The 288,358-nt window shown below is 47.5% G+C and overlaps 3 protein-coding genes across 8 annotated transcripts; 1 reads left to right on the forward strand and 2 right to left on the reverse strand.

Moving 5' to 3' along the window:
• Positions 1–209: 209 nt before the first annotated feature.
• On the reverse strand, positions 210–69,762 carry MTG2 (mitochondrial ribosome associated GTPase 2). Of its 3 annotated transcripts, none has more exons than XM_063959313.1 (7): positions 69,661–69,762; positions 67,668–67,883; positions 49,414–49,561; positions 42,914–43,029; positions 41,453–41,671; positions 15,014–15,152; positions 210–961 (listed from the first exon to the last, which is right to left on the reverse strand). In XM_063959313.1, the coding sequence occupies exons 2-7, from the start codon at positions 67,875–67,877 to the stop codon at positions 570–572; spliced, it is 1,224 nt and encodes a 407-aa protein (XP_063815383.1). In that variant the 5' UTR covers positions 67,878–67,883; positions 69,661–69,762; the 3' UTR covers positions 210–569. The 3 variants fall into 3 exon arrangements, with proteins under 3 accessions (XP_063815383.1, XP_063815382.1, XP_063815381.1); XM_063959312.1 differs by lacking the exon at positions 69,661–69,762 and adding an exon at positions 68,588–68,875; XM_063959311.1 differs by lacking the exon at positions 69,661–69,762 and adding an exon at positions 68,516–68,875.
• Positions 69,763–97,282: 27,520 nt separating this feature from the next.
• SS18L1 (SS18L1 subunit of BAF chromatin remodeling complex) lies at positions 97,283–189,415 on the reverse strand. Of its 4 annotated transcripts, none has more exons than XM_063959315.1 (11): positions 189,240–189,415; positions 167,726–167,802; positions 122,871–122,955; positions 119,676–119,820; positions 118,922–119,119; positions 116,203–116,367; positions 115,306–115,407; positions 114,579–114,614; positions 108,003–108,128; positions 107,381–107,508; positions 97,284–100,297 (listed from the first exon to the last, which is right to left on the reverse strand). In XM_063959315.1, exons 1-11 carry the CDS (start codon positions 189,306–189,308, stop codon positions 100,271–100,273), a joined length of 1,158 nt encoding a protein of 385 aa, XP_063815385.1. In that variant the 5' UTR covers positions 189,309–189,415; the 3' UTR covers positions 97,284–100,270. The 4 variants fall into 4 exon arrangements, with proteins under 4 accessions (XP_063815386.1, XP_063815387.1, XP_063815385.1 ...); XM_063959314.1 differs by having other exon boundaries at positions 114,522–114,614; positions 189,240–189,412; XM_063959316.1 differs by lacking the exon at positions 167,726–167,802 and having other exon boundaries at positions 97,283–100,297; positions 114,522–114,614; positions 189,240–189,321.
• A 295-nt stretch (positions 189,416–189,710) lies between these two features.
• Positions 189,711–225,305, forward strand: PSMA7 (proteasome 20S subunit alpha 7). Its single transcript, XM_063959319.1, has 7 exons — positions 189,711–189,922; positions 190,493–190,619; positions 198,739–198,863; positions 224,360–224,482; positions 224,559–224,678; positions 224,998–225,060; positions 225,155–225,305. The coding sequence occupies exons 1-7, from the start codon at positions 189,827–189,829 to the stop codon at positions 225,242–225,244; spliced, it is 744 nt and encodes a 247-aa protein (XP_063815389.1). The 5' UTR covers positions 189,711–189,826; the 3' UTR covers positions 225,245–225,305.
• The last annotated feature ends 63,053 nt before the right edge of the window (positions 225,306–288,358 follow it).

Raw genomic sequence — 288,358 nt, forward strand, 5'->3', positions numbered from 1 at the left:
TTATTGTACCAAGCAGCCGAAAATCGTATTTTCGGTCAGAATATTGAATAGTGTATATATACCTTAACTGCTAATATTACATGACTGACCTAAAATTGTTGTGCAATATAGCAAAATAATTAGAACCAAGAGATAGATAGATATATATATATATATATATATATATATATATATATATTAGTAAAGAAAAATGTAAACCGAGTCATCTTATTTATAGCTCAAAAGAATATAGATTTTTATTTTTTTTAGAAAACAAATGTCATTCAGTGTTCTTGAAGCTTTTCAGTACATGAGATAAGTAGATTCATTTTTCTGTTAACCAGTCTCTGACTAGGATACATGAACAGGACTAGTAACATGTCCTATATCTCCACCTAGTGACAAGTTTGAGTATTATTCAGATGATGAATGTATATTAACTGAGGTCAATAAACTTAATAAATAATTCAGTTGCAATCCTCATAAAACATAGAGAATGTCAGACTTTGCATCAGTTTTTGTGTTGTGGTCATCCAAATATTCTTGCTTAAGGCTGATTTTAATATTTTCCAACAATAACTGAAAGTTTGTTACCAGCCTTCATAAGGCTCAGTCTTCTTGCCTCCTGGTCTGTGTCCATCATACATCTCCCGGAGATGAATAACAAGTTCCTCAGCATTCTCCCCAGTCAAGGCAGAAACTGCAATTATCTTGCCTTCTGCCTTTTGCCGCAGGTGCTCCAGGGTCTTCCTAGCGTTTGGAAGGTCCAATTTGTTAGCTACAATCACATGAGGACGGAGGGGGAGGCCCTCATCAAACTGTCTCAGCTCAAATTGCAGAGAGTGCAGCTGGCTCCAGGGCTCCGGGTGTGCGAGATCTATCACATAGAGGAGAAAACGACATCTCTCAATGTGCCGGAGGAACGAGAGGCCCAAACCCCGGTTCATATGGGCTCCTTCAATGATGCCAGGAACGTCAGCCACTGAGATACCAACAACAAAGAGTGTGAAGGGGTTATGCACAGTCAGGAACATTACATGATTAACCTCAAAGGCCAAGTACAACTCAGGGGCTTCATGGGTGGAGGAAATGTAGTTCCATCTTTATCAATCAAAATGGAGTATATTAACTATCAAGTGGCCACAGTTTATTTTTCATGAAGCCACCGAACACAAATTATGCACATGTCAAAAACGAAGGTATTGCACAGTATCTATAAATCCTTGAATAGTCTACAAGGGCTCAGAGCTGTATGCCTGAGGCCAGAGCTGGATTAAGACTTCGGTGGGCCCGGGGTACTTACGACAGGGGGGCCCTGAGGTCTAACATTAAAACCATAATACAAAGATATACTATACATATACAGTGTGTGTGTGTGTGTGTGTGTGTGTGTGTGTGTGTGTGTGTGTGTGTATATATATATATATATATATATATATATATCTATTTGGGACTCGGTCTCCTGATTACTGTCCCCGTTTAATTCCTGGGAGTGTTGCCTGACTCTGACAGTTGTATATGTGCGGCACTCTAGACGACTTGTAATGAAAAATTCTTAGTCCCGTTGATGTCAACGTTTCAGAACTTTTTACTTATGTTCTTTTACTTATGATCTTTCGTCGGGATGCTGATGTAAAAAGTTCTGAAACATTGATGTCAACGAGACTAAAAGCCTTTTATTACAAGTTGTCTGGCGTGCCGCCCTGGTGGATCTACTTGTCGGGTGAAGCCCGGCAGTAGGAGGGCACCGACGCAAGTTGATTACATTACAAGCAAGTGGGAGTGCCGGCTTACCGCATTATATATATATATATATATATATATATATATCTATATACCGTGTGTGTGTATGTATATATATATATACACATACTGTGTATGTACAGTATGTGTATGTATATATATATATATATATATATATATAGTATATACACATATATATATATTCTTTACACATATGTACAAATATGCATGTACACACACATATGTACGTATATATGCATATCTATATATGACCCAGAGCCACCAGTTCTAATTTAATTCATAACATTGCTCAGCTGCTGGCAAAAACTCACTTATACAGGGAGAAGAACGAGAGCTTTACCTTCTCTCCTCCGACGGGCACAGCTTCACATGTGGCGGCTCTGTACACACCAGGGATACTGCTGCCTCCTTCTTACCTGAGCCTGCGCTCCAGCCAGTCATGGAGCAGCAGGCTGCAGCTGCACATGCCATTGGACAGAGGCCCCGGGATCTCGGCAGCCCCACATAGCCCTGCGGCTCCGGCGGCCGCGGCGTGACGCACTGGAGGCCGTCAGCGGCGGTGTCAGTGGGGAGCTCTACGCTGCGGATCGGTTCAATAACAGTGATCCGATCCGTGGCTGGTGGCGGGGGGCCCCCTCGGAGTGTGGGGCCTGGGGGTACTTACCCCCAGAACCCCCCCTTAATCCGGCTCTGCCTGAGGCCCTGGTAATTCCTTTTCTTTCCCTGTTCCTAGACAATAAAAACAACACTGTATGCACTTTATAAATCATTATTATACCCCTTTCACACAGCAGCTATAACCCGGTAAATTCCCGTTTCTTAAGCCTTTCAAAACGGTTCTAGCTGCGGTGTGAAAGGGCCACATTGAATTTACCGGTTACAGAATACTGGTATTTTAAAACGGTTAAAAAGCAGGGTCCTACACGGTTCAGACCCGTTTCATTGTGCAATGTGAAAGGCTCAGAAACGGTATTTCCAAGCCACAGAAGGTGATAGGCCAGGCATGTCCAAACTGCAGCCCTCCAGCTGTTGTGAAACTACATATCCCAGCATGCCCTGACACAGTTTGTCTTCAACGTTTCAATCCTGTATGGATTTTCGTCAGGACCAAGTTGAAATTCACTATACCGCTGGTGTCTGTGATTTCTTTATTAAGAGTTTGTGAGTGCCGCACCATTGATTGTCTGCATTTCTAAATGCAAGGGCACCAAGACCAATTACTTGCAAGGTGGTGTGCCGGGTTTTACATTATATATATATATATATATATATATATATATATATATATATATATATATACTGCTCAAAAAAAAATAAAGGGAACACTAAAATAACACATCCTAGATCTGAATTAATGAAATATTCTTATTATATACTTTGTTCCTTACATAGTTCAATGTGCTGACAACAAAATAACGCAAAAATTATCAATGGAAATCAAATTTATTAACCCATGGAGGTCTGGATTTGGAGTCACACTCAAAATTAAAGTGGAAAAACACACTACAGGCTGATCCAACTTTGATGTAATGTCCTTAAAACAAGTTAAAATGAGGCTCAGTAGTGTGTGTGGCCTCCACGTGCCTGTATGACCTCCCTACAATGCCTGGGCATGCTCCTGATGAGGTGGCGGATGGTCTTCTGAGGGATCTCCTCCCAGACCTGGACTAAAGCATCCGTCAACTCCTGGACAGTCTGTGGTGCAACGTAGCGTTGGTGGATGGAGCGAGACATGATGTCCCAGATGTGCTCAATTGGATTCAGGTCTGGGGAACGGGCGGCCAGTCCATAGCATCAATGCCTTCGTCTTGCAGGAACTGCTGACACACTCCAGCCACATGAGGTCTAGCATTGTCTTGCATTAGGAGGAACCCAGGGCCAACCGCACCAGCATATGGTCTCACAAGGGGTCTGAGGATCTCATCTCGGTACCTAATGGCAGTCAGGCTACCTCTGGCGAGCACATGGAGGGCTGTGGGGCCCCACAAAGAAATGCCACCCCACACCATTACTGACCCACTGCCAAACCGGTCATGCTGGAGGATGTTGCAGGCAGCAGAACGTTCTCCTTGCCGTCTCCAGACTCTGTCATATGTGCTCAGTGAGAACCTGCTTTCATCTGTGAAGAGCACATGGCGCCAGTGGCTAATTTGCCAATCTTGGTGTTCTCTGGCAAATGCCAAACGTCCTGCACGATGTTGGGCTGTAAGTACAACCCCCACCTGTGGACGTCGGGCCCTCATACCAACCTCATGGAGTCTGTTTCTGATCGTTTGAGTAGACACATGCACATTTGTGGCTTGCTGGAGGTCATTTTGAAGGGTCTGGCAGTGCTCCTCCTGTTCCTCATTGCACAAAGGCGGAGGTAGCGGTCCTGCTGCTGGGTTGTTGCCCTCCTACGGCCTCCTCCACATCTCCTGATGTACTGGCCTGTCTCCTGGTAGCGCCTCCATGCTCTGAACACTACGCTGACAGAGACAGCAAACCTTCTTGCCACAGCTCGCATTGATGTGCCATCCTGGATGAGCTGCACTACCTGAGCCACTTGTGTGGGTTGCAGGGAGGTCATACAGGCACGTGGAGGCCACACACACTACTGAGCCTCATGTTGACTTGTTTTAAGGACATTACATCAAAGTTGGATCAGCCTGTAGTGTGTTTTTCCACTTTAATTTTGAGGGTGACTCCAAATCCAGACCTCCATGGGTTAATAAATTTGATTTCCATTGATAATTTTTGTGTGATTTTGTTGTCAGCACATTCAACTATGTAAAGAACAAAGTATTTAATAAGAATATTTCATTCATTCAGATCTAGGATGTGTTATTTTAGGGTTCCCTTTATTTTTTTTGAGCAGTGTATAAACATATATATATGATGTGGAAATGCCCGGCACTCTCAGTATAATATGATTTCCGCAGCAAACAATGATTCAAATAAGGAAAAAAGAAGCAGCGGCACTCCGTCGGTATAAATAATCCACTGTGTATTCGAATCAAAAACATAACAGTGGTCACATAGAGAACCAACGTTTCGGGGTCCTGAGACCCCTTTGTCAAGGGTCCACGCCTTGACAATGGGGTCTCAGGACCCCGAAACGTTGGTTCTCTATGTGACCACTGTTATGTTTTTGATTTGAATACACATTGGATTATTTATACCGACGGAGTTCCGCTGCTTCTTTTTGCTATATATATATATATATATATATATAATACATACAGCAAACAACAAAAAGGCGGCACTCCCAGGTTTTTAAGTTGAGGAAACTTTAAGTTTGCAGTATATATGAGACTCACAAATCGTGCACTGGGGCCGTGTGAGGACGGAGGGAGCTGCTGTGACTGAGCATGTGCGGCCAGCAGCTCCCCTCAGACACGCTCTTTGCAGAGAGCTACACTGCTCTCTGCTACTGTAGCTGCTCCGCGGTCGCGGCTTTTACAGAGACGGAGACACTGCTGTCTCCGTCTCAGAAATGTAAAGTTTAGCTCATCGGGGGGGGGGGGGGGTTTCCAGGTACTCTGAAACCCCCCCTGCGTGCGCCACTGAAACCTGTGTCAGGGCATGCTGGGATGTGTAGTTTCTCAACAGCTGGAGGGCCGCAGTTTGGACATGCCTGTGATAGGCTGTCTCCATGCGTGATGTCACCAGGCAGAAGCAGGAAATAAACTGGAGAAAACACGAGAGTGAAGAAGCATTTTATTATACAGAATCCAGTTTAAAATGGCAAATTGGAGTGATGAGGAGGTTAGGGAGCTGCTTAGGATCAGATTCAGGGGATGAAGAAATATGTAGACAAATCACTGGGACAGTGAAGGATGCAGTAATCTACAAAAACATGGTAAAGATGCTTGAAGCTGCTGGGTTCCATCTTACGACTAGCCTAATTATTAATAATTAATAATTATTAATAATGTGTGGGCCAGAAAAGTCCATTTAAAACGACAACCACTGTTTTCTATGGGTGAAACGGGTTCAGTGTGAAAGGTACCAAAACGGTAATGAAACGGTAATATACTGGTTACAACATGCGATGTGAAGGGGGTTTAACTGCTCAGACCCATTTTAAGACCCGTTTAAAGAAACGTTTTAAAAGCAGGGTTTGCGATGTGAAAGCGGTATTAGTCACAGTGATCATTTAATCAACAAAGGAAAATGGAAATGGTTAGTGTTACCACCTGATGGCAGCAAGTGGTATTACAAAATGAGTATATTCTATTTTTTTTTATACCAAATGTAAATCTGTGACAATCAGTTATTGCCATGAATCACATGTAAAGGAAGCCAGCCACACAGCACCCCCTTAGCTAATAATAATAATAATGTCAGACTTGTCATCAGTGAGGCTGTAGCTACTGCACTTTGCATGCTGAGCAGAAGTCCCAACACCTCACAGATGGGCATAATAGTCTATCTACAAGTATGTCTGTCTCGGTACTTGTCCATCATACTCAGAACTCACAGTAGCTAAGGCATTGATTCATAGGGATACTGTCAATAGGTCGACAGGTTGACATGGTCAATAGGTCGACGTGGAAAAAGGTCAACATGAGTTTTTCACCTTTAAAAAAAAAAAATTGAACTTTTTCATACTTTACGATCCACGTGGACTACAATTGGGAACGGTAACCTGTGCCGAGCACAGTGGTAGCAGAGGAACTTGCCCGAAGCATGGCGAGCGAAGCGAGCCATGCGAGGGGACACGGTGCACTAATTGGTGTTCCCCGTCACTTTACGAAGAAAACGACACCATGTCGACCAATAGTGGTCGACCTAATGACTGTCGACCTAATGATCCATACCCGATTCATAGGGCTACCATCTGTCAGTAGGACGCAACTTAGAATCCCTGTAGAACCCTGTACAGTATTTCAGGTAACATATCGGCAGGATTTTCCTCACCTGTCCTCTCCATAGAAATATAAATGCAAATCCCGATATCCAGATGATAGACAGACAGGAGTAAAGATGGGAGTTCTATTTAAGATGGGATGTTGCCCATAGCAACCAATAAGATTCTACTTCTCATTTATCTAGCACCTTCCAGAAGATAATACCTGGAATTTGATTGGTTGCTATGGGCAACATCCCATATTAAATAGAACTCCCATCTTAGTAAATTTACCCCACAGTGTGTAGATCGACATCATATGGTCGACATGCATTAGGTCGAAGTGCTTAAGGCCTACAGGTTGGGTTTTTACGTGTTTCCCCAACATTTGCTCGATTTACAATCCACATGGACTTTGATTGGGAATAGTAACCTGTGGCAAGCGCATCGTTTTTACTGACGGTGGTCACATATCACTAAACATACAAGATTTGACCCAAGAAACTTGTTAATCATTGTCATGTCGAACTTTTGAACTTGTCGACCTAAATACTGTAGATAGATATACTGCTGGTAATTTGGTGAGTTTTGATCAGAGATGTGCGGACAATGGCCCTCATTCCGAGTTGTTCGCTCGCTAGCCGCTTTTCGCAGCAGTACACACGCTAAGCCGCCGCCCTCTGGGAGTGTATCTTAGCTTAGCAGAATTGCGAACGAAGTATTCGCAATATTGCGAAAAGATTTTTCTGTGCAGTTTCTGAGAAGCTCGAGACTTACTCTTCCAGTGCGATCAGTTCAGTGCTTGTCGTTCCTGGTTTGACGTCACAAACACACCCAGCGTTCGCCCAGACACTCCCCCGTTTCTTCAGCCACTCCCGCGTTTTTCCCAGAAACTGCAGCGTTTTTTTCACACACTCCCATAAAACGGCTAGTTTCCGCCCAGAAACACCCACTTACTGTCAATCACACTACGATCACTAGAACGAAGAAAAAACCTCGTAATGCCGTGAGTAAAATACCAAACTTCTTAGCAAATTTACTTGGCGCAGTCGCAGTGCGAACATTGCGCATGCGCAATTAGCGGAAAATCGCTGAGATGCGAAGAAAATTACCGAGCGAACAACTCGGAATGAGGGCCAAGGTTGGCAGGGTAGGCACCGCCTCACCCGTCAAGACTTTTTACTCCAGAGTTTTGTACTATAAAAATGTTAAAATAATACAAAGAAGATATTTCTAATATATATTTTCCATATACTTATACATATATATATTATATTTAGCATGATATTCTCTCTCTCTATACATATATATATAAATATATATAAATATATATATATTTAGTATGACAGGAAAGGCTTTGCCTCACCTCAATGCACTTCACTGCTGCTTACATTTAGTAAATATTGTCCACATTCCTGACACATACTGTACTTAGATGTAGAATAGCGATGGCATATTTAGGCAAGTCTATCTTTTGTAGGGAGTTTACATTTTATAGGAATTTTGGAAATTAGGATGTTCTTAGTATTACCACAAGAGTTTTAGCAAACCTGTAATGTTTCCTTTAATCTAGTCTTCACCATACTGGATTCCATCAATGCAAGCAAAAAACTTCTGCACTCCTCATTCTTAATGGTCAAATCGGTGCTAGCCACCATGCACTATAAATGTATGTTTAATAATGTGTTTTAACATGTTATATGTAGTTTATATTTAAGATGTGTTTCAATGTATTTTAAAAATGCACTTACTCTGTATATGACTGGATAAGGAATCACTATTTTCTGTGACTGTAGAAAATGGTATGCTAAAATAAGAATTTACTCACCGGTAAGTCTATTTCTCGTAGTCCGTAGTGGATGCTGGGAACTCCGTAAGGACCATGGGGATAGCGGCTCCGCAGGAGTCTGGGCACAACTAAAAGAAAGCTTTTAGACTACCTGGTGTGCACTGGCTCCTCCCACTATGACCCTTCTCCAAGCCTCAGTTAGGACACTGTGCCCGGAAGAGCTGACACAATAAGGAAGGTTTTTGAATCCTGGGTAAGACTCATACCAGCCACACCAATCACACCGTATAACTCGTGATACCATATCGAGTTAACAGTATGAAATTCAACTGAGCCTCTCAACAGATGGCTCATAACAATAACCCTTTTGTGAACAACAACTATGTACAAGTATTGCAGACAATCCGCACTTGGGACGGGCGCCCAGCATCCACTACGGACTACGAGAAATAGAATTACCGGTGAGTAAATTCTTATTTTCTCTGACGTCCTAGTGGATGCTGGGAACTCCGTAAGGACCATGGGGATTATACCAAAGCTCCCAAACGGGCGGGAGAGTGCGGATGACTCTGCAGCACCGAATGAGAGAACTCAAGGTCCTCCTCAGCCAGGGTATCAAATTTGTAGAATTTTGCAAACGTGTTTGCCCCTGACCAAGTAGCAGCTCGGCAAAGTTGTAAAGCCGAGACCCCTCGGGCAGCCGCCCAAGATGAGCCCACCTTCCTTGTAGAATGTGCTTTTACTGATTTAGGATGCGGCAGTCCAGCCGCAGAATGCGCCAGCTGAATTGTGCTACAAATCCAGCGAGCAATAGTCTGCTTAGAAGCAGGAGCACCCAGTTTGTTGGGTGCATACAGGATAAATAGCGAGTCAGTTTTCCTGACTCCAGCCGTCCTGGAAACATAAATTTTCAAGGCCCTGACTACGTCCAGTAACTTGGAATCCTCCAAGTCGCTAGTAGTCGCAGGCACTACAATAGGTTGGTTCAAGTGAAAAGCAGATACCACCTTAGGGAGAAACTGGGGACGAGTCCTCAATTCTGCCCTATCCATATGGAAAATCAGATAGGGACTTTTAAATGACAAAGCCGCCAATTCTGATACACGCCTGGCCGAAGCCACGGCCAATAACATGACCACTTTCTACGTGAGATATTTTAGATCCACGGTCTTTAGTGGCTCAAACCAATGTGATTTTAGGAAATTCAACACCACGTTGAGATCCCAGGGTGCCACTGGAGGCACAAAGGGGGGCTGAATATGCAGCACTCCTTTTACAAATGTCTGAACTTCAGGTAATGAAGCTAGTTCTTTTTGGAAAAAAATCGACAGAGCCGATGTCTGTACCTTAATGGAGCCTAATTTTAGGCCCATAGTCACTCCTGCCTGTAGGAAGTGCAGAAATCGACCCAGCTGAAATTTCTCTGTTGGGGCCTTATTGGCCTCACACCAAGCAACATATTTCCGCCATATGCGGTGATAATGTTTTACCGTTACATCTTTCCTGGCTTACATCCTCCGGAATGCCCTTTTCCTTTAGGATCCGGCGTTCAACCGCCATGCCGTCAAACGCAGCCGCGGTAAGTCTTGGAACAGACAGGGCCCCTGCTGCAGCAGGTCCTGTCTGAGCGGCAGAGGCCATGGGTCCTCTGAGATCATCTCTTGAAGTTCCGGGTACCAAGCTCTTCTTGGCCAATCCGGAACCACGAGTATTGTCCTTACTCCTCGTTTTCTTATTATTCTCAGTACCTTTGGTATGAGAGGCAGAGGAGGGAACACATAAACTGACTGGTACACCCACGGTGTCACTAGAGCGTCCACCGCTATCGCCTGAGGGTCCCTTGACCTGGCGCAATATCTCTCCAGTTTTTTGTTTAGGCGGGACGCCATCATGTCCACCTGTGGCCGTTCCCAACGATTTACAATCAGTGTGAAGACTTCTGGATGAAGTCCCCACTCTCCCGGGTGGAGGTCGTGCCTGCTGAGGAAGTCTTTTTCCCAGTTGTCCACTCCCGGAATGAACACTGCTGACAGTGCTAGCACGTGATTTTCCGCCCATCGGAGAATCCTTGTGGCTTCTGCCATTGCCGTCCTGCTTCTTGTGCCGCCCTGTCGGTTTACATGGGCGACCGCCGTGATGTTGTCTGACTGGATCAGTACCGGCTGGTGTAGAAGCAGGGGTTTTGCCTGACTTAGGGCATTGTAAATGGCCCTTAGTTCTAGAATATTTATGTGCAAGGAAGTCTCCTGACTCGACCATAGTCCTTGGAAGTTTCTTCCCTGTGTGACTGCCCCCCAGCCTCGAAGGCTGGCATCCGTGGTCACCAGGACCCAGTCCTGTATGCCGAATCTGCGGCCCTCTAAAAGATGAGCACTCTGCAGCCACCACAGCAGAGACACCCTGGTTCTTGGAGACAGGGTTATTAGCCGATGCATCTGAAGATGCAATCCGGACCATTGGTCCAACAGGTCCCACTGAAAGATTCTGGCATGGAACCTGCCGAAAGGAATTGCTTCGTAAGAAGCCACCATCTTTCCCAGGACTCGCGTGCAGTGATGCACCGACACCTGTTTTGGTTTCAGGAGGTCTCTGACTAGAGATGACAGCTCCTTGGCTTTCTTTTCCGGGAGAAACACTTTTTTCTGGACTGTGTCCAAAATCATTCCCAGGAACAGTAGACGTGTCGTCGGAACCAGCTGTGACTTTGGAATATTCAGAATCCAACCGTGCTGGTGTAGCACCTCCTGAGATAGTGCTACTCCTACCAACAACTGCTCCCTGGATCTCGCCTTTATTAGGAGATCGTCCAAGTACGGGATAATTAAAACTCCCTTTTTTCGAAGGAGTATCATCATTTCCGCCATTACCTTGGTAAACACCCTCGGTGCCGTGGACAGTCCAAACGGCAGCGTCTGGAATTGGTAATGACAATTTTGTACCGCAAATCTGAGGTACTCCTGGTGAGGATGATAAATGGGGACATGCAGGTAAGCATCCTTGATGTCCAGGGATACCATGTAATCCCCCTCGTCCAGGCTTGCAATAACCGCCCTGAGCGATTCCATCTTGAACTTGAACTTTTTTATGTATGTGTTCAAGGATTTCAAATTTAAAATGGGTCTCACCGAACCGTCCGGTTTCGGTACCACAAACAGTGTGGAATAGTAACCCCGTCCTTGTTGAAGTAGGGGCACCTTGACTATCACCTGCTGGGAATACAGCTTGTGAATTGCCTCTAGCACAGCCTCCCTGCCTGAGGGAGTCGTTGGCAAGGCAGATTTGAGGAAACGGCGGGGGGGAGACGCCTCGAATTCCAGTTTGTAGTACCCCTGAGATACTACTTGCAAGATCCAGGGATCCACCTGTGAGCGAGCCCACTGATCGCTGAAATTTTTGAGGCGGCCCCCCACCGTACCTGGCTCCGCCTGTGGAGCCCCACCGTCATGCGGCGGACTTGGAAGAAGCGGGGGAGGACTTTTGCTCCTGGGTACCTGCTGTTTGTTGCAGCCTTTTTCCCCTACCTCTGCCTCTGGACAGAAAGGACCCGCCTGTTTCTCTGGGTCCGAAAGGACTGCACTTGATAAAACTGCGCTTTTTTAGGCTGTGAGGGAACCTGGGGTAAAAATGCTGATTTCCCAGCTGTCGCTGTGGAAACTAGGTCTGAGAGACCATCCCCGAATAACTCCTCACCCTTATAAGGCAAAACTTCCATGTGCCTTTTGGAATCTGCATCCCCTGCCCACTGCCGAGTCCATAAGCCTCTCCTAGCAGAAATGGACAATGCACTTAGTTTAGATGCCAGCCGGCAGATCTCCCTCTGTGCATCTCTCATGTATAAGACTGAGTCTTTTATATGCTCTATGGTTAGGAGAATAGTGTCCCGGTCTAGGGTGTCAATATTTTCTGACAGGGAATCTGACCATGCAGCGGCAGCACTGCACATCCATGCTGACGCAATAGCTGGTCTAAGTATAATGCCTGAGTGTGTATACACAGACTTCAGGATCGCCTCCTGCTTTCTATCCGCAGGCTCCTTTAGGGCGGCCGTATCCGGAGACGGAAGTGGCACCTTTTTAGACAAACGTGTGAGCGCTTTATCCACCCTAGGAGGTGTTTCCCAACGTGCCCTATCCTCTGGCGGGAAAGGGAACGCCATTAGTAATTTTTTAGGGATTACCAATCTTTTATCGGGGAAAGCCCACGCTTCTTCACACACTTCATTTAATTCTTCAGATGGGGGGAAAAACTACGGGTAGTTTTTTCTCCCCAAACATAATACCTTTTTAGTGGTACGTGGGTTTATATTCGAAATGTGTAATACCTCCTTCATTGCCTCAATCATGCAACGAATGGCCCTAGTGGACATTAGATTTGACTCATCGTCGTCGACACTGGTATCAGTATCCGTGTCGACATCTGCGTCTGCCATCTGAGGTAGCGGGCGTTTTAGAGCCCCTGATGGCCTTTGAGACACCTGGGCAGGCACGAGCTGAGAAGCCGTCTGTCCCGCATTTGGCATGTCGTCAAATTTTTTGTGTAAGGAGTCGACACTTGCACGTAATTCCTTCCATAAAACCATCCACTCAGGTGTCTGCCCCGCAGGGGGTGACATCACTTCTATAGGCATCTGCTCCGCCTCCACATAATTTTCCTCATCAAACATGTCGACACAGCCGTACCGACACACCGCACACACACCGGGAATGCTCTAACAGAGGACAGGACCCCACAGAAGCCCTTTGGGGAGACAGAGAGAGAGTATGCCAGCACACACCAGAGCGCTATATAATGCAGGGACTAACTGAATTATGTCCCCTATAGCTGCTATAATATTTACTGCGCCTAAATTTAGTGCCCCCCCTCTCTTTTTTACCCTTTTCTGTAGTGTAGACTGCAGGGGAGAGCCAGGGAGCTTCCTTCCAGCGGAACTGTGAGGGAGAAATGGCGCCAGTGTGCTGAGGGAGATAGCTCCGCCCCTTTTTCGAGGACTTTACTCCCGCTTTTTTTTAAGGATTCTGGCAGGGGTAATTATCACATATATAGCCTCTGGGGCTATATTTTGTGATTGTTTTGCCAGGCAAGGTGTTTATATTGCTGCTCAGGGCGCCCCCCCCCCCCAGCGCCCTGCACCCATCAGTGACCGGAGTGTGAAGTGTGTATGAGGAGCAATGGCGCACAGCTGCAGTGCTGTGCGCTACCTTGGTGAAGACAGAAGTCTTCATGCCGCCGATTTTACAGACTTCTTCTTGCTTCTGGCTCTGTAAGGGGGACGGCGGCGCGGCTCCGGGACCTAACACCAAGGCCAGTTCCATGCGGTCGATCCCTCTGGAGCTAATGGTGTCCAGTAGCCTAAGAAGCCCAAGCTAGCTGCAAGCAGGTAGGTTTGCTTCTTCTCCCCTTAGTCCCTCGTTGCAGTGAGCCTGTTGCCAGCAGGTCTCACTGTAAAATAAAAAACCTAAATTATACTTTCTTTCTAAGAGCTCAGGAGAGCCCCTAGTGTGCATCCAGCTCGGCCGGGCACAAAAATCTAACTGAGGCTTGGAGGAGGGTCATAGTGGGAGGAGCCAGTGCACACCAGGTAGTCTAAAAGCTTTCTTTTAGTTGTGCCCAGACTCCGGGGGAGCCGCTATCCCCATGGTCCTTACGGAGTTCCCAGCATCCACTAGGACGTCAGAGAAACTGGCATTTCATAGCAGGAGGATTGGTGAATGACAAATCTTTTGATATTGGCCAGTGTACTCACCGCAGGTGATGTGTCTGGAGTTTGCAGCCTCCAGAGGGAAGGTGTTAATGAAGGGAAACGTCAGTGTATGTAAAGTGTGTCAAAAAGAGTTTGCTGTTAAGAATTTTCCGTACATTCATACAGATAATGAATGGCAGGAGAAAAACAATTTGTTAGTTTTCAAAATGTTTTCCTGTACAATTTGTTCGTTTAGGAAGTCAAATGCAAACATTATTGCTAGCTAAACTATATAGATACTTTGAATCTGTGTGATAAATATATCAAAAGAGGAATGTAAATTACCAGTTCCAGTGTAATATGAGCTGAATTGTGTCTTCAGGCTATATATAAGGGGATGTGACCCGTGAGTGGAAACAGTTGTTCTCAAGAGAAGAGATATCTGCTGTAAACATGTTGTATGCTGTACCCTCTGAGCAATGCTTGTATAGAGGACAAATCTTTTTTAAGAATTTTTGAGCAATAAACATCTTGCCTTCAAGTGGACTGCCTTTATCTTGGAACCAGCAGTAATGCAACACATGCAGTCCCATTCTCCGCCTGTTCTGGGCTGAGCCAGGTGTCTCCAAGCTCCACCCTGTCAGCTATCATGCAGGACCTGGTCCAGGTCAGTGACCAGTGTTACAGCAACAAGCGGCATCAGGTGCAATGGTAGGAGCCTGAGCAGAAAGCGGTTCCAGGGCCGGTGGTAGGACCTGGTGATGGCAGCAACATACCGCCCACTGTGCAGTGGGTGTAGTCCGTAACAGGCGGTTACTAACAGTAAGAAAGAATCCCCCATTTGCCAGGTCTCGTGAAGCCCAAAAACCTGTGATCGCTTGGTGTGATCAGCGATGCGCATCTGGTCACACTGCCTGACAGGCTTTTACTTGAAAATGATTGTTTCCTGAAGATGAGACTTGGGACTTACCAGCAATTTGTTCATGATCTTGATAATTGATGACACCAACGTGAGGATTGAGGGTAGTGAAGGGGTAGTCTGCCACAGCAGGACGGGCATTTGTAAGAAGGCGCAACAGAGACGACTTTCCAGCATTAGGAAAACCCACCTGGAAAATAGGAAACTACACAGTCAATGTCATATTATAGTGGTCACAAACAGCACAGTAATAAGTGCAGCATGGGACTCAGCAGTGAGTCATCGGAAACCCCAGATGATCCAGCAGAAGTGTGCATACAAGGTAAGTACTGTAGGTTTTTATTTTCTACACTAAATAACTCCACTCTTGAGCAATGTTCCATTGTACACTAGACCTTATTCATAAGTTTTAATGTTGGACATTTGTGCACAGTTGATCTAGAGCAAGTAGGGAAAAAAAGGGGGTTTGAAATATACCACTGAGCAATTAGCAGCCTGTGGAAATCAATTGGTGCAAAGTGTCACCCACACTTAAATATACATAAAACACAAACAAGATCACCAATATATAGTCCCTCGGCGCTTAAACACTGAATATCCTGACGAATATCAGTCGGATGTCAGTTCCAGAGCATGGATACCTTTTTTTTTCAGGATGTTAATTACAGACACCTCATAGGGTAATATTGGCCTTTCTCAGACGCTACAATGAGAGATATATGCAAAGGACTCCAACCATATAGAGAGGTCTACCTCATATGTAGACACGACAGCATGTGTGTTGAGAGGGCACAGCTCACAATGGAATTCAAGATACAACCGTCCTCAAAAGAAGGGAAATAGTCCACAATAGCGTAATAACGTTTTTTTAATCCACAAAAAAAATACTACATAAACATGGAGGCAGTTATCACCACTGAAGAAGTTTCTCTAGCAATAGCTGGGCTGAAGACTGTGAAGACTCCGGGCCCTGACGGTTTCGCCAATGACTACTATAAAATTCTATCTACTAGACTGAGCGAACCTCTCTCTGTCTTATTTAGTTCTTTTATGCATGGTGCTTCCTTGCCTCAATATTTTAATTCAGCCGTCATAAAGGTTATACCGAAGCCTGGCCGGGATCCTTAGTCTCCCAGTTCTTATCGTCCGATCTCCCTTTTAAACACGGATTATAAATTATTCACTAAAATCCTCTCTAATAGACTCAAGTTCATAGTCCCTGATATAGTGCACACTGACCAGACTGGATTTATCTGGGGTCGGCAATCAGTGAGCAATATCCGAAAGGTCTTAACTGTTATGCAGGCCTTCCAGCTCTCCAAGCCCACTGACACTAATGTACTATTGTCCATCGATGCCGAAAATAAGAATTTACTTACCGATAATTCTATTTCTCGGAGTCCGTAGTGGATGCTGGGGTTCCTGAAAGGACCATGGGGAATAGCGGCTCCGCAGGAGACAGGGCACAAAAGTAAAGCTTTTACAGGTCAGGTGGTGTGTACTGGCTCCTCCCCCTATGACCCTCCTCCAGACTCCAGTTAGGTACTGTGCCCGGACGAGCGTACACAATAAGGGAGGATTTTGAATCCCGGGTAAGACTCATACCAGCCACACCAATCACACCGTACAACTTGTGATCTAAACCCAGTTAACAGTATGATAACAGAGGAGCCTCTGAAAGATGGCTTCCTAAACAATAACCCGAATTAGTTAACAATAACTATGTACAAGTATTGCAGATAATCCGCACTTGGGATGGGCGCCCAGCATCCACTACGGACTCCGAGAAATAGAATTATCGGTAAGTAAATTCTTATTTTCTCTATCGTCCTAAGTGGATGCTGGGGTTCCTGAAAGGACCATGGGGATTATACCAAAGCTCCCAAACGGGCGGGAGAGTGCGGATGACTCTGCAGCACCGAATGAGAGAACTCCAGGTCCTCCTTTGCCAGGGTATCAAATTTGTAAAAATTTACAAACGTGTTCTCCCCTGACCACGTAGCTGCTCGGCAGAGTTGTAATGCCGAGACCCCTCGGGCAGCCGCCCAAGATGAGCCCACCTTCCTTGCGGAATGGGCCTTAACAGATTTAGGCTGTGGCAGGCCTGCCACAGAATGTACAAGTTGAATTTTGTTACAAAACCAACGAGCAATCGACTGCTTAGAAGCAGGTGCACCCAACTTGTTGGGTGCATACAGTATAAACAGCGAGTCAGATTTTCTGACTCCAGCCGTCCTTTAAATGTATATTTTTAAGGCTCTGACAACGTCCAACAACTTGGAGTCCTTCAAGTCGTCTGTAGCCGCAGGCACTACAATAGGCTGGTTCAGGTGAAACGCTGATACCACCTTAGGGAGAAAATGCGGACGCGTCCGCAGCTCTGCCCTATGTCGAATGGAAAATTAAATAAGGGCTTTTATAAGACAAAGCCGCCAGTTCAGATACTCTCCCGGCCGAAGCCAGGGCCAGTAACATAGTCACTTTCCATGTGAGATATTTCAAATCCACATTCTTTAGTGGTTCAAACCAATTGGATTTGAGGAAATCTAAAACTACATTTAGATCCCACGGTGCCACCTTAGGCACCACAGGAGGCTGTATATGCAGTACTCCTTTGATAAAAATCTGGACCTCAGGGACTGAGGCCAATTCTTTGTGGAAGAATATTGATAGGGCCGAAATTTGAACCTTAATAGATCCCAATTTGAGACCCATAGACAATCCTGATTGCAGGAAATGTAGGAAAACGACCCAGTTGAAATTCCTCCATCGGAGCACTCCGCTGCTCGCACCACGCAACATATTTTCGCCAAATACGGCGATAATGCTTCGCGGTGACTTCCTTCCTTGCCTTTATCAAGGTAGGAATGACTTCTTCTGGAATGCCTTTTCCTTTTAGGATCTGGCATTCAACGCCATGCCGTCAAACGCAGCCGCGGTAAGTCTTGAAAAAGACAAGGACCCTGCTGAAGCAGGTCCCTTCTCAGAAGTAGAGGCCACGGATCGTCCGTGACCATCTCTTGAAGTTCCGGGTACCAAGTCCTTCTTGGCCAATCCGGAGCCACTAGTCTTACTCCTCTTTGCCGTATAATCCTCAATACCTTTGGTATGAGAGGCAGAGGAGGAAACACATATACCGACTGGTACACCCAAGGTGTTACCAGCGCGTCCACAGCTATTGCCTGCGGATCTCTTGACCTGGCGCAATACCTGTCCAGTGTTTTGTTGAGGCGAGACGCCATCATGTCCACCATTGGTTTTACCCAACGGTTTAATAGCATGTGGAAAACTTCTGGATGAAGTCCCCACTCTCCCGGGTGAAGGTCGTGTCTGCTGAGGAAGTCTGCTTCCCAGTTGTCCACGCCCGGGATGAATACTGCTGACAGTGCTATCACGTGATTCTCCGCCCAGCGAAGGATCCTGGCAGCTTCTGCCATTGCCCTCCTGCTTCTTGTGCCGCCCTGTCTGTTTACATGGGCGACTGCCGTGATGTTGTCTGACTGGATCAACACCGGTCTTCCTTGAAGCAGAGGTTCCGCCTGGCTTAGAGCATTGTAGATTGCTCTTAGTTCCAGAATGCTTATGTGAAGAGACTTTTTCAGGCTCGACCACACTCCCTGGAAATTTCTTCCCTGTGTGACTGCTCCCCAGCCTCTCAGGCTGGCATCCGTGGTCACCAGGATCCAATCCTGTATGCCGAATCTGCGGCCCTCCAATAGATGAGCCTCCTGCAACCACCACAGAAGGGATACCCTTGTCCTCGGCGACAGGGTTATCCGCAGGTGCATCTGAAAATGCGACCCTGACCATTTGTCCAACAGATCCCTTTGCATGGAATCTGCCGAAAGGGATTGCTTCGTAAGAAGCTACCATTTTTTCCCAGGACTCTTGTGCATTGATGTACAGACACCTTTCCTGGTTTTAGGAGGTTCCTGACCAGGTCAGATAACTCCTTGGCTTTTTCTTCGGGAAGAAAAACCTTTTTCTGAACTGTGTCCAGAATCATCCCCAGGAACAGCAGACGAGTTGTCGGCATTAATTGGGATTTTGGAATATTCAGAATCCATCCGTGCTGCTTTAGCACCTCTTGAGATAGTGCTAAACCCATCTCTAGCTGTTCTCTGGACCTTGCCCTTATTAGGAGATCGTCCAAGTATGGGATAATTAATACGCCTTTTCTTCGAAGAAGAAATATTATCTCGGCCATTACCTTTGTAAAGACCCGAGGTGCCGTGGACAAACCAAACGGCAGCGTCTGAAACTGATAGTGACAGTTTTGTACAACGAACCTGAGGTACCCCTGGTGTGAGGGGTAATTGGAACGTGGAGATACGCATCCTTGATGTCCAAGGATACCATAAAGTCCCCTTCTTCCAGGTTCGCTATCACTGCTCTGAGTGACTCCATCTTGAACTTGAACTTCTTTATGTATAGGTTCAAGGACTTCAGATTTAGAATAGGCCTTACCGAGCCATCCGGCTTCGGTACCACAAATAGAGTGGAATAATACCCCTTCCCTTGTTGTAGAAGAGGTACCTTGACTATCACCTGCTGAGAATACAGCTTGTGAATGGCTTCCAAAACCGTCTCCCTTTCTGAGGGGGACGTTGGTAAAGCAGACTTCAGGAAACGGCGAGGTGGCTCTGTCTCTAATTTCAACCTGTACCCCTGAGATATTATCTGCAGGATCCAGGGATTTACCTGCGAGTGAGCCCACTGCGCGCTGTAATTTTTGAGACGACCGCCTACCGCCCCCGAGTCCGCTTGCGAAGCCCCAGCGTCATGCTGAGGCTTTTGTAGAAGCCGGGGAGGGCTTCTGTTCCTGGGAAGGAGCTGCCTGTTGCTGTCTCTTCCCTCGTCCTCTGCCTCGTGGCAGATATGAATAGCCCTTTGCTCTCTTATTTTTAAAGGAACGAAAGGGCTGCGGTTGAAAGGTCGGTGCCTTTTTCTGTTGGGGAGTGACTTGAGGTAGAAAGGTGGATTTCCCGGCCGTAGCCGTGGCCACCAAATCCGATAGACCGACCTCAAATAACTCCTCTACGCATCGCCTGTCCACTGTCGTGTCCATAAAGCTCTTCTGGCCGAAATGGACATAGCACTTACCCGTGATGCCAGTGTGCAGATATCTCTCTGTGCATCACGCATATAAAGAAATGCATCCTTTATTTGTTCTAACGACAGTAAAATATTGTCCCTGTCCAGGGTATCAATATTTTCGATCAGGGACTCTGACCAAACTACCCCAGCACTGCACATCCAGGCAGTCGCAATAGCTGGTCGTAGTATAACACCTGCATGTGTGTATATACCTTTTTGGATATTTTCCATCCTCCTATCTGATGGATCTTTAAGTGCGTCCGTCTCAGGAGAGGGTAACGCCACATGTTTTGATAAGCGTGTTAGCGCTTTGTCCACCCTAGGAGGTGTTTCCCAGCGCTCCCTAACCTCTGGCGGGAAAGGGTATAAAGCCAATAACTTCTTTGAAATTAGCAGTTTTTTATCGGGGCACCCCACGCTTCATCACACACGTCATTTAATTCTTCTGATTCGGTAAAAACTACTGGTAGTTTTTTCACACCCCACATAATATCCTGTTTAGTGGTACCTGTAGTATCAGCTAAATGTAACATCTCCTTTATTGCCAAAATCATATAACGTGTGGCCCTACTGGAAAATACGGTTGATTCGTCACCTTCACCACCGGAATCAGTGCCTGTGTCTGGGTCTGTGTCGACCGACTGAGGCAAGGGACGTTTTACAGCCCCTGACGGTGTTTGAGGCGCCTGGACAGACACTAATTGAGTGTCCGGCCGCCTCATGTCGGCAAACGACTGCTTAAGCGAGTTGACGCTATCCCGTAATTCCACAAATAAAGGCATCCATTCTGGTGTCGACCCCCTAGGAGGTGACATCCTCATATTTGGCAATTGCTCCGCCTCCACACCAATAACGTCCTCATACATGTCGACACACACGTACCGACACACAGCAGACACACAGGGAATGCTCTATACGAAGACAGGACCCACTAGCCCTTTGGGGAGACAGAGGGAGAGTCTGCCAGCACACACCAAAAAGCGCTATATATGACAGGGATAGCCTTATGATTAAGTGCTCCCTTATAGCTGCTTTTATATTAATATATTGCCATTTATTCTGCCCCCCCTCTCTGTTATACCCTGTTTCTGTAGTGCAGTGCAGGGGAGAGACCTGGGAGCCTTCCTGACCAGCGGAGCTGTGACAGAAAATGGCGCCGTGTGCTGAGGAGATAGGCCCCGCCCCTTTTTCGGCGGGCTCGTCTCCCGCTATTTAGTACATTTAGGCAGGGGTAAATATCTCCATATAGCCTCTGGGGCTATATGTGAGGTATTTTTAGCCTTTTTAAAGGTTTTCATTTGCCTCCCAGGGCGCCCCCCCCAGCGCCCTGCACCCTCAGTGACTGCCGTGTGAAGTGTGCTGAGAGGAAAATGGCGCACAGCTGCAGTGCTGTGCGCTACCTTAAGAAGACTGCAGGAGTCTTCAGCCGCCGATTCTGGACCTCTTCTTGCTTCAGCATCTGTGAGGGGGCCGGCGGCGTGGCTCCGGTGACCATCCAGGCTGTACCTGTGATCGTCCCTCTGGAGCTTCATGTCCAGTAGCCAAGAAGCCAATCCATCCTGCACGCAGGTGAGTTCACTTCTTCTCCCCTCTGTCCCTCGTTGCAGTGATCCTGTTGCCAGCAGGAATCACTGTAAAATAAAAAACCTAAGCTAAACTCTCTAAGCAGCTCTTTATGAGAGCCACCTAGAATTGCACCCTTCTCGGCCGGGCACAAAAATCTAACTGGAGTCTGGAGGAGGGTCATAGGGGGAGGAGCCAGTACACACCACCTGACCTGTAAAAGCTTTACTTTTGTGCCCTGTCTCCTGCGGAGCCGCTATTCCCCATGGTCCTTTCAGGAACCCCAGCATCCACTTAGGACGATAGAGAAAAGGCGTTCGACCTGGTCACTTGGGACCATTTGTATGAAACGCTCCATCGCTTTGGTGCACCTGAAGACTTTGTCTCTCTTATTTCCCGGCTTTATGAATCTCCCTCCACACAAGTTTTAGGGAATAATATTCTCTCTTCCCCTTTCCTTATCCAGAGTGGCACACGACAGGGCTGCCCCTTGTCACCTTTATTGTTTGCCTTAGCTTTAGAACCCTTAGCTGTTTCCCTGAGAAATTCTTCCAACTTTACAGGCATAAAAATCATGGACACCACGGTAAAATTATCACTGTATGCCGACGACATGCTTCTATTTATTTCTCATCCGGATACGTCCATTCCGGCGATTGTCTCCCTGATTGAACAATTTGGTTCCTTTGCGGGATACAAGATTAATATATCTAAATCCGAGCTTCTCCTCCTTTCAGGGGACTCTTCCCTCTTTCCATTACACCCGGTCCTGTCCCGATTCCCAGTGACCCGAGATAGTCTTAAATATTTAGGAGTTCAGATCCCTACTTCCCTCCTGGATCTATATGCGATTAATTTTGGGCCTATTTTGTCCAAAGTGTCTAAAATACTTACTGACTGGGCGTCTCTGCCCCTATCTCTTATGGGCCGCGCAGAAGTAATTAAATCTGTGATCTTTCCCAAGATTGCTTATTTTCTGCTTATGCTCCCTATTGCCCTCGTTGAGAGAGATGTCCTTTTCCTTAAACAATGTTTCACTAGATTTCTATGGGCCGGAAAAAGACCAAGGGTCCCCTACGCTAGATTACAGCTATTACGTGAAGAGGGAGGTATGGGAATCCCGGATCCTGTCCTATTTAGCAGAGCAGCAATGTACAGGTATATCACAGACTGGCTTTGGGGCAGATCAGTATTTACGAACCTGACACTTGAACTGGCCGTATTCCATCCTTTCTCCCCTGCTGCACTCTTACACACCCCAAACTCCCGTCTCCCATCTGGGATAAAACATAATATTTTATTTTGGCATACATATCGAGCATGGCAGGCCACACACACCAAAGCACAGAGAAAACCTGACACCTCTCTTCACACTACGTTTTGGGGTAACCCATGTTTCCTTCCTGGCCTTGATAACACACACTTTTTGAGCTGGAGAGAAAAGGGGATCGCAGCTATTAGAGACATATACGACCCAGGAGGCAACGTAGTGCTTTCTTTCTCTGATATCCAGACAAAATTTGGTATTTCCCACCGAGAATTTTTTATGTACCTGCAGGCTAGACATTTTGCTCAATCCCAGTCTCATCCTATGATTTCTGAGGCTACCACAGACCCGCTGCGCACCTTAATGGTGCTCACTAAAGATTGTCCTTACCATCTCAGCTACTTCAGAAACACCTTTAGGGTCTCATATAGGGACCGGCTCTGGGACCCTGCGTTGTCTTCGTGGTCCAGAGATATCCCCAATATGGGATCGAGTGCTGAATTGCTAGATAACATTTTACCCACTTTTAGATTCTTACACTCTGCCTCTTTGCAAGAGGTACACTTGAAGACGCTCCAAAGGGCATATATAGCACCTAATCAGAGGGCACACATGGTCCCAGACGACACTGGCTGCTGCATCAAATGTACTGCGCAGAGTGCCACCTTGTACCACAATATGTGGTCTTGCCGAAAAATATCTAAGTATTGGTACAAGGTGGTTATCTCAACACAGTATTTAACTTACGGTTAATAAAACGCCCGAAGGCGTGTTTGTTACTTGATTTTAGGGAGTGGTCTCTTGGGCCTGAAGATAGGGACATTGTTCCGGTACTTTCTGTTATCCTAACAATAGCCAAGAAACAAATTCTTAACAATTGGATCAAACCGTCTGCCCCTTCTTTGATGGCTGTGAAGCACATGACCCTCCGGATTATTTATTTTGAGAGGCGTGCTACTCTTCCTGATATTGAATTAGGGGTCAGGCGGTTTGCCAGGAAGTGGGAAAGGTATATTGATACTCTAGACCCGGATATTCAAACGTTCATCTATAAACTTTTTGAGACCACAACGTGGTACCTATATAGACAAATCGATAGAGCCTCTTGACAACTTAGGCCCATGTACTGTTCCTTTTAGATCTCCTGTTCTTTTCCTAGAAATGTAAATATATTAATTTTAATACCCCACGCTGTATGTTCAGTCTGATGCCATATAGGAACTGAACCTTCTCTTTGGTTAGAGTGGCTAAACATGCCTGAAATGCCTTTTCACTAGTCTCACTTAAGATGTCTTTGGACGCCACTCATTCATGAGCTGATTATACTTGTATTGTCTTCCCCATTTGTTCCCCCACCACCCTCCTCCTGTTTGTCTTCTTTACTGACCTCTCGGGTATATTGATGTTCTGTAAATCCTCAGGTAGAACTGGGTGCTTGGCTTTAGGTATATGATGATTTCTTATGTGGAGACGCACACCGGTACAGTCTTCATCATTTCCTAGACCTCATGTAGGTTAAGATTGTTCATCCTTTGCCTCTTACCCAAGCTTACAGCTACCGACTATGTATGTATTTGTTGATTTCACTGATGTGACTTAAAAATACCTTATGTTGAAACACTGTAACCATACCGGTTTTTCTCCGGTTTTTGGTTTGTCTATATCATGAAGGTCTTCCCTGTTCTTGTTTTTCTATAAAAAATCTAATAAAAATTGTTGAATTAAAAAAACAAAACATGGAGGCAGTTATAATGGACTCTCACCCGGTAAAATGGTCTACTTTTGCATAAGCAGACAATTGAGCATAAGATGTTTAAACAGGCGTCCCTGGATGCTCAGCATTCAGCCAGAAAAAGTCATGAAATCGTGCCCCGATCCTCCGTTCCAATGCGTTTCAATACTCCTGGTATCTTTCTAAAGGCATATGGAGGTTATGAAGAAGAGGGTATTTACACCCTCAATAATAAAACTCAAAGCTAGACCTAATCTAACAACTAAAAATCCTAAACTATCCCAATTACATGATCCGCTCCGCTCGTGATCAGCATGGTGTTTTAAACAAACTTCATACACCAAAGATATTAGTGACAGCTGTTCGAAGCCGCCAAAGTATGGACGGCTCCGTACGCACACTTCCTGTACTCAGGGGAAGTGACGTATTGCATTCCTACGCTGGCACTCTTCCTGTATCCACCCGGAAGTGACACGTTGCGTTCCAACGCTCAATCCGGCAGTCCATCTTCCCCAGTAGACTAATGCACTGATGAACAGATACCCTGGCCAGTTTCAGGAGTTCCCAGACCATTGATTGGATCACCAACGCTTTCTCCACCGGTAGAAACACCCTCTACTTCCGTAGGAAGGGCAGTCTCCTTGTTGGCTCCAAATGTCACTTTGGAAGATTCAGGAACCACCCATGATCCTGGAGTAGAAGAGTTGAGAGAGCAATACTCTGCAACAACTTCTCCTTGGAAGACGCTTTTATCAGCAGATCGTCCAAGTATGGAATCATGTTCACACCCTGTTTTCGGAAGAGTAGCATCATCTCCGCCATGACCTTGGTGAATACCCTCGATGCCGTGGAGAGGCCAAATGGCAGTGCCTGGAACTGATAGTGACAGTCCAGCAGCGCAAATCTGAGGAAAGCCTGGTGAGGAGGCCAGATTGGAATGTGAAGGTATGCATCCTTGATATCCAGGGATACCAGTTATTCCCCCTCCTACAGACCTTAGATCAACGCTGTCAGAGACTCCATCTTGAATTTGAACTTCCTCAAGTAGGGGTTCAATGAGTTTATGTTTAATATTGGCCTTACCGAACCATCCGGTTTCGGTACCACAAACAGGTTTGAGTAATAACCCTTGTGTTGTAGGTGGAACTGGAACAATGACATTTGTTTGAACCAATTTTTGAATGGCATCCTGTAGGATAGCACTTTCTGTTAGTGAATCTGGTAAGCCTGATTTGAAGAATCTGTGAGGTGGAAGTACTTGAAACTCCAGTCTGTACCCCTGGGCAACAATATCTGTTACCCAGGGGTCTAGGCATGATGACGCCCAGATGTGACTGAAATCTTTTAGTCTCGCTCCCACCTGCCTGATCTCCAGGCTGGGAGGTCCACCGTCATACAGAAGATTTTGAGGAAGAAGAACCTGGTTTCTGTTCCTGAGATCCTGTTGATGCAGGTTTTCTGGAATTTTCCCCGACCTCCTCTAAAGAAGGTGGAGGGGGCTTTGGATTTTTTTAACTTTTGCGGTCCGAAAGGACTGCAGTGTAGATGTAGGATAAGATTTCCTAGCCGGTGGTGCTGCTGAGGGAAGAAAGGTTGACTTACCCGCAGTTGCCGCGGAAATCCACGTATCCAATGCGTCCCCAAACAGAGCCTGACCTGTGAAGGGTAGGTTCTCCACACTTTTCTTGGATTCTGCGTCCGCAGTCCATTGGCGTAGCCAGAGTCCTCTGCGTGCCGAGACAGCCATGGAAGTAGCCCTCGCGTTCAGCATGCCAATGTCCTTCCTGGCCTCCACCATGAAACCAGCAGAATCCTGTATGTGACGCAAAAACAATTCAATGTCACCCCTATCCATAGTATCTAAGTCCTCAAGTAATGTGCCTGACCACTTTACTATGGCTTTCAAAATCCACTCACAAGCAATGGTGGGCCTTAAAGCTACACCAGTAGCTGTGTATAGTGATTTGAGCGTAGTCTCAATCTTGCGGTCAGCCGGTTCTTTTAAAGCGGTTGAACCAGGAACAGGTAAAACCGCCTTATTTGACAACCTAGACACAGAAGCGTCCACTATAGGGGGGTTTTCCCACTTTTTCCTGTCCTATTTAAGGAAAGGGAAAGCAATAAGAACCCTTTTTGAGATCTGAATTTTTTCTCTGGGTTTTCCCAGGATTTTTCAAATAAGGAGTTTAACTCCTTGGAAGTCGGGAAGGTCAGCGAGGATTTCTTACTTTCTGTAAAATAAGATTCCTCTTCCTAGTCAGGTACCTTCTCATTTTTATGTAAAACGTCCCTAATGGCTTCAATAATTAGTTGCACCCCTTTAGCAAGTGATGTATCCCCCCTCTGCATATCCCCTTCACCGTCCCCTGTATCTGAGTCGGTATCAGTGTCAACTTGCATTATCTGGGCAATTGTACGTTTTTGTGGGTATGTAGGGGTGGGTGGGGGTCTTAGACGAAGCAGTAGGGACTGAGTATGTCAAACCCGTCACAGATTTTTTCAAAAACTGCGTCTCTTTCTCATTATGTGACATCCTTGTTGAAATTTGGGATATCATTCCCCTTAAAGAATCCACCCATGCTGGCTCGGATTCAGAAGGCTCAGAAAGCATATTGCAATCCTGAGTACATGGAAGAGACTCTACAGGAGAATATACACACTCTGCAGCACAGGAGACAGAGTCCTTGGACATGGTAATGTGAGATACACACACACACAGGAAAATGTCAGACACAGTTTCCCCCAAAGTACCTTCAGAGAGCCACAGAGTATAAGGAGCCAGCCACACAGCGACACTGCAGGCAATTATTATGATAAAAGCCCAGCACCGGTTATCTAACCTTAAGAGGTTAACTTAACACGACCAACTCACTCCCCCCCTGTCCATAACACCCTGGTACTGCTGAGGATAGCTGGAGTTATGTAGAGGGCAGCGCTCCCTGTCAATGTTCTGATCCTCTGATCTGCAGGGAGAAAATGGCGCTGTTGAGTTATGGATCCGCTCTGAGGAAAAGCCTCGCCCCCTGTAATGGCGCGCGGCTTCCCGCACTTGTTATATCATACTGGCCTGAGGTGTTGCTGCTAACAGCAGAATTAGCCCGTTAGTTGATCTGACCAGTGTAGGGTAATAGCGCTGGCTCAGGATGCCCCTCAAGCTCACAAACCAAGTGTTACTGAGCCTGCATTGGAGCGCAGCCTGTCAGAGCTGCGCTCCCACCCTTGTGCCGCCATTCCCGCCGGCTACCCGCTTATCGGGCCGCCGGCGCTGTACTCACCACTCTTCTGTCTTCTGGCTCTGTTCAGGGGTGGCGGCCGTGCTGCGGGAGTTAGCGGTCGCCTCGTGGGCTTGTGATCAGCACCCTCAGGAGCTCAGTGTCCTGTCAGCGGAGATAGAGAACCATTAACTTCTAGAGTTGGTTCCTACTCCGCCCCTAAGTCCCACGAAGCAGGGAGGCTGTTGCCAGCAGCCTCCCTGTAACCTAAAACTCTTTTAAAATAAAAAAGACTAAGAAAACTCCTAGGAGCTCCCCTGGCTGTGACTGGCTCCACCAGGCACATTTTCTAAACTGAGTCTGGTAGGAGCGGCATAGAGGTAGGAGCCAGCCCACACTGTTAAACTCTTAAAGTGCCCATGGCTCCTAGTGGACCCGCCTATACCCCATGGTACTAATGTGGACCCCAGTATCCTCTAGGACGTAAGAGAAATAAGGATTTAAGGATTTCAGATTCAGAATGGGTCTGACCGAACCGTCTGGCTTCGGCACCACAAACAGGTTTGAGTAAAACCCCTTGCCGCGTTGCGGTGGAGGTACTGGAATGAAGACGTGGGACTGGACCAATTTTCGGATAGCCTGTTGTAAAGTAACTTGCATATCCTCTAAAGCTGGTAAGCTTGATTTGAAAAATCGTTGGGAGGTAGTACTGTCGAACTCCAGCTTGTAGCCTTGAGAAACGAGCTCCCTGACCCAGGCATCCTGGCAGGAGGTCTCCCAGACGCGGCTGAAGTGAAGCAGTCGAGCTCCCACCTCGAGATCCCCTCGGGGTGGGTGGGCACAGTCATGCTGAGGCTTTAGTGGGAGCAGACCTAGTGGACTGTTCCTGAGGACTGGTACTTGCAGGTTTTCTGGACTTACCTCTGGTACCTCTAGCCACATGGCACCTCTGGCCTTTGATCGAAAATAAGAATTTACTTACCGATAATTCTATTTCTCGTAGTCCGTAGTGGATGCTGGGGACTCCGTCAGGACCATGGGGAATAGCGGCTCCGCAGGAGACAGGGCACAAAAAGTAAGCTTTTAGGATCACATGGTGTGTACTGGCTCCTCCCCCTATGACCCTCCTCCAAGCCTCAGTTAGGTACTGTGCCCGGACGAGCGTACACAATAAGGAAGGATATTGAACCCCGGGTAAGACTCATACCAGCCACACCAATCACACCGTATAACTTGTGATCTGAACCCAGTTAACAGTATGACAAACGTAGGAGCCTCTGAACAGACGGCTCACAACAAATAACAACCCGATTTTTTTGTAACAATAACTATGTACAAGTATTGCAGACAATCCGCACTTGGGATGGGCGCCCAGCATCCACTACGGACTACGAGAAATAGAATTATCGGTAAGTAAATTCTTATTTTCTCTAACGTCCTAAGTGGATGCTGGGGACTCCGTCAGGACCATGGGGATTATACCAAAGCTCCCAAACGGGCGGGAGAGTGCGGATGACTCTGCAGCACCGAATGAGAGAACTCAAGGTCCTCCTCAGCCAGGGTATCAAATTTGTAGAATTTTGCAAACGTGTTTGCCACTGACCAAGTAGCAGCTCGGCAGAGTTGTAATGCCGAGACTCCCCGGGCAGCCGCCCAGGATGAGCCCACTTTCCTTGTGGAATGGGCCTTGACAGATTTAGGTTGTGGCAAGCCTGCCACAGAATGTGCAAGTTGAATTGTGCTACAAATCCAACGAGCAATCGTCTGCTTAGAAGCAGGAGCACCCATCTTGTTGGGTGCATACAATATAAGCAGTGAGTCAGACTTTCTGACTCCAGCCGTTCTTGAAATATATATTTTCAATGCCCGGACCACGTCCAACAACTTGGAATCCTCCAACTCGTTAGTAGCCGCAGGCACCACAATAGGCTGGTTCAGGTGAAACGCTGACACCACCTTAGGCAGAAAATGAGGACGCGTCCGCAGTTCTGCCCTGTCCGTATGGAAAATCAGATATGGGCTCTTATATGATAAAGCCGCCAATTCTGATACTCTCCTGGCTGAAGCCAGGGCCAGTAGCATGGTTACTTTCCATGTAAGATACTTCATCTCCACCGATTTGAGCGGCTCAAACCAATGGGATTTTAGAAAATCCAAGACTACATTAAGATCCCACGGTGCCACTGGGGGCACAACCGGGGGCTGTATATGTAGTACTCCTTTTACAAAAGTCTGGACTTCAGGAACTGAAGCCAATTCTTTCTGGAAGAAAATCGACAGGGCCGAAATTTGAACCTTAATGGACCCCAATTTGAGGCCCATAGACAATCCTGTTTGCAGGAAATGTAGGAATCGACCCAGTTGAAATTCCTCCGTGGGGGCCTTCCTGGCCTCACACCACGCAACATATTTCCTCCAAATGCGGTGATAATGTTGTGCAGTCACCTCCTTCCTGGCCTTTACCAGTGTAGGAATGACCTCTTCCGGAATGCCTTTTTCCTTTAGAATTCGGCGTTCAACCGCCATGCCGTCAAACGCAGCCGCGGTAAGTCTTGGAATAGACACGGTCCCTGCTGAAGCAGGTCCCGTCTTAGAGGTAGAGGCCACGGATCCTCCGTGAGCATCTCTTGAAGTTCCGGGTACCAAGTTCTTCTTGGCCAATCCGGAGCCACTAGTATCGTTCTTACTCCCTTTTGCCGTATAATTCTCAGTACTTTTGGTATGAGAGGCAGAGGAGGGAACACATACACTGACTGGAACACCCACGGTGTTACCAGAGCGTCCACAGCTATTGCCTGAGGATCTCTTGACCTGGCGCAATACCTGTCCAGTTTTTTGTTGATGCGGGATGCCATCATATCCACCATTGGTTTTTCCCAACGGTTCACAATCATGTGGAAGACTTCTGGATGAAGTCCCCACTCTCCCGGGTGTAGATCGTGTCTGCTGAGGAAGTCTGCTTCCCAGTTGTCCACTCCCGGAATGAATACTGCTGACAGTGCTATCACATGATCTTCCGCCCAGCGAAGAATCCTTGCAGCTTCTGCCATTGCTGTCCTGCTTCTTGTGCCGCCCTGTCTGTTTACGTGGGCGACTGCCGTGATGTTGTCCGACTGGATCAACACCGGCTGACCCTGAAGCAGGGATTTTACCAGACTTAGAGCATTGTAAATCGCTCTTAGCTCCAGTATATTTATGTGAAGAGACATCTCCAGGCTTGACCATACTCCCTGGAAGTTTCTTCCTTGTGTGACCGCTCCCCAGCCTCTCAGACTGGCATCCGTGGTCACCAGGACCCAGTCCTGTATGCCGAATCTGCGGCCCTCTAACAGATGAGCACTCTGCAACCACCACAGAAGAGACACCCTTGTCCGTGGCGATAAGGTTATCCGCTGATGCATCTGCAGATGCGATCCGGACCATTTGTCCAGCAGATCCCACTGAAAAGTTTGTGCGTGGAATCTGCCGAATGGAATCGCTTCGTAAGAAGCCACCATCTTTCCCAGGACTCTTGTGCATTGATGCACAGACACTGTCCCTGGTTTTAGGAGGTTCCTGACAAGTTCGGATAACTCCCTGGCTTTCTCCTCCGGAAGAAACACCTTTTTCTGAACCGTGTCCAGAATCATTCCCAGGAACAGCAGACGTGTCGTCGGGGTCAACTGAGATTTTGGAAAATTCAGAATCCACCCGTGTTGTTGCAGCACTAGTTGGGTTAGTGCTACTCCGTCTTCCAGCTGTTCTCTGGATCTTGCCCTTATCAGGAGATCGTCCAAGTAAGGGATAATTAATACGCCTCTTCTTCGTAGAAGGATCATCATTTCGGCCATTACCTTGGTAAAGACCCGAGGTGCCGTGGACAATCCAAACGGCAGCGTCTGAAACTGATAATGACAGTTTTGCACCACGAACCTGAGGTACCCTTGATGTGAAGGGCAAATTGGGACATGCAGGTAAGCGTCCTTTATGTCCAGGGACACCATAAAGTCCCCTTCTTCCAGATTCGCTATCACTGCTCTGAGTGACTCCATCTTGAACTTGAATTTTTGTATGTACAGGTTCAAAGATTTGAGATTTAGAATAGGTCTTACCGAGCCGTCCGGCTTCGGTACCACAAATAGCGTGGAGTAATACCCCTTTCCCTGTTGTAGGAGGGGTACCTTGACTATCACCTGCTGAGCAAACAGCTTGTGAATGGCTTCCAATACCGTCGCCCTGTCCGAGGGAGACGTTGGCAAAGCAGACTTTAGGAACCGGCGAGGGGGAGACTTCTCGAATTCCAACCTGTAACCCTGAGATACTACCTGTAGAATCCAGGGGTCCACCTGTGAGCAAGCCCACTGTGCGCTGAAATTCTTGAGTCGACCCCCCACCGTTCCTGAGTCCGCTTGTAAGGCCCCAGCGTCATGCTGAGGGCTTTGCAGAACCCTGGGAGGGCTTCTGTTCCTGGGCAGGGGCTGCTTGCTGCCCTCTCTTACCCCTTCCTCTGCCCCGAGGCAGATATGACTGTCCTTTTGTCCGCTTGTTCTTATAGGAACGAAAGGACTGCGGCTGAAAAGACGGTGTCTTTTTCTGTTGGGAGGGGGTCTGAGGTAAAAAAGTGGATTTTCCGGCAGTTGCCGTAGCCACCAGATCCGATAGACCGACGCCAAATAATTCCTCCCCTTTATACGGCAATACTTCCATATGTCGTTTGGAATCCGCATCACCTGACCACTGTCGCGTCCATAAACTCCTTCTGGCAGATATGGACATCGCATTTACTCTCGATGCCAGAGTGCAAATATCTCTCTGCGCATCTCGCATATAAAGGAAAGCATCCTTTAATTGCTCTATAGTCAATAAAATACTGTCCCTATCCAGGGTATCAATATTTTCAGTCAGGGAATCCAACCAGACGACCCCAGCACTGCACATCCAGGCTGAGGCGATGGCTGGTCGCAGTATAACACCAGTATGAGTGTATATACTTTTCAGGGTAGTTTCCAGCCTCCTATCAGCTGGATCCTTGAGGGCGGCCGTATCAGGAGACGGTAACGCCACTTGTTTTGATAAGCGTGTGAGCGCCTTATCCACCCTAGGGGGTGTTTCCCAGCGCGCCCTAACCTCTGGCGGGAAAGGGTATAATGCTAATAACTTTTTTGAAATTAGCATTTTTCTATCTGGGTTAATCCACGCTTCATCACATACATCATTTAATTCCTCTGATTCAGGAAAAACTACAGGTAGTTTTTTTCACCCCCCACATAATACCCCTTTTTGTGGTACTTGTAGTATCAGAGATATGCAAAGCCTCCTTCATTGCCGTGATCATATAACGTGTGGCCCTACTTGAAAATACGTTTGTTTCATCACCGTCGACACTAGATTCAGTGTCTGTGTCTGGGTCTGTGTCGACCGACTGAGGTAAAGGGCGCTTTACAGCCCCTGACGGTGTCTGAGACGCCTGGGCAGGTACTAACTGGTTTGCCGGCCGTCTCAAGTCGTCAACTGATTTTTGTAATGTGCTGACATTATCACGTAATTCCATAAACAAAGCCATCCATTCCGGTGTCGACTCCCTGGGGGGTGACATCACCATTATCGGCAATTGCTCTGCCTCCACGCCAACATCGTCCTCATACATGTCGACACACACGTACCGACACACAGCAGACACACAGGGAATGCTCTTATCGAAGACAGGACCCCACTAGCCCTTTGAGGAGACAGAGGGAGAGTTTGCCAGCACACACCCAAGCGCTATAATATATATGGGAACAACCCTATATAAGTGTTGTTCCTTATAGCCGCTTAAATATATAAAAATATCGCCAAAATATGCCCCCCCTCTCTGTTTTACCCTGTTTCTGTAGTGCAGTGCAGGGGAGAGTCCTGGGAGCCTTCCTCACAGCGGAGCTGAGCAGGAAAATGGCGCTGTGTGCTGAGGAGAATAAGCCCCGCACCCTATTCCGGCGGGCTTTTCTCCCGGAGTTTTAGACATTTGGCATGGGTTAAATACATACATATAGCCTTAATGGCTATATGTGATGTATTCTTTTGCCATAAAAGGTATTATATATTGCTGCCCAGGGCGCCCCCAGCAGCGCCCTGCACCCTCCGTGACCGCCTGGTGTGAAGTGTGTGACAACAATGGCGCACAGCTGCAGTGCTGTGCGCTACCTTCATGAAGACTGAAGAGCCTTCTGCCGCCTGTTTCCGGACCTTCAATCTTCAGCATCTGTAAGGGGGGTCGGCGGCGCGGCTCCGGGACGAACCCCAGGGTGAGACCTGTGTTCCGACTCCCTCTGGAGCTAATGGTGTCCAGTAGCCTAAGAATCCAATCCATCCTGCACGCAGGTGAGTTGAAATTCTCTCCCCTAAGTCCCTCGATGCAGTGAGCCTGTTGCCAGCAGGACTCACTGAAAATAAAAAACCTAAAAAACTTTTTCTAAGCAGCTCTTTAGGAGAGCCACCTAGATTGCACCCTGCTCGGACGGGCACAAAAACCTAACTGAGGCTTGGAGGAGGGTCATAGGGGGAGGAGCCAGTACACACCATGTGATCCTAAAAGCTTACTTTTTGTGCCCTGTCTCCTGCGGAGCCGCTATTCCCCATGGTCCTGACGGAGTCCCCAGCATCCACTTAGGACGTTAGAGAAATGTGCGAGACCGAAAGGACTGGACAGACGTCCCGGATAGGAACGTCTCGCCGGCGGGGCCCTAGAGGGGAGAAACGTGGATTTCCCGGCAGTAACCTTGGAAATCCAGGCATCCAACTCAACCCCAAAAAGCCATTCCCCAGAAAAGGGGAATCCACATTATGTTTGCACACCACTGACGCAACCACAAGGCCCTGTGTGCTGACACCGCCATGGCAGACGTCCGTGCATTTATGTTCCCCATCTCCTTGAGGGAATCACAGAGGACACGGCTAGTGTCCTGAATGTGTTTCAGGAGAGTAACCATGGTAACTAAGGGCATGTTTCCCGAGAGGCCCCCCTGAATTTGCGTGGCCCAAGAATGAATAGCATGGGTCATCCATCAACCCGCAATGACCGGTCTTTGTGAAAGGCCGGCTGCAGTATATACAGATAGAGTATCCCATATCCAAATATTCCGAAATACGGAATATTCCGAAATACGGACTTTTTTGAGTGAGAGTGAAATACTGAAATCTTTGTTTTTTGCTGGCTAAATGTACACAAACTTTGTTTAATACACAAGTTATTAAAAATATTGTATTAAATGACCTACAGGCTGTGTGTATAAGGTGTATATGAAACATAAATGAATTGTGTGACTGTACACACAATTTGTTTAATGCACAAAGTTATAAAAAAATATTGGCTAAAATTGACTTCAGGCTGTGTGTATAAGGTGTATATGAAACATAAATGCATTCTGTGCTTAGATTTAGGTCCCATCACCATGATATCTCATTATGGTATGCAATTATTCCAAAATACGGAAAAATCCGATATCCAAAATAGCTCTGGTCCCAAGCATTTTGGATAAGGGATACTCAACCTGTATAGATTTTAGGGTAGTCTCTATCTTTCTATCCCCCCGGATCCTTCATAGTAAAGGAGCCCGGGGCAGGCAGCACCGCCTTCTTAGACAGGCGAGAGACAGAGACATCCATCCCAGGGGGTTCCTCCCAAAATGTTCTACCTTGAGGAGCAAATGGGAAAGTGTGCAAAAACTTTTTGGACACTTAGAATTTTTTGTCTGGATTTTTCCAGGCCTGTTTGAATAAGTCATCTAACTCTGGAGATTCAGGGAAAGTGACATTGGGCATGTTTTGTACAAAGAAAAACGACTGCTGTGAAGAAGCGTCCTCTAGAGGGGGCTGTAACATCCCTTATAGCCAAAATGAGGGGTTCAATCCCCTGAGTAGAATCGGGATCCCCACTAACGGGGTCCAGGTCATCCCCATCATCATCTGTATCAGAGAGCAGAGCAGGTAAACCACACTTCTGGGGACCTGTATGAGAGAGGGGAGCTGTGCATCAGCCCTAGCAGCTAAATCTGCTACAGCTTGTTGCAGTAGTTGAGTCTTCTGCACATTAGCAGTGAGCTGGGATGACATATCTGACATCATAAGTTTTAAGAGACCCTAACCAGCTCTGCATCCTCTCCCCCAGCCTCTTCACTAATTTGTGAAGATTGACTACATTGCTCACAGGAAACAGTCTCATTAGTATACGGCCAGCAAAGCCGTTTGTTCCGGCACACCCTCTTGTTTGGCAGCGAGACACGCCGCCGCTGAGTCCGGCGGTGGCGTGTTTCAGCTGCCAGGGCAGGGAGGAGAGCGCAGCTACTATGTCTGGCAGCGGCGGGTAGGATCTCAAACCAGCCGCCAGTTCGTGAGCCAATCAGAGCTCGCGGACCGGCAGCCAATCAGGAGCCGCCGCTGCCGGTCCGCAAGCTCCGATTGGCTCACGAACCGGCGGCTGGTTTGAGGTCCTACACGCCGACGCAGCCTGACATAGCCGCGCTCTCCTCCCTGCCTGGCCCCTGACAGCTGAGACGCCGCCACCGGACGGAGCTGCAGCAGCTGTGAGTGGTATGGCACTGTGGGGCATTTGTATATCTGGCACTGTGGGGGCATTTGTGTATCTGGCACTGCACTGGCATATGTGTATCTGGAACTGCACTACTGTGGGCATATGTGTATCACGTCCCATTTTAATTGGCCACACCCATTTTTCAGTACTTCTAAGGGGCATAACTACTGGGGGCAGGGTCATTTTTAAGTTGATAATTTTTGTATGGCCCCCGAAGGATTTTATAAATATCCAAATGGCCCTCGGTAGAAAAAAGGTTCCTCACTCCTGCATTAGACAATGGAGAGAATCTGGTGTGACAAATACTGCACAGCTTGTGCTTACCCATATTATTCACAGTAAGTACAAACACATACACTTACACACAGACAGCTATAATGCAAGCCTGCTTTTCGTACTGTATGTGAGAGGAGACACACAGAGAGGGAGAAATACCAGCACACCCGGAGCTGCACAGCCCCACTGACACTGTCAGCTCTGTAACACAATAACACCAATAATGCAGTCCTAAATAGGCTCAAAATAGTGTACACAAGCGGCTCTCCCCCTTAGCTACCCCCTGTACCAGTTTCCAGCGTCTCTGTGAGGCAGGAAGCGCTGAGTGTGTGCTGCTGCTGGCTGCTGTAAGCAGAGAAAGGCGCCAAAACGCTGCTGGTCCTGCACTGAGGAAGCTCCGACCCCTCCAATTGCGCCAGAGCTATACATATTCTTTATACTGAATCGTGAAAAGATGGTAAGGAAAAATGTGCGCAATTAAAACCAAGAGTGCAGCCTAAATATGCGTGGTACAGTGTACATCCAAAAAAACACTTAAAACAATATATAGAAATAGAAAGGTACGCATACACAAGGCGCTCAGAGGTTAAAATAGTACACCACAATAGGAGCTAAAAAATATATATGTATAATCACCCCACTATTTCCAGAGAGGGCAGACTTGTGATCTAGACTCAAATTTTCTTTTTTCACCTTTCTTAATAGGAATCTAGAAAGACACAATGTGACTACCTCCACATGCCATGTGTTTGAGGTAGGACACAAAGAATAACAAAAAATAGTGCAATAATCCTTTTACAAAGGGGATTCTCTGAATAAATCAATGCACTTACAAACGTATGTTATTAAACAGCATGTGTCATGATCCCACACGGATGAGCGGTTTGCCGTGTGGGATCATGAAACATGCTGTTTAATAACATACGTTTGTTATTCTTTGTGTCCTACCTCAAACACATGGCATGTGGAGGTAGTCACATTGTGTCTTTCTAGATTCCTATTAAGAAAGGTGAAAAAAGAAAATTTGAGTCTAGATCACAAGTCTGCCCTCTCTGGAAATAGTGGGGTGATTATACATATATATTTTTTAGCTCCTATTGTGGTGTACTATTTTAACCTCTGAGCGCCTTGTGTATGCGTACCTTTCTATTTCTATATATTCTTTATACTGGCAAAGTCTCCAATAAGCTTAAAACCTCACACAAGTGCTTAGTTAAGCCTGTTTGAGCCAATGTACTCATGTGGGATCCTAGCGGGACCCCCCAGGGAAGGTCCCGTACGTCGCACCCACGATCAGCTGCACTTTGAACTGGGGACCCCCCTAGCGGGACGCCCGGTGTGTACTCACCACCGATGTCACCTTCAGGCAGCGTTAGGGGTGTGCGGCGTGCTGCAGCTGTGACAGCCAAGGTGCACTGCTCCGCTGAACAAACAGCCCCTCAGGAACGTGGTCCTGCAGCGGGGACGCGGCTCTGCACCTCGCAAAGCCGATGACCGCCCCCCAAACCCCCCCTCCCTATATCTCACAGCGCAGGTATGCTGTTGCCCAGACAACACACCAAAAAAAAAGAAAAAAGATTTAAATTAAATTGAAGAAAACTCTCTGGAGCTGCAGAGATGTGCATCCTCTCCTGAGAGCCACACCCAGTTGAAGAAATTTAAAGTGCACTGGCTCCTTTGGACCCCGTCTATACCCCATCATACTAGTTTCCCCCAATATCCATTATGGATGCTAGAGAAAAAAGGGCTAGATTTATCAAAGCTTTGAGAGAGCTAAAGTACCGACCAATCAGCTTCTGTAATGTTACAAGCTGTCCTTGAAAAATTACACGAGCCGATTGGTCGGCGCTTTATTTCTCCAAGCTTTGAAAAATCTAGCTGAAAGTTTGGTGCATTTTAGTGTAACAAAATTATTACAATTAAAAGCAAACTGTAAAACACATCATTAAAAATGGATACAATCGTAGTCTTGTCTAAGTGCCTAATTCAGACCTGATCGTAGCAGCGAATTTGTTAGTAGATGGGCAAAACCATGTGCACTGCAGGGGGGGGGGGGGGGGGGCAGATATAACATGTGCAGAGAGAGTTAGATCTGGGTGGGTTATTTTGTTTCTGTGCAGGGTAAATACTGGCTATTTTATTTTTACACTACAATTTAGATTTCAGTTTTGACACCCCCCACCCAAATCTAAGTCTCTCTGCACGTTATATCTGCCCCCTCTGCAGTGCACATGGTTTTGCCCATCTGCTAACAAATTTGCAACTACGATCAAGTCTAAATTAGGCCCTAAAGGTCTTGTGAATAATGCTTAGAAATAATGGTACTGGAGCCTCTAACACAAAACTGAGAAATGTGAGTACCGAAAAATAATTCAACACTGTATAGTTACAATCACTCACTTACAAAGCCCTCACCCATTCCTATCCCATTTACATCTCTGACCTCATCTCCTTTCACACTGCCACCCGCTCCTCTAATGAATGCCGCCTCTCCTGCAAACTGATTACTTCCTCCCATTCCCACCTCCAAGATTTTGGACATAGGTCTCCCTACCTCTGGAATTATCTCCGGCTCGTTACCAAATTTCAAACGGGCTCTCAAAACCCACTTCTTGACCAAACCAACAATCTCACAGTCTAACCCCATCTGTGTCACACCCCTGTCTGTCTGTCCCTCCCTTTTATAAAGTAAGCTGACATGAGCAGGGCTTTCTTCCCTCACATGCTTCCCTATTAATACCATCATCTACGCCATGCTCTCCTAAATCGCACCTAACCATTGGTTTCTGCAACCATGCTGCTTATTTGAGTGCCATGACCACTGATGCAGAAAGGTTTATAAACCTTGTAGTTGTTTTGCCTTATCTTTTAATGTAATTCAGTGTTTTCTTGTTTGCTCATGTTTGTATGTACTTTGTTATGTGCTGTGGAACCCCTGTGGTGCCATATAAATAATAGATAAATAATAATAATAATAATAATAGATAAATAATAATAACAAAAACAACAACAACAACAACAACAACAACTAATAAAGATGCAAGGCCACTCTTCCCATGAGCTTAAAGCCTCCATACATACAGCAACATCCTAAGGGCAGCAGAGGTGAAGTTGTAACCTTGCCTAATAGAGCCTCATTCCCCATAGTCTATTTACTAAGCCTGGGAGAGAGAAAGTACCAGCCAATCAGCTCCTAACTGCCATGTTACAGGCTACAAACTGTTAGAAAAATGGCAGTTAAGAGCTGGTTGGTCAGTAGTGTATCTCTCTCTACTTTATCTCTCTACAAGGCTTAGTAAATAAACCCCTAGGAGTGTGAGAGGAGTAACGACAGAAGAGGAGGTGGAAATAAGTATTCTTCCTCTTCTCACAACATCAGTCACTGTGCTTACTCCTGCAGTGAGTGGCCAGTGACCACACCAATGAGGGTAGGGAGGGTGGTAGTGTACAAATGCTGCTTCAGGCTGTAGAACAGCAGTGGCCAAGCCGCGGCTCTGGAGCTGCATGCGGCTCTTTCATCCTCCGCATGCGGCTCGGCTCCCACCTCCCGTTGCCCGGCACACAGTGCACACTGTATCGGCGCCGGCACACTGTTTGTGGCACACAACGGCACCGGCCCATGAGCCAATCAGAGCTTGCGGACCGGCAACTAAGGCTCCTGATTGGCTGCCAGACCGCAAGCTTTGTTTGGCTCAAGGACCAGCACCAAAGATAGATCCCGCTGCCGACGAGGCGCACGCTGCGCTCTCCTCCAGCACTTGAGGGGGTAGGGGGGTCTGCTGTGGGGACACGTGTATCTGGTACTGGGGGCATAACTGGCACTGTGAGGACGTGTATCTGGCACTGGGTGGGGGATGGACATATATGCATCTGGCACTGGGGGGACATATTTTTTTCCTGGCACTGTGGGGCATTTGTGTACCTGGCACTGTGGGGCATTTGTGTACCTGGCACTGTGGGGCATTTGTGGACCTGGCACTGTGGGGACATATGTGGACCTGGCACTGTGGGGACATATGTGGACCTGGCACTGTGGGGACATATGTGGACCTGGCACTGTGGGGACATATGTGGACCTGGCACTGTGGGGACATATGTGGACCTGGCACTGTGGGGACATATGTGGACCTGGCACTGTGGCGACATATGTGGACCTGGCACTGTGGCGACATATGTGGACCTGGCACTGTGGCGACATATGTGGACCCGGCACTGTGGGGACATATGTGGACCTGGCACTGAGGGGCATATGTGTACCTGGCACTGAGGGGCATATGTGTACCTGGCACTGTGGAGGCACCCATTTTTTGGCATTTTTATATGTATGTGGCACAGTACTGAGGCATTAGAAGTATGTGGCACTGTACAACATAACTAAAAACGGGGTTATGACACAAGGTCATACTCCTACAAACATCATACGGAAAGGTGCGCGCACAAAAATGGGGTGTGGCTTTGTGACATCTAGGCCACGCCCCCATTTTTGCACACGCGCCTTTGGCGCATGCATGGTAGTGGCTCTTACCCTTTTCGACAGATCTATTATGGCTCTTTGCCTCTGACTGGTTGGCCACCCCTGCTGTAGAAGGTGGGCAAATTCTTTTATGTGGAGGAGGACAATATACACAAATAATTAAAATGTTATTTATCATGCAACACACCGTATCATATAAATCTGATTCCTGCATATAAGCGAGCAACCTATTTAAATAAATATTTTTTTTTTAAATAAAACAAGTTCACAGTATGACAGTAATTCCGCAACAAGGAACGTATGAGGTATGTTAGTGCTCACCATGCCAGCATGTGCCATGGTTTTCAGTTCCAGCTGCAGGCACCGCTCTTCCCCATGATCGCCCGGTGTTGCTGTCATAGGTGCTCTATTCTCGTTGCTGAGGAAAAATCTGTTTCCTTTTCCACCGGAGCCTCCATGAGCAGCTACAAACTCTTCCCCTGGTGTGGACAGATCCACAAGGACCACTCCATCCTCTTTCACTAGTGTTCCAATAGGAACCTGACAATGTACACCAACAACTTGTCATTACTAGCATGCCACATCACATGTCATTACAGCAACTTATGCCATGAAGATACAATTTTCTGCCATCATTCAAATAATGAATATAGTTCTTCAATTCAATCTACTACTGTCATTATGCTCCAATACAGCAGAACTGAGATGCCCCATCTTACTGGGGAGAGAAGGTAGACTCCACACATTTCTATATAACGTTGACTTTTAAGCAGGACATTACATCACATGCAGAATGGACAAAATAATATCCTTCAAGTACAAAACCTCACAGTACTACAAAAAAAAGTTAATCAACATCTAGTATTTATACTAAGCAAATAAGACATGTTCTGTATCAACAGGGATAAAATAAACAGGGTGACAGCCTGGGAATAGGGCAGGAAGGACACAATTTGGAGTAAAGGTCAAAGAATACATTTATTATTTATTCATTAACAGTTTCTTATATAGCGCAGTACATTCCGTTGTGCTTTACAACACATGCAATCTGCACAACATTCAAAGCTAGATACATCAGTGTAATATAAATAGTGACATCATTTGAGGGCGCTTGCAAGGGACATGGAGAACAAAGGCAAATTTTATTGAATTTAATATTAATATGTTTTGTAAGTGTCAACCAGAGAAAGAGGACCTAGACAATTAAAGCCAACTAGAAATATATCACAAGAACCACAGATTCAATAATGCAGAGCCATTGCCATTCACCATGTTAAAGGAAGTCCCTTCACTTCACAGGTTACTTTAGTAATTGCAATGTAAAATACAGAGCGCTTGAAATTTGTATTAAACTCAGATTAGTGGGAGATCAGTTTAGTTGATTTTTAAAGATTATGGAACAAGCATACCTTCACAATAAGTCCAAAGCTCTGACTTACAAGAGGCCCATATGCAAAAGTTGGCAGCTTACTACATACACAACTGCAGTCAATGGCCAAGTGGATTTTCCATTCAGCACCATCAAAATTATACTGATCAGTTTTGATTAGGCACAGAAAATGTTTCTTGTACATACAGCCCTGTTGGGCTATTTTGGCAAATAATCACTTGGCTGACCATATTACTGTGGCTAGCATATTTAAGTTTGTGTGTGCCTTCTGTAAACAACTTTCGTAAAATGCGTGGGTCCTTTTAAGCACAATCGAACTTGGAAATTTCTACGGCACAGACACACTAATTACACCCCTACATGGTCTTCCAAACATCTCAGAAATTCCTCACCTTAATGTAGAGGGTCTCTCCATTTTTTCCATAACAATTTTTGCTACGTCCACGCTCACCTTCTGCTCCCTGGTACACAGGACTAACAGCGGAGAAAGACTTTACACAAGGATCCACTGGAGATAAACAGAGGATAAATTCTTCCCAGGCTCACTGAACACGTTTCAACTCAATTAAATGAATATATGTTAAAAAATTATCATTTTTTTCTCAACGATTTCTTATTGATTAATCGATCAACAATACTCACATGTTGAAACCACCCCCACACACTACAATTGTATGCATTTTCATCAATGTAATTCATAAACAGCATTTTCATTAATTAACACTTAACACAGGAGTAACGTACATGGGATTTGTAAAACAGTGCTCTCGTTTTAATACATGTGGCCCTATTTATAGTCATAATGAATAAGTGCAAAAATAATTTGCATATATGAATATCACTTTGCCACTTAGCCTGTGATTGGCTAAGCGGAAAAATAAGATTTTACTTACCGGTAAATCTATTTCTCGTAGTCCGTAGTGGATGCTGGGGACTCCGTAAGGACCATGGGGAATAGACGGGCTCCGCAGGAGACAGGGCACTTTAAGAAAGAATTAGGACTACTGGTGTGCACTGGCTCCTCCATCTATGCCCCTCCTCCAGACCTCAGTTAAGGAAACTGTGCCCCGAAGAGCTGACAGTACAAGGAAAGGATTTTGGAATCCAGGGTAAGACTCATACCAGCCACACCAATCACACCGTATAACTCGTGATAAACTTACCCAGTTAACAGTATGAACAACAACAGAGCATCAGACAAACCTGATGCAACCATAACATAACCCTTATTTAAGCAATAACTATATACAAGTATTGCAGAAGAAGTCCGCACTTGGGACGGGCGCCCAGCATCCACTACGGACTACGAGAAATAGATTTATCGGTAAGTAAAATCTTATTTTCTCTAACGTCCTAGTGGATGCTGGGGACTCTGTAAGGACCATGGGGATTATACCAAAGCACCCAAACGGGCGGGAGAGTGCGGATGACTCTGCAGCACTGAATGAGCAAACTCAAGTTCCTCCTCAGCCAGGGTATCAAACTTGTAGAACTTTGCAAAGGTGTTTGAACCCGACCAAGTAGCTGCTCGGCAAAGCTGTAATGCCGAGACCCCTCGGGCAGCCGCCCAAGAAGAGCCCACCTTCCTTGTGGAATGGGCTTTTACTGATTTTGGATGCGGCAATCCAGCCGCAGAATGAGCCTGCTGAATCGTGTTACAGATCCAGCAAGCAACAGTTTGCTTTGAAGCAGGAGCACCCAGCTTGTTGGATGCATACAGGGTAAACAGCGAGTCAATTTTCCTGACTCCAGCAGTTCTGGCTACATAAATCTTCAAAGCCCTGACTACATCTAGTAACTTGGAATCCTCCAAGTCACGAGTAGCCGCAGGCACCACAATAGGTTGGTTCAAATGAAAGGATGACACCACCTTCGGCAGAAATTGCGGACGAGTCCGTAACTCTGCCCTGTCCATATGGAAAACCAGATAGGGGCTTTTACATGACAAAGCCGCCAATTCAGACACACGCCTAGCCGAAGCTAAGGCCAATAGCATGACCACTTTCCACGTGAGATATTTTAACTCCACGGCCTTAAGTGGCTCAAACCAGTGAGATTTCAGGAAACTCAACACCACGTTAAGATCCCAAGGTGCCACTGGTGGCACAAAAGGGGGCTGAATAAGCAGCACTCCCTTTACAAACGTCTGAACTTCAGGAAGAGAAGCCAGTTCCTTTTGAAAAAAAATGGATAGGGCCGAAATCTGGACCTTAATGGACCCCAATTTTAAGCCCATAGTCACTTCCGCCTGTAGGAAGTGAAGGAAACGGCCCAGTTGGAATTCCTCTGTAGGGGCCTTCCTGGCCTCACACCAAGCAACATATTTTCGCCATATACGGTGATAATGTTTTGCTGTCACGTCCTTCCTAGCCTTTATCAGCGTAGGAATAACCTCATCCGGAATGCCTTTTTCCGCTAGGATCCGGCGTTCAACCGCCATGCCGTCAAAACGCAGCCGCGGTAAGTCTTGGAACAGACAGGGCCCCTGTTGCAACAGATCCTGTCTGAGAGGCAGAGGCCATGGGTCCTCTGTGAGCATTTCTAGCAGTTCCGGATACCAAGCCCTTCTTGGCCAATCCGGAACAATGAGTATTGTTCTCACTCCTCTTTTTCTTACGATTCTCAGCACCTTGTGTATGAGAGGAAGAGGAGGAAACACATAAACCGACTGGAACACCCACAGTGTCACTAGTGCGTCCACAGCTATCGCCTGAGGGTCTCTTGACCTGGCGCAATACCTTTGTAGCTTTTTGTTGAGGCGGGATGCCATCATGTCCACCTGTGGCAGTTCCCATCGATTTGTAATCTGTGTGAAGACTTCTTGATGAAGTCCCCACTCTCCCGGGTGGAGGTCGTGCCTGCTGAGGAAGTCTGCTTCCCAGTTGTCCACTCCCGGAATGAACACTGCTGACAGTGCTTGCACGTGATTCTCCGCCCAGCAAAGAATTCTGGTGGCTTCTGCCATTGTCACCCTGCTTCTTGTGCCGCCCTGGTGGTTTACATGAGCCACTGCGGTGATGTTGTCTGACTGAATCAGCACCGGTTGGTTGCAAAGCAGAGGCTCCGCTTGACTCAGGGCGTTGTATATGGCCCTTAGTTCCAGGATATTGATGTGCAGACAAGTCTCTTGACTTGACCACAGCCCCTGGAAGTTTCTTCCCTGAGTGACTGCCCCCCACCCTCGGAGGCTTGCATCCGTGGTCACCAAGACCCAGTCCTGTATGCCGAACCTGCAGCCCTCGAGAAGGTGAGCACTCTGCAGCCACCACAGAAGAGACACCCTGGCCCTGGGGGATAGGGTGATCAGCCGATGCATCTGAAGATGCGATCCGGACCACTTGTCCAACAGATCCCACTGAAAGGTCCTCACATGGAACCTGCCGAAGGGAATGGCTTCGTATGATGCCACCATCTTTCCCAGGACTCGCGTGCATAGATGCACCGACACCTGTTTTGGTTTTAAGAGGTCTCTGACCAGAGTCACGAGCTCCTGGGCCTTCTCCTCCGGGAGAAACACCTTCTTCTGGTCTGTGTCCAAAATCATGCCCAGGAAGGGCAGACTCGTCGTAGGAATCAGCTGCGACTTTGGAATATTCAGAATCCAGCCGTGCTGTTGTAACACCTCCCGAGAGTGTGCTACGCTGATCAGCAACTGCTCTCTGGACCTCGCCTTTATGAGGAGATCGTCCCAGTATGGGATAATTGTAACTCCTTGCTTTCACAGAAGCCCCATCATTTCTGCCATTACCTTGGTAAATATTCTCGGTGCCGTGGACAGACCAAACGGCAACGTCTGGAATTGGTAATGACAGTCCTGTACCACAAATCTGAGGTACGCCTGATGAGGTGGATAAATGGGGACATGCAGGTAAGCATCCTTTATGTCCAGAGACACCATAAAATCCCCCTCTTCCAGGCTTGCAATGACTGCCCTGAGCGATTCCATCTTGAACTTGAACCTTTTCAGGTAAATGTTCAGGGATTTTAAATTCAATATGGGTCTGACCGAACCGTCCGGTTTCGGAACCACAAACATTGTGGAATAGTAACCCCTTCCCTGTTGAGGGAGGGGAACCTTTACCACCACCTGTTGGAGATAAAATTTGTGAATTGCCGCTAACACTACTTCCCTTTCTATGGGGGAAGCTGGCAGGGCCGATTTGAGGTAACGGTGAGGGGGCATCACTTCGAATTCCAGCTTGTATCCCTGAGACACAATCTGTATAGCCCAGGGATCCACCCGTGAGCGAACCCACTGGTGGCTGAAATTTCGGAGACGCGCCCCCACCGCTCCTGGCTCCACCTGTGGAGCCCCAGCGTCATGCGGTGGATTTAGTGGAAGCCGGGGAGGACTTCTGTTCCTGGGAACTAGCTGTATTGTGCAGCTTCTTACCTCTACCCCTGCCTCTGGCAAGAAAGGATGCACCTCTGACTTTCTTTCCTCTTTGTGATCGAAAGGACTGCATTTGGTAATACGGTGCTTTCTTAGGTTGTGAGGGAATATATGGCAAAAAATTTGACTTCCCAGCCGTAGCTGTGGAAACTAGGTCCGAGAGACCGTCCCCAAACAATTCCTCACCCTTATAAGGTAAAACCTCCATGTGCTTTTTTGAGTCGGCATCACCTGTCCATTGCCGAGTCCACAGGACCCTTCTGGCAGACATTGACATTGCATTTATTCTAGAGCCCAGTAGGCAAATGTCTCTCTGGGCATCCCTCATGTATAGGACAGCGTCTTTTATATGCCCCAGGGTCAGCAATATAGTATCCTTGTCCAAGGTATCAAGCTCCTCAGACAGAGTATCTGTCTATGCTGCTACAGCACTACACATCCAGGCCGACGCAATTGCCGGCCTTAGTAGGGTACCTGAATGTGTATAAACGGACTTCAGGATACCTTCCTGCTTTCTATCCGCAGGATCTTTTAGGGTGGCCGTATCCTGTGATGGCAGGGCTACCTTCTTAGATAAGCGTGTCAAAGCTTTGTCTACCCTAGGGGAGGATTCCCAGCGTAACCTGTCCGTTGGCTGCAAAGGATACGCCATAAGTAACCGTTTGGAAATCTGCATTTTCCTATCAGGAGAATCCCAAGCTTTTTCACATAACTCATTTAACTCATGTGAAGGGGGAAAAGTCACTTCTTGCCTTTTCTCCCCAAACATATAAACCCTCTTGGCAGGGACAGGGTTTTCCTCTGAGATGTGCAATACATCCTTCATTGCTATAATCATGTAGCGGATGGCTTTAGCCATTTTAGGCTGCAACTTTGCATTATCGCCATCGACACTGGAGTCAGAATCCGTGTCGATATCTGTGTCAACAATTTGGGATAGTGGGCGCTTCTGAGACCCTGACGGCCTCTGCGCTGTAGGATCAGGCATGGGTTGGGACCCTGACTGTCCCAAGGCATCAGCTTTATCCAACCTTTTATGCAAAGAGTTTACATTATCGTTTAACACCTTCCACATATCCATCCAATCAGGTGTCGGCGCCGTCGGCGGAGACACCACATTCATCTGCACCTGCTCTGCTTCCACATAGCCTTCCTCGTCAAACATGTCGACACAAGCGTACCGACACACCACACACACAGGGGATGCTCTATTTGAGGACAGAACCCCCACAAGGCCTTTTGGAGAGACAGAGAGAGAGTATGCCAGCACACACCCCAGCGCTATATGATCCAGGAATTACACAGTAACTTAGTGTTTACCCAGTAGCTGCTGTATATACTGATATTGCGCTAAATTTATGTGCCCCCCCTCTCTTTTTACCCTCTTTCTACCGTGAATCTGCAGGGGAGAGCCTGGGGAGCTTCCTCTCAGCGGAGCTGTGGAGAGAAAATGGCGCTGGTGACTGCTGAGGAAGAAGCCCCGCCCCCTCAGCGGCAGGCTTCTGTCCCGCGATTTTGTGTAAAATAATGGCGGGGGCTCAAGCATATATACAGTGCCCAACTGTATATATGCTCTATTATGCCAAGAGGTACTTAATTGCTGCCCAGGGCGCCCCCCCCTGCGCCCTACAGTGACCGGAGTGTGTGGGTTTGATGTGGGAGCAATGGCGTACAGCTGCAGTGCTGTGCGCTACCTCATATGAAGACTGGAGTCTTCTGCCGCCACTTTTGACGTCTTCTTGCTTCACACGCCGGCTTCTGGCTCTGCGAGGGGGGCGGCGGCGCGGCTCCGGGATCGAAAGACCAAGGGTGCATTCCTGTGTTCGATCCCTCTGGAGCTAATGGTGTCCAGTAGCCTAAGAAGCACGACTTATCCGCAGTTAGTAGGTCTGCTTCTCTCCCCTCAGTCCCACGTAGCAGAGAGCCTGTTGCCAGCAGATCTCTGAAAATAAAAAATCCTAACAAAATACTTTCTTATTAGCAAGCTCAGGAGAGCTCACTAAAGTGCACCCAGCTCTGTCCGGGCACAGATTCTAACTGAGGTCTGGAGGAGGGGCATAGAGGGAGGAGCCAGTGCACACCAGTAGTCCTAATTCTTTCTTAAAGTGCCCTGTCTCCTGCAGAGCCCGTCTATTCCCCATGGTCCTTACGGAGTCCCCAGCATCCACTTGGACGTTAGAGAAAATATATTTTTCTAAAGAATTATATAGTTCCCATAACTCTAAAAGTACATAATATAATGTGCCCCTAATGTTTCATGTTATTTCCTTTCATCTTCCCCCTTGATGCTAGACATGCCGACTCTCTGGCAAGTCTTGGGGGAGGGGTGGTGATGCTATTGCCATGGTCATACGCCATCCCTTACACGCATGGTGCTGCATATGTGAGACCACGTCCACAAATTTTTCAGGGACAATTTTCATTCCCAATCCGCCCTGGTCACGCTTCCCACCGCTTCGAGTTCCAGCAAATTAATCCTCTGTTCCCAAGTTCCACTACCTTTGAAAATCACACTGCCTCCATTTCCACCATCTCCCCCATCTGGTCCTCCAAACTCCTTCCGTGGTTCACTGAGGAAACAGCAGGCGCCATTTCCACCAGCTCCTCCCACTATGCGGACTTTGCGGTGATCAACAAAATAACGTTTCTGAAAAAACATAAGGACATTTTACAAACAAGGTCTACAAGCAACATTTTCCTTCCCTCTACAAGTCAGAAAAATATTCTTCTTAAAATTTCTAATTTAAACAAAACTTATTTGAGTGTTGAGCTATGCCACCGCCAGTTTCTTAAACTGTGAAGATGGACTGAGTTATTCTGTGGATTATGTTATGGAAATATTTAAAGCTTGTAATGCAACATGAAAAAGAAAAATCATCACTGTGATAAATTAGATGGAAAAGAATAATATCCATAACTTACACCAGTAGTTGCCAAACTTTTTTGAATCACTGTGCCCTAGAGTATCAGTATTTATTCGAAGGCACCCCTAGGTGAAAAGTATCTTATTGAGAAATTCAGAAAAAAATAAGATTTTACTTACCGGTAAATCTATTTCTCGTAGTCCGTAGTGGATGCTGGGGACTCCGTAAGGACCATGGGGAATAGCGGGCTCCGCAGGAGACTGGGCACTCTAAAGAAAGATTTAGTACTATCTGGTGTGCACTGGCTCCTCCCTCTATGCCCCTCCTCCAGACCTCAGTTAAGGAAACTGTGCCCGGAAGAGCAGACATTATAAGGAAAGGATTTTGGAATCTCGGGTAAGACTCATACCAGCCACACCAATCACACCGTATAACTTGTGATACACTTATCCAGTCAACAGTATGAACAACAACAGGGCATCAACAATGGATGCCAACATAACATAACCCATTATTAAGCAATAACTATGTACACGTATTGCAGAAAGTCCGCACTTGGGACGGGCGCCCAGCATCCACTACGGACTACGAGAAATAGATTTACCGGTAAGTAAAATCTTATTTTCGGACGTCCTAGTGGATGCTGGGGACTCCGTAAGGACCATGGGGATTATACCAAAGCTCCCAAACGGGCGGGAGAGTGCGGATGACTCTGTAGCACCGAATGGGCAAACTCAAGGTCCTCCTCAGCCAGGGTATCAAACTTGTAGAATTTTGCAAATGTGTTTGAACCCGACCAAGTAGCAGCTCGGCAAAGCTGTAATGCCGAGACCCCTCGGGCAGCCGCCCAAGAAGAGCCCACCTTCATAATGGAGTAGGCTTTCACTGATTTTGGATGCGGCAATCCGGACGCAGAATGAGCCTGCTGAATCGTGTTACAGATCCAGCGGGCAACGGTTTGCTTTGAAGCAGGAGCACCAAACTTGTTGGGGGTATATAGGATAAACAGCGAGTCAGTTTTCCGGACTCCAGCCGTTCGGGCTACATAAATCTTCAAAGCCCTGACTACATCTAGTAACCTGGAATCCTCCAAGTCACGAGTAGCCGCAGGCACTACAATAGGTTGGTTCAAATGAAAAGATGACACCACCTTTGGCAGAAATTGAGGACGAGTCCGCAATTCTGCCCTGTCCATATGAAAAACCAGATAGGGGCTTTTACATGACAAAGCCGCCAATTCTGACACACGCCTAGCCGAAGCTAATGCCAATAGCATGACCACCTTCCACGTGAGATACTTTAGCTCCACGGTCTTAAGTGGTTCAAACCAGTGGGATTTTAGGAAACCCAACACCACGTTGAGATCCCAAGGTGCTACTGGTGGCACAAAAGGGGGCTGAATATGCAGCACTCCCTTAACAAACGTCTGAACTTCAGGAAGAGACGCCAGTTCCTTTTGAAAGAAAATGGATAGGGCCGAAATCTGGACCTTTATGGATCCCAACTTCAAGCCCATAGTCACTCCAGACTGTAGAAAGTGCAGAAACCTGCCCAGCTGGAATTCCTCTGTAGGGGCCTTCCTGGCCTCACACCAAGCAACATATTTCCGCCATATGCGGTGATAATGCTTTGCTGTCACGTCCTTCCTAGCCTTCATCAGCGTAGGAATAACTTCCTCTGGAATGCCTTTTTCCGCTAGGATCCGGCGTTCAACCGCCATGCCGTCAAACGCAGCCGCGGTAAGTCTTGGAACAGGCAGGGCCCCTGTCGCAACAGGTCCTGTCTGAGAGGCAGAGGCCACGGGTCCTCTGTGAGCATTTCTTGCAATTCCGGGTACCAAGGTCTTCTTGGCCAATCCAGAACAATGAGTATTGTTCTCACTCCTCTTCTTCTTCTTACGATTCTCAGTACCTTGGGTATGAGAGGAAGAGGAGGGAACACATAGACCGACTGGAACACCCACGGTGTTACCAGGGCGTCCACAGCTATCGCCTGAGGGTCTCTTGACCTGGCGCAATACCGTTGCAGCTTTTTGTTGAGATGGGACGCCATCATGTCTACCTGTGGCAGTTCCCATCGATTTGTAATCTGAATGAAGACTTCTTGATGAAGTCCCCACTCTCCCGGGTGGAGGTCGTGTCTGCTGAGGAAGTCTGCTTCCCAGTTGTCCACTCCCGGAATGAACACTGCTGACAGTGCTTGTACGTGATTCTCCGCCCACCGAAGAATCCTGGTGGCTTCCGCCATCGCGACTCTGCTTCTTGTGCCGCCCTGGCAGTTTACATGAGCCACCGCGGTGATGTTGTCTGACTGAATCAGCACCGGTTGGTTGCGAAGCAGGGGCTCCGCTTGACTCAGGGCGTTGAATATGGCCCTTAGTTCCAGGATATTTATGTGCAGACAAGTTTCCTGACTTGACCACAACCCTTGGAAGTTTCTTCCCTGAGTGACTGCCCCCCACCCTCGGAGGCTCGCATCCGTGGTCACCAGGACCCAGTCCTGTATGCCGAATCTGCGGCCCTCAAGAAGGTGAGCACTCTGTAGCCACCACAGAAGAGACACCCTGGCCCTGGGGGACAGGGTGATCAGCCGATGCATCTGAAGATGCGATCCGGACCATTTGTCCAACAGATCCCATTGAAAGATCCTCGCATGGAACCTGCCGAAGGGAATGGCTTCGTACGATGCTATCATCTTTCCCAGGACTCGCGTACAGTGATGCACCGACACCTGTTTCGGTTTTAAGAGGTCTCTGACTAGAGTCACAAGCTCTTGAGCCTTCTCCGTCGGGAGAAACACCTTCTTCTGGTCTGTGTCCAGAATCATACCCAGAAAGGGCAGACGCATCGTAGGAATCAGCTGCGACTTTGGGATATTCAGAATCCATCCATGCTGTTGCAACACTTCCTGTGAGTGCGCTACGCTGATCTGCAACTGCTCCCTCGATCTCGCCTTTATGAGGAGATCGTCCAAGTATGGGATAACTGTGACTCCTTGCTTTCCCAGGATCACCATCATTTCTGCCATTACCTTGGTAAATATTCTCGGTGCCGTGGACAGACCAAACGGCAACGTCTGGAATTGGTAATGACAGTCCTGTACCACAAATCTGAGGTACTCCTGATGAGGCGGATAAATGGGGACATGCAAGTAAGCATCCTTGATGTCCAGAGACACCATAAAATCCCCCTCTTCCAGGCTTGCAATGACCGCTCTGAGCGATTCCATTTTGAACTTGAATCTTTTCAGATAAATGTTCAGGGACTTTAAATTTAATATAGGTCGGACCGAACCGTCCGGTTTCGGTACCACAAACATTGTGGAATAGTATCCCTTCCCCTGTTGAGGAAGGGGAACCTTTACCACCACCTGCTGGAGAAATAGCTTGTGAATTGCCGCTACCACTACTTCCTTTTCTATGGAGGAAGCTGGCAGGGCCGATTTTAGGTAACGTTGAGAGGGCATCACCTCGAATTCCAGCTTGTATCCCTGAGACACAATCTGTATAGCCCAGGGATCCACCTGTGAGCGAACACACTGGTGGCTGAAATGTCGGAGATGCGCCCCCACCGCTCCTGGCTCCACTCGTGGAGCCCCAGCGTCATGCGGTGGATTTAGTGGAAGCCGGGGAGGACTTCTGTTCCTGGGAACTAGCTGTAAGGTGCAGTTTTTTTCCTCTGCCCCTGCCTCTAGCAAGAAAGGAGGCACCTCTGACCTTCTTGTTTCTTTGTGCGCGAAAGGACTGCATTTGGTAATACGGTGCTTTCTTCGGTTGTGAGGGAATATATTGCAAAAAGTTTGACTTCCCAGCAGTAGCTGTGGAAACCAGGTCCGAGAGACCGTCCCCAAACAATTCCTCACCCTTGTAAGGTAACACCTCCATGTGTTTTCTGGAGTCGGCATCACCTGTCCACTGCCGAGTCCACAGGACCCTCCTGGCAGAAATTGACATTGCATTAATTCTAGAGCCCAGTAGGCAAATGTCCCTCTGGGCATCCCTCATATATAGGACAGTGTCTTTTATATGCCCCATTGTCAGCATAATGGTATCCCTGTCTAAGGTATCCATTTCCTCAGACAGATTATCTGTCCACGCTGCTACAGCACTACACATCCACGCCGACGCAATTGCCGGCCTCAGTAGAGTCCCTGAATGTGTATAAACAGATTTCAGGATACTTTCCTGCTTTCTATCTGCAGGATCCTTTAGGGTGGCCGTATCCTGCGACGGCAGGGCCACCTTCTTAGATAAGCGTGTGAGAGCTTTATCTACCCTAGGGGAGGATTCCCAGCGCACCCTGTCCTCTGGCGGGAAAGGGTACGCCATAAGTAACCTTTTGGAAATCAGGACTTTCTTATCTGGGGAATCCCACGCTCTTTCACATAATTCATTTAACTCATGTGAAGGGGGAAAAGTCACCTCTTGCTTTTTCTCCCCATACATATAAACCCTCTTGTCAGGGACAGGGTTCACCTCTGATATGTGTAAAATATCCTTCATCGCTATAATCATGTAACGTATAGCTTTTGTCATTTTTGGTTGCAATCTTGCATCATCGTCATCGACACTGGAGTCAGAATCCGTGTCGACATCTGTGTCAACCATTTTGGATAGTGGGCGCTTTTGAGACCCTGAGGGCCTCTGCGCTGTAGGATCAGGCATGGGTTGAGACCCTGACTGGCCCGAGGTATCAGCTTTATCCAACCTTTTATGTAAGGAGTTTACATTATCATTTAACACCTTCCACATATCCATCCAATCAGGTGTCTGCACCGTCGGCGGCGACACGTCAGTCAACTGCACTTGCTCCGCCTCCACATAGCCCTCTTCGTCAAACATGTCGACACACGCGTACCGACACACCACACACACAGGGGAAGCTCTAAATGAGGACAGGAACCCCACAAGGCCTTTTGGAGAGACAGAGAGAGAGTCTGCCAGCACACACCCCAGCGCTATATAACCCAGGGATTACACAGTAACTTAGTGTTTACCCAGTAGCTGCTGTATTATGATTTATGCGCCTAAATTCATGTGCCCCCCCTCTCTTTTTTACCCTTCTACCGTGATTCTGCAGGGGAGAGCCTGGGGAGCTTCCTCTCAGCGGAGCTGTGGAAGGAAAATGGCGCTGGTGAGTGCTGAGGAAGTAGGCCCTGCCCCCTCAGCGGCGGGCTTCTGTCCCGCGATTTTTAGTAAAAATAAGAATTTACTTACCGATAATTCTATTTCTCGTAGTCCGTAGTGGATGCTGGGCACTCCGTCAGGACCATGGGGATTAGCGGCTCCGCAGGAGACAGGGCACAAAAATAAAGCTTTAGGATCAGGTGGTGTGCACTGGCTCCTCCCCCTATGACCCTCCTCCAAGCCTCAGTTAGGATACTGTGCCCGGACGAGCGTACACAATAAGGAAGGATCTTGAATCCCGGGTAAGACTCATACCAGCCACACCAATCACACCGTACAACTTGTGATCTGAACCCAGTTAACAGTATGACAAAACGTAGGAGCCTCTGAACAGACGGCTCACAACAATAACAACCCGATTTTTTTGTAACAATAACTATGTACAAGTATTGCAGACAATCCGCACTTGGGATGGGCGCCCAGCATCCACTACGGACTACGAGAAATAGAATTATCGGTAAGTAAATTCTTATTTTCTCTAACGTCCTAAGTGGATGCTGGGGACTCCGTCAGGACCATGGGGATTATACCAAAGCTCCCAAACGGGCGGGAGAGTGCGGATGACCCTGCAGCACCGAATGAGAGACTCCATGTCCTCCTCAGCCAGAGTATCAAATTTGTAGAATTTAGCAAACGTGTTTGCCCCTGACCAAGTAAATGCTCAGCAAAGTTGTAAAGCCGAGACCCCTCAGGCAGTCGCCCAAGATGAGCCCACTTCCTTGTGGAATGGGCTTTTTCTGATTTTGTCTGTGGCAGGCCTGCCACAGAATGTGCAAGCTGAATTGTACTACAAATCCAGCGAGCAATCGCTGTTTAGAAGCAGGAGCACCCATCTTGTTGGGTGCATACAGGCTAAACAGCGAGTCAGATTTTCTGACTCCAGTCGTCCTGGAAACATATATTTTCAGGGCCCTGACAACGTCAAGTAACTTGGAGTCCTCCAAGTCCCTAGTAGCCGCAGGTACCACAATAGGTTTGTTCATGTGAAAAACAGAAAACACCTTAAGGAGAAATTGAGGACGAGTCCTCAATTCTGCCCTGTCAGAATGAAAAATTAAGTAAGGGCTTTTATATGATAAAGCCGCCCATTCTGACACACGCCTGGCTGAAGCCAGGGCTAATAGAATCTTCACCTTCCATGTGAAATATTTTAAGTCCACAGTGGTGAGTGGATCAAACCAATGTGACTTTAGGAAACTCAAACAACATTGAGATCCCAAGGTGCCACTGGGGGCACAAAAGGAGGCTGTATATGCAGTACCCCTTTTACAAACGTCTGAACTTCAGGCACTGAAGCCAGTTCTTCTGGAAGAAATTCGACAGGGTCAAAATTTGAACCTTAATGGACCCTAATTTTAGGCCCATAGACAGTCCTGTTTTCAGGAAATGTAGGAAACGACCCAGTTGGAATTCCTCTGTAGGGACCTTCTTGGCCTCACACCACGCAACATATTTTCGCCAATTGCGGTGAAAATGTTTTGCGGTTACATCCTTCCTGGCTTCGACCAGGGTAGGGATGACTTCATCTGGAATGCCCTTTCAGGATCCGGCGTTCAACTGCCAAGCCGTCAAACGCAGCCGTGGTAAGTCTTGGAACAGACAAAGCCCCTGCTGGAGCAGGTCCTTTCTTAAAGGTAGAGGCCACGGTTCTTCCGTGAGAATCTCTTGAAATTCCGGGTACCAAGTCCTTCTTGACCCATCCGGAACCACGAGTATCGTTCTTACTCATCTCCTTCTTATGATTCTCAGTACTTTTGGTACGAGATGCATAGGAGGGAACACATACCATGACTGGTACACCCACAGTGTTACCAGAGCGTCCACCGCTATTGCCTGAGGGTCCCTTGACCTGGCGCAATATCTTGTTCAGGCGGGACGCCATCATGTCCACCTTTGGTTTTTCCCAACGGTTTACAATCATGTGGAAGACTTCCCGCTGAAGTCCCCACTCTCCCGGGTGGAGGTTATGCTGAGGAAGTCTGCTTCCCAGTTTTCCACTCCCGGAATTAACACTGCTGAGAGTGTTATCACATGATTTTTCGCCCAGCGAAGAATCCTTGCAGTTTCTGCCATTTTCCTCCTGCTTCTTGTGCCGCCCTTTTTCGTGGGCGACTGCCGTGATGTTGTCCCACTGGATCAATACCGGCTGACCTTGAAGCAGAGGTCTTGCTAAGCTTAGAGCCTTGTAAATTGCCCTTAGCTCCAGTATATTTATGTGGAGAGAAGTCTCCAGACTTGATCACACTCCCTGGAAATTTTTTCCTTGTGTGACTGCTCCCCAGCCACTCAGGCTGGCATCCGTGGTCACCAGGACCCAGTCCTGAATGCCGAATCTGCGGCCCTTTCATAGATGAGCACTCTGCAGCCACCGCAGAAGAAACACCCTTGTCCTTGGAGACAGGGTTATCCGCTGATGCATCTGAAGATGCGATCCGGACCATTTTCCCAGCAGATCCCACTGAAAGGTTCTTGCGTGAAATCTACCGAATGGGATCGTTTTGTAAGAAACCACCATATTTCACAGGACCCTTTGTGCAATGATGCACTGATACTTTTCCTGGTTTTAGGAGGTTCCTGACTAGCTCGGATAACTCCCTGGCTTTCTTCTCCGGGAGAAAACATCCTTTTCTGGACTGTGTCCAGAATCATCCCTAGGAACATTAGACGTGTCGTCGGAAAAAGCTGCGATTTTGGAATATTTAGAATCCACTCGTGCTGTCGTAGAACTACTTGAGATAGTGCTACTCCGACCGCCAACTGTTCTCTGGACCTTGCCCTTATCAGGAAAGCGTCCATATTTCTTTTAGGAAGAATCATCATTTCGGCCATTACCTTGGTAAAGACCCAGGGTGCCGTGGACAATCCAAACGGCAGCGTCTGAACTGATAGTGACAGTTCTGTACCACGAACCTGAGATACCCTTGGTGAGAAGGGCAAAATTTGGACTTGTAGGTAAGCGTCCCTGATATCCAGTGACACCATATCGTCCTGGTTCGCTATCACTGCTCTGAGTGACTCCATCTTGATTTGAACCCTTGTATGTAATTGTTCAAATCTTTTAGATCTCACCGAGCCGGTTGGCTTCAGTACCACAAAATAGTGTGGAATAATACCCCTTCCCTTGTTGTAGGAGGGGTACTTTGATTATCACATGCTGGGAATACAGCCTGTGAATTTTTTTCCAATACTGCCTCCCTGTCGGAGGGAGACGTTGGTAAAGCAGACTTCAGGAACTTGTGAGGGGAAGACGTCTCGAATTTCCAATGTACACCTGGGATACTACGTGTAGGATCCAGGAGTCCACTTGCGAGTGAGCCCACTGCGTGCTGAAACTCTTGAGATGACCCCCCACCGCACCTGAGTCCGCTTGTATGGCCCCAGCGTCATGCTGCGGACTTGGCAGAAGCTGTGGAGGACTTCTGTTCCTGGGAATGGCTGCCTGCTGCAGTCTTCTTCCCTTTCCTCTAACCCTGGGCAGATATGACTGGCCTTTTGCCCGCCTGCCTTTATGGGTACGAAAGGACTGAGACTGAAAAGACTGTGTCCTTTTCTGCTGAGATGTGACTTGGGGTAACAAAAGTGGCTTTTCCAGCTGTTGCCATGGCCACCAGGTCCGATGGACCGCCCCTTTATACGGCAATACTTCCATGTGCCGTCTGGAATCTGCATCACCTGACCACTGTCGTGTCTATAAACATCGTCTGGCAGATATGGACATCACATCTACTCTTGATGCCAGAATGCAAATATCCCTCTGCGCATCTCGCATATATAGAAATGCATCCTTAAAATGTTCTATAGTCAATAAAATATTGTTCCTGTCAAGGGTATCAATATTTTCAGTCAGGAAATCCGACCAAGCCCCCCCAGCGCTGCCCATCCAGGCTGAGGCGATTGCTGGTCGTAGTATAACACCAGTATGTGTGTATATACTTCTTAGGATATTTTTCAGCTTCCTATCAGCTGGCTCCTTGAGGGCGGCCGTATCTGGAGACGGTAACGCCACTTGTTTTTATAAGCGTGTGAGCGCCTTATCCACCCTAAGGTGTGTTTCCCAACTCGCCCTCACTTCTGGCGGGAAAAGGTATACCTCCAATAATTTTCTATCGGAGGAAACCCACGTATCATCACACACTTTAATTTATCTGATTCAGGAAAAACTACAAGTAGATTATTCCCACCCTACATAATACCCTTATTTGTGGTACTTGTAGTATCAGAAATATGTAACACCTCCTTCATTGCCCTTAACATGTAACGTGTGGCCCTAAAGGAAAATACGTTTGTTTCTTCACCGTCGACACTGAAGTCAGTGTCCGTGTCTGTGTCGACCAACTGAGGTAAATGGGCGTTTTTACAAGCCCCTGACGGTGTCTGAGACGCCTGGACAGGTACTAATTTGTTTGCCGGCCGTCTCATGTCGTCAACCGACCTTGCATCGTGTTGACATTATCACGTAATTCCTAAATAAGCCATCCATTCCGGTGTCGACTCCCTAGAGAGTGACATCACCCATACAGGCAATTTGCTCCGCCTCCTCACCAGAAGTCCTCCTACATGTCGACACACACGTACCGACACACAGCACACACACAGGGAATGCTCTGATAGAGGACAGGACCCCACTAGCCCTTTGGGGAGACAGAGGGAGAGTTTGCCAGCACACACCAAAAACGCTATAATTATACAGGGACAACCCCTTATACAAGTGTTTTCCCTTATAGCATTTTCACATATGTAATCATATCGCCAAATAAGTGCCCCCCCTCTCTGTTTTAACCCTGTTTCTGTAGTGCAGTGCAGGGGAGAGCCTGGGAGCCTTCCTCACAGCAGAGCTGAGCAGGAAAATGGCGCCGTGTGCTGAGGAGAATAGGCCCCGCCCCCTAAAACGGAGGGCTCTTCTCCCGGAGTTTGTGAGATCTGGCAGGGGTTAAATACATCCATATAGCCTCAAGGGCTATATGTGATGTATTTTAGCCATAAAAGGTATAATACATTGCTGCCCAGAGCGCCCCCCCCCCAGCGCCCTGCACCCTCAGTGACCGCTGGTATGAAGTGTGCTGACAACAATGGCGCACAGCTGCAGTGCTGTGCGCTACCTTATGAAGACTGAAAGTCTTCTGCCGCCTGTTTCTGGACCTCTGGACCTCTTCAACTTCGGCATCTGCAAGGGGGGTCGGCGGCGCTGCTCCGGGACGAACCCCAGGGTGAGACCTGTGTTCCGACTCCCTCTGGAGCTAATGGTGTCCAGTAGCCTAAGAATCCAATCCATCCTGCACGCAGGTGAGTTGAAATTCTCTCCCCTAAGTCCCTCGATGCAGTGAGCCTGTTGCCAACAGGACTCACTGAAAATAAAAAACCTAAAAAACTTTTTCTAAGCAGCTCTTTAGGAGAGCCACCTAGATTGCACCCTGCTCGGACGGGCACAAAAACCTAACTGAGGCTTGGAGGAGGGTCATAGGGGGAGGAGCCAGTGCACACCACCTGATCCTAAAGCTTTATTTTTGTGCCCTGTCTCCTGCGGAGCCGCTAATCCCCATGGTCCTGACGGAGTCCCCAGCATCCACTTAGGACGTTAGAGAAATAAATGGCGGGGGCTCATACATATAACAGTTTGGCACTGTTTATATGCAGCATTCGCCAGGAGGTATCTAATTGCTGCCCAGGGCGCCCCCCCCTGAGCCCTGCACCCTACAGTGACCGGAGTGTGTGGGTGTAATGCGGGAGCAATGGCGCACAGCTGCAGTGCTGTGCGCTACCTCATGTGAAGACAGGAGTCTTCAGCCGCCGATTTCGATGTCTTCTCCGCTTCTGCCGGCTTCTGTCTTCTGGCTCTGCGAGGGGGACGGCGGCGCGGCTCCGGACGACAAGGTCAGGTCCTGTGTTCGATCCCTCTGGAGCTAATGGTGTCCAGTAGCCTAAGAAGCGCAACCTAGCCGCAGTTAGTAGGTTTGCTTCTCTCCCCTCAGTCCCACGTAGCAGAGAGTCTGTTGCCAGCAGAAGCTCTCTGAAAATAAAAAACCTAAAAAAATACTTTCTTATTAGCAAGCTCAGGAGAGCTCACTAAAAGCACCCAGCTCTGTCCGGGCACAGATTCTAACTGAGGTCTGGAGGAGGGGCATAGGGGGAGGAGCCAGTGCACACCAGATAGTACTAAATCTTTCTTTAGAGTGCCCAGTCTCCTTCGGAGCCCGCTATTCCCCATGGTCCTTACGGAGTCCCCAGCATCCACTAGGACGTCAGAGAAATAAGATTTTAAACCTACCGGTAAATCTTTTTCTCCTAGTCCGTAGAGGATGCTGGGGACACCGTAAGGACCATGGGGTATAGACGGGCTCCGCAGGAAACATGGGCACTTTAAGACCTTTTAATGGACGTGAACTGGCTCCTCCCTCTATGCCCCTCCTCCAGACCTCAGTTATAGGAACTGTGCCAAGAGGCGACGGACATTTCGAGGAAAGGATTTTGTTAATTAAAGGTGAGATACATACCAGCTCACACCACAACACACCGTACAACCTGGGATATAACTAAACCAGTTAACAGTATGAACAAATAAGATCAGCAGCAGCTTGATCTGAACTGCAACACAACCCTTGTGTAGACTTATCAATAACTACGTACAAGTACTGCAGATTTATTCCACACTGGGACGGGCGCCCAGCATCCTCTACGGACTAGGAGACAAAGATTTACCGGTAGGTTTAAAATCTTATTTTCTCTTACGTCCTACAGGATGCTGGGGACACCGTAAGGCCCATGGGGTGTATACCAAAGCTCCAGACCGGGCGGGAGAGTGCGAATGACTCTGCAGCACCGATTGAGCAAAAGAGAGGTCCTCATCAGCCAGGACATCAAACTTATAGAATTTTGCAAAAAAGTGTTTGAACCCGACCAAGTAGCTGCTCGGCAAAGCTGTAACGCCGAGACGCCTCGGGCAGTCGCCCAAGAAGAGCCCACCTTCCTAGTGGAACGGGCCTTTACTGATTTTGGTAACGGCAATCCAGCCGTAGAATGAGCCTGCTGAATCGTGTTACAGATCCAGCATGTGATAGTCTGCTTGGAAACAGGAGCGCTAACCTTGTTGGCTGCATATAGGATAAACAGAGCCTCCGTTTTCCTAATACGAGCCGTTCTGGCTACATAGATTTTTAAAGCCTTGACTACATCCAGGTACTTGGAATCCTCCAAGACATCCGTAGCCACCGGCACTACAATAGGTTGGTTCATGTGAAACGACGAAACCACCTTAGGTAGAAATTGTGGACGAGTTCTCAATTCCGCTCTATCCACATGGAAAATCAGATAGGGGCTCTTGTAAGACAAGGCCGCCAATTCTTACACCCGCCTTGCAGATGCCGAGGCCAATAACATGACCACTTTCCAAGTGAGAAATTTTAACTCAACAGTTTGAAGTGGTTCAAACCAATGTGATTTAAGGAACTGTAACACCACGTTAAGGTCCCACGGTGCCACTGGGGGCACAAAAGGAGGTTGGATGTGCAGTACTCCCTTCACAAAAGTCTGCACTTCTGGAAGAGAGGCGAATTCCTTCTGAAAAAATATTGGTAAGGCCGAAATCTGCACCTTAATGGAGCCTAACTTTAGGCCCATATCCAGCACTGCCTGTAGAAAATGGAGAAAATGACCCAGCTGAAAAACCTCCGTAGGAGCATTCTTGGTTTCACACCAAGACACATACTTCCTCCAGATACGGTGATGATGCTTCGCCGTTACCTCCTTCCTAGCTTTAAGCAGAGTAGGGATGACCTCTCCTGGAATACCTTTCCTAGCTAGGATTTGGTGTTCAATTGCCATGCCGTCAAACGTAACCGCGGTAAGTCTTGGAACACACACGGCCCCTGTTGTAACAGGTCCTCTCTTAGAGGAAGAGGCCAAGGATCTTCTGTGAGCATTTCCTGAAGATCTGGATACCAGGCCCTTCGAGGCCAGTCTGGAACAATGAATATCGTTTGAACTCTTGTTCTTCTTATGATCCTCAATATCTTTGGGATGAGTGGAAGTGGAGGGAACACATAGACCGACCGATACACCCACAGTGTCACTAGTGCGTCTACTGCTATTGCTTGAGGGTCCCTCGACCTGGAACAATACGTCCAAAGCTTTTTGTTGAGGCGTGACGCCATCATGTCTATTTGAGGGAATCCCCAACCGTTTGTCACTTCTGCAAAGACCTCTTGATGAAGCCCCCACTCTCCTGGATGAAGATCGTGTCTGCTGAGAAAGTCTGCTTCCCAGTTGTCTACTCCCGGGATGAAAACAGCTGACACAGCGCTTACATGATTTTCCGCCCAGCGAAGAATCCTGGTGGCCTCCGCCATCGCTGCTCTGCTTCTTGTTCCGCCGTGGCAGTTTACATGTGCCACGGCTGTGATGTTGTCTGACTGGATCAGTACAGGCAGGTTGCGAAGAAGATGCTCCGCCTGTCTGAGACCGTTGTATATGGCCCTCAATTCCAGCACATTTATGTGCAGACAAGCCTCCTAGCTTGACCATATTCCCTGAAAATGTTTTCCTTGTGTGACCGCTCCCCAGCCTCGGAGGCTCGCGTCTGTGGTCACCAGAACCCAATCCTGGATTCCGAACCTGCGACCCTCTAGGAGGTGAGCACTGTGGAGCCACCAGAGGAGAGATATCCTGGCCTTGGGGGACAGGCTTATCATCCGATGCATTTGGAGATGGGACCCTGACCATTTGTCCAGTAGGTCCCACTGAAATGTTCTTGCATGGAACCTGCCAAACGGAATGGCCTCGTAGGCCGCCGCCATCTTTCCCAACACCCGAGTGCATTGATGAATCGACACTCTTTTTGGTTTCAGCAGATCCCTGACCATGTTCTGGAGTTCCAGAGCTTTTTCCATTGGGAGAAAAACCCTCTGCCGTTCAGTGTCCAGAATCATGCCCAAAAACGACAGTCGAGTTGTCGGCTTCAACTGCGACTTTGGCAAATTTAATAGCCAGCCGTGTTGTTGTAGTACCCTCAGAGAGAGTGCCACGCTTTTCAGTAACTGGTCTCTTGATCTCGCCTTTATTAGGAGATCGTCCAAGTACGGGATAATTGTGACACCTTGCGTGCGCAGGAGCACCATCATTTCCGCCATTACCTTGGTGAAAATCCTCGGGGCCGTGGAAAGCCCAAACGGCAACGTCTGAAATTGGTAATGACAATCCTGCACAGCGAATCTCAGGAACGCCTGATGAGGATATATGGGGACATGAAGGTATGCATCCTTTAGGTCTAGTGACACCATAAAATCCCCCCCGTCCAGACTGGAAATCACTGCCCGGAGAGATTCCATCTTGAATTTGAATCTTTTCAAATACAGGTTTAGGGATTTTAGGTTCAGAATTGGTCTGACCGAGCCGTCTGGCTTCGGGACCACAAAGAGTTGAATAAAACCCTTTTCCCTGTTGCAACAGGGGAACCGTGATAATCACTTGCTGTTGACACAGCTTTTGTATCGCAGCTGAAACTATTTCTCTCTCTGGGAGAGAAGCTGGTAAGGCCGATTTGAAAAATCGGTGTGGAGGCACGTCTTCGAACTCCAGTCTGTATCCTTGGGTTACAATTTCTAGCACCCAAGGATCCAAGTTCGAATGAATCCAGACCTGGCTGAAGAGCTGAAGACGTGCCCCCACCGGTGCAAACTCCCGCAGCGGAGCCCCAGCTTCATGAGGTGGATTTGGTAGAGGCCGGAGAGGACTTCTGCTCCTTGGAATTAGCCGCAGCTGGTGTTCTGTTCCCTCTACCCTTGCCTCTGGCGAGGAAGGATGATCCACGTCCCTTTCTGAATTTATGAGACCGAAAGGACTGAATCTGGTATGGAGGCGTTTTCTTTTGCTGTGGGGGAACAAAAGGCAAAAAAGAAGACTTACCCGCAGTAGCTGTGGAAACCAGGTCCGCGAGGCCGTCCCCAAACAAAAATTCACCCTTGTAAGGCAAGGCCTCCATAAGCCTCTTGGAGTCAGCATCACCAGTCCATTGACGGGTCCACAACAGTTTCCTAGCTGAAACTGCCATGGCATTGGCCCTTGATCCCAAGATCTCTCGCAGCCTCCCTTAGGTATAACGCTGCGTCCTTGATGTGACCCAATGTCAACAATACACTCTCCCTGTCGAGGGTGTTCATGTCAGATGACAAGTTATCTGCCCATCCTGCAATCGCGCTACTCACCCATGCCGACGCTACCGCCGGTCTGAGCAGGGTTCCCGTAGTCGCATAAATCGATTTCAAGGTAGTTTCCTGCCTGCGATCCGCAGGATCCTTTAGTGTCGCCGTGTCCGGAGACGGTAGGGCCACCTTTTTGGATAAACGCGTTAAAGCCTTATCTACCGTGGGTGATGTTTCCCACCGTAACCTGTCCTGTGAGGGGAAAGGATACGCCATAACAATTCTCTTAGTAATCTGCAGTCTTTTGTCTGGAGTTTCCCAAGCTTTTTCAAATAGAGCGTTCAGCTCATGGGATGGGGGAAATGTTACCTCAGGTTTCTTTCCCTTAAACATACAGACCCGTGTGTCAGGGACCGAAGGGTCCTCTGTGATATGTAATACATCTTTTATTGCAATAATCATGTACTGAATACTCTTGGCCACCCTTTGGTGTAACCGAGCGTCATCATAGTCGACACTGGAGTCGGAATCCGTGTCGGTATCAGTGTCTGCTATCTGGGTAAAGGGACGTTTCTGGGACCCTGATGGGTTCTGTGACACATTAATATCCATGGATTGTCTCCATGCCTGGTTCAGGGACTCAGATTTGTCCAACCCTTTATGTAATAAAGCCATACTTGCATTCAAAACATTCCACATGTCTACCCAATCAGCAGTCGGCGGTGCCGACGAAGTCACTATTACATTCTGCTCCGCATCCTCTCTGGAAGAGCCTTCCGCCTCAGACATGTCGACACACACACGTACTGACACCCCCACACACACTGGGATATAGGGGACAGACCCACAATAAGGTCCTTTAGAGAGACAGAGAGGGAGTCTGCCAGCTCACACCCAGCGCCACTGCGGTCTGAAATATTAATAATGCCCCAGACCTGTAAGCGCTTTTTGTATCACACTAGCACCAAATTAATGTGCCCCCCCCCCCCCCCTGTTTTGCACCTTGTTACTTGTATACAGCGGTGAAGGGAGTCCGGGAGCAGCGTCTCTGCAGCAAGCTGTGGAGAAAATGCCGCTGGTTAGAGCTGAGGGACTAAGCTCCGCACCCTCGATGGCGCGCTTCGGTCCCGCTAATTTTTATACTGGCGGGGGTCTGTATATACTGCCCATGCAGTGTCTATGTGTGCCAGTGACTTTTATGAGGTAATCATTGCTGCCCAGGGCGCCCCACCTGCGCCCTTGCTGTGCTGTGTGTGTGTGGGAGCAATGGCGCGCAGCGCGACCGCTGCGCGGTACCTCACGAAGATCTGATGTCTTCTGCCGCCTTTGAAGTCTTCTTGCTTCTCATACTCACCCGGCTTCTATCTTCCGGCAATGTGAGGAGGACGGAGGCGCGGCTCTGAGAAGAACACCTAGGCGTACCAAGTGTTCCGACCCTCTAATGGTGTCCAGTAGCCTAAGAAGTAGAGCCTATCAGTAAAGTAGGTCTGCTTCTCTCTACTCAGTCCCACGAAGCAGGGAGCCTGTTGCCAGCAGTGCTCCCTGAAAATAAAAAACCTAACAAAGTCTTTTTCCAGAGAAACTCAGTAGAGCTCCCCTAGTGTGCAACCAGTCTCCTCTGGGCACAGAATCTAACTGAGGTCTGGAGGAGGGGCATAGAGGGAGGAGCCAGTTCACGCCCATTAAAAGGTCTTAAAGTGCCCATGTCTCCTGCGGAGCCCGTCTATACCCCATGGTCCTTACGGTGTCCCCAGCATCCTCTAGGACGTAAGAGAAAAATATAAAAATTAAGTAAATTGTGTTTATATGTCATAATTATTGGGGTGAGGGACAGGATTCACTTCTGATTGTCCACCTATTTTATGAGTTGAAGCATGCACTTGTTTTGCCTGTTTGGTCCTAGACCACCAACCCAGGACACCCCTACAAGTACCCCAAGGCACTCCAGGGTGCCACGACATCCAGTTTGCTAACCATTGCCTTACAGAACTGATGAATGTAGTACGTATTAGCCTGCACAGTCTATTTTTACTTGCGATGCAGCCCCCCCGGAAGTGCACATCGGCATCGCAAGCTGTTTACACACGGTGCTATATGCACTATGTTTACTACCGATATGGACTATATAGGGGTGTATTCAATACCTGTCGGAAACTGTCGTCTTGTCAGAAAGACGGCAGTTTCCAACAGGTTTAGGTCGGAAGGGGTTCCGACCTATTCAATGCCGGCTGTTTTTTCCCGACAAGTCAGGAACTCTCGACTTGTCGGAAAACATGTGGATTGTCGGAATCCACGTGTTCTGTCGGAAGCGCAGCCAAACCCCACAGGTTTTAGCCCGGTTTCCGACAATGTCAATCCAACTTTAAAAAAAGTCGGATTGACATTGTCATGAATGGCGCGGCATTGAATACTGACATGTCAGATCCTTTTCGTCGGAAAGGATCCGACAGGTATTGAATACATCCCATAGTCCATATCAATAAATCACACCGTGTGTACGTCTCTTAAGAAATGTATAGAGGGCTTATTTTCTTTACAGGGCAGAAATATCAGCTACTTCTTACAACTCACCAGCTTCTTCTCAGTCACATCTTTCTTCATTTTGGCCAGATGTGGAGGTTTTGCACATAGTGAAGAGCTAGTGGACAGATGACGATGATGTGACAAGTGAGGGGCTGACAATAAGGTTTGAAGATATATACATTTGTAAATTACAGCTTGGCACTGGCGCAGCTGATCAGATAGGACACTCAGCCGGGGTAATAAATGCAGCGTCAACATGATTACCTGCAAATGAAACACAAATCATAACACATAATCTGCTGCATCATTTATAATATGGCACATATCGAATAAAGAGGGAGAACAAAACCAGGAATCTGGAAACACAAGGTTCATAGGTGTATATATAACTAGACAGAGAAGCACTTTCAAGTCCGGCACGCCTATGAAAAGGCCTACTATGAACGTCTTGGCAGATATAGGGACTGGATACGGGGTATTGTATTAATTACGCTCTGTTTGCTGACAGGTTTATCTAATAAAACAAAAAAACAGTTAGGGTTAAAATGTGTTTAAAATCAAAACAAGCATCCCCCACCACATAGAGCAGAAGAAAGCAGGGTCTATCAGTGATGGCTAACTTTGACACTCCAGCTGTTGTTGAACTACACATCCCAGCATGCCCTGCATCAGTTTTAGCAAGGCCAAATAGCAAAACGGTAGCAGGGCATGCTGGGATGTGTAGTTCAACAACAGCTGGAGTGTCAAGGTTAGCCATCACTGGTCTATGCTATTGCTCTGTAAGTGCTATGATGTGAGCACAAGCTAACCAGGGTTGCAAAGAGAGCCAGATGCCATTAACCATATATATTAAATAAATGACCATATAAAAAATGTTCACTTTAACACAGACTCACTTCAAACTACACCTGTCAGACATGTTGTCACACAACAGGCTACCACCTCGACTCCTGCAGCATGCACCTCACCTTCCTGCACCGCCCACCAATCTCCGTCACAGGTCACAGGGATGGACATCGATTACCGATGTTTCTGAACCATCGATGTTTTCTTTCGATCGTAGTGTTTCTAGTATTTAATGGTACCCTTCCAATGTTTGTCACCATCGAATGGTTATTTTTTTCTAGTTCCTAATAGCTTTGCCTCTGTTGGCTGCTGTGTTTGTAACAAGAAAACTTCCCAGGTTCATTGGAGAGTGTCTGACATGAGCCTGCTCAGTCCCCTCACTCCCTCCCCTCTCTAGGCTGTTGCTAGGCAACAGGGCCCACTGCTAGCTCTGATTGGCTCTCTGACTCAGAGAGCCAATCAGAGCACAGCCCTCACTCTGCAGCAGCAGCAGTCACTCACACAGCAAATGCCACAGACATAGGGAGCTGAGGAGGATTCTGAGGTGGACACAGAGTGATTTCACTGTTTATACCAGCTCAGGCAAGCAATAATAATGATATGAAATACACAATACAAATAGCCACAGGCAGTTGTGAATGTGACATACAACAACATTCATTAAAAAGAGAACGGATTTATCCCTGCGCTGTTTAAGTATAAGAAGCAGTATGGTAGCGTCTAGTTACCCTTCGTGGAGAGGACCTTTCCCATAAGCCCCTGGGTCCATGTCACCAACTATTTGGAATAGTAACCTGTGGCAAGACAACGAGCCCGAGGCGTGGCAAGCGAAGCGAGCCCGCGAGGGTACAATGGTGCATAGGTAACACAAAATAACCTCAAATGAACGGAGAATGGATAAAACATTAAGGTTCTGTAAGGGCTGAAGTTCGCTTATGCCCTCTCGTGCTGTCACTTCCTGGTCCTGATAATGAAGGGAACATAGGGGCCAATTCAGACCTGATCGCTGCTGTGCGTTTTCACACAGCGGGTGATCAGGTCTGAACTGCGCATGCGTATGCACTACAATGCGCAGGCACGACGGTCCGCAGAGATGGGGAGCACCGGGCAGTGATGGGATGGTGCGAAAAATCCCATCACACCGGCGAACGCAAGGAGATTGACAGGAAGAGGGCGTTAGTGGGTGGCAACTGACCGTTTTTGAGGAGTGTCCGGAAAAACACAGGAGGGACCAGGTGTTTGGAGGGAGGGTTTCTGACGTCAGCTCCAGCCCCGATCATCGCACTGGAAGAGTAAGTCCTTGGCTGTGCAGAGACTGCACAAAATTAGTTTGTGCAGGTTCTCCCACCACATCCGAATGCACACTTGCACAGCGATTTCCCCCTCCCCCTGTAGGCGGCGACTACCTGATCACAGGGATGCAAAAAAGGCACCCTAGCGATCAGGTCTGAATTAGCCCCATAGACACAACACAACCAAACCAGTATGGCAAAAATTCAAATAACTCCAGCAACTAAATTTAAGTAATTAATTTTCATAATTAAAAAATAAATAATGATCAAATTGCACATAATTAAAAAGCAATACAGTAAAACAATATCACTTCATACTTAATTTCTCAGGGAGGTGGATCTTATACATTTGTGTATTCACCAATAAATGTTTTATCCGTCCGTGATAATTAAAAAAATCTACTGTAGACTGCGACTGTATATATTTGGATTATTCCCAATGCGGAGATTCTCATTAATACAGTCTTTTAAAAGTTAGCCCGTATAGTCTTTCTCATACGTGCTAGAGGATGCTGGGGTCCACTTCAGTACCATGGGGTATAGACGGTTCCGCAGGAGCCATGGGCACTTTAAGACTTTTCCAAAGTGTGAACTGGCTCCTCCCTCTATACCCCTCTTCCAGACCTCAGTTTAGAAAATGTGCCCAGGCAGACTGGTCGCACTCTAGTGGAGCTCTGAGTTTCACTAAAAGACTTTATGTTAGGTTTTTTATTTTCAGGGAGACTGCTGGCAACAGTCTCCCTGCTTCGTGGGACTTAGGGGGAAGAAGTAGGAACCAACTTCCTAAAGAGTTTCATGGCTCTACTTCTTGCTGACAGGACACCATTAGCTCCTGAAGGGTACTGAACACTAGCTGCGGCTATGCACTCACTCCCACGGCACGCCGTCACCCCCCTAACAGAGCCAGAAGTCAGAAGACGCGTGAGTATTATAACCGGAGATCTGCAAGAAGGACCTCTGGTCATCATGACGGCTCAAGGTACCGCGCAGCGAGCGGGAACGCTGCGCGGACATGCTATCCATACACAGCGCACAGCAGGGTGCAGGGCGCGGGTGGGGGGCGCCCTGGGCAGCATGAAAACCTACTCTGACTGGCAAAAAGGTAGCATATTGGGCCATCGCACAATCCTACACCCCCGTCAGTATAAATATTACCTCATGTTTTCCGAGGGGAAACGTGCCATTGCAGGGGGCGGGGCTTCCTCCTCAGTCAGCCAGCGCTGCTCAGCGCCATTTTCTCTAGACAAGCTGCAGGGGAAGACACACTGGCCCTCCTCCACGTCTGAATCAAGTGTCAGGGTGTATATTAAGGGGGGCAGAGTGAAAAGTGGTGCTTAAATTGGCATATAAAAGCGCTAAAGGTCTCTGTAGATACACAGCGATTTTTTACATTGGCGCTGAGTTGTGAACTGGCAAGTCCCTTCTGTGTTCTTCTGACAGATTTTACTGTGGGTCTGTCCCCTATAAGTCCCGGAGTGTCTGTGGTGTGATTGTGCACGTGTGTGACATGTCTGAGGCAGGGAGCTCTTCCCCTGAGGGAGCCATTTTAGGGACACAGAGTTGTAATGTGGTGGCGCTGCTGGCACACCATGAACCTGAATGGGTGAAAGAATTACGTGATAGTGTGAATCATATCAGTAAGAGATTGGATAAATCTGAGTCTTATGCAGAAAGTTGGAGAAAATCTGTAGAAGATGTGATTTTTCAGAGTTCTTCTTTTCCATCCACAGGGGACCCCTCTGGTTCGCAAAAAAGGTCATTTGCACAAGTAGTACAAACTGATACCGACACGGACTCTGACTCCTGTGCCGACACTAGTGATTCCAGGGGAATAGATCCAAAGTTAGCAAAAAACATACAATACATGATTATTGCTATAAAGGAGGTGTTAGAAGTTACAGAGCTTCCTCCTTTACCACAGGAGAAGGCTTACTTTTATAAAGAAAAGAAGATTAATGTAACTTTCTCTTACGTCCTAGAGGATGCTGGGGACTCCGTAAGGACCATGGGGGAATAGACGGGCTCCGCAGGAGACATGGGCACTAAAAAAGAACTTTAGGTATGGGTGTGCACTGGCTCCTCCCTCTATGCCCCTCCTCCAGACCTCAGTTTAAGACTGTGCCCAGAGGAGACTGGGTGCACTACAGGGAGCTCTCCTGAGCTTCCTGAAAGAAAGTATTTTGTTAGGTTTTTTATTTTCAGGGAGACCTGCTGGCAACAGGCTCCCTGCATCGTGGGACTGAGGAGAGAGAAGCAGACCTACTTAAGTGATAGGCTCTGCTTCTTAGGCTACTGGACACCATTAGCTCCAGAGGGAGTCAGAACGCAGGTCTCCCCTAGCGGTTCGTCCCGGAGCCGCGCCGCCGTCCTCCTCGCAGAGCCGGAAGATAGAAGCCGTGTGAGTATAGGAAGACAGAAGACTTCAAAGGCGGCAGAAGACTGCAGAGCTTCACTGAGGTAACACTGCGCGCCATTGCTCCCTCACTGAACACACACAGTGCACACTGTTGGGTGCAGGGCGCGGGGGGGGGGGGGGGCGCCCTGGGCAGCAATGTATACCTCTAAGACTGGCTATACATATATATATATATATATATATATACACACCTTTTTGTGGTATTTACAGTGAATCCCCGTCAGTTGTTTTAAAAGAGCGGGACCGAAGCCTGCCACTGAGGGGGCGGTGCTTCTTCCTCAGCACTCACTAGCGCCATTTTCTCCACAGCACACGCTAAGAAGCTGGCTCCCCGGACTCTCCCCTGCTGATCACCGGTGACAGAGGGTTTTAAAGAAGGGGGGGGGGCACATAATTTGGCACAGTACATATATAAAGAAGCGCTGTATCTGGGTAATTTTTTCCAGGGTATTGGCGCTGGGTGTGTGCTGGCATACTCTCTCTCTATCTCTCCAAAGGGCCTTGTGGGGGGACTGTCTCCAGATTAGAGCTTTCCCTGAGTGTGTGGTGTGTCGGTACGTGCGTGTCGGCATGTCTGAAGCGGACGGCTCTCCTAGGGATGAGGTGGAGCGCATGAGTGTGGTGCTTCTAAGCAGACTATTGCCCGCTGGATCAGAGGTACAATTCAGCACGCTCATTCTACGGCAGGATTGCCGGTACCGAATTCGGTGACTGCCCATTCTACTAGGAAGGTGGGCTTATCCTGGGCGGCTGCCCGGGGGGTCTCGGCATTACAGCTTTGCCGAGCAGCTACTTGGTCAGGGGCAAACACGTTTGCTAAGTTTTACAAGTTTGACACCTTGGCCAATGAGGACCTACAGTTTGGTCAATCAGTGCTGCAGGGTCATCCGCACTCTCCCGTCCGTACTGGAGCTTTGGTATAACCCCATGGTACTGAAGTGGACCCCAGCATCCTCTAGGACGTATGAAAAAACAGGATTTTAATACCTACCGGTGAATCCTTTTCTCCTAGTCCGTAGAGGATGCTGGGAACCCAGCCCAGTGCGTACTTTACCTGCAGTTGTTGTTTTGTTAAAAATGTTTTCAGCACGGTTGCTATAATGTTCATGCCCGTTGGCATGTGTTTTGTTGAATGCCATGTGTGCGGCATGGTTGAAGTGTGAGCTGGTATGAATCTCACCATTACCTTAAAAGTAAATCCTTTCCTCAAAATGTCCGTCTCCCTGGGCACAGTTCCTATACTGAAGTCTGGAGGAGGGGTATAGAGGGAGGAGCCAGTTCACACTCTGGAAAAGTCTTAAAGTGCCCATGGCTCCTGCGGAACCGCCTATACCCCATGGTACTGAAGTGGACCCCAGCATCCTCTACGGACTAGGAGAAAAGGATTTACCGGTAGGTATTAAAATCCTGTTTTTTCATTCATAAACCACGTTTTGCAATCATAATACAAACTCTCCACTGCGGGAGCATTACGTGTGGAGGACAAAACTTACAGCGCATGTAAGACGGGAGCTCAATTAGCTACAGTCGCCTGTCGTGTGCCGAGTCCCACAGCTGGAACCAACCTCCCTCGGTTTGAGGATTCCTCTCCTCCTCCGGCTGAACTACCTCGCGGATTAAACACGTAATGCTCCCGCAGTGGAGAGTTTGTATTGTAATTACAAAACATGGTTTATGAATGAAATAGACTATACGGGCTAACTTTTAAAAGTCTGTATTAATGAGAATCTCCGCATTGGGAATAATCCAAATATATACAGTCGCGGTTTACAGTAGATTTTTTTAAATATCATGGACAGATAAAAACATTTAGTTAACCAGTAGAAGTACCAGTGGCGTAAGTTCATCACAGTTGCCCGGAGGCAAGATAAATATTGATGCCCCCCTATTTCCTATATTAAGATAAATAAATGTATGTATATGTGCGTGTGTGTGTATGGAGTGTTCTGAAAAAAAATTATATACTGTATTTATACATTTAATTGTGTTTTATTTTAAATCACACATTTCTTAGCAGTCATACCCAGGATTAGAATCCATGACCTGTTACACTAACAGCAGACACTTTACTGATGGAGCTATTTGCTCCTGTAGAGGAAGCATGAGAATTCTAACTATATGAAGTTACTTGTAATTGTCAGAGAAGTAACTTCATATAGTTAGAGTTCTCATGCTTCCTATACAGGAGCAAATAACTTCATCAGTAAGATGACTGCTTCCAGTGTAATAGGTCATTGGTTCTAATCCTGGGTATGACACTTGTAAAATGTGCATCTATAATAAAAAGGGTGTGACTTGTAAGGAGCAGGGACGAGTGAGGAAGTTGGCCACTGAAAAGACAACGACAGCTATCAATTAACTTAATTCAATGGTGTCACAGAATGGGTGGAGAGGTGCCCCCCCTTCAGAGCAGGAGCCCGGCGGCAGATGACTCTGTTGCCTCCCAGAGTTCTGCCTCTGAGTAGTACCATCAACACACTGTCCACATCCACAAATTCAGGTGCGGATTCAAAATACAGCTACAAGGGACTGCTGTCTCTGTCTCTGACCACTGCGTCATTTTGTAAGCTTGGCACACCTGTGCAACAAGGAAACTTGGTCTCAAAAAAATAGTATTTTATATTACCTACCGGTAAATTCTTTTCTTGCAGTCTGTAGAGGATACTGGGTTTCCATTTAGTACCATGGGGTATAGACGGGTCCACTAGGAGCCATGGGCACTTTAAGAATTTGATAGTGTGGGCTGGCTCCTCCCTCTATGCCCCTCGTACCAGACTCAGTTTAGGAAACTGTGCCCGAGGAGACGGACATACTTTGAGAGAAGGATAGATAAAGATTGTGTGTGCTGGTTCGGAATCTCACCACTAACAGAGGAAAGCTATGCTAACCCAACTTTAAACAGGAACAGCAAAAGCTGAACCAACAATACTTAACCAAGTAACAGTGCAGGAAGAACGACGCACCGGGCGGGCGCCCAGTATCCTCTACGGACTACGAGAAAAGGACTTACCAGTGGGTAATTAAAATCCTATTTTCTCTTACGTCCTGGAGGATACTAGGGTTGCATTTAGTACCGTGGGGATGTACCAAAGCTCCCAAACCGGGTGGGAGAGTGCTGAGATTCCTGCAGAACGAATTGACCAAACTGAAGGTCCCTAAAGGCCAAAGTATCGAACTTGTAGAACTTAGCAAACATGTTCGAACCAGACCAAGAAGCCCCTGGGCAGAGCTGTAAAGTTGAGACACCTCCGCCCAGGAATAACCCACCAACCTAGCAGAGTGGGCCTGTACAGATTTTGGAACCGGCAAACCTGTCGTGGAATAAGCATGGTGGATCGTGATCCTGATCCAGCATGCAATTGTCTGCTTTGAAGCAGGACACCCAATTTTATTTGAATCATATATAATGAACAGCGAGTCGGATTTCCTGTAACGAGCTGTCCTCTTTACGTATACCTTCAAAGCCCTCACAACATCCAAAGACTTTGAAGTAGCAGAAGTGTCGGTGATTACTGGAACCACAACAGGTTGGTTGATGTGAAACGCAGACACCACTTTCGGGAGAAATTGCTGACGAGTTCGGAGTTCAGCTCTGTCCTCATGGAAAATTAAATAGGGGCTCTTGTTAGACAAAGCCCCCAGCTCCGACACACGTCTTGCTGAAGCCAAGGCCAACAGTGTAACGGTCTTCCACGTAAGATATTTTACGTCCACCTCCTGTAATGGTTCAAACCAGTCCGATTGGAGGAACTGCAGCACCAAATTGAGATTCCAAGCATGCTGAATAGTAAGCCTGATCCAGCGTACAATTGTCTGCTTTGAAGCAGGACACCCAAATTTATTGGGATCCTAGAGAACACATAGATCTTCAAAGCCCTCACAACATCCAAGGACTTTGAAGTAGCAGAGTTGTCGGTAAGCACCGGAACCATAATAGGTTGGTTGATATGAAACACAGACACCACCTTTGGAAGAAATTGCTGATGAGTTCTTAGTTCAGCCCTATCTTCATGAAATATCAAATAGGGGCTCTTGTGAGACAACGCCCCCAGCTCCGACACACGCCTCGCAGAAGCCAAAACCAACAGTGTGACGGCCTTCCACGTAAAAAACTTGATGTCTACATCCTGTAAAGGCTCAAACCAATCCGATTGCAGGAAATGCAACACCACGTTGAGATCCCAAGGTGCCGTAGGAGGCACAAAGGGCGGTTGGATGTGCAGAACCCCCTTCAAAAATGTCTGAACCTCAGGGAGAGAAGCCAGTTGTTTCTGGAAGAAAATGGATAAGGCCAAAATCTGGACTTTTATGGAGCCCAAACGTAGGCCCACATCCACACCTGACTGCAGAAAAAGGAGAAAACGACCCAGTTGAAATTCCACAGCAGGAAATTACCTTTTCTCACACCAAGAGACGTATCGGTGGTAATATTTAGACGTCACCCCCTTTCTGGCTTGGATCAGGGTTGGAATAACCCTATCCGGGATCCCTTTCCGGGCTAGAATTTGACGCTCAACTTTCATGCCGTCAAACGTAGCCGTGGTAAGTCTTGATAGACGAACGGTCCCTGTTTTAGAAGGTCCTTGCGAAGAGGTAGAGGCCACGGGTCCTCTAGGAGCATCTCCAGTAGATCTGCATACCAGGCCCTTCTTGGCCAGATCCGGAGCAATGAGAATTGCTTGAACCTTTTCCCTTTTAATTTTTTTGAGAAACTTTGGGATCAATGGGAGTGGTGGAAACACGTACACCCATGGTAGATCCATGGAGTCACCAGAGTGTCCAGCGCCACTGCTTGTGAATCCCTCGACCTGGAACAATACCGCTTGAGCTTCTTGTTGAGACGAGAGGCCATTATATCGATTTGTGGAATTCCCCACCGACGTTTCACGCACCCGAACACCTCCGGGTGATGGCCCCACTCTCCTGGGTGGACATCGTGTCTGCTGAGGAAGTCTGCTTCCCAGTTGTCTACTCCCGGAAAGAAGATCGCGGACAACGCCACAGCGTGTCTTTCTGCCCAGAGGAGAATCCTTGTTACCTCTGACATTACTGCTCTGCTCTTCGTTCCGCCTTGTCGGTTATCTACGTTACTGCCGTCACATTGTCCGACTGATCTTGAATGGCTTGATCTTGAAGAAGCTGCAATGCCTGTAGAAGGGCGTTGTATATGGCCCTTAGTTCCAGAATGTTGATCGGAAGAATGGCTTCCTGACTGGACCATTTTCCTTGGAACTGTTCCCCTTGGGTGACTGCTCCCCAACCTCTGAGGCTTGCGTCTGTGGTTAACAGAATCCAATTTTGAATCCCGAACCTTTGGCCCTTGGTCAGGTAAGAAGTCTGAAGTCACCACAGAAGAGAAATCCTGGCTTTTGGGGACAGACGGACCATTTGGTGCATGTTTAGATGCAATCCGGACCACTTGTCCAACAGATTTAGTTGGAAGGGCCTTGCATGGAACATTCCGTACTGTAGCACCTCGTAGGCGGCTACCATCTTTCCAGAAGGCGAATGCATAGATGCACCAATATCCGGGTTGGTTTCAGAACATCCCGCACCATCGAATGGATCACCAATGCCTTTTCCAACGGAAGGAATACCTTCTGTTCCTCCGTATCCAGTATCATCCCCAGGAACGGAAGCATCCGTGTTGGTTCCAGATGAGATTTTGGTAGGTTCATAATCCACCCATGATCCTGGAGTAGTCGGGTTGAGAGGGCAATGTTGTCTAACAACCTCTCCCTGGATGGTGCTTTTATCAGCAGATCGTCCAGGTATGGAATTATGTTCACTCCCTGTTTGCCGAGGAGAAACATCATCTCTGCCATTACCTTTGTGAACACCCTAGGTGCTGTAGAGGGGCCAAATGGCAAGGCCTGGAACTGGTAGTGACAGTCCCGTAAGGCAATCCTGAGATAAGCCTGATGAGATGGCCAAATCGGAATATGAAGGTATGCATCCTTGATATCCAGAGACACCAAGTATTCCCCCTCCTTCAGACCTGAGATCACCGCTCTCAGAGACTCCATCTTGAACTTGAACACCCGTAAGTACGGGTTCAACGACTTGAGATTTAAAATGGGCCTTACCGAACCGTCCGATTTCGGTACTACAAACAGGTTGGAATAATAACCCTGGTGTTGCAGCTGAAGCAAAAATGGAACAATGACCTGAGTCTGTACCAGTTTTTGATTGTTTCCTGTAAAGTCATACTTGCTTCTTGAGAAGCTGGTAAGCCTGATTTGAAGAATCTGTGCAGTGGGAGTTCCTGAAACTCCAGTCTGTAGCACTGGGCTATAAGATCTTTGACCCAGGGATCCTGGCATGACGTTTCCCATATATGACTGAAGAATCTTAAATGGGCTCCCACCTGCCTGTCGTCCAGGCAGTGCGGTCCACCATCATACTGAAGGCTTAGAGGAAGCAGAACCGGGGTTCTGTTCCTGTGAACCTGCAGTTGCTGGTTTTCTGGGTTTACCTCTATTGCCTTTGAGGGCCGTAGAAGAACCTTTGGGTTTGTTTTTAAACTTTGCAGTCCCAAAGGACTGCAGAATTGGAGCAGTGTAGGATTTTCTAGCCGGGGGAGCTGCGGAAGGAAGGTATGTACTTACCCGCCATAGCCTTGGATATCCATGTATCCAGTTCATCTCCAAAAAGGGCTTCACCTGTGAAAGGTAGGCTTTCCACGCCTTTCCTGGAATCCGCATTCGCAGTCCACTGGCGTAGCCACAAGCCCCCGCGTGGTGGTGGTGCGTGCATTGAGTAAACCAATTTCCTTTATGGCCTCCACCATAAAGTTAGCAGACTCATGTATATGCTGTAGGTGTAAAATTATCTCCCCCCTGGATAAGGAATCTAACCTGTCAATTATATTACCTAACCATTTAGCAATGGCCCTAGAGATCCATGCACAAGGTATAGTGGCTCTCTGGGCCACCCCTGCAGCTGTGTACAGAGATTGGAGAGTGGTCTCAATCTTGCGGTCTGCAGCATCCTTCAAGGAAGCTGCCCCAGGAACAGGTAAAACTATCTTACGTGGCAGCCTAGAAACCGATGTATCAACTATCGGTGGGTTTTCCTATTTTCCCTATCAACCTGAGGAAACGGGAAGGATGTGAGTAACCGTTTCAGGACCTGAAACTTCTTGTCAGGATTTACCCAAGTTGCTTCAAATAGGGAATTTAATTCCTTAGATGCAGGGAAAGTAGCTGAGGATTTATTTTTCACATTAAAATAAGATTCCTCCTCGTCCTCTGACACCTTATCAGGAATGTGCAGGACGTCTCTAATAGTTTCTGTCAGGGCCTGTATACCCTGTGACAAAGCTGCATCCCCCCTCCCGAGTCCAGCTCACCCTCCTCTGGGTCTGATACATCATCATCGGTATCAGCCTGCATGATTTGGGCCAGAGTACGCTTCTGCGGACAAATGGCAGGGGTCTGAGATGCTGGAATGACCACTGAATCTCTATTCATGAGGTCATCAACAGATTGCCTTAAGTATTGCGTATCCTAATTTTGGGATAATTTATTCAAAATATTTGAAATCATCCCTTTTAATGAATCTAACCATACTGGTTCAGATCCACTAGCCTGAGAATGTGTACTATCCTGAGTACACTGCAGTGATCCCTCAGATTGAGAAAAACACTCTGCTGTGCATGATACACACTCCTTTGACATAGTAAATGTGAAAGAACACACACACGCACACAGAAATATAGGTTAAAAGCAGTTAACCCACACAGAGCCCTTCCAGGGAGACACAGAGTATAATGGAGCCAGCCACACAGTGCCCCTGTAGCTAAAGAACAAGTTTAGCTGAGTCGCAAACTAAGTATCCTTAATAGGGCTCAGTACACCAAATATTGCTTCCCCCCCCAGCTATGACCCCCTGGTACCGTTGAGGTGTTCTGGAGTCCTTGTGGAGGAGCTGCGCTTCCCTGGCAATTTGCCTGTGTATAGCTGCAGAGGGAAAATGGCGCTGGTGAGCTGCTGGATCCGCTTATAGTGAAGCCCCGCCCCCTTAATGGTGCGCGGTCTTCCCGGGTGTTTTATACTAGCTGAGGTAAATATTCTGTTCTACAGTGGGTCAAAACCCCTCTAGTGTACTGCCAGTGTGGGTATCATTAGTGGCTTCAGCTCGCCCCTCACAGCGGTCACACAGTTTCTCTGCAGCCTGGAGCGCAGCCTGCATGTCAGCGCTGTGCTCCTACCCTTGTGCCGCCATTACAGCCGGTGACTTGCTAACTGGGATGCCGGCCACCTACTCACCACTCTTCTGACTTCTGGCTCTGTTAGGGGAGGCAGCGCGCTGCAGGTCTGTACGCTCGCTGTGGTGGGGCTTGTGAATAGGAACCTCAGGAGCTCAGTGTCCTGTCAGTGGGTAACGGGACCATTAACCCTAGGGAGGTTAGGGAGGTTGGGCCGTCCCCCCCCCCCCCCCCCCTAAGTCCCACGAAGCAGGCAGTGTGGTGCCAACCAGCCCTGCCTGAAAATAAAAAATAGAAAATAAATGCAGAAAACTCTTCAGGAGCTTCCCAAGCGTGACCGACTCCTCTGGGCATATTTTCTAAACTGAGTCTGGTAGGAGGGGCATAGAGGGAGGAGCCGGCCCACACTATCAAATTCTTGAAGTGCCCATGTCTCCTGGTGGACCCGTCTATACCCTATGGTACTAATATGGACCCCCGTATCCTCTAGGACATAAGATAAAATAAGAATTTACTTACCGATAATTCTATTTCTCGGAGTCCGTAGTGGATGCTGGGGTTCCTGAAAGGACCATGGGGAATAGCGGCTCCGCAGGAGACAGGGCACAAAAAGTAAAGCTTTACGATCAGGTGGTGTGTACTGGCTCCTCCCCCTATGACCCTCCTCCAAGCCTCAGTTAGGTACTGTGCCCGGACGAGCGTACACAATAAGGAAGGATTTATGAATCCCGGGTAAGACTCATACCAGCCACGCCAATCACACCGTACAACCTGTGATCTAAACCCAGTTAACAGTATGATAACAGCGGAGCCTCTGAAAAGATGGCTCACAACAATAATAACCCGATTTTTGTAACTATGTACAAGTAATGCAGATAATCCGCACTTGGGATGGGCGCCCAGCATCCACTACGGACTCCGAGAAATAGAATTATCGGTAAGTAAATTCTTATTTTCTCTATCGTCCTAGTGGATGCTGGGGTTCCTGAAAGGACCATGGGGATTATACCAAAGCTCCCAAACGGGCGGGAGAGTGCGGATGACTCTGCAGCACCGAATGAGAGAACTCCAGGTCCTCCTTAGCCAGGGTATCAAATTTGTAGAATTTTACAAACGTGTTCTCCCCCGACCACGTAGCCGCTCGGCAGAGTTGTAATGCCGAGACCCCTCGGGCAGCCGCCCAAGAAGAACCCACCTTCCTTGTGGAGTGGGCTTTTACCGATTTTGGCTGTGGCAGGCCTGCCACAGAATGTGCAAGCTGAATCGTACTACAAATCCAGCGAGCAATAGTCTGCTTAGACGCAGGAGCGCCCAACTTGTTGGGAGCATATAGTATAAACAGCGAGTCAGATTTCCTGACTCCAGCTGTCCTTGAAATGTATATTTTTAAAGCTCTGACAACGTCCATCAACTTGGAGTCCTCCAAGTCGCTTGTAGCCGCAGGCACTACAATAGGTTGGTTCAGATGAAATGCTGACACCACCTTAGGGAGAAAATGCGGACGAGTCCGCAGTTCTGCCCTGTCCGAATGGAAAATCAGATATGGGCTTTTGTAAGATAAAGCTGCCAGTTCTGACACTCTCCTGGCCGAAGCCAGGGCTAGTAGCATGGTCACTTTCCATGTGAGATATTTCAAATCCACAGTTTTTAGTGGTTCAAACCAATGAGATTTGAGAAAGTCCAAAACAACATTGAGATCCCACGGTGCCACTGGAGGCACCACAGGGGGCTGTATATGCAGCACTCCCTTAACAAAAGTCTGGACTTCAGGAACTGAAGCCAATTCTTTTTGGAAGAAAATCGACAGGGCCGAAATTTGAACCTTAATAGATCCCAATTTGAGACCCATAGACAATCCTGATTGCAGGAAATGTAGGAATCGACCCAGTTGAAATTCCTCCGTCGGAGCACTCCGATCCTCGCACCACGCAACATATTTTCGCCAAATGCGGTGATAATGTTGCGCGGTTACTTCCTTCCTTGCTTTAATCAAAGTAGGAATGACTTCTTCCGGCATGCCTTTTTCCTTTAGGATCCGGCGTTCAACCGCCATGCCGTCAAACGCAGCCGCGGTAAGTCTTGAAACAGACAGGGACCCTGCTGAAGCAAGTCCCTTCTCAGAGGTAGAGGCCACGGATCTTCCGTGATCATCTCTTGAAGTTCCGGGTACCAAGTCCTTCTTGGCCAATCCGGAACCACTAGTATCGTTCTTACGCCTCTTTGCCGTATAATTCTCAATACTTTTGGTATGAGAGGCAGAGGAGGAAACACATACACCGACTGGTACACCCAAGGCGTTACCAGCGCGTCCACAGCTATTGCCTGCGGATCTCTTGACCTGGTGCAATACCTGTCCAGTTTTTTGTTGAGGCGAGACGCCATCATGTCCACCATTGGTCTTTCCCAACGGGTTACCAGCATGTGGAAAACTTCTGGATGAAGTCCCCACTCTCCCGGGTGAAGGTCGTGTCTGCTGAGGAAGTCTGCTTCCCAGTTGTCCACTCCCGGGATGAACACTGCTGACAGTGCTATCACATGATTCTCTGCCCAGCGAAGAATCCTTGCAGCTTCTGCCATTGCACTCCTGCTTCTTGTGCCGCCCTGTCTGTTCACATGGGCGACTGCCGTGATGTTGTCCGACTGGATCAACACCGGTCTTCCTTGAAGCAGAGGTTCTGCCTGGCTTAGAGCATTGTAGATTGCTCTTAGTTCCAGAATGTTTATGTGAAGAGACGTTTCCAGGCTCGACCACACGCCCTGGAAGTTTCTTCCTTGTGTGACTGCTCCCCAGCCTCTCAGGCTGGCGTCCGTGGTCACCAGGATCCAATCCTGTATGCCGAATCTGCGGCCCTCCAATAGATGAGCACTCTGCAACCACCACAGAAGAGATACCCTTGTCCTTGGAGACAGGGTTATCCGCTGGTGCATCTGAAGATGCGACCCTGACCATTTGTCCAACAGATCCCTCTGGAAAATTCTTGCGTGGAATCTGCCGAATGGAATTGCTTCGTAAGAAGCCACCATTTTTCCCAGGACTCTTGTGCATTGATGTACAGACACCTTTCCTGGTTTTAGGAGGTTCCTGACAAGCTCGGATAACTCCTTGGCTTTTTCCTCCGGGAGAAAAACCTTTTTCTGAACCGTGTCCAGAATCATCCCTAGGAACAGCAGACGTGTTGTCGGAATTAACTGGGATTTTGGAATATTCAGAATCCACCCGTGCTGTTTTAGCACTTCTTGAGACAGTGCTAATCCCATCTCTAGCTGTTCTCTGGACCTTGCCCTTATTAGGAGATCGTCCAAGTATGGGATAATTAATACGCCTTTTCTTCGAAGAAGAATCATCATCTCGGCCATTACCTTGGTAAAGACCCGAGGTGCCGTGGACAATCCGAACGGCAGCGTCTGAAACTGATAGTGACAGTTCTGTACGACGAACCTGAGGTACCCCTGGTGTGAGGGGTAAATTGGAACGTGGAGATACGCATCCTTGATGTCCAAGGATACCATAAAGTCCCCTTCTTCCAGGTTCGCTATCACTGCTCTGAGTGACTCCATCTTGAACTTGAACTTCTTTATGTACAGGTTCAAGGATTTCAGATTTAGAATAGGTCTTACCGAGCCATCCGGCTTCGGTACCACAAATAGAGTGGAATAATACCCCTTTCCTTGTTGTAAAAGGGGTACCTTGACTATCACCTGCTGAGAGTACAGCTTGTGAATGGCTTCCAAGACCGTCACCCTGTCGGAGGGGGACGTTGGTAAAGCAGACTTCAGGAAACGGCGAGGTGGATCCGTCTCTAGTTCCAACCTGTACCCCTGAGATATTATCTGCAGGATCCAGGGATCTACCTGCGAGTGAGCCCACTGCGCGCTGAAATTCTTGAGACGACCCCCCACCGCCCCCGAGTCCGCTTGAGAAGCCCCAGCGTCATGCTGAGGCTTTTGTAGAAGCGGGGGAGGGCTTCTGTTCCTGGGAAGGAGCTGCCTGTTGCTGTCTCTTCCCCCTTCCTCTGCCTCGTGGCAGATATGAATATCCCTTTGCTCTCTTGTTTTTAAAGGAACGAAAGGGCTGCGGTTGAAAAGTCGGTGTCTTTTTCTGTTGGGGAGTGACTTGAGGTAAAAAGGTGGATTTCCCGGCTGTAGCCGTGGCCACCAAATCCGATAGACCGACACCAAATAACTCCTCCCCTTTATACGGCAAAACTTCCATATGCCGTTTTGAGTCCGCATCGCCTGACCACTGTCGCGTCCATAAACTTCTTCTGGCCGAAATGGACATAGCACTTACCCGTGATGCCAGTGTGCAGATATCCCTCTGTGCATCACGCATATAAAGAAATGCATCCTTTATTTGCTCTAAAGACAGTAAAACATTGTCCCTATCCAGGGTATCAATATTTTCAATCAGGGACTCTGACCAAGCTACCCCAGCACTGCACATCCAGGCTGTCGCTATAGCTGGTCGTAGTATAACACCTGTATGTGTGTATATACTTTTTTGGATATTTTCCATCCTCCTATCTGCTGGATCTTTAAGTGCGGCCGTCTCAGGAGAGGGTAACGCCACTTGTTTTGATAAGCGTGTGAGCGCCTTGTCCACCCTAGGAGGTGTTTCCCAGCGCGCCCTAACCTCTGGCGGGAAAGGGTATAAAGCCAATAACTTCTTTGAAATTAGCATTTTTTTTATCGGGGGCAACCCACGCTTCATCACACACCTCATTTAATTCATCTGATTCAGGAAAAACTATAGGTAGTTTTTTCACACCCCACATGATACCCTGTTTTGTGGTACCTGTAGTATCAGCAATATGTAACGCCTCCTTCATTGCCAAAATCATATAACGTGTGGCCCTACTAGAAAATACGGTTGATTCGTCACCGTCGCCACTGGAATCAGTGCCCGTGTCTGGGTCTGTGTCGACCGACTGAGGCAAAGGGCGTTTTACAGCCCCTGACGGTGTTTGACAGGCACTAATTGATTGTCCGGCCGTCTCTTGTCGTCAAACGACTGCTTTAGCGTGTTGACACTATCCCGTAATTCCATAAATAAAGGCATCCATTCTGGTGTCGACCCCCTAGGAGGTGACATCCCCATATTTGGCAATTGCTCCGCCTCCACACCAATATCGTCCTCATACATGTCGACACACACGTACCGACACACAGCAGACACACAGGGAATGCTCTTAACGAAGACAGGACCCCACTAGCCCTTTGGGGAGACAGAGGGAGAGTTTGCCAGCACACACCAAAAGCGCTATATATGACAGGGATAGCCTTATAATAAGTGCTCCCTGTATAGCTGCTTTAATAATATAGTTTTGCCACAATTTTGCCCCCCCTCTCTTGTTTTACCCTGTTTCTGTAGTGCAGTGCAGGGGAGAGCCTGGGAGCCTTCCTGACCAGCGGAGCTGTGTGAGGAAAATGGCGCTGTGTGCTGAGGAGATAGGCCCCGCCCCTTTTTCGGCGGGCTCGTCTCCCGCTCTTTAGTGGATTCTGGCAGGGGTTAAATATCTCCATATAGCCCCCGGAGGCTATATGTGAGGTATTTTTAGCCAAAAAAGGTTTTCATTTGCCTCCCAGGGCGCCCCCCTCCCAGCGCCCTGCACCCTCAGTGACTGCCGTGTGAAGTGTGCTGAGAGGAAAATGGCGCACAGCTGCAGTGCTGTGCGCTACCTTAAGAAGACTGAGGAGTCTTCTGCCGCCGATTCTGGACCTCTTCTCGTTTCAGCATCTGCAAGGGGGCCGGCGGCGAGGCTCCGGTGACCATCCAGGCTGTACCTGTGATCGTCCCTCTGGAGCTAATGTCCAGTAGCCAAGAAGCCAATCCATCCTGCACGCAGGTGAGTTCACTTCTTCTCCCCTAAGTCCCTCGTTGCAGTGATCCTGTTGCCAGCAGGACTCACTGTAAAATAAAAAACCTAAGCTAAACTTTTCTAAGCAGCTCTTTAGGAGAGCCACCTAGATTGCACCCTTCTCGGCCGGGCACAAAAATCTAACTGAGGCTTGGAGGAGGGTCATAGGGGGAGGAGCCAGTACACACCACCTGATCGTAAAGCTTTACTTTTTGTGCCCTGTCTCCTGCGGAGCCGCTATTCCCCATGGTCCTTTCAGGAACCCCAGCATCCACTAGGACGATAGAGAAAAAATAAAAAGACAGTGACATACACAAAGAAACACAAAAAATCTGAATGGGTAGAGTGTGGGTGCACAAAATGTGCAATACAGTAGGTAAATTGTGTCATAAGGCTTTAGTTATTCATCTGGAAACATAAAGTCCTTGTCCCATCCACGGTGCTGCCTGAAAATTAAGTTTGCATAATGAAAAGTACCTTACTCTTAGCAGATGCACACACCTCAGGTTTAAAAAAAATATATATATAAAAAAAACAAGGTTAATGCTAATGGGTGAGATGTCTTCCAGAATTACAATGGGCCTGATATAGAGTAAATAAACCTGATAGTTGATGCACAACTCTTATGTTTCTGTATCTGCGCATGTGCCGATCTTGTTGTCAGGACTGGAGGAATTTCCGACCCATGGGTGCTAATTTACTAAGATGGGAGTTCTGTTTAAGATGGGATGTTGCCCATAGCAACCAATCAGACTCCAGGTATTATCTTCTAGAAGGTGCTAGATAAATAAGAAGTAGAATCTGATTGGTTGCTATGGGCAACTTCCCATCTTAAATAGAACTCCCATCTTAGTAAATGTACCCCATAGTTGGAGCCGTGGGTGATGTGGAGCTGAGAACCATGGGGGTTATTCCGAGTTGATCGCACGTAGCAACTTTTTGCTGCCCGTGCGATCAACTAGACGCCGCCTATGGGGGATTAGATTTTTGCATAGCAAGGCTGCGTACGCTTGTGCAGCCCTGCTATGCAAAGAAAGTTTTGTGCAGAAGTAGACTAGGGTAAGTTACTCACCCTGTGCGATCACTTCAGCGTTGCAGGTCCCGAAATTGACGTCAGACATCCGCCCCCCAAACACCTCGATACACCTGCGTTCGGATCTCCACGCCCCGAAAACGGTGAGTTGATGCCCGGATCCGTCTTCCTCCTGTCAATCTTCTTCCGGTTGCCTCTGCGACCACTTTCTTCGTTGGAGGCGTCGCTGCCCGGTGACGGCAACGACGCGCCTGCGCAATGCGGCTGCCGCGGAATGACCCCCCATGTGCAGGAAGCTGGGAGACTTTATCAGGTTTATCTGCATAAGGATGAAAGGGCTAGGGAGACTATTAATTGACCCCGAGGTCTCATCGGATACTACACTGTTGCTGGTGCAAGGTACAGATGCAGGGAGTACCTGGGTCTGGGATGAGCTACAGGTTAATAAGGAACACAACAGATATACTGCATGAGGTCACTGGAGCCATGGACGGTGATAGCTGCTACAGGAGTCTAAGAAACAATAACACTGAGAACAGAGTACACAGAGTGCTGCTGAGCCAGGAGGGCATCTGCAGGAGTGATGTTGCACTGGCAGCTATCCAGAGAGGGCGTAAATAGGGTCTCCTGTGTTCTGATTGGCCACTGAAACCAGCTGAGCGCGAGGAGCAATCCTATTGAGGGAATGGCAATCAGCTGATAATCACAAAATGGAATCTATTCAGGACAGCTGTTAGCCAGGGCTGCAGGAGGAGTCACAGAAGACCGACGGGCACCGGGGATATCACAGAGAGACCTGGATGCAGCAGCACTGCAGTGAGTACCGGGGTTTGGGGCTCATGATACTTATACTGCTGCAGTATGATTGATTGACATGATGAGGTTGTTTGGGGGAGGGGGAAGCTGCGATGGGCACCGTTGTACAAAATATGGGCATGTCGCCCTCCCATTTTGTAGGTGTGCCGGTGATCCAATGCTGCGTTACTCAAATTTGCTATGCTGGCAGGCAAAATTCGACAAAAATATTAGAACGATGTGAGTTGCTCTGAATTAGAGCCGCTAACAGCAACACGCCCTGCACTTAAGTCAGAGAAAGCCGTTCACCATGACTAACAGCATTCTTTAGGCGCGGTAACCTGCATCTCTTGGTAAGTGGCAAGCGCAATGTGGCTAATTGAATAGTTCTGGGCACTCATTCTAGGCACTATTCAGTAGCTCATTTAATTGAATTCCCCCCATGATTATGTGCATGATTATGAATTTGCATTACCAAACAGAAATACAGGTGTACCTAACAAAGTGGCCACTGAGTGTATATTTTAATAGGTTTCACAAACTGCAGAAATGATAAGAGGTCAAAGTACCGGTAAGTGCATTTTTCCTCGTAAAATAAAGATCACAATTTGCCCAAAAACAAACACATGCAAAATGTACTTGTGTAGACAACAAAATAGAAACAATTATTTCTATTGAAAGTGATTCAAGGAAAAAAATGTAAAATTGGGTTGGTCACAATAGCTACTGTAGGTAAGTTGTATGTTTTCTTTCCTTTCAATACCTAGCTAAGACACAAGTATATCGTATATCCATTGCAACTAAGCCATGTCCTCAATATTTTACACTCTGAGAGGTTGTAACGTAACTCCGTGAGATGACATGAGGGCTCTGTGAAATGTTAAAGAAGAAAAAACATCATGGAGGAGGAGGGGTGACAAAAGACTCTTTGTGAAAATGGAGGTATGTCACCGCTGTTTAGGGGAGGGAAGGAATCAGGGATCTCATCACTAAGCAGAGATTTCCTGGTCTCTGTGATGGGTTGCTTGAGCAGCACTGTGGGTGCCACAAGCTGCCCGATTGTAAGTCAGTGATCCGATGCTGCGTCCTAGGATGCAGCAGGAGGTGTCTGCTTCAAATAGACACCTCCTACTGCATCACCATACAGCACTTTCACTTGGAAGCAGCAGTGATAGCACCTCCCAACCACATCTGAATCGGCCCAGAATTGTGATTGAAGTACACGGGAGACGCACGGTCTCAGATATTTCTTTAAAATGTATTAGGGCAATCCCAGGCGGTGTATGCACCTGTATGGCCTAGCTTATGGGCGTGTTGTGCCAGTGTCACAGGCGTGTCGCTGAAAGTGGTTGCATACTCAGATGCTTAACCACTCACCTGGGAGACCATACTTGGGCAAAAAAAATGCACCTATCATAGGGCAAGGTCAGATGGTGCATCCGAAGACGCACACCAATTGTTTCAGCGTCTATGAATGCTGACTGTGGGCGTCTCAGACCTTGCACTTTCGGGCACACCAGGGAGGGGCATTGTAGCAGCATTTGCATCAAGTTACAGATGTGCAACCAGCAAAAGACGCAGACATGGGTGCAGCCCCGTAAAGTGCTATGAGTGGCACTCCTTAATATTGCCATTATACAAATACAAACAAAAAATCTAAGGTTAGAGTTCCTTTAAGAAATAAGACACACAGCAGAAACTGTTTGAAATGTTTTTATGTTTAATTAAAAGCAAATTCAAGGATGTAATGGTGATTTCTTAAAACATAGCAGTGCAGAAAAAAAAAATGAAACAATTTCTTCACACACCCCAGAGCCACTTCTAAACTATAAAGAGGGAAATCTAAAATGAGCCAGAAGTCCTTAGTAATGCCATACAATTTCAGAAATGTTATGTTGGAAAATAAAAAAAAGTTATGTGCTTTGAGCACTTTCAATGTTGTTGAACATTACTAAATAATAATAAAGTGGTCTAGTCACCTAAAATAGTGCAATCAGCCATATTATGGGTTAAATTATAATTGCTGGGAAAATCCCTAATCAGGAGGAAACCTCATGGACCACTGAGAGAGCAAGCATTTCTCCAAGGGTGCACTTACCTGCTGTAAGGTGAACAGGAACATGATGTAGTTTGCATGATCAAACTCCACCCACCTCCATTAACACCTTGGGGTAGATTCATACCAATCAGATTTTGTCCATCATTTTCTGGAATGCAACAGAGAAATGATAAACAGAATTTGATTGGTTGCTATGGCCAACAACACCACTTATCACTTTCAGCTTTAGCAAATTTGCTTACTCCCTAGTAGTAAGAGCACAATGATTTGGCTGGGGCTTTACGTACAACTATTTCACCCTCTTAATAATGTAAAATTGTATAATCTTGCACTTCATCCCACACTTCACCTCCTGAAAAGGTGGTTGGAAATTTAGGCAAGCATAGATTATGTTAATATTAAGCTTATCAGTGCCCTAAGAATGTACTTACAGGCCTCAGTGATGTCTCTGCATTCAATCAAACTGATAGGGGGCATTATTGGCTGCATCCACTGTGCACCGGTGACATTGTGCAGCAATGAGTAAGATAACAAGATGTCCCATACAAGATAGTATTAAAGCTATTATAAATTAGAAAAAAAATGCCATTTAATGACATTACTCCCATTATTTTACAAATCAGAGTAAAATAAGAATTTACTTACCGATAATTCTATTTCTCGTAGTCCGTAGTGGATGCTGGGGACTCCGTAAGGACCATGGGGAATAGCGGCTCCGCAGGAGACTGGGCACATCTAAAGAAAGCTTTAGGACTATCTGGTGTGCACTGGCTCCTCCCCCTATGACCCTCCTCCAAGCCTCAGTTAGGATACTGTGCCCGGACGAGCGTACACAATAAGGAAGGATTTTGAATCCCGGGTAAGACTCATACCAGCCACACCAATCACACTGTACAACTTGTGATCTGAACCCAGTTAACAGCATGATAACAGAGGAGCCTCTAGAAAAGATGGCTCACTACAGCAATAACCCGATTTTTTGGTAACAATAACTATGTACCAGTATTGCAGACAATCCGCACTTGGGATGGGCGCCCAGCATCCACTACGGACTACGAGAAATAGAATTATCGGTAAGTAAATTCTTATTTTCTCTAACGTCCTAAGTGGATGCTGGGGACTCCGTAAGGACCATGGGGATTATACCAAAGCTCCCAAACGGGCGGGAGAGTGCGGATGACTCTGCAGCACCAAATGAGAGAACTCCAGGTCCTCCTCAGCCAGGGTATCAATTTTGTAGAATTTTACAAACGTATTTGCTCCTGACCAAGTAGCTGCTCGGCAAAGTTGTAAAGCCGAGACCCCTCGGGCAGCCGCCCAAGATGAGCCCACCTTCCTTGTGGAGTGGGCATTTACAGATTTTTGTCTGTGGCAGGCCTGCCACAGAATGTGCAAGCTGAATTGTACTACAAATCCAACGAGCAATAGTCTGCTTAGAAGCAGGAACACCCATCTTGTTGGGTGCATACAGGATAAACAGCGAGTCAGATTTCCTGACTCCAGCCGTCCTGGAAACATATATTTTCAGGCCCTGACAACGTCTAGCAACTTGGAGTCCTCCAAGTCCCTAGTAGCCGCAGGCACCACAATAGGTTGGTTCAGGTGAAACGCTGAAACCACCTTAGGGAGAAACTGAGGACGAGTCCTCAATTCCGCCCTGTCCGAATGGAAAATCAGATAAGGGCTTTTACAGGATAAAGCCGCCAATTCTGACACGCGCCTGGCCCAAGCCAGGGCCAACAGCATGACCACTTTCCATGTGAGATATTTTAACTCCACAGATTTAAGTGGTTCAAACCAATGTGACTTTTGGAACCCAAAAACTACATTGAGATCCCAAAGTGCCACTGGAGGCACAATAGGAGGCTGTATATGCAGTACCCCTTTTACAAACGTCTGAACTTCAGGGACTGAAGCTAGTTCTTTTTGGAAGAAAATTGACAGAGCCGAAATTTGAACCTTAATGGACCCCAATTTCAGGCCCATAGACACTCCTGTTTGCAGGAAATGTAGGAATCGACCCAGTTGAATTTCCTCCGTCGGGCCTTACTGGCCTCGCACCACGCAACATATTTTCGCCAAATGCGGTGATAATGTTTTGCGGTTACATCCTTCCTGGCTTTGATCAGGATAGGGATGACTTCATCCGGAATGCCTTTTTTCCTTCAGGATCCGGCGTTCAACCGCCATGCCGTCAAACGCAGCCGCGGTAAGTCTTGGAACAGACAGGGTCCTTGCTGGAGCAGGTCCCTTCTTAGAGGTAGAGGCCACGGATCCTCCGTGAGCATCTCTTGAAGTTCCGGTTACCAAGTCCTTCTTGGCCAATCCGGAGCCACGAATATAGTGCTTACTCCTCTCCATCTTATCAATCTCAGTACCTTGGGTATGAGAGGCAGAGGAGGGAACACATACACTGACTGGTACACCCACGGTGTTACCAGAGCGTCTACAGCTATTGCCTGAGGGTCCCTTGACCTGGCGCAATACCTGTCGAGTTTTTCCCAACGGTTTATAATCATGTGGAAGACTTCTGGGTGAAGTCCCCACTCTCCCGGGTGGAGGTCGTGCTGAGGAAGTCTGCTTCCCAGTTGTCCACTCCCGGAATGAATACTGCTGACAGTGCTATCACATGATTTTCCGCCCAGCGAAAAATCCTTGCAGCTTCTGCCATTGCCCTCCTGCTTCTTGTGCCACCCTGTCTGTTTACGTGGGTGACTGCCGTGATGTTGTCCGACTAGATCAACACCGGCTGACCTTGAAGCAGAGGTCTTGCTAAGCTTAGAGCATTGTAAATGGCCCTTAGCTTCAGGATATTTATGTGAAGTGATGTCTCCAGGCTTGACCATATGCCCTGGATATTCCTTCCCTGTGTGACTGCTCCCCAGCCTCGCAGGCTGGCGTCCGTGGTCACCAGGACCCAGTCCTGAATGCCGAATCTGCGGCCCTCTAGAAGATGAGCACTCTGCAACCACCACAGGAGGGATACCCTTGTCCTTGGTGACAGGGTTATCTGCTGATGCATCTGAAGATGCGACCCGGACCATTTGTCCAGCAGGTCCCACTGGAAAGTTCTTGCGTGGAATCTGCCGAATGGGATTGCTTCGTAGGAAGCCACCATTTTACCCAGAACCCTTGTGCATTGATGCACTGAGACTTGGCTCGGTTTTAGGAGGTTCCTGACTAGCTCGGATAACTCCCTGGCTTTCTCCTCCGGGAGAAACACTTTTCTGGACTGTGTCCAGGATCATCCCTAGGAACAGTAGACAAGTCGTCGGAACCAGCTGCGATTTTGGAATATTGAGAATCCAATCGTGCTGCCGCAACACTACCTGAGATAGTGCTACACCGACCTCCAACTGTTCCCTGGATCTTACCCTTATCAGGGAATCGTCCAAGTAAGGTAACTAAAATTCCCTTCCTTCGAAGGAATATCATCATTTCGGTCATTACCTTGGTAAAGACCCGGGGTGCCGTGGACCATCCATACGGCAGCGTCTGAACTGATAGTGACAGTTCTGTACCATAAACCTGAGTTACCCTTGGTGAGAAGGGTAAACTTTGACATGAAGGTAAGCATCCTTGATGTCCCGAGACATCATGTAGTCCCCTTCTTCCAGGTTCGCAATCACTGCTCTGAGTGACTCAATCTTGAATTTGAACCTCTGTATGTAAGTGTTCAAAGATTTTAGATTTAGAATCGGTCTCACCGAGCCGTCTGGCTTCGGTACCACAACAGTGTGGAATAATACCCCGTTCCCTGTTGCAGGAGGGGTACCTTGATTATCACCTGCTGGGAATACAGCTTGTGAATGGCTTCCAAAACTGTCTCCGTGTCAGAAGGAGACATCGGTAAAGCCGACTTTAGGAAACGGCGAGGGGGAGACGTCTCGAATTCTAATTTGTACCCCTGAGATATCACCTGAAGGATCCAGGGGTCTACTTGCGAGTGAGCCCACTGCGCGCTGAAATTCATTGAGACGGGCCCACCACCGTGCATGATTCTGCTTGTAAAGCCCCAGCGTCATACTGAGGGCTTGGCAGAGGCGGGAGAGGGTTTCTGTTCCTGGGAACTGGCTGATTTCTGCAGCCTTTTTCCTCTCCCTCTGTCACGGGGCAGAAATGAGGAACCTTTTGCCCCTTGTCCACGAAAAGACTGCGCCTGATAATACGGCGTCTTCTCATGTTGAGAGGCGACCTGGGGTACAAACGTGGATTTCCCAGCTTTTGCCGTGGCTACCAGGTCTGAAAGACCGACCCCAAATAACTCCTCCCCTTAATAAGGCAATACTTCCAAATGCCGTTTGGAATACGCATCACCTGACCACTGACGTGTCCATAACCCTCTACTGGTAGAAATGGACAACGCACTTAGACTTGATGCCAGTCGGCAAATATTCCGCTGTGCATCACGCATATATAGAAATGCATCTTTTAAATGCTCTATAGGCAAAAATATACTGTCCCTATCTAGGGTATCAATATTTTCAGTCAGGGAATCCGACCACGCCAACCCAGCACTGCACATCCAGGCTGAGGCTATTGCTGGTCGCAGTATAACACCAGTATGTGTGTAAATACATTTTAGGATACCCTCCTGCTTTCTATCAGCAGGATCCTTAAGGGCGGCCATCTCAGGAGAGGGTAGAGCCCTTACAAGCGTGTGAGCGCTTTATCCCCCCTAGGGGGTGTTTCCCAACGCACCCTAACCTCTGGCGGGAAAGGATATAATGCCAATAACATTTTAGAAATTATCAGTTGTTATCGGGGGAAAACCACGCATCATCACACACCTCATTTAATTTCTCAGATTCAGGAAAACTACAGGTAGTTTTTCCTCACCGAACATAATACCCCTTTTTGGTGGTACTCGTATTATCAGAAATGTGTAAAACATTTTTCATTGCCTCAATCATGTAACGTGTGGCCCTACTGGAAGTCACATTTGTCTCTTCACCGTCGACACTGGAGTATCCGTGTCGGCGTCTATATCTGCCATCTGAGGTAACGGGCGCTTTAGAGCCCCTGACGGCCTATGAGACGTCTGGACAGGCACAAGCTGAGTAGCCGGCTGTCTCATGTCAACCACTGTCTTTTATACAGAGCTGACACTGTCACGTAATTCCTTCCAACAGTTCATCCACTCAGGTGTCGACCCCCTAGGGGGTGACATCCCTATTACAGGCAATCTGCTCCGTCTCCACATCATTTTTCTCCTCATACATGTCGACACAAACGTACCGACATACAGCACACACACAGGGAATGCTCTGATAGAGGACAGGACCCCACTAGCCCTTTGGGGAGACAGAGGGAGAGTTTGCCAGCACACACCAGAGCGCTATATATATATATATATATATATATATACAGGGATAACCTTATATAAGTGTTTTTCCCCTTATTGCTGCTGTATCTTTAATACTGCGCGTAATTAGTGCCCCCCCTCTCTTTTTTAACCCTTTCTGTAGTGTAGTGACTGCAGGGGAGAGACAGGGAGCTTCCCTCCAACGGAGTTGTGAGGGAAAATGGCGCCAGTGTGCTGAGGAGATAGGCTCCGCCCCCTTATCGGCGGCCTTATCTCCCGTTTTTCTATGTATTCTGGCAGGGGTTAAATGCATCCATATAGCCCAGGAGCTATATGTGATGCATTTTTTGCCATCCAAGGTGTTTTTTATTGCGTCTCAGGGCGCCCCCCCCCCAGCGCCCTGCACCCTCAGTGACCGGAGTGTGAAGTGTGCTGAGAGCAATGGCGCACAGCTGCAGTGCTGTGCGCTACCTTGTTGAAGACAGACGTCTTCTGCCGCCGATTTTCCGGACCTCTTCTGCCTTCTGGCTCTGTAAGGGGGCCGGCGGCGCGGCTCTGGGACCCATCCAGGCTGGGCCTGTGATCGTCCCTCTGGAGCCAATGTCCAGTAGCCTAAGAAGCCCAATCCACTCTGCACGCAGGTGAGTTCGCTTCTTCTCCCCTTAGTCCCTCGATGCAGTGAGCCTGTTGCCAGCAGGTCTCACTGAAAATAAAAAACCTAAACTAAAACTTTCACTAAGAAGCTCAGGAGAGCCCCTAGTGTGCACCCTTCTCGTTCGGGCACAGAGATCTAACTGAGGCTTGGAGGAGGGTCATAGGGGGAGGAGCCAGTGCACACCAGATAGTCCTAAAGCTTTCTTTAGATGTGCCCAGTCTCCTGCGGAGCCGCTATTCCCCATGGTCCTTACGGAGTCCCCAGCATCCACTTAGGACGTTAGAGAAATGCATTTTAGATTTTTCCTAGACTGATCATTATTTCAGGAGGGGTATTAAAGACTCATACAAAATGTTAACTATTCAGAGAGTTTAAAATACATGATTAATTGACAGATGTTTCTGTAATGAAAAACATAACTTAAAAGACATAAAATACTAACTCCGTGAGCTTCAGATTGAAAATAATCACCTCAGTTATTTGAAGCTGCAAATGGCAGCCATTTTGTTTATTTTAGCTTTTTAGGAATGTATGTGCTTGCTTTTACAATAGTTTTTTTCCTGCAGATAGTCTGTTGAAAAAGTACGTAATTGAAAATGTATGCAATTGCTCATATATAATAAATTCAATTATATAGTAGCAAGTGCTCAGTTCAATACACTTTTATATTAAAGTCTCACTTATGTGGGTACTTAAAAAAAATTCACATTCTTTGGGAGCAGAAAAATAAGTGCTTTGCTAGAAGTAAAATACAGTATGTTCTTACGGTCTTGTACGCAGCCTATGTAAGATTTGCTAAATACGTTGTTCTCTCTAGGTGTACATTGAGACTTTTTTTTCACCTTCTTTTATATATTTAAGTAACATTTACTTCTGCTGCCCTCGGCTACAACACACAGTTAATACTTGGACTTGATGGAATTATAGAGGAAAGCCAACTGGATAAAGTAATATAAAATCTTAAAACTAATCGAAACATAGAGGAACCTTAGAAATGAATTGTGTGCAATTCATTCACACAGCCAATAAATGGCAAAGTAGTTATTGAAGATGTATAAAGAAAATGGGCAATCCAGTGTACAATGGGGGTAATTCCAAGTTGATCGCAGCAGGAATTTTGTTAGCAGTTGGGCAAAACCATGGGGGTAATTCCAAGTTGATCGCAGCAGGATTTTTGATAGCAACTGGGCAAAACCATGTGCACTGCAGGGGAGGCAGATATAACATGTGCAGAGAGAGTTAGATTTGGGTGTGGTGTGTACAATCTGCAATCTAATTTGCAGTGTAAAAATAAAGTAGCCAGTATTTACCCTGCACAGACATAAAATAACCCACCCAAATCTAACTCTTTCTGCACATGTTATATCTGCCTCCCCTGCAGTGCACATGGTTTTGCCCAGTTGCTATCAAAAATCCTGCTGCGATCAACTTGGAATTACCCCCAATGTGCACTGCCGGGGAGGCAGATTTAACATGTGCAGAGAGAGTTAGATTTGGGTGTGGCGTGTTCAATCTGCAATCTAATTTGCAGTGTAAAAATAAAGCAGCCAGTATTTACCCTGCACAGAAACAAAATAACCCACCCAAATCTAACTCTCTCTGCACATGTTATATCTGCCTCCCCTGCAGTGCACATGGTTTTGCCCAACTGCTAACAAAATTCCTGCTGCGATCAACTTGGAATTACCCCCAATGTTTTATCAACAGTGCCAAAATATAGTAGATGCAGCATAAGCTATGGAGCTGAAAAAGGGCACGGCTGCCCGAAACGTTGCTGTATATTTCAAATATTGTAAATAAACTCTTTGTTGTTAGAATCACAACTTGGAATGCTGTTTTCCATATCTATATCTATATATTGTATATACGTATAGACACCCAGTTGGCAACACTCAAGCTGAACATGTATTACTACAATATATATCTTGCTACCTCTCTTTTAAGTGTAACGTGTGGCATTATAGAATTAGCAAAACCAGACTTCCCTCTACAACCACTGAAAAGCATACATACTGTACATCTCCCATGAGTAAAGCAGTACTAAATAAACATAGAAATCAGGACAGATATACAAAGACTCTTGCTTCTCAAAAAGTTAAATTATACTTCAAACAATAAATAAGCACACAATCAAACCCAGACAGTGCAGTGAACACCTCACTCATAAAGACAATACTTTTTAAATTACTCTATTTCAAATGAAACGTGAATAAGACAAATAACATAAGACCTGTGAACTTCTGCCCTCTAATGGTCATACAACACCAGCACATATCAAAACCATTTCTATTCTCGCATGGTGGCAGAGAAAGCACTGCTGGACTCTCTCATCTTCTGAACATTGGCTGAGCAACACCACTATGATGGGCACACAAAGAAACACCCCACTACCTCCCAGAACTCTGCACAAGAAGAGAAATCCCTTTGAATGTGTCAGCAAGGCTTTTTTGATTAGAACACATGTACTGTCCACTGTTGGGGACACACAAAATGATCCAATATGACAAGGCATCTTATAAGAGTCATGAATATGCAGTATTTGCAGGGCCCAGGGGCGATTTAAGAAAGGCGGGGGCCCTCAATCCTCTCTGCAGTACAGTAGATTATGAAAACATGGCACCTGTCATGTTCCTGGTGACAGATCTCTATTGCGCATGCGTGAATCACCAGGAAAATGGCCGCTGCAGGACTCCGGAGAGGTAAGTAATTAAACATAGGTGCAGGTTGTGTGGTGTTGGCCCCCTTGGGCACAGGGGCCTGTGTGCACTGCAATCACTGCATTATACAGTAGATACACTTATGGTAGGACCCTTTACCCAATACACCCCTGAACTATCCAGCCTGGGAATGGTTTCCACTATGCTGGTTGCTAACCTGTTGTAGTGAGAACTGTATCCCTCAGACAGTTTCACTAAAGCAGTTGAACCCCATTCTCATTGTATAAGTAAGAACCTCTTGAATTGTCGAGCAAAAAAGTTTGGTTGAAGAATTTTTGAGGTGGGTGCAATCTGTCAGTATTTTTGAATTATTTATTTGCTGTATTTATTGGTCATTCATCCAACAGCGTTTCTACATGTAGTGCACAAACTGGAAATCCCACGTGCTATTAAAACGAATAGGAAAAGCTTAATACCACTTACATTATCAACAGATTTGCACATACGGCATATCGTCACCAAGTGAACCACAGATCAAACAATTGATAAACACACTGGCAACTGTATAGGGGTTATGTAATAAGGCCAGCGTTTTCAGAAGCAGAGCGATTCTGGCGATCTTGGCTTTAGACTAAAAGCGTCAATAATTTAAAAGGCAAAATAATTATGTCTACTATGCACAACAGAATTTCTGTTAGGGAAACTGAAAAAAAAACAAAAAACCATGTTATACGTAATCAATATGTTAAACCCTGTTTCATTTGAACTATATTGCATGTGAATCTTATAAGATGCCTTTTTAATACTGAAACTATTTGCATTTTATGTTTAGTGGCCCTTTCAAGCCATTCAAAACATTTTGTCTACATGCGGATTCCAATGTCTATTATACCACCATCATTTTATTACTGCTGTTGAAGTGCACCAGTCACTTATACACAGTTGAGGCAGCCAGTGAATAGATGGAAGGCAGAGTGTGTAGCCACTGATTCTTAGTAAGCTGGCTTTCTCAGTGATGTCACTAGTTCCAAGTAAAAACATAGGCTGATTACTTATAAATACTGGTTAAGCTCACAAAATGGCTGCCTCTTCCGTGTACAAGCAATTGTGCATGTGACCTTTCCTAATCCCCTTACACAGAATGAGACAGCCACATACTGTTCAACCATTCAGCAATTCTGATCTGCTGCAAAGCACATCTGTGCATTTTGTATTAGGGCGTAGTCTTGTCCCATTACAGTCTGGATACATCACTGGTGTAGCATGTACCACCTTCACCGGGAAACCATACTTTGTATTTAGCACTCGCTATGGTAGCATGACAGATAACAATGAATGGACAAAACATTGAACTTTTAGTTCTTCCTTTGACTAGACCAGGTGTCATATTCATTCCATGGAGAGAGTCTAGGTTGGTTTAATTGCTCCTTTTCCTCCATTTTGGAATCATTAAGTGCGGCAAGGAGTTCAGGCAAGTATTATTGACAGTCCTGCTAGCTTAGACCAGGGGCACAGATGTTGCAGGGTTATTGCTGGTAATTTCCATACTGACCCTGGAGATAAGGGATAAAAAGACAAGAATAAATGCCACAGGGCCACCCTACTTGCACAAACTGAGAGGAATGTGAGGAATTAAATAATCAATAAGGTCTGTTAGTGACAATGAATGAACAACAAGCAATTGAAAAAATAGAGACAGGGAATATGAGAAGATAAGACATACTGAGGAAATAGGAAAGAAAGGGACTGAACCCCCCCTTCCCCCTACCCACAGCCTTTTAAGGGGAAAAGAATACAGGACCCGAGGACCTCAGAGAGCATATAGAGGACACATTAGGAGCTATAATCGGCTACCTGCGCATGCACAGTCCGGAAGAATCCTTACTGCGCACATTTGTGTGGGACATTACTATTAACGGAGACGGCTTTTGCATTCCATGGGTTCAGGATGCAGACTGGGAGGTGACAAAGTCTTTTTAAAAGGTGGAGGTGTTACGGGCGTGTCGTGGGCGTGTTATGGGAGTGTTGTGGGCTTGTTATGGGAGTGTCGTGGGCGATTCCGTGTCAAAAAGGGGCTGCTTGAGGAGTCAATGTTGTGTCTTATGGTGCGTCGATAGTGGAGAAATCATATCCACCAGAGCACTTGAGCATTGCTCACATGAGCATAGTGGGCGTCACAGGGCTTTGCACGATAGTTAAAGCATTCTGCTTGTGCACTATGAATTGCATGTTTTCACACTGCGGGCACCAATGAATCAGGCCCATAGTCACAGGAAGAAAGGAGAAGAAGAGAGTACAAACTGATAAGATATACAAAAAGGTATACTGAGGGGAAAAAAATATGGAAAATGAGTGGTAGACAAAAAAAGAATAGAAAAATATTTAAGCCTTAAATATAAAAATAGTTCAGAAGCCTAAAATAAAATAAGTAAAGTATAGTGCTAAAGGAAAGGAGAGGGAGGAAACGGGTCAGAAGTCAAGCAAGGGGGAAAATAAGAATTTACTCACCGGTAATTCTATTTCTCGTAGTCCGTAGTGGATGCTGGGGACTCCGTCAGGACCATGGGGAATAGCGGCTCCGCAGGAGACAGGGCACAAAATTAAAAGTTTGACCACTAGGTGGTGTGTACTGGCTCCTCCCCCTATGACCCTCCTCCAAGCCTCAGTTAGGATACTGTGCCCGGACGAGCGTACACAATAAGGAAGGATTTTGAATCCCGGGTAAGACTCATACCAGCCACACCAATCACACTGTACAACTTGTGATCTGAACCCAGTTAACAGTATGATAACCGAAAAGAGCCTCTGAAACGATGGCTCCCAACAATAATAACCCGATTTTTGTAACAATAACTATGTACAATTATTGCAGACAATCCGCACTTGGGATGGGCGCCCAGCATCCACTACGGACTACGAGAAATAGAATTACCGGTGAGTAAATTCTTATTTTCTCTGACGTCCTAAGTGGATGCTGGGGACTCCGTCAGGACCATGGGGATTATACCAAAGCTCCCAAACGGGCGGGAGAGTGCGGATGACTCTGCAGCACCGAATGAGAGAACTCCAGGTCCTCCTTAGCCAGGGTATCAAATTTGTAGAATTTTACAAACGTGTTCTCCCCTGACCACGTAGCTGCTCGGCAGAGTTGTAATGCCGAGACCCCTCGGGCAGCCGCCCAAGAGGAGCCCACCTTCCTTGTAGAGTGGGCATTGACAGATTTAGGCTGTGGCAGGCCTGCCACAGAATGCGCAAGTTGAATTGTGCTACAAATCCAACGAGCAATCGTCTGCTTAGACGCAGGAGCACCCAGCATGTTGGGTGCATACAGTATAAACAGCGAGTCAGACTTTCTGACTCCAGCCGTCCTTGAAATATATATTTTTAATGCTCTGACAACGTCCAGCAACTTGGAGTCCTCCAAATCGCTAGTAGCCGCAGGCACCACAATAGGCTGGTTCAGGTGAAACGCTGACACCACCTTAGGGAGAAACTGAGGACGCGTCCGCAGTTCTGCCCTGTCCGAATGGAAAATCAGATATGGGCTTTTGTACGATAAAGCCGCCAATTCTGACACTCTCCTGGCCGAAGCCAGGGCCAGTAGCATGGTTACTTTCCATGTAAGATATTTCAAATCCACCGATTTGAGTGGCTCAAACCAATGGGATTTGAGAAAATCCAAAACTACATTGAGATCCCACGGTGCCACTGGAGGCACAACCGGGGGCTGTATATGTAGTACTCCTTTGACAAAAGTTTGGACTTCAGGAACTGAAGCCAATTCTTTCTGGAAGAAAATCGACAGGGCCGAAATTTGAACCTTAATGGACCCCAATTTGAGGCCCATAGACAATCCTGTTTGCAGGAAATGTAGAAATCGACCCAGTTGAAATTCCTCCGTGGGGGCCTTCCTGGCCTCACACCACGCAACATATTTTCTCCAAATGCGGTGATAATGTTGTGAGGTCCCTTCCTTCCTGGCTTTAATCAGGGTAGGGATGACTTCCTCTGGAATGCCTTTTTCCTTTAGAATCCGGCGTTCAACCGCCATGCCGTCAAACGCAGCCGCGGTAAGTCTTGGAATAGACAAGGTCCCTGCTGAAGCAGGTCCCTTCTTAGAGGTAGAGGCCACGGATCTTCCGTGAGCATCTCCTGAAGTTCCGGGTACCAAGTCCTTCTTGGCCAATCCGGAGCCACGAGTATCGTTCTTACTCCCCTTTTCCGTATAATTCTCAGTACCTTGGGTATGAGAGGCAGAGGAGGGAACACATACACTGACTGGTACACCCATGGTGTTACCAGAGCGTCCACAGCTATTGCCTGAGGGTCTCTTGACCTGGCGCAATACCTGTCCAGTTTTTTGTTGAGGCGGGACGCCATCATGTCCACCATTGGTCTTTCCCAATGGACCACAATCATGCGGAAGACTTCTGGATGAAGTCCCCACTCTCCCGGGTGAAGATCGTGTCTGCTGAGGAAATCTGCTTCCCAGTTGTCCACTCCCGGGATGAACACTGCTGACAGTGCTATCACATGATTTTCCGCCCAGCGAAGAATCCTTGCAGCTTCTGCCATTGCCCTCCTGCTTCTTGTGCCGCCCTGTCTGTTTACGTGGGCGACTGCCGTGATGTTGTCCGACTGGATCAACACCGGCTGACCCTGAAGCAGAGGTTTTGCCAGGCTTAGAGCATTGTAGATTGCTCTTAGTTCCAGTATCCTTGGCGACAGGTTTATCCGCTGATGCATCTGCAGATGCGATCCGGACCACTTGTCCAGCAGATCCCACTGAAAAATTTGTGCATGGAATCTGCCGAATGGAATCGCTTCGTAAGAAGCCACCATTTTTCCCAGGACTCTTGTGCATTGATGCACAGACACTTTTCCTGGTTTTAGGAGGTTCCTGACGAGTTCGGATAACTCCCTGGCTTTCTCCTCCGGAAGAAACACCTTTTTCTGAACAGTGTCCAGAATCATCCCTAGGAACAGCAAACGTGTCGTCGGGATCAGTTGGGATTTTGGAAAATTCAGAATCCACCCGTGCTGTTGGAGCACTACTTGGGTTAGTGCTACTCCGACCTCCAGCTGTTCTCTGGACCTTGCCCTTATCAGGAGATCGTCCAAGTAAGGGATAATTAATACGCCTTTTCTTCGAAGAAGGATCATCATTTCGGCCATTACCTTGGTAAAGACCCGGGGTGCCGTGGACAATCCAAACGGCAGCGTCTGAAACTGATAATGACAGTTTTGTACCACGAACCTGAGGTACCCTTGGTGTGAAGGGCAAATTGGGACATGGAGGTAAGCATCCTTGATGTCCAAGGACACCATAAAGTCCCCTTCTTCCAGATTCGCTATCACTGCTCTGAGTGACTCCATCTTGAACTTGAATTTTTGTATGTACAGGTTCAGAGATTTCAGATTTAGAATAGGTCTTACCGAGCCGTCCGGCTTCGGTACCACAAATAGCGTGGAGTAATACCCCTTTCCCTGTTGTAAAAGGGGTACCTTGACTATCACCTGCTGAGAATACAGCTTGTGAATGGCTTCCAATACCGTCGCCCTGTCGGAGGGAGACATTGGCAAAGCAGACTTTAGGAACCGGCGAGGGGGAGACGTCTCGAATTCCAACCTGTAACCCTGAGATACTACCTGCAGGATCCAGGGGTCCACCTGCGAGTGAGCCCACTGTGCGCTGAAATTCTTGAGGCGACCCCCCACCGCCCCTGAGTCCGCTTGTAAGGTCCCAGCGTCATGCTGAGGCCTTTGCAGAAGCCGGGGAGGGCTTCTGCTCCTGGGAGGGAGCTGCTTGCTGCAGTCTCTTACCCTTTCCTTTGCCTCGGGGCAGATATGAATGTCCTTTTGCCCGCTTGTTCTTATAGGAACGAAAGGACTGCGGCTGAAAAGACTGCGTCTTTTTCTGCTGGGAGGTGACCTGAGGTAAAAAGGTGGATTTCCCGGCTGTTGCCGTGGCCACCAAATCCGATAAACCGACCCCAAATAATTCCTCCCCTTTATACGGCAATACTTCCATATGCCGTTTGGAATCCGCATCACCTGACCACTGTCGCGTCCATAAACTTCTTCTGGCAGATATGGACATCGCACTTACTCTTGATGCCAGAGTGCAAATATCCCTCTGTGCATCACGCATATAAAGAAATGCATCCTTTAAATGCTCTATAGTCAATAAAATATTGTCCCTATCCAGGGTATCAATATTTTCAGTCAGTGATTCCGACCAAGCCACCCCAGCACTGCACATCCAGGCTGAGGCGATTGCTGGTCGCAGTATAACACCAGTATGTGTGTATATACTTTTTAGTGTATTCTCCAGCCTCCTATCAGCTGGGTCCTTGAGGGCGGCCGTTTCTGGAGACGGTAACGCCACTTGTTTTGATAAGCGTGTGAGCGCCTTATCTACCCTAGGGGGTGTTTCCCAGCGCGCCCTAACCTCTGGCGGGAAAGGGTATACCGCCAATAACTTCTTTGAAATTAGCAGTTTTCTATCGGGGGTAACCCACGCTTCATCACACACTTCATTCAATTCCTCTGATTCAGGAAAAACTACAGGTAGTTTTTTCACACCCCACATAATACCCCTTTTTGTGGTACTTGCAGTATCAGAGATATGCAAAGCCTCCTTCATTGCCGTGATCATATAACGTGTGGCCCTACTGGAAAATACGTTTGTTTCTTCACCGTCGACACTAGATTCGGTGTCCGTGTCGGTGTCTGTGTCGACCGACTGAGGTAAAGGGCGTTTTACAGCCCCTGACGGTGTTTGAGACGCCTGGACAGGTACTAACTGGTTTGCCGGCCGTCTCATGTCGTCAACCGACTTTTGCAGCGTGCTGACACTATCACGTAATTCCATAAACAAAGCCATCCATTCCGGTGTCGACTCCCTAGGGGGTGACATCACCATTACAGGCAATTGCTCCGCCTCCACGCCAACATCGTCCTCATACATGTCGACACACACGTACCGACACACAGCAGACACACAGGGAATGCTCTGATAGAAGACAGGACCCCACTAGCCCTTTGGGGAGACAGAGGGAGAGTTTGCCAGCACACACCCAAGCGCTATAAATATATAGGGACAACCTTAAATAAGTGTGTTCCCCTTATAGCAGCTTAAATATTATTAATATCGCCAAATAAGTGCCCCCCCTCTCTGTTTTTACCCTGTTTCTGTAGTGCAGTGCAGGAGAGAGCCTGGGAGCCTTCCTAGCAGCGGAGCTGTGTAGGAAAATGGCGCTGTGTGCTGAGGAGAATAGGCCCCGCCCCCTTTTCGGCGGGCTTCTTCTCCCGTTTTTCTGACAACCTGGCAGGGGTTAAATACATCCATATAGCCCCAGAGGCTATATGTGATGTATTTTTAGCCAGAATAGGTACTTTCATTGCTGCCCAGGGCACCCCCCCCCAGCGCCCTGCACCCTCAGTGACCGTTGGTGTGAAGTGTGCCGAGAGCAATGGCGCACAGCTGCAGTGCTGTGCGCTACCTCATGAAGACTGAGAAGTCTTCAGCCGCCGGTTTCTGGACCTCTTCTCTCTTCGGCATCTGCAAAGGGGTCGGCGGCGCGGCTCCGGTGACCCATCCAGGCTGTACCTGTGATCGTCCCTCTGGAGCTAGTGTCCAGTAGCCTAAGAAGCCAATCCATCCTGCACGCAGGTGAGTTCACTTCTTCTCCCCTAAGTCGCTCGTTGCAGTGAGCCTGTTGCCAGCAGGACTCACTGAAAATAAAAAACTTAACAAACTTTTTCTAAGCAGCTCTTTAGGAGAGCCACCTAGATTGCACCCTGCTCGGACGGGCACAAAAACCTAACTGAGGCTTGGAGGAGGGTCATAGGGGGAGGAGCCAGTACACACCACCTAGTGGTCAAACTTTTAATTTTGTGCCCTGTCTCCTGCGGAGCCGCTATTCCCCATGGTCCTGACGGAGTCCCCAGCATCCACTTAGGACGTCAGAGAAAGAGGGTTCTAATCGGGTCAGGAACCGAGATGGTGGGGGCTTGGTTCAGGAGCTGAGAGGGAGTGGGCTCGAATGACGAGCCGAGAAGGGAGTGGGCCGGGTCAGGAGCGAAGAGGGGAGGGGATTGGAAATTAATGAGGGAAAATATTTTGAGATTGAGCAAGGGTCAAACGAAGTGACAAACCAAGGCCTCTTTACCATGATGTTGGTTAGCTTTAGTATTTAATTTCTGGTTATATTGTACAGCATAGTGTAAAATGTGACACTTTATAAATAAATGGAATTTAATAATAAACATTTTTAGATAAAAAGAGTAAAAATGTAAAGAGTTTAGGAGTAAAAAGAGCCAGGAGCTGATGAGAGGAAAGGAAAAGAAGTAGAGGAGCAAGAGGGAAGGTTTGTGGAGAGTTGGTAAGAAAGATGCAGGTCCTGGTGACAGTGGCGCAGTGGGTAGATAATCAGGAAGGAGAATGTGTTATATACTGTGATTAGGGTGCCATAAAGAGATACAAACCAAAGAGGGGAACAAATAGGATCTTGTCAAAAATAAGTTATCCACTTGCCTTAGAAATTACGGATTAATCACATTTGTCATTATGCAAACATTGGGTATTCAACAAGTGGGGTGGGGAGTATTTTTATGGACATGGTATGTACTACCTGCTCATAGCCATAAGGCCTTTGTTGCTGGGCAGAAGCTGCCGTCTGGGGTGCCCGGTAGCTGGAGTATGGCTGGCTCTGGCCTTGCTGGTAGCTGGAATACTGTGAGGAGGAGCCCTGTGCTGGAACTGAGCAGAAAAACATTTTCCATTAGATAATGTGTAACACGTGCAATGCAGTCTGTGTTCATCAAAGATTATTTTTTCTTCCTAGTCATATCAGACAACCTGATAAAAGACACAGGGAGGCCTTCTGGTTCTTACATGGCCAATAACCGAAACAATAAGTTGGTCCGGGTCCAGTATGAATTGCCAGCGGACGGGATCCCGGCTGTCATGATCCCAACAGCGGGATCCCGTTCGCCAGAATGCCGGCAGCGGGGCGGGTGCTATAGAGACCCTTGCGGGCACGGTGGCTCGCTGCCCTCGCCACAGGTTATATTCTTTCTCTATTGGTGTTTGAGGCCTGTGTCGCTGGTATTCCAGCGGCGGCATTTCACCACTAGTCGGGATTCTGGCGTCGGTACTGTGACTGCCTAGTGGTATTTTAACCACTTCCCGTTGGTCCCTCACTATATTATATCAACTGTTGTATGCCAATAAAGCCAACACTGCCCGCTCACCATAGCCCTGCTGTTGCTGCCCAGGATAGTTCTGTTGATTTGAGTATTGTTGTTGCTGGGAATATGCTTGTTGCTGGCCAGTTCCCTGTTGGTATCCACTCTGCTGCTGGCTGTATTGTGTATTTCCTACAAAGGATTAATTTGATTCATGTCAATTCCTGTTATTGGGCACCACTGGTTTACATGTGCATGCATGATCAGACCAGGAAACTGCATTCATAGCAGGTGTAAGGAGTAAGAATACTACTACCACTTTTACCAGACAGATGTATTCTCCTGAAATCTAAAGGAACCAAAATGGAATCTATACACAACAAAGCACTTGCATAGGATATGCACAATAACATTGAAAAGGAGAAATATACTACTGCTGAACAAAATGTATTTGTGTTGCTTTGTTGCAACAGTTTCTGTTTAGGAAACAATACTGGCAAAAAATAAGAATTTACTTACCGATAATTCTATTTCTCGGAGTCCGTAGTGGATGCTGGGGTTCCTGAAAGGACCATGGGGAATAGCGGCTCCGCAGGAGACAGGGTACAAAAGTAAAGCTTTCCGATCAGGTGGTGTGCACTGGCTCCTCCCCCTATGACCCTCCTCCAAGCCAGTTAGATACTGTGCCCGGACGAGCGTACACAATAAGGGAGGAATTTTGAATCCCGGGTAAGACTCATACCAGCCACACCAATCACACCGTACAACTTGTGATCTAAACCCAGTTAACAGTATGATAACAGCGGAGCCTCTGAAAAGATGGCTCACAACAATAATAACCCGATTTTTGTAACTATGTACAAGTATTGCAGATAATCCGCACTTGGGATGGGCGCCCAGCATCCACTACGGACTCCGAGAAATAGAATTATCGGTAAGTAAATTCTTATTTTCTCTATCGTCCTAGTGGATGCTGGGGTTCCTGAAAGGATCATGGGGATTATACCAAAGCTCCCAAACGGGCGGGAGAGTGCGGATGACTCTGCAGCACCGAATGAGAGAACTCCAGGTCCTCCTTAGCCAGGGTATCAAATTTGTAGAATTTAGCAAACGTGTTTGCCCCTGACCAAGTAGCTGCTCGGCAAAGTTGTAAAGCCGAGACCCCTCGGGCAGCCGCCCAAGATGAGCCCACCTTCCTTGTGGAATGGGCATTTACATATTTTGGCTGTGGCAGGCCTGCCACAGAATGTGCAAGCTGAATTGTATTACACATCCAACTAGCAATAGTCTGCTTAGAAGCAAGAGCACCCAGTTTGTTGGGTGCATACAGGATAACAGCAAGTCAGTTTTCCTGACTCCAGCCGTCCTGGAACATATTTTCAGGGCCCTGACAACATCTAGCAACTTGGAGTCCTCCAAGTCCCTAGTAGGTGCAAGGCACCACAATAAGCTGGTTCAGGTGAAACACTGACACCACCTTAGGGAGAGAACTGGGGACGAGTCCGCAGCTCTGCCCTGTCCGAATGGACAAACAGATATGGGCTTTTTTGAGAAAAAACCACCAATTTGACACTCGCCTGGTCCAGGCCAGGGCCAAGAGCATGGTCACTTTTCATGTGAGATGCTTCAAATCCACAGATTTGACTGGTTTTAAACCAATGTGATTTGAGGAATCCCAGAACTACGTTGAGATCCCACAGTGCCACTGGAGGCACAAAAGGGGGTTGTATATGCAATACTCCCTTGACAAACTTCTGGACTTCAGGAACTGAAGCCAATTCTTTCTGGAAGAAAATCGACAGGGCCGAAATTTGAACCTTAATGGACCCCAATTTGAGGCCCATAGACACTCCTGTTTGCAGGAAATGCAGGAAACGACCGAGTTGAAAATTCTTTGTGGGGCCTTCCTGGCCTCACACCACGCAACATATTTTCGCCACATGTGGTGATAATGTTGTGCGGTCACCTCCTTTCTGGCTTTGACCAGGGTAGGAATGACCTCTTCCGGAATGCCTTTTTCCCTTAGGATCCGGCTTTCCACCGCCATGCCGACAAACGCAGCTGCGGTAAGTCTTGGAACAGACATGGTACTTGCTGAAGCAAGTCCCTTCTTAGCGGCAGAGGCCATAAGACCTCTGTAAGCATCTCTTGAAGTTCCGGGTACCAAGTCCTTCTTGGCCAATCCGGAGCCATGAGTATAGTTCTTACTCCTCTACGTTTTATAATTCTCAGCACCTTAGGTATGAGAAGCAGAGGAGGGAACACATACACCGACTGGTACACCCACGGTGTTACCAGAACGTCCACAGCTATTGCCTGAGGGTCTCTTGACCTGGCGCAATACCTGTCCCGTTTTGTTCAGACGGGACGCCATCATGTCCACCTTTGGTATTTCCCAACGGTTTACAATCATGTGGAAAAAACTTCCAGATGAAGTTTCCACTCTCCCGGGTGGAGGCCGTGCCTGCTGAGGAAGTCTGCTTCCCAGTTTCCATTCCCAGGATGAAACACTGCTGACAGTGCTATCACATGATTTTCCGCCCAGCGAAAAGTCCTTGCAGTTTTTGCCATTGCCCTCCTGCTTCTTGTGTCGCCCTGTCTGTTTACGTGGGCGACTGCCGTGATGTTTTTCCCACTGGATCAATACCGGCTGACCTTGAAGCAGAGGTCTTGCTAAGCTTAGAGCATTATAAATTTACCCTTAGCTCCAGTATATTTATGTGGAGAAAAGTCTCCAGACTTGATCACACTCCCTGGAAATTTTTTCCTTGTGTGACTGCTCCCCAGCCTCTCGGGCTGGGCTCCGTGGTCACCAGCATCCAATCCTGAATGCCGAATCTGCGGCCCTCTAGAAGATGAGCACTCTATAACCACCACAGGAGAGACACCCTTGTCCTTGGATATAGGGTTATCCGCTGATGCATCTGAAGATGCGATCCGGACCATTTGTCCAGCAGATCCCACTGAAAAGTTCTTGCGTGAAATCTGCCGAATGGAATTGCTTCGTAGGAAGCCACCATTTTTACCAGGACCCTTGTGCAATGATGCACTGTTTTTAGGAGGTTCCTGACTAGCTCGGATAACTCCCTGGCTTTCTCTTCCGGGAGAAACACCTTTTTCTGGACTGTGTCCAGAATCATCCCTAGGCACAGCAGACATGTCGTCGGGATCAGCTGCGATTTTGGAATATTTAGAATCCACCCGTGCTGTTGTAGCAGTATCCTAGATAGTGCTACTCCGACCTCCAACTGTTCCCTGGACTATGCCCTTATCAGGAGATCGTCCAAGTAAGGGATAATTAAGACGCCTTTTCTTCGAAGAAGAATCATCATTTCGGCCATTACCTTGGTAAAGACCCGGGGTGCCGTGGACAATCCAAACGGCAGCGTCTGAAACTGATAGTGACAGTTCTGCACCACGAACCTGAGGTACCCTTAGTGAGAAGGGCAAATTTGGGACATAGAGGTAAGCATCCCTGATGTCCCGGGACACTATATAGTCCCCTTCTTCCTGGTTCGTTATCACTGCTCTGAGTGACTCCATCTTGATTTGAACCTTTGTAAGTGTTCAAAAAATTTTTTTTAGAATAAGTCTCACCTAGCCTTCTGGCTTCAGTACCACAATATAGTGTGGAATAATACCCCTTTTCTTGTAGTAGGAGGGGTAATTTAATTATCACCTGCTGGGAATACAGCTTGTGAATTTTTTCCCATACTGCCTCCTTGTCGGAGGGAGACCTTGGTAAAGCAGACTTCAGGAGCCTGCGAAGGGGAAACGTCTCGACATTCCAATCTGTACCCCTGGGATACTATTTGTAGGATCCAGGGGTCCTGTACGGTCTCAGCGCCATGCTGAGAACTTGTCAGAAGCGGTGGAACGCTTCTGTTCCTGGGAATGGGCTGCCTGCTGCAGTCTTCTTCCCTTTCCTCTATCCCTGGGCAGATATGATCTTATAGGGACGAAAGGACTGAGGCTGAAAAGACGGTGTCTTTTTCTGCAGAGATGTGACTTAGGGTAAAAACGGTGGATTTTCCAGCAGTTGCCGTGGCCACCAGGTCCGATGGACCGACCCCAAATAACTCCTCTTCCTTTATACGGCAATACACCTTTGTGCCGTTTGGAATCTGCATCACCTGACCACTGTCGTGTCCATAACATCTTCTGGCAGTTATGGACATCGCATTTACTCTTGATGCCAGAGTGCAAATATCCCTCTGTGCATCTCGCATATATAGAAATGCATCCTTTAAATGCTCTATAGTCAATAAAATACTGTCCCTGTCAAGGGTATCAATATTTTTAGTCAGGGAATCCGACCAAGCCACCCCAGCTCTGCACATCCAGGCTGAGGCGATCGCTGGTCGCAGTATAACACCAGTATGTGTGTATATACTTTTTATAATATTTTCCAGCCTCCTGTCAGCTGGTCCTTGAGGACGGCCCTATCTATAGACGGTACCGCCACTTGTTTTGATAAGCGTGTGAGCGCCTTATCCACCCTAAGGGGTGTTTCCCAACGCGCCCTAACTTCTGGCGGGAAAGGGTATACCGCCCATAATTTTCTATCGGGGGGAACCCACGCATCATCACACACTTTATTTAATTTATCTGATTCAGGAAAAACTATGGTAGTTTTTTCACATCCCACATAATACCCTCTTTTGTGGTACTTGTAGTATCAGAAATATGTAACACCTCCTTCATTGCCTTTAACGTGTGGCCCTAATAAGGAATACGTTTGTTTATTCACCGTCGACACTGGATTCAGTGTCCCTGTCTGTGTCTGTGTCGACCGACTAAAGTAAACGGGCGTTTTAAAACCCCTGACGGTGTTTTTGAGACGTCTGGACCGGTACCAATTGTTTGTCGGCCGTCTCATGTCGTCAACCGACCTTGCAGCGTGTTGACATTATCACGTAATTCCCTAAATAAGCCATCCATTCCGGTGTCGACTCCCTAGAGAGTGACATCACCATTACAGGCAATTTCTCCGCCTCCTCACCAACATCGTCCTCCTACATGTCGACACACACGTACCGACACACAGCACACACACAGGGAATGCTCTGATAGAGGACAGGACCCACTAGCCCTTTGGAGAGACAGAGGGAGAGTTTGCCAGCACACACCAAAAACGCTATAATTATATAGGGACAACCTTATATAAGTGTTTTCCCTTATAGCATCTTTTTTATATATTTCTAACGCCAAATTAGTGCCTCCCCTCTCTGTTTTAACCCTGTTTCTGTAGTGCAGTGCAGGGGAGAGCCTGGGAGCCTTCCCTCCAGCCTTTCTGTGAGGGAAAATGGCGCTGTGTGCTGAGGAGATAGGCCCCGCCCCTTTTTCGGCGGCCTCGTCTCCCGCTCTTAACGGATTCTGGCAGGGGTTAAATATCTCCATATAGCCTCCGGAGGCTATATGTGAGGTATTTTTAGCCAAAATAGGTATTCATTTTGCCTCCCAGGGCGCCCCCCTCCCAGCGCCCTGCACCCTCAGTGACTGCCGTGTGAAGTGTGCTGAGAGGAAAATGGCGCACAGCTGCAGTGCTGTGCGCTACCTTTAGAAGACTGAGGAGTCTTCTGCCGCCGATTCTGGACCTCTTCTTACTTCAGCATCTGTAAGGGGGCCGGCGGCAAGGCTCCGGTGACCATCCAGGCTGTACCTGTGATCGTCCCTCTGGAGCTGATGTCCAGTAGCCAAGAAGCCAATCCATCCTGCACGCAGGTGAGTTCACTTCTTCTCCCCTAAGTCCCTCGTTGCAGTGATCCTGTTGCCAGCAGGACTCACTGTAAAATAAAAAACCTAAGCTAAACTTTTCTAAGCAGCTCTTTAGGAGAGCCACCTAGATTGCACCCTTCTCGGCCGGGCACAAAAATCTAACTGGCTTGGAGGAGGGTCATAGGGGGAGGAGCCAGTGCACACCACCTGATCGGAAAGCTTTACTTTTGTGCCCTGTCTCCTGCGGAGCCGCTATTCCCCATGGTCCTTTCAGGAACCCCAGCATCCACTAGGACGATAGAGAAATGAACATATTTGCTTTACTACTGAGTGTGAAGTTTACAATGTACTGTCATCATCTCAGGGTGGAGGCAGCTGATGCATATAAATATGCAGCCTTTCAGTTCAGTAAGAACTAGTGACCTCATGGTGGCACTAATGTGACTACTGATTGCAAAATATCAGAGTCCACCGTGTGTGGCAATAGTACATTTTAACATATCAGCATGAAAGACACTTCCATGGAATAAAATGTTATACCATGTATAGGATTGTTCTAAAATACTAAATAAGAGATAGGAGTAAACCTGACCATTCAATAATACAGTCACTGCACAGCAAAGCCATGCTCAAACAAAGTGAATTGTTTAATAAAATGGTGCAGTGTTCACAAATGTGACGTACGTAGGTCATCGCAGACTATCAGCTTCTGTATTTTTGATGGACAGGAGAGAAAATGAATGTCTGATTGATTGCTCTGTGGTTCATGAAATGCGTGCACATAGTCAATGTTATTAAATAATGGAGTCAATGTTATTAAATAAATGATTCCAATAATGGCATGTGGGAATGATCCATGTGTCTGACCTCCTTCATAGTAATGCTGTGAGGAGTCATCGAATGTTCTGTCGTAGCTCTGCTCACCGTACGAAGATTGTTGGTAAGTGTAGTCCCCATGTCCTAGATTACACAAGAGAAGTCAGATCCTAAACAGCACAACCTAGGCATAAAAAACACAGTACATACCATATACACAAAAGATTCCCTGGTACGACAGAAACTCAACTTGGAAAAGACATATTATACAATATCTCCACAATATGGTTTGAGTATTTGCCTGTTGGGAAATAGTGACTACAGAACCTCATTCAGCTTGGATCACTATTGAGACAGAAATCGAAATTTTCCCAATCCTGCGTCTGCTAAAAACCGCTTGGGACGAGCCGACCAGAAAGGTAAAAGCCGCTCACCGATGCAATTGCAAACTTTCATATACAATCGCATAATTACGATGCATACGCAGAAATCGACTACCATCGACAATTTCGGTTGACCCAGGGCTACTCAGAATGAGAATGCAGTCGCACTGTCGCAATCCATTGCAACTGAAGTCAGATACACGCCCTAAAAAAACGGCCATGATCCGCCTTGTTAACACCCACAAATGGTCACTTCCTATGATTGCAATTTAGCCTTCCCGCTTGTGCAATGCAATCGCAGCACATGCGCAGTCTGCCGATAATCGCGCAATTTTGCAACTGAAGCTGAATAAAGCACATAAAGTACTCTCTCCCAACAGAAGTATTAATAATTGTCAGTTTGCTGGAATTTGTCGACATACATATTTACATAGAGGGAAGATGACACCTACCATCTGTGTAATACTGCTGGCTCATAGAGTCAGAGGAACCCTGGCTGTGTGCATACTGCTCGCTGTAATACTCCTCCTGACCCAGATATTGCTGGGCAGAACCTGAATGCACAAGGGACATGAAGAATACATCTAGCATTCGGTATACTCAGTGTACTGTACATATACATACACAACTATAAGACGCAAACCTGCTTATTTTCACATTATTTTACTGCAATGTTAACGTTATTGTACGACTATATGATGTACTTTATCCACATAATTGCATTTACTATTATGCATGAGAAACCTAGTTTGTACATTCTCCCAAGCAGTACCCTCTCCCTCCTGTATTCTCTATATATAATTGTGTATATATGTAAAGTGATGTCTGTACCATTTTGTACTTCTGCACTTTGTTGTATGTTTTATGTACGACACTGCAGAGCCTTTGTGATATCAAGATATAACAACTGTAATATTGATTGCTCATCTGATATAAAAAGAAATACCAAGGGGCTAAATTTTCATATAAACTGGCATTTCCAAGTAGGCACATTGTAACGTAACACCTCTCAGACACATGCCTCACCTGTTTTACCCAGCATGAAGCGGTCTATAGTAATGAGGAGCAGAGGGATGATTAGGCACATAGGAAATGCCCTGTCCTATGGATCTCTGGTCCCATGCATCACAGCAGGAGCGTGAGTTATTGTCAAATTGTCACATTCTATTCTTGTCTCATTAATTAAAAATGTTGTTTATAGCACCTTTATTTCTTTTATATATAGAGAGTCACCTACATTTTTTATCTAACAGTAATTATATTTATTACAAATACTCTGGTTTGCAAATATTGGTAGTACAAGTAACACAAACGGACTGTCAGGGGGAACCCAGGTGAAAAATGATTACCTTGCTGTGCTGATCTGTATGGTCCCAAAGGCCTCTGGCCCATCATGCTGCTTCCTTGGTTAGTCTGGTTCATTAAAGAAATCGATGACTGGCCTTGATAATGCTGACCTCCTCCTTGTGCCGTGGTGTAATGGGAAGTGGCAGCTTGCTGGTGCATCATGGACACTATTTTACAATATAGCAGAAAGAGATTCCAACTGAATAGAAAAGTGATATTGTGCATGGAATTACAACCATCTCAGAGTATTAAGATTATGTTACTGCAGCAATTTAAAAATGGGTGACACTTATGAAAAGCATCATTTAGTACAAAGTGACACGTATAAAATATGTTGCACAGGTAGCAGTGAAGCAAAAGTGCTCTAACCCACAGCAACTAGATGCTAGAAATGTCCTTTATTACTTTTACCATAGTTACCTGTGGAATGCTTTTCAGAAATGTCCCCAACAGAACTGCTTTGAAAAAATAATGCCCATTGCCTCAATTTATATAAAACAATATCACTTTTGTATAAATTATTTAATTAACGCCTGCATATTCCACAACTGGTCATTAACAACCAGAGTGGTAATATGTGTCTGCTCACATACATTACAACGAGTCATTCCAGATTATAATAGAAGTGCTCAATGGGACTATATGTTCCAAACAAACAACAATCACAAATCAATGAGTGCCCTAAACTGGTATCTCTGCACTAACCCACCCTTAAAATAAACCTTCCCTCAAACCCTTGACCGAGCTCCTCAAGTTTTTTTTATTTTAAGTGCTCCTGTCCTTACAATGCAACAGACGAATAGTGTGATCGTCACCTCTTGTGGTAGAAACTTGCACTCTGAGGTTTCCCACTGTCCCCCATTCCAATTCCTGAAATGATGTAGCTATATTGGGCCTGAGTCAGATGTGGTTGGAGTTGCTATCACTGCTGCTTTCTTGAAACCAGGAGTAATAGCGCAGTATGGTGACGCAGCAGGAGGCGTTTATTACAAGTAGATGCCTCCTGCTGCAGTAGTGACCTGACCTGTGTCCTAATACGAAGCATCGGATCACTCACTCACCATCAGACAGCTTGCGGCACAGAGGCTCAGTACCCGGGCCATGCAAACTCTTGATGGCCCTGGCCCTGCGCATGATGCACATGCATAAATTCAGCTGACACATTTGCAGGCAGTCGGATTAGCAGGGGTAAGTAACACTACTGCTTCGGTAGTAGTGTTAGGGATTGCAGGGACAGCTGCATTTCAGAACAGCTCTCCCCTCACCGGAGCAAACGGAATTGCTCCAGTAGTTAAGTATTAACCACTGCAACTCATGACGAGTTGGATACTGGCCCAATAGGCCGCCGCTAATGAATGGGCCCCTTAATGTGAAAGTAGGAAATCTGAACTTGTTAAATTCTATGGATAATAATAGAAAAAGAATAGCAAAGAAGGAAATATCAGCTGACTGAAACAGAGAACGTAACATTTTTGTAAAAAATATACCCTAAACCATAGCAACCAATAAGTAACCAGCTTTTATCTCTTTAGTTAGACAATGAAATTAGGTGTATGATAGGTAATGTAATGTACTGAAACACAGCAACCAAAATGCAAAGCCCTAGTCTGGTGATGTTCCACAAAGAAACTGTCAGGCAAGGGTCTGGGACCAGCTTCATGTATAAGTGGGGAGTATTGCTGCATAGGACCGAAGGGCAGCTTCCTGGCATGTATAAGTGGGGAGTATTGCTGCATAGGACCGAAGGGCAGCTTCCTGGCATGTATAAGTGGAGAGTATTGCTGCATAGGACCGAAGGGCAGCTTCCTGGCATGTATAAGTGGGGAGTATTGCTGCATAGGACCGAAGGGCAGCTTCCTGGCATGTATAAGTGGAGAGTATTGCTGCATAGGACCGAAGGGCAGCTTCCTGGCATATATAAGTGGGGAGTATTGTTGGAAAGGACAATAGGGGAGCATAGCAACGATGACCACTGATGCAATTCAATTGTGAAAAGCACCATATCTATGCACTTTATATACTAATTAAAATTATATTTACATATGCAACATACAATTTTTGACTAGGACTACATTTTGTTGAAAAATAATATAAATCAGTACGGAAGTCTGGCCAGCAAGAAGCAGTGAGAAGTGTCTACTGAGTGTCTACTGCGAAGGACAATTGCAAAACTTTGGATTTGAAATTGAGTGAAGAGCTGGCAGTGATTCTATTTGTGGTGATTATAAAAGGGAAGTATGGATGCTGAGGATGAGAAAGGTCTACTTGGAGATGATAAGACGATTCATAAGAATGACCAGGAAGTCCACTTGGTTAAAATGAGTTGGATGTGTATTTGGCAAGGATATACCATAGTATGATTGCTGACCACTTGAGAGGAGCCTGGACCATAAGAATGAGCAATACATCTAACGGGTTTGAATGATTGGAGTCTGCTGGTAAGGATGAGTGTCTGGGAAAGGCCAGCAGACGAGCTGGTAGGTGAAGATCAGCTGTAGGTCTGGTTGGGGAATATAAAACAGAGGAGTCTATGTACTAAGCCTTGAATAGAGAGATAAAGTGGAGAGAAATAAAGTACCAACCAAGCAGCTCCTAACAGCATGTAACATGGCAGTTAGGAGCTGATTGGTTGGTACTTTATTTCCATCCACTTTATCTCTCCCCAGAGTCTTTAGTGAGGAGAAACCTAGACATGGCATGAATTAGAATACTGAGGCTTACCTGGGTTAGTGGGCATGTTCATATTAGCTCTTGAAACATAGTTGCCTATACTGCCCTGACTCTGCATTGGCACATTCTGAGAGCTGGGCACAGTGTGGCTATACCCAGGAGCTGTGCCATGGGAGCTCACTGCCATGCTCATGCTCGTTGTGGGCATAGTTGTCTGACCAGACTGCTGCATGGACACATGGTTGGGCCCTGAAAAGAAAGAGTAAAGAAGAATGAGAACCCCAGGGAGCACATGGAAAATAATGTGAAAAAGGATCACCATGGAATACGACCATACGACCATGACAATAAATGGTATTTGTATATTTCACATGGTAATATTATAACAATTGTTGTAATGGATACATGGACAATGGAGGTAACACCATCTGTCCCATTTAATATATAGAGAAGCACATACATAAAATGCAAGAAAATAAAAATTTTACTTTTGTGCATAAAAACCATTTTGAGGAATACAAATATTATTAGAACTAATTGATAATTATAGACATAGATTTTTACAATATTTGTGTACTTGTATGCATGCTAGCACATATGCGCAGAGACGATCTTCCAATGGAGGAAAGACACACACATATTTCCATTATTTCTCATAATTACATAAATGTAGATTAATAAACAAGGACACAAAAATGTCCTCAGGACCCCTGCCAAGCGTCTCTGTCAGACAGGTCATCACACACACTTAACACTTGCGCCTCTATTGCTAGGCAACTGTAACGCAGAAAAAAAGAGGCCTCACCATTACTGATCTGACTCTGCATGAGGGAAGAGGGTGGAAGGCTGGCACCCAGCGCGTCACTCAGATTGCCCTGGGAGTGGAGGCTCTGACTGGGGCCTGTTTGGCTCATCCCTCCTGGGCCCAGATTAATGTTCTGTGTTGGTGGCTGCAAATAAAACTATGTCATTTCATTGGCAAATGCATATTTCGAGACTTTCCATCATATACAGGTGAATAAACCTGATTATTCCAAAATAATAGCTAAGCATCACTAGAAATATGGTCATAATTTTTAATATAATACTATGGGAATGATGTATTAAGCACTTAACTGAAGATTTATTTTGCCAAAAACGCTCTGAAATAATAGTTTTTTTTTAATGAGTGAAAATGCTTTTAGTTGAAAAAAAGATTTTGATCGGGAACATCGCAACCATTGGAACATCGTGGCTTTTATTTTGAAAGCCGGAACAGCCTCCAGGTATACAGGGGAGGTCTGGGGGTGACTTGGAAGGGTTCATTTACAGTCCCCAGTGGCTGCCATTGTCTGCAGCCGCTGGAGGGGGGGTGGTCCTGCCGTGCTGACCGATCAGCAGTGATCGACAGCAAGGCAATCAGTGGGGGAGAGTGCAGGGAGGCAGAGGGACCTTCCGGTCCTTCTGACAGCAGCAGCGGAGGGAAGTTTCTCTTCCCTGCCGCTGCTAACACTCTATCTGACTGGTCGCATCCTGTGCGACCAGGTCAGATAGAGCACTTGCAGGCATGGTCGCATCTGATGCGACCATGCCAGGCAAGTGGTTAAGCAGTAAAATGAGTGGACCAGTGGAGAAGTTGCCTATAGCAACCAATTAGCATCTACCTATCATTTTATAGAATGTACTTGATAAATGCTACCTTAAAGCTAACTGATATGTACAACTTCTCCACTTTTTTAATTGCTTAATACATCTCCCTCAAAAAAAACTTCCATATTAAGTAAGCCAAAGTTTAGCAATTTAAAAATGTATTTTTGTTGAATATCATTTATGTGTAGGACTAAGCAAAATCCTAGTGAGCACCAAATAAGGTATTTCTTGTTCGTAAGAATCCTTCGTGGCCTAGATTATAAATACAAAATGTGTTATTTACATTTTTTTTTTATAAAGTTGTTGATTGTGTCTAGCGCAGTCACAAGATAAAATATGTGCAAAGTCAACAGAGACTACTGCCTAAGGTAGCATTCTCCAGGGGCTGAAGAGGGTCACATGTCAGCGCCGTAACTACATGTGTGCCAGGTGTGCCTGGCACACAGCGCAGTCGCCCTGAGGGCGCAACGGCCAGCGGCTTGTAATGAGTCAAATTGACTCATTACAAGCCGCCTCTGCTGTGCTGGTTGCGCCGCGCTGGAGAAGAGGAGAGGAGGGAGAGGGACTGGAGCCGCAGCAGCGCTATGTAATTAGTAGTGGCGCCGCTGCAGCAGTCCCTCTCCTTCCGCATTGGCTGACCGGCGCTGCTGTGAATGCTGGGATGCGCTTCCCTCATCCCAGCATTCACAGCGGCGTCGGCCAGCCAATGCGGAAGGAGAGGGACAGCTGCAGTGGCGCCACCACCAATTATATAGCTCTGCTGCGGCTCCAGTCCCCCTCCCTCCTCCTCCTTCTCCCCTGGATCTGCTGCATGAAGCCTGCACCGAGGAGCCTGAGCCAACGGGGAGAGATGGTATCTATCTATCTATCTATTCTGTCTGCCGCAATGTGTAAAAAGGGGGACTGGCTGCCGTAATGTGTAATAAGGGGGATGCTGTCTGCCATAATGTGTAAAAAGGGGGACGCTGGCTGCCGTAATGTGTAATAAGGGGGATGCTGTCTGCCATAATGTGTAAAAAGGGGGACGCTGGCTGCCGTAATGTGTAATAAGGGGGATGCTGTCTGCCGTAATGTGTAAAAAGGGGATGCTGTCTGCCGTAATGTGTAAAAAGGGGACTCTGCCGTAATGTGTAAAAAGGGGACGCTGTCTGCCGTAATGTGTAAAAAGGGGGACGCTGTCTGCTGTAATGTGTAAAAAGGGGGACGCTGTCTGCCGTAATGTGTAAAAAGGGCATGCTGTCTGCCGTAATGTGTAAAAAGGGGACGCTGTCTGCCGTAATGTGTAAAAAGGGGACGCTGTCTGCCGTAATGTGTAAAAAGGGGCACTGGCTGCCGTAATGTGTAAAAAGGGGCACTGGCTGCCGTAATGTGTAAAAAGGGGGACTGTCTGCCGTAATGTGTAAAAGGAGCTCTACCTGGTGTAGTGGCGCTACTGTGCAGCGTAATTTGAATAATGGAGACTACTGTGCACCGTAGTATGAATTGGTATTATTTTGTGGCCACGCCCCTTCCCCATGAAGCCACGCCCCTATATATTTTCCACCGCGCCTACGACGCGCACTGCCCCTATTAAGCATAGAAGGGGGCGTCAATGCCGTTTCTTGCACACAGCGCTAAAATACCTAGTTACGGCACTGTCACATGTTATTTAAAAAGATATACATTTTACAACCAATCTGCTAGTAGACCGCACTCTAACTCTCTAACTTCTTACTGGCTGTTACATTCTACAAATGTACTACTTTAACAAGTGGTAACAACTAAACACTCCCCCGTAAAAAAAACCAAAACCCCCCCCCCCCAGAACAAACAGAAATTAACCAACACAAATATGCAAATATGGGGGCAGATATGCAAATGTACTTTCACATTGATTTCTCCTTGTGGAGCAGAGTAATTTATAGACTTTCCCTAAATTTGGGGTTTGTCAGTATAGACTATATAAAGCATAGCAATATGCTAGCCATAATGAGTTGCTGTACTTTTCCCCATACTTCCCCATTTAACTTTATCCTGCATTTGTTTCTTTCATTTTGTTAAAGTTATACCATGTATTGATGTTCAATTGTACTGTTTACCCATGTATGGGGCTGCGGATACTTTGTGGAACCCCCATAAATAAAATAGAATAATAAACAACATAATGCTGCACAGATATATAGGTGTATTTAATTATAGTTGGACCTGCCATCTTGTCGGAAAGACGGCAGTTTCTGACCTTTTTTAGGTCGAATCATGATTCGACCTATTCAATGGAATGAAATTCAGGGTAAGATATAAGGGGGCACTACTGGACAATGACTGCAGAACTAGTGTTATATCTCTGTGGTAGCGTGAGGAAGGGTTCTGTGATGAGGGAATCCATACTCACCGCAGGAAGCAGAGACTGCATGTTCTGATTGGAGTCCGCTATAGTTGCCAGATACACCAAGTTTCTGTGCAGGATCTGCTGATATCTACAGAATATAGGAGGAGAGGTAATACAACACAATACAAAACAAGGACATAAACGTACATGACACACCACTCTTTGCAATGAGAGTGCGGGAGGCTTGTACTGAACATTATTAAAGTGGCTTGATTAACCACCCCCCAATAAAATGCAATTGTATCTTGAAACCATCCAGTATGGCTTTATGTGTGTGCTAAAAACTGAAAGCAATTGTTGCATCTACCTTCCTTCATCTTTCATTAATGAGATCTTTCTTTTAGATTAAAAAAATGCTGCTGAATCGCCACCTCGTCTCATTTGCGTGTCTAAGCTGCTGCCATTCCAGAGAACTCTTGGTGATGTATATCGCTAAATATGTAATAGCCTAGCTTCAACGTTTACGCAATACATTGCTTTCATTTTCTCTTCTCCCTTCTGTGCCCTTCACTAATGTCTTTACATGCCCATGGCTATAACATATGAGCCAGGCCACCAATAATAACTTGTATCTTCACACCAGTATCTTCCACCGGATGGAGCATAATTACAGCAGTGTTAGCTAGCAAAGTAATGCTAGTTTTTGCATTGCTACTAACTCTTTATCGGGCACTAACTGTCTTATTGTTAATCTCAGTAAATTGTTCAGGTTATTGTGTGATGTGACACGTTTCAATGTTCTTTATATGACATATTTTTAACATAAAACAAACATCACTGAGTCGTACTAAAGAGAAGACAAGGAATCAAAAGATGCAGTATTGATAAAAGTTCTATTCGGCTGACTTCATGGTTGCCTCAGTCAGCACTTACACAGTCCATATATTATATTCATCCTATATAGATGCCAATGGCATAATCAGAAATAATAGGATTTTAATTACCTACCGGTAAATCCTTTTCTAGTAGTCCATAGAGGATACTGGGGTCCATTTAGTACCATGGGGTATAGATGGGTCCACTTGGAGCCATGGGCACTTCAAGAATTTGATAGTGTGGGCTGGCTCCTCCCTCCATGCCCCTCCTACCAGACTCAGTCTAGGAAATTGTGCCCGAGGAGATGAACATACTTTGAGATGATAGATAATGATAGTGGTGAGATTCCAAACCAGCGCACACAACAAGAGGAAAGCCAAGCTAACCAAACTTGAAACAGGAACAGCAACGGCTGAACCAACATTACTTAACCAAGTAACATTGCAGGAAGAACGTAGCACTGGGCGGGTGCCCAGTAGCCTCTACTATGGTACAGCTTTGGTACATCTCTATGGTACTAAATGGTCCCCAGTATCCTCTACGGACTACGAGAAAAGGATTTACCGGTAGGCAATTCAAATCCTATTTCTCTAACGTCCTAGTGGATGCTGGGGACTCCGTAAGGACCATGGGGAATAGACGGGCTCCGCAGGAGACAGGGCACTTTAAGAAAGAATTTGGATACTGGTGTGCTCTGGCTCCTCCCTCTATGTCCCTCTTCCAGACCTCAGTTTGAATCTGTGCCCGGACGAGCTGCGTGCTACTTAGTGAGCTCTCCTGAGCTTGCTATAAGAAAGTATTTTGTTAGGTTTTTTTATTTTCAGATAGATCTGCTGGCAACAGACTCTCTGCAGCGTGGGACTGAGGGGAGAGAAGCAGCCCTACTCACTGAAGATAGGTCCTGCTTCTTAGGCTACTGGACACCATTAGCTCCAGAGGGATCGTACACAGGATCTCACCCTTTGACGTCCGATCCCGGAGCCACGCCGCCGTCCCCCTCGCAGAGCCGGAAGACAGAAGCCGGTGACAGAAGCAAGAAGACTTCAAAAGCGGCGGCAGAAGACTCCAGTCTTCATATGAGGTAGCGCACAGCACTGCAGCTGTACGCCATTGCTCCCACATTAAACCCACACACTCCGGTCACTGTAGGGTGCAGGGCGCAGGGGGGGGCGCCCTGGGCAGCAATTAGGAACCTCTTGGCAAAAAGTAGCATATATACAGTTGGGCACTGTATATATGCATGAGCCCCCGCCATTATTTTACATACAAACGCGGGACAGAAGCCCGCCGCTGAGGGGGCAGGGCTTCTTCCTCAGCACTCACCAGCGCCATTTTCTCTCCACAGCTCCGCTGAGAGGAAGCTCCCCAGGCTCTCCCCTGCAGAAACACGGTAGAAAGAGGGTAAAAAGAGAGGGGGGGCACATAAATTAGGCGCAAAAAGCTTTATATACAGCAGCTACTGGGTTAACACTAAGTTACTGTGTGATTCCTGGGTCATATAGCGCTGGGGTGTGTGCTGGCATACTCTCTCTCTGTCTCTCCAAAGGGCCTTGTGGGGGAACTGTCTTCAAAAAGAGCATCCCCTGTATGTGTGTGGTGTGTCGGTACGCTTGTGTCGACATGTTTGACGAGGAAGGCTATGTGGAAGCAGAGCGGGAGCAAATGAATGTGGGGTCGCCGCCGACGGCGCCGACACCTGATTGGATGGATATGTGGAAGGTTTTAAATGATAATGTTAATTCCTTGAATAAAAGGTTGGATAAAGTTGAAACCTTAGGACAGTCAGGGTCTCAGCCCATGCCTGATCCTATGTCGCCGAGGCCGTCAGGGTCTCAGAAGCGCCCACTATCCCAAATTGTTGACACAGACACCGACACGGAGTCTGACTCCAGTGTCGGCTATGATGATGCAAAGTTACAGCCTAAATTGGCTAAAGCTATACGTTATATGATTATAGCAATTAAGCAGGTGTTGCACATCACAGAGGAAACCCCAGTCCCTGACAAGAGGGTTCATATGTATGGGGAAAAAAGGCAGGAGGTGACCTTTCCCCCTTCACATGAGCTAAATGAGTTATGTGAAAAGGCTTGGGAATCTCCAGATAAGAAACTGCAGATTTCCAAACGGATGCTTATGGCGTATCCTTTCCCGCCAACGGACAGGTTTACGTTGGGAATCCTCCCCTAGGGTGGATAAAGCTCTAACACGCTTATCCAAGAGGGTAGCCCTGCCGTCACAGGATACGGCCACCCTAAAAGATGCTGCGGATAGAAAACAAGAGGGTACCCTGAAGTCCATTTATACACATTCAGGTACCTTGCTAAGGCCGGCAATTGCGTCGGCCTGGGTGTGTAGTGCTGTAGCAGCATGGACGGATACCTTATCTGAGGAACTGGATGCCTTAGACAAGGATACTATATTAATGACCCTGGGGCATATAAAAGACGCTGTCCTATATATGAGAGATGCTCAAAGAGACATTAGCTTACTGGGCTCTAGAATAAATGCAATGTCGATTTCTGCCAGAAGGGTCCTGTGGACTCGGCAATGGACAGGCGATGCCGACTCAAAAAGGCACATGGAGGTGTTACCTTACAAGGGTGAGGAATTGTTTGGGGAGGGTCTCTCGGACCTGGTCTCCACAGCTACTGCTGGAAAGTCAAATTTTTTGCCATATGTTCCCTCACAACCTAAGAAAGCACCGTATTACCAAATGCAGTCCTTTCGTTCACAAAAAGGCAAGAAAGTCCGAGGTGCGTCCTTTCTTGCCAGAGGCAAGGGTAGAGGAAAGAAGCTGCACAACACAGTTAGTTCCCAGGAACAGAAGTCCTCCCCGGCTTCTACTAAATCCACCGCATGACGCTGGGGCTCCACAGGCGGAGCTAGGCCCGGTGGGGGCGCGTCTCCGAAATTTCAGCCACGAGTGGGTTCACTCCCAGGTGGATCCCTGGGTAATAGAGATTGTGTCTAAGGGATACAAGCTGGAATTCGAGGAGATGCCCCCTCACCGATACCTCAAATCGGCCCTGCCAGCTTCCCCCTTAGAGAGGGAAATTGTGTTAGCTGCAATTCACAAATTGTATCTTCAGCAGGTGGTGGTCAAGGTTCCCCTCCTTCAACAAGGAAAGGGTTATTTCTCTATCGTCCTAGTGGATGCTGGGGTTCCTGAAAGGACCATGGGGAATAGCGGCTCCGCAGGAGACAGGGCACAAAAAGTAAAGCTTTTTCCGATCAGGTGGTGTGCACTGGCTCCTCCCCCTATGACCCTCCTCCAGACTCCAGTTAGATTTTTGTGCCCGGCCGAGAAGGGTGCAATCTAGGTGGCTCTCCTAAAGAGCTGCTTAGAGAAAGTTTAGCTAGGTTTTTTATTTTACAGTGATTCCTGCTGGCAACAGGATCACTGCAGCGAGGGACTGAGGGGAGAAGGAGTCAACTCACCTGCGTGCAGGATGGATTGGTTTCTTGGCTACTGGACATCAAGCTCCAGAGGGACGATCACAGGTACAGCCTGGATGGTCACCGGAGCCACGCCGCCGGCCCCCTTGCAGATGCTGAAATCAGAAGAGGTCCAGAATCGGCGGCTGAAGACTCCTGCAGTCTTCTAAAGGTAGCGCACAGCACTGCAGCTGTGCGCCATTTTCCTCTCAGCACACTTCACACGGCAGTCACTGAGGGTGCAGGGCGCTGGGAGGGGGGCGCCCTGGGAGGCAAATGAGTACCTATAAAGGCTAAAAATACCTCACATATAGCCCTAGAGGCTATATGGAGATATTTAACCCCTGCCTAATTTTTCTAAATAGCGGGAGACGAGCCCGCCGGAAAAGGGGCGGGGCCTATCTCCTCAGCACACGGCGCCATTTCCTCTCACAGCTCCGCTGGTCAGGACGGCTCCCAAGTCTCTCCCCTGCACTGCACTACAGAAACAGGGTAAAACAGAGAGGGGGGGGCACATTTATGGCGATATTTTGATATAACAAAGCAGCTATAAGGGAGCACTTATTATAAGGCTATCCCTGATATATATATAGCGCTTTTGGTGTGTGCTGGCAAACTCTCCCTCTGTCTCCCCAAAGGGCTAGTGGGTCCTGTCTTCGTTAGGAGCATTCCCTGTGTGTCTGCTGTGTGTCGGTACGTGTGTGTCGACATGTATGAGGACGATATTGGTGTGGAGGCGGAGCAATTGCCAAATATGAGGATGTCACCCCCTAGGGAGTCGACACCAGAATGGATGCCTTTATTTATGGAACTACGGGATAGTGTCAACACGCTAAAGCAGTCGTTTGACGACATGAGACGGCCGGACAATCAATTAGTGCCTGTCCAGGCGACTCAAACACCGTCAGGGGCTGTGAAACGCCCTTTGCCTCAGTCGGTCGACACAGACCCAGACACAGGCGATGACTCCAGTGGTGACGGTGACGAATCAACCGTATTTTCCAGTAGGGCCACACGTTATATGATTTTGGCAATGAAGGAGGCGTTACATTTAGCTGATACTACAGGTACCACTAAACAGGGTATTATGTGGGGTATGAAAAAACTACCTATAGTTTTTCCTGAATCAGAAGAACTAAATGACGTGTGTAATGAAGCGTGGGTTGCCCCTGATAAAAAGCTGATAATTTCAAAGAAATTATTGGCATTATACCCTTTCCCGCCAGAGGTTAGGGAGCGCTGGGAAACACCTCCTAGGGTGGACAAGGCGCTAACACGCTTATCTAAACAAGTGGCGTAACCCTCTCCTGAGACGGCCGCACTTAAAGATCCATCAGATAGGAGGATGGAAAATATCCAAAAAAGTATATACACACATGCAGGTGTTATACTACGACCAGCTGTAGCGACTGCCTGGATGGGCAGTGCGGGGGTAGTTTGGTCAGAATCCCTGATTGAAAATATTGATACCCTGGACAGGGACAATATTTTACTGTCGTTAGAACAAATAAAGGATGCATTTCTTTATATGCGTGATGCACAGAGGGATATATGCACACTGGCATCACGGGTAAGTGCTATGTCCATTTCGGCCAGAAGAGCTTTATGGACGCGACAGTGGACAGGCGATGCGGATTCAAAACGGCATATGGAAGTTTTGCCGTATAAAGGGGAGGAGTTATTTGGAGTCGGTCTATCAGATTTGGTGGCCACGGCTACAGCCGGGAAATCCACCTTTCTACCTCAAGTCACTCCCCAACAGAAAAAGGCACCGACTTTTCAACCGCAGCCCTTTCGTTCCTTTAAAAATAAGAGAGCAAAGGGCTATTCATATCTGCCACGAGGCAAAGGTCGAGGGAAGAGACAGCAACACGCAGCTCCTTCCCAGGATCAGAAGCCCTCCCCGGCTTCTACAAAAGCCTCAGCATGACGCTGGGGCTTCTCAAGCGGACTCGGGGACCGTGGGGGGTCGTCTCAAAAATTACAGCGCGCAGTGGGCTCACTCGCAAGTAGATCCCTGGATCCTGCAGATAATATCTCAGGGATACAGGTTGGAATTAGAGACAGATCCACCTCGCCGTTTCCTGAAGTCTGCTTTACCAACGTCCCCCTCCGAAAGGGAGACGGTGTTGGAAGCCATTCACAAGCTGTACTCTCAGCAGGTGATAGTCAAGGTACCTCTTCTGCAACAAGGGAAGGGGTATTATTCCACTCTTTTTGTGGTACCGAAGCCGGATGGCTCGGTAAGGCCTATTCTAAATCTGAAGTCCTTGAACCTGTACATAAAGAAGTTCAAGTTCAAAATGGAGTCACTCAGAGCAGTGATAGCGAACCTGGAAGAGGGGGACTTTATGGTATCCTTGGACATCAAGGATGCGTATCTCCACGTTCCAATTTACCCCTCACACCAGGGGTACCTCAGGTTCGTTGTACAAAACTGTCACTATCAGTTTCAGACGCTGCCGTTCGGATTGTCCACGGCACCTCGGATCTTTACAAAGGTAATGGCCGAGATGATGATTCTTCTTCGAAGAAAAGGCGTATTAATTATCCCATACTTGGACGATCTCCTAATAAGGGCGAGGTCCAGAGAACAGCTAGAGATGGGATTAGCACTGTCTCAGGAAGTGCTAAAACAGCACGGGTGGATTCTGAATATTCCAAAATCCCAGTTAATGCCGACAACTCGTCTGCTGTTCCTAGGGATGATTCTGGACACGGTTCAGAAAAAGGTTTTTCTCCCGGAGGAAAAAGCCAAGGAGTTATCCGAGCTTGTCAGGAACCTCCTAAAACCAGGAAAGGTGTCTGTACATCAATGCACAAGAGTCCTGGGAAAAATGGTGGCTTCTTACGAAGCAATTCTATTCGGCAGATTCCACGCAAGAATTTTCCAAAGGGATCTGTTGAACAAATGGTCAGGGTCGCATCTTCAGATGCACCTGCGGATAACCCTGTCTCCAAGGACAAGGGTGTCTCTTCTGTGGTGGTTGCAGAGTGCTCATCTATTGGAGGGCCGCAGATTCGGCATACAGGATTGGATCCTGGTGACCACGGACGCCAGCCTGAGAGGCTGGGGAGCAGTCACACAAGGAAGAAACTTCCAGGGAGTATGGACGAGCCTGGAAACGTCTCTTCACATAAACATTCTGGAACTAAGAGCAATATACAATGCTCTAAGCCAGGCAGAACCTCTGCTTCAGGGAAAACCGGTGTTGATCCAGTCGGACAACATCACGGCAGTCGCCCATGTGAACAGACAGGGCGGCACAAGAAGCAGGAGTGCAATGGCAGAAGCTGCAAGGATTCTTCGCTGGGCAGAGAATCATGTGATAGCACTGTCAGCAGTGTTCATCCCGGGAGTGGACAACTGGGAAGCAGACTTCCTCAGCAGACACGATCTTCACCCGGGAGAGTGGGGACTTCATCCAGAAGTCTTCCACATGCTGGTAACCCGTTGGGAAAGACCAATGGTGGACATGATGGCGTCTCGCCTCAACAAAAAACTGGACAGGTATTGCGCCAGGTCAAGAGATCCGCAGGCAATAGCTGTGGACGCGCTGGTAACGCCTTGGGTGTACCAGTCGGTGTATGTGTTTCCTCCTCTGCCTCTCATACCAAAAGTATTGAGAATTATACGGCAAAGAGGCGTAAGAACGATACTAGTGGTTCCGGATTGGCCAAGAAGGACTTGGTACCCGGAACTTCAAGAGATGATCACGGAAGATCCGTGGCCTCTACCTCTAAGGAGGGACTTGCTTCAGCAGGGTCCCTGTCTGTTTCAAGACTTACCGCGGCTGCGTTTGACGGCATGGCGGTTGAACGCCGGATCCTAAAGGAAAAAGGCATGCCGGAAGAAGTCATTCCTACTTTGATTAAAGCAAGGAAGGAAGTAACCGTGCAACATTATCACCGAATTTGGCGAAAATATGTTGCGTGGTGCGAAGATCGGAGTGCTCCGACGGAGGAATTTCAACTGGGTCGATTCCTACATTTCCTGCAATCAGGATTGTCAATGGGTCTCAAATTGGGATCTATTAAGGTTCAAATTTCGGCCCTGTCGATTTTCTTTCAAAAAGAATTGGCTTCAGTCCCTGAAGTCCAGACCTTTGTTAAGGGAGTGCTGCATATACAGCCTCCTGTGGTGCCTCCAGTGGCACCGTGGGATCTCAATGTGGTTTTGGATTTCCTAAAATCTCATTGGTTTGAACCACTAAAAAAGGTGGATTTGAAATATCTCACATGGAAAGTGACCATGCTTCTAGCCCTGGCTTCTGCCAGGAGAGTGTCAGAATTGGCAGCTTTATCTTACAAAAGCCCATATCTGATTTTCCATTCGGACAGGGCAGAACTGCGGACTCGTCCGCATTTTCTCCCTAAGGTGGTGTCAGCATTTCATCTGAACCAGCCTATTGTAGTGCCTGCGGCTACAAGTGACTTGGAGGACTCCAAGTTACTGGACGTTGTCAGAGCATTAAAAATATATATTGCAAGGACAGCTGGAGTCAGAAAATCTGACTCGTTGTTTATATTGTATGCACCCAACAAGATGGGTGCTCCGGCGTCTAAGCAGACGATTGCTCGTTGGATCTGTAGCACAATCCAACTTGCACATTCTGTGGCAGGCCTGCCACAGCCTAAATCTGTAAAGGCCCACTCCACAAGGAAGGTGGGCTCATCTTGGGCGGCTGCCCGAGGGGTCTCGGCATTACAACTTTGCCGAGCAGCTACGTGGTCAGGGGAGAACACGTTTGTAAAATTTTACAAATTTGATACTCTGGCTAAGGAGGACCTGGAGTTCTCTCATTCGGTGCTGCAGAGTCATCCGCACTCTCCCGCCCGTTTGGGAGCTTTGGTATAATCCCCATGGTCCTTTCAGGAACCCCAGCATCCACTAGGACGATAGAGAAAATAAGATTTTACTTACCGATAAATCTATTTCTCGGAGTCCGTAGTGGATGCTGGGCGCCCATCCCAAGTGCGGATTATCTGCATAAATTGTACATAGTTATTGTTAACTAATTCGGGTTATTGTTGAAGGAAGCCATCTTTCAGAGGCTCCGCTGTTATCATACTGTTAACTGGGTTTAGATCACAAGTTGTACGGTGTGATTGGTGTGGCTGGTATGAGTCTTACCCGGGATTCAAAATCCTCCCTTATTGTGTACGCTCGTCCGGGCACAGTACCTAACTGGAGTCTGGAGGAGGGTCATAGGGGGAGGAGCCAGTGCACACCACCTGATCGGAAAAAGCTTTACTTTTTGTGCCCTGTCTCCTGCGGAGCCGCTATTCCCCATGGTCCTTTCAGGAACCCCAGCATCCACTACGGACTCCGAGAAATAGATTTATCGGTAAGTAAAATCTTATTTATTCGACCATGTTTGTGGTTCCGAAACCGGACGGTTCGGTCAGACCCATATTGAATTTAAAATCCCTGAACATATACCTGAAAAGGTTCAAGTTCAAGATGGAATCGCTCAGAGCGGTCATCGCAAGCCTGGAAGGGAGGGATTTTATGGTGTCTCTGGACATAAAGGATGCATACCTTCATGTCCCCATTTATCCACCTCATCAGGCGTACCTCAGATTTGTGGTACAGGATTGTCATTACCAATTCCAGACGTTGCCGTTTGGTCTCTCCACGGCACCGAGAATTTTTACCAAGGTAATGGCGGAAATGATGGTGCTCCTACGAAAGCAGGGGGTCACAATTATCCCATACTTGGACGATCTCCTCATAAAGGCGAGGTCCAGAGAGCAGTTGCTGATCAGCGTAGCACGCTCTCGGGAAGTGTTACAACAGCACGGCTGGATTCTGAATATTCCAAAGTCGCAGTTGATTCCTACGACTCGTCTGCCCTTCCTGGGCATGATTCTGGACACAGACCAGAAGAGGGTTTATCTCCCGATGGAGAAGGCTCAGGAGCTCATGACACTGGTCAGGGACTTATTAAAACCAAAACAGGTGTCGGTGCATCACTGCACGCGAGTGTTGGGAAAGATGGTGGCATTATACGAGGCCATTCCCTTTGGCAGGTTCCATGCGAGGACCTTTCAATGGGATCTGTTGGACAAGTGGTCCGGAGCACATCTACAGATGCATCGGCTGATCACCCTATCCCCCAGGGCCAGGGTGTCTCTCCTGTGGTGGCTGCAGAGTGCTCACCTTCTCGAGGGCCGCAGATTCGGCATTCAGGACTGGGTCCTGGTGACCACGGATGCAAGCCTCCGAGGGTGGGGGGCAGTCACGCAGGGAAGAAATTTCCAAGGTCTGTGGTCAAGTCAGGAGACTTGCCTTCACATCAATATCCTGGAACTAAGAGCCATATACAACGCCCTAAGTCAAGCAGAGACCCTGCTTCGCGACCAATCGGTGCTGATTCAGTCAGACAACATCACCGCAGTGGCTCATGTAAACCGCCAAGGCGGCACAAGGAGCAGGGTGGTGATGGCGGAAGCCACCAAAATTCTTCGCTGGGCGGAGAATCACGTAAGAGCACTGTCAGCAGTGTTCATTCCGGGAGTGGACAACTGGGAAGCAGACTTCCTCAGCAGGCACGACCTCCACCCGGGAGAGTGGGGACTTCATCAAGAAGTCTTCATGCAGATTGCAAGTCGGTGGGAACTGCCACAGGTGGACATGATGGCATCCCGCCTCAACAAAAAGCTACAGAGGTATTGCGCCAGGTCAAGAAACCCTCAGGCGATAGCTGTAGACGCACTAGTGACACCGTGGGTGTTCCAGTCGGTTTATGTATTTCCTCCTCTTCCTCTCATACCCAAGGTGCTGAGAATCATAAGAAAAAGAGGAGTGAGAACAATACTCATTGTTCCGGATTGGCCAAGAAGGACTTGGTGTCCAGATCTGCAAGAAATGCTCACAGAGGACCCATGGCCTCTGCCTCTAAGACAGGACTTGTTGCAACAGGGGCCCTGTCTGTTCCAAGACTTACCGCGGCTGCGTTTGACGGCATGGCGGTTCAATGCCGGATCCTAGCAGAAAAAGGCATTCCGGATGAGGTTATTCCTACGCTGATAAAGGCTAGGAAGGACGTGACGTCTAAACATTATCACCGTATATGGCGAAAATATGTGGCTTGGTGTGAGGCCAGGAATGCCCCTACGGAGGAATTCCAGCTGGGCCGTTTCCTTCACTTCCTACAGTCGGGAGTGACTTTGGGCCTGAAATTGGGTTCCATTAAGGTCCAGATTTCGGCCCTATCCATTTTCTTTCAAAAGGAACTGGCTTCTCTTCCTGAAGTTCAGACGTTTGTAAAGGGAGTGCTGCATATTCAGCCCCCTTTTGCGCCTCCAGTGGCACCTTGGGATCTTAATGTGGTGTTGAATTTCCTGAAGTCACACTGGTTTGAGCCACTCAAGACCGTGGAGTTAAAATTTCTCACGTGGAAGGTGGTCATGCTATTAGCCTTGGCTTCAGCTAGGCGTGTGTCAGAATTAGCGGCTTTGTCACATAAAAGCCCCTATCTGATTTTCCATATGGACAGGGCAGAATTACGGACTCGTCCGCAATTTCTGCCAAAAGTGGTGTCATCTTTTCATTTGAACCAACCTATTGTGGTGCCTGCGGCTACTCGTGACTTGGAGGATGACAAGTTACTAGAGGTAGTCAGGGCTTTGAAGGTTTATGTAGCCAGAACGGCTGGAGTCAGGAAATCTGAGTCGCTGTTTATCCTGTATGCATCCAACAAGCTGGGTGCTCCTGCTTCAAAGCAAACTATTGCTCGCTGGATCTGTAACACGATTCAGCAGGCTCATTCTGCGGCTGGATTGCCGCTTCCAAAATCAGTAAAAGCCCACTCCACAAGGAAGGTGGGCTCTTCTTGGGCGGCTGCCCGAGGGGTCTCGGCATTACAGCTTTGCCGAGCAGCTACTTGGTCAGGTTCGAACACTTTTGCAAAGTTTTACAAGTTTGATACCCTGGCTGAGGAGGACCTTGTGTTTGCTCATTCGGTGCTGCAGAGTCATCCGCACTCTCCCGCCCGTTTGGGAGCTTTGGTATAATCCCCATGGTCCTTACGGAGTCCCCAGCATCCACTAGGACGTTAGAGAAAATAAGATTTTACTTACCGGTAAATCTATTTCTCGTAGTCCGTAGTGGATGCTGGGCGCCCGTCCCAAGTGCGGACTTCTTCTGCAATACTTGTATATAGTTATTGCTTAAATAAGGGTTATGTTGTGGTTGCATCAGGGTTGATCTGATGCTCCGTTGTTGTTCATACTGTTAACTGGGTAAGTTTATCACAAGTTATACGGTGTGATTGGTGTGACTGGTATAAGTCTTGCCCTGGATTCCAAAATCCTTTCCTTGTACTGTCAGCTCTTCCGGGCACAGTTTCTCTAACTGAGGTCTGGAGGAGGGACATAGAGAGAGGAGCCAGAGCACACCAGTATCCAAATTCTTTCTTAAAGTGCCCTGTCTCCTGCGGAGCCTGTCTATTCCCCATGGTCCTTACGGAGTCCCCAGCATCCACTACGGATTACGAGAAATAGATTTACCGGTAAGTAAAATTTTATTTTTCTCTTACGTCCTAGAGGATACTGGGGTCCGTTTAGTACCACGGGAATGTACAAAAGCTCCCAAACCGGGTGAGAGAGTGCTGAGGTTCCTGCAGAACTGATTGTCCAAACTAAAGGTCCTCAGAGGCCAAAGTATCGAACTTGTAGAACTTAGAAAATGTGTTCGAACCTGACCAAGTAACTGCTCGGCAAAGCTGTAAAGCCGAGACACCCTGGGCAGCCGCCCAGGAAGAACCCACCGACCTACTAGAGTGGGCCTGTACAGATCTTGGACATGGCAAACCTGCCGTGGAATAAGCATGCTGGATAGTAAGCCTGATCCAGCGTGCAATAGACTGCTTTGAAGCAGGACACCCAATCTAATTGGGATCATAAAGAACAAACAGCGAGTCTGATTTTCTGTGATGAGCTGTTCTCTTCACATACACCTTCAAAGCCCTCACAACATCCAAAGACTCTGAAGTAGCAGAAGCGTCGGTGACAACCGGAACCACAATAGGTTGTTTGATGTGAAACGCAGACACCACTTTAGGAACAAATTGCTGACGAGTTCCGAGTTTAGCTCTGTCCTTATTGAAAATTAAATAGGGACTTTTATGAGACAAAGCCCCCAATTCCAACACACTTCTTGCTGAAGCCAAGACCAACAGTGTGATGGTCTTCCATGTAAGATAAGTTGCGTCCACATCCTGTAACGGTTCAAACTAGTCCGACTGGAGGAACTGCAGCATCACGTTGAGATCCCAAGGTGCCGTGGGAGGCACAAAGGGAGGGTGGATGTGCAGAACACTTTTCAAGAACGTCTGGACCTCAGGGAGAGAAGCCAATAGTTTCTGAAAGAAAATGGACAAGGCCGAATCTGGATTTTTAAGGAGCCCAGACGCAGGCCCACATCCACACCTGCCTGCAGAAAAAGCAGGAAACGTCCCAGATGAAATTCCACCGCAGAACAATTTCTGCTCTCACATCAAGAGATGTATTTCTTCCAAATAAATAAGATGGTAATGCTTAGACGTTACCCCCTTCCTGGCTCGGATCATAGTCGGGATTGATCTTCCTGTTGAGCCGAGAGGCCATCATGTCTACTCCCGGAATGAAGAACGCTTTCTGCCCAGAGGAGAATTCTTGACACCTCTGACATTGCTGCTCTGCTCTTCATTCCGCCCCGGCGGTTTATGTACGTCACTGCCGTTACATTGTCTGACTGGATCTGAATGGCCCGATCTTGAAGAAGATGTGAGGTCTGCAGAAGGGTGTTGTATACGGCCCTGAGTTCCAGAATGTTGATTGGAAGGACAACTACATGACTTGACCATCTTCCTTGAAACTGCACCAGTGAGTGATTGCCCCCCAACCTCTGATGCTTGCGTCTGTGGTTAACAGAATCCAGTTCTGAATTCCGAACCTCTGACCTTCGACGAGGTGAAAAGACTGTAGCCATCACAGAAAGGAGATCCTGGCTTTTGGCGACAGACGGAACATCTGGTACATGTGAAAATGCGATCCAGACCATTTGTCCAACAGATCTATCTGGAAGGGTCTTGCGTGAAACCTTCCGTATTGAAGAGCCTCGTAAGAGGCCACCGTGTTTCCCAGAAGACGAATGCACAGATGCACAGACACCCGAGCTGGCTTCAGGACGTACCGAACCATCTACTGGATTACCAATGCCTTTTCCAACGAAAGGAACAATTTCTGCGACTCAGTGTCCAGTACCATGCCCAGGAATGGGAGCCTTCTTGTTTAGGTAATATTTCGGAAGGTTCAGAATCTACCCGTGATCCTGGAGAAGTTTGGTTGAGAGACCAATGCTGTCCAGCAACCTTTCCCTAAACGGTGCTTTTGTCAGGAGATCGTCCAGGTACGGAATTATGTTCACTCCCTGTTTGCGGAGTAGAAACATCATCTCTGACATCACCTTGGTGAACACCCTCAGCACCGTGGAGAGACCAAAGGGCAATGTCTGGAAGTAACAGTCCTGCAGTGCAAACCGTAGATAGGCCTTATGAGGCGGCCAGATCGGAATGTGAAGGTACGCATCCCTGATATCCAGAGACACTAAGAAATCCCCCTCCTCCAGACCTGAGAATCTCGCTCTCAGAGACTCCATCTTGTTGAGCTGATGAGGTGGGACTGGAACAATGACGAAAGTCTGTGCCAGTTTTTGGATGGCATACTGTAGGTGGGAGCTTATGGAACTCCAGTCTGTAGCCCTGGGAAATAAGAACTATGACCCAGGGATCCTGTCACGAACTTGACCAGATCTGACTGAAGAATTATAGTCGGGCACCCACCTGACAGCCTTTCAAGCATTCCACCGTCATGCTGAAGCCTTTGAGGAATCAGAGCCTGGGTTGAGCCTCTGCAGTTGCTGGCTTGCGTGGTTTACCTCTTGCGACGCTGGAGGACGTAGAAGCACCTCTGGATTTGCCCTTGAACTTGGGCGTCTGAAAGAACTGTAACTGAGAAGCTGAATAAGTCTTCTTGGTTGGGGGAGCTGCGGAAGGAAGATACGTAGACTTACCCGCAGTAGCTGTGGAGATCCATTTGTCTAGTTCGTCTCCAAACAAGGCCTCTCATGTGAATGGTAAGCCTTCCACGCCTTTTCTGGAGTCCGCGTCAGCAGTCCCCTGGCGTAGCCACAAGCCCCTGCGTGCCGACACTGCCACAGCGGTGGTGCGTGCGTTAAGCACATCTATTTCTTTTATGGCTTCCACCATAAAGTTTGCAGAGTCATGTATATGCTGCAGGAGTAAGACAACATCCACCCTAGATAAGGAATCTAATCCCTCAATTAGGTTACCTGACCATTTAGCAATGGCTTTAGTGATCCACGCACATGCAATAGTGGGTCTTTTGGCCATCCCAGCAGCTGTGTACAATGATTTGAGTGTAGTCTCAATTTTACGATCAGCCGTGTCTTTCAGGGAGGTTGCACCAGGAACAGGCAATACAATTTTACGTGACAGCCTAGAGACTGATGTGTCCACTATCGGTGGAGTTTCCCATTTTTTCCTATCCTCCAGAGGAAAAGGAAAAGATGAGAGCAGCCTTTTAGGGATCTGAAACTTCTTATCAGGATTTACCCATGATTCTTCAAACAGGGTATTAAATTCCTTTGACACAGGAAAAAGAACTTAGAACTTCTTTTTTACATTAAAATAAGATTCCTCACACTCCTCTGACACCTTATCAGGAATATGCAAAACATCTCCGATAGCCTCTATAAGAGCCTCTATTCCCTGTGACAGAGCTGCATCCCCCCCCCTTCCCCCTCTGAGTCCACCTCTCCCTCCTCCATGTCTGACCTGTCTGAGTCAGACTGCAGGATGTGGGCCAGAGATAGCTTTTGCGGACAAATGGGAGGGGACTGAGACGCTGTTTTGGGGACTGAGTCTCTGTTCATAAACTCATCCACAGTCTGTTTTAAATATTACGTCTCTTTCTCATTGCGGAACAATTTTGTAGAAAGAGTGGAGATCATTCCCTTAAAAGAATTAACCCATTCCGGTGCAGCCCCGCTAGCCTGTGAACCCTGAGTACCCAGTAGTGAGCCCCCTGGTGAAGAGGAACACTCCGCTGTACAAGAAACACACTCTTTGCCTGACATAATGTAATGTGACAGCACACACACACACACACACACACACACACACACACACACGATAAGGTTATGCACAAGTAACCCACAAAGAGCCCTTCAGGGAGACACAGTTGTTTGGAGCCAGCCCCCACCACGCCCTTATCGCTAATGCCAAGCTTAGCCGGGTCGCAGACTAAGTACCCTGATAGGGGACCTAGTACACCAGGGGTGGGGAACCTCCGGTCCGCGAAGCCGTTTGGTCCGGCCCACCCGCTCCTCTCAGTGAGACACGCTGCCGCCGGACTGTGTCTCAGCTGTCACCACACGGAGGAGAGCGCGGCTATTGTCGGGCGGCGGCGTGTAGGACTTGAAACCAGCCGCCGGTTCGTGAGCCAATCAGAACTCGCGGACCGGCAGCCAATCAGGAGCCGAGGTGCCGGTCCGCGAGCTCTGATTGGCTCTCGAACCGACGGCTAGTTTCAAGTCTTACACGCCGCCGCCCAACATAGCTGCGCTCTCCTCCGTGTACCCGCCGAAAGGAGCGGTAAGCGGGACGGGGGGGGAGAGATGGGGGGGCATCTGTATACCTGGCACTGTGGGGGTCATCTGTATACCTGGCACTGTGGGGGCATCTGTATACCTGGCACTGTGGGGACATCTGTATACATGGCACTGTGGGGGCATCTGTATACCTGGCACTGTGAGGGGCATATGTATACCTGGCACTGTGGGGACATCTGTATACCTGGCACTGTGAGGGGCATTTGTATACCTGGCACAGTGGGGGCATCTGTATACCTGGCACTGTGGGGACATCTGTATACCTGGCACTGTGAGGGGCATTTGTATACCTGGCACTGTGGGGGCATCTGTATACCTTGCACTGTGAGGGGCATTTGTATACCTGGCACTGTGGGGGCATTTGTATACCTGGCACTGTGGGGGCATCTGTATACCAGGCACTGTAGGGGCATTTGTATACCTGGCACTGTAGGGGCATTTGTATACCTGGCACTGTGAGGGGCATTTGTATACCTGGCACTGTGGGGGCATCTGTATACCTGGCACTGTGGGGACATCTGTATACCTGGCACTGTGAGGGGCATTTGTATACCTGGCACTGTGGGGGCATCTGTATACCTGGCACTGTGGGGGCATTTGTATACCTGGCACTGTGGGGGCATTTGTATACCTGGCACTGTGGGGGCATCTGTATACCTGGCACTGTGAGGGGCATTTGTATACCTGGCACTGTGGGGGCATTTTTATGCCTGGCACTGTGAGGGGCATTTGTATGCCTGGCACTGTGAGGGGCATTTGTATGCCTGGCACTGTGGGGGCATTTGTATACCTGGCACTGTGGGGGCATCTGTATACCTGGCACTGTGAGGGGCATTTGTATACCTGACACTGTGGGGGCAATTGTGGATTTAGCACTGCACTATTGGGGGCATATGTGTATCACGTCCCATTTTAACTGGCCACACCCATTTTTTGGGCGCGCGCGGGGGCAGACTTATATGGCCCCCGAAGGATTTTATAAATATCCAAATGGCCCTCGGTAGAAAAAAGGTTCCCCACCCCTGTAGTACACTAATAGTCGTTTCCCCCCTGCTATGACCCCCTGGTATCGCTGAGGTAATCTGGAGTCACACTGGAGGAGCTGCGCGTCCCTGTCAGTCAGCATCTGTGTCCACTGCAGAGGGAAAATGGCGCTGGTGAGCTGATGGATCCTCTCATAGTGAAGTCCCGCCCCTTCAATGGCGTGTGGTCTTCCCGCTTTTTTTATACTGGCTGAGGAATCTGGTGCTTAAAATGGAGAAAACCGTTTTAAGACTGTTGTGCCAGTATGGGTACTGTACAGTGTATGGGGACGTAGTTATGTACTGTGTCCGGAGACGCTTTCCGCCCCGTTTATAAGCCGCGCGTCTCCGTACCCTCATGCCGCCATAATGGTCGGCACCCCTCTAGCCGGGATGCCAGCTCAGTACTCACCACTCTTCTTTCTTCTGGCTCTCTTAGGGGTGGCGGCGTGCTGCGGTACTGTACACTCGCCATGGTGGGGCTTGCGAATAGGTCCCTCAGGAGCTCAGTGTCCTGTTAGCGGGGAATGGGACCATTAACCCTTCAAGTGTTGGGCCGTTCGCCCCCCTAAGTCCCACGAAGCAGGCAGGCTGGTGCTAACCAGCCCTGCCTGAAAATAACAAACATAGAAAATAAATGCAGAAAACTCTTCGGTAGCTTTCTTCAGCGTGACCGGCTCCTCCGGGCACATTTTTTTAACTGAGTCTGGTAGGAAGGGTGTAGAGGGAGGAGCCAGCCCACACTATCAAATTCTTGAAGTTCCCATGGCTCCTAGTGGACCCATCTATACCCCCTATACCCCATGGTACTAAATGGACCCCAGTATCCTCTAGGACATAAGAGAAAGTAAGAAATACCTGGTCATTGATGATTAAAAAATTTCTACATATTGATGTTAAATTCACTAGGCTACGGCCTAACAAGTATTCACATGTCTACTTATAGTTTCTTTAATGTTCTTGTGATATGAAGTCTAAACATTACCAATTTCTAAACCATCATGTTATTTGTGTAACATATTTTGTGCCACTTCTTATAAACTAGTTATTTGTGAAATAAAAGTAAAATGAATACTTAATGTGTGATTATTTAGCCCATCTGCCTTTATTCAGCTATTGGAAGTAACTCAATAAAAGCTATGTATGCACCAAAAATGTTTTTTTTTTTTGTGTGTGTGTGTGTGTGTGTGTGTGTGTGTGTGTGTGTGTGTGCGCGCGTGTGTGTGTGTGTGGGTGGGTGTGTGTGAGATTAGACCGTGGGCCTAATTTAGACCTGATCGTAGCAGCAAATTTGTTAGCAGATGGGTAAAACCATGGGGGGTCATTCCGACCTGATCGTAGCTGTGATAAATTTAGCACAGCTACGATCACTGCCACAGACATGCGGGGGGACGCCCAGCACAGGGCCCACCACACAAGTACAAAAGTATCGCCGCTGCTTCTGTACTTGTAGAGTAACTCCCAGCCAGCGCAGCTCCTGCGGCTGGCCGGGAGTTACTTGTCGCTGCCAGGGTCGCAGCGGATGCGTGTGACATCACGCAGCCGATGCGACCCGTACCCCCGCGTGGTCCGGCCACGCCTGCGTTGGCCGGACCACCCCCCGAATACGGCAGCCAAACGCCGCCATGCTGCCCCCTCCCGCCTCTGCCTGTCAATCAGGCAGAGGCGATCGCTAGGCAACGAGGGCCTTCAGCCGTCTGGCATGCGCCAGCGCACTGCGGCGCTGTTCTGACCCGATCGCACCGCTGCGAACAACTGCAGCGTGCGATCGGGTCGGAATGACCCCCCATGTGCACTGCAGGGGGGCAGATATAACATGTGCAGAGTAGTATTTACTCTGCACAGAAACAATATAACCCACCGAAATCTAACTCTCCCTGACAGCGCACAGGAGCTGCGCAGGTAGGGAGCTACTCGTCAAGTACAAAAGCATCGCCGCTGTGCGATGCTTTTGTACTTGTGCGGGGGTGGCGGTTTAGGGCCAGACATGCAGGGCAGACTAGACCTGTGCTGGCTGCCCGCATGTCTGAGTAACTGTTCGTAATTTTGCACGGCTACGATAAGGTCTGAATTAGGCCCATGGTTTTGTCCAACTGCTAACAAGTTTGCTGCTACGATCAGGTCTGAATTAGGCCCCTTTTTGTATCGGATGGGGTCGTATATAACTCCATGTTGTGATACGTATCCCATAAAAACACCTTGTGGGTCTAGAGTTACATAAAACATTTTCTTTCTGGAACTACAAATATGTTTCAAATGATTCCATTTAAATGACAGCATAGCTGCATTGTAAAAACTAGCCTAACATTTTTTTTACAAGGGCCCCATTCCATTAAGCTGCACTAGCACCGCAACAATTTATGTACGCGATTGGCTAGGTTCCTATTCAAATCTTGCTATGGGGCCCGGCAATGCACTGTTCTGCAACTGGTTGTGTCCTACTAGGTCTAAGTAGAAGAACTAGTGATCACATTACCACTGTTTCCTGCTAGGCCACCATTATGATGAAGATAAGGAGATCTAGATCATTTTTCCAAGTATTTGGGAAGTAGTAGGAAACCCAATATGTTACAGGCTGGTACGCCCAGTAGTGAAGCGGATCCTACACTACATAAAATTTCACTTCTGTGTATTCTTAGCTGTAGGGTAGGCTCTGATGCACAAATTAGGTAGATGGCAGTGAAAGGATTAAACGACCACTAATTTCCAAAACAGAACGTTTCAAATATGAACCATAAAAGTAAAATACTTTCCAGATACTCCATACCTGCTGACTTCATACAGCTGGAGCACCTCCAACATGGTGATCACAGGTCAAACAGCTGGTACAGAATTAAGTTGAACTGCTGTGACATTTTATGTTATTTAGCCCTGCCCCCTGTCACATTGCATTTCTGCTGAACATGTCTGGAAAGATTGTCAATTACTATACTCGGTGTCTTCTCATTTAGGGGTATATTCAATTAGGGTCGAAAACTGCCGTCTGTCGAAAAGACGCCAGTTTTCGACTTTTTAAGGTCGAATCGTGATTCGACCTATTCAATCCCAGCTGTTTTTTTTCGACAAGTCTTGGAATTCGACTTGTCGAATAGTACGTGAATCGGCGGTATAGCTGCCAATTCACGTACTTTTGAGGGAAACGGGGCCAAATTCGACAGGATTTGGCACTGTTTCCGACCATCTCAGTCAGACATAAAAAAATGTCGGACTGAGATGAGGGACCTTACAGGAGTAGAGGGGGAGAGGCGCGAGGAGACGGGGGACAGCCACGAGCATACAGGGGAGAGCAGCGCTACAGCACAGCGCTGCAGCAGGATCTCTCACAGCCGCGCCGCTCACGGCAGCGTCCACCCGGCTCCAACAAGTGAGGTCACGCTTGCTGGAGCCGGGTGGACACTGCCGTGAGGTCAGGCAGTTGTGAGTCATTCTTCTGCAGCGCTGCTCTCCTCCGTCTGCCAGCAGCTGTCCCCGCTGGTCTCCCCCCTCTCCTCCGCTCACAGGTCTCCTCTCAATTTGACTTTTTTTAAACTCGAATTGAGATGGGATCGTATCCATTCCGACAAATCCATGTCGGAATGGATTCGACCCTAATTGAATATACCCCTTAGAGAACATCCTCTCTGCTGACATGGTAACATGCTAGAGAGGGGTGAAAGAGATTGTGGGGTCATATTACCTAGGGATAAACAGATTAGTTAATAAATATTTCTTATTTAACTCCATAATACACAGTCTTAATATACACTATTGTCTAGTAGCATTTTTAAGTGCTCTTTAAGCATCTTGGGACTTGGGCCTACACCATGCCTCTAGATAATATAGGTTGAGTCCCCTATATCCCAAATGCCTGGCACCATGCATATTTTGGATTTGCCCATCTTTTAGATTATATGCATACCATAATGAGATATCTTGGGGATGGGACCCAAGTCTAAAAACAAAATGTATTTATGTTTCATATAAACCTTATACACAAAGGGGTCTATTCAGACCTGGATGCAGCCGCTCATTCACACGCAGCGGCCGCATCCAGGGGTCTGTGCACGTGCAGCCTCTATAGTGTACGTGCCTGGCCATTCACCATGGAAGGAAGCGGCCGCAAGTTAATTGACAGGAGGGTGTCAACGTGGCGTTTCGCGGGCGTGGTGGGTAAAATGGGGGCGTGTTGGGAGCATTTTTGGGGCAGCTGCGTGATGTCACACGCAGCAGCTCCGAGGAAATAAAATGGTGCAGGACCGCCTGCCAGCGCAGCCAGGGATCAACCTCTAATCGATGCATTCACAACTAAACTGTCAATACATCGTGGGGCGGGGCCACACACATGTTGGGCAGCCTTCAGCATGTGAGTAGATGGACACAGATCTTGCTGGGGGAAACAAGAGCTGTGTCCATCTCTGAATAACCCTCATAGCCTGAAGGTCATTTTATACCTTTTCAGTAATTGTCTGCATGATACAAATTCTGTGTACATTGAACTATTACAAAGTAAAGGTGTCACTATCTCCATAAGGGAAACTGGGGTCAATTAGTACGATGGGGGTATAGATGGGGTCCAAAGGAGCTGGTACACTTTAAATTTCTTCAACTGGGTGTGCTGGCTCCTCCCCTCTATGCCCCCTGCTACAGCCAGTCTAGGTAAAACTGTGACCGAAGGAGAATGGACATACTTGAGAGAAGGAACATAACGAGTGGTGAGATTCACACACCAGCACACCACAACATAAACCGACCAGCAACTGCTGGTAACAAAACAGCAACAGCTGAACAGGTAAACTTTTACAGAAGAAAAACCTGCAGACAAGTCAACGCACTGAGGCAGGTGCCCAGTTTCCCTTATGGACTACGAGAAAATGATTTACCGGTAGGTAACCAAAATCCTATTTTCTCTAGCATCCATAAGGGATACTGGGGCCACTTAGTACGATGGGGACGTCCCAAAGCTTCCAGACTGGGCGGTAAATGTGCGGAGACGTCTGCAGCACCGCCTGTCCAAACTGGGTATCCTCTTTTGCCAGGGTATCAAGCCTGTAGAACTTCACAAAGGTGTTCTTAACCGACCAGGTAGCAGCCCGGCATAGTTGCAAGGCTGAGACTCCACGGGCAGCCGCCCAGGAAGACCCCACCGATGTTGTAGAGTGGGCCTTCAGAGACTGAGGAACAGGTAAGGATGCCGACACATAGGCCTGTTGGATAGTAAGCCTAAGCCAACGAGCAATGACTGCTTAGAAGCATGGCAACCCTTTTTCTGCGCATCATAGGACACAAACAGGGTATCCGTCTTTCTGATCCGAGCCGTCCTCTTGACATAGATCTTCAAGGCTCGCACAGCATCCAATGCCTCCAGAGGAGCAGAAGAGCCAGAACTAGATGGGACCACAATAGGTGGAATGCAGAGACAACTTTCAGCAGGAACTGCTGCCTAGTCCTGAGCTCTGCTCTGTCTTCGTAAAAGACCAAGTATGGACTTTTACACAATAAGACCCCCAATTCTGAGACACGCCTAGCAGAAGCCAGGGCCAGCAACATTACCATCTTCCACGTAAGGTACTTGTCTTCTACCGCCATCAAAGGTTCAAAACAGGAGGACTGTAGAAACTCCAAGACCACATTCAAATCCCAGGGTGCCGTTGGCAGTACAAAGAGAGGTTGTATGTGAAGTACCTGTTGCAAGAAAGTCTGAACTTCTGGCAACATTGCCAACTTCTACTGGAAGAAAATATAGAGGACCGATATCTGGACCTTGAAGAAGCCCAGACGTAGGCCCATATCCACTCCAGCCTGTAGGAAATGCAAGAAGCGTCCTAAGTGAAAATCTGCAGAAGGATACGTGCGCTCCTCGCACCAACAGACATATCTCCTCCAGATATAATGGTAATGCTTTGACGTTACAGGTTTCCTGGCCTCAACCATGGTTGCAGTAACCTTTTTGAAAAGGCCGCTGCGAGCTAGGATGTTCCGCTCAACCGCCATGCCGTCAAACGAAGCTGCCGTAAGTCCGGGTAGACGAACGGTCCTTGTTGAAGAAGATCTCTTCTCAGTGGCAAAGACCAAGGGTCTTCAACGGATATGTCCAGAAGATCCACATATCACGCCCTCTGAGGCCAGTCTGGGGCAATTAGAATTGCCTGGACTCTTTGATGCCCGATTCTCTTCAGCACAGTTGGGAACAACGGAATCGACGGAAACAGGTAGACCAACCGATAAGGCCACGGCATCATCAGTGCATCCACTGCTATCGCCTGAGGGTCCCTGGTTCTTGAACAATACCGGCGAAGCTTCTTGTTGAGCCAAGAACAAGCGTTCGCAGCCCTGCTATGCAGATATACACTCCCCCATAGGTGGCGTCTAGTTGATCGCATGGGCAGCAAAAAGTTGCTACGTGCGATCAACTCGGAATGACCCCCATAGTACAAAGACACAGGCACACTGTGGTCTATGTGATCATTCCCCTCCTCTGCCTATAGGCAACGTTGTATCCACATTAGGGTGTGGATGATGGCTGCTGAGAATCACACCACACAGAGGAAAACCAGTCTGCACTAGTTTTTACTCAGAATAGTATATGTAGGAGGACATACAGACATACATGGGGAAACAAGCGTGCTTTTCACAGTTTATACAGAGAGAAACAGCATACCAGCCTCCAGCTAAGTTCTGGGCTACATATAATATATATATGTATATAATATATCTGTACTAGGACCTTTTACTTTTTTAAAAGCTCCTGTAGTATCATTCCACCCTACAATAAACCCCTTTGCCATTTGTGGCGTTGGAGTGTCCCTGGAGGAGTTGATTTGTCCCCTGCAGCGTCTGTGTAATCAGTGTGCAGTGAAATGGTGCCAGAAAACTGTTGGTCCTGCTCTGAGTTAGCTCCGCCCCCTGTAATGGCGCCGGAGCTATGTACTTATTTATACTGGCAATGTCTCCTATATGGTGCCAAACAGAGTATAAATACTTGTTTCCACCCAACCGCTGGCCAGTTCACGCAGGGGGGCTATGGGATCCCCCCAGGGGGGCTATGGGATGCTCCCAGGGGGGCTATGGGATCCCCCCCCCTGCGTTTGCGCCGCACCAAGAACCGGGGGACCCCTCTAGCGGAGCCCCCGGTGTGTACTCGCCACTCTTCTCACCTTCAGGCATATGTTAGTGGTGTGAGGCATGCTGCGACTGTGCTCGCTAAGGCGCCGTGCCCGCGGTAACACAACCTCTCAGGAGAGTGGTCCTGCAGCGGGGAAGTGGCTCTGACGCCTTATAGAGGCCGGTGACCCCCCCCTCCCTAACTCTCACGGTGCAGGTATGCTGTTGCCCAAACAGCGTACCTGAAAATAACAAAAAGAAACTAAACTGAAGAAAAACTCTCTGGAGCTCCAGAGTGTGCATCCTCTCCTGAGGGCACATTTTTCTAAACTGGCTGTAGGAGGGGGCATAGAGGGGAGAGCCAGCACACCCAGTTGAAGAAATTTAAAGTGCACCAGCTCCTTTGGACCCCATCTATACCCCCATCGCACTAAGTGACCCCAGTAACCCTTAAAAAAAACAATTGGATTTTGAAATTTTTTTGATATCAGCTTTTCAGATATGGGAGATCATGTACACTACTTTCTGCAAAGAAACAGATGACACCACTGTTGTGTAAGATACTTTGTCTGATGCTTGTGTTCCAGGCTGAAATTTGCACTTTACTTTGATCTATGGTTTCTGTTTTACCCATTAACCCAGTGGTGCAAGTATGCAGGTATGCTCAGGTACGGAGTACTCTTAAGAATTTGGCAGCAGGTACGCAGTACCACCCACTGTACACTTTGCACCTGTAACTGCCATTACCACAATTATAATGCGCTGCCGAGCAATAAGACCATGGTGTTCGGCAGCATGACGGCTCCTCCCACTTTGTCAGGGCTACAGGGAGCGCGATGGTGAAGGCACGAAGAGAGAAGCCTGCGGACTGGGTGCCTTCTCCCGCAGTGTCCAGCTGTTTCCCTTCACTCGGCTCGAGTGACGCATCAGCACTGAGCGGCTTTTGTTCTTCAAAGGCTGGGCTGATGGGAATGTCTCTGGCTTCACTGTGTGGGGGAATTAATTTTTTAATATAATGTGAACACTAATGTATATTTCTATTATTATGGAGACATTAATATATATTTTTATTGGAATGTGGGTCACTGCTATATTTGTCTATTATGGGGGCATTACTATATATTTCTATTATAATGTGGACACTACTATATATTTATATTATTATGGGGTATTACTATATATTTATATTATTATAGGGACATTAATATATATGTCTATTATTATGGGGGCATTACTGTATATTTTTATTATAATGTGGACACTACTATATATTTCTATTATTATGGGGTATTACTATATATTTCTATTATGATGGGGACATTATTATATATGTCTATTATTATGGGGGCATTACTATATATTTCTATTGTAATGTGGACACTACTATACTGTATATTTCTATTATTATGGGGGCATTACTATATATTTCTATTGTAATGTGGACACTACTCTATATTTCTATTATTATGGAGGCATTACTATATATTTCTATTATTATGGGGGCATTACTATATATTTCTATTTTAATGTGGACACTAATATATGTGTTTATTATTATGGGGGCATTACTATATATTTCTATTGCAATGTGGATATTACTATATATGTCTATTATTATGGGGCATTACTATATATTTCTATTATAATGTGGACACTACTATATATTTCTATTATTATGGAGGCATTACTATATATTTCTATTGTAATGTGGACACTACTATATATTTGTATTATTATGGAGGCATTACTATATATTTCTATTATTATGGGGGCATTACTATATATTTCTATTTTAATGTGGACACTAATATATGTGTTTATTATTATGGGGGCATTACTATATATTTCTATTGCAATGTGGATATTACTATATATGTCTATTATTATGGGGCATTACTATATATTTCTATTATAATGTGGACACTACTATATATTTATATTATTATGGGGTATTACTATATATTTATATTATTATGGGGACATTACTATATATATGTCTATTATTATGGGGGCATTACTATGTATTTCTATTGTAATGTGGACACTACTCTATATTTCTATTATTATGGAGGCATTACTATATATTTCTATTGTAATGTGGACACTACTATATATGTCTATTATTATGGGGGCATTACTATATATTTATATTGTAATGTGGACACTACTATATATGTCTATTATCATGGAGGCATTACTATATATTTGTATTGTAATGTGGGACACTACTATATATGTCTATTATTATGGGGGCATTGCTATGTATTTATATTGTAATGTGGACATTACTATATATGTCTATTATTATGGGGGCCTTACTATGTATTTCTATTGTAATGTGGACACTACTATATATTTCTATTATTATGGAGGCATTACTATATATTTCTATTGTAATGTGGACACTACTATATATATATGTCTATTATTATGGGGGCATTACTATTATTATTATTATTATTATTATTATCCTTTATTTATATGGCGCCACAAGGGTTCCACAGCGCCCAATTACAGAGTACATAAATAATCAAACAGGAAAACAGCAACTTACAGTTGATGACAGTATAGGACAAGTACAGGGTAAATAAACATAGTTACATCAGCAGATGACACTGGAATAAGTATCAGGGGGCAGAATACTACTGGATGTGGTACAGCTGAAGATTATTAAAGTAAGACAAAGGATAAGCACATGAGGGAAGAGGGCCCTGCTCGTGAGAGCTTACAATCTAAAGGGGAGGGGTAGACAGACACGGGTGACACAGATGGGGTACATAGAGAACGTGGAACAGAGGGTTAGGATGAGATTTGGCTGGGTTTGGTGAAGAAGTGGGTCTTGAGAGCTCGTTTGAAGTTTTGTAGAGAGGTGGAGAGTCTGAGGAGGAGAGATAGGGAATTCCAGAGAACTGGAGCAGTACGTGAAAAATCTTGGAGGTAGGAGTGGGAGGAAGTAATCCGTAGGCAGGAAAGTCATCGTGCATTAGCAGAGCGGGAGTGTAAAGGGAGATAAGATCAGAGATATAGATGGGAGAGGAGTGGGTGAGGGCTTTGTAAGCGAGTGTGAGAAGCTTGAAATGGATTCTGAAAGGGAAGGGGAGCCAGTGAAGGTCTAGTAAGAGAGGAGAGGTAGACGTAGTGCGTTTGGTGAGGAAACTGAGCCGGGCAGCAGCATTGAGGATAGATTGGAGTGGAGAGAGGTATTTGTCAGGAATGCCAGTCAGGAGAAGATTACAGTAGTCCAGTCTGGAGATGACCAGTGAGTGGATAAGAGTCTTAGTAGCATCCTGGGTCAGAAAGGATCTGATCCTGGAAATATTTTTTAGATAAAAACGGCAGGTGCGAGAGGTGCTGAATGTGTGGTTTGAAGGAGAGGGAGGAGTCAAGGATTACTCCAAGACAGCGCACTTGGGGCTAGAGGAGATAGTAGTGCCATCAATAGATAGTGAGATTGTAGGAGGTGAGGTTATGCGGGAGGTAGGGAAGATGATTAGCTCGGTCTTAGACATGTTAAGTTTAAGAAAGCACTGGGACATCCAGGAAGAGATAGCAGAGAGACAGTTGGAGATACGAGTGAGGAGAGCAGGGGAAAGGTCTGGAGAGGAAAGATAGATTTGGGTGTCATCAGCATAGAGATGATATTGGAAACCAAAAGAACTAATGAGCTTACCTAGTGAGGATGTATAGAGAGAGAAGAGAAGAGGACCAAGGACAGAACCTTGGGGTACACCTACAGTTAATGGAAGTGAGGGGGAGGTGGAATCATGAGAGGAGACAGAGAATGAAAGGTCAGAGAGGTAGGAAGACAGCCAAGAGAGGGCAGTGTCACGCAGACCGATGGAGTGAAGGATTTGCAGTAGGAGTATATTTCTATTGTAATGTGGACACTACTATATATGTCTATTATTATGGGGGCATTACTATATATTTATATTGGAATGTGGGATACTTCTATATATGTCTATTATTATGGGGGCATTCCTATATATTTCTTTTGTAATGTGGGACTCTACTATATATAGTAGTACAATACATGTTGTTATGTTACAGCCTTATTCCAAAATGGAAAAAAATAATTTTCCCCCTCAAAATTCTACACAGAAAACTTCATAATGACACCGTGAAAAACATTTTTTTTTTATGTGATTTTTGCAAATTTATTAAAAATAAAAAACTAAGAAATCACAAGTATTCACAGGCTTTGCCATGAAGCTCAAAATTGAACTCAGGTGCATCATGTTTCCACTGATCATCCTTGAGATGTTCCTATGGCTTAATTGGAGTAAATTCAGTTGATTGGACATGATTTGGAAAGGCACACACCTGTCTATATAAGGTCCCACACTTGACAGTGCATGTCTGAGCACAAACCAAGCATGAAGTCGAAGGAATTGTCTGTAGACCTCCGAGATGGGATTGTCTCGAGGCACAAATTTGGGGAAGGGTACAGAAAAATATCTGCTGCTTTGAAGGTCCCAATGAGCACAGTGGCCTCCATCATCCGTAAATGTAAGACGTTCGGAACCACCAGGACTCTTCCTAGAGCTGGCCGACCATCTAAACTGAGCAATTAGGGGGAGAAGGGCCCTAGTCAGGGAGGTGACCAAGAACCTGATGGTCACTCTGTCAGAGCTACACCATTCCTTTGTGGAGAGAGGAGAACCTTCCAGAAGGACAACCATCTCTGCAGCAATTCACCAATCAAGCCTGTATGGTAGAGTGGTCAGATGGAAGCCACTCCTTGGTAAAAAGCACATGGCAGCCCACCTGGAGTTTGCCAAAATGCACCTGAAGGACTCTCAGACCATGAGAAACAAAATTCTCTGGTCTGATGAGACATAGATTGAACTCTTTGGCATGAATGCCAGGCGTCAAGTTTGGAGGAAACAGGGCAACGCTTATCACCAGGCCAATACCATCCCTACAGTGAAGCATGGTGGTGGCAGCATCATGCTGTGGGGATTTTTTTCAGCAGCATAAATTGGGAGACAAGTCAGGATAGAGGGAAATATGAATGCAGCAATGTACAGAGACATACTGGATGAAAACCTTCTCCAGAGCGCTCTTGACCTCAGACTGGGACGACGGTTCATTTTTCAACAGGACAACGACCCTAAGCACACAGCCAAGATATCAAAGGAGTGGCTTCAGGACAACTCTGTGAATGTCCTTGAGTGGCCCAGCCAGAGCCCAGACTTGAATCTGATTGAACATCTCTGGAGAGATCTGAAAATGGCTGTGCACCGACGCTTCCCATCCAACCTGATGGAGCTTGAGAGGTGCTGCAAAGAGGAATGGGCGAAACTGCCCAAAGATAGGTGTGCCAAGCTTGTGGCATCATATTCAAAAAGACTTGAGGCTGTTAACTACTGCCAAAGGTGCATCAACAAAGTATTGCGCAAAGGCTGTGAATACTTATGTACATGTGATTTCTTAGTTTTTTATTTTTAATAAATTTGCAAAAATCTAAAAAAAAACTTTTTTCACGGTGTCATTATGGGGTATTGTGGAGGTCATTCCGAGTCGTTCGCTCGGAAAATTTCTTCGCATCGCAGCGTTTTTCCGCTTAGTACGCATGCGCAATGTCCGCACTGCGACTGCGCCAAGTAAATTTGCTATGAAGTTTGGATTTTTACTCACGGCTTTTTCTTCGCTCAGGCGATCGTAGTGTGATTGACAGGAAATGGGTGTTACTGGGCGGAAACAGGCCGTTTTATGGGCGTGTGGGAAAAAACGCTACCGTTTCCGGAAAAAACGCGGGAGTGGCTGGAGAAACGGAGGAGTGTCTGGGCGAACGCTGGGTGTGTTTGTGATGTCAAACCAGGAACGATAAGCACTGAACTGATCGCAGATGCCGAGTAAGTCTGAAGCTACTATGAAACTGCTACGAGATGTGTAATCGCAATATTGCGAATCTTTCGTTCGCAATTTTAAGAAGCTAAGATTCACTCCCAGTAGGCGGCGGCTTAGCGTGTGCAATACTGCTAAAATCGCCTTGCGAGCGAACAACTCGGAATGAGGGCCTGTGTGTAGAATTTTGAGGGAAAAATTAATTTTTTCCAGATTGGAATAAGGCTGTAAAATAACAAAATGTGGAAAAAGTGAAGTGCTGTGAATACTTTTGATGCACTGTATTTCTATTATACCGAGGGCACTACTACAGTATATATTCCAGCTATAATGGGGGCATTACTATGTATTTTTATTAAATTGGGGGCATTACAATATATTTATATTTTACTGGTGCATTACAATATATTTATATTATACTGGAGTTATTACTATATATTTCTGTTATACTGGAGGCAGTACTATATATTTCTAGCCTTACCTCCAGAGTGCAAAGAAAAGGGACTATGCTGTGTGGCCACACCCCTAGTGTAATGTAGCCACTCCAGTGACGTGACAGTGGGGTGAGGTAGGTGAGGCAGAGCCTTTCCTGTCATACTAACGTTTGTGCCACAGTTTTGACTGTATAAAGTATTTGAAAAATAATAAGATTTTACTCACCGGTAAATCTATTTCTCATAGTCCGTAGTGGATGCTGGGAACTCCGTAAGGACCATAGGGAATAGCGGGCTCCGCAGGAGACTGGGCACTCTAAAGAAAGATTTAGTACTATCTGGTGTGCACTGGCTCCTCCCTCTATGCCCCTCCTCCAGACCTCAGTTAAGGAAACTGTGCCCGGAAGAGCAGACATTATAAGGAAAGGATTTTGGAATCCCGGGTAAGACTCATACCAGCCACACCAATCACACCGTATAACTTGTGATACACTTATCCAGTCAACAGTATGAACAACAACAGGGCATCAACAATGGATGCCAACATAACATAACCCATTATTAAGCAATAACTATGTACACGTATTGCAGAAAGTCCGCACTTGGGACGGGCGCCCAGCATCCACTACGGACTACGAGAAATAGATTTACCGGTGAGTAAAATCTTATTTTCTCTAACGTCCTAGTGGATGCTGGGAACTCCGTAAGGACCATGGGGATTATACCAAAGCTCCCAAACGGGCGGAAGAGTGCGGATGACTCTGCAGCACTGAATGGACAAACTCAAGGTCCTCCTCAGCCAGGGTATCAAACTTGTAGAATTTTGCAAATGTGTTTGAACCCGACCAAGTAGCAGCTCGGCAAAGCTGTAAAGCCGAGACCCCTCGGGCAGCCGCCCAAGAAGAGCCCACCTTCCTTGTGGAATTGGCTTTCACTGATTTTGGAGGCGGCAATCCAGCCGCAGAATGAGCCTGCTGAATCGTGTTACCGATCCAGCGGGCTACGGTTTGCTTTGAAGCAGGAGCCCCCAACTTGTTGGGGGCATATAGGATAAACAGCGAGTCAGTTTTCCTGATTTCAGCCGTTCTGGCTACATAAATCTTCAAAGCCCTGACTACATCTAGTAACCTGGAATCCTCCAAGTCACGAGTAGCCGCAGGCACCACAATAGGTTGGTTCAAATGAAAAGATGACACCACCTTTGGCAGAAATTGGGGACGAGTCCGCAATTCTGCCCTGTCCATATGAAAAACCAGATAGGGGCTTTTACATGACAAAGCCGCCAATTATGACACACGCCTAGCCGAAGCTAAGGCCAATAGCATGACCACCTTCCACGTGAGATACTTTAGCTCCACGGTCTTAAGTGGTTCAAACCAGTGGGATTTTAGGAAACCCAACACCACGTTGAGATCCCAAGGTGCCACTGGTGGCACAAAAGGGGGCTGAATATGCAGCACTCCCTTAACAAACGTCTGAACTTCAGGAAGAGACGCCAGTTCCTTTTGAAAGAAAATGGATAGGGCCGAAATCTGGACCTTTATGGATCCCAACTTCAAGCCCATAGTCACTCCAGACTGTAGAAAGTGCAGAAATCTGCCCAGTTGGAATTCCTCTGTAGGGGCCTTCCTGGCCTCACACCAAGCAACATATTTTCGCCATATGCGGTGATAATGCTTTGCTGTCACGTCCTTCCTAGCCTTTATCAGCGTAGGAATAACTTCCTCCGGAATGCCTTTTTCCGCTAGGATCCGGCGTTCAACCGCCATGCCGTCAAACGCAGCCGCGGTAAGTCTTGGAACAGGCAGGGCCCCTGTTGCAACAGGTCCTGTCTGAGAGGCAGAGGCCACGGGTCCTCTGTGAGCATTTCTTGCAGTTCCGGGTACCAAGGCCTTCTTGGCCAATCCGGAACAATGAGTATTGTTCTCACTCCTCTTTTTCTTACGATTCTCAGCACCTTGGGTATGAGAGGAAGAGGAGGAAACACATAGACCGACTGGAACACCCACTGTGTTACCAGGGCGTCCACAGCTATCGCCTGAGGGTCTCTTGACCTGGCGCAATACCGTTGTAGCTTTTTGTTGAGACGGGACGCCATCATGTCTACCTGTGGCAGTTCCCATCGATTTGTAATCTGAATGAAGACTTCGTGATGAAGTCCCCACTCTCCCGGGTGAAGGTCGTGCCTGCTGAGGAAGTCTGCTTCCCAGTTGTCCACCCCCGGAATGAACACTGCTGACAGTGCTTGCACGTGATTCTCCGCCCACCGAAGAATCCTGGTGGCTTCCGCCATCGCGACTCTGCTTCTTGTGCCGCCCTGGCGGTTTACACGAGCCACCGCGGTGATGTTGTCTGACTGAATCAGCACCGGTTGGTTGCGAAGCAGGGGCTCCGCTTGACTCAGGGCGTTGAATATGGCCCTTAGTTCCAGGATATTTATGTGCAGACAAGCCTCCTGACTTGACCACAACCCTTGGAAGTTTCTTCCCTGAGTGACTGCCCCCCACCCTCGGAGGCTCGCATCCGTGGTCACCAGGACCCAGTCCTGTATGCCGAACCTGCGGCCCTCGAGAAGGTGAGCACTCTGTAGCCACCACAGAAGAGACACCCTGGCCCTGGGGGACAGGGTGATCAGCCGCTGCATCTGAAGATGCGATCCGGACCATTTGTCCAACAGATCCCATTGAAAGACCGAAGGGAATGGCTTCGTACGATGCCACCATCTTTCCCAGGACTCGCGTGCAGTGATGCACCAACACCTGTTTTGGTTTTAAGAGGTCTCTGACTAGAGTCACAAGCTCTTGAGCCTTCTCCGTCGGGAGAAACACCTTCTTCTGGTCTGTGTCCAGAATCATGCCCAGAAAGGGCAGACGCGTCGTAGGAATCAGCTGCGACTTTGATATATTCGGAATCCAGCCATGCTGTTGCAACACTTCCTGAGAGTGCGCTACGCTGATCTGCAACTGCCCCTTGACCTCGCCTTTATGAGGAGATCGTCCAAGTATGGGATAACTGTGACTCCTTGCTTTCTCAGGATCACCATCATTTCTGCCATTACCTTGGTAAATATTCTCGGTGCCGTGGAGAACCCAAACGGCAACGTCTGGAATTGGTAATGACAGTCCTGTACCACAAATCTGAGGTACTCCTGATGAGGCGGATAAATGGGGACATGCAAGTAAGCATCCTTGATGTCCAGAGACACCATAAAATCCCCCTCTTCCAGGCTTGCAATGACCGCTCTGAGCGATTCCATTTTGAACTTGAATCTTTTCAGATAAATGTTCAGGGACTTTAAATTTAATATAGGTCTGACCGAACCATCCGGTTTCGGTACCACAAACATTGTGGAATAGTATCCCTTTCCTTGTTGAAGAAGGGGAACCTTTACCACCACCTGCTGGAGAAATAGCTTGTGAATTGCCGCTACCACTACTTCCCTTTCTATGGGGGAAGCTGGCAGGGCCGATTTTAGGTAACGTTGAGGGGGCATCACCTCGAATTCCAGCTTGTATCCATGAGACACAATCTGTATAGCCCAGGGATCCACCTGCGAGTGAACCCACTGGTGGCTGAACTGTCGGAGACGCGCCCCCACCGCTCCTGGCTCCACCCGTGGAGCCCCAGCGTCATGCGGTGGATTTAGTGGAAGCCGGGGAGGACTTCTGTTCCTGGGAACTAGCTGTAAGGTGCAGCTTTTTTCCTCTACCCCTGCCTCTAGCAAGAAAGGAAGCACCTCTGACCTTCTTGCTTCTTTGTGCGCGAAAGGACTGCATTTGGTAATACGGTGCTTTCTTAGGTTGTGAGGGAATATATGGCAAAAAGTTTGACTTCCCAGCAGTAGCTGTGGAAACCAGGTCAGAGAGACCGTCCCCAAACAATTCCTCACCCTTGTAAGGTAACACCTCCATGTGTTTTTTGGAGTCGGCATCACCTGTCCACTGCCGAGTCCACAGGACCCTCCTGGCAGAAAATAAGAATTTACTTACCGATAATTCTATTTCTCGTAGTCCGTAGTGGATGCTGGGGACTCCGTCAGGACCATGGGGGGATAGCGGCTCCGCAGGAGACAGGGCACAAAAGTAAAAGCTTTAGGATCAGGTGGTGTGCACTGGCTCCTCCCCCTATGACCCTCCTCCAAGCCTCAGTTAGGATACCGTCCTGAATGCCGAATCTGCGGCCCTTTAATAGATGAGCACTCTGCAGCCACCGCAGAAGAAACACCCTTGTCCTTGGAGACAGGGTTATCCGCTGATGCATCTGAAGATGCGATCCGGACCATTTTTCCAGCAGATCCCACTGAAAAGTTCTTGCGTGAAATCTGCCGAATGGAATCGCTTCGTAAGAAGCCACCATTTTTCCCAGGACCCTTGTCCAATGATGCACTGACACTTTTCCTGGTTTTAGGAGGTTCCTGACTAGCTCGGATAACTCCCTGGCTTTCTTCTCCGGGAGAAACACCCTTTTCTGGACTGTGTCCAGAATCATCCTTAGGAACAGCAGACGTGTCGTCGGAAACAGCTGCGATTTTGGAATATTTAGAATCCACCCGTGCTGTCGTAGAACTACTTGAGATAGTGCTACTCCGACCTCCAACTGTTCTCTGGACCTTGCCCTTATCAGGAGATCGTCCATTTTCTTTGAAGAAGAATCATCATTTCGGCCATTACCTTGGTAAAGACCCGGGGTGCCGTGGACAATCCAAACGGCAGCGTCTGAAACTGATAGTGACAGTTCTGTACCACGAACCTGAGGTACCCTTGGTGAGAAGGGCAAATTTGGACATGGAGGTAAGCATCCCTGATGTCCAGGGACACCATATAGTCCCCTTCTTCCTGGTTCGCTATCACTGCTCTGAGTGACTCCATCTTGATTTGAACCTTTGTATGTAAGTGTTCAAATATTTCAGATTTAGAATAGGTCTCACCGAGCCGTCTGGCTTCAGTACCACAATATAGTGTGGAATAATACCCCTTTCCTTGTTGTAGGAGGGGTACTTTGATTATCACCTGCTGGGAATACAGCTTGTGAATTGTTTCCAATACTGCCTCCCTGTCGGAGGGAGACGTTGGTAAAGCAGACTTCAGGAACCTGCGAGGGGGAGACGTCTCGAATTTCCAATCTGTACCCCTGGGATACTACTTGTAGGCTCCAGGGGTCCACTTGCGAGTGAGCCCACTGCGTGCTGAAACTCTTGAGACGACCCCCCACCGCACCTGAGTCCGCTTGTACGGCCCCAGCGTCATGCTGAGGACTTGGTAGAAGCGGTGGAGGGCTTCTGTTCCTGGGAATGGGCTGCATGCTGCAGTCTTCTTCCCTTTCCTCTATCCCTGGGCAGATATGACTGGCCTTTTGCCCGCTTGCCCTTATGGGGACGAAAGGACTGAGGCTGAAAAGACGGTGTCTTTTTCTGCTGAGATGTGACTTGGGGTAAAAAAGGTGGATTTTCCAGCTGTTGCCGTGGCCACCAGGTCCGATGGACCGACCCCAAATAACTCCTCCCCTTTATACGGCAATACTTCCATGTGCCGTTTGGAATCTGCATCACCTGACCACTGTCGTGTCCATAAACATCTTCTGGCAGATATGGACATCGCACTTACTCTTGATGCCAGAGTGCAAATATCCCTCTGTGCATCTCGCATATATAGAAATGCATCCTTTAAATGCTCTATAGTCAATAAAATACTGTCCCTGTCAAGGGTATCAATATTTTCAGTCAGGGAATCCGACCAAGCCACCCAAGCGCTGCACATCCAGGCTGAGGCGATCGCTGGTCGCAGTATAACACCAGTATGTGTGTATATACTTTTTAGGATATTTTCCAGCCTCCTATCAGCTGGCTCCTTGAGGGCGGCCGTATCTGGAGACGGTAACGCCACTTGTGATAAGCGTGTGAGCGCCTTATCCACCCTAAGGGGTGTTTCCCAACGCGCCCTAACTTCTGGCGGGAAAAGGTATACCGCCAATAATTTTCTATCGGGGGAAACCCACGCATCATCACACACTTCATTTAATTTATCTGATTCAGGAAAAACTACAGGTAGTTTTTTCACACCCCACATAATACCCTTTTTTGTGGTACTTGTAGTATCAGAAATATGTAACACCTCCTTCATTGCCCTTAACATGTAACGTGTGGCCCTAAAGGAAAATACGTTTGTTTCTTCACCGTCGACACTGGAGTCAGTGTCCGTGTCTGTGTCGACCGACTGAGGTAAATGGGCGTTTTAAAGCCCCTGACGGTGTTTGAGACGCCTGGACAGGTACTAATTTGTTTGCCGGCCGTCTCATGTCGTCAACCGACCTTGCAGCGTGTTGACATTATCACGTAATTCCCTAAATAAGCCATCCATTCCGGTGTCGACTCCCTAGAGAGTGACATCACCATTACAGGCAATTGCTCCGCCTCCTCACCAACATCGTCCTCATACATGTCGACACACACGTACCGACACACAGCACACACAGGGAATGCTCTGATAGAGGACAGGACCCCACTAGCCCTTTGGGGAGACAGAGGGAGAGTTTGCCAGCACACACCAAAACGCTATAATTATACAGGGACAACCTTTATATAAGTGTTTTCCCTTATAGCATCTTAATATATAATCATATCGCCAAATAAGTGCCACCCCCCCTCTCTGTTTTAACCCTGTTTCTGTAGTGCAGTGCAGGGGAGAGCCTGGGAGCCTTCCCACCAGCAGTTATGTGAGGGAAAATGGCGCTGTGTGCTGAGGAGAATAGGCCCCGCCCCCTTTTCGGCGGGCTTCTTCTCCCGTTTTTCTGACAACCTGGCAGGGGTTAAATACATCCATATAGCCCCAGAGGCTATATGTGATGTATTTTTAGCCAGTATAGGTACTTTCATTGCTGCCCAGGGCGCCCCCCCCAGCGCCCTGCACCCTCAGTGACCGTTGGTGTGAAGTGTGCTGAGAGCAATGGCGCACAGCTGCAGTGCTGTGCGCTACCTCATGAAGACTGAGAAGTCTTCAGCCGCCGATTTCTGGACCTCTTCTCTCTTCAGCATCTGCAAGGGGGTCAGCGGCGCGGCTCCGGTGACCCATCCAGGCTGTACCTGTGATCGTCCCTCTGGAGCTAGTGTCCAGTAGCCTAAGAAGCCAATCCATCCTGCACGCAGGTGAGTTCACTTCTTCTCCCCTAAGTCCCTCGTTGCAGTGAGCCTGTTGCCAGCAGGACTCACTGAAAATAAAAAACCTAATAAAACGTTTACTCTAAGCAGCTCTTTAGGAGAGTCACCTAGATTGCACCCTTCTCGGCCGGGCACAAAAACCTAACTGAGGCTTGGAGGAGGGTCATAGGGGGAGGAGCCAGTGCACACCACCTGATCCTAAAGCTTTTACTTTTGTGCCCTGTCTCCTGCGGAGCCGCTATCCCCCCATGGTCCTGACGGAGTCCCCAGCATCCACTTAGGACGTCAGAGAAATTGACATTGCATTAATCCTAGAGCCCAGTATGCAAATGTCCCTCTGGGCATCCCTCATATATAGGACAGTGTCTTTTATCTGCCCCAGGGTCAGCATAATGGTATCCCTGTCCAAGGTATCCATTTCCTCAGTCAGATTATCTGTCCACGCTGCTACAGCACTACATATCCACGCCGACGCAATTGCCGGCCTCAGTAGAGTCCCTGAATGTGTATAAACAGATTTCAGGATACTTTCTTGCTTTCTATCTGCAGGATCCTTTAGGGTGGCCGTATCCTGCGACGGCAGGGCCACCTTCTTAGATAAGCGTGTGAGAGCTTCATCTACCCTAGGGGAGGATTCCCAGCGCACCCTGTCCTCTGGCGGGAAAGGGTACGCCATAAGTAACCTTTTGGAAATCAGGACTTTCTTATCTGGGGAATCCCACGCTCTTTCACATAACTCATTTAACTCATGTGAAGGGGGAAAAGTCACCTCTTGCTTTTTCTCCCCATACATATAAACCCTCTTGTCAGGGACAGGGTTTACCTCTGATATGTGTAAAACATCCTTCATCGCTATAATCATGTAGCGTATAGCTTTTGTAATTTTTGGTTGCAATTTTGCATCATCGTCGTCGACACTGGAGTCAGAATCCGTGTCGACATCTGTGTCAACCATTTTGGATAGTGGACACTTTTGAGACCCTGAGGGCCTCTGCGCTGTAGGATCAGGCATGGGTTGAGACCCTGACTGGCCCGAGGTATCAGCTTTATCCAACCTTTTATGTAAGGAGTTTACATTATCATTTAACACCTTCCACATATCCATCCAATCAGGTGTCGGCACCGTCGGCGGCGACACGTCAGTCAACTGCACTTGCTCTGCCTCCACATAGCCCTCTTCGTCAAACATGTCGTACCGACACACCACACACACAGGGGAAGCTCTAAATGAGGACAGGACCCCCACAAGGCCTTTTGGAGAGACAGAGAGAGAGTATGCCAGCACACACCCCAGCGCTATATAACCCAGGGATTACACAGTACTTTAGTGTTTACCCAGTAGCTGCTGTATTATGATTAATGCGCCTAAATTTATGTGCCCCCCCTCTCTTTTTCACCCTTCTACCGTGATTCTGCAGGGGAGAGCCTGGGGAGCTTCCTCTCAGCTGAGCTGTGGCAGGAAAATGGCGCTGGTGAGTGCTGAGGAAGAAGGCCCCGCCCCCTCAGTGGCGGGCTTCTGTCCCGCGATTTTCTGCAAAATAAATGGCGGGGGCTCATACATATAACAGTGTCCCACTGTCTATATGCAGTTTTCGCCAGGAGGTATCAATTGCTGCCCAGGGCGCCCCACCCCCCTGCGCCCTGCACCCTACAGTGACCGGAGTGTGTGGGTTAGTGTGGGCGCAATGGCGCACAGCTGCAGTGCTGTGCGCTACCTCATGTGAAGACAGGAGTCTTCTTCCGCCGATTTCGATGTCTTCTACGCTTCTGCCGGCTTCTGTCTTCTGGCTCTGCGAGGGGGACGGCGCGCGGCTCCAGGAACGGACGACAAGGTCAGGTCCTGTGTTCGATCCCTCTGGAGCTAATGGTGTCCAGTAGCCTAAGAAGCGCAACCTAGCCGCAGTTAGTAGGTTTGCTTCTCTCCCCTCAGTCCCACGTAGCAGAGAGTCTGTTGCCAGCAGAAGCTCTCTGAAAATAAAAAAAACCTAACCAAAATACTTTCTCATTAGCAAGCTCAGGAGAGCTCACTAAAAGCACCCAGCTCTGGCCGGGCACAGATTCTAACTGATGTCTGGAGGAGGGGCATAGAGGGAGGAGCCAGTGCACACCAGATAGTACTAAATCTTTCTTTAGAGAGCCCAGTCTCCTGCGGAGCCCGCTATTCCCCATGGTCCTTACGGAGTTCCCAGCATCCACTAGGACGTTAGAGAAACAAAGAATATGTTTGAAATTTATTCTTTGTATTATTCTAATAATTTGTATAGCCAAAACTCTGAAGTAAAAAGTCTACGGCTGGTGAGGCAGTGCCTCACCTGGCTAACTTTTCCGCACATCTCTGATCAAAACTCACCAAATTTCCAGGAGTTAATCCTGCTGCACCTGTGTATAATGCCCAGATGTACGCTTTGGCTCATATATTTCATGTAAATCTGGCTCTGGTGCTAGCCAGTGTCTCCTGAGCTATTTAGCTCACCGCACGTCCCTGAGGCACCCCCCCTCATGTCATGCCCCCTCATGACACGTGACCACACCCATTTTTCGGAACAGTCAGTGCCACTAAGAAAATATTTCTACTTGCACCACTGTATTAACCTAACTGGAGTGTAAGCAGTTTGGTGAAGGGTTCTATTCCTTATGCATCTTCAGTTTCCTGTCAAAGCACTTGTATTATTATTAATTATAAATTAACAATTAATTAAAACGATTATTCAAATTGATCCTATTTATTGCCATGTATTGTATATTATACAATGCAATGTTACCCCATATATGCTGTGGGAAATGACACGGTAGTGCAGATGTGCACTGCTACACCAAGTACTAATGTCCCCGCTAGGATGTGGGCAGGGCAGGGAAGTGCAGTCACAGGTTCGCAGCCACGTCGGCATCACTCTTAGGGGAGTGCCCAGCACGTACAGAGGTGCTGGGCTTTCCCCAATCTCTCTCCTCAATGTTTGCACATGCACATTGCATCTATTCACCAGCAGAGATTGCCATACTGCAACTTTTCCCATCCAAGGGCGGGGATGGCACCAAGTAGGCTGCTTTATCAGGGCGCCGCGATTAAGGCAAGGTGCATTTTGACGTTTTAAAATTGTACAGGGTGTGACGTCCTGCTAAAAACAGCCTATCGTGAACGCTAATGTACAGAGCCGTTTAGCAATACCATCTCGGTACAACTCCTACACTCAGTGTAGCGGATACAGAGTTGGCAGCAAAATCGTAAACTCAAAAAAAGTGCATAGAAAAATAGTGTATATTTGCATATTCTGCTGAGCGCACCGCAAAACCTCTGCATTGGCTGCATATGTGCACACTTTAATAATAGTCATCATCATCATCATCATCAGTGTGTACTTGCAGCTGCCCTACAAGAGGCATTAGAGATAAGTCTCCTAACAGGTGCATATGCACATAATTGCTGGTCTGAAGTAATGTATTCGCATTAATGAGCTGTGACTTAGATTTTTACCTATACAGTATATACATTTTTTTTTTTAGATGAGAATGCAAAATAAGTTTATGTTCTGAAATTATTTTTTTTCTGTTGTATCTTTGTATGATTGAGTCTTCCTTTGGCAGGAATAACACAACACATTTTAGGGGATGGAATTATTTACCCCAGATCCATTTATTTATTTTTTACCACGTTAGAAAGCTCTAGAACTAGCTTTATCAGGCAGTTATATAACCTATGGGCCTAATTCAGACCTAATCGTAGCAGCAAATTTGTTAGCAGTTGGGCAAAACCATGGTGGTCATTCCGAGTTGGTCGCTCGGTAATTTTTTTCGCATCGCAGCGATTTTCCGCTTAGTGCGTGTGCGCAGTGCGACTGCGCCAAGTAAATTTGCTATGCAGTTAAGAATTTTACTCACGGCTTTTTCTTCGTTCTGGTGATCGTAGTGTGATTGACAGGAAGTGGGTGTTACTGGGCGGAAACTGGCCGTTTTATGGGTGTGTGCGGAAAAACGCTACCGTTTCTGGGAAAAACGCGGGAGTGGCTGGAGAAACGGAGGAGTGTCTGGGCGAACGCTGGGTGTGTTTGTGACGTCAAACCAGGAACGACAAGCACTGAACTGATCGCAGATGCCGAGTAAGTCTGGAGCTACTCAGAAACTGCTAAGAGAGGTGTAATCGCAATATTGCGAATACGTCGTTCGCAATTTTAAGAAGCTAAGATTCACTCCCAGTAAGCGGCGGCTTAGCGTGAGTAAATCTGCTAAAAGCAGCTTGCGAGCGAACAACTCGGAATGAGGGCCCATGTGCATTGCAGGGGGGGCAGATATAACGTGCAGAGAGTTAGATTTGGGTGGGTTATATTGTTTCTGTGCAGGGTAAATACTGGCTGCTTTATCTTTACACTGCATTTTGATTTCAGTTTTAACACACCCCACCCAAATCTTTCTCTGCACATGTTACATCTCTCCCCCCTGCAGTGCACATGGGGGATAATTCAGACCTGACCACTCGCTAGCATTTTTTGCAGCACTGCGATCAGGTCAGAACTGCGCATGCACCGAAATGCGCAGGCGCGTCGCACGGGTACAAAGTGGATCGTTGCTGTGCGATGGGTTTTACGAAGAATCCGTTCACACAGCCGATCGCAAGGAGATTGACAGGAAGAAGGCGTTTGTGGGTGGTAACTGACCGTTTTCAGGGAGTGGTTGGAAAAACACAGGCGTGTCCAAGCGTTTGCAGGGTGGGTGTCTGACGTCAATTCCGCCCCCGGACAGGCTGAAGTGATTGCAGCGGCTGAGTAAGTCCTGGGCAACTCAGAAACTGCACAAAGTTTCTTTGTATCGCTCGGCTGCACATGCAATCACATACTTGCACAGCAAAAATACACTCCCCGGTGGGCGAACGCAGGACTGCATAGAACAGCTAGTGAGCGATCAGGTCTGAATGACCCCCATGGTTTTGCCCATCTGCTGACAAATTTGCTGTCTGAATTAGGCCCTATATACCATCCTCCCTTCACAAATCCATAGGTGTGCCCAGATAGCTACCCAAACAAATTTATCCTACTGAATTCAGCCTAAAGGGCCCCATACACTAACGCGACATGTCCGTCTGACATGTCGCAGGCGATCACCCCGGCAGCCTCCCGGGCGGCAGGATCGCCCAAGATACATCGCATGCTGTCCTTTTGCATACGATGTATCTTAGGCGATCCTAGCCATGCCTGCGGGGTCGGACATGATTGAACGTGCAGCACATTCAATCTGGAGGATCCGAACCGATGCTCACGGGAACGCGCATCGGATCGGAAACACCTCCAAAATGCCCGATTTCATCAGATATATCGAGCCGAATGCCCGAAATCGGATGAAATCGGGCATTATCGTCCTATACCCCCTTCAGATCTCCAATGCCGGATCTCACCCGGGAATTGGAAACGGGTCCTTCCCGGGTGGGATCAGTCATTGGAGACTCTCCTACCCCTTTTGGCTGGCATCGACCCGGGAATCCGTTTAAGCAACCACTAACCCGGTATTCAACCCGGGAATAACACTGCTTATAACCCGGGTTGAATAACCGGGTCAGGTAACCCATGAATTTGGACTTGGCGCTTTCACACCGCACACTTACCCGTGTCGGCATTATTTGTGCGATGTGAAAGGGGTACTATTGTATGGGGCCCTAAAGTTCTGCCTCTCCTTCCATAAGCTTTGACATGAGAAAAAAACTTGCAGGCCTTCATACTGTATGTATGTGTTTACTCTCTGAGCTATGGCAGAGTGTGCTACACACATGTGCATAGTGCTCACAAGGCTTCATCCCCAGTGTATTCAACTGTCTGTCATTTCAACTGCCATCTCTGTTCACCATTTGGTTATTTCTGCTGCATCCTTGGTGACACCAGCGACCGCCACAACTTCTACGAAGGAAACAATTGACCAATAGTACCCATGCAGTACAATATCAAAAGACCTGCATAACTAGAAGAGGATGGAAGTTCAATTAAGATAAATGGTGAAGGGTAGTCATGGATGCCAACAGGTGGCATCATTCACTGCTGCACATACCAGTCACCATTTGCATCATTCATATTTAAATATAGGATAGCATGCCATCTGCCACATTTGTAGTTTTCTGCACTTTTATTCCATTGGTAGAACGGCAACTGTACATGAGATATCTTGCATAAAATGTAACTGGAATGTGCAAAAGATATCCCATTTAAAGCATAGGGAAATGTTCAATTACTGGCACTAATAAGGCCCTAAAGCCGACATCAAAAATAGGAACATCCTCTAATGCTCAACCTCCACCCGCTGAAGTTTATAGGAGCAAAAATAAATGTGTAAGATAATGAAACGCATTTTGCAGCTTGGGAAACACCCATACTATGTGCGGGCAAGCGTACTTTGTCTGTAAGGTCACTCACTGTGTACACTCTGCTGTCTTCCCCTTGCTTTGATAATCCATTATACACTGTATGAGGTGGTGGTTCTCATCAAGCATCTGGTGACCAAAATAACACAAAAATAAACATACAAAAAGTTATGTACTCATCACACAAAGCTCAGTTTACAATGCTGTTGGTTTCAATCAGAAATTGTGTATGTAATTCTATTTTTTTTCTCAACAAATGCCACAGACCTATTCTTCACAAGTAAAATGTATATATGGGGTTTTTGGTTTTAGACGGTAACTCACTGAAAGGCTCTGTATGAACTATATTTACAAAGCGGCAGCTTTTATAAGCAGCTCCTTCTCGTTAGGTTTGAAGTAAAAATTCAAAGTAACACTAAGTTAAGCAAAAAGAACATCAGACTTTATACTTAGGGGTCAATACAAATAGCTATACGGCATACGACTCACAGATCTTAGTTGGCAGCCCATAGGACTCCAAAAAATAATCTACAGGTCCTGGGCTAGCTTGGGTCATGAGGGGGGTAAGTTCAGCTGCTGTTGCCAGCGTCTATACGCCATTGCAACAGCAACTACCACCCTTGGGGAAAATTTACTAAGATGGGAGTTCTATTTAAGATGTGATGTTACCCATAGCAACCAATCAGATTCTACTTCTCATTTATCTAGCACCTTCTAGAAGATAATACCTGGAATCTGACTGGTTGCTATGGGCAACATCCCATCTTAAATAGAACTCCCATCTCAGTAAATTTACCCCCTTGTTTCTAATTTAACCCCTTCATGTTAGTGCTTCTTTACATTTTTATGTTAAACCTGCCTGAGAAGCGCTTTGTGAATGTAGCCCTGTGTCCCTAATGAAAATTATAGTGCTGAGTACTACAACTTACGCATACTTAAAATAGTAATTTTTACGCAAATTGTCTGTTGAAAACTAAAACAAAATCTACTCTTACTGCCAAATGACACATATTTTGTGTCCTTAGACACACAACTCACCACTGAAATAAACTGAAAAGCACTAATTGTTTCAATATTTACAGATACTATAAGGGTCCCTTATACCCATTTCACACTGATCTTTTGACCCAGGATATTGCCAAGTAAACCCAGGTCGTGTCTTGATGTGAAAGGGTCAACCAGGGTTATGTGTCCCAGGTCCTTGATCAAGGGTAATTACATGGACCGTACCAGATACACTATGGTGTGAAAGAGGGGATCCAGGTTATTTGGGCCGGGTTTTGAGTCATCTTTATGAGCGTGTAATGTCAATTTAATGACTCACACTTGTTATGCAGGGCAGACACAGGTGCAGTGTGAAAGGTGATGACCCCGGAATAACCTGGATACACTGGGGGAGATTCAAATGTTTGAAAAGTCAGTTGGGAGTCTGTTTTTTCCTATCTAATAGACAGGAAAAAACAGACACCCAACCGACTTTTCAAACATTTGAATTCCACCCAATGAGTGGTGTGAAAAGGGTCTGAGCAGCTCTATCACGGGTTGAAACTGTGCTCATTAACCCAGATTGGATCTGGGATTTTGGTGTGAAAGCAGTGGCGTATCTGTAATGAGATGAAGGTGTGAGGTGCACATGGGCCCTATGGTTCCAGGGAAACCCACACCGCACAGGCTGCACCCATTTCTTTAATACTTACCTCTCCGGAGTCCTGCCTTGGTGGCAGCAGTGCTGCACAAATCACCGGGTAAATGGCACGGGGATTGAAAAATGGATGATGGAATAGATAAATGTTGGTGTCAGAGTGGTTAGTATTATTGCTTCAAAACATTGGAGCTATGAGTTCCATAATGATAGGGTACGTACTATCACTGAAGAGTTTGTATGTTCTTTCGAGGTTTCTGTGGGTTGATGTTGGATCCTGCAGTTTCCTCTCACAGTCCAAACCCATACTGGTAGTTTAATGTTAATGGGTGTCTGTGTGGTAAGCTCCTCTAGGGCAGGGATGGATGTTAGTCATTAAACACTCTACGTAACGCGCTGAGTAATAAGTTGGTGTAATATAATGAAAACGAGATTTATGGTAAGAACTTACCGTTGTTAAATCTCTTTCTACGAGGTACACTGGGCTCCACAGGGAATGACATTGGGGTGTAGAGTAGGATCTTGATCCGAGGCACCAACAGGCTAAAACCTTTGACTGTTCCCAGAATGCATAGCACCACCTCCTCGCTAACCCCGCCTCCGTGCACAGAAGCTCAGTTTTTGTTAACCAGTCCAATGCAGTAGCAGATAAAAGAGACGATAACCATTAGTAGCCACGTCAGGTTCTGTTTAGTTTGTGTTCCCGGAAGGGGCGCTAGTGGGTCAGTGGAGGTAGGATGGAAGAAGTGAGGAGGCTGGATTGGATTCCTGCGCATGAGCGCGACGTTGTTTATTAAACAATAAGTTTAAACAATATGGCAGCAGGAATACTTGAAAATAACAGTAACAAATGCAATTGTGAATGTGCAGCGTGGAAGCTGAGAGTCTATGGCAAAGTCTGTATAGTAAGTTCAATCGATCAGGGGATCCATGTGTCGGTATGGGAACCGAGGGTTGTTAGGCCGTGGAGCCAGCAGAGATGATGATGGGAATAGCAAGCCTGGTAGCAATTGCAGGAGACAAGTGTTAAAGTTCTCAATGCAGTTTGAAATAACACTGGCAGCTTGCAGGCTGATGAACAGGTGTAGATGATGAGATGCACCTGGAGGAGAGTCTCTACTGCAGGGGTGGGCAATTATTTCAGCTGAGGGGCCACTTGACGCTTTTTTGTCAGTATCCGAGGGCCACACATAAAATAGCAGCTCCCCCTACGTGCCAAAAATATAGGGACGTGGCTTCATATGGAAGGGGCATGGCCAAAAAAGAATAGATTCATATTAGGCTGCTCAATAGTCTCCATTATTCAAATTGCGCCACCAGTAGCGCCACTTACACACATTATACCAGGTAGAGCCCCTCTTACACACATTATGGCAGGTAGAGCTCCCTTATACATATTATGGACGGTAGAGCCCCCTTTTTACACAGTACGGAAGGTAGAGCCCCCTTTTACACATTACAGCAGGTAGAGCCCCCTTTTACACATTAACATTTTATTTGGGATAATCATTGCGCAGCAAGCAAATTATCCAGTGTCTTATGGCCCCTGGGGAAAGGTGTGACATAGTGATAGAACACGGTGGTGTGACACAGTGACAGAACACAGGGGGGTGACACGATGACAGAACACGGGGGGTGACAGTGACAGAACACGGGGGGTGAGAGTGATAGAACACGGGGGGTGAGAGTGATAGAACACGGGGGGTGAGAGTGATAGAACACGAGGGGTGACAGTGATAGAACACGGGGGGTGACAGTGATAGAACACGGGGGGGTGACACAGTGACAGAACATGGGGGGGGGGGGTGACACGGTAACAGAACATGGGGTGACACGGTGACAGAACACTGGGGTGTGATACGGTGACAGAACATGGGGGGGGTGACATGGTGACAAAACATGGGGGGGTGACACGGTGACAGAATACGGGGGGGTGACTCGGTGACAGAACACTGGGGGGTGACTCGGTGACAGAACATGGGGGGGTGACACGGTGACAGAACACGGGGGGGTGACACGGTGACAGAATACGGGGGTGTGACACGGTGACAGAACACTGGGGGGTGACTCGGTGACAGAACATGGGGAGGTGACACGGTGACAGAACATGGGGGGGTGACACGGTGACAGAACACTGGGGGGTGACTCGGTGACAGGACATTGGGGGGTGACATGGTGACAGAACACGGTGGGGGTGACACAGTGACAGAACACTGGGGGGTGACTCGGTGACAGGACATTGGGGGGTGACATGGTGACAGAACACGGTGGGGGTGACACAGTGACAGAACACTGGGGGGTGACTCGGTGACAGAACACGGTGGGGGTGACACAGTGAGAGAACACTGGAGGGGTTGGTACAGCGAGAGCTAAAGATCTCTACCCCCCAACCTAAAGACAGTCTGACGCCACTGCCCGCACACACAAATACACACACACACACACACACACACACACACACACATTCTTTCTTTCACTCACTTTTTCCATTAACTCACTGATCTGGCTGTCAGTGGCAGGAAAGATTGATCTGTAGCAGTCTGGCTCTTGTCCCGTGTAGCTCCGCCCCCTGAGGTCCCGTGTAGCCCCGCCCCCTCGTCGACACGTAGCTCCGCCCCTTTTAGGCTGCACACAGCCGTTGTCACTGGGGACTCTGCAGGCGGGAGGAGGAGGAGGCTACTACAACGCAGGCGCCGTGCAGCAGCAGCAGCAGCAGCAGGGGAGACTGGCACCGGCAGCTTGGTTGGAGGTACTGCAGAGCAATGACAAGCAGCTCAGCCGGTCGGGCCGCTTGTCATTGCTTGCTAGTGGGAGGCAGTGGGCCGGGAAGGATCGGTTTGCGGGCCGCATCCGGCCCGCGGGCCGTATTTTGCCCACCCCTACTCTACTGCAAAGGGCTGGAGCACACTGTAGCTGGTAAAGGTGTGAAGCTTGATCACAAGTGCAAGGATTGCTGGTGCTTGTGGTTCCATGGTAGTACAGGATCAAACTGGAAGGCAAAGCAGGTAAACGGAGGAACTGGAGAACGGAGCCAGAGACACAGGTCATAGGAGTGACACGAAGTCCAGGACAAGGACTGACTCACTTTGCTGCTCCTGATATACCCCCCAGTCTGTAGGTATTGGTGGAAAGTGAATGAGGAGGTGCGGCCAAGCTCCGGATTGGCTGATGCGGTAGTCTGATGGAAACTGTCATGGCGGCGCCCATGCCGCGGCCCGGCGGGAACGCGGCGTGCATGCACGCCCGCTGGCAACAGGAATGTCCTTAGGCCCAAGATGACGTCCGGCGACAAGGTGACCAGTGGCAGCGAGACGTAGGGACCCCGGACGGAGACCGCACCAACGGACAGATGCAGCTGTGGTAAGTCGATTCCTGACACCACATACACCACATTCTCAAGACAGGAGAAAGTGTCAGTGGCTAATGCCATACCAACCCAAAGAAGCTAAGTGCGTCAGGGTGGGCGCCCTGTGGAGCCCAGTGTACCTCGCAGGAAGAGTATTAACAAAGGTAAGTTCTTACCATAAATCTCGTTTTCTGCTGCGGGGTACACTGGGTTCCACAGGGAATGACATTGGGGATGTCCTAAAGCAGTTCCTCATGGGAGGGGACGCACTGTAGCGGGCACAAGAACCCGGCGTCCAAAGAAAGCATCCTGGGAGGCAGAAGTATTGAAGGCATAGAACCTTATGAACATGTTCACTGAGGACCACGTAGCCGCCTTGCACAATTGTTCAAGGGTCGCACCACGGCGGGCCGCCCAAGAAGGTCCAACAGACCAAGTAGAATGGGCCTTGATGGTAGCAGGAGCTGGAAGGCCAGCCTGTACATAAGCATGTGTAATTACCATTCTAATTCATCTGGCCAGGGTCTGCTTGTGAGCAGGCCAGCCACGTTTGTGAAAACCAAACAGTACAAAGAGAGAATCAGACTTCCGAAGGGATGCAGATCTCTTCACATAGATATGGAGAGCCCGTACCACATCCAAAGACCGCTCTTTGGAAGACAATTCAGGAGACGCAAAGGCCGGAACCACGATCTCCTGATTAAGGTGGAAAGAAGATACCACCTTAGGTAAGTACCCAGGACGTGTTCTAAGAACCGCCCGATTACGGTGAAAATTCAGATATGGGGACCTACAAGACAAGGTACCCAAATCCGACACCCATCTAGCAGAGGCAATAGCCAGCAGAAACAATACCTTAAGAGAAAGCCACTTAAGGTCTGCAGATTCAAGAGGCTCAAATAGAGACCCTTGCAACGCCTCCAGAACCACCGACAAGTCCCAAGGAGCCACACGCGGGACATAAGGAGGTTGAATCCGCAACACACCCTGAGTGAACGTATGAACATCTTGTAAAGTCGCAATTTTTCTCTGAAACCAAACCGACAAGGCAGAAATATGAACCTTGATGGAGGCCAGACGAAGGCCCAAGTCCAGGCCTTGTTGTAGAAAGGCCAAAAGTTTGGCCGTATTAAACTTGTAAGCGTCATGATTATTAGTGGCGCACTAAGCAAAGTAAGAATTCCAGACCCTATCATAAATCCGAGCAGAAGCCGGTTTCCGAGCCTTCAACATGGTTTGAATGACCGCCTCAGAAAATCCTTTGGCCCTCAGGATGGAAGCTTCAAGAGCCACGCCGTCAAAGCCAACCGGGCTAAATCCTGATACACACAGGGGCCCTGAAGGAGGAGATCCGGGCGCGGTGGAAGTAGAAGGGGACGCTCCAACGAAAGACCCTGGAGGTCTGAGAACCAATGCCGTCTGGGCCACGCGGGAGCGATCAGAAGTAGGATTCCTCCTTCTTGCTTTAACTTCCTTATTACTCTGGGCAGGAGTGACACCAGAGGGAACACGTATGGCAGCCGAAAGTTCTATGGAATTGCCAGTGCGTCCATGAACGTTACTTGAGGATCCCTTGTCCTTGCTCCGAAGACCGGAACCATGTGATTGTGTTGAGACGCCATCAGGTCCACATCTGGAAGGCCCCATTTGTCCACGAGGAGTTGATTGAAACACTTCTGGATGGAGGCTCCACTCTTCGGCGTGTACGTCCTGACGACTGAGAAAGTCCGCTTCCCAGTTTAGGACCCCCGGAATGAATACTGCCGATATGGCCGGCAGATGGCGTTCCGCCCATTGAAGAATCCTGGATACTTCCCTCATTGCCATGCGGCTTCGAGTGCCGCCTTGATGATTTATGTACGCCACTGTGGTGGCGTTGTCCGACTGTACTTGAACAGGTCTGTTCTGTATTAAATGCTGGGCCAAGTTCAGTGAGTTGAACACCGCCCGCAATTCCAGAATGTTTATTGGGAGGAGAGACTCCTCCCTGGTCCACTGACCCTGAAGGGAGTGTTGCTCCAACACCGCGCCCCAACCTCTCAGACTGGCATCCGTCGTTAGCAGGACCCAGTTGGAGATCCAGAAGGGACGACCCCTGCTCAATCGATGGTCCTGAAGCCACCAGTGTAGTGACAGACGGACCTCCGGAGACAAGGAGATCATTTGCTGCCTGATCCGATGAGGCAGGCCGTCCCACTTGCAAGAATCAGTTTCTGCAGAGGGCGGAAATGGAATTGAGCGTACGCCACCATGTCGAAAGCCGACACCCTGAGACCTAGCACTTGCATTGCCGAATGTATCGACACTTGCGGACAAGACAGAAAGCATCGACTCCTATCCTGAAGCTTCAGGACTTTCTCCTGAGACAAGAACAACCGCTGGTTGTGAGTGTCCAACAACGCCCCCAGGTGCACCATGCTCTGAGCAGGGACCAGGGAAGATTTCTTCCAGTTGATGAGCCACCCGTGGGCATGCAGAAGCCGGATAGTCAGATCTAGATGGCGTAGGAGTATTTCTGGGGAATTCGCTAGGATCAACAAGTCGTCCAGATACGGCAGGATCCTGACCCCTTGACGGCGTAGTACAGCCGTCATTACCGCCATGACCTTGGTGAAGACTCGTGGAGCCGTGGTCAAACCAAAAGGTAACGCCCGAAATTTGTAATGGAGGTTGCCAACCGCAAACCTCAGGTACTGCTTATGCGACATTGCAATGGGAATATGCAGGTAAGCATCCTGTATATCCAGGGAGACGATATAATCCCCAGGTTCCAAGGCCAGAACAATAGAGCAAAGAGTTTCCATACGAAAGTTGGAGACCTTCACAAATTTGTTCAAGGACTTGAGGTTAAGAATGGGCCGGGAGGACCCATTCAGTTTCAGGACTAGGAACAGTGGTGAATAGTACCCCCAGCCTCTCTGAGCCAGAGGCACCTGTACTACCACTCCTGTGTCCAGGAGGGACTGTACCACAGAATGAAGAGTCTTTGCCTTCACTGGATCCGAAGGGATGTCTGTCAGGCACACTCAAAGAGGGGGACGATTTTTGAAGGATACTGCGTACCCTTGAGTGACGACTTCCCATACCCAGGCATCTGAAGTGGTCTTCAACCATTCCTGGGTAAACCCTAGAATTCGGCCCCCCACCCTGGGATCCCCCAGAGGGAGGCCCGCCCCGTCATGCAGCAGGCTTGTCAGTTTTGGAAGCATGCTGACGGGCAGCCCAGGCCCGTTTAGGTTTGGGCTTATTGGTTTTGGAAGTGCGAGCCTGTTTCGGGTACGCCTGACCCTTTGCTTTCCCTGAAGGATAAAAGGAGAGAAAGGAAGTACTCTTAGCCTTCGATACCGAAGGAGCAGTATTCGGTAGACATGCTGTTTTAGCTGAAGCTAAGTCAGCCACTATCTTGTTGAGGTCTTCTCCAAAAAGAATGTCTCCCTTAACAGGGAGCACCTCCAGGGTTTTCTTAGAGTCCAGATCCACAGACCAGGACCGCAACCAGAGAATACGGCGAGCCAAAATGGACGTAGTAGAAGCCTTGGCCGCCAGAATACCGGCATCAGAAGCCGCCTCTTTAATGTAATGAGAAGCTGTGACAATATACGACAGACATTTGTCCAGCATGATCAGAAGCATTGGCAGGCAACTCAGCTTCCAACTCCTGAGCTCACGCTTCAACGGCCTCTGCAGCCCAAGTCGCTACAATGGTGGGCCAAGCGCAGCACCTGCTAAGGTGTAAATCGCCTTTAAACAACCCTCCACACGCTTATCCGTCAGTTCTTTCAGAGACGTGACGGTAGTTACAGGCAGAGCTGAGGATACCACCAGCCGCGCCACTTGCGAATCCACTGGCGGGGGTGTCTCCCAATTTGTACTTAGCTCCGCTGCGAGGGGATAGCGAGCCAGCATCTTCTTGTGAAGCGTGAATTTCTTTCTTGGATTTTCCCAGGATTCCTGACGTATGTCAACCAAATGGTCAGAGTGAGGTAAAACTTGTTTAACCACTTTCTGACGTTTAAATCTGTCCGGTTTCTTAGGGGCAGTATCAGGCTCTGGGTCATCAGTAATTTGAAGGATTAACCTGATAGCCTCCAACAAGTCAGGAACATCCACCTGTGAAACAGATTCCCCATCAGAAGCATTAGAATCAGTGTCTGTGGGGTCAGTATATATGCCCTCCTCATCAGACGAAGTGTCTGGGATGTTAGTGGATTGTGAGGAAGTAAAGGCCCACTTAGAGGACCCCTTGGTCTTAGGCGGGCGAGGGTTAGACTTCTGTTTAGTCAGTGATTGGTTCAATTGCTGTAACTGAGTGGACAGTTGATCTGCCCATGGCGGATTAACCGTAGGGACCATAAGCGGTTGTACCGGTACAGGAGGTCCCATAGGGGGCGCAAGTCTAGTTACCAGCGTATTCAATAATGTGGAGAAAGTAGCCCAAGGTGGGTCATTTTGAACCCCCCGTTGCTACTAAGGAACCCCCAGAGCCTGAACCCTTAGCTGCTATATTTTCCTCAAACGTGTCTGCAGCGTCACCACCACGCAATGTGGGATCAGCTTCAGCTCCGTCGCCCCTTGTAGCTGACATATCTGAAAGCTCAATTCAGGGCAACACAGTACAATATCAGCAGCACAACACCTGACAAGAACCCCCTGAGTAGTGTATCAGCACAAACAGAGAGTTCCAGACGTATATGGTGACTGAAAATCACAAAGAAAAATACACAATAAGTATATCTTGTGAAACACCTATATTAATAATAACCCTGACACACTTAGCCCCCTCAGGTTACAGAATATAGGGATAGCAATCTGAGTGAGATACACGAAATGGAGGTCACACAGCAGCTATATGCACACACACATAGTCACATTGTACAGTGCAGAAATTATGACATGCAATAAAACTGCACTGGACTAGCAACACATAGTTATACTAGGGTATAGCTATACACTTAATAGATATATTAATGCACAGTAAATAATGGATGTATATCACAGGGTACTTGTACTAAATAACCCTGACTAAAGGCACTGTTTCTTATCTAACACTGTCAGCAGACATGTAGAATACTTAAGTGTCCGGTAAAATGCACAGCGCCGACATGCAGGCGGCTTTACAGAGGAGGATTTGCCCAAACAGTCCCAGGATCAGCTCAGCTTGTCCTAATGGCGCCCAAACGCTGACAGGGAGAGAGGTAGAGAGAGATATGTAGCTCCAGGGTGGGAACATTTACTCTAAATGGCGCCCTGGGGGAGGGGCTACAGGTCAAAGCCTTATCCCCTTGCTGGACTTCACCACCGGGTACTGCGGGCTATATAGCAAACAGTTTTTAGTAAAACCAACCTGTGCCCTTGCCCTGGTAGTCTAGTGGGGTCCCTGTACTACCACAGTGTCCACGCCAGACCGCGCGGCCCGCCTCCCAACGGCCGCGCTGGATCGCGATTTCCAGCGGGTCCTGTCTGGGGGACCCTCTTACCTCCTCCCTGGTGCGGCCACGCGATCCAGGAGAGCCGTGGTGGGGTGTGTGACTGACAGGAGCAAACCGGAGCCTCCGCTGTAAGTACCCGGCAACCAGGGCGCGGGTGTATACAGCGCCGCTGGGGGAGGTGATGGAGCTGCAGCAGGAGATGTCTGACTGACATCTAACACTCACAGTGTCTCTGCTGCAGCCCTTGAAGTCTTCATTTTTTACTTTGAAAAAGCTTCTGAGGGCTGATGGAGCAGCCCACCTGTTGTATGCCTGCACTGCATGGCACCAACTACAAAACTGAGCTCCTGTGCACGGAGGCGGCGCTATGCATTCTGGGAACAGTCAAAGCTTTTAGCCTGTTGGTGCCTCGGATCAAGATCCTACTCTACACCCCAATGCCATTCCCTGTGGAGCCCAGTGAACCCCGCAGCAGAAAGGTTAATAAACAGTTAAGGATAGGGGAGTATTGTAGCTTAGTGTAGGCACAGATGAACATCCTTCACTTTATTTTTCCTTTTCGCCTAGGGGTTCATTTTAATTTATTGTGTTAGCAGATGAAGACCTGGTGATTAGTGGTGTACCGCGATAAGTCCTAGGCTTTCATCAATGTATTTGTGATATTCAGATTATACAAAGGGGCCGATTCAATTAGTGGCAATGGCTGCAAAGTATATATATTGGGAAAAGAGGACAAAGTACATTAGATAGTTTGCTGGATACACACTCTTGTGGTTTTCTTAATAATAAAACATATATTTTATTTACATAATATAATAAGATTTTACTCACCGGTAAATCTATTTCTCGTAGTCCGTAGTGGATGCTGGGGACTCCGTAAGGACCATGGGGAATAGACGGGCTCCGCAGGAGACTGGGCACTCCAAGAAAGATTTAGTACTACTGGTGTGCACTGGCTCCTCCCTCCATGCCCCTCCTCCAGACCCCAGCCAAGGAAACTGTGCCCGGAAGAGCTGACATTACAAGGAAAGGATTTTGGAATCCAGGGTAAGACTCATACCAGCCACACCAATCACACCGTATAACTTGTGATAAACTTACCCAGTTAACAGTATGAACAAACAACAGAGCATCAACCAATGGATGCCAACATAACATAACCCTTTATTAAGCAATAACTATATACACGTATTGCAGAAAGTCCGCACTTGGGACGGGCGCCCAGCATCCACTACGGACTACGAGAAATAGATTTACCGGTGAGTAAAATCTTATTTTCTCTAACGTCCTAGTGGATGCTGGGGACTCCGTAAGGACCATGGGGATTATACCAAAGCACCCAAACGGGCGGGAGAGTGCGGATGACTCTGCAGCACCGAATGAGCAAACACAAGGTCCTCCTCAGCCAGGGTATCAAACTTGTAGAATTTTGCAAATGTGTTTGAACCCGACCAAGTAGCAGCTCGGCAAAGCTGTAATGCCGAGACCCCTCGGGCAGCCGCCCAAGAAGAGCCCACCTTCCTTGTGGAATGGGCTTTCACTGATTTTGGATGCGGCAATCCAGCCGCAGAATGAGCCTGCTAAATCGTGTTACAGATCCAGCGAGCAATAGTTTGCTTTGAAGCAGGAGCACCCAGCCTGTTGGATGCATACAGGATAAACAGCGAGTCAGTCTTCCTGACTCCAGCCGTTCTGGTTACATAAACCTTCAAAGCCCTGACTGCGTCCAGCAAGTCCTCCAAGTCACGAGTAGCCGCAGGCACCACAATAGGTTGGTTCAAATGAAAAGATGACACCACCTTTGGCAGAAATTGCGGACGAGTCCGCAATTCTGCCCTGTCCATATGGAAAACCAGATAGGGGCTTTTACATGACAAAGCCGCCAATTCTGACACCCGCCTAGCCGAAGCTAAGGCCAACAGCATGACCACTTTCCATGTGAGATACTTTAGCTCCACGGTCTTAAGTGGCTCAAACCAGTGGGATTTCAGGAAACCCAACACCACGTTAAGATCCCAAGGTGCCACTGGTGGCACAAAAGGGGGCTGAATATGCAGCACTCCCTTAACAAACGTCTGAACCTCAGGAAGTGAAGCCAGTTCTTTTTGAAAGAAAATGGATAGGGCCAAAATCTGGACCTTTATGGACCCTAATTTTAGGCCCATAGTCACTCCTGACTGTAGGAAGTGCAGGAATCGGCCCAGCTGGAATTCCTCTGTAGGGGCCTTCCTGGCCTCACACCAAGCAACATATTTTCGCCATATACGGTGATAATGCTTTGCTGTCACGTCCTTCCTAGCCTTTATCAGCGTAGGAATAACTTCCTCCGGAATGCCTTTTTCCGCTAGGATCCGGCGTTCAACCGCCATGCCGTCAAACGCAGCCGCGGTAAGTCTTGGAACAGACAGGGCCCTTGTTGCAACAGGTCCTGTCTGAGAGGCAGAGGCCATGGGTCCTCTGTGAGCATTTCTTGCAGTTTCGGGTACCAAGTCCTTCTTGGCCAATCCGGAACAATGAGTATTGTTCTCACTCCTCTTTTTCTTACGATTCTCAGCACCTTGGGTATGAGAGGAAGAGGAGGAAACACATAGAACGACTGGAACACCCACGGTGTTACTAGTGCGTCCACAGCTATCGCCTGAGGGTCCCTCGACCTGGCGCAATACCTTTTTAGCTTTTTGTTGAGGCGGGACGACATCATGTCCACCTGTGGCAGTCCCCATCGATTTGCAATCTGCGTGAAGACTTCCTGATGAAGTCCCCACTCTCCCGCGTGGAGGTCGTGTCTGCTGAGGAAGTCTGCTTCCCAGTTGTCCACTCCCGGAATGAACACTGTCTTGCACGTGATTCTCCGCCCACCGAAGAATCCTGGTGGCTTCCGCCATTGCCACCCTGCTTCTTGTGCCGCCCTGGCGGTTTACATGGGCCACTGCAGTGATGTTGTCTGACTGAATCAGCACTGGTTGGTTTCGAAGCAGAGGCTCCGCTTGACTCAGGGCGTTGTATATGGCCATTAGTTCCAGGATATTGATGTGCAGACAAGCCTCCTGACTTGACCACAGCCCTTGGAAGTTTCTTCCCTGAGTAACTGCCCCCCATCCTCGGAGGCTTGCATCCGTGGTCACCAGGACCCAGTCCTGTATGCCGAACCTGCAGCCCTCGAGAAGGTGAGCACTCTGCAGCCACCACAGAAGAGACACCCTGGCTCTGGGGGATAGGGTGAGCAGCCAATGCATCTGAAGATGCGATCCGGACCACTTGTCCAACAGATCCCACTGAAAGATCCTCGCATGGAACCTGCCGAAGGGAATGGCTTCGTATGACGCCACCATCTTTCCCAGGACTCGCGTGCAGTGATGCACCGACACCTGTTTTGGTTTTAGGAGGTCTCTGACCAGAGTCACGAGCTCCTGAGCCTTCTCCGCCGGGAGAAACACCTTCTTCTGGTCTGTGTCCAGAATCATGCCCAGGAAGGGCAGACGCGTCGTAGGAATCAGCTGCGACTTTGGAATATTCAGAATACAGTCGTGCTGTTGCAACACTTCCTAAGAGTGTGCTACGCTGATCAGCAACTGCTCCCTGGACCTCGCCTTTATGAGGAGATCGTCCAAGTATGGGATAATTGTAACTCCTTGCTTTCGAAGGAGCACCATCATCTCCGCCATTACCTTGGTAAAAATCCTCGGTGCCGTGGACAGGCCAAACGGCAACGTCTGGAATTGGTAATGACAGTCCTGTACCACAAACCTGAGGTACTCCTGATGAGGTGGATAAATGGGGACATGCAAGTAAGCATCCTTGATGTCCAGAGACACCATAAAATCCCCCTTTCCAGGCTTGCAATGACCGCTCTGAGCGATTCCATTTTGAACTTGAACTTCTTCAGATAAATGTTCAGGGATTTTAAATTCAAAATGGGTCTGACCGAACCGTCCGGTTTCGGTACCACAAACATAGTGGAATAGTAACCCCTTCCCTGTTGAAGGAGGGGAACCTTTACCACCACCTGCTGGAGATATAACTTGCGAATCGCCGCTAACACTACCTCCCTTTCCATGGGGGAAGCTGGCAGGGCCGATTTTAGGTAACGGTGAGGTGGCGTCACCTCGAATTCCAGCTTGTATCCCTGAGACACAATTTGTATAGCCCAAGGATCCACCCGTGAGCGAACCCACTGATGGCTGAAATTTCGGAGACGCGCCCCCACCGCTCCTGGCTCCGCCTGTGGAGCCCCAGCGTCATGCGGTGGATTTAGTGGAAGCCGGGGAGGACTTTTGTTCCTGGGAACTAGCTGCATGGTGCAGCTTCTTTCCTCTACCCCTGCCTCTGGCAAGAAAGGATGCACCTCTGACTTTCTTGCTTTTTTGTGAACGAAAGGACTGCATTTGGTAATACGGTGCTTTCTTTGGCTGTGAGGGAATATATGGTAAAAAAATTTGACTTCCCAGCCGTAGCTGTGGAAACTAGGTCCGAGAGACCGTCCCCAAACAATTCCTCACCCTTGTAAGGTAAAACCTCCATGTGTTTTTTAGAGTCGGCATCACCTGTCCATTGCAGAGTCCACCGGACCCCTCTGGCAGAAATCGACATTGCGTTTATTCTAGAGCCCAGCAGGCAAATGTCCCTCTGGGCATCCCTCATATATAGGACAGCATCTTTGATATGTCCTAGGGTCAGTAAAACAGTCTCCCTGTCCAGTGTATCTATCTCCTCAGACAGAGTATCTGTCCATGCTGCCACAGCACTACACATCCAGGCCGAAGCAATTGCTGGCCTCAGTACAGTACCAGAATGTGTATAAACAGACTTCAGGATACCTTCCTGCTTCCTATCCGCAGGATCCTTTAGGGCGGCCGTATCCTGTGACGGCAGGGCCACCTTCTTAGATAAGCGAGTCAACGCTTTGTCTACCCTAGGGGAGGATTCCCAGTGTAACCTGTCCGATGGCGGGAAAGGATACGCCATAAGTAATCTTTTGGAAATCAGCACTTTCCTATTAGGAGAATCCCATGCTTTTTCACATAATTCGTTTAATTCATGTGAAGGGGGAAAAGTTACTTCTTGCTTTTTCTCCCCAAACATATAAACCCTCTTGTCAGGGACAGGGTTTTCCTCCGATATGTGCAATACATCCTTCATTGCTATAATCATGTAGCGGATGGCTTTAGTCATTTTAGGCTGCAACTTTGCATCATCGCCATCGACACTGGAGTCAGAATCCGTGTCGATATCTGTGTCAACAATCTGGGATAGTAGGCGCTTTTGAGACCCTGACGGCCTCTGAGCTGTAGGATCAGACATGGGTTGAGACCCTGACTGTCCCACTGTGTCAGCTTTATCCAACCTCTTATGCAAGGAGTTCACGTTATCATTTAAAACCTTCCACATATCCATCCAATCAGGTGTCGGCACCGTCGGCGGCGACACCACATTCATTTGCACCTGTTCTGCCTCCACGTATCCTTCCTCATCAAACATGTCGACAAACGTACCGACACACCGCATACACACAGGGGATGCTCTAAATGAGGACAGGACCCCCACAAGGTCTTTTGGGGAGACAGAGAGAGAGTATGCCAGCACACACCCCAGCGCTATATAACCCAGGGATTACACAGTAACTTAGTGTTTACCCAGTAGCTGCTGTATAATGATAAATGCGCCTAAATTTATGTGCCCCCCCCCCTCTCTTTTTTACCCTTTTTCTACCTTGAGACTGCAGGGGAGAGCCTGGGGAGCTGCCTCTCAGCGGAGCTGTAGAGAGAAAATGGCGCTGGTGAGTGCTGAGGAAGAAGGCCCCGCCCCCTCAGCGGCGGGCTTCTGTCCCGCTTCTGTGTAAAAATAATGGCGGGGGCTCGTACATATAAACAGTGCCCAGCTGTATATATGTGCCTTTTTGCCAAGAGGTATCATAATTGCTGCCCAGGGCGCCCCCCCCCCCTTGCGCCCTGCACCCTACAGTGACCGGAGTGTGCGGGTGGTGTGGGAGCAATGGCGCACAGCTGCAGTGCTGTGCGCTACCTCATGTGAAGACAGGAGTCTTCAGCCGCCGATTTCGATGTCTTCTTGCTTCTGCCGGCTTCTGTCTTCTGGCTCTGCGAGGGGGACGGCGGCGCGGCTCCGGGAATGGACGACCAAGGTTAAGATCCTGTGTTCGAACCCTCTGGAGCTAATGGTGTCCAGTAGCCTAAGAAGCGCAACCTAGCCGCAGTTAGTAGGTTTGCTTCTCTCCCCTCAGTCCCACGTAGCAGAGAGTCTGTTGCCAGCAGAAGCTCTCTGAAAATAAAAAACCTAACTAAAATACTTTCTTATTAGCAAGCTCAGGAGAGCTCACTAAAAGCACCCAGCTCTGGCCGGGCACAGATTCTAACTGGAGGAGGGGCATGGAGGGAGGAGCCAGTGCACACCAGTAGTACTAAATCTTTCTTGGAGTGCCCAGTCTCCTGCGGAGCCCGTCTATTCCCCATGGTCCTTACGGAGTCCCCAGCATCCACTAGGACGTTAGAGAAATATAAAATGCTGTTATTTAGGAATTCTTAAAAACAATAAAATAGGAACATAAATATACACTACAAAGACAGATACTCTGTAACAAGAAAAACGTGCACAATACGCAAAATACGAACCTACTATATCCTTCCTCTAATCACCATCTATTACCAATATTTATATTAATTGATGATGACTCCATAGCCACATAAAGAACTATTGGGGAGACGTATCAAGCCTACTAAAGAATGGACAAGTGGAGAAGTTGGCCATAGCAACCAATCAGCTGCTCCCTATCATTTTAAAGAATATACTTGATAAATGCTAGCTAGAATCTCATTAATTGCTATGGGCAACTTCTCCCCTCTTTAGGAGGCTTGATACATCTCCTATGGGTCTCAACCTCTTTTAAACCACAATATTATACAATAGAATCTTTGAATTGTATTAACTTCACACTACAAAGTAACACATGCTCCCTTTCTGCATTCATCAAAAGCCAGCAGCCTTGACTGCACTGGTATACCTGTATATGAGATATTGTTATCTCCTCATAGTTATGGAACAATACTCACTATTGGAGGTATAATTCCCATGGTATGAGACATACATTATATAATTTATAGTATGTGAATTATTTGACGGAGTGCGTGGCATATTAGTTACCTATGTTGGGATTTAAGAGTGATTGAGACCTATGGCTCTTTATGTGGATATAGAGTGATCACCAATTAACATAAATACTGATAATAGTAGCTGATAGTAGGAAGGACACATGCAGTATTTTAATACTTTATTTATTGTATATGCATTTCCTTTTTCAGCATACACACTGTCCTTATTGCCAGTATTTATGTTAATAATTTACTTGTAATATGTTCTGTGTAGCAGAGCACTACATATTTACTGCATAAATTAAAGTTAGGATTTATGATGAATGAAGACATCTTCCACTAAATGGCTACTTTCCCTTCTATACTAATACAGTATATCATATGTAGTCACACAACTATCTGGTGAGAAAGCAGCACCCAAAGTTAGCATCCAGGACTAGAGTCCCACTCCTTTAATAGGGGTTTGCAGATTAACATTTGCACATGAAATACTTAATCAGGTTTCTATTCCTTTTTTCCTCTATAAATTAGCTGTGAACGTTATCACATCGCGAACACTAAAATCACACAATTTCCCTTGCACCAATAGGGAATTCAATTGCACGTGATCTGCCGCCGGGTGTCCATCTCGATCAGTTACAGTAGGGGTGCAAGAAAAACTTGCAGTACAGGTGGACACAATGTGCTGTTCCGGAAAGGCACATTGCATCGTCCATCTTGTACAGTAGAATTCCCCCCAATAGAGGTGCGTGGGAAAATGTGTGGTGTTGGTGTACTATAATTCTTGGTGATATTCACAACCAGGATCACATTAAAACGCGGGATTCAGTTAAATTGCCGGCATTCAGGACCCCGATGTGGGAATCCTGAAAGCCGGCATTTTAACAACAGACGTAATACCAACACTCGCCTAGTATTCCCACTCAGTTAGGCAAGCAAATCGAGCCACTGGGCCCAAAGCGTGGTGAGCGCAGTGAATCCGCCAGGGGACTCACTGCCTCGATTCTGGCAAACGGGATGCCACTGTCGGTATACTGACAGCCGGCATCCCGTCTGCCAGTATATCATGCCGGATCCTAAAACGCATATTTCTGAGAAAAGAATTGCCCTCAAAGATTTGCTAGAAACAAGCTTGATAATCCAAAGGCGTAAGTCAAATGTGTAGTTATTAAAAAAAAAAGAGGACTTAACTGATGGGGGTATTTTTCCAAACATGGAGAGGGATAAAGTGAAAAGATATAAAGCACTAACCAATCAGTTTCTAACTCTCATTGTACAGACTGGAGATGTACCAAGCAGTGAAAAGAGTGGAGAAGTGAGCCAGTGGAGAAGTTGCCCATGGCAACCAATCAGCATTGAAATAACATTTATAATTTGCTTACTATAAAACTATACAGAGCAGCTGATTGGTTGTCATGGGCAACTTCTCCACTGGCTCACTTCTCAACTCTTTTCACTGCTTAGTAAATCTCCCCATGAGTTTGAAAAATGACAGTTAGGAGCTGATTGGTTAGTGCTTTATTTCTCTCCACCTTATCTCGCTCCATGCTTTGATAAATACCCTGCTACATAGAATCATATTACTACAAAATAATGTACAGTATAAAAGCACAATACAGAATGAATGTTGACATATTGTCAACAACCACAGAAGACAGAAATATTGAAGTCATGCTGTCAGATGATATGAAGGTAATCAGTGTAGTCAAACAGTGGAAAAAGCCATATTTGGTTGTGTTTGAAATGCTATTAAAAGCAAAATGAAAGAGGTTATATATTGCCACTACAGAGATTGCTGGTAAGATCCCCCCTTTGATACTGCATACAGTTCTGGTGGTCAATCTCCAAGAAGACACTCATGCTGCTTTCAGATCGCAAATGCCGGATCCCACCCGGTAAGAGAAACGTGTCCTTACCGGGTGGGATCCGGCATTTGCGCTCCTTTGCTGGCTTTCCGACCCGGCAATATACCGGGTCGGTTGCCATAGAAGCGGGGAGCGCAGCAGCAGGGGCGGGGGTGGAGGCGGCGACGGGAGATGAGCTCATCTCCTGCGCCGCCTCTCCCTATGCTGTGAATGGAAGCCGTGTCGCATCGGAACGGCTCCCATTCACACTGCACCTGACCGGGTATTCAACCCGGTAATAACCCTTCTTTTTTACCGGGTTGAATTACCGGGTCAGGCGACCCGCTAATTCAGCAAAGGAGCTTTCACACCGCACACTGACCCGTTTCGACACGGCAATATGCCGTGTCGATACCGGGTTATTTGTGCGATGTGAAAGGGGTATCAGAAAATAGAAAGCAAGAAAAAATTGTAGAAGGGCTACTAAAGTGGCATATGGGCTACCTAGGTTTAGAGAAGAAAAATGACATAGGCAAGGCTGAATAAGGGGTCTACTTACTAAGCCTTAATAAAGTGGAGAGATAAAGTACCAACCAACCAGCTCCTGTCATTTTTCAAACACAGCCTGTAACATGGCAGTTAGGAGCTGATTGTTTGGTGCTTTCTCCACTGATAGTAGATAGACCCCTTAGTGGCAAAATGGCACTCTGTCAGTGTTTGTGATGACCAGTGGCACCCCAATTCGGAGTGACTGCTTATAACATGAAGGAGATAGAACCATCCAGCAGCTTTTTACATGTGTGGCTGCTGACTCCTTCATATTTGTATTATGAGCGTGGTGTTTTTTTTTTATATCACAGCATAGTGCCACCCTAAGACTTTGGAAATAATAATGTCATCCCACCTCCCACCTGCTAAGGTAAGAAATAGCAGGGTGGTAGGCAATACTGAGGAGAGGGGCATAGCTTCCAAGAGTGGTTCAGCACCTTGGGAGCCAGCAGGACTTGATCAATATTATATTATAATATAACAATATTATTATAATATAACAATGGTTAATGTTCAGGGTGGCTGCATTTTATATAAGAAATACATCTAAGGGATACGCTTTGAAACTTGGTGGCAGGAAGACTAAAAGGAAACTTAATGAAAAACTATTTAGCATACTGTATAGGGTGAAAGATCCATAGAATAGGCTCACAAAACTTGTGGTGGCGACTCAGAGGAAAACAAATGAAGAATGACAAATGTAGCCATTATTAGGCATTTTCTATGTTTTTGAGTTTTCAACAGTAAATTTCAGGCATACGGCTCATTTTAAACATTGTAGCCATAAGTTGTAGTACCCATAATAATGATTGCAACTGTAAAATATCAGGAACCAGAAACACGTTATGTTCAGTGTGGAATTATATTGCATTACCAAATAGTTGCAGGTTTTACTGATGCTAAACCAATGACAGTACATTTCATTATTAAGAGATCATTCATTAAAAATAAAAAATGTCTACAATTCATAAAGGGTTCTGTAAATTATTTGCTCATACAAATTTTGTCAACTACAATTTTTTTACTGACTTTATGTAACAAGTGACATTGCTTATCCTGGCTGACACATTTGCAATGAATAAAACACCCAGCACCAATGTCATCAACACAGAGCAATAGTATACGAGACCTATAAAGTAGCATGGCATACCCCATTATGCATCAGATGGTAAAGACTGTGTGCTGTTGTTCCCCATTCTGCATCACTTCTGAGCCAGTATAAAGAGAATCAGAAAACTGTAACCTCCTGTCAGACAATGGTAAAATATAGCTTCTCATTCACCACCCCTCCTCCCTAATCCACAGATAACGATGAAGAAGACACTCATGCATCTTGTTCTTTTTGTCATCATGGAGGCAAATGCCACCTGGGAGAGATGATGTATTCCATTTCCACCCGAACCTCCTATCGCTCTATTGCACACCCGACACCACACACGTACGTATAATATATATATATATATATATATATATATATATATATATATATGAACACATACATACATACATACATGTATACAATTTTTTTTGAAGCTCGCACTTGTGCATCTGTCATATTCTGCATAGCATGTATGACAGATGACACATGGGGAATTTATCTCCTCTCCTTAGAATAAAGCTGCTGCCATCAGACACCCCCTGCAGATAATTTACCTTCTGTATAGTTTGCTGGGTGACCTCTCCTTTCCCTCTGGGTCTGGCTGAAGCAAAGGCCACAGACATGATCCCACTATGCCCCTGTGTGTCTGATCTTAGGTGTCAGCTCCGTATAAATTATTACAGATATTCTTAATATCGGCACCCTATTACAAGCCAGGGGACTCTTATTCTGTGCAGCAGACAGGGGCGGTGCGGGGGTCAATTAAACAACTTGTCTACACTCGGATCTAGTGTGTAGCGTACATTGTATCTGTTTTGTATAGAGTGCTAATATATAACCTCCATTAAACCTACATTGAGCTATACAAGTGTACTAGTCTGAGGTGTTAGTACAATGTATTGGACACCTCCCCTGTACACAAGTGGTATGTCCCACAAGCCGGGTTTCCTGTCTCAGGCACCGGGTAGAGCAGGTTCCCGGGGGCGGGGCTTGGTAACGCAAATTACGTAGACTAGAGGAGAGACTCGGCCATTGGGTTACGCTACGCCGACGCTCTAAGTAGGCTTCGTGAATTGGCGGCGGATGAGTGCGCTGTTTTCAGTAGGTTTCGTTTTGTGAGCGTTGTATTCCCGGTGCGAGGATGAGCTACGACAGGGCAATCACCGTCTTCTCCCCGGACGGCCATCTCTTCCAGGTGGAATATGCGCAGGAGGCCGTGAAGAAAGGATCCACAGCGGTAAAAATGGACAGATACGTCTATATACCAATTCCTATACGCGGTAGCATAAAGGAAAACAGGGACTGTGGTGGTGTTGGGGAAAGACGGGATCTGGGGGAGAGGGGGCAGAGTAACCCCTCTGGGGAAGGAATAACAGGGAGCATCTCCGGCTGCAGATAGGATCCCCCATAGCGGGAGAATGGAAGTCGGGATCCGGGGTCAGGGCAGAGGGATCACACTTAAAATCGGGATTCCCTGGGTGAAAAAACGTGGTTTGGACACTGAAAGTTAAACTCACAATAATAATAATAAATGCAGAACCAAACCACATTCTTTTACATTTTGGGATCAGAGCTGCAGAGAATCCATGCCACCACAGTAATAATTTCTCATCAGGAGTGCATCTGCATAGTTATATTGCAAGTCATTTTGGGCCTTTCACGTAGGGCAACATAGAGTTCATCTGTAGATGTTTCCATAGAAAAGGTTCCTCTGTGCTGTTGGCTAATCACAGTATGATTCTTGCTTTTCATATTATACAAGAATATTGTTTGAAGTTAATGAAATGTTTTGTTCTGTCTGCATTAGGTTGGGGTACGAGGAAAAGAAATTGTGGTCCTTGGCGTAGAGAAGAAATCTGTAGCCAAATTGCAAGATGAGAGGACAGTACGGAAGATCTGTGCGCTGGATGAGAATGTTTTTATGGCTTTTGCAGGTATGACCATTATTGGATGACCGGGCTACAGTGTATGCACCAAAGGCTTACCAGAAATCACTACTATGCGGTCTATGCAATTAGCTCCGTTTTTTTTTTCCACCCAGGCGAAAAAACTGAGCTTTTTGCTAATTTTAGGACGAATGGGGATTCGCCCTATAAAATAACAGGGTCGGATTTTCGCCTAGGCGAGGAAAAAAAAGCAGGGGTGGAAAGCACGTGGACTGGCGAATCCACATGTTTTCCGTTGAAAATGCAGCCCATTTTCGCAGATTTTGATGCATTTTTCGTCGTGGGGTATCCCATCCACTTCTCCATCTCTTTTTTTTCCTTTAGCCCGTGGGTCTTCAACCTGTGGCCTTGCAGCTGTTGTGGAACTACACATCCCAGCATGCATGCCTTAATAGCAAAACTGTAGTAGGGCATGCTGGGATGTGCAGTTCCACAGCAGCTCAAGGGCCGCAGGTTGAAGACCCATGCTTTAGCCTGATGCCCCCTCTGTCTATAACGTCGTCACCCTCTTCTGCTCCAGCCTCATTCTTATTTCTCTAACGTCCTAGAGGATGCTGGGGACTCCGTAAGGACCATGGGGAATAGACGGGCTCCGCAGGAGATGGGGCACTTTAAGAAAGCTTTGGATTCTGGGTGTGCACTGGCTCCTCCCTCTATGTCCCTCCTCCAGACCTCAGTTTTACACTGTGCCCAGAGCGAGATGGGTGCACTGCAGGGAGCTCCCCTGAGTTCTCTGCCTAGAAAGCATTTTTGTTTGGAATTTTTCTACATTTTTACAGGGAGCACTTCTGGCAACAGGCTCCCTGCATCAAGGGACTGAGGAGAGAGGGGCAGACCTTCTTAAATGATAGGCTCTGCTTCCTCGGCTACTGGACACCATTAGCTCCAGAGGGGGTGAACACAGGTTCTTACTGGGCGTCCACCCCCAGAGCCGCGCCGCCGTTCTCCTCACAGAGCCAGAAGAAACGAAGTCAGAAGACGTCTCAGGCGGCAGAAGCCTTCAGAGCTTCACTGAGGTAACGCACAGCACCGCAGCTGTGCGTCATTGCTCCCATACACCTCACATACTCCGGTCACTGTACGGATGCAGGGCGCAGGGGGGGGCGCCCTGGGCAGCAATATAACACCTCTCTTATGGCAAAAGACAATATACATGTACAGGTGGGCACTGTACATGTATATAAAAGAGCCATTTTTCAATAACTTTGAGCGGGACAGAAGCCCGCCACCGAGGGGGCGGGGCTTCTCCCTCAGCACTCACCAGCGCCATTTTTCTCTCCACAGAACGCTGAGAGGAAGCTCCCCGGACTCTCCCCTGCTTACACACGGTGAAGGGGTGTTTAAAAGAGAGGGGGTGGGGCACATAATTGGCAGGTAAGATATTATACAGCGATGCTGGGGGGGGGGGGGATTTGTGTTGGTCTCCAGGGTCATTGCGCTGGGGTGTGTGCTGGCATACTCTGTCTCTCCAAAGGGCCTTAAAGGGGATACCGTCTTCAGAAAAGAGTTTCCCTGTGTGTGTGAAGTGTGTCGGTACGTGTGTGTCGACATGTTTGACGAGGAAGGCTTGCTTAATGTGGAGGGTGAGTGTTTGAATGCCAGGTCGCCGTCGGCAACGCCGACACCGGACTGGGTGGATATGCTGAATGTCTTAAATGCAAATGTGAATCTCCTGCATAAAAGGTTAGACAAGGCTGAAGCTAGGGATCAGTCAGGTAGCCAGACCGTGCCTGTCCCTGTGGCGCCAGGACCTTCAGGGTCTCAAAAGCGCCCCATATCCCAGGTCGCTGACACAGATACTGACTCTAGTGTCGACTATGAGGATGCAAAATTACAGCCCAAGGTGGCAAAGGGTATTCGATACATGATTATTGCCATCAGAGGTTTTGGATATCACTGAGGAACCCCCTGTCCCTGACACGAGGGTTCACATGTATAAAGGGAAAAAGTCTGAGGTCACGTTACCGTCCTCATTTGAGCTAAGCGAATTGTGCGAAAAGGCTTGGGAGTCTCCGGATAGGAGACTACATGTTCCCAAAAGGATTCTTATGGCGTATCCTTTTCCACAGATCGATAGGATACGATGGGAATCTTCGCCTAAAGTAGACAAGGCACTGACACGCTTATCCAAGAAGGTGGCACTGCCTTCTCCGGATACTGCTTCCCTCAAGGATCCTGCTGATCGCAAGCAGGAAATTACCATGAAGCACATTTACACACATTCAGGAACTATCGTTAGACCGGCCATGGCGTCGGCCTGGGTTTGTAGTGCTGTCGTGGCATGGGCAGACTCCTTATCTACGGAGATTGACACCTTAGATAGGGATACCATTCTAATGACCATTGAACATATCAGAGATGCTGCCTTGTATATGCGGGATGCTCAGAGAGACATTTGTTTACTAAGCTCCAGAATAAACGCTATGTCTATTTCTGCTAGGCGACTCTTGTGGACCCGACAGTGGACGGGAGATGCCGACTCAAAGCGGCATATGGAGTCATTGCCTTACAAGGGGGAGGAGTTGTTTGGAGACGGCCTCTCGGACATTGTCTCTACTGCTACGGCCGGTAAATCGAATTTTTTTTACCTTATGTTCCCCCGCAGCATGCTAAGATGGTACCGCATTATCAAATGCAGTCCTTTCGTTTTAATAAAAGCAAGAAGGTACGAGGATCGTCCTTTGTTGCCAGAGGTAAAGGCAAGGGAAAAAAGCTGCACCCGGCTAGTTCCCAAGAGCAGAAGTCCTCCCCTACTTCCGCAAAGTCCACCGCATGACGCTGGGGCTTTCCGGGGGGGGAGGGTCAGATCAAGTGGGGGCACGTCTTCGTCTTTTCAGCCACGTCTGGGTTCTATCACTGGTGGATCCCTGGGCAATAGAGATTGTTTCCCAGGGATACAGACTGGAATTCAAAGACATGCCTCCTCGCCGGTTTTTCAAATCGGCTCTGCCGGCTTCCCCGTCGAAGAGGGAGCTGGTGTTAGCTGCAATTCACAAATTGTACATTCAACAGGTGATAGTCGAAGTCCCTCATCTCCAGCAAGGAGGGGGTTATTATTCATCCCTGTTTGTGGTACCGAAACCGGACGGTTCGGTCAGACCCATTTTAAATCTGAAATCCCTGAACCTGTACTTGAAGAGGTTCAGGTTCAAAATGGAATCGCTCAGAGCGGTCATCGCCAGCCTGGAGGGAGGGGATTGGATGGTGTCCCTGGACATAAAGGATGTGTACCTTCATGTTCCGATTTTCCCTCCTCACCAGGCGTTCCTGAGATTTGCAGTACAGGACTGTCGCTACCAATTTCAGACGTTGCCGTTTGGTCTTTCCACGGCCCTGAGAATTTTCACCAAGGTAATGGCGGAAATGATGGCGCTCCTGCGCAGGCAGGGCGTCACAATTATCCCGTACTTGGACGATCTCCTCATAAAGGCGAGATCTCGGGAGAAGTTGCTGGACAGCGTGTCTCGGTCCGTGAAGACGTTGCAGAGGCACGGCTGGCTTCTCAATTTACCGAAAGCCCAGCTAGTCCCTGCAACGCGTCTGGCCTTTTTTGGGCCTGATTCTAGACACAGACCAAAAAAGAGTTTTTCTTCCAGTGGAGAAGGCTCGGGAGCTCGTAGCTCTAGTCAGGAACCTATTGAAGCCAAAAAAGGTTTCAGTGCATCATTGCACGAGGGTTCTGGGGAAGATGGTGGCTGCATACGAGGCCATCCCCTTTGGCAGGTTCCATGCAAGGACCTTTCAATGGGACCTATTGGACAAATGGTCCGGGTCCTATCTACACATGCAAAATCGGATCACCCGGTCTCTCAGGGCCAGGGTGTCTCTCCTGTGGTGGCTGCGCAGTGCTCACCTCCTGGAGGGTCGCAGGTTCGGCATTCAGGACTGGGTCCTGGTGACCACGGACGCGAGCCTCCGAGGTTGGGGAGCTGTCGAACTAGGAAGAAATTCCAGGGTCTCTGGTCAAGCCTAGAGACTGGTCTCCACATCAATGTCCTGGAGTTGAGGGCCATATACAACGCCCTACGCCAAGCGGAGGAATGGCTTCGGAACAAACCGGTTCTGATTCAGTCAGACAATGTCACGGCAGTGGCTCATGTAAACCGCCAAGGCGGCACAAGGAGCAGAGTGGCCATGGCAGAGGCGACCAGGATTCTGCGCTGGGCGGAAGGCCATGTAAGCGCACTATCAGCAGTGTTCATCCCGGGGGTGGACAACGGGGAGGCGGACTTCCTCAGCAGGCGCGACCTGCATCCGGGAGAGTGGGGACTTCATCAAGAAGTCTTCACACAGATCACGGATCGGTGGGGACTGCCTCAGATAGACATGATGGCGTCCCGCCTCATCAAAAAGCTAAAGAGGTATTGCGCCAGGTCAAGAGACCCTCAGGCGGTTGCGGTAGACGCTCTGGTGACACCTTGGGTGTTCAGATCGGTCTATGTGTTTCCTCCTCTATCTCTCATACCCAAGGTGTTGAGGATAATAAGAATAAGAAGGGTCAGAACAATCCTCATTGTTCCAGATTGGCCATGGAGGACTTGGTATCCGGATCTGCAAGAGTTGCTCACAGAAGATCTGTGGCCTCTTCCTCTAAGGCAGGACCTGCTGCAGCAGGGGCCCTGTATGTTCCAAGACTTACCGCAGCTGCGTTTTACGGCATGGCGGTTGAACGCCGGATCCTAGCGAAAAAAGGGATTCCGGAGGAGGTCATTCCTACCCTGATCGGGGCTAGGAAGGACGTGACGTCGAAACATTATCACCATATATGGCGAAAATATGTTGCTTGGTGTGAGGCCAGAGCTGCTCCTACGGAGGAGTTCCAGTTGGGCCGTCTGCTTCACTTCCTTCAAATGGGAGTGAATTTGGGCCTAAAATTAGGGTCCATAAAGATTCAAATTTCGGCCTTATCCATTTTCTTTCAAAGAGAATTGGCTTCTCTTCCTGAAGTACAGACTTTCGTGAAGGGCGTGCTGCATATTTAGCCTCCCTTTGTACCTCCGATGGCGCCTTGGGACCTTAACGTGGTATTAAGTTTCCTCAAGTCACCTTGGTTTGAACCACTCAAAACAGTGGAGTTGAAATACCTCACTTGGAAAGTGGTCATGTTGTTGGCCCTAGCTTCTGCAAGGCGGGTTTCGGAAGTGGCGGCTTTATCATATAAAAGCCCATACCTGATTTTTCACGTGGGTAGGGCAGAGTTGAGGACTCGTCCTCAATTTCTGCCCAAGGTGGTCTCATCTTTTCATATGAACCAACCTATTGTCGTGCCTGTGGCTACACGGGACTTGGAGGATTCCGATTCCCTGGATGTGGTCAGGGCTTTGAAGATTTATGTGACCAGAACAGCTAGGATCAGGAAGACCGAAGCTCTGTTTGTTCTGTATGTTGGCGCTCCTGCTTCAAAGCAGACTATTGCTCGCTGGATCTGTAACACGATTCAGCAGGCGCATTCTTCGGCAGGATTGCCATTGCCTAAATCGGTTAAGACCCATTCCACTAGGAAGGTGGGCTCTTCTTGGGCGGCTGCCCGAGGGGTCTCGGCACTACAACTGTGCCGAGCTGCTACTTGGTCGGGGTCAAACACCTTTGCAAAGTTCTATAAGTTTGATACCCTGGCTGAGGAGGACCTCCTGTTTGCTCAATCGGTGCTGCAGAGTCATCCGCACTCTCCCGCCCGTTTGGGAGCTTTGGTATAATCCCCATGGTCCTTACGGAGTCCCCAGCATCCTCTAGGACATTAGAGAAAATAAGATTTTACTTACCGGTAAATCTATTTCCCGTAGTCCGTAGAGGATGCTGGGCGCCCGTCCCAAGTGCGGACTTCTTCTGCAAGACTTGTATATAGTTATTGCTTACATAAGGGTTATGTTATAGTTGATTGGGTTTGAACCGAGGCTATGTTATTGTTCATACTGTTAACTGGGTAGTTTATCACAAGTTATACGGTGTGGCTGGTATGAATCTTGCCCTTAGCTTTACAAAAATCCTTTCCTCGTACTGTTCATCTCCTCTGGGCACAGTTTCTCTAACTGAGGTCTGGAGGAGGGACATAGAGGGAGGAGCCAGTGCACACCCAGAATCCAAAGCTTTCTTAGTGCCCTATCTCCTGCAGAGCCCGTCTATTCCCCATGGTCCTTACGGAGTCCCCAGCATCCTCTACGGACTACGAGAAATAGATTTACCGGTAAGTAAAATCTTATTTTTTTGGACTCCTGCCCTATCCCCCTCTCCAGCCTTATTCTCATCTCCATCTCTATGACTCCGGATCCAGCTCATGTTCTTCTCCAACCCTAATCCCCCTCTGCGGTTTCAGCTTTATCCCTCTTTCTGGCTTCAGCTTCCTCCACCTCTCTGGCTTTAGTCTCATTCCCCTTTGTCTCTTCGGCTGCAGCAGTGCACCCATTATGTCTCTCAGTATCCAGCCCCATTTAACTTCTCTGTCTTGAAGTTCTGCTGCTCCTCTTTGCGGCTCCAGTTCAGTTACGTGATGTCCTGTCATACTGCTGTATTGATTAAATAATAAAAGAAATAAAAAAAACTTTCCATGGCCGATTGGCCTCCCAGTCCCTCTTCAAGCTGCGCATGCCGTGCTCCCAGTTCCTTTTCATGTCTGCGTCCTGCAGTATTCACTGGACAAGCTGCAGAGCCAGAACCTAGACTGGTCTCCAGACGACTCAGTGGCTGGGGCCCCTCTGAATGTTGGGGCCCTGTACAACTGTACACTTAGTCTTCCACCCCCCCTGTCGCCGGGCCTGGATAAGTGAAGGGGGAAATCAGGTGTAGAGCAGCTGCTACAGGTGTAGCAATAGAGGAAAACAACAATATGGTTCAAGGAGCAGCCCCAAACACTGTGGGACGGGAGTGGAATGCCAAAAATGAAGCAACTCTAGTGACCAATGTCAGATAAAATAGTATTTATAAACTGTATTATTTTATCTGACATTGGTCACTAGAGCTGTTTCATTTTTGGCATTCCACTCCCGTCCCACAGTGTTTGGGGCTGCTCCTTGTACCATATTGTTACTTACTTCAACCTTATACTTTTACATAAGCTGTATTATTTCCTCCTCGTTAACCTTTTTGATACATGGATGAGTGGACATGAACAGGTTTCTTAATTATCCTCCTTTATCTGATGTAGTATATTAATAACATTTTATTTAGACAGAATTAGAGTTTATCATGCTACACAAACTTAGAGGGATATTCTCAATAGCTGTACGTCTAATATCCATCTGTATTTGCAGGCTAGGAGAGTGTTTTTTTTTATTTTCCTCATACAAAATTACAGTAAACCAGATCACATCTGATCGGTTGTTTACTTTTTGGCAACTGTCTTAATATGACTTGCCCTTCTGTTTAGCAAATAGGCATCAAAAACCCAAAGCAGGTTCACCCCACAGCTCATTGTGATATAGGACGCCATCTGTTCGGTCTCTACTATAGAGCTCTAAAGAGGACTGGATGGACTGTAATGCACAACTTGAACAGGCCATAGGGGGTCATTCCGAGTTGATCGCTCGCTGACGTTTTCACAGTGCAGCGAAAAGTTTATTACTGCGCATTCACCGCAATGCGCAGGCGTGTCGTACGAGTACAAAGCGGATCGTTGCTGGGCGATGGATTTAACGAAGAATCCATTCGCACAGCCGATCGCAAGGAGATTGACAGGAAGAGGGCGTTTGTGAGTGTCAACTGACCATTTTCAGGGATTATTTGGAAAAACGTAGGCGTGTCCAAGCGTTTGCAGGGCGGCTGTCTGACGTCCATTCCGGGACCAAAAAGACTGAAGTGATCGCAAGGGCTTAGTAAGTTCAGAGCTACTCAGAAACTGCAAAAAACTTTTTCGTCCCGCTCGGCTGCACACGCGTTCGCACACTTGCAAAGCGAAGATACACTCCCCGGTGGGTGGCGACTATGCGATTGCACGGCTGCTAAAAGTAGCTAGCGAGCGATCAACTTGGAATGAGGGCAATAGTATGACCTGGTTCCTGGAATGTAGGTGATTGATGTACTGGGCGGCAGATTTTATTGGGCTTTTTCCAAAAGTGGATAACCAAATTGATTGTTTAGCAGTATAGCACAAACAGAATCACCTCTGTTACAGGTCTCACCGCTGATGCTCGGATTGTTATAAACCGCGCACGTGTTGAATGTCAGAGCCACCGACTTACAGTAGAAGATCCGGTGACAGTGGAATACATTACAAGATATATTGCTAGTCTGAAACAGGTGAGTCCGTCTTAACAGCAAACTGTTTAAAGAAACATCAAACCTATAATGCAAATGACGTATAAACAGAATTCCAACAACAACATTCACAGACCTATGTAAAAGTTTCTGGAGTTTAAGAGCTTTCAGTTCAATGTATTTGTGATAATACCAGGACAGACCCTTTTTTTCCTTTCTTAAAGTGTGTGTAACAAACAATAAGTTGCTGTGAGTGAGGATACACACAGTGGCATCTTTTGTAAACAGTGCATTTTATGTTACTTTAACAGACTCTCTAGGAGGCAGATTGTCACTAAGGGGGTAATTCAGAGTTGATCACAGCAGCAAACTTGTTAGCGTGCAAACCATGTGCACTGCAGGTGTGGCAGATATAACATGTGCAGAGAGTTAGATTTGGGTGGGTTATATTGTTTCTGCAGGGTAAATACTGGCTGCTTTGTTTTTACACTGCAATCTAGGTTTCAGTTTGAACATACCCCACCGAAATCTAACACTCTCTGCACATGTTATATCTGCCCCACCTGCAGTGCACATGGTTTTGCCCAACTACTAACAAATTTGCTGCTGCGATCAGGTCTGAATTAGGCCCTAAGAGCAAGGTTCTGCTGCACACATTGCTGGTAATCTTGTTGGGGGAACTCAGGGGTCTATTTACTAAGCCTTGGATGGAGATAAAGTTGCTGGAGATAAAGTAACAGCCAATCTGCTCCTAACTGTCATTTTTCAAACACAGCCTGTGGATGGCATGTAGGAGCCAATTGGCGGGTACTTTTATCTCCAGCGACTTTATCTCCATCTAAGGCTTAGTAAATAGACCCATTAAGGGAGGTACTAACGGAGCGATATTCTAAGAAATCTGACTAGATTGCTTAGAATTTGAGCATTATCGCTCCGTGTGTACCCCCTATAGCGCTGCGCTGCCCCGCGCATCGCTATCGCTGCTGCTAGATTGGCCTGCATGCAGGCCAATCTAGCGAGTCGCTCACTTCACCCACAGGGTGAAGTGTGCAACCCCCCCGCACGCTCAGCACAGATCGCGCTGTGCTGAGTGGCGGGAGAGATGTGTGCTGAGCGGTTCGCTCAGCACACATCTCTCCCGCATCGGCCTGTCTATATGGGCCTTTAGCTTGCTAAGCCTCAAACCTATATTGGCTGCAAGGAAAGAGGAGCGTCATCTGCCCCTTAAAATCTTCATTATATTAGTGAGCAAAGTTCAGACATAACTTTGAAGCCAATTAATATCTCCCCTAGATGTAGTATAATTTTGAGGGTACACATAAACAGCTTGTTTGTCATGTGGCAGAATGAGGCATATATTTTCTCTAACGTCCTAGTGGATGCTGGGGACTCCGTCAGGACCAAGGGGAATAGCGGCTCCGCAGGAGACAGGGCACAAAAAGTAAGCTTTTAGGATCACATGGTGTGTACTGGCTCCTCCCCCTATGACCCTCCTCCAAGCCTCAGTTAGGTTTTTGTGCCCGTCCGAGCAGGGTGCAATCTAGGTGGCTCTCTTAAAGAGTTGCTTAGAAAAAGTTTTTAGGTTCTTTATTTTCAGTGAGTCCTGCTGGCAACAGGCTCACTGCATCGAGGGACTTAGGGGAGAGAAGTGAACTCACCTGCGTGCAGGATGGATTGGCTTCTTAGGCTACTGGACACCATTAGCTCCAGAGGGAGTCGGAACACAGGTCTCGCCCTGGGGTTCGTCCCGGAGCCGCGCCGCCGACCCCCCTTGCAGATGCTGAAGATTGAAGAGGTCCGGAACCAGGCGGCAGAAGACTTTCAGTCTTCATCAGGTAGCGCACAGCACTGCAGCTGTGCGCCATTGTTGTCAGCACACTTCACACAGCGGTCACGGAGGGCGCGGGGGGGGGCGCCCTGGGCAGCAATGTATAATACCTGTATGGCGAAAAATACATCACATATAGCCCTTGAGGCTATATGGATGTATTTAACCCCTGCCAGATATCACAGACTCCGGAGAAGAAGCCCGCCGAAAAGGGGGCGGGGCCTATTCTCCTCAGCACACAGCGCCATTTTCCCTCGCAGAACTGCTGGTGGGAAGGCTCCCATGCTCTCCCCTGCACTGCACTACAGAAACAGGGTTAAAACAGAGAGGGGGGGCACTGATTTGGCGATATGAATATATATTAAAATGCTATAAGGGAGGAACACTTATATAAAGGTTGTCCCTGTATAATTATAGCGTTTTGGTGTGTGCTGGCAAACTCTCCCTCTGTCTCCCCAAAGGGCTAGTGGGTCCTGTCCTCTATCAGAGCATTCCCTATGTGTGTGCTGTATGTCGGTACGTGTGTGTCGACATGTATGAGGAAAATGTTGGTGAGGAGGCGGAGCAAATTGCCTGTAATGGTGATGTCACTCTCTAGGGAGTCGACACCGGAATGGATGGCTTATTTATGGAATTACGTGATAATGTCAACACGCTGCAAGCCGGTTGACGACATGAGACGGCCGGCGAACAAATTAGTACCTGTCCAGGCGTCTAAAACACCGTCAGGGGCTGTAAAACGCCCATTTACCTCAGTCGGTCGACACAGACCCAGACACGGACACTGATTTCAGTGTCGACGGTGAAGAAACAAACGTATTTTCCTTTAGGGCCACACGTTAAGGGCAATGAAGGAGGTGTTACATATTTCTGATACTACAAGTACCACAAAAAAGGGTATTATGTGGGATGTGAAAAAACTACCTGTAGTTTTTCCTGAATCAGATAAATTAAATGAAGTGTGTGATGATGCGTGGGTTTCCCCCGATAGAAAATTATTGGCGGTATACCCTTTCCCGCCAGAAGTTAGGGCACGTTGGGAAACACCCCTTAGGGTGGATAAGGCGCTCACATGCTTATCAGAACAAGTGGCGGTACCATCTACAGATAGGGCCGTACTTAAGGAGCCAGCTGATAGGAGGCTGGAAAATATCCTAAAAAGTATACACACACATGCTGGTGTTATACTGCGACCAGCGATCGCCTCAGCCTGGATGTGCAGAGCTGAGGTGGCTTGGTCGGATTCCCTGACTAAAAATATTGATACCCTTGACAGGGACAGTATTTTATTGACTATAGAGCATTTAAAGGATGCATTTCTATATATGCGAGATGCGCAGAGGGATATTTGCACTCTGGCATCAAGAGTAAATGCGATGTCCATATCTGCAAGAAGATGTTTATGGACACGACAGTGGTCAGGTGATGCAGATTCCAAACGGCACAAAGATGTATTGCCGTATAAAGGGGAGGAATTATTTGGGGTCGGTCCATGGGACCTGGTGGCCACGGCAACTGCTGGAAAATCCACCGTTTTTTACCCTAAGTCACATCTCTGCAGAAAAAGACACCGTCTTTTCAGCCTCAGTCCTTTCGTCCCTATAAGAGTCATATCTGCCCAGGGATAGAGGAAAGGGAAGAAGACTGCAGCAGGCAGCCCATTCCCAGGAACAGAAGCCCTCCACCGCTTCTACCAAGTTCTCAGCATGACGCTGGGACCGTACAGGACCCCTGGATCCTACAAGTAGTATCCAAGGGGTACAGATTGGAATGTCGAGACGTTTCCCCTTCGCAGGTTCCTGTAGTCTGCTGTACCAATGTCTCCCTCCGACAGGGAGGCAGTATTGAAAACAATTCACAAGCTGTATTCCCAGCAGGTGATAATAAAATTACCCCTCCCACAACAAGGAAAGGGGTATTATTCCACACTATATGGTGGTACTGAAGCCAGAAGGCTAGGTGAGACCTATTCTAAATCTGAAATATTTGAACACTTACAAAGGTTCAAATCCAGATGCAGTCACTCAGAGCAGTGATAGCGAACCGGGAAGAAGGGGACTATATGGTGTCCCGGGACATCAGGGATGCTTACCTCCATGTCCCAAAATTTGCCTTTCTCACCAAGGGTACCTCAGGTTCGTGGTACAGAACTGTCACTATCAGTTTCAGACGATGCCGTTGGATTGTCCAAGGCACCCCGGGTCCTTACCAAGGTAATGACCGAAATGAGGATTCGTCTTCAAAGAAAATGGACGACCTCCTGATAAGAACAAGGTCCAGAGAACAGTTGGAGGTCGGAGTAGCACTATCTCAAGTAGTTCTACGACAGCACGGGTGGATTCTAAATATTCCAAAACCGCAGTTGTTCCGACGACACGTCTGCTGGTCCTAGGGATGATTCTGGACACAGTCCAGAAAAAGGTGTTTCTCCCAGAGGAGAAAGCCAGGGAGTTATCAGAGCTAATCGGGATCCTCCTAAAACCAGGAAAAGTGTCAGTGCATCATTGCACAAGAGTCCTGGTAAAAATGGTGGCTTATTACGAAGCGATTCCATTCGGCAGATTTCACGCAAGAACTCTTCAGTGGGATCTGCTGGACAAATGGTCCGGATCGCATCTTCAGATGCATCAGCGGATAACCCTATATCCAAGGACAAGGGTGTCTCTCCTGTGGTGATTACAGAGTGCTCATCTTCTAGAGGGCCGCAGATTCGGCATTCAGGATTGGATGCTGGTGACCACGGAGGCCAGCCTGAGAGGCTGGGGAGCAGTCACACAGGGAAAAAATTTCCAGGGAGTGTGATCAAGTCTGGAGAATTCTCTCCACATAAATATACTGGAGCTAAGAGCAAATTTATAATGCTCTAAGCTTAGCAAGACCTCTGCTTCAAGGTCAGCCGGTATTGATCCAGTGGGATAACATCACGGCAGTCGCCCACGTAAACAGAAAGGGCGGCACAAGAAGCAGGAGGGCAGTGGCAAAACTGCAAGGATTTTTCGCTAGGCGGAAAATCATGTGATAGCACTGTCAGCAGTGTTCATTCCGGGAGTGGACGACTGGGAAGCAGACTTCCTCAGCAGGCACGACCTCCACCCGGGAGAGTGGGAACTTCATCTGGAAGTTTTCCGCATGATTGTGAACCGTTGGGAAAGACCAAAGGTGGACATGATGGCGTCCCGCCCGAACAAAAAACGGGACAGGTATTGCGCCAGGTCACGAGACCTTCAGGCGATAGCTGTGGACGTCCTGGTAACACCGTGGGTGTAACAGTCGGTGTATGTGTTCCCTCCTCTGCTTCTCATAACCAAGGTATTGAGAATTATAAGACGTAGAGGAGTAAGAACTATACTCGTGGCTCCGGATTGGCCAAGAGGGACTTGGTACCCGGAACTTCAAGAGATGCTCACAGAGGACTAATGGCCTCGGGAGCTAAGAAGGGACTTGCTTCAGCAAGTACCATGTCTGTTCCAAGACTTACCGCGGCTGCGTTTGACGGCATGGCGGTTGAACGCCGGATCCTAAGGGAAAAGGCATTTCGGAAGAGGTCATACCTACCCTGGTCAAAGCCAGGAAGGAGGTGACCACACAACGTTATCACCACATGTGGTGAAAATATGTTGCGTGGGTGAGGCCAGGAAGGCCCCACGAAGAAATTTCAACTAGGTCGATTTCTGCACTTCCTGCAAACAGGAGTGTCTATGAGCCTCAAATTGGGGTCCATTAAGGTTCAAGTTTCGGCCCTGTAGATTTTCTTCCAGAAAGAATTGGCTTCGGTTCCTGAAGTCCAGACGTTTGTCAAGGGAGTATTGCATATACAGCCCCTTTTGTGCCTCCAGTGGCACCGTGGGATCTCAACGTAGTGTTGGGATTCCTCAAATCATATTGGTTTGAACCGCTCAAATCTGTGGATTTGAAATGTCTCACATGGAAAGTGACCATGCTGTTGGCCCTGGCCTCGGCCAGGCGATTGTCAAAATTGGCGGCTTTGTCTTACAAAAGCCCATATTTGATTTTCCATTCGGACAGGGCAGAACTGCGGACTTGTCCCCAGTTTCTTCCTAAGGTGGTGTCAGCGTTTCACCTGAAACAACCTATTGTGGTGCCTGCGGCTACTAGGGACTTGGAGGACTCCAAGTTGCTAGACGTTGTCAGGGCCCTGAAAATATATATATATATATAATTCCAGGACGGCTGGAGTCAGAAAGTCTGACTTGCTGTTTATATTGTATGCACCCAAAAAGCTGGGTGCTCCTGCTTCTAAGCAGACTATTGCTCGTTGGATTTGTAGTACAATTCAGCTTGCACATTCTGTGGCAGGCCTGCCACAGCCAAAATCTGTAAATGCCCATTCCACAAGGAAGGTGGGCTCATCTTGGGCGGCTGCCCGAGGGGTCTCGGCTTTACAACTTTGCCGAGCAGCTACGTGGTCAGGGGGGAACACGTTTGTAAAATTCTACAAATTTGATACCCTGGCTGAGGAGGACCTGGAGTTTCTCTCATTCGGTGCTGCAGAGTCATCCGCACTCTCCCGCCCGTTTGGGAGCTTTTGGTATAATCCCCATGGTCCTGACGGAGTCCCCAGCATCCACTAGGACGTTAGAGAAAATAAGATTTTTCTTACCGGTAATTCTATTTCTCGTAGTCCGTAGTGGATGCTGGGCGCCCATCCCAAGTGCGGATTGTCTGCATTACTTGTACATAATTATTGTTACAAAAATCGGGTTGTTATTGTTGTGGGCCATCTTTTCAGAGGCTCCTTCGTTGTTATCATACTGTTAACTGGGTTCAAATCACAGGTTGTACGGTGTGATTGGTGTGGCTGGTATGAGTCTTACCCGGGATTCAAGATCCTTCCTTATTGTGTACGCTCGTCCGGGCACAGTACCTAACTGAGGCTTGGAGGAGGGTCATAGGGGGAGGAGCCAGTACACACCATGTGATCCTAAAAGCTTACTTTTTGTGCCCTGTCTCCTGCGGAGCCGCTATTCCCCTTGGTCCTGACGGAGTCCCCAGCATCCACTACGGACTACGAGAAATAGATTTATCGGTAAGTAAAATCTTATTATCAAGTAGCTATCTGAACTACATTGCATTCTTTTAGTAATGGTGCCAAAATCAGAATCTAACTACTGGGAACAAGTATTTGTGGCATGAGTGAGGATACTGGTCATATAATACCCTTTCACATCGCAAATGCCGGGTCACACCCGGGAATTGGAAACGGGTCCTTCACGGGTGAGACCCGGCATTGGACCCTAACACTGGCTTCTCTGACCCGGCAGCATGCCGGGGCGGGCACCGCGGCGGCAGCAAAAGGGGCAGCTTCTGCACTGGGAGATGAGATCATCTCCGTGCTGCCTCTTCCTATGCTGTGAAACTATCCCAGGTTGCATCGCCCCGGCAACCCGTTCACACTGCACCTGACCCGGTATTTTAACCCAGGAATAAAACTGCTTTATTCCCGGGTTGAATTACCGGGTCAAGTGACCCGGGAATTTGTCATGGGGCCCCTTTCACACTGCACAGTGACCCGCATCAACTCTGCAATATACTGGGGCTATACCGGGTTATTTTTGCGATGTGAAAGGAGTATTACTAACAAAAAAATATGCAAGAGCCCAACACATTTCTATTTGCATGAATGCGCCTAATTTACCTGCTTATACGTGTAAGTGCAACTTCATTCTGGACGTTTATACTGTCCCTTGTGAAAACGTTCCTCATGCTTTTTTTTTTTTTTGCCCTCTTACGTCCTAGAGGATGCTGGGGACTCCGTAAGGACCATGGGGATAGACTGGCTCCGCAGGAGACATGGGCACTAAAAAAGAACTTTAGGTATGGGTGTGCACTGGCTCCTCCCTCTATGCCCCTCCTCCAGTTTATGCCCAGAGGAGACTGGGTGCATTACAGGGAGCTCTCCTGAGTTTCCTGAAAAGAAAGTATTTTGTTAGGTTTTTTATTTTCAGGGAGCCTGCTGGCAACAGACTCTCTGCATCGAGGGACTGAGGGGAGAGAAACAGACCTACTTTAATGTTAGGCTCTGTTTCTTAGGCTACTGGACACCATTAGCTCCAGAGGGAACGGAACGCAGGTCTCACCCTCGCCGTTCGTCCCAGAGCCGCGCAGCCGTCCTCCTCGCAGAGCCGGAAGATAGAAGCCGGGTGAGTATGTGAAGAAAGAAGACTTCAGAGACTGCAGAAGACTTCAGATCTTCATAGAGGTAACTCATTGCTCCCACACAGCCATTGCTCCCACACAGCGCACACACGGCAGTCACTGTAAGGGTGCAGGGCGCAGGGGGGGCGCCCTGGGCAGCAATAAGGACCTCCAAATCTGGCTTAAATAGTGATATACAGGCTAGGCACTGTATATATGAGACCCCCGCCAGTTTTTTGAAAATTTTCAGCGGGACCAAAGCCCGCCGCTGAGGGGGCGGAGCTTGTTCCTCAGCTCTCACCAGCGCCATTTTCTCCACAGCACACCGCTGAGAGGAAGCTCCCCGGACTCTCCCCTGCTTACCACGGTGAAGGAGGGTTTTTAAGAAGAAGGGGGGCACATAATTTGGTGCAAAAATAAGAATTTACTCACCGGTAATTCTATTTCTCGTAGTCCGTAGTGGATGCTGGGAACTCCGTAAGGACCATGGGGAATAGCGGGCTCCGAAGGAGGCTGGGCACTCTAGAAAGATTTATGACTACCTGGTGTGCACTGGCTCCTCCCACTATGACCCTCCTCCAAGCCTCAGTTAGGACACTGTGCCCGGACGAGCTGACATAATAAGGAAGGATTTAGAATCCCGGGTAAGACTCTTACCAGCCACACCAATCACACCGTACAACTCTTGATACTATATCCAGTTTGACAGTATGAAAACAACTGAGCCTCTCAACAGATGGCTCAACAATAACCCTTTAGTTAACAATAACTATTTACAAGTATTGCAGACAATCCGCACTTGGGATGGGCGCCCAGCATCCACTACGGACTACGAGAAATAGAATTACCGGTGAGTAAATTCTTATTTTCTCTGACGTCCTAGTGGATGCTGGGAACTCCGTAAGGACCATGGGGATTATACCAAAGCTCCCAAACGGGCGGGAGAGTGCGGATGACTCTGCAGCACCGAATGAGAGAACTCCAGGTCCTCCTCAGCCAGGGTATCAAATTTGTAGAATTTTGCAAACGTGTTTGCCCCTGACCAAGTAGCTGCTCGGCAAAGTTGTAAAGCCGAGACCCCTCGGGCAGCCGCCCAAGATGAGCCCACCTTCCTTGTGGTATGGGCATTTACAGATTTTGGCTGTGGCAGGCCTGCCACAGAATGTGCAAGCTGAATTGTACTACAAATCCAGCGAGCAATAGACTGCTTAGAAGCAGGAGCACCCAGCTTGTTGGGTGCATACAGGATAAACAGCGAGTCAGATTTTCTGACTCCAGCCGTCCTGGAAACATATATTTTCAGGGCCCTGACAACGTCTAGCAACTTGGAGTCCTCCAAATCCTTAGTAGCCGCAGGCACCACAATAGGCTGGTTCAGGTGAAACGCTGACACCACCTTAGGGAGAAATTGGGGACGAGTCCTCAATTCCGCTCTATCCATATGGAAAATCAGATAAGGGCTTTTACATGATAAAGCCGCCAATTCTGACACTCGCCTGGCTGAGGCCAAGGCCAATAGCATGACCACTTTCCACGTGAGATATTTCAGATCCACGGTTTTTAGTGGCTCAAACCAATGTGATTTTAAGAAACTCAACATCACGTTGAGATCCCAAGGTGCCACAGGAGGCACAAATGGGGGCTGAATATGCAGCACTCCTTTCACAAATGTCTGAACTTCAGGTACTGAAGCTAGTTCTTTTTGAAAGAAAATCGACAGAGCCGAGATCTGTACTTTAATGGAGCCTAGTTTTAGGCCCATATTCACTCCTGCTTGCAGGAAATGCAGAAATCGACCTAGTTGAAATTCCTCTGTTGGGGCCTTTTTGGCCTCGCACCATGCAACATATTTCCGCCATATGCGGTGATAATGCTTTGCCGTAACATCTTTCCTGGCCTTAATAAGCGTAGGAATGACTTCTTCCGGAATACCCTTTTCTCTAACGTCCTAGTGGATGCTGGGGACTCCGTCAGGACCATGGGGGACTAGCGGCTCCGCAGGAGACAGGGCACAAAAATAAAGCTTTAGGATCAGGTGGTGTGCACTGGCTCCTCCCCCTATGACCCTCCTCCAAGCCTCAGTTAGGTTTTTGTGCCCGTCCGAGCAGGGTGCAATCTAGGTGGCTCTCCTAAAGAGCTGCTTAGAAAAAGTTTTTAGGTTTTTTTATTTTCAGTGAGTCCTGCTGGCAACAGGCTCACTGCATCGAGGGACTTAGGGGAGAGAAGTGAACTCACCTGCGTGCAGGATGGATTGGCTTCTTAGGCTACTGGACACCATTAGCTCCAGAGGGAGTCGGAACACAGGTCTCACCCTGGGGTTCGTCCCGGAGCCGCGCCGCCGACCCCCCTTGCAGATGCCGAAGATGGAAGAGGTCCAGAAGCAGGCGGCAGAAGACTTTTCAGTCTTCCTGAGGTAGCGCACAGCACTGCAGCTGTGCGCCATTGTTGTCAGCACACTTCACACAGCGGTCACGGAGGGTGCAGGGCGTTGGGGGGGCGCCCTGGGCAGCAATATATAATACCTTTTTATGGCTAAAAATACATCACATATAGCCCTTTGAGGCTATATGGATGTATTTAACCCCTGCCAGATCTCACAGATTCCGGAGAAGAGCCCGCCGAAATAGGGGGCGGGGCTTATTCTCCTCCGCACACAGCGCCATTTTCCTGCTCAGCTCCGCTGTGAGGAAGGCTCCCAGGACTCTCCCCTGCACTGCACTACAGAAACAGGGTAAAACAGAGAGGGGGGGCACTTTTTTTGGCGATATTAATATATTTAAGCTGCTATAAGGATACAACACTTATATAGGGTTGTTCCCATATATATTATAGCGCTTGGGTGTGTGCTGGCAAACTCTCCCTCTGTCTCCCCAAAGGGCTAGTGGGGTCCTGTCTTCAATAGAGCATTCCCTGTGTGTCTGCTGTGTGTCGGTACGTGTGTGTCGACATGTATGAGGACGATGTTGGTGTGGAGGCAGAGCAATTGCCGGTAATGGTGATGTCACCCCCTAGGGAGTCGACACCGGAATGGATGGCTTTGTTTATGGAATTACGTGATAATGTCAGCACATTACAAAAATCAGTTGACGACATGAGACGGCCGTCAAACCAGTTGGTACCTGCCCAGGCGTCTCAGACACCGTCAGGGGCTGTAAAACGCCCTTTACCTCAGTCGGTCGATACAGACCCAGACACGGACACTGAATCTAGTGTCGACGGTGAAGAAACAAACGTATTTTCCAGTAGGGCCACACGTTATATGATCACGGCAATGAAGGAGACTTTGCATATCTCTGATACTACAAGTACCACAAAAAGGGGTATTAAGTGGGGGGTGAAAAAACTACCTGTAGTTTTTCCTGAATCAGAGGAATTGAATGATGTATGTGATGAAGCGTGGGTTAACCCAGATAGAAAAGGGCTAATTTCTAAAAAGTTATTGGCATTATACCCTTTCCCGCCAGAGGTTAGGGCGCGCTGGGAAACACCCCCTAAGGTGGATAAGGCGCTCACACGCTTATCAAAACAAGTGGCGTTACCGTCTCCTGATACGGCCGCCCTCAAGGATCCAGCTGATAGGAGGCTGGAAACTACTCTAAAAAGTATATACACACATACTGGTGTTATACTGCGACCAGCCATCGCCTCAGCCTGGATGTGCAGTGCTGGAGTGGTCTGGTCGGATTCCCTGACTGAAAATATTGATACCCTGGATAGGGACAGTATTTTACAGACTTTAGAGCAATTAAAGGATGCTTTTCTTTATATGCGAGATGCTCAGAGGGATATTTGCACTCTGGCATCGAGAGTAAGTGCGATGTCCATATCTGCCAGAAGAAGTTTATGGACACGACAGTGGTCAGGTGATGCGGATTCCAAACGGCATATGGAAGTATTGCCGTATAAAGGGGAGGAATTATTTGGCGTCGGTCTATCGGATTTGGTGGCCACGGCAACTGCCGGGAAATCCACCTTTTTACCTCAGACCCCCTCCCAACAGAAAAAGACACCGTCTTTTCAACCGCAGTCCTTTCGGTCCTATAAGAACAAGCGGGCAAAAGGACAGTCATATCTGCCCCGAGGCAGAGGAAAGGGTAAGAGAGGGCAGCAAGCAGCCCCTTCCCAGGAACAGAAGCCCTCCGCGGGTTCTGCAAAGCCCTCAGCATGACGCTGGGGCTTTACAAGCGGACTCAGGAGCGATGGGGGGTCGACTCAAGAATTTCAGCGCGCAGTGGGCTTGCTCACAGGTGGACCCCTGGATCCTGCAGGTAGTATCTCAGGGTTACAGGTTGGAATTCGAGAAGTCTCCCCCTCGCCGGTTCCTAAAGTCTGCTTTGCCAATGTCTCCCTCAGACAGGGCGACGGTATTGGAAGCCATTCACAAGCTGTTTTCTCAGCAGGTGATAGTCAAGGTACCCCTCCTACAACAGGGAAAGGGGTATTACTCCACGCTATTTGTGGTACCGAAGCCGGACGGCTCGGTAAGACCTATTCTAAATCTGAAATCTTTGAACCTGTACATACAAAAATTCAAGTTCAAGATGGAATCACTCAGAGCAGTGATAGCGAATCTGGAAGAAGGGGACTTTATGGTGTCCCTGGACATAAAAGATGCTTACCTGCATGTCCCAATTTGCCCTTCACATCAAGGGTACCTCAGGTTCGTGGTGAAAAACTGTCATTATCAGTTTCAGACGCTGCCGTTTGGATTGTCCACGGCACCTCGGGTCTTTACCAAGGTAATGGCCGAAATGATGATTCTTCTGCGAAGAAGAGGCGTATTAATTATCCCTTACTTGGACGATCTCCTGATAAGGGCAAGGTCCAGAGAACAGCTGGAGGACGGAGTAGCACTAACCCAAGTAGTGCTGCAACAACACGGGTGGATTCTGAATTTCCCAAAATCTCAGTTGACCCCGACAACACGTCTGCTGTTCCTGGGAATGATTCTGGACACGGTTCAGAAAAAGGTGTTTCTTCCGGAGGAGAAAGCCAAGGAGTTATCCGAACTTGTCAGGAACCTCCTAAAACCAGGAAAAGTGTCTGTGCATCAATGCACAAGAGTCCTGGGAAAGATGGTGGCTTCTTACGAAGCAATCCCATTCGGCAGATTCCACGCACGAACTTTTCAGTGGGATCTGCTGGACAAATGGTCCGGATCGCATCTGCAGATGCATCAGCGGATAACCTTATCGCCACGGACAAGGGTCTCTTCTGTGGTGGTTGCAGAGTGCTCATCTGTTAGAAGGCCGCAGATTCGGCATACAGGACTGGGTCCTGGTGACCACGGAGGCCAGTCTGAGAGGCTGGGGAGCGGTCACACAGGGAAGAAACTTCCAGGGAGTATGGTCAAGCCTGGAGATGTCTCTTCACATAAATATACTGGAGCTAAGAGCGATTTACAATGCTCTAAGCCTGGCAAAACCCCTGCTTCGGGGTCAGCCGGTGTTGATCCAGTCAGACAACATCACGGCAGTCGCCCACGTAAACAGACAGGGCGGCACAAGAAGCAGGAGAGCAATGGCAGAAGCTGCAAGGATTCTTCGCTGGGCGGAAGATCATGTGATAGCACTGTCAGCAGTGTTCATTCCGGGAGTGGACAACTGGGAAGCAGACTTCCTCAGCAGACACGATCTACACCCGGGAGAGTGGGGACTTCATCCAGAAGTCTTCCACATGATTGTGAACCGTTGGGAAAAACCAAAGGTGGATATGATGGCGTCTCGCCTCAACAAAAAACTGGACAGGTATTGCGCCAGGTCAAGAGACCCTCAGGCAATAGCTGTGGACGCTCTGGTAACACCGTGGGTGTTCCAGTCAGTGTATGTGTTTCCTCCTCTGCCTCTCATACCCAAAGTACTGAGAATTATACGGCAAAGGGGAGTAAGAACGATACTCGTGGCTCCGGATTGGCCAAGAAGAACTTGGTACCCGGAACTTCAGGAGATGCTCACGGAAAATCCGTGGCCTCTACCTCTAAGACGGGACCTGATTCAGCAGGGACCGTGTCTATTGCAAGACTTACCGCGGCTGCGTTTGACGGCGTGGCGGATGAACGCCGAATTCTAAAGGAAAAAAGGCATTCCAGAAGAGGTCATTCCTACACTGGTTAAAGCCAGGAAGGAGGTGACTGCACAACATTATCACCGCATTTGGAGAAAATATGTTGCGTGGTGTGAGGCCAGGAAGGCCCCCACGGAGGAATTTCAATTGGGTCGATTCCTACATTTCCTGCAAACAGGATTGTTTATGGGCCTCAAGTTTGGGTCCATTAAGGTTCAAATTTCGGCCCTGTCTATTTTCTTCCAGAAAGAATTGGCTTCAGTTCCTGAAGTCCAGACTTTTGTAAAAGGAGTACTACATATACAGCCCCCGGTTGTGCCCCCAGTGGCTCCGTGGGACCTTAATGTAGTTTTGGATTTTCTCAAATCCCATTGGTTTGAGCCACTCAAATCGGCGGATTTGAAATATCTTACATGGAAAGTAACCATGCTACTGGCTCTGGCTTCAGCCAGGAGAGTGTCAGAATTGGCGGCTTTATCGTATAAAAGCCCATATCTGATTTTCCATTCGGACAGGGCAGAACTGCGGACGCGTCCTCATTTTCTGCCTAAGGTGGTGTCAGCGTTTCACCTGAACCAGCCTATTGTGGTGCCTGCGGCTACTAGCGATTTGGAGGATTCCAAGTTGCTGGACGTTGTCAGGGCATTGAAAATATATATTTCAAGGACGGCTGGAGTCAGAAAATCTGACTCGCTGTTTATACTGTATGCACCCAACAAGCTGGGTGCTCCTGCTTCTAAGCAGACGATTGCTCGTTGGATTTGTAGCACAATTCAACTTGCACATTCTGTGGCAGGCCTGCCACAGCCTAAATCTGTCAAGGCCCATTCCACAAGGAAGGTGGGCTCATCCTGGGCGGTTGCCCGAGGGGTCTCGGCATTACAACTCTGCCGAGCAGCTACGTGGTCGGGGGAGAACACGTTTGAAAAATTCTACAAATTTGATACCCTGGCTAAAGAGGACCTGGAGTTCTCTCATTCGGTGCTGCAGAGTCATCCGCACTCTCCCGCCCGTTTGGGAGCTTTGGTATAATCCCCATGGTCCTGACGGAGTCCCCAGCATCCACTAGGACGTTAGAGAAAATAAGATTTTACTTACCGATAAATCTATTTCTCGTAGTCCGTAGTGGATGCTGGGCGCCCATCCCAAGTGCGGATTGTCTGCAATACTTGTACATAGTTATTGTTACAAAAAAATCGGGTTGTTCTTGTTGTGAGCCGTCTGTTCAGAGGCTCCTACGTTGTCATACTGTTAACTGGGTTCAGATCACAAGTTGTACGGTGTGATTGGTGTGGCTGGTATGAGTCTTACCCGGGATTCAAAATCCTTCCTTATTGTGTACGCTCGTCCGGGCACAGTATCCTAACTGAGGCTTGGAGGAGGGTCATAGGGGGAGGAGCCAGTGCACACCACCTGATCCTAAAGCTTTATTTTTGTGCCCTGTCTCCTGCGGAGCCGCTAGTCCCCCATGGTCCTGACGGAGTCCCCAGCATCCACTACGGACTACGAGAAATAGATTTATCGGTAAGTAAAATCTTATTTTCCTTCAAGATCCGGTGTTCAACCGCCATGCCGTCAAACGCAGCCGCGGTAAGTCTTGGAACAGACAGGGCCCCTGCTGTAGCAGGTCCTGTCTGAGCGGTAGAGGCCACGGGTCCTCTGAGAGCATCTCTTGAAGTTCCGGGTACCACGCTCGTCTTGGCCAATCCGGAACCACGAGAATGGTGTTTACTCCTCTCTTTCTTATTATTCTCAATACCTTTGGTATGAGAGGCAGAGGAGGGAACACATAAACCGACTGGTACACCCACGGTGTCACTAGAGCGTCCACAGCTACCGCCTGAGGGTCCCTTGACCTGGCGCAATATCTTTTTAACTTTTTGTTGAGGCGGGACGCCATCATGTCCACCTGTGGTTTTTCCCAACGGTTTACCAGCATCTGGAAGACTTCTGGATGAAGTCCCCACTCTCCCGGGTGGAGGTCATGTCTGCTGAGGAAGTCTGCTTCCCAGTTGTCCACTCCCGGAATGAACACTGCTGACAGTGCTAGTACATGATTCTCCGCCCATCGGAGAATTCTTGTGGCTTCTGCCATCGCCATCCTGCTTCTTGTGCCGCCCTGTCGATTTACATGGGCGACTGCCGTGATGTTTTCTGACTGGATCAGCACCGGCTGGTGTAGGAGCAGGGATTTTGCTTGACTTAGGGCATAGTAGATGGCCCTTAGTTCCAGAATATTTATGTGAAGGGAAGTCTCCTGACTCGACCATAGTCCTTGGAAGTTTCTTCCCTGTGTGACTGCCCCCCAGCCTCGAAGGCTGGCGTCCGTGGTCACCAGGACACAGTCCTGTATGCCGAACCTGCGGCCCTCTAGAAGATGGGCACTCTGCAGCCACCACAGTAGAGACACCCTGGTTCTTGGAGACAGGGTTATCAAGCGATGCATCTGAAGATGCGATCCGGACCACTGGTCCAACAGGTCCCACTGAAAGATTCTGGCATGGAACCTGCCGAAGGGAATTGCTTCGTAAGAAGCCACCATCTTTCCCAGGACCCGCGTGCAGCGATGCACTGATACCTGTTTTGGTTTCAGGAGGTCTCTGACTAGAGATGACAACTCCCTGGCTTTCTCCTTCGGGAGAAACACTTTTTTCTGGACTGTATCCAGAATCATACCCAGGAACAGTAGCCGTGTCGTCGGAACCAGCTGTGACTTCGGGATATTCAGAATCCAGCCGTGCTGGTGCAGCACCTCCTGAGATAGTGCTACTCCCACCAACAACTGTTCCTTGGACCTCGCTTTTATTAGGAGATCGTCCAAGTATGGGATAATTAAAACTCCCTTTTTTCGAAGGAGTATTTTCCGCCATCACCTTGATAAATACCCTCGGTGCCGTGGACAGTCCAAACGGCAGCGTCTGGAATTGGTAATGGCAATCCTGTACCACAAATCTGAGGTACTCCTGGTGAGGATGGTAAATGGGGACATGCAAGTAAGCATCCTAGATGTCCAGGGATACCATGTAATCCCCCTCTTCCAGGCTCGCAATAACCGCCCTGAGCGATTCCATCTTGAACTTGAATTTTTTTATGTATGTGTTCAAGGATTTCAAATTTAAAATGGGTCTCACCGAACCGTCCGGTTTCGGTACCACAAATAGTGTGGAATAGTAACCCCGGCCTTGTTGAAGTAGGGGTACCTTGATTATCACCTGCTGGGAATACAGCTTGTGAATTGCCGCTAGCACCGCCTCCCTGTCTGAGGGAGCAATCGGCAAGGCAGATTTTAGGAACCGGTGGGGTGGAGATGCCTCGAATTCCAGTTTGTACCCCTGAGATACTATTTGAAGGATCCAGGGATCCACCTGTGAGCGAGCCCACTGATCGCTGAAATTCTTGAGGCGGCCCCCCACCGTACCAGGCTCCGCCTGTGGAGCCCCACCGTCATGCGGCGGACTTGGCAGAAGAAGCGGGGGAGGACTTTTGCTCCTGGGAACCTGCTGTTTGTTGCAGCCTTTTTCCCCTACCTCTGCCTCTGGATAGAAAAGACCCGCCTTTTCCACGCCTGTTTTTCTGGGTCCGAAAGGACTGAACCTGATAAAACGGCGCCTTCTTAGGCTGCGAGGGGACATGGGGTAAAAATGCTGACTTCCCAGACGTTGCTGTGGAAACTAGGTCCGAGAGACCATCCCCAAATAATTCCTCACCCTTATATGGCAACACTTCCATGTGCCTTTTAGAATCTGCATCTCCTGTCCACTGGCGAGTCCATAAGCCTCTCCTAGCAGAAATGGACAATGCACTAACTTTAGATGCCAGTCGGCAGATTTCCCTCTGTGCATCTCTCATATATAAGACTGAGTCTTTTATATGGTCTATGGTTAACAGGATCGTGTCTCTGTCTGTGTCAATATTTTCTGGCAGTTTATCTGACCACGCAGCGGCAGCACTGCACATCCAAGCTGACGCGATAGCTGGCCTAAGTATAATGCCTGAGTGTGTATATACAGACTTCAGGATCGCCTCCTGCTTTCTATCAGCAGGTTCCTTGAGGGCGGCCGTATCCGGAGACGGTAGTGCCACCTTTTTAGACAAACGTGTGAGCGCTTTATCCACCCTAGGAGGTGTTTCCCAACGTGACCTATCCTCTGGCGGGAAAGGGAACGCCATTAGTACCTTCTTAGGAATTACCAATTTTTTATCAGGGAAAGCCCACGCTTCTTCACACACTTCATTTAATTCATCTGATGGGGGAAAAACTACGGGTAGTTTTTTCTCCCCAAACATAATACCCTTTTTAGTGGTACCTGTATTTATATCAGAAATGTGTAACACCTCTTTCATTGCCTCAATCATGCAGTGAATGGCCTTAGTGGGCATCAGATTAGACTCATCGTCGTCGACACTGGTGTCAGTATCAGTGTCGACATCTGGGTCTGCAGTCTGAGGTAGCGGGCGTTTTAGAGCCCCTGATGACCTGTGCGACGCCTGGGCAGGCACGAGCTGAGAAGTCGGCTGTCCCACATTTGGCATGTCGTCAAATTTTTTGTGTAAGGAGTCTATACGTGCACTCATTTCTTTCCATAAGCTCAACCACTCAGGTGTCTGCCCCGCAGGGGGTGACATCCCTTCTAAAGGCATCTGCTCCGTCTCCACATCATTATCCTCATCAAACATGTCGACACAGCCATACCGACACACCGCACACACACACAAGGAATGCTCCAACAGAGGACAGGACCCACAAAAGCCCTTTGGGAGGACAGAGTGAGAGTATGCCAGCACACACCAGAGCGCTATATAATGCAGGGACTAACTGAGTTATGTCCCCTATAGCTGCTTTTCTTATATAATTTATACAGCGCCTAAATTTAGTGCCCCCCCTCTCTTTTTTTACCCTTTTCTGTAGTGTAGACTGCAGGGGAGAGCCAGGGAGCTTCCTTCCAGTGGATCTGTGAAGGAGAAATGGCGCCAGTGTGCTGCAGGAGATAGCTCCGCCCCTTTTCCGCTGCCTATTCTCCCGCTTTTTTCTGGATTCTGGCAGGGGTATTTTCCACATATATAGCCTCTAGGGCTATATATTGTGGTATTTTTGCCAGCCAAGGTGTTATAATTGCTTCTCAGGGCGCCCCCCCCCCCCCCCTCCAGCGCCCTGCACCCTCAGTGACCGGAGTGTGAAGTGTGTGTGAGGAGCAATGGCGCACAGCTGCAGTGCTGTGCGCTACCTTGGAGAAGACTGATGTCTTCTGCCGCCGATTTTCCGGACCTCTTCTTGCTTCTGGCTCTGTAAGGGGGACGGCGGCGCGGCTCCGGGACAGAACACCAAGGACTGGGCCTGCGGTCGATCCCTCTGGAGCTAATGGTGTCCAGTAGCCTAAGAAGCCCAATCCGGCTGCAAGCAGGCGAGTTCGCTTCTTCTCCCCTTAGTCCCTCGCTGCAGTGAGCCTGTTGCCAGCAGGTCTCACTGAAAATAAAAAACCTAAGTCTATCTTTCTTTCTAAGAGCTCAGGAGAGCCCCTAGTGTGCATCCAACCTCGGCCGGGCACAAAATCTAACTGAGGCTTGGAGGAGGGTCATAGTGGGAGGAGCCAGTGCACACCAGGTAGTCATAAATCTTTCTAGAGTGCCCAGCCTCCTTCGGAGCCCGCTATTCCCCATGGTCCATACGGAGTTCCCAGCATCCACTAGGACGTCAGAGAAATAGATGATAACAGCGCTATCTGGGTAAACATATTGTGTTTTTTCCCTGGGTCATTAGCGCTGGGTGTGTGCTGGCATACTCTCTCTCTGTCTCTCCAAAGGGCCTTAAGGGGGAACTGTCTTCAGATAAGAGGATTCCCTGATGCTGCTTTCACATCGCAAAACCTGCTTTTGAAATGGTATTTGAAACGGTTCTTAAAACGGGTCTGAGCAGTTAAACCCCTTTCACATCTCATGTTGTAACCAGTAAATTACCATTTCATTACCGTTTTGGTACCTTTCACACTGAACCTGTTTCACCCATAGAAAACAGTGGTTGTCATTATAAATGGACTTTTTTGGCCCACACATTATTAATAATTATTAATTAATTCATTATTAATAATTTGGATAGTCGTACGATGGAACCCAGCAGCTTGAAGCATTTTTGCTATGTTTTTATATATGAGGGTATCCTTGACTGTCCCAGTAATTTGCCAGCAGATTTCCTCATCCCCTCTGATCCTAAAGCAGCTCCCTCACCTCTTCATCACTCCAATTAGACATTTTATAATGGCTTTGCAGTCTAAACGTTTATAAAGCCACTCTCACATGTGTCTCCTGTGTTTTCCAAGCTGTTTCCTGGTTGTGGCTGCTGACATCACACATGGAGACAGCCTATGACTTGCTGGGGCTTGCAAATACCGTTTCAGACCCTTTCACACTGCACAGTGAAATGGGACTGAAACGGGTAGGACCCTTCTTTTTTACCATTTCAAAATACTGGTATTTTGAAAACGGTAAATTGAAGGGGACCCTTTCACATCGCAGCTTGACCCGTTTAGGAAGCCAGTTAAAACGGCAAAATACCGGGTATAAGCTGCGGTGTGAAAGGGGTATGAGTGTGGCGTGTGTCGGCATGTCTGAGGTAGAAGGCTCTCCTAGGGAGGAGGTGGAGCAAATGACTGTGGTGTCTCCGTCGGCAACACCGACACCTGACTGGTTGGATATGTGGAATGTTTTAAGTGCTAATGTGAATTTATTGCACAAAAGGTTGGACAAAGCTGAGTCCAAGGGATGTACAGGGTGTCAAGCCCTGCCTGCCCCTATGTCACAGGGACCTTCAGGGTCTCAAAAGCGCCCACTATCCCAGTGTCGACTACGATGATGCAAAGTTACAGCCAAAATTGGCTAAAAGTATTCAATATATGATTATTGCAATAAAAGATGTTTTGCATATCACAGAGGACCCCCCTGTCCCTGACACGAGGGTTCACATGTATAAAGAAAAGAAACCTGAGGTAACCTTTCCCCCGTCTCATGAGCTGAACGAGTTATTTGAAAAGGCTTGGGAATCTCCAGACAAAAAACTGCAGATTCCCAAAAGGATTCTTATGGCGCATCCTTTCCCGAATAAGGACAGGATACGGTGGGAATCCACCCCAAGGGTGGACAAAGCGTTGACACGCTTGTCCAAAAAGGTAGCGCTGCCATCCCAAGATACGGCTACCCTCAGGGATCCTGCTGATCGCAAGCAGGAGACTACCTTGAAGTCCATTTACACACATTCTGGTACCTTACTCAGACCGGCGATAGCGTCGGCTTGGGTTTGTAGCGCTGTAATAGCGTGAACAGATACCTTATCGGCGGAAATTGATACCCTGGATAAGGATACCATGTTATTGACCCTGGGTCATATTAAAGATGCTGTCTTATATATGAGAGATGCTCAAAGAGACACTGGCCTACTGGGTTCTAGAGTCAACGCTATGGCGATTTCTGCTAGACGAGTCCTATGGACCCGGCAATGGACAGGTGATACCGACTCAAAGAGGCATATGGAGGTTTTACCTTACAGGGGTGAGGAATTGTTTGGGGATGGTCTCTCGGACCTGGTTTCCACAGCTACGGCAAGTAAATCAAATTTTTTGCCTTATAGTCCCTCAGAAAGCGCCACATTATCAGATGCAGTCCTTTCGGTCAAATAGAAACAAGAGAGTACGAGGATCGTCCTTTCTTGCCAGAGGTAAGGGCAGAGGGAAAAAGCTGCCTACCACAGCTAGTTCCCAGGAGCAGAAGTCCTCCCCGGCCTCTACAAAATCCACCGCATGACGCTGGGGCTCCGCTGAGGGAGTCCGCCCCAGTGGGGGCACTTTTCAGCCACATCTGGGTTCACTCACAGGTGGATCCCTGGGCAATAGAAATTGTTTCCCAGGGGTACAAGCTGGAATTCGAAGAGGTGCCTCCTCGCCGGTTTTTCAAATCGGCCCTGCCAGCTTCTCCCCCAGAAAGGGAGATAGTTTTAAATGTGATTCACAAATTGTGTCTTCAACAGGTGGTGGTCAAAGTTCCCCTGCTTCAACAAGGGAAGGGGTATTACTCAACCCTGTTTGTAGTCGCGAAACCGGACGGTTCGGTCAGACCCATTCTAAATTTAAAATCCTTGAACCTATACTTGAAAAGGTTCAAGTTCAAGATGGAATCGCTCAGAGCTATCATCACCAGCCTAGAAGGGGGGGATTTTATGGTATCACTGGACATAAAGGATGCATACCTTCATGTTCCCATTTATCCACCTCATCAGGCGTACCTGAGATTTGCGGTACAGGAGTGTCATTACCAATTTCAGACGTTGCCGTTTGGGCTTTCCACGGCCCTGAGGATTTTCACCAAGGTAATGGCGGAGATGATGGTGCTCCTGCGCAAGCAGGGTGTCACAATTATCCCGTACTTGGACGATCTACTCATAAAAGCGAGATCACGAGAGCAGTTGCTGTACAGCGTGTCACTTTCACTGAAGGTGTTACAGCAACACGGCTGGATTCTCAATATCCCGAAGTCGCAGTTGGTTCCTACGACTCGTCTGACCTTCTTAGGCATGATTCTGGATACGGACCAGAAAACGGTTTATCTTCCAATAGAAAAGGCCCAGGAACTCATGACTCTGGTCAGGGACCTATTGAAGCCAAAACAGGTGTCAGTGCATCACTGCACTCGAGTCCTGGGAAAGATGGTGGCGTCTTACGAGGCCATTCCCTTCGGCAGGTTCCATGCGAGGACTTTCCAATGGGACCTACTGGACAAGTGGTCCGGGTCACATCTACAGATTCATCAGATGATCACCCTGTCCCCCAGGGCCAGGGTATCTCTCCTGTGGTGGCTGCAGAGTGCTCACCTTCTAGAGGGTCGCAGGTTCGGCATTCAGGATTGGATTCTGGTAACCACGGACGCGAGCCTCCGAGGTTGGGGAGCAGTCACACAGGGAAGAAACTTCCAAGGTCTTTGGTCAAGCCAGGAGACTTGTCTTCACATCAATGTCCTGGAGCTGAGGGCCATATACAACGCCCTTCGTCAAGCTGAGACTTTGCTTCGCGATCTACCGGTTCTGATTCAGTCAGACAACATCACCGAAGTGGCTCATGTAAACCGCCAAGGCGGCACAAGGAGCAGAGTGGCAATGACGGAAGCCACCAGGATTCTTCGCTGGGCGGAAAATCATGTCAGCGCACTGTCAGCAGTGTTAATTCCGGGGGTGGACAACTGGGAAGCAGATTTCCTCAGCAGACACGATCTACATCCAGGAGAGTGGGGACTTCATCAGGAAGTCTTCGCACAGATTGCAAGTCGGTGGGGACTGCCCCAAATAGACATGATGGCGTCCCGCCTCAACAAAAAACTACAGAGGTATTGCGCCAGGTCAAGAGACCCTCAGGCGGTGGCAGTAGACGCCCTGATGACACCGTGGGTGTTCCAGTCGGTCTATGTGTTTCCTCCTCTTCCTTTCATCCCCAAGGTGTTGAGAATCATAAGAAAAAGAGGAGTACAGACAATTCTCATTGTTCCAGACTGGCCGCGAAGGGCCTGGTATCCGGATCTGCAGGAAATGCTCACAGAAGATCCGTGGCCCCTTCCGCTAAGACAGGACCTGTTGCAACAGGGGCCCTGTCTGTTCCAAGACTTACCGCGGCTGCGTTTGACGGCATGGCGGTTGAACGCCGGATCCTAGCGGAAAAGGGTATTCCGGATGAGGTCATTCCTACTCTGATAAAGGCTAGGAAGGACGTGACAGCTAAACATTATCACCGTATATGGCGGAAGTATGTTTCTTGGTGTGAGGCCAGGAAGGCTCCTACGGAAGAATTCCATCTGGGCCGTTTCCTTCACTTCCTACAAACTGGAGTGAATTTGGGCCTAAAATTAGGCTCCATTAAGGTTCAGATTTCGGCCCTATCCATTTTCTTTCAGAAGGAATTAGCTTCTCTCACAGAAATACAGACTTTTGTGAAGGGAGTGCTGCATATTCAGCCTCCTTTTGTACCTCCGGTGGCGCCTTGGGACCTTAACGTGGTGTTGAGTTTCCTTAAGTCCCACTGGTTTGAACCACTTAAAACGGTGGAATTAAAGTATCTCACTTGGAAAGTGGTTATGTTGTTAGCCTTGGCTTCGGCTAGGCGAGTGTCTGAGTTGGCGGCTTTGTCTCACAAAAGCCCCTATCTGGTTTTCCATGTGGATAGAGCAGAATTGCGGACTCGTCCTCCATTCTTGCCCAAAGTGGTTTCATCTTTTCATATGAACCAACCTATTGTGGTGCCTGTGGCTACGCGAGACTTGGAGGATTCCGAGTCCCTTGATGTAGTCAGGGCTTTGAAAATTTACGTGGCCAGAACGGCTCGGGTCAGAAAAACAGAGGCACTGTTTGTCCTGTATGCAGCCAACAAGGTTGGCGCTCCTGCTTCTAAGCAGACTATTGCTCGCTGGATCTGTAACACAATTCAGCAGGCTCATTCTACGGCTGGATTGCCGTTACCAAAATCGGTTAAGGCCCATTCCACTAGGAAGGTGGGATTTTCTTGGGCAGCTGCCCGAGGCGTCTCTGCATTACAGTTGTGTCGAGCAGCTACCTGGTCGGGTTCAAACACCTTTGCAAAGTTTTACAAGTTTGATACCCTGGCTGAGGAGGACCTCATGTTTGCTCAATCGGTGCTGCAGAGTCATCCGCACTCTCCCGCCCGTTTGGGAGCTTTGGTATAATCCCCATGGTCCTTACGGAGTCCCCAGCATCCTCTAGGACGTAAGAGAAAATAAGATTTTAAACCTACCGGTAAATCTTTTTCTCCTAGTCCGTAGAGTATGCTGGGCGCCCGTCCCAGTACGGACTACTTCTGCAAGACTTGTATATAGTTATTGCTTACATAAGGGTTATGTTACAGTTTTGTTCAGTCTCGGACTGATGCTGTGTTGTTTCATGCTGTTAACTGGTTCGTATAACCCAAGTTATACGGTATGAATGGTGTGGGCTGGTATGAATCTTGCCCTTGGATTAACAAAAATCCTTTCCTCGTACTGTCCGTCTCCTCTGGGCACAGTTTCTCTAACTGAGGTGTGGAGGAGGGGCATAGAGGGAGGAGCCAGTGCATACCCATACCTAAAGTTCTTTCTTAAAGTGCCCATGTCTCCTACGGACTAGGAGAAAAGGATTTACCGGTAGGTTTAAAATCTTTTTTTTTTTTTTTTTTAAATTTTTGGGGGGGGGCTGCTATGTGCAACTAGCCTGTGCTCCCAAATTAGTTTCCTGTTCTACACAGTTACTCCTATCAGAATGTGGCAGCTTTTACAAACCCATAATCACTTTGGCCAGCCATGCAGGACTGTTGCAAAAGATGACATGCAGTTCACCAATCTTAATCTGCTCTAGAATGTTTTGGACTTGGAAATCTGAGGACCAAACAGTACTTAAGTGTTGGAGACTTATAAGGAGTGATTTGTTCCTGCTTCTAGCTCATACATTGAACACCACCTTTGTATCCTCTAGCGTTACACTCAGAGCAATGGACGTCGGCCTTTTGGAATATCTGCCTTGATTGTGGGGTTTGACTTTGATGGAACTCCCCGTCTCTACCAAACCGATCCTTCAGGCACTTATCATGCATGGAAAGTAAGTCTCTCATCCATTTACTGAATCTTGTATCCAGGTGAACCCTATAGACTAAGTATCTCCTGTTACCCAACAGGCAAATGCTATTGGCAGAGGAGCCAAATCTGTCCGCGAGTTCTTGGAAAAACACTACACCGATGAAGCCATCGAGACTGATGATTTGACCATTAAACTGGTCATTAAGGCTCTGCTTGAAGTGAGTACTATATAAATATAGTATATCTAACAATAGCTCCACTCAATACTCAAGTGATACTACTGGAGTGTAATTAGGAAGGTAGTCATTGCAAGGTATCAAGGTCCCATTATGTGTTCATCTGATATGCAAAATATTCCACTTTCGCAGTTGTTTATAGTTAATTGGAAACTACCAGTTTGTTTCAGCATATTTATCCAGATTCAGAAGCGTCTACATTGGCATTTTGTAATGTCATAATAATTTTTATGGAATGTTGTATTGTAGCTCATTGTGTATAACGTGCTGATTCTCTATCACTTTGTACTTTGTGTTATAGGTGGTTCAGTCCGGTGGGAAAAACATTGAATTAGCAGTCATGAGGCGAGACCAGCCTCTAAAGGTAAGAACTGATTTGCATCTTTAAATGGAAAGTGCCATTCCTGTTAAATGTTAAGTTTCTAGTTATAGACTTGCACTTGTTTCTTTTACTGCAGATCTTGAGCCCGGATGAGATTGAAAGGTACGTGGCAGAGATTGAAAAAGAGAAAGAAGAGAATGAGAAGAAAAAACAGAAGAAGACTTAATTTATTCTATGAGAAAATCTATGTGAAGTAATTCAGTAATAAATCCTTTTTCTTTGATAAATTTTAGTAACTGATTGTCTCAACTCCAACTTGTTGTCCAGAACAATGGAAGCTGACTGGTGTCTGTAAAGCTGATTTTGGTGTAAGTGAGATGTGTGGTGACCTGAAAGTCATTCAGCAATGGAGGAACTAGTATGTTATCCCATCAGAATAGAGAAGCATTGTACCATAATGGTGGGAATTATTTGAAATGGCTTGTCTAGGGTTCTATCATAGAGGTAATTTACATTTCTCTATCGTCCTAGTGGATGCTGGGGTTCCTGAAAGGACCATGGGGAATAGCGGCTCCGCAGGAGACAGGGCACAAAAAGTAAAGCTTTACGATCAGGTGGTGTGTACTGGCTCCTCCCCTTATGACCCTCCTCCAAGCCTCAGTTAGATTTTTGTGCCCGGCCGAGAAGGGTGCAATCTAGGTGGCTCTCCTAAAGAGCTGCTTAGAAAAGTTTAGCTTAGGTTTTTTATTTTACAGTGAGTCCTGCTGGCAACAGGATCACTGCAACGAGGGACTTAGGGGAGAAGAAGTGAACTCACCTGCGTGCAGGATGGATTGGCTTCTTGGCTACTGGACATTAGCTCCAGAGGGACGATCACAGGTACAGCCTGGATGGTCACCGGAGCCTCGCCGCCGGCCCCCTTGCAGATGCTGAAACGAGAAGAGGTCCAGAATCGGCGGCAGAAGACTCCTCAGTCTTCTTAAGGTAGCGCACAGCACTGCAGCTGTGCGCCATTTTCCTCTCAGCACACTTCACACGGCAGTCACTGAGGGTGCAGGGCGCTGGGAGGGGGGCGCCCTGGGAGGCAAATGAAAACCTTTTTTGGCTAAAAATACCTCACATATAGCCTCCGGGGGCTATATGGAGATATTTAACCCCTGCCAGAATCCACTAAAGAGCGGGAGACGAGCCCGCCGAAAAAGGGGCGGGGCCTATCTCCTCAGCACACAGCGCCATTTTCCTCACACAGCTCCGCTGGTCAGGAAGGCTCCCAGGCTCTCCCCTGCACTGCACTACAGAAACAGGGTAAAACAAGAGAGGGGGGGCAAAATTGTGGCAAAACTATATTATTAAAGCAGCTATACAGGGAGCACTTATTATAAGGCTATCCCTGTCATATATAGCGCTTTTGGTGTGTGCTGGCAAACTCTCCCTCTGTCTCCCCAAAGGGCTAGTGGGGTCCTGTCTTCGTTAAGAGCATTCCCTGTGTGTCTGCTGTGTGTCGGTACGTGTGTGTCGACATGTATGAGGACGATATTGGTGTGGAGGCGGAGCAATTGCCAAATATGGGGATGTCACCTCCTAGGGGGTCGACACCAGAATGGATGCCTTTATTTATGGAATTACGGGATAGTGTCAACACGCTAAAGCAGTCGTTTGACGACATGAGACGGCCGGACAATCAATTAGTGCCTGTCCAGGCGCCTCAAACACCGTCAGGGGCTGTAAAACGCCCTTTGCCTCAGTCGGTCGACACAGACCCAGACACAGGCACTGATTCCAGTGGCGACGGTGACGAATCAACCGTATTTTCCAGTAGGGCCACACGTTATATGATTTTGGCAATGAAGGAGGCGTTACATATTGCTGATACTACAGGTACCACAAAACAGGGTATCATGTGGGGTGTGAAAACTACCTATAGTTTTTCCTGAATCAGATGAATTAAATGAGGTGTGTGATGAAGCGTGGGTTGCCCCCGATAAAAACATGCTAATTACAAAGAAGTTATTGGCTTTATACCCTTTCCCGCCAGAGGTTAGGGCGCGCTGGGAAACACCTCCTAGGGTGGACAAGGCGCTCACACGCTTATCAAAACAAGTGGCGTTACCCTCTCCTGAGACGGCCGCACTTAAAGATCCAGCAGATAGGAGGATGGAAAATATCCAAAAAAGTATATACACACATACAGGTGTTATACTACGACCAGCTATAGCGACAGCCTGGATGTGCAGTGCTGGGGTAGCTTGGTCAGAGTCCCTGATTGAAAATATTGATACCCTGGATAGGGACAATGTTTTACTGTCTTTAGAGCAAATAAAGGATGCATTTCTTTATATGCGTGATGCACAGAGGGATATCTGCACACTGGCATCACGGGTAAGTGCTATGTCCATTTCGGCCAGAAGAAGTTTATGGACGCGACAGTGGTCAGGCGATGCGGACTCAAAACGGCATATGGAAGTTTTGCCGTATAAAGGGGAGGAGTTATTTGGTGTCGGTCTATCGGATTTGGTGGCCACGCCTACAGCCGGGAAATCCACCTTTTTACCTCAAGTCACTCCCCAACAGAAAAAGACACCGACTTTTCAACCGCAGCCCTTTCGTTCCTTTAAAAACAAGAGAGCAAAGGGATATTCATATCTGCCACGAGGCAGAGGAAGGGGGAAGAGACAGCAACAGGCAGCTCCTTCCCAGAAACAGAAGCCCTCCCCCGCTTCTACAAAAGCCTCAGCATGACGCTGGGGCTTCTCAAGCGGACTCGGGGGCGGTGGGGGGTCGTCAAGAATTTCAGCGCGCAGTGGGCTCACTCGCAGGTAGATCCCTGGATCCTGCAGATAATATCTCAGGGGTACAGGTTGGAACTAGAGACGAATCCACCTCGCCGTTTCCTGAAGTCTGCTTTACCAACGTCCCCCTCCGACAGGGTGACGGTCTTGGAAGCCATTCACAAGCTGTACTCTCAGCAGGTGATAGTCAAGGTACCCCTTTTACAACAAGGAAAGGGGTATTATTCCACTCTATTTGTGGTACCGAAGCCGGATGGCTCGGTAAGACCTATTCTAAATCTGAAATCCTTGAACCTGTACATAAAGAAGTTCAAGTTCAAGATGGAGTCACTCAGAGCAGTGATAGCAAACCTGGAAGAAGGGGACTTTATGGTATCCTTGGACATCAAGGATGCGTATCTCCACGTTCCAATTTACCCCTCACACCAGGGGTACCTCAGGTTCGTCGTACAGAACTGTCACTATCAGTTTCAGACGCTGCCGTTCGGATTGTCCACGGCACCTCGGGTCTTTACCAAGGTAATGGCCGAGATGATGATTCTTCTTCGAAGAAAAGGCGTATTAATTATCCCATACTTGGACGATCTCCTAATAAGGGCAAGGTCCAGAGAACAGCTAGAGATGGGATTAGCACTGTCTCAAGAAGTGCTAAAACAGCACGGGTGGATTCTGAATATTCCAAAATCCCAGTTAATTCCGACAACACGTCTGCTGTTCCTAGGGATGATTCTGGACACGGTTCAGAAAAAGGTTTTTCTCCCGGAGGAAAAAGCCAAGGAGTTATCCGAGCTTGTCAGGAACCTCCTAAAACCAGGAAAGGTGTCTGTACATCAATGCACAAGAGTCCTGGGAAAAATGGTGGCTTCTTACGAAGCAATTCCATTCGGCAGATTCCACGCAAGAATTTTCCAGAGGGATCTGTTGGACAAATGGTCAGGGTCGCATCTTCAGATGCACCAGCGGATAACCCTGTCTCCAAGGACAAGGGTATCTCTTCTGTGGTGGTTGCAGAGTGCTCATCTATTGGAGGGCCGCAGATTCGGCATACAGGATTGGATCCTGGTGACCACGGACGCCAGCCTGAGAGGCTGGGGAGCAGTCACACAAGGAAGAAACTTCCAGGGCGTGTGGTCGAGCCTGGAAACGTCTCTTCACATAAACATTCTGGAACTAAGAGCAATCTACAATGCTCTAAGCCAGGCAGAACCTCTGCTTCAAGGAAAACCGGTGTTGATCCAGTCGGACAACATCACGGCAGTCGCCCATGTGAACAGACAGGGCGGCACAAGAAGCAGGAGTGCAATGGCAGAAGCTGCAAGGATTCTTCGCTGGGCAGAGAATCATGTGATAGCACTGTCAGCAGTGTTCATCCCGGGAGTGGACAACTGGGAAGCAGACTTCCTCAGCAGACACGACCTTCACCCGGGAGAGTGGGGACTTCATCCAGAAGTTTTCCACATGCTGGTAACCCGTTGGGAAAGACCAATGGTGGACATGATGGCGTCTCGCCTCAACAAAAAACTGGACAGGTATTGCGCCAGGTCAAGAGATCCGCAGGCAATAGCTGTGGACGCGCTGGTAACGCCTTGGGTGTACCAGTCGGTGTATGTGTTTCCTCCTCTGCCTCTCATACCAAAAGTATTGAGAATTATACGGCAAAGAGGCGTAAGAACGATACTAGTGGTTCCGGATTGGCCAAGAAGGACTTGGTACCCGGAACTTCAAGAGATGATCACGGAAGATCCGTGGCCTCTACCTCTGAGAAGGGACTTGCTTCAGCAGGGTCCCTGTCTGTTTCAAGACTTACCGCGGCTGCGTTTGACGGCATGGCGGTTGAACGCCGGATCCTAAAGGAAAAAGGCATGCCGGAAGAAGTCATTCCTACTTTGATTAAAGCAAGGAAGGAAGTAACCGCGCAACATTATCACCGCATTTGGCGAAAATATGTTGCGTGGTGCGAGGATCGGAGTGCTCCGACGGAGGAATTTCAACTGGGTCGATTCCTACATTTCCTGCAATCAGGATTGTCTATGGGTCTCAAATTGGGATCTATTAAGGTTCAAATTTCGGCCCTGTCGATTTTCTTCCAAAAAGAATTGGCTTCAGTTCCTGAAGTCCAGACTTTTGTTAAGGGAGTGCTGCATATACAGCCCCCTGTGGTGCCTCCAGTGGCACCGTGGGATCTCAATGTTGTTTTGGACTTTCTCAAATCTCATTGGTTTGAACCACTAAAAACTGTGGATTTAAAATATCTCACATGGAAAGTGACCATGCTACTAGCCCTGGCTTCGGCCAGGAGAGTGTCAGAACTGGCAGCTTTATCTTACAAAAGCCCATATCTGATTTTCCATTCGGACAGGGCAGAACTGCGGACTCGTCCGCATTTTCTCCCTAAGGTGGTGTCAGCATTTCATCTGAACCAACCTATTGTAGTGCCTGCGGCTACAAGCGACTTGGAGGACTCCAAGTTGTTGGACGTTGTCAGCGCTTTAAAAATATACATTTCAAGGACAGCTGGAGTCAGGAAATCTGACTCGCTGTTTATACTATATGCTCCCAACAAGTTGGGCGCTCCTGCGTCTAAGCAGACTATTGCTCGCTGGATTTGTAGTACGATTCAGCTTGCACATTCTGTGGCAGGCCTGCCACAGCCAAAATCGGTAAAAGCCCACTCCACAAGGAAGGTGGGTTCTTCTTGGGCGGCTGCCCGAGGGGTCTCGGCATTACAACTCTGCCGAGCGGCTACGTGGTCGGGGGAGAACACGTTTGTAAAATTCTACAAATTTGATACCCTGGCTAAGGAGGACCTGGAGTTCTCTCATTCGGTGCTACAGAGTCATCCGCACTCTCCCGCCCGTTTGGGAGCTTTGGTATAATCCCCATGGTCCTTTCAGGAACCCCAGCATCCACTAGGACGATAGAGAAAATAAGAATTTACTTACCGATAATTCTATTTCTCGGAGTCCGTAGTGGATGCTGGGCGCCCATCCCAAGTGCGGATTATCTGCATTACTTGTACATAGTTACAAAAATCGGGTTATTATTGTTGTGAGCCATCTTTTCAGAGGCTCCGCTGTTATCATACTGTTAACTGGGTTTAGATCACAGGTTGTACGGTGTGATTGGTGTGGCTGGTATGAGTTTTACCCGGGATTCATAAATCCTTCCTTATTGTGTACGCTCGTCCGGGCACAGTACCTAACTGAGGCTTGGAGGAGGGTCATAAGGGGAGGAGCCAGTACACACCACCTGATCGTAAAGCTTTACTTTTTGTGCCCTGTCTCCTGCGGAGCCGCTATTCCCCATGGTCCTTTCAGGAACCCCAGCATCCACTACGGACTCCGAGAAATAGAATTATCGGTAAGTAAATTCTTATTTTCTCTAACGTCCTAGTGGATGCTGGGGACTCCGTAAGGACCACGGGGAATAGACGGGCTCCACAGGAGACATGGGCACTTTAAGAAAGAATTTGGATTCTGGTGTGCTCTGGCTCCTCCCTCTATGTCCCTCCTCCAGACCTTAGCTTGAATCTGTGCCCGGACGAGCTGGGTGCTACTTAGTGAGCTCTCCTGAGCTTGCTATAAGAAAGTATTTTGTTAGGTTTTTTATTTTCAGGGAGATCTGCTGGCAACAGACTCCCTGCATCGTGGGACTGAGGGGAGAGAAGCAGCCCTACTCTCTGAAGATAGGTCCTGCTTCTTAGGCTACTGGACACCATTCGCTCCAGAGGGATCGTACACAGGATCTCACCCTTTGTCGTCCGATCCCGGAGCCGCGCCGCCGTCCCCCTCGCAGAGCCGGTAGACAGAAGCCGGGTGAAAGAAGCAAGAAGACTTCGAAATCGGTGGCAGAAGACTCCAGTCTTCACTGAGGTAGCGCACAGCACTGCAGCTGTGCGCCATTGCTCCCACACTACACCCACATACTCCGGTCACTGTAGGGTGCAGGGCGCAGGGGGGGGGCGCCCTGGGCAGCAATTAGGACCTCTTGGCAAAAGTTAGACATATATACAGTTGGGCACTGTATATATGTATGAGCCCCCGCCATAAGTGTACAGAAACGCGGGACAGAGCCCGCCGCTGAGGGGGCGGGGCTTCTTCCACAGCACTCACCAGCGCCATTTTCTCTCCACAGCTCCGCTGCGAGGAAGCTCCCCAGGCTCTCCCCTGCAGATTCACGGTAGAAGAGGGTAAAAAGAGGGGGGGGGGGGTGGCACATAAATTATGCGCAAAAACATAATATACAGCAGCTACTGGGTTAACACTAAGTTACTGTGTGATTCCTGGGACATATAGCGCTGGGGTGTGTGCTGGCATACTCTGTCTCTCCAAAGGGCCTTGTGGGGGAACTGTCTTCAAAAAGAGCATCCCGTGTGTGTGTGTGGTGTGTCGGTACGCTTGTGTCGACATGTTTGACGAGGAAGCCTATGTGGAAGCAGAGCGGGAGCAAATGAATGTGGTCTCCGCCGACGGCGCTGACACCTGATTGGATGGATATGTGGAAGGTTTTAAATGATAATGTTAATTCCTTGCATAAAAGGTTGGATAAAGCTGAAACCTTAGGACAGTCAGGGTCTCAGCCCATGCCTGATCCGATGTCGCAGAGGCCGTCCGGGTCTCAGAAGCGCCCACTATCCCAAATTGTTGACACAGATACCGACATGGATTCTGACTCCAGTGTCGATTATGATGATGCAAAGTTACAGCCTAAATTGGCTAAAGCCATCCGTTATATGATTATAGCAATGAAGGATGTGTTGCACATCACAGAGGAAACCCCAGTCCCTGACAAGAGGGTTCATATGTATGGGGAAAAAAGGCAGGAGGTGACCTTTCCCCCTTCACATGAGCTAAATGAGTTATGTGAAAAGGCTTGGGAATCTCCAGATAAACTGCAGATTTCCAAGAGGATGCTTATGGCGTATCCCTTCCCGCCAACGGACAGGTTACGCTGGGAATCTAACACGCTTATCCAAGAGGGAAGCCCTGCCGTCACAGGATACGGCCACCCTAAAAGATGCTGCGGATTGAAAGCAAGAGGGTACCCTGAAGTCCATTTATACACATTCGGGTACCTTACTAAGGCCGGCAATTGCGTCGGCCTGGGTGTGTAGTGCTGTAGCAGCATGGACGGATACCTTAGACAAGGATACTATATTAATGACCCTGGGGCATATAAAAGACGCTGTCTTATATATGAGAGATGCTCAAAGAGATATTAGCCTACTGGGCTCTAGAATAAATGTCGATTTCTGCCAGAAGGGTCCTGTGGACTCTGCAATGGACAGGTGATGCCGACTCAAAAAGGCACATGGAGGTTTTACCTTACAAGGGTGAGGAATTGTTTGGGGAGGGTCTCTCGGACCTGGTCTCCACAGCTACTGCAGGAAAGTCAAATTTTTTTGCCATATGTTCTCTCACAACCTAAGAAAGCACCGTATTACCAAATGCAGTCCTTTCGATCACAAAAAGGCAAGAAAGTCCGAGGTGCGTCCTTTCTTGCCAGAGGCAGGGGCAGAGGAAAGAAGCTGCACAACACAGCTAGTTCCCAGGAACAGAAGTCCTCCCCGGCTTCCACTAAATCCACCGCATGACGCTGGGGCTCCACAGGCGGAGCTAGGCCCGGTGGGGGCGCGTCTCCGAAATTTCAGCCACAAGTGGGTCCACTCCCAGGTAGATCCCTGGGCAATAGAGATTGTGTCTCAGGGATACATGCTGGAATTCGAAGAGATGCCCCCTAACCGATACCTCAAATCGGCCCTGCCAGCTTCCCCATTAGAGAGGGAAATAGTGTTAGCTGCAATTCACAAATTGTATCTTCAGCAGGTGGTGGTCAAGGTTCCCCTCCTTCAACAAGGGAAGGGTTATTATTCGACCATGTTTGTGGTACCGAAACCGGACGGTTCGGTCAGACCCATATTGATTTTTTTTTTTTTTTTTTGTATAATCTGTTTTTATTGAAAAAGAGTACAGACTTGTGTCAACGTATACACACGTATGATCATGTAAACGGCTAAACATAGTGGCGTACATAAATATGAACAAAGTGTGGTCAATGTTTCCAAGGTCTGCACTAACAATTTTAAAATAAAGAACATTAGAAGAAAACTGACACAGAACGAGAAAAAGAACATAACCGAGAAAAAGGTGAGAGCGCCGAGAATGCTAAGAAAAGGAGGGAAGGATATGTGAACTGAACGGACAAATTCAAATATGCAGGCACGGGGAAGCTGGCCACTAGGCTCCCATCTCAGTTCATATCATAGAAGAGGTATAGTTCTTGTATGACTCGGAGGTCTTATACTCAATCCAAGGCAACCACGTAGCGATAAACTCAGACCGTCTATCCCAGCGGTCAGTAATATATCTTCCATATTCATGTAGTAGTCCAGTCTGGAGAACCAGGTACAACATGTAGGAGGCCTGGAGGACCTCCACAGAGCGGGTATTACTGCTCAGGCGGCATTGCCAAGGTGTCTTAATAGTGATGACCTATAGGTAGAAAGAGGGGTAGTGGAGTGGTTCAGTAGCCAAAAAGCCGGGTCAGAGGGGACAGGAGCATGTAATTACATCCCCCCCAAAAAGATTTAATAAGGGGACAGGTCCACCAGATGTGCAACAAAGAGCCTAGGTCTTTATGACATCTCCAACAGGCAGGTGAGATAGATGGGGAAAAAGCGTGGAGGAGGGTAGGGTGCCTGTACCATCTCATCAGAATCTTATATTGTGTTTCTCTGACCTGTATGCATATAGAACTCCCATGGGCTTTAAGAAAGATAGAGTCCCACTCCCTATCTGAGAGTGAGATATTCAGGTCTCTTTCCCATTTTTGGGTGAAAAGAGGAGGAGTCAAATGCACTTAAGAGTTTATACAGGGTGGACACCGTGTGTACGGGGTTCAGGTGCGCAACACATATCTTTTCAAATAGGGTCAGCTCCCGGGATGCCTGCCGGTATATATTATCCGCATATAGGAAGTGTCGAACCTGCAAGAACTTCCAGAAGTCAGCCTGCGGAATCTCCCATTTTGTCCGAATATCCGAGAATTGCTTGACCCCTGATGGTTGAACTAGCTGACCCACTCTAAAAAGTCCCTCCAGCGCCCAGTTTCGGTAATAACCCAGGGAGAGTCCAGGTGGGAAAGCCGGGTTGCTCAAAAAGGAAGTAAGGGGGCCAAATACCGAGGAAAGGGCCGGTCGTCGCCTTATTCCTCTCCAGAAGGAAAGCGTAGGGGAAACAGTTGGGTGAGGGAGCGGGAGTTTGGGTAAGGTCTGGAGCCAAGGGAAAATTTTGGGGTACATCTGGACACATAGGCCCTCTAAGACCACCCAATGTTTCACCTCCTGGTCCAGTCCAAGACCCTGTTCAGGAGGATTGCATGATAATAGGTTTTAATATCTGGGAGTAGAAACCCACCTTTTTTAGGCGGGCGAGTCAGAATGGTTCTACCAATTCTGGACCTCTTACGTCGCCAAATAAATTGTTGGATTAAGGATCCTATGGTCTGGGATCCGAATCTGTAAGGTCTGGAGGAGATAGAGCAATTTGGGCAGTGTGTTCATTTTTACAACATTGATTCTGCCTAGCCATGAAAGATTGTGGTGTTGCCATCTGCAGTAGTCGTTTCTAATGGCCTGGAGAATAGGGAGGAAGTTTAGGGACATCAGTCGCGATAAGTCGCTAGAAAGTTGGACTCCTAGATACGTGATGTGGGAATTTCTCCATATAAATGGGAAAGTGGATTTCAAAACCGTTAAAGTCGTTGGAGGGATTGAGATATGGAGGGCATAGGATTTGGACGTGTTGACTTTAAAACCTGAGAGTGAGCTGAAATTGTCCAGCTCACACATCAGGTGGGGGAGTGAGTGGGTGGGTTGTGTGACAACTGTCAACAGGTCATCTGCAAACAGAGCAAGTTTATATTCCATGTTACCTACTTGAAGCCCCTTAATACAGTCATTCGCTCTAACAGCTCTGGCCAAGGCTTCGATACATAGAACGAAGATCAGGGGGGACAAGGGGCAGCCCTGTCTCGTTCCATTGCTTATAGAGAAATTATCAGAAAGGATCCCATTAACCCGCACTCTAGCCGATGGCTGTGTATAGAGTGATAATATTCTATGGAGGGCTTGTGGGCCCAACCCAATGTGCTCCAGCACCGCCCTCATGAAGTGCCAATTGACTCTATCGAAGGCCTTTTCGGCATCTGTAGACAGCAGGACAGAAGATGTCCCGCTGCTAGAGGCCAGATGTATAAGGTTGAGGATCTTTGTCGTATTATCTTTTGCTTCTCGGCCCGGAACAAAGACCACCTGGTCACTGAATGAGTGATGGGAGAAACTCGTTCAATCTAAGGGCCATCAATTTTGCAAAAAGTTTGAGATCCACATTGAGCAAAGAGATGGGCCTGTAGCTGGAACACACTGAGGGGTCTTTCCCCTGTTTAGGAATCACAGTGATCTGAGCCTCTAGAGACTGACGTGAGAAGTGTGTATTTGCAGAGATGGAGTTAAAGGCCTGTAACAATCTGGGGGCTAGAGTCTCCTTAAATGTCTTATAATAGGTGGCAGTAAAACCGTCCGGGCCTGGGCTTTTACGTAGGGGTGTGGAGGAGATAACTTGTTCTACTTCAGTTAGAGTGAAGGGAGCTTCTAGGGAGTCACGGGCGGAGAGTGGCAACTGGGGAAACGCCACCTTAGCTAAGTATTCCCTGGATCTCAACATATTAGAAAGGGGATCGTGAGCCGGAGAAGGGTCACCCAGGTTATATAAGGTGGTATAGTAGTTTTTAAAACTCTCTGCTATCTCCGGTGACTTAAAGCATACGGAGCCCGCACCATTTTTCATAGAGGGAATAAAAGAGGCCATTCTCTGGAATCTAATTGCCTGTGCTAGCAAGCGTCCTGGTTTATTTCCCCATTTATAGTATTTGCCGTTACATTTACGGGAGAGAGGCTTGGGTTTTATTATTGAGGGTTGTCCGGAGGTGCATCCGGGCTTCGGACAACTCCGCCAAGTCGGAGGGAGACAGGGAGGATTTATGGCGGGCCTCTAGAGAATGGATTTTATGCAACAAAGTGGTGATTAAGGCCAGTCTATTCTTCTTCAGGAAGGAGCCCAAGTGGATCAATTTACCTCTTATGACACATTTGTGGGCCTCCCAGACAGTGATTTTGGATAGATCCCCCGTATCGTTAATAACAAAGTACTCTGATAACGCCTTGTCTAGTTCTGATTTGCAATACTCATCGTGTAAGAGGGATTCATTAAGGCGCCAGGTCCAAGGGCCAGTGGATCGGGAGGGGGCAGCGAGAGATAGGAATACCGGGCATGGTCCGACCAAGTAATGGAGCCAATAGAGGCGTCTACTAATAAGGGGAGGTGTCTATGGCTCAAAAACAAATAGTCTAGTCGAGAATAGACCTGATGCGGGTGTGAGAAGAATGAGAAATCTCTGTCAGCGGGATGTGAGACTCTCCAGGAGTCAGCTAATTGAAGTTCATGAAAGACCTTCCTAACCTGTCTATATTTTTGTGCAAAGAATTTAGGGGCTGGCGGGGATGTGTCAATGGTGGGGTCCATGGACCAGTTTGTCACCTCCCAAAACAACAATACCTGTCAGAAGGGCATCTAGTCGGGGGATTTGGGACCGGAAGAAGGACAGTTGGCCCTGGTTTGGAGCATAGAGGGCTATGAGAGTGTACGCCTGAGAAAATATATTGCATTGGACCACCAGCAATCTCCCAGGAACTAATTTATGGACAGAGACAAGAGAAAAGTATAGCAACCCCTTTAGACTTACTTTCGGGATTATTGGAGTAGAAAGCGAGGGGAAAGCTATGACTTATTAACGTGGGCCTACGAGCAGAAATCTTAAAGTGCGTCTCCTGAATCAGGGCCACATCTACCCCGTCTGACCGCAGTGTCCGAAATAAATGGGACCTCTTTTCAGGAATGTTAAGACCGTTAGCAGTAATTGAGGCAAATTTAAGAGTACCCGGGGCAGACATCACATCGTTTCACAGCACAGGATAGCAAGAGACTCGGACCGGTCACCAAAAAAAAATAAAAAACAATACAGAAAAGAGAGAAAGGAAGAAGAGTAGAACACAGAGAATAGGAACATCATAAACAAATAAACACCCGCAATGGGAGAGCAGGTAAGTATATATACCAGCTTCCCCATAGGGCACAGCGGCCGTGTGCGGGACTGGGGCAAGGGAGTCACCCCCACAGGCACTATATCTAGTATAACCATTTTAGAACCATGCAAACATTGGTAGGAATCGGCAGCAACATCTAATTAATCACTAATATAGTCACAAAACTACTCCAGGTCTGTTGGCAAAACCGGGGGGGGGGACACAGTGAAGCGGATCAGTAGTAGTGCGAGGCCATACAGATCGTGTCGCACCCGGCGTGCCACAGCCGGAACGTGAAAGCCTCCTGCATAAAGCAAGGAGGGTCTGGTCTACAGGGCAGTGACGAGCAGTTTCTTCAGGTAGTGGAAGAGTCCTGGCACGCGGGCAGGGGTTTTGAAGCTTTCTTCCGAGAGTTAGTTACAACTTGCCATGGCGCTCCATTCCCCGCAGGTTGGGGCGGGTATAGATCCGGGAGAATGAAGTCCCAGTCCGGGATCTTCAGAGGTAGGAGACCGAGAACGGAGCAGAAAGTGGGGAGATCGGAGGGAGTAAATAGGGTGTGTATCTTCCCCGAAGCAGATACCTGTAGGCTGAAAGGGAAACCCCATCGGTATTTCAGTTGTCGCTTGCGGAGTTCCTCTGTAAGGGGGCGGAGGATCTTTCTTTGTTGAAGCGTATGCCAGGAGAGATCCTGGAAGATGGAGATTGGGTCACCATTAAAGTCCAGGTCATCTATGCGGCGCACTTTGCTCATAATTTCCTCTTTCTGAGCGTAGTAGTGCAATCGACATATAACATCCCGGGGCCGGTCAGAGGGGAGCCCTCTTGGTTTGAGGGCGTGGTGAGCCCCCTGTCGAAGACTATGGCGGGGGCCGGGTCTTTATCCAAAACTGCGTGGAATATTTTCGTCAGGGCATCAACTAGGCCCGTCTGGGGGACATCTTCTGGGATACTCCTCACCCGAACATTGTTCCTCCTACCTCTGTTGTCCAAATCCAACACACGAGTCCGCAACGACCGGATTTCCTCAGATTGAGCTTTAATGACATCCGTTAGAGACCCCAGAAAGGCATCCGCAGAGTCACGATGGTCCTCTAGTGTGGACACTCTATCTGAAAGCTGCGAGATATCATGTTTGATAGATGCCAGCTCTCTACGCATGGTGTCTTGGAGGTCTTGTTTAGTTGGAAGCGTTTTCATAAACTGCAGGATGTCCTGTGGACGTGTGGGGCAGGTTGCTCCATCGCTAATGGGACGGATTGACAGGAGGAAGGGCTTGCGGGGGAAAGACCTCCAGAAAGCGCAGCGGGAGTGGTGTGTAGGAACGCTCTCATTCCCGGCTGGGACACTGTCTCCCTAGGTTGTGTCGTATTACTTTTCTTTCTCCCGGATCTGACCATGCTGAAAGAAGGACAGGTGGTTAAATGATAGCATGTGATGGCGCTGCCATACGCTTAGTGCTGCTCAGTATGCTGCGAAGTGCCTACAGCATGGTGATTCCCGGTGGAATGGCACTAGCACGCCATTAATTAATATCAGCCATGAAGATAATGAAGCTCACAGTGGGCGTCGGTTTCTGTCTCCCCGGGGAGGAGAGGGCGGGTGCTGGGCATCCGCGTCGCCGGCTCCCAATATGCGTCCCGAGACAATTTGCAGAATCTATCAGGCAGGTATAGGACAGGAGAATCACAGCTATCAGTCCATGTATTTATGTTGGAGAGCCACAAGGGGGAGCTCCAACTCAGCACATAAACTTCATACTTAGAGAAATAGCTGCATGCAAGACCACCATCAGCCGATGATATAAGGAGAGGGCCAGCTGTTTTTCAGGCCTGCGGCAGCTGGGGGTGCTCGTATGTGTGAGGCAGGCACCCGCAGGTGTACGTTCGGGGCCCGCCGTGGCCGTGCTCCGATCCCGGAACTCACGGCCGGATCCCCACTCAACTTTAGCCCCCGGTCTCATTGCAGGGTGGACGGAGGCCGCGGCCGCCCGGCGACGGAGGGAGCCGCTCGATCCGCCAATGCCACGCAGAACGCGGCCGTGGATGTACTTCAGCGGGGGCAGAGGTGTCGTGCACACCGCAGAGCCGCCGGGTGACAAGGGCCAAGCAGGCGGGGGAGACTCACCAGCTGTCCAGAGCCGCTACTTCCGCCAGGCTCGCAGGGCCTTCACCTCTGCCGTCGAGTCTCAGGGGAGAAGACCGGAGGGCTGCCGCAGCTCCCGTCGCGTGGATAGACGTCTCCGCTCCTGGCCTCCGCCGCTCGTCGCGGGTGCAGGTGCCTCCACACCCGAGCTCCGTAGTAGGGATGTGACGCTCAGCCGCGCGCCGAGTCCGGGGGGAGACTCCCACTACAGTCCCCGGCTCCACAGGGAGGGGTAGGCCACAACCCGCAAAAACCCTTAAAAGGGTCCCCCGGCTCCGCAGCCACAACCCCTCGATCAGACAGGCTGAGGATCAATACCAGGAGACAGTGGGGTCAGTGGGAGCCCCTAGTTATATGTAATTTCTGCCAACTTGTGTAAGGCTGGCAGGAGCTCCTGCTCTCAGCTTGCTGGCCAGACCACGCCCCCCCCCCCATATTGAATTTAAAATCTGTGAACATATACCTGAAAAGGTTCAAGTTCAAGATGGAATCGCTCAGAGCGGTCATTGCAAGCCTGGAAGAGGGGGAGTTTATGGTGTCTCTGGACATAAAGGATGCATACCTTCATGTCCCCATTTATCCACCTTGATAAAGCCTAATATTTATCTTATTTAAAACACTCTAAAAGGTTAAAGAATACTGTACGCTATTGACGTATGGAGTACCGTAAGGGTACGCACGTTGCGTAACAATCGCTTAGCCGTAGTCGAGACGCTCAAGCGTTACGTTCGCTCACGGCCAAGAGATCACAGGCAGGCACGCTATTGGCTGCCGACTAACGTAATGATTTGCTATAGCGATGCGAACGCTCGAGACCACGAGGAGATCACCAGCGGCGCAGACGCTCACAATGTTAAACCTTATATCTAAACCATAAACAATGTAATATGCAGTAAAACCTTAGTGTAGAGATAGGGTGTAGATGCAACACAGTGTAACCTTATTAACTTAAAAGCTGTTCGAGCGTCACCGACGCTCTGAGAATACTTAACACTATAAGAAATACACAAATACCGTGCTTAGGGTCTAACGCCTAATATGAATGTTATACTTGAAAAAGAATAATACAATTACAAGTTATACACTACAATATAACATAGACTAACTAACCAGATAACTACACAGTAAATACAATACAATACAATACAATTACGTTTTAAGGGAAAATGAAAGAAAAGGGAGAAGAGAGAGAGAGAGAGATATGGCCCATAATAACAAGAAAGACAATATGATTGCAGAGAAAAACTTACGCACAAAGGGGAACGATCGCATGCGCCTCTGGACATCCAGCTCCCGATTATCAGCAATGAGAACCGTTGAAGAGTGAGCTGGATGTGATCGGCTTGTCTATTTATGCCCCACACACAATACAATTCAATGGTCCCTACAATCTCATTGTTCATTGGACACAGGAATTCCTCCTCGCATTATAACAAAAGGTCATAGGTTGATTCATACAGGTGGGCTGTGTCTACTTCCAACTGCTCAGGTGGGTGGGAAACTAGGTTTCCCGCCGCATGGATAAGTAAGTGCAAATAATAGTAAATGGACATAAACTTCTTATGTCCATAACTATTCGCACGAGCGATTAATCTGCTTCAAACCAACACCGGAATATTGCTAATTAAATACTCTTCCGATGGATACTAAACACCACTGTATTACTCCTGTCTGACCCTTCGTATCAAACAATGAGGGGTCTCTCTGTCCATGAACATGCTATATTAACCAAACTTTCAGATTCTATCAAAGGGACCATAATCTACAAAATACATTATATAGTTAAAATATGTTATGAACGAGTCGCCCGCTAGACGCACACAAACTCTACCGTAAATGCGCATATCGTGCGCCTGCGGGTGCACGCGACTGCGAGTATGCGCACGCACGGGAGAGTGTACGCATGCGCAGTGAGGACATGTATGAGGTGCAAATATGGCAGTGTGCATCGTGATATTTTTCTGACTTTGACAGTCCACCCTTTGGCAGTCAACAATAACTGCCACTTCCTAAAACATTTCAAAAAGAGAAAAATATATGTCAAGTGTAAATAAATTTCTATGGTTGGGTAGGGGAGGAGAGGAGAAGTTAGGAAAAGGGTATGACCTAGTGAGATAGCAGAAGCATGTGTGTGTGAATCCGTGTTTGGGGGCCATGTATCATCGTGCCGTACGTGTTTTAAATCAAGCTTCGAGGTACTGCGAAGTATACATTTGAATTCCTTCTTATCCCGTGGTACGGGTCTGTGGATGGGCTGTCAAACTTTACCGAGCTCTTTTCGGCTGTGGTTGCAACAAAATGGGGGAGCACATTTTAGTTGATGATACATGAATGGGGGAACATGTGATTGCTGATATCTGTGCTTGTATTCCCTATCGACTATGTGTGTAATTACCTGAAGGTTGTAGAGATGAAGAAAATACATAATTACGGTAAATGCAGTGGTATTCTATGTCAGGTTAATGAACATTTGTCGGTTGAAGTCTTGTTCGGTGTCTGTTGAATGCAGTCTTCTTTGTGCTTTTGCCAAAAGGCGTGTGGGCAAAAAGCTTTGTCAATGTCCATAGGCTTACAAAAGTGTTAGCGTAATTTTAAAATTTCTAGGGAAACTGGGGGTCTATGGCATAGTTCATCAAATCTCTATGTGTAAGGTTGTCAAAACTTCTTCTTTAATCCATCCTTTGTCTGTATACAGGATCATCAAATTCCTTGCCAAACGTAGGTCTTATTACCTTGGAGAAACCGGAAAAACAGGTGAAAGAAACGGACCGTAGAAATCGCATTTTCATCACATCATTGTTTCTACAGTTGGGTCCTAAATCAAATCCATTGGAATTACAATTTCCTCACTGCTTAGACTCATTACCCTGGTACTACGTTTGCACTTCATTAAAGCCTGACCGCATCTAAATATCAAGCCAATCGATATGATAACACCTAAGATACATAGGAGAAACTTCCCTACATCCATTATGACTCCTTGAGCCCATTCTCCTAACCCAGAGAACCAATTTCGCGGGTTCAACCATGACACCCAACTAGTCAGCTCATTACTCACAGCAGCAAGGGTGAGATTGTGTCTCCTGCGAAATTCCCACTTCAATTGGAGAATATCGTCCATCTTTTGGTCTATGACCTCGACCGGGTCCTCGGTGCTATTCGTAATATATGTGCAACATTTCACGCCGTATTGTGTTGCCAGTGTGACACAATATCCACCTGTTACTGCTGTGAGATAATTGAGAACCATTCTATGCTGAACTAGTTCTGTTTTATAAGCTTGAAGTTCTCTTCCAGTATACCTAAACGTGTCATCATACATTTCTGTGATATTATCTAACAAATTTGCAAGCGCAGAGATGTATCTATAGTTCAGCACTCCTCTAGCGGGGCGAGTGATATCTAACGCTATTAGGAATTGAATCCCGGTGGATTTACTGATGAGGTCAGAGGCCGGATGCTCTGTTCTTTCTATCAGGTGCCGCTTAACGATGTGCTCGTAATGGGTGTGAGTATAAGGAGCTTGGGCACCACGGTGAATATCTTTCATTTTGGCATGTGATACAGTCATTACTTCAGGCAGTACTTTTCCAATATAACACAATCCTTCAGAGTTTGGGGCAAGCCACTTATACGCCTTCCTCCCGCATATGAAATATGCATCATCGGGGAGAACATATGGGACGGAGTAGGACATAACCATTTCTCTATCGTCCTAGTGGATGCTGGGGTTCCTGAAAGGACCATGGGGAATAGCGGCTCCGCAGGAGACAGGGCACAAAAGTAAAGCTTTCCGATCAGGTGGTGTGCACTGGCTCCTCCCCCTATGACCCTCCTCCAAGCCAGTTAGATTTTTGTGCCCGGCCGAGAAGGGTGCAATCTAGGTGGCTCTCCTAAAGAGCTGCTTAGAAAAGTTTAGCTTAGGTTTTTTATTTTACAGTGAGTCCTGCTGGCAACAGGATCACTGCAACGAGGGACTTAGGGGAGAAGAAGTGAACTCACCTGCGTGCAGGATGGATTGGCTTCTTGGCTACTGGACATCAGCTCCAGAGGGACGATCACAGGTACAGCCTGGATGGTCACCGGAGCCTTGCCGCCGGCCCCCTTGCAGATGCTGAAATAAGAAGAGGTCCAGAATCGGCGGCAGAAGACTCCTCAGTCTTCTAAAGGTAGCGCACAGCACTGCAGCTGTGCGCCATTTTCCTCTCAGCACACTTCACACGGCAGTCACTGAGGGTGCAGGGCGCTGGGAGGGGGGCGCCCTGGGAGGCAAATGAAAACCTATTTTGGCTAAAAATACCTCACATATAGCCTCCGGAGGCTATATGGAGATATTTAACCCCTGCCAGAATCCGTTAAGAGCGGGAGACGAGGCCGCCGAAAAAGGGGCGGGGCCTATCTCCTCAGCACACAGCGCCATTTTCCCTCACAGAAAGGCTGGAGGGAAGGCTCCCAGGCTCTCCCCTGCACTGCACTACAGAAACAGGGTTAAAACAGAGAGGGGGGGCACTAATTTGGCGTTAGAAATATATAAAAAAGATGCTATAAGGTAAAACACTTATATAAGGTTGTCCCTATATAATTATAGCGTTTTTGGTGTGTGCTGGCAAACTCTCCCTCTGTCTCTCCAAAGGGCTAGTGGGTCCTGTCCTCTATCAGAGCATTCCCTGTGTGTGTGCTGTGTGTCGGTACGTGTGTGTCGACATGTAGGAGGACGATGTTGGTGAGGAGGCGGAGCAATTGCCTGTAATGGTGATGTCACTCTCTAGGGAGTCGACACCGGAATGGATGGCTTATTTAGGGAATTACGTGATAATGTCAACACGCTGCAAGGTCGGTTGACGACATGAGACGGCCGACAAACAATTAGTACCGGTCCAGACGTCTCAAAAACACCGTCAGGGGTTTTAAAACGCCCGTTTACTTTAGTCGGTCGACACAGACACAGACAGGGACACTGAATCCAGTGTCGACGGTGAATAAACAAACGTATTCCTTATTAGGGCCACACGTTAAAGGCAATGAAGGAGGTGTTACATATTTCTGATACTACAAGTACCACAAAAGAGGGTATTATGTGGGATGTGAAAAAACTACCATAGTTTTTCCTGAATCAGATAAATTAAATAAAGTGTGTGATGATGCGTGGGTTCCCCCCGATAGAAAATTATGGGCGGTATACCCTTTCCCGCCAGAAGTTAGGGCGCGTTGGGAAACACCCCTTAGGGTGGATAAGGCGCTCACACGCTTATCAAAACAAGTGGCGGTACCGTCTATAGATAGGGCCGTCCTCAAGGACCAGCTGACAGGAGGCTGGAAAATATCATAAAAAGTATATACACACATACTGGTGTTATACTGCGACCAGCGATCGCCTCAGCCTGGATGTGCAGAGCTGGGGTGGCTTGGTCGGATTCCCTGACTAAAAATATTGATACCCTTGACAGGGACAGTATTTTATTGACTATAGAGCATTTAAAGGATGCATTTCTATATATGCGAGATGCACAGAGGGATATTTGCACTCTGGCATCAAGAGTAAATGCGATGTCCATAACTGCCAGAAGATGTTATGGACACGACAGTGGTCAGGTGATGCAGATTCCAAACGGCACAAAGGTGTATTGCCGTATAAAGGAAGAGGAGTTATTTGGGGTCGGTCCATCGGACCTGGTGGCCACGGCAACTGCTGGAAAATCCACCGTTTTTACCCTAAGTCACATCTCTGCAGAAAAAGACACCGTCTTTTCAGCCTCAGTCCTTTCGTCCCTATAAGATCATATCTGCCCAGGGATAGAGGAAAGGGAAGAAGACTGCAGCAGGCAGCCCATTCCCAGGAACAGAAGCGTTCCACCGCTTCTGACAAGTTCTCAGCATGGCGCTGAGACCGTACAGGACCCCTGGATCCTACAAGTAGTATCCCAGGGGTACAGATTGGAATGTCGAGACGTTTCCCCTTCGCAGGCTCCTGAAGTCTGCTTTACCAAGGTCTCCCTCCGACAAGGAGGCAGTATGGGAAAAAATTCACAAGCTGTATTCCCAGCAGGTGATAATTAAATTACCCCTCCTACTACAAGAAAAGGGGTATTATTCCACACTATATTGTGGTACTGAAGCCAGAAGGCTAGGTGAGACTTATTCTAAATCTAAAAATTTTTTGAACACTTACAAAGGTTCAAATCAAGATGGAGTCACTCAGAGCAGTGATAACGAACAGGAAGAAGGGGACTATATAGTGTCCCGGGACATCAGGGATACTTACCTCTATGTCCCAAATTTGCCCTTCTCACTAAGGGTACCTCAGGTTCGTGGTGCAGAACTGTCACTATCAGTTTCAGACGCTGCCGTTTGGATTGTCCACGGCACCCCGGGTCTTTACTAAGGTAATGGCCGAAATGATGATGATTCTTCGAAGAAAAGGCGTCTTAATTATCCCTTACTTGGACGATCTCCTGATAAGGGCATAGTCCAGGGAACAGTTGGAGGTAGGAGTAGCACTATCTCGGATACTGCTACAACAGCATGGGTGGATTCTAAATATTCCAAAATCGCAGCTGATCCCGACGACACGTCTGCTGTGCCTAGGGATGATTCTGGACACAGTCCAGAAAAAGGTATTTCTCCCGAAAGAGAAAGCCAGGGAGTTATCCGAGCTAGTCAGGAACCTCCTAAAAACAGTGCATCATTGCACAAGGGTCCTGGTAGAAAATGGTGGCTTCCTACGAAGCAATTCCATTCGGCAGATTTCACGCAAGAACTTTTCAGTGGGATCTGCTGGACAAATGGTCCGGATCGCATCTTCAGATGCATCAGCGGATAACCCTATATCCAAGGACAAGGGTGTCTCTCCTGTGGTGGTTATAGAGTGCTCATCTTCTAGAGGGCCGCAGATTCGGCATTCAGGATTGGATGCTGGTGACCACGGAGCCCAGCCCGAGAGGCTGGGGAGCAGTCACACAAAGAAAAAAAAAATTTTTCCAGGGAGTGTGATCAAGTCTGGAGACTTTTCTCCACATAAATATACTGGAGCTAAGGGTAAATTTATAATGCTCTAAGCTTAGCAAGACCTCTGCTTCAAGGTCAGCCGGTATTGATCCAGTGGGAAAAACATCACGGCAGTCGCCCACGTAAACAGACAGGGCGACACAAGAAGCAGGAGGGCAATGGCAAAAACTGCAAGGACTTTTCGCTGGGCGGAAAATCATGTGATAGCACTGTCAGCAGTGTTTCATCCCGGGAATGGAAACTGGGAAGCAGACTTCCTCAGCAGGCACGACCTCCACCCGGGAGAGTGGAAACTTCATCGGGAAGTTTTTTCCACATGATTGTAAACCGTTGGGAAATACCAAAGGTGGACATGATGGCGTCCCGTCTGAACAAAAAACGGGACAGGTATTGCGCCAGGTCAAGAGACCCTCAGGCAATAGCTGTGGACGTTCTGGTAACACCGTGGGTGTACCAGTCGGTGTATGTGTTCCCTCCTCTGCTTCTCATACCTAAGGTGCTGAGAATTATAAGACGTAGAGGAGTAAGAACTATACTCATGGCTCCGGATTGGCCAAGAAGGACTTGGTACCCGGAACTTCAAGAGATGTTTACAGAGGTCTTATGGCCTCTGCCGCTAAGAAGGGACTTGCTTCAGCAAGTACCATGTCTGTTCCAAGACTTACCGCAGCTGCGTTTGTTGGCATGGCGGTGGAACGCCGGATCCTAAGGGAAAAAGGCATTCCGGAAGAGGTCATTCCTACCCTGGTCAAAGCCAGAAAGGAGGTGACCGCACAACATTATCACCACATGTGGCGAAAATATGTTGCGTGGTGTGAGGCCAGGAAGGCCCCACAAAGAAATTTCAACTCGGTCGATTCCTGCATTTCCTGCAAACAGGAGTGTCTATGGGCCTCAAATTGGGATCCATTAAGGTTCAAATTTCGGCCCTGTCAATTTTCTTCCAGAAAGAATTGGCTTCAGTTCCTGAAGTCCAGAACTTTGTCAAGGGAGTATTGCATATACAACCCTCTTTTGTGCCTCCAGTGGCACTGTGGGATCTCAACGTAGTTCTGGGATTCTTCAAATCACATTGGTTTAAAACCAGTCAAATCTGTGGATTTGAAGCATCTCACATGAAAAGTGACCATGTTCTTGGCCCTGGCCTGGACCAGGCGAGTGTCAAATTGGTGGGTTTTTTTTCTCAAAAAAGCCCATATTTGTTTGTCCATTCGGACAGGGCAGAGCTGCGGACTCGTCCCCAGTTCTCTCCCTAAGGTGGTGTCAGTGTTTCACCTGAACCAGCTTATTGTGGTGCCTTGCACCTACTAGGGACTTGGAGGACTCCAAGTTGCTAGATGTTGTCAGGGCCCTGAAAATATAGGTTCCAGGACGGCTGGAGTCAGGAAAACTGACTTGCTGTTATCCTGTATGCACCCAACAAACTGGGTGCTCTTGCTTTTAAGCAGACTATTGCTAGTTGGATGTGTAATACAATTCAGCTTGCACATTCTGTGGCAGGCCTGCCACAGCCAAAATATGTAAATGCCCATTCCACAAGGAAGGTGGGCTCATCTTGGGCGGCTGCCCGAGGGGTCTCGGCTTTACAACTTTGCCGAGCGGTTATTTAGTCAGGGGCAAACACGTTTGTAAAATCCTACAAATTTGATACCCTGGCTAAGGAGGACCTGGAGTTCTCTCATTCGGTGCTGCAGAGTCATCCGCACTCTCCCGCCCGTTTGGGAGCTTTGGTATAATCCCCATGGTCCTTTCAGGAACCCCAGCATCCACTAGGACGATAGAGAAAATAAGAATTTACTTACCGATAATTCTATTTCTCGGAGTCCGTAGTGGATGCTGGGCGCCCATCCCAAGTGCGGATTATCTGCAATACTTGTACATAGTTACAAAAATCGGGTTATTATTGTTGTGAGCCATCTTTTCAGAGGCTCCGCTGTTATCATACTGTTAACTGGGTTTAGATCACAAGTTGTACGGTGTGATTGGTGTGGCTGGTATGAGTCTTACCCGGGATTCAAAATTCCTCCCTTATTGTGTACGCTCGTCCGGGCACAGTACCTAACTGGCTTGGAGGAGGGTCATAGGGGGAGGAGCCAGTGCACACCACCTGATCGGAAAGCTTTACTTTTGTGCCCTGTCTCCTGCGGAGCCGCTATTCCCCATGGTCCTTTCAGGAACCCCAGCATCCACTACGGACTCCGAGAAATAGAATTATCGGTAAGTAAATTCTTATTATTACACATCTTCCATGTGAAATCTCCTAACCCTAATTCTCCCATCTGTCTAGTACACGTATCAGTTTGTACGATATGTGCACAGTATCCTGGTGATACCTCTCCAACTCTCGTAATCCTACTTCCTAGGGTATACCTATATCGGAAAGATTTTTCTCTACTGGCTATGTGGCGTATAAGCTCTGTATCTGTAGGCATTCTATCTGCCCTATATGAAAAGGTCATGGTTTGGTTACTCCATGACACTTCCCAATTTCCCGGCTTTCGGGGATTGGTAATGTTAAAACATATTAGGGATCTATCCACATGATATTGGTGGAGCTTCAAACTAGGAGGACTGGAGATATTAAACCTCCTGTCCACCGGTCTCCCACCCTTTAGCTCAAGTACCTCCCCTATCGTTAAAGGAAATGGTACTAGTCCTGATTTGCTATGACCTTTAGGTACTTGAGAGCATACCCAACAATCTGTTTGATTTAACACACTACCCACTAAGGAGTGATAGTCACTCAAGGGATGCCGGTCCATGTGGATATTAAAACTGGATTGGCATTTCTTAATGCACCCATCCTCAACTACACTGTCACAGAGCCTACAGATACAGTTTTCTTCAGCTAACAATCCTTCACAATTCCTTCTATGGTCTATGTTATCGGATCGTTTTCTGATACTCGCCTTTACTTGTTGGTTAAGTTGTTCTTGGAAAACTACGCCTCCATCTTTGTCATCAGAACCCATTCCAGAACCTTTCTCGACCTCCATGGTACTCTCGCCGGGACAGACTGCTCTGGTCAACATCATGGTCAACAGGAAAATCCGGATCACAGTCTCTTGGGGCAAGTCCATCTTATAGGAGGAAACGAAGAAGAATGAGAAGGGGGGAGAAATAGTTTGAGGGAGAGGGGATGGGAAGTGGAGAAAAACAATAAAAGGGAACAGGGAATCGACAACTGCTTTTAATCTTGTGATTTTCAATGCTCAGGTGCCGCCTCAGTCCTCCTGGAACAGACACTCCAGTGATACAACTTCCTCTACCGTCTGTTCCTTATCACGGGACCTCTCTGGATCAGCAACCTTCTTACAATGGGACGAATGAACCCAAGTCTCTCTCTCGGCAACCTTCAATGCTGTAGTGCTAGTCAATAAGACTTGGTATGGTCCTTCCCATCTATCAATAAGGCAACCTGAGCGTAGAAAATTCTGTATCATTACATAATCCCCAGGTTCAATGTCATGACAATTACTATCTGGCAAATCAGGAATCACTAACTTCAAATTATCATTTTGATTCCTTAGCTGTTGACTCATATTAACCAGCTACTTTACAGTCACTTCATTGTTACACTTCAAATCATCCTGAGGGTTAATCATAACATGCGGTTGTCGACCAAACAAGATTTCAAAGGGAGACAGATTAAGAGGGGGCCTGGGAGTGGTTCTGATGCTGTACAGTACAATGGGTAAAGCTTCTGGCCATGTCAATCCTGTTTCCGTCATGACTTTGCTCAATTTATTTTTAATAGTGCTGTTCACTCTTTCCACCTTCGCACTCGCCTGTGGACGGTATGGAGTGTGCAGCTTGCTATCAATTCCCATCAACTTACACATTCCTTGAAAGACATCACCTGTAAAATGGGTACCCCTATCACTTTCAATTATTCTAGGGATACCATATCTACATACAAATTCCTGCACAATTTTCTTAGCAGTAAACATAGCGGTGTTTGTGGCCGCAGGAAATGCTTCGACCCAATTTGAGAATACATCTATACAAACAAGTACATATTTCAAATTTCGACAAGGGGGTAATTGGATAAAGTCAATCTGTATTACCTGAAAAGGTCCGCCTGTAGGTGGGATATGAGATGGTTCTGTTGGTATTGCCTTTCCGATATTCTTTCTCAAACAGGTAAGGCATGACATTGCTCTCTTACCTGCATGAGATGAAAATCCTGGGGCGCACCAATATGCTCTTACCAACTTGCACATTCCCTCCTTGCCCAGGTGAGTCAGCCCGTGAGCTGCCTCAGCTAAACATGGGAGATATGCTCTGGGGGCCACCGGTTTACCTTGTCCATCCGTCCAGAGTCCTGAGGACTCCTGGCCATATCCCTTTGCCTTCCAGACTGCCTTTTCCTGTGTGGAACACAAATTTTGCATCTCTCACAACTTCTGTGTGTTGATGGTATTAAATACCATCAGTTGTGTGGTGTCTGTCTGTCTGGGGGTACCAGCTGCTAACTTAGCTGCTTCGTCTGCTCGGCTGTTACCAAGTGATACTGGGTCCTGGCTATAGGTGTGTGCTTTACACTTGATAACAGCCACTCTGTCGGGTTCCTGTATCGCTGTTAGAAGCCTTTTTATGTGGGCTGCATGCGCTACCGGTGTACCAGCTGCCGTCATGAAATTTCTGAGGCGCCATAGGGCTCCGAAATCATGGACTATCCCGAATGCGTATCTAGAGTCGGTGTAGATATTGGCTGATTTGCCCTTAGCCAATTCACATGCTCTGGTTAGGGCGACCAGTTCAGCAACCTGGGCTGAGTGAGGTGGGCCTAGCGGTTCTGCTTCTATGGTGCCTTGGTCATCTACGACTGCGTATCCAGTACACAAGTCTCCCGAGTCTGACTGTCTGTGACAACTACCGTCCGTGTAGAAAGTTAGATCTACATCTTCCAGTGGGTTGTCACTGATGTCAGGCCTTGCGGTAAAATTTTGGGTCAAATATTCCATACAATCATGTGTGTCCTCCTTTGTATTAAATTCTCCTTCCCCACCACTCTCATCCTCCACCCTTTGTGCCTGTCCAGGCACACCTGGGAGATATGTTGCAGGATTTAATGCACTGCATCTCCTTATGGTGATGTTTACGGGGGCCATTAGTGCCAATTCCCATCTTGTAAACCGTGCTGATGAGACGTGCCTGGTTTGGGCAGAATTTAGCAAGGCTGACACTGCATGTGGTGTATGAATTGTGAGGTTGTGACCTAGCACTACGTCTTCGCTTTTCGTTACTAGCAATGCTATCGCAGCAACGCTTCGCAAGCATGTGGGGAGGGATCGCGCTACTGTATCTAGCTGAGCGCTGTAGTATGCTACTGGCCTGCTGGCATCACCGTGCTTTTGGGTTAGGACGCCTGCCGCGCAACCAGCACTTTCTGTTCCGTACAGCTCAAAGGGTTTCCCATAGTCTGGCATACCTAATGCTGGTGCCTGCGTTAGGCACTGTTTAAGTCTCTCAAATGCCATCTCGGACTCGTCTGTATGCGAAATCCGATCAGGTTTGTTTGAGGAGACCATCTCCTGCAAAAGGTAACGCTAGAATGGAAAACCCTGGGATCCAGTTACGGCAATACCCACTCATTCCTAAAAACGTTCTGATCTGTTGCTGGGTTTGTGGCAGAGTCATGTCTCTAATTGCTTGAATTCTATCAGCGGTCAGGTGTCTCAGTCCTTGTGTTAGACAGTGTCCCAAATACTTTACTTTAGTTTGGCATAATTGTAACTTGTCTTTGGAAACCTTGTGTTCTGTGTCTGAAAGATGAAACAGGAGCTGTTTCGTATCCTTCAGGGATGCTTCCAATGAATCAGAACACAGTAGTAGATCATCCACGTACTGTATTAATACTGATCCACTCTCTGGTTGGAAAGACTGTAAACAATCATGCAAAGCCTGGGAAAATATACTTGGACTGTCTATGAAACCTTGTGGTAATCGAGTCCATGTGTATTGGACTCCTCTGTATGTAAATGCAAACAAATATTGGCTGTCAGGGTGCAGAGGTACCGAAAAGAAAGCGGAGCAGAGGTCAATAACAGTGAAAAATTTCGCAGTGGGAGGGATTTGCATAAGGATGACAGCTGGATTTGGCACTACGGGGAACTGACTCTCAACTATTTTGTTAATCCCCCTTAGATCCTGCACTAGCCGGTAACCCCTCCCCCCACTCTTTTTCACAGGGAAGATGGGGCTGTTGGCAGTGCTGGACGTTCTTACCAGAATGCCCTGTTGTAGCAAGCGCTCTATTACTGGGTAAACTCCTAACTCCACCTCTGGCTTCAGAGGGTACTGTGGGATTTTTGGAGCTATCCTACCATCTTTTACTTGCACAACTACCGGAGCTACGTTTGCCATCAATCCAGTGTCTTGTCCGTCTTTAGTCCACAGTGACTCTGGTATCTGGGATGTCATTTCTTCTACTTGGGATGGAGTCCTATTTGTCATAATGGTATGTGACATTAATTTTGATGGGGAGTCTAACATGTCTCGCACTTCCTGAGCGTGATTCTCAGGTATGTCCAAGAATACACCTTCAGGAGTACAATAAATGACGCACCCCATTTTACACAATAAGTCTCTTCCCATGAGATTAGTCGGTGCCGATGCAGCCAGCAAAAAGGAATGCTTGGTATGTAAAGGCCCTATTGTAATCTCGGCTGGTTTGCTAACAGGGTAATGCTGGACTACTCCCGTTACTCCCATGGCTGGAATTGTCTTACCAGTGGTTCTCATGCCCACTGTCGAATTTATCACTGATTTGGCCGCCCCTGTATCTACAAGGAAGTTGAATGATTTACCAGCTACATTAATTGCAATTTCAGGTTCACTCCCAAGACTTGCAATCAATTTTACTGGCTGCAGATTACAGGTATGGCCACACCCCTATTGGGTATGGTGACCTCCCTGAATCCCGCTGGCAGCAACTACTTGTGAAGGGGTTAAATGGGAACTACCAGAGGCTTGCCAGTCTCTGTTCGGGGGATATCTTTTTGTTTCCCCTGCATGTGGCTCATAACTCCGTTTCTGCGGACCCTGCTCCCAATGTCGTGTGTCGTGTCGTTGTCTAGGGGGTTGATATGAGTTTTGTGAATATTTCACTCTACAATCTCGTGCCATGTGTCCCTGTCTATGACAAGAAAAACAAGTTACCACATTTGACTTACCCACAGGGTTTGGTGATTTATACAAAGGCTGCCTTGTGGTCAGGGCCTGTATACTTACGGCCATTAATTTATCACCTTGCGATTCCCTGTGTCTGGTGATATTCCGGTCGTGATCAATAGCAGCCTCTCTCAAAGTAGCCACCGACAGACCTCGCCAACATGGTTGCGTGGTCTGTACCCTTGTCTTTAATGTCTCTTTTAAACCATCCATTAGTACAGATACTGCTACTTCTCGATGGTTTATGTTTGTTTTAATGTCCCCTATACCTGTGTATTTTGCCATTTCTAATAATGCCCTGTGAAAATATTCTGCAGCAGTTTCTGACTCTTTTTGTTTAATGGAGAATATCTTGTTCCATTTAACTACCGCTGGGAAATACTTCTTTAACTGTAAGCTTATTCTTTTTACATTATCTTTGTTGTACACATCTGTAAGAGGTACATCCTGATCCAATCCACAGTCAGCTAAAAATTGAGCTGCGTCGACATTGGAGGGTAAACATGCCCTCAGCAATATCTGCCAGTCTTTGTTATTGGGCTCTAAAGTGTTCCCTAGGTCTCTGATGTATTTCTGGCTAGCAACTAAGTCTTTCCTAGGGTCAGGGAATTCAGACACTATGGTTCTTAATTCCATTCGGGAAAATGGGCTGTACATGGCAATGTTCCTAACAGGAGTGATTCCTGTGGTGTCAGTTTTCCCATTTGGCACTGCTATTACCCTAACAGGATTAAGTCTACTAACATCATTCTGTGTAGATTCTACAGCCTGTGGTGAAATGGTTTCAGCATAGTGTATGGTGCCGTACTTACCCGTTGATACGACCTCACCTATCCCTCCGCTAGGGGCTTTTGTTACTAATCTCGTGGGTGGAGCCGTGCCTACTGTTGTCTCTGCTATGGTGGCTGCTAGAGAGAGCGCTGATATTGTTGCCGATTCGTCCTCTTGATCACACTCCTGGGGAAAGTTCAAAACAGGGTACAACTTGCACGGGTTAATACTTGCATTAGTTAACTTATTAACATTTACACAGTTGCTAAGTGTTTGTTTGTTACACCCTAATGCGTCATTCTCCGCAACCAATTTCTCTCCTGATATGTATGGTGGCGGCGGGGCCGTGGCTATCAATTTCTTGATAGGATTAGATCCCGCCGCCAGAGCCAATCCTCTCTGTATTTCACCCTCCTGTTGCCATAACTGCAAATAATCATAATGTTGGATTCGTCTCTTTGTTGATTTAATGAGACATATCCTCCTCCTTAAATTTTGCAACACTTCTGGGCTAAAGCTACCTACCCTTGGGAATTTCTCCCCGTCATGTACTGTCATTCTCTCCCATTCATCACATAAAACCTCTGTATGTAAACCATATTTTTCACACATTACATACCTTGCCGACCCGACTGGTCGGTTCACTGAATCAACCCGAACCGAGGTTGATCGCCCCCTTCCTGAACAATTGGCCCCCATAACTTGCAGGTGTTGCTTTCACCACCTCTGACCTTCAATCAGGGTCTTCAGCGAACCCTTACAAAAACCAAAATGTTCACGATAGGCTGACGGTGGCGGTTTACCGAGTACCCCACTCACTCGCCCACGCCGACCAATACGACCTACACACTGCCTTAGCGCTGGCGTACTCGACCCAGGGCCCCTATGAACCTCTATTTACTGGAACATGCGAGGGATATCCGCAGAACACTTACTCTTTCCAGTAACTATTGGTTGTTGGACAATTCCTGAGTGACCAGCGAACTTCCCTTCAGAAAATAAAAAATTACACAAATCACGTCAGAATGTACAAATAGTTTTATGACCGGTTTCGTACACAAATGGTACTGGTCAGACTAACTAATGCACACAATTACGTGCGGTACAATCGTTTAGCACATAAGCAACTAATCTTATGTACTGAGCGACCAGTGGAATCGAAAATTTCGGCTGCGAATTCCTTCAGCCAGAGCTTTATTGGCCTATATGGGTTTTGCACCAACCCCCTGGGTTGTGCCCTTTTCTCTTATTTATAGCAGACTTCTTTGTCTGCTGTACCTGGACCTCCTGGTCTGTGCTTCAGTATGACCTCCTGGTCTACTATACTCTACTGCTCAAATTTTATATTTAACAAGGGATGCCTCCCTCGCCACCATGTACGACACTTACATGCATGTACCTCTGCGAGAACTCGACTTCTTGTGGTTCAACCTGGAACATTGTATAAACTTATACAAAGCACTCACTCACCACATGTACACTTTTGTTTCTATTTCTATTTCTGCGCAGAAATTTTCTTTAGACCAGATGTGTTGTGAATTTGGAGAAGGATCTGTTAATCTAAATTTCGGACACTAAAATAGACTTGCGCTACTTACCACGTTGCCACCTTTTCGCCTGTTAAACTAACACTAGCGTGTGATTTGAGTTACGTGGGCGTACCCGGACGCTCCGTTGCGTAATATACGCTGCGTGCGTCGGCCTTTGAGTTGCGTACGCGAGTCTCACCCTTTGTTAGAGACACGTGTACGCAAAGCAAATATCCACCGCAACACACCTAACACATTTATCAATGTAGATGATCCTCGATCGTCTACCGCGCACCACACCAATCTCTCCTTATACCTTAGGTAGAGTTGCGTGTGGGCTTTACACTTTATCCCTTAATATATTACTTTTACACTAACTATGAAATAGCGACAAATCTCTCTTAGCACGTTTTATCAATTATAAAATGGCAAACAGGAGAGTGATATGAGAATACACGAATGAAAAAAAAAGAAATGCAGATATGTGCGTGCGTACGCAAGACAGAAAATAAACAGTTTTAAAAGACACTAGCGTTTTGTTCTTACCTCCGGTTCCGGATTCCTTCAGCACCCTTTACTAAGCGAAGCAGACGCTTATCCAAACAGCACCACGAGGAATATGACCTCCCGCCCTTTGCTGCTGGATAATGTCTGCTGAAATTACCTAGCAGAGATATGTGAAGGACGGACGAGCCGCCAATTGATAAAGCCTAATATTTATCTTATTTAAAACACTCTAAAAGGTTAAAGAATACTGTACGCTATTGACGTATGGAGTACCGTAAGGGTACGCACGTTGCGTAACAATCGCTTAGCCGTAGTCGAGACGCTCAAGCGTTACGTTCGCTCACGGCCAAGAGATCACAGGCAGGCACGCTATTGGCTGCCGACTAACGTAATGATTTGCTATAGCGATGCGAACGCTCGAGACCACGAGGAGATCACCAGCGGCGCAGACGCTCACAATGTTAAACCTTATATCTAAACCATAAACAATGTAATATGCAGTAAAACCTTAGTGTAGAGATAGGGTGTAGATGCAACACAGTGTAACCTTATTAACTTAAAAGCTGTTCGAGCGTCACCGACGCTCTGAGAATACTTAACACTATAAGAAATACACAAATACCGTGCTTAGGGTCTAACGCCTAATATGAATGTTATACTTGAAAAAGAATAATACAATTACAAGTCATACACTACAATATAACATAGACTAACTAACCAGATAACTACACAGTAAATACAATACAATACAATTACGTTTTAAGGGAAAATGAAAGAAAAAGGAGAAGAGAGAGAGAGATATGGCCCATAATAAGAAGAAAGACAATATGATTGCGGAGAAAAACTTACGCACAAAGGGGAACGATCGCATGCGCCTCTGGACATCCAGCTCCCGATTATCAGCAATGAGAACCGTTGAAGAGTGAGCTGGATGTGATCGGCTTGTCTATTTATGCCCCACACACAATACAATTCAATGGTCCCTACAATCTCATTGTTCATTGGACACAGGAATTCCTCCTCGCATTATAACAAAAGGTCATAGGTTGATTCATACAGGTGGGCTGTGTCTACTTCCAACTGCTCAGGTGGGTGGGAAACTAGGTTTCCCGCCGCATGGATAAGTAAGTGCAAATAATAGTAAATGGACATAAACTTCTTATGTCCATAACTATTCGCACGAGCGATTAATCTGCTTCAAACCAACACCGGAATATTGCTAATTAAATACTCTTCCGATGGATACTAAACACCACTGTATTACTCCTGTCTGACCCTTCGTATCAAACAATGAGGGATCTCTCTGTCCATGAACATGCTATATTAACCAAACTTTCAGATTCTATCAAAGGGACCATAATCTACAAAATACATTATATAGTTAAAATATGTTATGAACGAGTCGCCCGCTAGACGCACACAAACTCTACCGTAAATGCGCATATCGTGCGCCTGCGGGTGCACGCGACTGCGAGTATGCGCACGCACGGGAGAGTGTACGCATGCGCAGTGAGGACATGTATGAGGTGCAAATATGGCAGTGTGCATCGTGATATTTTTCTGACTTTGACAACCTCATCAGGCGTACCTCAGATTTGTGGTACAGGATTGTCATTACCAATTTCAGACGTTGCCGTTTGGTCTGTCCACGGCACCGAGAATATTTACCAAGGTGATGGCACTCCTGCGGAAGCAAGGGGTCACAATTATCCAATACTTGGACGATCTCCTCATAAAAGCGAGGTCAAGAGAGCAGTTACTGATCAGCGTAGCACGCTCTCTGGAAGTGTTAGGACAGCACGGCTGGATTCTGAATATTCCAAAGTCGCAGTTGATTCCTACGACTCGTCTGCCCTTCCTGGGCATGATTCTGGACACAGACCAGAAGAGGGTTTATCTCCCGATGGCGAAGGCTCAGGAGCTCATGACACTGATCAGAGACCTATTAAAATCAAAAAAGGTGTCGGTGCATCACTGCACACGAGTCCTGGGAAAGATGGTGGCATCATACGAGGCCATTCCCTTCGGCAGGTTCCATGCGAGGACCTTTCAATGGGATCTCATGGAAAAATGGTCCGGATCACATCTTCAGATGCATCGGTTAATCACCCTATCCCCCAGGGCCAGGGTGTCTCTCCTGTGGTGGCTGCAGAGTGCTCACCTTCTGGAGGGCCGCAGATTCGGCATTCAGGACTGGGTCCTGGTGACCACGGATGCAAGCCTCCGGGGGGGGGGGGGGGGGGGCAGCAGTCACACAGGGAAGAAATTTCCAAGGCCTGTGGTCAAGTCGGGAGACTTGCCTTCACATCAACATCCTGGAACTAAGGGCCATATACAACGCCCTACGTCAAGCGGAGTCCCTACTTCGCGACCAACCGGTTTTGATTCAGTCAGACAACATAACCGCAGTGGCTCATGTAAACCGCCAAGGCGGCACAAGGAGTAGGGTGGCGATGGCGGAAGCCACCAGGATTCTTCGCTGGGCGGAGAATCACGTAAGCGCACTGTCAGCGGTGTTCATCCCGGGAGTGGACAACTGGGAAGCAGACTTCCTCAGCAGGCACGACCTCCACCCGGGAGAGTGGGGCCTTCATCAAGAAGTCTTCACACAGATTACAAGTCGGTGGGAACTACCACAGATAGACATGATGGCGTCACGCCTCAACAAGAAGCTACAGAGCTATTGCGCCAGGTCAAGGGACCCTCAGGCGGTAGCTGTAGACGCCCTGGTGACACCGTGGGTGTTCCAGTCGGTCTATGTGTTTCCTCCTCTTCCTCTCATACCCAAGGTACTGAGGATAATAAGAAAAAGAGGAGTAAGAACAATTCTCGTTCCAGATTGGCCACGAAGGACTTGGTATCCAGATCTGCAAGAATTGCTCACAGAGGATCCGTGGCCTCTTCCTCTAAGACAGGACCTGTTGCAACAGGGACCCTGTCTCTTCCAAGACTTACCGCGGCTGCGTTTGACGGCATGGCGGTTGAACGCCGGATCCTAGCAGAAAAGGGTATTCTGGAGGAGGTCATTCCTACGCTGATAAAGGCTAGGAAGGACGTAACAGCTAAACATTATCACCGGATGTGGCGAAAATATGTTTCTTGGTGTGAGGCCAGCAATGCTCCTACTGAGGAGTTTCAGCTGGGCCGTTTCCTTCACTTCCTTCAGTCAGGAGTGGATTTGGGCCTGAAGTTAGGCTCAATTAAGGTCCAGATTTCGGCCCTTTCCATTTTCTTTCAAAAGGAGTTGGCTTCTCTGCCAGAAGTTCAGACGTTTGTGAAAGGAATGCTGCATATTCAGCCTCCTTTTGTGCCTCCAGTGGCACCTTAGGATCTTAACGTGGTGTTGAGTTTCCTGAAATCACACTGGTTTGAACCACTTAAAACAGTGGAGTTGAAATATCTCACGTGGAAGGTGGTCATGCTATTAGCCTTGGCTTCGGCTAAGCGCGTGTCAGAATTAGCGGCTTTGTCTCATAAAAGCCCATATCTGGTTTTCCATATGGATAGAGCGGAATTGAGGACACGTCCACAATTTCTGCCAAAAGTGGTCTCATCCTTTCATATGAACCAACCTATTGTGGTGCCTGTGGCTACTCGTGACTTGGAGGATTCCGAGTTACTAGATGTAGTCAGGGCTTTAAAAGTTTATGTAGCCAGAACGGCTAGAGTCAGGAAAACGGAGTCACTGTTTATCCTGTATGCATCCAACAAGCTTGGTGCTCCTGCTTCAAAGCAGACTATTGCTCGCTGGATTTGTAACACGATCCAGCAGGCTCATTCTGTGGCTGGATTGCCGCAGCCAAAGTCAGTGAAAGCCCATTCCACTAGGAAGGTGGGCTCTTCTTGGGCGGCTGCCCGAGGGGTCTCGGCATTACAGCTATGCCGAACTGCTACTTGGTCAGGTTCAAATACGTTTGCAAAGTTCTACAAGTTTGATACCCTGGCTGAGGAGGACCTATCGTTTGCTCAATCGGTGCTGCAGAGTCATCCGCAGTCTCCCGCCCGTTTGGGAGCTTTGGTATAATCCCCATGGTCCTTACGGAGTCCCCAGCATCCTCTAGGACGTAAGAGAAAATAAGATTTTAAACCTACCGGTAAATCTATTTCTCGTAGTCCGTAGTGGATGCTGGGCGCCCGTCCCAAGTGCGGACTTCTTCTGCAATACTTGTATATAGTTATTGCTTAAATAAGGGTTATGTTATGGTTGCATCAGGGTTTTGCTGATGCTCTGTTATTGTTCATACTGTTAACTGGGTAAAGTTATCACAAGTTGTACGGTGTGATTGGTGTGGCTGGTATGAGTCTTACCCTGGATTCCCAAAATCCTTTCCTTGTACTGTCAGCTCTTCCAGCCACAGTTTCTTTAACTGAGGTCTGGAGGAGGGACATAGAGGGAGGAGCCAGAGCACACCAGAATCCAAATTCTTTCTTAAAGTGCCCATGTCTCCTGCGGAGCCCGTCTATTCGCCATGGTCCTTACGGAGTCCCCAGCATCCAGTACGGACTACGAGAAATAGATTTACCGGTAAGTAAAATCTTATTTTTTCTGGTGAAGACTACACTAGACCTTACTCCTGTTCAATACTTAAGCAATACTAGTACTTTGATTTTATAAAAAAAAAAAAAAAGGAATAACTTGGGTGTCAGATGGAAAGGCTAAAGGCTTACTCTGGGTACATGCTATGCAATATATCGTTTGTACAGCCTGCGAATTAAATATAGTTAATTGCATCGGCTTGTGTGTACACCTGATATGTCTGTGAATGGTACATCTGGCCAGGCTTACTGTTTTGCTGGTCGCAGTAACCACTGACAATTACATTAAAACTGTGTGGACAAGTTTAAATGCACAACCAGTTTTGATGTCTGGCTAGACATATTGAGAGGTTAATCAGCGTGTCAGTCAGGTGTGTGCCCAGCCTTACACCAGCCCTGACAACGAGATGGAGATGACTAGGAGAATTTGCCAGTAGCAGCCATCATGAAGATAGCTTAATTTGCTAATGATTTGGAAGCAACAACTAAGAAGGGGACATAATTATATCCTACATGAGTTCAATTCCCGGGCATTGATTCTAAGTGTAAGGTAAAATGGCAAGAAACTAATAATCACTTGACTACAATGATCAAAGCACCCCGGGAGCAGAATATATAGGGGGTGATTCCAAGTTGTTCGCTCGCTAGCAGATTTTAGCAGCATTGCACACGCTAGGCCACCGCCCTCTGGGAGTGTATCTTAGCAGAATTGCGACCAAAAGATTAGCAGAATTGCGAATAGAAAATTCTTAGCAGTTTCTGAGTAGCTCCAGACCTACTCACAGATTGCGATCAGCTCAGTCCGTTCAGTTCCTGGTTTGACGTCACAAACACGCCCTGCGTTCGGCCAGCCACTCCCCCGTTTCTCCAGACACTCACTCGTTTTATCCTGGCACGCCTGCGTTTTTCGCACACTCCCTGAAAACGGGCAGTTTCCGCCCAGAAACACCCACTTCCTGTCAATCACACTCCGATCACTTCAACGATGAAAATTCTTCATTCGGACGTGAGTAAATCTACTAAGTTATGTGCTAAAATACTTAGCGCATGCGCACTGCGTACCATGCGCATTTTTGCCTTAATCGCTCCGTTGCGAAAATCTGCAACGAGCGAACAACTCGGATTGACCCCCATAGTTAGGTTGCAGAACATAAGCCAGACAACTGGCATGTATACAAGTGCAATAGACTACACCAGGGCTTCTCAACTTCAGTCCTCAAGTAGCCCCAGCATGTCACATTTTCAGTATTTCTGCCAATAGAAACAGGTGCAATAATTATGGAATCAATAATATAACCTGCAGCAGATTAATACAATTTCTTACTGTATCCTTATAGGCCCTACACACTGGCCGATTTTCTGAAAGATATGAACGATCTCGTTCATAAATGAATGAGAACTCGTTCATATCTTTCAGTGTGGAGACTCCAGCGATGAACGATGCGCGGCCCCGCGCTCGTTCATCGCTGGTCTCCCGTCGGCTGTGCATGCAGGCCAATATGGACGATCTCGTCCATATTTGCCTGCACTTCAATGCAGCCGCGTGACGGGAGGAGTGAAGAAACTTCACTCCCCCCCGTCACTGCCCCCCGCCGCCGGGTCGCTCGTCGGCCGTTTCGACCACCTCGGCGGCGCATCGTCAAATGTGTAGGGCCTCTTAGTCACTGCACCCATATCAGTAACTGGCCATCAATGAATCAAATGAGGTGTGCTCCCTAGAATCTAATTAAATATATTCAAAAACTAAAAGAATTTTATAAGTGGGCACTCCAATGTGCACCGTGTATTTCAGTGCCCTATTATAAAACTCTTTCCTAGTTTTTGTATAGTGATAATCACTAACTTAAAATAGATCAATTTATATGTGCATGATTAAAGAAAGCCAGAGAACACGATCTGTTGTGAGTATGATAGGACGAGTTGAGCACCAATGAACACAATGTTCTAAAGCAGGGCTGGCCAAACCAGTCCTCGAGATCTACTAACAGTTCACATTTTCCAGACTACCTAGCTGGTGCATAGGTGTAGTCATTTCTAATTAAGATGTGCTGCATTCATTCCTAACTGACCATTCTACAGATCTCCAGGAGACCTGGAAAACATGAACTGTTGGTAGATCTCAAGGACCGGTTTGGCCAGCCCTGTTCTAAAGTGTTGGAGGAAGTTATAGTTAGAATCTTCCTGGACTGTTCTAAATAAACAAAAATCTGATAAATGTACTATAAGCACCACTAAAGTGCAGAGTGCTTGATTCCAACAGTATAGGTTCTGCTACGCAGCGATTCTTGAATCATAGTACCCTAGATTAACACCTTTTTCTCTTACGTCCTAGAGGATGCTGGAGTCCACATTAGTACCATGGGGTATAGACGGGTCCACTAGGAGCCATTGGCACTTAAGAGTTTGAGAGTGTGGGCTGGCTCCTCCCTCTATGCCCCTCCTACCAGACTTAGTTTAGATAATGTTCCCAGAGGAGCCGGTCACAGCTAGGGGAGCTCCATAGGAGTACTTTTACTTTTATTGTTTTTAATAGAGTTTAGGCACTAAGGTGGGGAGTAGTGTCCGCCCTGCGGGGTCTGAGCCACTATCTCCGCTGACAGGACACTGAGCTCCTGAGGGGATAGAAAGTTCCCCGCCACAGGGGATCGCTCACCCCAGCAGCATGCCGCCACCTCCTTACAGAGACAGAAGATCGGTGGTGAGTTAGTCACGACCCCCCTGGCAAGCGGGGAGCCGGTGTGAAGATGGTGGCTACAGGGTATGGAGCGCAGTACTAACCGCGCTCCCAGGGTCAGCAGTACATGGTGCGGCGCTGTGAGGGGTGCCCTGAGCCAGCGCCTACACTGACCACCAAGCCTGTCAGGGTCCCAGGATCGCTGCCAGCACAATTCCTCAGTACAGTATAATCTTCAGAAGAGCGGGAAGACAGTGCCATGAAAGGGAGCGGAGCTTCTCAGAGCAGACCCAGTAGCGTTCAGCGCCATTTTCCTGCCTGCAGAAGCGCTGTCAGTGAGAGATGTTCCTCCAAATCAACTCCAGCTATCTTATACGGTACCAGGGGGCTGTAGAAAGGGGGGGAGGAGGCTGTTTATCTGTACTGTGCAACCTATCAAGGTGCACAGTAAGCGCTGGATAAGGGTTTCCCTATATCCTGAAGCGCTGTGTGTGGGTTGGCCCCAATCTGTGTTTCTCTTGCCATTCTTAGGGGGGAAACTCTGTCTGCCCCGTGTGTGTGTGTGTGTGTGTGTGTGTGTGTGTGTGTGTGTGTGTGTGTGTGTGTGTAGTGTTTGTGGTCTCCATTAAGCTATGTCCAGGGACTCTGTGTCATATGCTGCAGAGGATATGTCCTCTCAGGATGATCCCATTCCATGTAATCAGGATTGCACTGTTAGCGCAGGTCCCAGCAAGGGAGCCTTATGGTTAGTCTCTATTAAAAGTATGATTTCTCAGATTTCTTCTAGAGTTGCACAAAATGAATCTGCAACTCAGGTTGTACAGAACTCTATGGCAGTTTGGTCCGGTTCTGTTACCTCAGGGCCCCCTAATGTATGCTCCCAAAAAACGTGCTCTTGCCCAGATTATGCAAGATGACACGGATACCGATTCTGATGCGGCAGCCGGTGATGGGGATGTGCTGCGGGAGGTGGCATCTCTTGCAAAACGGGTACAAGTTGATGATAGAGGCCATTAGAGATGTGTTGAATATTGCTGATACAACAACTGAGCAGGTTGAGGAGGCTTACTTCACTGACTATAAGAAAGCCTCGCTAACCTTCCCTGCGTCTAAAGAGTTAAATGCTATATTTGTGAGAGCCTGGGAAAACCTGCAGAAAAAATTTCAGATCCCTAGAAAGGTTCTAAATGCTTTCCCTTTCCCTGAGGAGGACAGGGAAAAAATGGGAAAATCCACCCAAAATTGACCCGTCTGTATCCAGACTCTAAGAAAAAGTAGTTTTACCTGTCCCCGGATCTACCGCGTTAAAAGAACCGGCTGATCGGAAAATTGACATTACGCTCAAATCCATATACACGGCTTCAGGGGCGAGACTACGTCCTACTATTGCCTGTGCATGGATTTCCAAAACTATAGTTAAGTGGTCAGGCACATTACTTGAGGATTTGGATACACTGAATAAAAGTGACGTTGAATTGTTTTTGCGTAACATTCAGAAATCTGCAGGATTTATGGTGGAATCCATGAAAGACCTGGGTTCAATGGCTGTGGGAAATATCTTCCATTTCTGTCTCAGCTCGTCAAGGACTTTGACTGCACCAGTGGTCTGCCGACGTGAAATTCAGGAGAGGTGTGGAGACTCTACCCTACACAGGTCAGGCTCTTTTTGGGGAAGCGTTGGATGCGTGGATTTCCACGGCTACATCTGGTAAGTCACATTTTCTTCAATCAGCTGCACCTGCTACGAACAAACCTTTTTCTTCAGCTGCATCACAATCCATTCGGGCTGCTAAAACAAGAAAGGCCAAGCCGTCCAACACCTTCTTTAGAGGAGGTCGGCCAAAATCCAAGAAACCTGCTGCGGCGGGTTCCCAGGAACAGAAGCCTGCTTCAGGTATGCCAAAGTTCTCAGCATGACGGTGGACAGCGCGGCCTGGAGGTGGGGGCGAGACTCGGGCATTTTAGCCATGTCTTTTCATATCAATCAGCCTAATGTGGTACCGTCCTTGCAGGAGGAATCTGATCCACCTTCTTCTGTGGATGTAGTGAGAACAATAAAGATCTACGTGGAACGAACAGCAACGTTACGAAAGACTGATGCTCTATTTGTGCTTTATGATCTCCCACGTCGAGGGTGGCCTGCTACTAAGCAGACCTTGGCCCGCTGGATTCGGTTGACTATTCGTCAAGCCTATCTACACCAATTTAGGCGACCTCCATTATCCATTGCTGCACACTCTACACGCTCAGTTTGGTCTTCCTGGACCACTATTAGTGGGGGGGGGGGGGCTACCACGTCTCAACTCTGTAGTGCAGCCACTTGGTTCAGTATTCATACGTTGCCAAATTCTACAAGTTTGATAGTTTTGCAGCTTCATCTTCACGGTGTGGCCGTCTTGTTTTGCAAGTTCCTCAGCAATCTCCCACCCAGGGGGGAGACTTTGGACATCCCCAGTCTTGAAGTTGTGCCAGTGTCCCCTAGTGGTTGACTGAAAAAGGAAGATTTTGGTACTTACCGATAAATCCCTTTTCTGCAGCGGGGTACACTGTGTTCCACAGGAAATACATCGGGAGGTATAGAGATGGATCTTGACCCAGGAAGCAACAGGTTAAAGCTTTAGCTGTCCCAGGATGCATTGGGGCCTACTCTATAACCCTGCCTCCAGGCACTGTGAGCTCAGTTTTCAGTTGGTGCCTGCAGAAGCAGGTCACTTAACAGGTGGGCTGCACTGGGCACCGCTGAAAAAGCTTTTTATGACAGAAAATTTCTTCAAAACTGGGCTGTCAGTGCAGTATGTCAGGGTGACACTTCAGCACTGCAGCTCCATCACCTCCAAAGCGGCGTCTCATACTCCCGCTGGCTCAGTTCCCGGGTACTTGCGGCGGAGACGCTCCGGCTTAGGCACACAGTTGCAGACGCTTCTCGTGGCTGCTATGGGGAGGAGGTAAGAGGGTCCCCCAGGCAGAACCCGCCATTAAATCGCATTCCGATCGCAGTCTAGGGAGACGGACTGCGACGCTGGCGTGGACACTGTGACCGAGCAGGGACACCACTATAGCCACCAGGGCATAGGAGTACAGGTCGGATATACTAATGTCCACTTTTAAGAAGACGCCACAGTACCAGGTGGTGAAGTCCAGCATAGGGGAGCCAGCGCTTGACCTGTAGCCAATCCCCCGGCCTAGGGCACCATCTACTGCTGGTGTTCCTGCCCTGGAGCTGCCTCACACTCTCCCTCACTCCCTGACTGAGACGCTGGGCGCCATTTTCTAAAATAGATGCGACTGGTCTCCGGGACTGCAGGGTAAGGTCTCCCTTGTAAACCAGCCTGTACATCAGCGCTGTGGTTTTACAAACACTTAAGTATTATACATGTCAATATTAAGACAGTATTAGTTAAGGACAAGTGTACCTGTGCCAGAATATATTGTACAAGTATTCTGATATATACATCTGGTCTCAGACCGTGCATTGTTTAATTATATATATATATATATATATATATATATATATATATATAAAAACAGAAAGTACCGGCTCTCCCATCAGCTGTACACCTGCGCCGGGTGCCCGCAAAGTAAAGTTCAATAGATACAAATGGATGTGCGGCACTCCAGACGACTTGAAATAACGAGACTCAGGCAGTAAATGAAAGCAACGTTTCAATGTTTAACACATCGTCTTCAGGCTTAACAAACACACATAAAAAGACACTCACCTAAATAGTGATCTCACCCCTGTGACTGGCGCCATTGATCCGAGGGCGGGATTGCAGCCCGCTCAGGTGCGCGAACGCAAGCGTCACTGACGTCATCATAGTGCTCCCATCACCAAGGCAACATGACAACAAGCATAAGCTACATAGAAAAACATATATCATAACATAAGCCTACTTATAACTAACAATTGCACAGGTACAGGCCTATCATAACTAGTCATCATACTGATGGCCCAAGTTTTAAATTCATGTGTTAAAACCTATCTAGGTGCATATAATACATATCTGTAACTACATTATGCATAGTATTAAATGACAGACTCGTACTAGATACTCCAGGGTCCTAAACCAAACAGCTCAAACCCAGATGTTCATTTAGTCCACGAGGTGCCATGGTATCTAGCCGCTGGATCCATTGGACCTCTAATTGCAATAATTTTAACCCTCTATTCCCCCCTCGAAGAGAGGGCTGGACCTGATCGATCATCCTGTACTTCAAGGAGGTCAATGTATGTCGGGCTTTGGCAAAATGCCGAGCCACAGGCTGATCGCTTTTACCAGAAGTTATGGCAGCTTTAATGGCTGACCTGTGGGCTGTCATACGCTCCTTAAATGCCCTCTCCGTTTTACCTATGTATGACAGGCCACAGGGGCACAAAAGTTGATAAACGACAAACCTGGAACTACATGTCAACCGGTATCTGATCTGGTACGTCCTACCAGTATGCGGATGCTGGAAGGTACTACCAGAAATTAGATACTGGCAAGTGGTACAGGTACACTTGTAACACCCTTTTCTACCCGCAAATGCCATGGTTTGTTGTGCTGGATCATAAATATCCGATTTCACTAATATATCCCGTAGGTTTCTGGGTCGTTGGTAACATGGCATTAGTCTAGTATGTGTAAGCGGCAAATCTGGATCCGATTGGATCAAGTGCCAATGTTTTTTAGCTGACCTCTTAATGGAATTGCTGACTGAATGAAAACCATTAACCCAGGGTAGAATGCTGTCATTATCCTTATCTTTATGATGATTTAATAGCTGTTGGCGGTCTAATGCCATAACTTTAGTTTTAGCCTGATTTAGTAACAGGGGGTCATATCCTCGCTCCAGAAATTTTTGAGACATATTGTCAATATGATGTATAGCTAATTCTGGATCAGAAGTGATCCGTTTAGCCCGCAAGAATTGGGAATAAGGTAGCCCCCGTTTCAGAGGCACTGGATGACTACTTGAAAAATGAAGGTAATTATTGCGGTCAGTGGGCTTAGAGTACAATGATGTCGTAATTTTACCTTTATCTATAGTCAGTTGAACATCCAAAAATTGAATGGTATTAGAATCAATAGAATATGTAAATTTAATGGGATGCTCTTTGGAATTTTGGTCATCTAAAATGGCAATCAAAGATTCTTTAGAACCCTGCCAGATGACCAACAGGTCATCTATATACCTGCAAAAAAATAAGATCTTATTAGATATTTCTGCATTAATAAAAAATATTTCATCCTCTATCCCAAACATATAGATATTGGAGTACGACGGGGCCACACTGGACCCCATCGCACACCCACGACGCTGCAAATAATATTTACCGTCATACAAAAAGTAATTTTTCAATAAGGTCATCTCCAATAGTCTAAGACACAGGGAGATGTCTGGCCCCTCGTAATCTGATAGGGAATGCAAAAATGCATCAACTGCTGCTAAGCCCCCTTCATGAGGGATGACTGTATACAGGCTCTGCACATCAATAGTGCAGAGCACTGTATCCATAGGTAATAATGGTAGAGCCTCAAGACGTCTCAATAGCGTACTCGTGTCCAATAAATATCTGGGCATCTTTTGAATATATGGCTGGAAGATTTCATCTGAAAAGATAGACACCGGTTGAAATAACGACCCCCTAGCCGATATAATTGGTCGACCAGGGGGTTTATCCAACCGTTTGTGTATTTTGGGCGTGGTATACAATAATGGCACCACAGGGTGCTGAGGAATGAGGGCATCTTTTACATCAGAGGGAATCTGACCAGCCATAACAGCAGAATTAAGACATTCATTAAGATCCTTTGTGAATTGTCCCGTAGGGTCACCTATTAGGCGACAATAAGTCTCACTGTCACTAAGCTGCGCTGAAATCTCTTCTTTGTAATCCTTAAGATTTTGGATAACTAAGGCACCCCCCTTGTCCGCAGGTCTAAATACAAGATCTTTATTTGCTGCCAACTTTGCTAATGCCTCTCTCTGGCCTCTAGTAAGATTGTCCCGAATAGGGGGTGGCTTGTTAACCAATGGATCACATTCCTGCTCCACCAACCGCATATACGTACGGATAGAGGCATTTGTTGATTGTGGGTCAAATGTAGATTTTGGTAACAGTTTTTTCAACTTATTTGGTATCCATGCTGCCGGCTCTTGTGTAACAGGTGCAGGTACAGCGGATTGCTTAGCAAAAAACTCTTTCAACTTCAAAGTTCTATTCAGCCTGTATTTTTCAACCTTCCACTGTAATGGTTGTGGTTTAGACACAGGGGCAAAGGACAAGCCTTTGTTCAGAAATTGTTTTTCTGTGTCATCAAGTTCATAGTCCGAAAGATTGATTATCGCGCTGTTTTCCCCTTCGGGGGTTTGTTGCCCCTGCCCCTGCCTCTGCCTCTGCCTTTGTCTCTTACATTGTCTCCCGCGCCTGGTGTACGCTCGCCATCTGGATCTCCGTTCTCTTTGGTCCTGGTAGTCACCCCTAAAGGGCCCCTTGCTTGGGATGACTGGGCTTGGGAGTCCGATTCACTGGCCGTAGACGTATACTCATTAGATGACTCCTGGGGATGTTGATTATCTCGACGACGACGGAAAAAAGGTTTGCGGTTAACATTGGTAAGCTGATTATCATTCCAACGGTAGACATTGTTGTTGTCATAGTCCAAGTCTACCTTAGCTTTCTTTTCGGCTTTAAATTTAATCAGATCTCTCTTATAGACCTGTAACTGGTTGTTTAATTTATCATACCAATTATTGGCAGTGTCTGTTTCCAAAGCTACCTTATGAATGGCCTCAAAAGCCGTGATTTTCTCTTTGATAAGATTCATCTCTTTAGTACTCTGTTCTATGATCAGAAGCATTAGATCCATGGAGCATCTATTCATGATTCCGACCCATTTTCTACAAAAGATTGGGTCATGCCTCCCTATGGTGGGAGAATTGGTCATCCTCAGGCCCCGTGGAATCTTTTTGGATCTATAATACTCACTTAGCGACAGGCAATGATAGAGATAATCCGTCTCTTTCCGTTTGTATTTGAGTAGATTCCGGTACACACTCTCCAATGAGCATGCCTCCGCTTGATCTTCTAGTACTGCTTTGTACAGAATTTCCTCAGCCTCTGATTCAGAATACATATGCAGAACCCCCAATGGGCTCACTCGAGGCATAAAGCCACTGGTAGTCTCCTCGGTGATGTTAGCGGCTGTCATTTTAATAAGTGGCTGTTACTTAGTAGATCCAATTTGCATATGGTTGTTGCTTGGCAATGTAAATTCAAAAGTGCAAGTGCAAACATAAAATCACCTTCAGCTGTAAATCACGGCTTTTGGCTCCAAAAAGACACCTGGATGCGGTATCCACTAGATAATGAATGCCTGGAAAATTACTATAACAAAAGAGCTGGGGAGCCTTGTAAATTAGTCCCACCTAGCTGCCACTGGTGAGACTGAGAAATAAAAACAGAAAGTACCGGCTCTCCCATCAGCTGTACACCTGCGCCGGGTGCCCGCAAAGTAAAGTTCAATAGATACAAATGGATGTGCGGCACTCCAGACGACTTGAAATAACGAGACTCAGGCAGTAAATGAAAGCAACGTTTCAATGTTTAACACATCGTCTTCAGGCTTAACAAACACACATAAAAAGACACTCACCTAAATAGTGATCTCACCCCTGTGACTGGCGCCATTGATCTGAGGGCGGGATTGCAGCCCGCTCAGGTGCGCGAATTTTAACGAGGGTTAAAATTATTGCAATTAGAGGTCCAATGGATCCAGCGGCTAGATACCATGGCACCTCGTGGACTAAATGAACATCTGGGTTTGAGCTGTTTGGTTTAGGACCCTGGAGTATCTAGTACGAGTCTGTCATTTTATACTATGCATAATGTAGTTACAGATATGTATTATATGCACCTAGATAGGTTTTAACACATGAATTTAAAACTTGGGCCATCAGTATGATGACTAGTTATGATAGGCCTGTACCTGTGCAATTGTTAGTTATAAGTAGGCTTATGTTATGATATATGTTTTTCTATGTAGCTTATGCTTGTTGTCATGTTGCCTTGGTGATGGGAGCACTATGATGACGTCAGTGACGCTTGCGTTCGCGCACCTGAGCGGGCTGCAATCCCGCCCTCGGATCAATGGCGCCAGTCACAGGGGTGAGATCACTATTTAGGTGAGTGTCTTTTTATGTGTGTTTGTTAAGCCTGAAGACGATGTGTTAAACATTGAAACGTTGCTTTCATTTACTGCCTGAGTCTCGTTATTTCAAGTCGTCTGGAGTGCCGCACATCCATTTGTATCTATTGAACTTTACTTTGCGGGCACCCGGCGCAGGTGTACAGCTGATGGGAGAGCCGGTACTTTCTGTTTTTATTTCTCAGTCTCACCAGTGGCAGCTAGGTGGGACTAATTTACAAGGCTCCCCAGCTCTTTTGTTATAGTAATTTTCCAGGCATTCATTATCTAGTGGATACCGCATCCAGGTGTCTTTTTGGAGCCAAAAGCCGTGATTTACAGCTGAAGGTGATTTTATGTTTGCACTTGCACTTTTGAATTTACATTGCCAAGCAACAACCATATGCAAATTGGATCTACTAAGTAACAGCCACTTATTAAAATGACAGCCGCTAACATCACCGAGGAGACTACCAGTGGCTTTATGCCTCGAGTGAGCCCATTGGGGGTTCTGCATATGTATTCTGAATCAGAGGCTGAGGAAATTCTGTACAAAGCAGTACTAGAAGATCAAGCGGAGGCATGCTCATTGGAGAGTGTGTACCGGAATCTACTCAAATACAAACGGAAAGAGACGGATTATCTCTATCATTGCCTGTCGCTAAGTGAGTATTATAGATCCAAAAAGATTCCACGGGGCCTGAGGATGACCAATTCTCCCACCATAGGGAGGCATGACCCAATCTTTTGTAGAAAATGGGTCGGAATCATGAATAGATGCTCCATGGATCTAATGCTTCTGATCATAGAACAGAGTACTAAAGAGATGAATCTTATCAAAGAGAAAATCACGGCTTTTGAGGCCATTCATAAGGTAGCTTTGGAAACAGACACTGCCAATAATTGGTATGATAAATTAAACAACCAGTTACAGGTCTATAAGAGAGATCTGATTAAATTTAAAGCCGAAAAGAAAGCTAAGGTAGACTTGGACTATGACAACAACAATGTCTACCGTTGGAATGATAATCAGCGTACCAATGTTAACCGCAAACCTTTTTTCCGTCGTCGTCGAGATAATCGACATCCCCAGGAGTCATCTAATGAGTATACGTCTACGGCCAGTGAATCGGACTCCCAAGCCCAGTCATCCCAAGCAAGGGGCCCTTTAGGGGTGACTACCAGGGCCAAAGAGAACGGAGATCCAGATGGCGAGCGTACACCAGGCGCGGGAGACAATGTAAGAGACAAAGGCAGAGGCAGGGGCAGGGGCAACAAACCCCCGAAGGGGAAAACAGCGCGATAATCAATCTTTCGGACTATGAACTTGATGACACAGAAAAACAAGTTCTGAACAAAGGCTTGGCCTTTGCCCCTGTGTCTAAACCACAACCATTACAGTGGAAGGTTGAAAAATACAGGCTGAATAGAACTTTGAAGTTGAAAGAGTTTTTTGCTAAGCAATCCGCTGTACCTGCACCTGTTACACAAGAGCCGGCAGCATGGATACCAAATAAGTTGAAAAAACTGTTACCAAAATCTACATTTGACCCACAATCAACAAATGCCTCTATCCGTACGTATATGCGGTTGGTGGAGCAGGAATGTGATCCATTGGTTAACAAGCCACCCCCTATTCGGGACAATCTTACTAGAGGCCAGAGAGAGGCATTGGCAAAGTTGGCAGCAAATAAAGATCTTGTATTTAGACCTGCGGACAAGGGGGGTGCCTTAGTTATCCAAAATCTTAAGGATTACAAAGAAGAGATTTCAGCGCAGCTTAGTGACAGTGAGACTTATTGTCGCCTAATAGGTGACCCTACGGGACAATTCACAAAGGATCTTAATGAATGTCTTAATTCTGCTGTTATGGCTGGTCAGATTTCCTCTGATGTAAAAGATGCCCTCATTCCTCAGCACCCTGTGGTGCCATTATTGTATACCACGCCCAAAATACACAAACGGTTGGATAAACCCCCTGGTCGACCAATTATATCGGCTAGGGGGTCGTTATTTCAACCGGTGTCTATCTTTTTAGATGAAATCTTCCAGCCATATATTCAAAAGATGCCCAGATATTTATTGGACACGAGTACGCTATTGAGACGTCTTGAGGCTCTACCATTATTACCTATGGATACAGTGCTCTGCACTATTGATGTGCAGAGCCTGTATACAGTCATCCCTCATGAAGGGGGCTTAGCAGCAGTTGATGCATTTTTGCATTCCCTATCAGATTACGAGGGGCCAGACATCTCCCTGTGTCTTAGACTATTGGAGATGACCTTATTGAAAAATTACTTTTTGTATGACGGTAAATATTATTTGCAGCGTCGTGGGTGTGCGATGGGGTCCAGTGTGGCCCCGTCGTACTCCAATATCTATATGTTTGGGATAGAGGATGAAATATTTTTTATTAATGCAGAAATATCTAATAAGATCTTATTATTTTGCAGGTATATAGATGACCGGTTGGTCATCTGGCAGGGTTCTAAAGAATCTTTGATTGCCATTTTAGATGACCAAAATTCCAAAGAGCATCCCATTAAATTTACATATTCTATTGATTCTAATACCATTCAATTTTTGGATGTTCAACTGACTATAGATAAAGGTAAAATTACGACATCATTGTACTCTAAGCCCACTGACCGCAATAATTACCTTCATTTTTCAAGTAGTCATCCAGTGCCTCTGAAACGGGGGCTACCTTATTCCCAATTCTTGCGGGCTAAACGGATCACTTCTGATCCAGAATTAGCTATACATCATATTGACAATATGTCTCAAAAATTTCTGGAGCGAGGATATGACCCCCTGTTACTAAATCAGGCTAAAACTAAAGTTATGGCATTAGACCGCCAACAGCTATTAAATCATCATAAAGATAAGGATAATGACAGCATTCTACCCTGGGTTAATGGTTTTCATTCAGTCAGCAATTCCATTAAGAGGTCAGCTAAAAAACATTGGCACTTGATCCAATCGGATCCAGATTTGCCGCTTACACATACTAGACTAATGCCATGTTACCAACGACCCAGAAACCTACGGGATATATTAGTGAAATCGGATATTTATGATCCAGCACAACAAACCATGGCATTTGCGGGTAGAAAAGGGTGTTACAAGTGTACCTGTACCACTTGCCAGTATCTAATTTCTGGTAGTACCTTCCAGCATCCGCATACTGGTAGGACGTACCAGATCAGATACCGGTTGACATGTAGTTCCAGGTTTGTCGTTTATCAACTTTTGTGCCCCTGTGGCCTGTCATACATAGGTAAAACGGAGAGGGCATTTAAGGAGCGTATGACAGCCCACAGGTCAGCCATTAAAGCTGCCATAACTTCTGGTAAAAGCGATCAGCCTGTGGCTCGGCATTTTGCCAAAGCCCGACATACATTGACCTCCTTGAAGTACAGGATGATCGATCAGGTCCAGCCCTCTCTTCGAGGGGGGAATAGAGGGTTAAAATTATTGCAATTAGAGGTCCAATGGATCCAGCGGCTAGATACCATGGCACCTCGTGGACTAAATGAACATCTGGGTTTGAGCTGTTTGGTTTAGGACCCTGGAGTATCTAGTACGAGTCTGTCATTTAATACTATGCATAATGTAGTTACAGATATGTATTATATGCACCTAGATAGGTTTTAACACATGAATTTAAAACTTGGGCCATCAGTATGATGACTAGTTATGATAGGCCTGTACCTGTGCAATTGTTAGTTATAAGTAGGCTTATGTTATGATATATGTTTTTCTATGTAGCTTATGCTTGTTGTCATGTTGCCTTGGTGATGGGAGCACTATGATGACGTCAGTGACGCTTGCGTTCGCGCACCTGAGCGGGCTGCAATCCCGCCCTCGGATCAATGGCGCCAGTCACAGGGGTGAGATCACTATTTAGGTGAGTGTCTTTTTATGTGTGTTTGTTAAGCCTGAAGACGATGTGTTAAACATTGAAACGTTGCTTTCATTTACTGCCTGAGTCTCGTTATTTCAAGTCGTCTGGAGTGCCGCACATCCATTTGTATATATATATATATATATATATATATATTTATTAAGTATTATACATGTCAATATTAAGACAGTGTTAGTTAAGGACAAGTGTACCTGTGCCAGAATATATTGTACAAGTATTCTGATATATACATCTGGTCTCAGACCGTGCATTGTTTAATTTTATATATATATATTTATATATATATATATATATATATATATATATATATATAAATAAAACATACGCTAGTTCAATGCAGTTTTATTGTGTTGCTAAAATAATTATCTGCATTGTCACTGTGACTGTGTGCCTGTATCTGCTGTGTGGATTTCACTTTCAGTGTACCCCAGCTATATCTATCACTGTATTCTGTACCCAAAGGGACTAGGTGCGTCAGGGTCCATATATAGTGCTTCACAGTATTTACCGATTAAAGTGTACTCTACTGTGTACTCAGTCACCTAATGCCAGATTTATTCGCTGGCGTTGTGTACTGTGCACTCAGTCACATAATACCGGACTTATTCGCTGGTGTTTGTGTACTGTGTGCATAGTCGTATACTAGGGAATTTATTCGCAGGTATTGTACTCTGGCTGTATTATACTAATACACTCTGCGGTTGCATTCACTAATAATGTCTAACACAAAGGGCGGGAAATCCAAGGGGGAAGTTTTATATGACGGTCTGTGTACTATGTGCCATATATCTCCCGGTCAGTCCGCGGCTCTTGTAACCAATCAGGTGCCACCTGGGGTGGCATTCTCAGCTATGCTACATACGCTTGTGATATGCCTTACGCCCCCTATGGGACCACCTGTGCAATTACAGCCACATATTGTCCCTATAGAAATCCACCTTGGGCGGATAATTTGTCTACCCAGTTGCAGCGGTTACGGCAATCCTTGGTTAGACATAAAACTGCCCCAAGTCACGGGGTCATCTAAGCGGGCTACTTCCTCCTCACAATCCACTAATCTCTCAGAAGATTCTTCTGATGAGGATGGGGAGTATACTGTCCCGTCAGACACTGACACAGCTGCTTCTGACGAGGAATTTACTACTTAGGGTGATGTCTCTGACTTAGTGGTTGCTATTAAGCAGATCCTACAAATCACTGTTGATGAGGATTCCACTACGGTGTCTAAGAAACCTAATGAGTTTAAATGTCAGGAGGTAACTGAAATATTACCGTATTCTGACTATCTACAATAATCTGGTCTTCTCCAGGATAGAAATTCTACCTGTCTAATCGGATGGTAGCTCGCTGTCCTCTCCCTACAGAGTTGTGTAACAAGGGGGAAGGTTCACCACAGGTAAATTCCCAGGTCACCCGTCTAGTGGTGTCGTCTACTCTGCCTGTCACCAATGTCACCTCATTGAAGGAACCGACAGATTAGCGTGTGGAGGGACACCTGAAGTCTATTTACCCACTTACAGGTGCTGTACATAGACTACTATAGCAGCATCTTGGGCTGCAAAAGGAATTAAAGCATGAGTTCAGGCATTAGAGGAAGAGCTGCCAGACAGTACCTGTCTCACATTACCACCGCCTCCTATTACATTCAGGAGGCGTCCTCTGAGGCAGGTGTGTTGGCGGCCAAGGCATCGACTACGTCCATCCTGGCTCGCTGTATTCTGAGGTTGAGGTCATGGAAAGTGGACCTGGACTCCAAAAAGACCTTGGAGGTACTCTCTTTTAAGGGAGACATCCTGTTTGAGGAAGATCTCAATAAAATTGTGATTGGCGCAGAAACCATCAAAGGCCCCTGGCCCGGACGGCTACCCAATGGTGTATTATAAAACTTTTGCTCCTCAACTTCTCCCTCATCTGGTCTATTTGTTTAATAAAATATTGCAGGGCACCCCTTTTCACACTGATTCCACGACCTCCGGCATTATAATTATCCCGAAACCCGGAAAGGACCCCTCGTATTGCTCAAATTATAGACCCATCTCTTTAATCAATACCAACCTCAAGCTTTTTGCTAAAGTCTTGGTGTCTCGCCTGAATACTGTGCTGACATCACTGATAGACCCTGATCAAGTAGGATTTATCCCCGGTCGTCAGGCCTCAGATAACACCAGACGTATTGTTAACTTGATTCACCACATAAACTCATCTAAAACACCAGCGATTGCTTTCGCGCTTGATGCTGAAAAGGCATTTGATCGCATCTCCTGGCCCTTTTTGTTTTCTACATTATCCACGTTTGGCCTTCATGGTCACTTTGTCACTGCTGTGGCGGCCCTTTACTCTGACCCCTCGTCTACGGTCCTGACTAACGGTTTAAGCTCACCCCGGTTTAATTTAAGGAACGGCACTCGTCAAGGTTGCCCTCTCTCGCCCTTGCTTTTTGCCCTGTATATTGAACCTCTTGCAGCCCGTATTAGACTCAACAAAGACATCGGGGGTGTTACTGTGGGCCAGGATTCATACAAAATATCGTTGTTTGCAGATGACGTGCTCGTGACTCTCTCTAACCCCTTGATATCTCTTCCTAACTTACAGACGGAACTACTTTTCATACGGCTCCCTATCTGGCTATAAAATAAATCATACCAAATTAGAAGCCCTTGCGTTTAATGTTTCTTCTTATACTAATTTGACTTTGACATCTACTTTTCCTTTTCTTTGGAGACCATCGGCTATCAAATACCTCGGCATTTATATTACTAAATCCTATACTAGCCTCTTTCAGGCTAATTATGTTCCTCTGATTAAAACGCTCACGCAAGACTTAGATAAATGGGATCGATTATATATCTCATGGATTGGAAGGATTAACGTCCTGAAAATGAACTTCCTCCCCCGTATCCTATACCTGTTCCAAACTGTCCCGACACTGGTGCCCCGTATGACGTTGACCTCCCTGCAAGCATTGTGCCACAAATTTATTTGGGCTCACCGTAAACCTCGATTAAGGCGTACCATATTGACCAAAAATGTTACCTCAGGCGGTTTGGGTTATCCTAATCTTCAACCTTATTTTAACGCCTGTCAACTTAACCACATAGTGTCCTGGCATTCCCCCCGAGGGATTAGAAAATGGGTCGATATTGAGAACTCTATATTTCAGGGTATTCCCCTGGACTCCCTACTGTGGCTCCTCAAGTCCTGCAGACCAGCCTCGGCCTAATCTGTCCCCACGATCAAATTCACCCTCGGATTGTGGGACAAACTCCGCATCACCTACAATCTTTCTTCATACCCATCACCTCTGGCACCTATCTGGGGTCACCCTGCCTTCCCCCCAGGCTGCGAACGACATATGGCAGGCCCATGGCAATCTCGAGGTGTCACAAGATTTATTCATGTTAAGGGCCGCTCTAAGCCGACCTCTTTTGGAGAGCTTCAAGAACGCCTTGGTGTTCCATCCTCGTGTCACTACCATTATATCCAAATTCTTAGCTTTCTTAAATCGCAACTTAAAAATACTCTTTTGAGACCGCCCACCTCCTTTGAGCGTATGTGTCTGCTTTCAATTGGCAGAAAGGGGAATATTTCGACAATTTATAACTCTATTTTAGCTCCAGACCCTCCTCCTCGTGAACCCCATGAATTAGCCTGGGAATCAGACCTCTCTCATCCTTTAGAAGACGATCACTGGGACGAAATTAGACTGCGCACTGCAAGGGCTTCCCTTAGCGTGGCACTTAGGGAGACATGTTATAAAGTTTATACCCGATGGTATTTAGTCCCCTCCAGACTCCACTCCATTTTCCCCACGACCTCGAATCAATGCTGGAGACTTTGTGGAGAGGAGGGCACCTTTTTCCACATATGGTGGACCTGTCCCTCTATTCGCCCCTTCTGGGATACAGTTGGGGTGCTCATAGCTCAGTCTTGCGGGCATAACATTGATCTCTCTCCTGAAATTGCTTTACTTCATGCCCCCATACCGACACTACCTAAAATATAAGATAAGCTTATTATGCAATTCTGCATGGCGGCTAAATCTCTGATTGCTAAATGTTGGAAGGACCAAAAACCACCTTCCAAGTTATCACTTGTGTCTAAGATTAATTATATTGCTAATATGGAATATATTACTAGTCTACGGAATAATACGGTAGCCCAATTCCATAACATTTGGTCCCCGTGGTACCTTGCGCGCTCTTTACTCTTACCCGGACTCTGCTAGAACCCTTGCTTAGGCTCACAATCAATCTCCCGATTCCTCATCTGTAACTTTCTCAACTCCCTCTTCCTATCCTTACACTTTTTCTTTTTCTTCCCTTCTCCTTTTTATTTTTACCAATTTCTGTCTCGGTTTTGGTATAGACTATGTACTTTAATTGAAAAACAAAATGAGATTGATCACCCACTTATTTGAATTTACACAGGTTATGTGCTGTTGTACTCTGATAGTCTATACTTTTATGGAACTATGTATCTCATTCTTCTAATATTTGATAGTTTCTTTATGTCACAACTCTCTGCTGCTATATATGCAAGTTTTTTGTTTGCTAGTTCGTTATTTTGACCTGTACCTGTATGTGTATAACATGGCGATGGTTGTTGATCATTCTCAATAAAAATCCTAACTTCAAAAAAAATAAAAAATTGTGATTGGCGGCTACTAGGACTGCCTTTTTTCCTAACACTACTCCTTCTGCACAGAAGGCAAAAGGTACCGCTTTTCACTCCTTTCGGCCTCAAGGGAAAGCAAAAGGTCAGGCATACCCGAGACAACCTTCCAAAACCACAAAGCCCAAGGCTAAGCAATTCTGGGCAGCCCGTCAGCCTGCTTCTAAACATGACAGGCCTGCTGCATGATGGGACAGGCCGTCCATTAGGGGATCCCAGGGTGGAAGGCCGATTTCTGTGATTCACCCAGGTCTGATTAAAGACTGCTTTAGACGCATTGGTGCGAGAAGTTGTTTCTCACAGGTATGCAGTCCCTTTCAAGAGACGTCCCCCTCGCCAGTTCAGCACAACGGCTGTTCCTTCGGGTCCGTTGAAGGTGCAAGCACTACAACTGGTTGTGTGTTCCCTCCTAGATATAGGAGTGGTAGTGTCGTTACCTATATCCCAGAGAGGCAGAGGATACTACTCGACCCTGTTTCTAGTTCTGAAACAATGATAGTCTTCCCAGCCTATACTCAATCTCAAATCACTGAACAAGTTTGTGAGAGTGTCCAAGTTCCGTATGGAAACACTGAGCTCAAGTGTACTGGCCAGGGAACCCGGAGACTATATGGTATCCCTGGATATATGAGATGCTTAACTGCACATACCTATTGACATATCACATCAGCAATATCTACTGTTTGCTGTTGGCAACCTTCACTATCAATTCCAGGCTCTGCCGTTTGGACTGGCCACGGTCCCTCGGATCTTCACCAAGGTTACGGCTGTGATGACTGCTCATCTCTGTCGCCAGGGAGTCAAGATCCTGCCGTATCTGGACGACTTGCTGATTCTGGCAAACTCCCACAATATCCACCTCAGTCATCTACAGTTGACAGTAAACTTCCTACAAGCCCACGGGTGGCTCATCATCTGGAAGAAGTCCTCCCTGGTCCCTGCTCAGAGCATGGTGCACCTGGGGGCACTGCTAGACACACACAGTCAACAGCTGTTTGTCTCCAGAGAAGGTCCTGAAACTTCAGGACAGCATCAGATACTTCCTCTCTCGCCCAACAGTGTCAATACACTAGGCGATGCAAATACTAGGCCTCATGGTGTCTGCTTTCGACATGCTAGAGTACGCTCAATTTCATTCCCGCCCTCTACAGAGGTTAATCCTTTCCAAGTGGGATGGCCTGCCTCATCGACATGATCTCCTTCACTTCGGAGGTTCACCCATCGCTGACCTGGTGTCTACAAGACCAGCAGTTGAGCAGGGGCCGTCCCTTCTGGATCTCCAACTGGGTCCTACTAACTACGGACGCCAGTCTGAGGCATTGGGGTGCAGTGTTGGAGCAACACTCTTTCCAGGATCGGTGGACCAAAGATGGAATCACTCCTTCAGATAAACATTCTGGAATTGCGGGCAATGTTCAATGCTTTGTCTCTCGCCCTGCCTCTGATACAGAACAGGCCTGTTCAAGTACAGTCAAACAACGCCACCATTGTGGCGTACATAAACCATCAAAGCGGCACTCGAAGCCGCATGGCAATGATGGAAGTGTCAAAAATCCTTTGTTGGGCGGAACATCATCTGCCAGCAATATTGGCAGTGTTCATTCCAGGAGTCCTCAACTGGGAAGTGGATTTCCTCAGTCGTCAGGACGTGCATGCCGGAGAGTGGAGTCTTCATCAGGAAGTCTTTCAACTCCTAGTGGAGTCTACCAGATGTAGACCTGATGGTGTCTCGACACAATCACAAAGTTCCGGTCTTCAGATCAAGAACCAGGGATCCTCAAGCAGCGTTCGTGGAAGCACAGGCAATTCCATGGAACTTTCGGCTGCCTTACATGTTCCCTCCAGTGTCACTCCTGCCCAGGGTACTATGGAAGTAGAGGAATACTACTTCTAGTTGCTCCAGTGTGGCCCGGACTGCATGGGTTCTCAGACCTGCAGGTCTATCGATAGAGGATCCTCTTCTACTTCCTCAATGCCCAGACCTCCTCGTTCAGGGCCCTTGTGTCTACCCGGACCTGGCCAGACTGGCTTTGACGGCGTGGCTTTTTAAGCTTTACTCCTGAGTTCCAAAGGATTCTCCGAGGCGGTTATCCAGTTTATGCTGAAGGCCCGCAAAACCGGCTTCTGCGCAGATTTATTATAGGGTGCGGAATTCTTACTTCACTTGGTGTGCTGCTAAGAATTATGATGCTTACAAATTCTGTACTTCCAGATTTCTGGTCTTTTTGCAACAAGGCCTGGAATTAGGCCTTCGACTGGCCTCCCCCAAGGTTCACATATCTGCCTTGTCGGTGTGGTTTCAGAGGAAAATTGCATCTGTACCTGACGTTCATACATTTACTTAGGGTGTATTGCGGATTTAGCTTCCCTATGTCCCTCCTGTGGCTCCATGGGATTTGGCTGTTGTCCTGAATGCCCTGCAAGAGTCTCCATTTAAACTCTTGAGTCAGTGGACCTGAATCACTCACAGCCAAGGTCCTGTTTCTGCTGGCTATTGCTTCTGCTAGAAGGGTGTCAGACTTAGGTGCTTTCTCCTGTCGTTTCCCCCTTTTTGATATTTTATCGTGACCGAGCAGTTCTTAGAACTCACCCTGGTTATTTACCTAAGCTGGTATCATCTTTTCACCTTAATCAAGAGATTGTGGTTCCAGCCTTCATCTCTTCTGAATTGTCCTCCAAAGAACGGTCTTTGGATGTGGTACAGGCTCTCCGTATATATGTGGAGAGGACTGCCTCTGTCAGGAGGTCAGATACCCTCTTTGTACTGTTTGGTTTCCACAAACGTGGCTGGCCTGCGAATAAGCAAACCTTGGCCAGATGGATTAGAATGGTGATTGCACAAGCTTATGCATATGCTGGACTCCCAGCTCCTGCTGCTATTAAAGCCCATTCTACTCAGTCTGTTGGACCCTCTTGGGCGGCCCGTCGTGGCACGTCCACAGAACAATTGTACAAGGCGGCTACGTGGTCCTCAGTGAACACGTTTATTCGGTTCTATGCCTTTGATACTTCCGCCTCCCAGGATGCTTCATTTGGACGCCGGGTTCTCATACCCACTAAGGTGCGTCCCCTCCCTTGAGGACTGCTTTAGGACATCCCCGATGTATTCCCTGTGTAACACAGTGTACCCCGCTGCAGAAAAAGAGATTTATGGTAGACTTACCATGGTTAAATCTTTCTGCGAGGTACACTGGATTCCACAGGGCTCCAACCCTTACGCTCTTAGCTTCTTTGTGTTTGTATGGCATTAGCCGCAAGTCCCTCCTCCTGTCGTGAGAACGTGGTTCTATGTGACTAACATCTACCTTCTCTTTTAGCTGCTTCTGCATTGGACTGGTTAACAAAACTGAGCTCACAGTGCCTGGAGGCGGGGTTATAAAGGAGGCCCTCAATGCATTCTGGGACAGTCTAAAGCTTTAGCCTGTCGGTGCCTTTGGATCAAGATCCATCTCTACACCCCAGTGTATTCCTTGTGGAACCCAGTGTACCTCTCAGCAAGAGATTTAACCATGGTAAGTCTACCATAAATCTCCTTTCATCCCTTCTCCAGGTTTAATACATTTGCCCCTCTGAGTGATGCAGTCAGGGCTCATTGGTTCAAGCCTGGTCAATGATCTCCTTTTCCATATCTTGCTCTAAAGCATGGGTGGGCAATAAGTGGCCCTCCAGTTGCTTGTGGGACTATGGATCCCAGCATATCCTGCCATAGCCATCAGTGCATGCTAAAACTGTGGCAGGGCATACTGGGATGTGTAGTTCCATAGCTGCTGGAGGGCTGCTTATTGTACACACCCTGTTCTAAAGAAATTAACAGGTAAACAAAGTGCCTAGCTAGAAAGAAACTTCAAGTTCAAGTGCACTTTTTTTGTTACTATTTTAAACCCCTATATGAATCACAATGAACAGTTTTCATGTTGAGGGGCACTGTTGAAGGCAGGTTTTCAGAGACACTCTATTTGAAAGTAAGCTGCATTATAGCACTCCAGTCTTATTATTATTGCACTGTAGGGATGGACATCAGAAGTTCAGCATTGAATGGTTGCAGGCTTCAGACATCAAATCACACAACGTGATCACTACTGGCTCTCACATCAAAATGATACAATGTCTTTACCATCCATGGTTAAACTGGGCACATGTACAGAAACAGTCAGCGCTTCACACATGTGCACATTAGCTGCGCTGCAGACACCACTTAGATCGGGAACATCATTGGTTGCTAGCCATTGGCTTCTGATGTCCATCCTTATTATTTGTTCTTCATCAGGCTGAAGTGTATGACAATATATGAAGTATTAATGTTACATACAATTATGGTCTGACTTCAAATTTACCCAATGCGGGTTTAGAATAAATATTTATAGCTACGTGGCTGCTTCATACACGTTATAGATCACATACAATGCATCCAGAAAGTATTCACAGCGCTTCACGTGTTACACATTTTGTTATGTTACAGCTTTATTCCAAAATGGAATAAAAAAATTTTTTACGTCAAAATTCTACAAAAAACACCCCATAAATGACAACGTGATTTTTTTTCTTTGATTTTTGCATATTTATTAAAAAAATAAGATTTTAAACCTACCGGTAAATCTTTTTCTCGTAGTCCGTAGAGGATGCTGGGGACTCCGTAAGGACCATGGGGATAGACGGGCTCCGCAGGAGACATGGGCACTAAGAAAGAACTTTAGGTATGTGAGTGCACTGGCTCCTCCCTCTATGCCCCTCCTCCAGACCCCAGTTAGAGAAACTGTGCCCAGAGGAGACGGACAGTACGAGGAAAGGATTTTTGTTAATCCAAGGGCAAGATTCATACCAGCCCACACCATTCACCCCATATAACTTGTGATATACTAACCAGTTAACAGTATGAAAACAACATAGCATCAGTCTGAGACTGATGAAACTATACATAACCCTTATGTAAGCAAAACTATATACAAGTCTTGCAGAAGTAGTCCGCACTTGGGACGGGCGCCCAGCATCCTCTACGGACTACGAGAAAAAGATTTACCGGTAGGTTTAAAATCTTATTTTCTCTTACGTCCTAGAGGATGCTGGGGACTCCGTAAGGACCATGGAGATTATACCAAAGTTCCCAAACGGGCGGGAGAGTGCGGATGACTCTGCAGCACCGATTGAGCAAACAGGAGGTCCTCCTCAGCCAGGGTATCAAACTTATAGAACTTTTCAAAGGTGTTTGAACCCGACCAAGTAGCAGCTCGACACAATTGTAATGCAGAGACACCTCGGGCAGCCGCCCAAGAAGAGCCCACCTTCCTAGTGGAATGGGCTTTAACCGATTTCGGCAACGGCAATCCAGCCGTTGAATGAGCCTGCTGAATCGTGTTACAGATCCAGCGAGCAATAGTCTGCTTTGAAGCAGGAGCGCCAACCCTGTTGGCAGCATACAGGACAAACAGTGCTTCTGTTTTTCTGACCCTAGCCGTTCTGGCTATGTAAATTTTCAAAGCCCTGACCACATCAAGGGACTCGGAATCCTCCAAGTCTCGCGTAGCCACAGGCACGACAATAGGTTGGTTCATATGACAAGATGAAACCACCTTAGGCAAGAATTGAGGACGGGTCCGCAATTCCGCTCTATCCATATGGAAAACCAGATAGGGGCTTTTATGAGACAAAGCCGCCAATTCAGACACTCGCCTAGCCGAAGCCAAGGCTAACAACATGACCACTTTCCAAGTGAGATATTTTAATTCCACAAGGCGCCACCGGAGGTACAAAAGGAGGCTGAATATGCAGCACCCTTCACAAAAGTCTGTACTTCTGGGAGAGAAGCTAATTCCTTCTGAAAGAAAATGGATAGGCCCGAAATCTGAACTTTAATGGAGCCTAATTTTAGGCCCAAATTCACTCCAGTTTGTAGGAAGTGAAGGAAACGGCCCAGATGGAATTCTTCCGTAGGAGCATTACTGGCCTCACACCAAGAAACACTTTCGCCATATACGGTGATAATGTTTAGCTGTCACGTCCTTCTTAGCCTTTATCAGAGTAGGAATGACCTCAACCGGAATGCCCTTTTCCGCTAGGATCCGGCGTTCAACCGCCATGCCGTCAAACGCAGCCGCGGTAAGTCTTGGAACAGACAGGGCCCCTGTTGCAACAGGTCCTGTCTTAGAGGAAGAGGCCACGGATCTTCTGTGAGCATCTCCTGCAGATCCGGATACCAGGCCCTTCGCGGCCAATCTGGAACAATGAGAATTGTCTGCACTTCTCTTTTTCTTATTATTCTCAACACCTTTGGGATGAGAGGAAGAGGAAGAAACACATAGACCGACTGGAACACACACGGTGTCACCAGGGCGTCAACAGCCACCGCCTGAGGGTCTCTTGACCTGGCGCAATATCTCTGTAGCTTTTTGTTGAGGCGGGACGCCATCATGTCTATCTGTGGCAGTCCCCACTGGATTGCAATCTGTGCGAAGACTTCCTGATGAAGTCCCCACTCTCCTGGATGCAGGTCGTGTCTGCTGAGGAAGCCACTCCCGGAATGAACACTGCCGACAGTGCGCCTACATGATTTTCCGCCCAGCGAAGAATCCTGGTGGTTTCCGCCATTGCCACTCTGCTCCTTGTGCCGCCTTGGCGGTTTACATGAGCCACTGCGGTGATGTTGTCCGACTGGATCAGAACCGGTAGGTCGCGAAGCAAGGTCTCCACTTGACGAAGGGCATTGTATATGGCCCTCAGCTCCAAGACGTTGATGTGAAGACAAATCTCTTGACTTGACCAAAGACCTTGGAAGTTTCTTCCCTGTGTGACTGCTCCCCAACCTCGGAGGCTCGCGTCCGTGGTTACCAGAATCCAGTCCTGAATGCCGAACCTGCGGCCCTCTAGAAGGTGAGCACTCTGTAGCCACCACAGGAGAGATACCCTGGACCTGGGGGACAGGGTGATCATCTGATGAATCTGTAGATGTGACCCGGACCACTTGTCCAGTAGGTCCCATTGGAAAGTCCTCGCATGGAACCTGCCGAAGGGAATGGCCTCGTAAGATGCCACCATCTTCCCCAGGACCCGAGTGCAGTGATGCACTGACACTTGGTTTGGCTTCAATACGTTCCTGACCAGAGTCATGAGTTCCTGGGGCTTTTCTATTGGAAGATAAACCCTTTTCTGGTCCGTATCCAGAATCATGCCTAAGAAGGTCAGACGAGTCGTAGGAACCAACTGCGACTTCGGGATATTGAGAATCCAGCCGTGTTGCTGTAACACCTTCAGTGAAAGTGACACGCTGTACAGCAACTGCTCTCGTGATCTCGCTTTTATG

This window comes from Pseudophryne corroboree, chromosome 3 (assembly GCF_028390025.1).
Source record: "Pseudophryne corroboree isolate aPseCor3 chromosome 3, aPseCor3.hap2, whole genome shotgun sequence".
NCBI lineage: Eukaryota > Metazoa > Chordata > Amphibia > Anura > Myobatrachidae > Pseudophryne > Pseudophryne corroboree.

Bases quoted from the DNA above. Each gene is read 5' to 3' on its own strand.
- SS18L1 (XM_063959314.1), bottom strand. From the start codon at position 189,308: ATGTCTGTGGCCTTTGCTTCAGCCAGACCCAGAGGGAAAGGAGAGGTC. The intron at 167,803-189,239 runs GTAAATTATCTG...TTTGGTCACCAG, and splicing joins CCCAGCAAACTATACAGAAG to ATGCTTGATGAGAACCACCA. The intron at 108,129-114,521 runs GTCAGACACATG...AATCCTTTGTAG, and splicing joins ACAGCATTACTATGAAGGAG to GAAATACACAATACAGCCAG.
- MTG2 (XM_063959313.1), bottom strand. From the start codon at position 67,877: ATGTTGACGCTGCATTTATTACCCCGGCTGAGTGTCCTATCTGATCAG. The intron at 49,562-67,667 runs GTGAGTTGTAAG...ATGTTTTTTCAG, and splicing joins ATGTGACTGAGAAGAAGCTG to AAACGTTATTTTGTTGATCA. The intron at 41,672-42,913 runs GTGAGGAATTTC...GTACATTGTCAG, and splicing joins GAGAGACCCTCTACATTAAG to GTTCCTATTGGAACACTAGT.
- PSMA7 (XM_063959319.1), top strand. From the start codon at position 189,827: ATGAGCTACGACAGGGCAATCACCGTCTTCTCCCCGGACGGCCATCTC. The intron at 190,620-198,738 runs GTATGACCATTA...CCTCTGTTACAG, and splicing joins TGTTTTTATGGCTTTTGCAG to GTCTCACCGCTGATGCTCGG. The intron at 198,864-224,359 runs GTGAGTCCGTCT...TGTATCCTCTAG, and splicing joins ATATTGCTAGTCTGAAACAG to CGTTACACTCAGAGCAATGG.